This window comes from Triturus cristatus, chromosome 2_2 (genome assembly GCF_964204655.1).
Source record: "Triturus cristatus chromosome 2_2, aTriCri1.1, whole genome shotgun sequence".
NCBI lineage: Eukaryota > Metazoa > Chordata > Amphibia > Caudata > Salamandridae > Triturus > Triturus cristatus.
This window is the reverse complement of record NC_140582.1, coordinates 1,239,877,988-1,240,121,780: the sequence shown is the minus strand read 5'-3', so window position 1 is coordinate 1,240,121,780 and position 243,793 is coordinate 1,239,877,988. Positions and strand designations below refer to the sequence as shown.

Sequence of the window (243,793 nt, the reverse complement as noted above, 5' to 3'; positions counted from 1 at the left end):
TTAGTGGACCATGAGACAGGGGGTAACCATGCCAGTGCTGGTTCTTCCTTATATGGCCACTCAGGCAATAGAGGCTTACCTTGTCAAGGCCAGCCTTATCTCCTTTCGTTTGGGGGGGGGGGTTGTGTAGGAAGGTGGATATCTGACTATGGTTACCCCCAACTTTTTGCCTAGTGTCTAGCTGGTTTTTCGACTTAGTTGGCCTGAGATCCTGCCATTCAGGGTCTCAGGCTGTCTGCTCTCTCTGTAAAATGGACTCCATGTACCCTAGGTACATAACCAATTGGTAAGGATCACCTTATTGGACCCTGTACAGTGTACCCTAGGTACCCAGGGCATAGGTGTACCCTAGGCCTCCCAGGGGCTGCAGCATGTATTATGCCACCCCTGGTCTGGCCTTCCAATCAGACACAACTGGCTGATCACTCAGCTGGGGCAAGGTCGTGTAATCACCCCTTGCTTAGATATAGTATATCTATATCTACCTTATATATAGACATATGTGTACCTATCAGTCACTCCTATGGCAGGCCTTAACAATACTGGAGGCAGAGTGCTTGGTAACATGTGAGATGGTGCTCTAGCATGAGCTGGGCCTGTCTGCAGCTTTCGGAACCATGTCCTTATAGCTGTTCTATGATATAGCCTACCATATACTCTTAAAGTGCCTTATAATCTTAAACGGTTATGGTAACTATGGTTTGGCTTTATCAAAACATGTCGTGTAAGGTGTCTAACACTTTGGAATAATACCCCCATACCATTTCTGGTGATGAGGATATTATTCCTCCCTTCTAGAGGGAGAGACATGTTAAAATCCTACTTTGCTGTTTAACTCTAACCAAAGCCTCAGCATCACAAAATGGATGCTGCTGCCACAGACACAAGTCTGACCTCCTGCAGCTGGGAGTGATCCCAGCCAGGGAGGCCTGGACAATAGGTTTCCTGCTTGGGGAGGTGCTAGCACCTCCCCAGACAGCCTTTAGTGTATTGGGGCAGGGTGGGCTGAAAGGAATGAGACATGCCTGGGGCACACAAGGTGTTCCTTGCATAGTCCAGTTCAAACCGGCGCTGGGGCACTCCAGCCCCAGCTCTGGCGCGAAACTGGACAAAGGGAAGTGGGTGTAACCACCCCCTCCCAGGTCCCACCCATAAGGCGTGACCTAGCAGGTATCCCAGCCCCCCAGATTAGTGTAAGAGTGGGAGTTGGGCCTCAAGACTTTAGATTATCCTGAACCTGCAAACTTGAACAGAAACTCTGGACCTTCGACATTCGACGAAAGAAGAAGACTGAAGAATCTCCCTTGTAGCCAAGGAGTGGCTACCCTGTGCAAACAGGCACCATCAAGAGACTACCCTTTGCTTTGCGACCGTTCTACGAGGAACCGACTGCAGAGCCCGACCAGAGCCTTGATTTCCAGACTTCTCCGACCCTCATCCACATCTGCAGCAGAGCTGAGATCCGTGGAGGCGACGAGCGATGTGGGACCGGCTACCTGGGAAAAGTGGCTAGTAACTTACAGCGCAGCTTCTGAGGTACCCTCGAAGTTGTGCACCGGGGATTGAGAAGCCCCAACCCCAAGCACCATCTGCACCGAAGATCAGCCCCCCACACTCCACGAGTCCTGCGTGGGGCCCTTCAGCATTTTCCTGCTTGCCGCGTCTGTCCGGTTGCTTGCCCGCTGGCTAGTGGCCTTTGTGACGACGCTCCCTGAAATCTTCTGCGCTGGTTTGGCTCCTCCAGACTGGCTCCCGCTTCTCTGCAAAGAAGAAGCACCCCAGACCTTCCTGGTCTGCACCAGAAGCAAGTCCCTTGTTCTTCGTGGGTTCCGCTTGCCAAGGCTTGGTGAGTCCTAGTCCAACTTCGACACCGCCGACAGCAAGAGCCTTCGTGGGACAGCTCGCCTCCTGGTCCTGGTCGTCCTCGACGCTTCCTGGTCCTCCTGGCTGCAGCGACAAGCTTCACCTTCACCTGCAACTCTTCATGACATCGCCTGGTTCCTTCCTGGTTCCACGTGGTCACTGGCTAGTGACCTTGACTCTGTCCCTTCTGCTTGCAGGTTTCTTCTCTTCTTGATCCCAGGCTTGGGATCCACCGGACACTCTCCCCTGACTGCCTGTCAGCATCTTTCTTCAGGCATCCATAGGAGTCGATGACGAAAACGACGCATCTTCACCCCTATGCACCCGCAGCCTGTGGGCTAGGTAACTTGGGTACTCCGGTGCTCATCAGGATAGTGACTATCCTAGTGTCTAGTTTTCAAGTCTCAACTTCCTAGCTACTCCGGAAGTGTCCTAAATCTATCTATTTCTAAACTGTAACATTGCTATTGACTTTTACGCATTACGCGTGAGTGTTTCCACTCTGCACACGAATCCCGTGGGCCTCCCACTTCCTAACTAACGCTAGTGTAGTGTAGCCCCAGCGATTCCCTAGGCCTAGGCCTATTCTATTTCCGTGACAGTGGTTCTTATACCACTTACTTAGTATATGGTTTGCGTGGCCCCTAGGGCCTAACTGTATTACTTACCTGTGTGACTTACTGTATGCATTAATAAGACTGTGTTGTACTTACCTCTAAACTCATAAAGAGTGCTGAGGGTTTGCTTAGAATAAATACACTTTATTTTATATATATATCTGTTGTGGTGTCCTTTCATTTGGTATTCAAGGGATTATATATGGTATCACAGCTGGCTTCACATGCCATTCAGAGTTTAGCCTAAGACTGCTCTTGTCCATGCTACCACCAGGATAGCTGGTCTATAAGGTTGACTTTACAACCAATCACCATAAGGGTATTTGGACTGATATAAGGTGTACACTATAACTAGTGACATCATACATCAGGCCAACTTCTCACACGTCCAACTTGCCGGTGATGAGGGCCTGGGTGACTTCTCTGCGGGTGTTGAAGAGAATCCACTTGAAGATCTTTCTGAGCTTCTTGAGTGTGTGGAAGCAGGAGTGGGGACCGTGTTCCGTTCTCCTGTCAGTGACCTTGTGGTTGACTATTCTTCTGATGTTCTTCACATCCATGGTTGGGTCTGAGATTACAAGGCAGCCAGTTGAGTCCCATAGCAGGTGTCTTTACCTACATTGACAAAGTGTGTCTTGTCTCTGTTGAGCTTGGGGCAGTTGGTCTTCATTCATATGGAACTTGAGCAGAGCCCGTGATTGGCCAGTGCTTCAGGGTTCGCTGAAGGTTTCTTGATGTCATGCAGTGACAGCCACTTCCTTTCTTGCAGGACTGGTCCCCCGAGCCCACAGAGGTTCATGGACAGATCCAGGCTCTCTGGGTGATTCATTTCACCATAGCCCTGGGGCTGGCACCAAAGGTCACACATAAGGCGATGGCACTGCATCACATGGCAGTGGTGGTCACAACTTTGATTCACACTTGGGAATCTTGCACTGCTGCTGTCACGGCTTCCTGTTGTTTATCTGTTCTTTGGGTTAGGGAACTTTGCCCTTTTGTTGTTGAAGCTATACCTATGTTATATGCTGCTGAAGCCAAAGTGGTTGACTCTATGAGGGAGAGGGGTGCAGGGTACAAAGAGGTAGAGCATGTGTACAGAGAAGGGCAGGTTTCCCTCCCCACACAGCTGTGTGTACAGGTGGCTGTGCGTATTGTCTGTGCATGTTGCCTGTGTGTTGGTTTGTGACTGGCTCGGTTTCTTTGAAGCTGGGTTGGCAGAGGGCATAAGGTGGTAAAGCTAGTTAAGCCTGTATCTAATTCCCAGAAGCCCAGCGTTTCTGCAGCCTCAAATGTCCGTACAGCCCTCTTTTTACACTGTGGCATTTTAAATGTTCTGTATATGTGATGCGATGTTTTTCTTCCTGACCCATCTTGTACTTAATACAATACAATTCCACGTACTGGAATGCCGGGAGCTCCTTTTAGGACAATTGAATGCTGATGACCAGTAATGACTGGTATAGATCCACAACATTCCAATGTTTCCAGCATTTGGTGCTTGCCTATTGTTCCTCCTTGTTTATTTTAGAACATCATATTACCATGGGGTGGAATGCTCTAACAGCTTTATTAACCTTCTGTGTATGTCAATACCGCTTATTAAAGGGCCACCCTCTTCCTTATAGGCCTGTGAGTTGGGCCTTAAACTTGGGTAGGGGTCCTCTAACAGCAAGTATAGACATTGGCACAGTAATATAAAATCTCTGGTGCAGGAAGCAGCTTGGTTACCTCGCTGCAGTGGCTGGGGATGGGTAAATAGGTAACAGCCAGGCCTGGAAGGAAGCGCTCTTCCTTTGGCAGCAGGGCTCGCAGTGGAAAGTTTCATTTGCCAGGTAGTGAAGTCCTTCTGCTCTCTTTGCATTGCACCCTTCGCCCAGTACCACCCGCTGCATAGCTGCCACGGTTTCAGACTCCTATGATTGACATTTCAAAAACTATGAATAACAATTTCTGGTGAGCAACATCAAGCAAGGAAGACGAAAGAGACATAAAGATCAGACATTGCACCCATTTGTGCATTGAGATTATCTGAATCATGCGTTTTGAGCTGAATCATCACCCTTTATAAAAGCATCCGCTACATTATGGCCCCAAACAGGGCGTTACACGTCCGTGTTTGTTCAACACATTTGAGCGATGTTCATAATTTTTAGGACAACACTCTGAAAATTGTTCCAGCGCCACTGGCCTGGGTGCTTATGTCAGGTCGTCATCATTTACGATTTACTATGCTTTGAAAGTTAATGTAATGGAAAATGTGTTGTGCACCATTTTGGTCTTTCTTTTTACAAAATGTTCTTGAGGGGAGAATGCTCCCTCAAACATCTCTAGCAGTCATTGAGCTTTCTGCGCTCGCTTGCTACACACCGTATCGGGGCCAGTCTAACAAAACTTGACAGAGCTGCTTTGGGTTCCCAGTCTGGCCCTGAGTGTTGGTTAATTCATTTTTTTTGTGAATCAGTGTGTAACTAACTCTGCACACTGCCACCTCCCCTTGCTTTAGTAGTAATACCACAAGCCAAAACTTAAGTGAGGCAAATTTTAAAGACTTTGTATGTCTTTTGAGTGAGCGCTGCAGGGCAGGCAGGGGTATGAATTGGAAAAGGCCTGAATTTATCTCTAAAAGTAATCGCTTTAACGGAATACTAACTCTGCTATTTATTAATCCCAAACCCCTTCGGCCACTGGAAGTGACAGTGACTTATTCAAGTGATTTTATTCAGTTTATCTGTTTTGATTAGTGTTTTCACAACATTTTGGTTTATTTCGTCACATAAGCTTTGTAAAAGTTGTATCTTTGATCTCATAGACTCTATTAAAAAGGGCATGCCCTACCCCAGTATTGTCCTTTCCTCAAATCAGCACATAGAGCACTGGAATTGTCCCTTTTCAATACATTAGTGACTTTAGCTAATTTATTCCAAAATTGTGCTTTCAATGCCATTTTAATCTTTTTCAAAATGTTCACAGGGCAGGGGAACATCCTATCAAAACTTTACTATGAGGAAGGCTCCCTTGCTGAAATTCATCTGACTTCTCGCATTGCCAGTTGAGGCTATGGGTGGAGCTAATAGAGTAAGTGGGTGGAGCCAGTGGAAGAAGTGGGTGGAGCCAGAGAAAAGTAGGTGTGGCCTCCGACAAACATTTGAGCACCTGCACTTCATATTTTACAAATTAAGCACTGGTGTAGGCTAGTAATCACCATTTGCAGGTGCGCAGAAATGATGCTCAATAATTGATTGTCCAGTCTGTCCTTTGCTTTATAAAAGTAAGAGTACATTAAATGAATACACACACTACTCAATACTATGCACTAATTTACAAATATACAGAAGCTGTTGGAATTACTTTATGACACTGCATAACATCGTCACCCCTCCCGCAGGGGGGTGGGGTCTAGTATCACCACTCCCATGTCTGCACATCATTTTGCCCCCAATGCAGGTAGTAGAACATAACCTGGAGCTAGGGCCATGCGCACTGGTACCATACCAGTGGCGACCCACCCCATTATCTCAACAAGCATATGAAATAGGTAATCCTGCCTTGGTGACACTTAACCCTGACTGAGCATTTCCTACTGACCATGAAGTATACACCTCTACATCTTAAGGGCTAGCAGTCTGGGTTCTTCACCTAAGCGCAGCAGCAAGAATACATGTGTAAGCATCACTTTAGAATGACAGTACTCATCACATTTGTGGATCATTAAAATTTAGATTGACAGTACTCATCACATTTGTGGATCATTAGAATGCATTGCAATTACAGCCCCTAAAGGCATCACAGACGAATCACAGGATTACGCATATACAGCCAGACACCCTAGCAGGAATGTCTGGCAACATAACCCCACTTTGCTAATGACATCACCTTACACAGGTACTACACATTACACATGTGACCTTCAGTCCCTGTGAAAGAAATAACATTAGTAAATGCACTACAGGTACAGTTACACCTCTTGACCTCCAGGGGATGCCCTTCACCAGACATCCCCAACTCAGCCCTTCATCCCTTGGCGCACTTCTCAATCCTCCTCCAGCTGTAGAACACAAGTTCCAGCCCAAAAAGAGTTAACATGCTGGCTGAGTCCTCGAGGGGTTATTCTTTTCCCCAAGAGACTTAGGGAGGGACTTTTCTTCGTTGTGCTGGGGAAGACTGCGTTGCTCCTGCAGCTCCCACTGCACCCTGGCACACGTGTGGTGGCGACCCCGTTCTCCTGGGGCCACCACAAGCAGAGAAAAAGCTCATTTTTCCTTGCTGGCCGTTCCTGACCTGCAAGGCATTATGGGGCACGTCTCGTTGATTCTCTGCATATCATAGCAGCTGCTCTCCCGCTGCATTGGGGAGAGCCGCGAAGTGGGCCTCTGGCCGCTGTGGACTTTCGTGGGAGGGTCCAGTCCCACCCGGACCCCCAGGTAAGGCTTTGGCTCAGGGACCCCAACCCCGGCCGCTCCTTGGGCGTTTCGGGGGCCCGGTCCCACCTGGGCCCCTCGCACCTTCCTCCCTCATCAGGTTGGGGTCCCAGTCCCACCCGGGACCCCCGCATGCCGCCCTGTTGGAGGGCAGCCCTGGGGAGCCCACCTCCGGCTGCCCCCGTCGGCTCCCCACCCGGCCAGCACCCTTGAGTGCTGCTGCGGGAGCCGGCCAAGCTGTTCTGGTCTGACAGCTGTGGCGGCCAGACGCACAAGACTCCGCCGGCTTCTCCGGCCCTCGCCGGACCTCGGGGGAGTGCGACGGCACCCCCCCCCACACTGGCCATCACCTCGGGCCCGGAGATGGGGTCCCGGGCCCCCTCGCCATATTCACGGGGAGCGTGCCGGCACTTGACCCACCCCGGGGGCAGATCATGGACCGGCGGCGGAACCCCACGCGCTTCTTCGTCGGTCCTTCCAGAGGTCAAAGGTCGCCTACCTTCTGGGGGGCGTACCTTGGCCCCCAGGGGTCTGATTTTCGCAATCTTGGCCCCGTCTTGCAACTGGTGGCGCTTCTCAGCCACTGGGAGCACTCTCTCTCTCAGCAGGGAGCTGTCTTCACTGTCTCCCTGCGCCAGCCTTTCGCCTGGCTCTCCTCCTGGGTCTCTCTTCTTCCTGCGCAGAGGCCCCTGCTTCTGCACGCTGGTCCTGTTTTCTTCTATTGGTGCTGTTCGAGATTCTGGAGCAGTCAGGGGGTTCATCATTCCAACTGCCCATTGCGCCAGGCTCCAGCACCTTCTGCCTCAGCAGACCACACCCCAGAGAGAGCTCCTCTTCCTGTGCAAGTTCTTTTAAGAAGTTGGGGAGGGGGCTGGCAGGAAGTCTCTGTTAGCCCTATCCCACAGCGACACATCACTTCTCTGCCCAGTACTCTGGGTTGGTTCAAGATAGCATCGTCCAGGGTCTCCTGCCACATAGTCTCTGAAAGCCCCTTCCCCCCTCGCTGCCTTCCCTATCTGGTGCAGCCTGGTGCCTGGCACCCAGTGATAGCTGCTGATGGATGAGCCTGTAGCCCCACCCATCTTCTCTTTGTGGACAGGAGATCTTCACTCTGGGAAGAAAGGTCATCAATTCAGGCTACTGAGGTCAGCCTCCAGCCAGGGCCTGGTTATGGCTGACTCAGCGAAATATGACAGTTCTGGATGACCCAAAAGCAGTACAAATATGACTTTGGACTCTGCAGAATACTTCTTCTCACACCTGTTACAGTGGACTTTAGTGCGTGTCTGGAATCTGTAGGCCTTGAGGAAGTTAATCTAGCCCATGGCTCCACATCCCCATAAGGGAATAATAAAGTGAAAAACACAGTAAAACACACTGACTTTCCCTGGCATGTTTCTTCCCAGTGTATAAAGCCTATTCCAAGTCACCACCCCATTCTGCATAAGTACTGCCATACCAGCCTATCTGCACCTGCTCCTTGGCTGCGCACGCTTGGAATCTCCCCAGCGCAGCCCCTACCCGTGTGCACACGCATGTACACATGTGTCTGCATGTAACCAACCCGGTGTCCCTTACTGCAGCTGCTGCGCAGTGGGCTGGTTAAGCCAGGGGGAAACCAGTAAAATCCCCATGCAATCTCTTTCATTATGAGTTCACTGTGAGTGAGTCCCAACTCATGAGGCTCCTCCACAGTAAAAGCTCAACAATTAGGTGCTCACAAAGCGAACAATCCAAGCGGCCCATAGTGTCACAACCACCTTCTAACACATATGAAGCCAGAATTCTACTTAAATTGTCATGTATTACACACAAATCACTCCACTACAAAGAGCTGATCCATCTAGCTACAAAAAACTGAGATATCTGGGGGAGGGAGACCTTCTCAGAGCACGAGGGACCTAATACTGAAAAGAAGAAAACTTATGACAAAGCCTTCTCCGGAGCCGCCCCTGAGAATCTGGAACGCACTTCCTCCTAACATTAGAAGAATTCCAACCACATCTGTCTTCAAGAAGGAAGCAAAGATCTTTCTAATGAGCAAATTCCTACCATGACAATGGCCGAACAATTACCTTGATGTCTGTTAGTGAATGTGTCTTTTAGTCCATTTGGGTATGGAATCTGCTCTCTCCCTCAGCGCCCAAGTTCTAGCATTACAGAAGAGATCAAGATGGAGCATTACTGAACTCTCCAATTTATCATGGAGTACTCACGAAATGATCAGTCAGAAGTATATGCCCATTATGTCATTAATGTATATTATCATGTCTTTTCTAAGTACATTTGAGTGAACTTAGATATTATTACTGGCATTCAGTCTACATGTTATATGTGGGTGGTAGTGTTGTTACTTACACTACTCAAATTATTAGTTTTATCTATTTGTTGGATGCCTCTCTCGTTTATTGTCGTAACAGATGATATTATGTAATTGTGAGGCGCTCTGATACCCATTGGGTCATGTTCGCCCTATATAAAACGCAGAAGAAATAAAATATATGTTACAGGATTGTTGTATTGTACATGTTAACAGATCCAATTTAGGAGGGAGATTCCAGATTTTTAACACTAAAATTGTTCTTATTTTAAACTGTCTCTGTTAGTCACTAGGGATAATACATGACCCTGATTTTTTTTCTTCACTATCTCTCTTTCCTGTTTGGAAATGTTGGCATGTATATTGTCAATGTCAGTGGTGCCTGCACCATCAGGGCATCAAAGGGTTTTGCACATGTAGAAATAAAATGAACTACTCCAACTCGTCCTGAGAATCATTGGGATAAAAATAACTTTCCCCAGAATGTCCCAGGATGCTTGTTAGTTGTATTTTTAGAACAGTCCTGAAATATGTTTGGGAAAGTTGAAAATAATAATCTACATTTGTAATAATAATAATAATATTTCAAGGAAGGGTTGGGAATTAGTAATTTAGCCGTAGACTGCTGCTCAAAGCAAACACACGAAGGCCCCGCCGCCCCTCGGACGTGTCACCCCTGTAGAGGTTCAGGCAGCATCTCACATACATGGCCGCCCGGTTCACACACCCCTCTCAGACATGGCCGCCGCGTTTACACAGCACCTCTCAGACATGGCCACTGCGTTCACACGTCGTCTGCGAGGAGGCGCGGTCAGGCGATGGTTCCAGACTGCGGCTGCGCGGTCTGAGAGACGCACGAGAGCACCATCTTGAATGTGCCCCGGAAGTGGTGCGCAGGTTGCTGTGGTTCCGGCCGGAAGTGACGGTCCCAGGACTGTTCCTGCATTCCATGCCCAGCCGCTGGCCGGGATGTGCCGCAGGAGGGAGTGTTGACACCCGGGGCCATGGAGGGGGCAGGTGAGGGCCGGGCCGGGGGCTCTGGGTGAGGTGGAGCCAGGGCGGGGTTACAGAAAGGGTGCACCCTTGGGACAGGGAGGTGGGCTCCCCAGGAGTGTGCTGGGGCTTCTGCCCTGTGAAGTGGAGTCGGGTTAGGGTTACAGAGGGGAAGCACCTCGGCCGGGTTACAGAGGGGAAGCACCTCGGCCGGGGCGGTGGGATCCCCAGGAGTGTGCAGGGGGTGTGGGTCTTCTCTCATGTGTGGTGGAGTCAGGGTGGGGTTACAGCAGGGAGTGGGTGGAAGTGGAATGTGCACCTGGGCCATGGAGGTGGGCTTTTATTTACTTATTTATTTTATTTTGAAGGTTTTATATAGCGCTGGCTAGACCCAGAGGTATCCGAGCGCTTTACAAGATAAGGATAGTATGAGGCATATAGGGCATAAAAGCATATGAAAGGTAGTGCAACAAAAATTTACAAAGTACAGACAACATGAGCATTATACAAAACCAGATAAATAAACAGGGGCAGGAGCTATCCATTTAAGTAATTAGGTAAATGGTGAAACAGGATAACCGGGTATATAAATTACTGAACAAATATAGTGTGATAGATCAGAAGTCAGGAGTAGGACAGAGGTTAGGAACCCCAATAATAATTGAGGAGGTGGGTTTTATTTATTTTATTTATTTATTTGAGCGATTTATAGAGCGCGCAAATACCCGAGGGTGTCTCGGCGCTACGGACTGCAGACAGTAGAGGTTTAGTGTGGAGCTCATTGGTTAAAAAGCCAGGTTTTTATCAGTTTACTGAAGGCAGGTAGCGTTGGACAAGTTTTAATGCAAAGGGGAAGGGAATTCCATAGTTTGGAAGTGGCAATGGTGAATATTTTGTCACCCCAGGATGCCTTGTAGGTGTGGGGAACCCTCAGCATGTTGGCGGTGGGGGAGCGTAGGGTTCGATTAGGCACATGGGTACAGAAGGCCTTTTTTAGAAAGTCTGGTCCCGTGTTGTGGATTGCCTTAAAGGCAATGCAGAGGGCTTTAAACTTGATGCGGCTTGTTATTGGTAGCCAGTGCAGACTCCGGACCACTGGGGAAATTGAGTTGCGTTTGGGGGTGCCTGTTATTAATCTGGCAGCGGCGTTTTGCACCATCTGTAATTTGTTGGTAATCCTTTGTTGGGCATTGATGAGCAGCCCGTTACAGTAGTCAATTTTCGACATCACAAGCGTGCTGACCAGAGTTTTTCCTGCATTGGGGGGGAGGAACGGTAAAAGTTTTTTGATCATTTTGAGAGTGTAGAATGATGATGAGACAATGGCGTTTGTGTGGGCTGAGAAGGTTAGTTTGTCATCAAATATGACCCCCAGGTTTCTAGCTTTGGATACAGGGAGGGGTGGAGGTCCCAAGGTGGTCGGCCACCAAGTGGGGGACCAAGCTGGATGTAGGTTGCCGAAGATCATGACCTCTGTTTTGTCGGAGTTTAACTTTAAACAATTGTTAGCCATCCAGGAGCTGATGGCAAGCATGCCTGTCTGAAAGTTGGCTGCAATTGCTTCTCCATCGTTGTTAATTGTAAGTACGAGCTGTGTGTCGTCGGCGTAGGATGTCAACCTCATCCCGTGAGCTTTAATTACCTTGGCCAGGTCCGACACATAGATATTAAAAAGTGTCGGACTCAAGGATGACCCATGTGGCACTCCACAAGGGAGGGTAAATGGGGGAGAGTTGAATTCGCCGAGACTCACCAGCTGAGTACGGTTGGATAAAAAGGAGGCCAGTAGATCCTTTGCTTTAAATTTGACGCCTATGCTTGAGGCACGGTCGATCAGAGTGGTATGGTCGACCGTGTCAAAGGCAGCTGACAGATCTAGCAGTATCAAGACAGCTGATCCGCCTAGGTCTCGGGTAGCTCTAATTTCATCAGCGGCTTTGATGAGGGCGGTTTCTGTCCCATGGCCCTTTCTAAAGCCAAATTGTGTATCATCCAAAAGACTGTTTTCTTCAATGTAATTAGTAAGTTGTGTGTTCATAATTTTTTCAAAAATTTTTGCTGGGAAAGGAAGGTTAGTGATAGTTTTTGGTATCTAGCGGGTCCAGGTGCTGTTTCTTTAGCAGGGGTTTGATGGTTGCCCTTTTCCAGGCAGTGGGGTAGATGCCTGTGTCAAACATGGCGTTGCAGATGTCTGTAAGGTTAGGGGCTAGTAGGTCGGGAATGAGTTTTAGTACCGTGGGTGGACAGGGGTCAGTTGGAGAGCCTGATTTTATAGTTAAGATGTAGTCTTTTATTTGTTCGGGTGAGACTTGATGGAAATGCGATAATGATGGAGAGTTATCATTATTTTCGGGAGGGGTATAATGATCGGTTTTTGTTTGCGTGACTGTATCGAATGCTGCGGAGAGATCAAGAAATATTAGAAGGCAGGTCTCGCCATTGTCAAGTGATTGATGGATGTCATCTATGACATTGAGCATTGCCGTTTCGGTGCTGCAACCTTTTCTGAAGCCAGATTGAAAGGGGTCGAGAAGGTTGAAATTTTCTATGTGTTTGTCTAGTTGTAGTAGGACACATTTTTCAAGTACCTTTGAGAGAAGGGGGAGGTTAGTGATGGGGCGGAGATTATTTAGGTAATTGGGGTCAGCATTGGGGTTTTTGATTATGGGCGAGATTTGACCAAGCTGAAGGGAGGAGGGGACACAGTCCGTGGAGAGAGAGGTGTTGATGATTTTGGTCCAGAATGGGGTGATGATGTGCTTAAGGGCAGGGACAAGGTTGGAGGGTATTGGGTCTTTTGTGTGGGAGGACGGTTTTAGATTGCCAATTATATTGAGGACTTCAAGCTCAGTGACGGGGAGAAAGTTGAGCAAGGAGGCATTGTTCTTAAGTTGAGATTTAGGGGAGTTGGTTACTGGAGATGTGGAAGGTGAGAGGCCTGTGGAGTGGTGGGGGGGGTATGGAAATGGGCGGGTGAGGAGGCTCGCTGGGGAGCAGTAGGATAAAGGGCAGAGGAGAGAGTGTGTCGTCTGGAAGGGGGGATGTGGAGTAGGCATTAGAGGTGAGGATGGGATTGGGAGTTGGACGATAGTTGTGTGGGAAGGAAGGATTGGTCCATTTTTTCCGAGAAGAAGTGGGCAATTTCTTCACATCTGTCTGATGAGGCTGTCATATTTGGAGGTGCGGGGGAAGTTTGGTTTCGGATGATTTTGAAGAGTTCCCTGGGTATGTTTTTGGCACGGTCAAGTTGAGTGCGGAAGAAGGATGCCTTTTCCTTAAGGATGTGTTTTTTGTAAGTGGATCTGGCATGTCTGAGAAGTGCAAGATGGGAGGGTGAGGGATGGTGTCTCCAGGTTCTTTCCGACAGTCTGAGTGCCCGTCTCTCATTATTCATCTCTGTATTAAACCAAGAGTTTGAGGGGGTGTTTCTTTTGTTTTTGAGTTTAGGCGGGGCTAGTTGGTCAAGAATATCTGTAACAGTATTGTTAAATATTTCAGTGAGCTCATTCACATTTTGGGAAGGGGGAATGAGAAGAAGGTGGGCTTGGAGTTTCGATTTTAGAACTTCTGGGGGGATGCCTTTTAGGTTTCTGGTCAATTTCTTAGGTCTGGTAGTTTAAGGGCAGGGAGGTTTGCTGAGGTAGCAATGGTGATGAGTATAGGGTGATGGTCGGACCAGTCAGTGGGGATGATATTGGTAACGGAAGTCAGATCATCGTTGGACAGAATGACGTCAAGTATGGATCCTTTAGTGTGAGTTGGAGATTGGCAGAGTTGTTTGATTTCGTTGATTTCAAGAAGTGTAGTGAGGAGGGAGATGGTGGGGTCATTGGTATCATTCCAATGGAGGTTAAGATCCCCAAGAAAGAGATTTTTTGAGTTGGATAGTGCTGATTGCGCCAGTAGATCAGATAAGTCCTCAATGAAGGGCTGTGGTGGCCCCGGGGGGCGATAGATGTTGTTTAGACGAATTGGGCGGGAGTTTTGAGTTAACAGTTCTGCTTCCAGGTATTCGCATAAGGAGTAGCCTGGGTTAGTGATAAGGGAAATCTGAAGTTCCTTTTTTAAGATAATGGCTAGCCCTCCCCCAACTATGTTAGGTCTGTCTTTTCTAAGAATAGAGTATCACGGGGGGGAGAGAAGGTCAAGTATGCTCGTTGAGTGGTCATTTAGCCAGGTTTCAGTGAGGAATGCAATACCAATGGATTCACTCAGGATGGTTTCCGAGATTTCCGTGGCGTGTAGGACCACGGAGAGACAGTTAACTAGCATGCATTTCAGTGGTGTGGGGTTGGGTATGGAGGGTGGGCAAGAGTGGATCAGCAAAAGTTGAGGTGGTGGTCTGGGGGAGGAGGGGGTTCTATTTGTCCCTATGATAACAGGGATGGGGGCATAAGGGAGTGGAGGGTTGGTGGTTGGCAGATTAGTAAGGTAGGAGTTACATAGGCCGGCGAGGTCAGACGGGGAGAGATGTTTCGAGGTGCGTAGAGGTCTATGCTTACGGCATCGGAGAGGGAGTGATCTCCAAAGGTTGTGTTTGTTATTGGGGATGTTTGAGGGAGGGAGGATGGTGGTTTTATGGTGAGGGAGGGTTCTGGTGCTGTGGACATTAAGTCTTTTCTGAGTTGGGCAAATTCCGTAGTTAAATTAGATAGGTCACATTCAATGTTGTGTAGGATCTGGGCAATTGAGGAGAGGGGAGGTATCGGGAGTGCGTGGTCTGAGTTATTTGCAGAGGGTGGACTAATGTGAGAGGGGGAGATGTGGTAGATGGTGTGGGGTGAGCGGTGACGGGGCTGGGAGGAGTGAGGGGTTCGGAAGTTTAAAGTAGGTAGGATGAGTACAGTGTTGTGTAGGCTTGGGGTAGTCCGGGTACAGGGAAGTGATGAAGGGGTGTGGGAGGAGAATGGTCTGGGGATAGGGAGTGGTCATGATTAGTTGCGGATGGAGGCCTAATCTGTGTCGGGAGATAGGGTAGTAGGTATGGAGTGATGGCTGGCGGATCTGTTAAGTGAGAGTGGAGGGGTTAGGTTAAACAGGGGGCAGAAATCTGCAGGTGATGTGGTCAGAGAGGATAAAAGGGCATGAAGTGAGTGAGAAACAAATATATTGGTGTGATGGGGATGTGTGATTATTGAGGGTTGGGGTGAGGGTGTGTGAGGGAGATGGGTGTTTATTGGGGGTTGAGGTGCGGGGTTGGGTAGGTAGAGTCTGAGGGGGGCGGGTAGAGGGGAAGGGGAGGAGCAGAGAGTGTATGGATTGGTAGGGGTAGGAGGGTGAGGAGTTGTGATAGGTGATTGCGGGCAAAAGACGGTGGAGTAAGTGAGTGGTTGGGTCAGGGGGAGGGAGGTTTGGGGGACAGGGGGAGGGCGGGTCATGGGAAGGGAATGATAAGTAGGTGACAGGAGTTTGGGGGTACCGTTATTCAAGGAGGGGTCCGAGGAGTAAGGGTTAAGGGGGTTGGGGAGAGAGAGAGAGATAAGTGGGGGATGAGAAGTAGGTAATTGGGGATGGGGATAGTCGTTATCAATAGGGGGGTCAAGGGAGGGAGATGGTGAGGACAATTTTTGTAGGTTGAGAGTGGGGGAGGAGGGGGGAGACATAGTGCTAAAGTGGTGTTCAAAGATAGAGAGGTGGGAAGGCGAGGCTTGTATAAGCATATTACCTGTTTTGAAGATGGAGATATCAATATCACCCTGAAAGGCTGGGGAGGGAGCGGTGGATATTCTAAATCCATATGGGATATTGATTGATTTAGAGATAGGGAGGTGTTGGAGGAAGATGCTCTTCCATTTGGAAGGGCGCTTGGAGTAGAAGATGCAGTTGGTAATAATGGGGGAGGTGAGGCTGAGGTAGTTATCGACAATGAGTGTTTCAGGGTTGCGGATGAGGAGTTTATGTTTGAAATTTTTCCTTGCGTGTTTGGAGAGATTTGTGGGGTAGAGAATGGTCCAGGAGTTGGGGCCGTGTTTAGAGAGGGTATGGTCCTGAGGGTGATGGTCAGTGCTGTGAAGGGGCATTTTGGGTAGACGTGAGAGGGAGACAGAGAAAAGAGAAGGAAGTTGAAGGAGATGCGGGGAGGAGAGGAGAGGGGAGGCACTGGGAGAGTATGGGGTCGAACAATCGGGGGCAAGATAAGGAGGTAGTGTTAAGCAAGAGAGGAATCAATTCAGGGGCAGATTTGATAGCAAAACAGAATTACATCATTGATGTTCAGTAGGGTAGGAAAGGTAAAACAAGCACGGTAGATATGATGAATCAAGCAAGGGGGCAAATAGGCGAGGAAATACAGCCAGGCGCAGATAAGATAGTAAAGGCAGATTCCAGTGCAAATATGGATCACATTAAATAGTTAAATAGACACGATAAAATATGGGGTGTGCTGGGCAGTGGAGTCAGGTTAGGGTTACAGAAAGGGTGATCCCGAGCAAGGGAGGTGGGATCCCCAGGACTGTGCTGGGACTTCTATGTGTGGTGGAGTCAGGGAGGGGGTACAGAAAGGGTGTGAGTGGGATGTGCACCTGGGCCGTGGAGGTGGGCTCCCCAGGGGTGTGCTGGGGACTGGGGCTTCTACCCTGTGCAGTGGAGTCAGGTTAGGGTTACAGAAGGGGTGTTGCTGAGCAAGGGAGGTGGGATCCCCAGGACTGTGCTGTGACTTCTGTGTGTGTTGGAGGCAGGGAGGGGGTACAGAAGGCGTGTGAGTGGGATGTGCACCTGGCTGGGCCAGGGAGGTGGGCTCCCCAGGGGTGTGCTGGAGACTGGGGCTTCTACTCTGTGAAGTGGAGTCAGGTTAGGGTTACAGAAGGAGTGTTCCCGAGCAAGGAAGGTGGGATCCCCAGGACTGTGCTGGGACTTCTATGTGTGGTGGAGTCAGGAAGGGGGTGCAGAAGGGGTGTGAGTGGGATGTGCACTTGGGCCATGGAGTTGGGCTCCCCATGGGTGTGCTGGGGACTGGGGCTTCTACCCTGTGCTGTGGAGTCAGGTTAGGGTTACATAAGGGGTGTTCTCGAGCAAGGGAGGTGTGATCCCCAGGACTGTGCTGCGACTTCTGTGTGTGGTGGAGTCAGGGAGGCGGTACAGAAGAGGTGTGAGTGGGATGTGCACCTGGGCCATGGAGGTGGGCTCTCCAGGAGTGTTCTGGAGGTCTGTGACTTCTCCCGTCTGTGGTGGTCAGGGTGGGGTTGCAAAGGAGGGCACCGGGTTTGTGGGCTGGCCAGAAGTGTTCTGGGGATTCTGTCAAGTGTGGTGGAGTCAGGGTGGGGTTGCAGCAGTGGGGAGGGGGTGGGAGTGTGATGTGCACCTGGGCCAGGGAGTTGGGCTTCCCAGGAGTGTGCTGGGGTCTGGGGCTTCTTGCATGTCTGGTGGTCAGGGTAGGTTTACAGAGGGGGGCACCTGGGGTTGTGGGCTGCCCAGAAGTGTTCTGGGGGTTCTCCCAAGTGTGGTGGAGTCAGGGTGGGGTTACAGAAGGGAGACACCTGCACGGAGTGGGGGGCTCCCCGGAGTGTGCTGGGGCTTCACCCGTGTGTGGTGTACTAGTGCCTGGCAGATGAAGTCCTGTGGAGCTGGGAGGGGGCTTCATTCTGTTATGACCCTTCTTTCAATCGAAGTCCACTAATCGATTTTAATCACTCAATTTTCGTTCATTAAGACTGGGTAAACCCCTCTGACAGACCGTGACGGTTTCACAGTGATAATGCATCTTCAGCCCTGTTGGGAGGGGTTGTGTGTTTTGCAAGCTGTGTTTTTCCACATATTTATCATTTTATATGTATTCCAGGGCCACTGGAATTATGCGATTGTGCATCTGCTGGGATTTTCGCATAATTCACATTTGCCACTGTTTGCCACATAATCCATCATCTGCCAATTTTAACAAAAAAAGTTTTGCTTCTAGTCAAAGGGTTGAAAAGTTACTATCAATGCAGCAACACAGCGTAAGAGACATTTTTGAGGCTTTGTGTTTGTGTGTGCCACCAGGGATCTGCTAATATCTTTTTGCGACTTTGCGCATGTTTGGAGGTAATACTCTGAGCATTAGAATTGATTGATTTTAAAATAAAAGGGAATTTTTAAAACTTTGGAATCTTAAATAGAATTAAAATTGACTGTTGCTTGTGAGGTTTTAATGTGTCGCACCTACCTGCATGCGCGACCGCTAGACCCTGACCTCGCGGTGTCCGTCCGTTAGAGCGGACCCGCCATCTTTGGTGGTTAGCGGTACAGCTTTTCTGGGCACCATTTCTATAAAGGGACATGCTGGCGCCAACGCGTAGCAGGTGCGCCATAGGCAAGCCCGTCTGCGCAAAAGATGCGCACAGCGCCAGCCATGCTGCCCCTTCTTGGATGATGCTGGGAAACGACATAGCCTGCCGATCTCTAAGATACACTAGTGTGGAACTTTGTAACATTGGTGAGTCTGGAAAGGGTAGGGGAGAATTTATATTCGAGGAGACTGCGTTCCCTACATCAGCCGTTGTAAAAAAAAAAAAGGCCTCCATACTTGTGGACTGCTAAATGTAAGATCGCTCCCCAAACACAGCGTGGAAATTCAGCTGATGCTGGAACTCCATGAACTGGATGTGCTGTTTATGACAGAAACCTGAACCCACTTAGAGTGTGAGGTAGATCCAGGCTTGGTATGTCTACCTGGGTATAAAATCTGTCACAAACCAAGATTGAGTGGGAGGGGAGGTGGAGTTGGTGTGATTTTCAAATACTCATGGAATATTGTTGCAATAGTTATTGATGCAATTGAAGGATTTGAAATGCTAGGATTTGCTATTAAAGATGCTAATGGCCATATCTTGACAGGGAAAGTCTGTTACAGACCCCCAGGGGCTCTTAGTGTGCAGCAGTCTCTGATTGAGACTATTAGCAATATGGCTGCTACACACACCAGACTAGTGATCTTGGGGGATTTTAATCTTTGGCTTAATGGAACTCCTGATTCTGGCTACAACAATGTCCTCCAGTCATGCGAAGGCCTTGGCTTATACCAGCGGGTTGCTAAAGCCTCACACAAGGGAGGACATACACTTGACTTAATTTTTTCGGAGGACCATGTCCTTAACATTTTGGATATTTTGCCTATGGACCGGTCCGACCATTTTTGATTACATTTCAAGTGTATAATTCAACCTACAAAAATCAGGCAGCCAGTATCATGCGCAACTATGTTAGCAGGGACTGGAAGGCCCTTTTAAGAAAGAGAGGTTCAGCCCCTGTGTTTCATCTGGAGGACTGCTTGTCGCTAGATAAGCAGGTGGAGGAGAACTATGTAACCCTCTGCTTACAGATCACCTCTATACTGGATTCAATTGCCCCATTAAAAAATCATGAGAGGGGGGCAGACCATCGGCCCCTTGGTTTAATGACAAATAAAAAAAAATTGAAACTTGATTGTAAGCAGGCGGAGAGAAAGTGGAGGAGGGTGTATGATGATAAGGACAAACACATTTGGAAAACTGCGATTGTGGGCTACAAGAAAGAAAAAAATATTGCCAAATAGAATATTTTTCCAATATTATCCTAAATGCTCCTAATAAATCTAGAAGCATTTTTAATATACTGAATAATTTAATTAGTCCTGATTGTATGAAGAACCAGACGCCTCTCACACAAGACCTTTGTGATAGTCTGGCAACGTTCTTCAATGACAAAATTACAACCATCATTGATGACCTCGGTGGGGATCCTCGGCAAACAGTCAGAAGTCATAGAAGGCAACGGTCCTAGTGGCAGTGGTATGAGTGGCGCAGGTGTTACAGCCAGAGGGATAGAGATCCAGCCTATCGATCATCTAACTGAGTTTGAGACACTCTCAGCAGAGGATTTTGGTAAAGTGGCCTTGGGTATCTCTTCTGGATCACCTCTGGACCCTCTGCCACAGAAAATCTGGAAAGAGTTTGAAGCAGAGTTGTTTCCTATACTCCGGCTGATTTGCAATCAGTCTCTTCTAAGTGGAGTGGTCCCGACCTATTGGAAACAGGCATTGGTGACATCCCTCTTAAAGAAGTCCACGTTGGACCCAGCCTGCCTTATTAATTACAGGCCCATCTCCCTTTCCCTGCTAAAATTGTAGAAAGCGTGGTTAGAAGTTCTCTCTCGAAACATCTGGAAACGAATAAAATCTTAGAGGACGTACAATTTGGCTTTCAGCCTGCTCATGGCACTGAGACTGCTCTGGTGACCGTGATGGATGAGCTTCAGATGCAGACAGGTCAAGCAGCAGTTCTTATTCTGCTTGACCTGTCTGCCGCATTCGACACGGTCAACCATGCAATCCTGCTGAGGAGGCTTAGGGAGGTAGGGGTGACTGGCCTGGCTTTGAGTTGGTTTCAATCCTTCCTCTCACAGAGGAGACAAGCGGTGGCCCTCCCTACCAATCTGCCTTTACTAACATCACGCATGGCGTGCCGCAGGGCTCCACAATCAGCCCGATTTTATTTAATATCTACATGAAACTCCTGATTGCGGTCATAAGGGCACATAACATTAACATCGTAAATTATGCAGATGACGCAACTGATTCTCTCCTTAGAGGGAGAAAGGTCGACATCTCTGGAAGTGTTTCATGGCTGTCTGCGTGCTACAGCTCAGTGGCTGAGGGAGAACTCTTTGCAATTTAACGCCGGAAAAACCGAGGTCCTCTACTGCTCAGTGGGGAAGGTTCCTTCTGCGTTGCCTGGGAATTTTTGGCCCTTAGCCACATCTATTGTACTGAGGCCTGTTGAGAAGGTTCGGAACCTGGGCATTATGTTTAACAACAAACTAACGCTGGAGTCACAGGTTAACAAAACGGTGGGAAGCTGTTTCGCTATTATTAGAACTCTGCGGAAGATTTTCCCCTGTTGCCTACTCATGCACGAGCGCTAGTAGTATAAAGTACTATATTAAGCAGATTGGATTATTGTAATGCGCTGCTGTTAGAGTCCCCGAAATATGTTTTAGATAGACTCCAGGGGATTCAGTCAACAGCAGCCAAGTTAGCCTTGGGGTGGTCCAGAGGTTCCTCCTCCTCACTCTGGCGGAGCTGCACTGGCTCCCGATAAGACAAATAATTCAGTTTAAATCCCTCTGCTTAGTGTTCAAGGCCCTGCATAGGTTTGGACCTGTATCTATGCATAGGAAGTTTGTATGGTATGTACCTGCGGGACGCCTTCGCTCCTCCTCGGCCAGACTGGTGAAAATACCAAGATTTAATAAAACAAAATCAGGTGGTAGAGCCTTTGATGTATCGGCCGCCAGATTATGGAATCAACTCCCACTAGAACTGAGACAATTTAGGGACCTTCTCCCCTTCAGGAAGAGAATTAAAACTTGGCTTTTCCCTAAAGCCTAAATTTGTTATCAGGTCCTGTGTGTGCCTTACCCCAAATCGTGCACTCTCTAATGTCAGCGCCAGGATGCCTGTTAGGTGATAGAGCGCTTTATAAATGAGATAAATAAATAAACAGGTGTTGCTGTGCAGTGAAAGGCCCTTTGCACATTCTTGACTGGCCACCTTTCTGTTGCTAATTTGTATATTTGGGTGTTAAACTGGTATTAATAAGGTCCAACCAATGTCCAGACAGTATTACAAAGTTTAAAAATCACAAAGTAATTAATTATTACTGCTACAAAATATGCTACATTATGCCGTATAATCTGCCTTTTCTTGCTGCATAATTTACTCAACCCATGACGCATAATTTAGGCCTCTCCTGCCACATAATTCTAGTGCCCCTGGCATGTGTATAAGTTTGCCAGTTTACATGCACTTAAATAGGCCGGCATTGGGTAAGCTGAAAAGCCAGTGGGAAAGGTAATATGCCTTATTAGTTCATTGGAAGAAGTCATGACGCATTTTATAGGTTTGTTGTGTTTATTAAGAAATGTAATGTTTTTTTAATTTTATTATTAAAAAGCCAGTATGGCAGCCCTACTGAGAGTGGAAAGCATGTTTTAAAGATAATACGATTTTTAGGGTGGATTCGTAATACAGTGTATAGCTTGTAGGCAAGTATTGTATTACATGGAATTTTACTGTTAGTGTTAGTCAAGGTTGTTGGTGATCCACCTTAACCCCTTCGATGCGTGTGATGGAGCGGTTCCGTCATGCGCGTCGGTCGCGCTGTGCGCATGACGGAACCGCTCCGTCACAGCCCCGCCCGCGCAGCGAACCTTCAGCACGGTGCGGTAATCTGCGCCGCGCTGAAGGGGTTAACAAACCGTGGGGATAGAATATATTGCACTACAATAACCCTCGTTAGGCTTACTCGGGAGAGATTGTAATTTGCTTTTCCAACTATAATTTTGTATCCATTTGTACTTTTATGATTGTATGCCAAATGCTTGAGTCGGGTAGGGTAACAAGCCAATTATAAAGGCTTGCATATTTTCTCTATTATGAAAACTTATAATAAAGGCAGTAGGCCTGGCATATTGATTGTGAAAAGCGTTTTTTAATGCCAGTAATCATTTATGGGTGGATTTTAATTACTCTGAATCAAAGTCTAACTGATAGTTTTTTTTTTTGTCACGTGGGATCTCTAAGGTTACCGTAGTAGGCAATAGTTTTGGTGTTTGTTACCGCCATTGATTAAGTAGGAATGTAGAAGATTTCCACTGTGAGAATCCTTGCTAAACTCTTCGGAGAGATGGTATTTTGTCTTTTCAAGTTTAATTTTGTGTACGTTTTCAATTTTATGACCCCTATGCCTGACACCTTGTTAGAAAACAAACACATTCTTGATTCAGTAGGCCTATGGCGGTTATGGTGACAAGCCAATAGAAACAACTGTCAGCTTTATTCATATGCAGGGAAATGTTATGACGTATCCCATAGGTACGGCTGGTTAATATGACAAGTTATGACAAAGGCATTTGGCCTGATTCAGTAGACCTCGAACAGTGGATTCTTTTCATATCATCTTGCAGACTGTGCAAAGGCATTTGCATACATGTTAATGTCACATATTATTATAGTAGGCAAGGTCTTTGGTGATGGTCGCCCTGTCTGACAAGCGCTGGTAGTAGGGTTTCACTGTGATGATTCTGGTTCGGCCCTATCGAGAGCGGTTGTATATTGTTTGCCAACTGTAATTTTATAAATCTGTGCCCGATGGTTGCCAGCTTATGCGCACTTCGGTATGCATGTGTTGTATATAATGTCAAGCCATTATTAAAGGCTAGGGGCCTTGCCGGTTCACTGGGGAAATTATATCCGGTACCTTAGGTTGTCGTCTGTTTATAACTAAATGTTATGAGAAAGCAAGGGGTGCTTACTTGTGCAAAGCATGTGTTAAAGGCAAGTCTTTTAAGGTTGGATCGTTAAACCATGCTAAAAAGCCTGAAGGTAGGGTTGGTTGGTGTTGGTTACCCCTGCTGACAAACCATGGGTATAGAAGATTTGTACTGTGGGAACAATTGTTAAACCCCTCTAGGAGAAATAGTAGTTTGCTTCAACTGTAATTTTATATACATTCGCAATTTCATGCCTGATGGTTACCTTGTGGTTAAGTTTAGGCTCGGTACTGGTGACCTCAGTTGGTTATGGTATCAAACCAGTGATAACAGCTAGAGGCCCGATTGGTTCACTATCAAAAATATCTCCAGTGCTATTGATCTTGTGTGTTTATAATGAAAAGTTGTGGTGAACGCAATAGGGGTGAAATACTGATTGTCAACGGCACATGTTCAAGTCAATACACATGGTGAATTGTTATTTCTCTGGATTAAAGCCTAGGTATAGTTATTTTGTTACATGAAATGTCATATTACTTTTGTATTGAATGATTTTTGTGTTGGTTGCCACCTTTGATGCACCCTAGGTGGAGAAGAATTGCATTTAATAATTCTTGATACAGAACTGGTGGTGGATAATAGGAAAATGGCGCTCTAGGGTTTTATCACGTATAAACTGGGTTACAGTATGAAATCTGGTACGGTGCGATGAGGTAGGGAAAAACCACCAGATCCCCAAATTTGTGGTCGAAGGCCACTCAGCCATAAATACAAACCCTCTGCACGCTTTAGAAATTACATATAAAGGTTTATGAACACATCATAGTTTGTCTTTCTTGTGTATCTCAAGGTGATTTATTTGAGTCCTTCTGTGAGTGAAGTCCGTTCTGCACTTCACTTAGTTCTGTTTCTTAGCCAACACGTGTCTTGAGGTCTCTTGATTTCGGTGATATTTCCAATCCGAAAGGGTTTCTGTTAGTCTTTGTATATTAGAGTAATTTTTAGAGATGTCGTCACTTATTACGATAATTTGGGTGGGGTGGGAACATTCCCGGATTTTGAAGTTGTCGTAGATATCTAGGATCTTGCGGTGGAAAAAGGTGGCGAGGTTGTCGCAGAGACCTGGGAGGGGGGGGGGTCTGTGGTGTCTGTGCAGGGTTTGGATAATTCTTTGATAATGGTGGAGTTCTTTGCTGTTGTGTGCATTGGCGTTGATGCATTTGAGTATCGCAGTTTTCTTGGTGGTTCCAGTGAGGTGGTGGTGTGGTGCCGTGATGGTCGCTTTGAAGACTGCGTGGTGTGTAGAGGTCTTGCTGCTCCTCCATCTTCTTTCGAGTCGTCTGCAGGTGCTCCTGGACTCTTGGAGGGCGAGGTAGAACCAACTGGCTTTCCCGGAGAGCTGCTTGCCTGCGTGCTTACTAAGGAGGTCCATTGTATCTGCGCTGTCGGTGATCCATCTTTGGAAGTTGCATGGTGAGGCATTGTCATTCGTAGTGGTGGGGCTTTGCTGAGCGAGGTGGCAAGTTGGTCTTTGGAGACTTTGTTCCAGTTTCTGTGCAGGGCGCGGTGGTGTTTGGTGGGCTTGATGGAGACGTGTACACTGGTGGTCTGTCCAATGTAGTTCAGAGGTGCGACTAACAGAGATGCTGCCTGCGGAGAGGATGGGGTCGAGGGTGTGTCCTGCTGAGTGGGTTGGTGAGGAGACCAGTTGTTTCAGTCTGATGGTGGTGAAGCCTTGTAGTAGGGATGAGGTGTTGTGGTCGTCGAGGTTGTCCAGGTGGAAATTGAGGTCGCCAAGGAGGATGTATTTTGTTGAGGCAAGAGCGTGGTAAGCAATGAAGTCAGCTATGGATTTGCTGAAAGGGGGGCGGGGTCCTGGAGGTCTGTTGACGAGGGTGCTGCAGAGGGTGTCGCGAATAGAAAGAGACCTATGAATTCCTAGCTTAGCTTCCAGTGTGGCAGCAGAGAGTCCTGGGTCTGCCACACTGGGAGCGGAGCTAGGAATCTCTAGGTTTGTCTCCTATCACAATGGGAGCAGTGGAGAGACATTGAAAGGCATCACTCTGCTCCCAGTCGCACAGGGGAGGGTGCTGGGTCTGCCACACTGGGAGCAGAGCCAGGAATCTCTAGGTTTGTCTCCTATAACAATGGGAGCAGAGGAGAGACATTGAAAGGCATAGCTCTACTCCCAGTCGCACAGGGGAGAGTCCTGGGTCTGCCACACTGGGAGCAGAGCCAGGAATCTCTAGGTTTGTCTCCTATCCCAATGGGAGCAGAGGAGAGACATTGAAAGGCATCGCTCTGCTCCCAGTCGCACAGGGGAGGGTGCTGGGTCTGCCACACTGGGAGCAGAGCCAGGAATCTCTAGGTTTGTCTCCTATCCCAATGGGAGCAGAGGAGAGACATTGAAAGGCATCGCTCTGCTCCCAGTCGCACAGGGGAGGGTGCTGGGTCTGCCACACTGGGAGCAGAGCCAGGAATCTCTAGGCTTGTCTCCTATCACAATGGGAGCAGAGGAGAGACATTGAAAGGCATAGCTCTGCTCCCAGTCGCACAGGGGAGGGTGCTGGGTCTGCCACACTGGGAGCAGAGCCAGGAATCTCTAGGTTTGTCTCCTATAACAATGGGAGCAGAGGAGAGACATTGAAAGGCATAGCTCTGCTCCCAGTCGAACAGGGGAGAGTGCTGGGTCTGCCACACTGGGAGCAGAGCCAGGAATCTCTAGGTTTGTCTCCTATCACAATGGGAGCAGAGGAGAGACATTGAAAGGCATAGCTCTGCTCCCAGTCGCACAGGGGAGGGTGCTGGGTCTGCCACACTGGGAGCAGAGCCAGGAATCTCTAGGTTTGTCTCCTATCACAATGGGAGCAGAGGAGAGACATTGAAAGGCATAGCTCTGCTCCCAGTCGCACAGGGGAGGGTGCTGGGTCTGCCACACTGGGAGCAGAGCCAGGAATCTCTAGGCTTGTCTCCTATCACAATGGGAGCAGAGGAGAGACATTGAAAGGCATAGCTCTGCTCCCAGTCGCACAGGGGAGAGTGCTGGGTCTGCTACACTGGGAGCAGAGCCAGGAATCTCTAGGTTTGTCTCCTATCACAATGGGAGCGACATTGAAAGGCATCGCTCTACTCCCAGTCGCACAGGGGAGAGTCCTGGGTCTGCCACACTGGGAGCAGAGCCAGGAATCTCTAGGTTTGTCTCCTATCACAATGGGAGCAGAGGAGAGACATTGAAAGGCATCGCTCTACTCCCAGTCGAACAGGGGAGAGTCCTGGGTCTGTCACACTGGGAGCAGAGCCAGGAATCTCTAGGTTTGTCTCCTATCACAATGGGAGCCGAGGAGAGACATTGAAAGGCATAGCTCTACTCCCAGTCGCACAGGGGAGAGTCCTGGGTCTACTCCCGTTGTAATCGGAGAGAGACCTAGAGATTCCTGACTCTACTCCCAGTGTGTTGCCGGGGGGGGGGGGGCACTGTGAGCATTATGTTCACCCCAGGACGATGGAGACCCCTTTGTTGGGGCGGAGGTTTCTTTTGTAGATGGTGCATTGTTTGGAGGTGGGTTTGGGGTGTAAAGATAAGTGGGAAAGTATTCTTGTAACATTAATGAAACATTACCTCTGTCCAGATGTGGCCCTTTGGTCCTGGCTGTTTGGCCGGGAGGCTGCGGGTGGGGATAGTGAGAAGGTGCCCTTGTTGGAGGCTTCAGGGCTCTCAGGATGCATGGTACTGAATGGGCAAAACCCTCGAGACTGAGGGTACGGGGCTCTCCAGATGCCTGGTTCTGGGTGGTTTTGAAGGGGCAGGGCCCCTCGGATGGGAGAGTGCGGTGCTCTCAGTATGCATGGTCCTTGAGGGGCGAGGCCCCTGCGGTGGATGATGCGGGGCTCTCAGGATGCACGGTCCATGAGGGTGCGGGGATCTCTGGAAGGGGCTAGGACCCTTGAGTTGAGAGTACGGGGATCTCGGGATGCATGGTGCTGGAAGGGCAGGACCCCTGGGGTGGAAGGTGCTGGCCTCCCAGGATGTTTGGTCTGGCTAGTGCTGGCGAGGCTGGGGCTCTTGGGTAGATGGTGCAGGTCTTTCAGGGTGCATGGTCCTGGAGGAGGCAGGGTCCCTGGGGAGAAGGGTGCGTGATCTCCGGCTGCATGGTCCTCGATGGTGCTGAAGGGGAAGGGACCTTGGGGTGGAGGGTGCGTGGCACTTAGGATGCATGTGCTGGATGGGCAGGGCCCCTGGGGCGGAGGGTTATAGGCCCTCCGGGTGCATGGTCTTGGATGGTGCCAGAGGGGGAGGGCCCTGGAGGAAAGGTGCGGGGCTCTTAGGAAGCATGGTGCTGGCTAGGCAGGGCCCCTGGGGTGGATGGTTAGAGGCTTTCCGGATGCATGGTTCTTGAGTGTGCTAGAGGGGCTGGAGCCCTGGGGTGGAGGGTGCGGGGATCTCCGGGTGCATGGTCCTGGAGGGGGCAGGGCCCTTGGGGAGAAGGGAGAAGGGTGCAGGATCTCAGGCTGCATGGTGCTGAGGTAGCAGCGCCTCTGAGGACGAGGGTGCGAGGATCTCAGGATGCATGTGTTGGATGGGCAAAGCCCCTGGGGTGGAGGGTGTTGGGGTCTCAGGACGCATGGTGCTGGTGCCCTGGGGTAAAGGTGCGGGGCTCTTAGGGTGTAAGGTGGTGGATGGGCTTGGCCCCTGGGTTGCAGGGATACAGGCTCTCCGGATGCATGCTCTTGGCTGTGTCAGAGGGGCAGGGCCCTGGGGTGGAGGGTGTGGGGTTCTCAGGATGCATGGTCCTGGGGGAAGGGTGCAGGGCTCTTAGGATGCATGGTGGTGGATGGGCAGGGCCCCTGGGGTGGATGGGTTAAAGGCTTTCCGGATGCATTGTCCTGGAGTGTGCTAGAGGTGCTGGGGCCATGTGGGAAAGGATGCGGGGATCTCAGGGTGCATGGTCCATGAGGGTGCAGGGTTTTCAGAAAGCATGGTCCTGGAAGGGGCAGGCCCCCTGGGGAGAAGGGTGCGGGGATCTCAGGGTGCATGGTGCTGAGGGAGCAGGGCCTCTGGGGACGGGGCTTTTACGGATGCACGGTCCTGGAGGAGGCAGGGCTCCTGAGGAGAAGGGTGCGGGGATCTCAGGATGCACCGTCCTGGAGGGGGCAGGGCTCCTGGAGTGCATAATGCAGGGATCTCAGGATGCATGGTGCAGGGATCTCAGGATGCATGGTGCTGGTGCCCTGGGGGAAAGGTTCGGCGCTCTTAAGGTGCATTGTGTGGGGCTCTTAGGATGCATGGTGCTGAGGGGGCAGGGCTCCTGGAGTGAAGGGTGCGGGGATCTCAGGATGCATGGTGCTGAGGGGGCAGGGCTCCTGAGGAGAAGGGTGCGGGGATCTCAGGATGCACGGTCCTGGAGTTTGCTAGAAGGACTGGAGCCCTAGGGTGCGGGGTTTTCAGGATGCACGGTCCTGGAGGGGGCAGGGCTCCTGGAGTGCATGGTGCGGGGATCTCAGGATGCATGGTGTGGGGATCTCCGTATGCATGGTGCGGGGCTCTTAGGATGCATGGTGGTGGATGGGCAGGGCCCCTGGGTTTGGAGGGTTACAGGATTTCCGGATGCATGGTCCTGGAGTGTGCTAGAGGGGCTGGGGCCCTAGGGTGTGGGGTTTTCAGGATGCATGGTGCTGAGGGGGCAGGGCTCCTGGGGAGTAGGGTGCGGGGCTCTCAGGATGCATGGTCCTGGAGGGGGCAGGGCTCCTGGAGTGCATGGTGCGGGGCTCTTAGGATGCATGGTTATGGATGGGCAGGGCCCCAGTGGTGGAGGGTCAGAGGATTTCCATATGCATGGTCCTGGAGTGTGCTAGAGGGACTTGGGCCCTGGGGTGCGGGGTTTTCAGGATGCATGGTGCTGAGGGGGCAGGGCTCCTAGAGTGAAGAGTGTGGGGATCTCAGGATGCATGTGTTGGATGGGCCGGGCCCCTGGGGTGGAGTGTCAGGATGCATGGTGGTGGTGCCCTGGGGTAAAGGTGCGGGGCTCTCAGGATGCATGGTGGTGGTGCCCTTGGGGTGGAGGGTGCGGGGCTCTTAGGGTGCATGGTGGTGGATGGGCAGGGCCCCTGGGGTGGAGGGTTAGAGGATTTCCGGATGCATGGTCCTGGAGTGTGCTAGAGGGGCTGGGGCCCTAGGGTGCGGGGATCTCAGGATGCATGGTGCTGAGGGGGCAGGGCTCCTGGAGTGAAGGGTGCGGGGATCTCAGGATGCATGGTGCTGAGGGGGCAGGGCTCCTGGAGTGAAGGGTGCGGGGATCTCCGGATGCATGGTGCTGAGGGGGGCAGGGCTCCTGGAGTGAAGGGTGCGGGGATCTCCGGATGCATGGTGCTGAGGGGGCAGGGCTCCTGGAGTGAAGGGTGCGGGGATCTCCGGATGCATGGTGCTGAGGGGGCAGGGCTCCTGGAGTGAAGGGTGCGGGGATCTCAGGATGCATGGTGCTGAGGGGGCAGGGCTCCTGGAGTGAAGGGTGCGGGGATCTCAGGATGCATGGTGCTGAGGGGGGCAGGGCTCCTGGAGTGAAGGGTGCGGGGATCTCAGGATGCATGGTGCTGAGGGGGGCAGGGCTCCTGGAGTGAAGGGTGCGGGGATCTCAGGATGCATGGTGCTGAGGGGGCAGGGCTCCTGGAGTGAAGGGTGCGGGGATCTCAGGATGCATGGTGCTGAGGGGGCAGGGCTCCTGGAGTGAAGGGTGCGGGGATCTCAGGATGCATGGTGCTGAGGGGGCAGGGCTCCTGGAGTGAAGGGTGCGGGGATCTCATGGTGCTGAGGGGGCAGGGCTCCTGGAGTAAAGGGTGCGGGGATCTCAGGATGCATGGTGCTGAGGGGGCAGGGCTCCTGGAGTGAAGGGTGCGGGGATCTCAGGATGCATGGTGCTGAGGGGGCAGGGCTCCTGGAGTGAAGGGTGCGGGGATCTCAGGATGCATGGTGCTGAGGGGAGCTGGGCTCCTGGAGTGAAGGGTGCGGGGATCTCAGGATGCATGGTGCTGAGGGGGGCAGGGCTCCTGGAGTGACGGGTGCGGGGATCTCAGGATGCATGGTGCTGAGGGGGCAGGGCTCCTGGAGTGAAGGGTGCGGGGATCTCAGGATGCATGGTGCTGAGGGGGCAGGGCTCCTGGAGTGAAGGGTGCGGGGATCTCAGGATGCATGGTGCTGAGGGGGCACGGCTCCTGGAGTTGAAGGATGCGGGGATCTCAGGATGCATGGTGCTGAGGGGGCAGGGCTCCTGGAGTGAAGGGTGCGGGGATCTCAGGATGCATGGTGCTGAGGGGGGCAGGGCTCCTGGAGTGAAGGGTGTGGGGATCTCAGGATGCATGGTGCTGAGGGGGTAGGGCTCCTGGAGTGAAGGGTGCGGGGATCTCAGGATGCATGGTGCTGAGGGGGGCAGGGCTCCTGGAGTGAAGGGTGCGGGGATCTCAGGATGCATGGTGCTGAGGGGGCAGGGCTCCTGGAGTGAAGGGTGCGGGGATCTCAGGATGCATGGTGCTGAGGGGGCAGGGCTCCTGGAGTGAAGGGTGCGGGGATCTCAGGATGCATGGTGCTGAGGGGGCAGGGCTCCTGGAGTGAAGGGTGCGGGGATCTCAGGATGCATGGTGCTGAGGGGGCAGGGCTCCTGGAGTGAAGGATGCGGGGATCTCAGGATGCATGGTGCTGAGGGGGCAGGGCTCCTGGAGTGAAGGGTGCGGGGATCTCAGGATGCATGGTGCTGAGGGGGCAGGGCTCCTGGAGTGAAGGGTGCGGGGATCTCAGGATGCATGGTGCTGAGGGGGCAGGGCTCCTGGAGTGAAGGGTGCGGGGATCTCAGGATGCATGGTGCTGAGGTAGCAGCGCCTCTTGGAACGAGGGTGCGGGGATCTCAGGATACATGTGTTGGACGGGCAGGGCCCCTGGGGTGGAGGGTGTTGGGTCTCAGGACGCATGGTGGTGGTGCCCTGGGGTAAAGGTGCGGGGCTCTCAGGATGCATGGTGGTGGTGCCCTTGGGGTGGAGGGTGCGGGGCTCTTAGGGTGCATGGTGGTGGATGGGCAGGGCCCCTGGGGTGGAGGGTTAGAAGATTTCCGGATGCATGGTCCTGGAGTGTGCTAGAGGGGCTGAGGGCAGGACTCTCAGCTGCTGGGGGAGGGCAGGACTCCGAGCTGCTGGGGAGGGCAGGACGGGTGGGCAGGACTTAGCTGTTGGGGGAGTGTTCGCTTCCGCGGTGCAGGAGAGGGCGGGCCCCATCGCTTTCGTTTCCCCGCTCGCCTGTGCCCGGTCTAACACCCCTTGCCTCCTTCATCCGCAGGAGATGCCCGCTCGCCCTATGTGCCCCCAGGGCGGTTTGCAGTCTGGAGGCGAGAGGACCCGCCGGACCGCCCAGCCCCCCACGTGAGTCTCTTTCTTGCGGCGTGTGCTCTGCCTGCACTTGTGATCTGCGGCAGGCCGAGAGGGCATGTCTACAGAAGTATAGAGATGGCGGGTTCCGGGTATACTAGATGCAGGGTAATGATGCAGGAAGTGAGGGTGGCGAGGGAGGGCGGGATCCGAGTATACTAGAAGCAGGGCAATGATATGTCAGGAAGTGAGGGAGGGCTGGATCTGGGTATACTAGAAGCAGGGTAATGAGAAATGCCAGGAAGTGAGGGGGAGCAAGGGGATGGCAGGATGTGGGTATGTTAGAAGCAGGGTAATGAGCGATGCCAGGAAGTGACGGGAGGCCAGGATGTGGGTATGCTAGAAGCAGGGTAATGAGTGTTGCCAGGAAGTGAGGGTGGCGAGGGAGGGCTGGGTCCGGGTATTCTAGAAGCAGGCTAATGTATGCCAGGAAGTGAGGGGGAGCGAGGGGAGTGCTGGATGTAGGTATGCTAGAAGCAGGGTAATTCTAGAAAGTCTGGGTGGGGAGGAAGGGTTCGATGTGTGTACAGGGTAATGAGCGATGCGGGGAAGTGAGGGTGAACAAGTGGGTATGCTAGAAGCAAGGTAATGGTTGATACCAGTAAGTTTGGGTGGTGAGGGAGGGCTGGAGTTGGGTACTCTAAATGCAGGGTAATGTCCGATGCCAGGAGGTAAGGTTGAGGGGGATTGCAGGATCTGGGCATGCTAGAAGTTGGGTAATGAGGGATACCAGGATACACATGGGTGAAGGAAGGGCTGCATCTGGGCATGAAGAAGCGTGGTAATGATTGGTGCTAGTAAGTAAGGGTGGAAAGAGGAGAAATGAACCAGGTAAGCTAGAAGCGGGGGAATGAATGATTCTAGGAAGTGAGGGTTCCGAAGGGAGGGCGAGATCCAGGTATGGCTAGACCTAGGGTAATGAACGATGCCAGGAAGTAAGGATGGCGAGAGGAGGGTGGGATCTGGGTGTGCTAGAGTAGGTTAATGAAGGATGCTAGGAGGTGAGGATCGCGAAGGGAGGGCAGGATCCAGGTATGCTTGACCTAGGGTAATGAACGATCCCAGGAAGTAAGGGTGGCGAGAGGAGGGTGGGACCTGGGTGTTCTAGAGTAGGGTAATAATAAGCGGAGCAAGGAGGTAGAGGACGAGGGAAGGGCTGAACCTGGCTATGGTAGAAGCAGGGTAATGATGTCTAAAAAGTGAGGGGATGGTTGGATCTGGGTATGCTAGAAGAAAGGTCATTTGGGATGCCTTGAAGTAAGGTTGGCAAATAGGGTTTAAACCCCAGTAATGCTATAAGCAAGGTAACTAGCAATGCCAGGATGTAGCAATGGCACCGGACGGGCTGAATCACTCCTAGAACGAAGGTGAAGAGCAACGCCAGGAAGTATGGGTGGTCAGAGGAAGGCTGTACCTGGGTATCCTCCAAGTTTGGTAGTGAGTGATTTCAGAAACTAAGCAGGACGAGTTGAAGGCTAGATCTAAGTTTGGTAGAAGCATGGTAATGAACTATAACATGCGGTAAGGGAAGAGCTGAAGCTAGGAATGCTTAGAAGCAAGGTAATGAGTGCCAGGAAGTAAGGGTGGTGATGGGAGGGCTGGTGGAGAAGTGTGGCTCAATGATTAGAGCGGCAGACCCTGATGCAGAGGTCTAGCCCGGGACCAGGGTTCAATTCCCCGCCTCGGCGGGTCTTAGGCTCAAAAATTCCACGGACCTGATAATTCTTGCCTCGGTGCCATTCCAATCATGGAGTCCCACTCTGCAACTCTGGGCAATAGCTTGCTTAATCTCCACATCGGCCCCCACAACGCTAAGGATGCCTGGCCTCCACCTTGGGGGTGCCCAGGAGTGGACGCCTCACAGGGAAAGCCAGGATGGGTTCCACAGCGGTATTCGTAGAAGCGCCTTGAGACCCTTGCGGGTGAGTAGTGCGCTATACAAGTATCAATTTACATTTACATATTTGGGTATGCTAGATGCATGGTAATGAGCAGTGCTAGAAAGTGCGGATGGTGAGGGAAGAGCTGGCTCCTGACATCCTAGAAGTAAGGTAATAAGCGTTGCGTTAAATAGAGGTGGCAACAGAATGGTTTGATCCTGGGGTGCTAGAAGTAGGGTAAAGGACAATACCAGGAAGTAAGGTGACATGAAGGATATACCCGGTATGCAAGGAGTTGGGTAGTTAGTGAAGCCAGAGACTAAAGGTGACGAGATGAGGGTTAGATCTAAGTATGGTAGAAGCATACTAACGACTATGCCAGGAGCTAAGGGTGGCTAAGTGTGAGGCCAAGATGTAGGGTCAGAAAGTAATGGTGGCAAAGAGAGGACTGAACACGGGTGTGTATAAAGCAGGGTATTGATCGATGCCAGAATGACGGTGGGAAGGGGAGGCTCGATCTGGGTATGCTACAAGCAGGGTATTGATCAATGCCAGGATTTAAGAGAGGAGGGCCTGGCATGCTATGGTGTGAAGAAAAATGATCACCTCACCCTGATGAAACTCCATTCACTCCCCTTGCCCGTCTGCACCATCTTCAAAACCAGCGGCATTATTTACAAAGCTTTAACAAAGAGCAGGCTGGGCCTAGTAACAGTACTTTAGATGCAAAGAACCAAATGGCTAATACAATCTATGTGAAGGAGCTAATGAACAAAAATGTCAAGACTCACCGCGGCGCTGTGAATGTTGGTGCAAAATAAACTTACCTAGTGCTCTCTTTTAGAGGTGGTACACTCAAGTGATACATCATGGTCAACAAACACATAAACAGCATGGCACGTGCCAGCAAGTTCTCAGCTTTCATACAGGGTCCATGCTTTTAAAGTCAACGGCGTTCAGAGATCCCAGTAAAAAAGGGGAGATAATCCTCAGGACTCGGGAGGGGGGGGGGGTGTTCTACAACGAGCCATAGAGCGAGATGATGAAAAGTAATGCAGTCGCTAGAGGACGGGGTCCCTGGTGGCATGCTTCAGGAACAGGGTGGTTGTGGACGGCCTGAGTTGGAAATATGCTGGATACCCACAAGGGGCTCCAATCAACTCGCAGTGGAAAACATGTTTGTGATCAAGGTCTCCAGGTTGAGTGCCAGATTGCTTCACTGGGCTCGAATCAGCCTCAAAATGGACTAGCTAGACCCTTTGGGAGCTCCTTGTCTCGAAAGGAGTCCGTGCTGCCAGTCTGTGCTACCAGCACATCTCCATTTTTGTCCACCCCTGGACACTCCCTGATCAATGGAGTGAAAGTTCCAGGGGCAACCCTGCGCACATTGTCAGTCGTTACTGTCTGTCTTACTGCAAACAGGCTAAAATGCCATTTGCCTGTGCATTTTCAGAAGGGCAGAAATCATCGGCCACACTAAACTTGGGCTCAGAGGGCAGGGCCAAAGGGAAGTCATCAGTGTCCTCTCACATATAACACTAAAAATAACCCTACGCTGAGTTCTCGCAGTTGCGCTGCGCGGAACACCGCGAAGTGCAAAAAAAAAACTCAGCCAGCAGCAGAGTACGATAGAAAAATGCAGTTTGTGGTGATTGCACAGTGCCGGATGCTTGTCCGCACTGTGCAATAATTGCGAACGGCACCATGTACAGCGCAAGCTTTCCTTTTCTGCCGCTCGAGTAGAGTTTTACTCGAGCAGCAGCTTTCTCAACGCGAACAGGCAGTTTCTCAATGCGAGTGGTCGCGAGCATACACGACTTCTTGCAATGAGAAACCTGACCCCGCCTCCCCCAGCCCCCCCTGTTGAGAACTCTCGCCGGGAGGTTGATTTTCCACACTCGTGCTTGCGAACTTGTTGACAATCGCGAACGAGGAAAATTCTCCCCGGGAGGTTGATTTTCCTCACTCGCGCTTGCCAACTTGACTTTGACGAATGCAAGCGAGGAAAAAAACGCCACTCCGCGGGGTGGAGTTTTTCGGATCTCCGTGAGCTCCGCGTATCGCGGGTTTGGCAAACTCAGCGAGCAGAGTTCACCGTCCAGGGTTAACTAAAATCCAGTTCGAAGCTGACCCTGGACCCATGACAAACCAGAAGACAGAAGTCTATTGAAACAAAGCAGGGACCCTCAGTGCCCAGGCAGGAGATACACAGTAATTGCTCCTTTGTACTGTTTGATCCCTTTCAGAGGGTCAAAAAGATGCTCACATCTCCTACCCTGAATATTCTGCTGAGCTCAGAGGAGTCATCCCATCTCTCTCGGGTCCACCTGCCAATCAGTATGTCCTATTGCGTAGCTCTTGGGAGAATTTCAAGTCAAGTTGCTGAAAATGTAATTCAATATAGTCTCCATCAGCATCCGTCAGAGTAAAGGTAACTTACTTAAAGTTACTCTTTCCAAATATTTATTAAAAATATGATTTCACCATTTAGTTGGATTTTCAATAACTATTAAAAATAGATATATACATTTTTTTTCTAGCTACTCTCATTTCATAGATAGAGTATTGGTATTTTAATCTGCACTCTGATTTTCTACACAGGAAAGCTATGCCTGCCACAGTGAGAATAGCTTTTTGGCCATGTCACAGTAGAAACCGGATAATACAAATTTTCCACATGTCCCACTTTGAACTCCCGTACACCCTACATTGTGGGCTACAAGGCTTACATGGGAGTGATTTACTTTATTTAAAAGGGAGGTTTTTACCTGTTAAGGACGGTTATTTAACGGGTTACACTGCAGCACTCGGGCTGCACTGGATAGGCCTGAAGCCGTACTAGCACTGCCACTGTAGTAGATGGCTCAATAGGTGCTGCAACCCACAAGTGGCACTTTAACTTCCAGGTCGTGGGTGCACTTTCTACAGCATATACTTGAGGACTTATGGGCACGTTAAAAGTTCCAATTAGGATTAAGCCAACTTTACCCATGGTTAAGGGGAGAGCACAGGCACTTTACTACTGGTTAGGAGGTTAAACTGCATATAGATCTAAATCCAACAAAAGTATAGGTTCCAGCAAAAGACATAAAATCCAGGGAGGCCACTCAGAAAAGGTGGATTGCCTACATCTGGAAATAGTTCTTTTCAGGGCCATGAATCAGCCAAAGCATGCAAGCACCATAGCTTGCATCGCTCGAGGAACCGAGGTGGCCTCAGACTGAGGCATCCAGTCTCAGATCTGTATGCAGTGGCCAACACTGTCGTCGTTGCAGTCTAAAGGGTGGGCTGCTTCTCAGTGCCTCGCATTCTACCCCATACACTCTTGTACTGAAATCCTCTGTAAACCTCGAACTCACACGTGCTGTAAATAACGGTTAATCTGTTATGCCTTCAGTCAGTATGAGATGGGCTCCTGTGCCACACTGTGAAACCCTGCTAGCTGATGTTTGTGCTATATTAAACAAAACAAAAAACACTAACATCGAAATGGTATTTTGTCATTGGGAAGGTATCCATCAGTGTCCTTCTGCTGCAGATCGTGAAACGGCAGCCTGGCCCGTATTGATCCTCTGTGCCCTCCTACTCTGCAAGGGCCACTTCATTTCGCCTCTTGTGGGAGACCCCTGAATGCTGTTTGGCACTGGCCTCTCTTTCAGAGACCCTCTACAAAAGCTTTGTTGTAGAAGACCACAGCCGGTTGTGCGTGGGCGTGCTTGGCTGGCATAAGAGGTGCATCCCTGGCAGCGTGGTGAAACCATTATGCGTAGAGTGGCGAGGACTGCTACCCACAACCACCTCGACAGCAGGGAGCTTGATTGACCTACACTTTTATTGAGTAACAACTGTTGCGTTTCTGTGGCTCCTTCTCGCAGGCTAATAAAGATGATAATGGCCGTTTCTAGGTCTAGACTAAAGACCGCTCCTGCATGTCTGTTTATGAAAGTCCTCTAGCGGACCATATGAAGAACGTACGCCGGCTTACAGCCCGCCTGTTGCTCATCATTAGTTGGCTTTAGTGCCACTCTTATTTGCTTGCTTTCTTATTCAATGGCTTGCCTTCGGCTCGTTTGCCCCTCCCTTGGGGCATAGCTTCTTTATCGTCCTCTTGATTGGCTGACTTGTATTCTTCCACTGCTCACATTTAGGGAACTATTTCCTTTTTCATTTTGGAATCTGTGAGAGTGAATTTGTTTTCTTGCTCTCTCTCATGCTAATTACCCCCCTCAAATTCCCCTCCACCTGATGCTTCCTCTCACCCCACCCCTGCTCCTCACCCGTTCCTCTGTTGCCCTGCTAACCCCTGCAGTCCTGTAAATAAATTATACTTGTTTGCAAGGCCCCATAGTTGCTAATGCTGTTGGCTGCTGTTTGTTCCAAAAGGTGCTTTTTGCTCCCTTGCTGCTCTGCCCAGTCTCTGTTGTTTCCCTGCTCGCTATTGACCTGACCTTTTGGCATGGCTGCGGCAAGGTTTGGCGCCTCTCACTTGTTGCTCTGCTCTTCTTCCAGAATATGATGGACATCGTTAAACAGATGATCATGAACGACCCTGAGAGGTTACAACAGTTGTCTCAAGGAAATTCACTTGGATTAGCCGAGATAATGACAAAGCTGGGTAAGTTAAGTTTTCTGTGATTATAACCCCACAATGCTGACCCAGACCTTCTCTTCCTGAGCACAAATTGCCTCTACCAGAGAGGGTTTGTTAAGATTAATAAGCACCAGATGGCCTCAGAACACTTTATATAAAGAAAGTCTTAATCTCTTTACAAAAATGTCCATCTGAGCTTGACTGTTAAATTGGAAGAAGTGACCAGTTTCTGTGGGTGGAATGCAGTTGGGCTGAAGCCATGACTGAGAGAGAGAACTCTGCCACCTTGATGCAGACTGTGCTGCAGATCTATTTCTCTGCATTATTGTTGGCTTCTGCTGTGCTCCCAAAACATAATTAATATTTAGAACTCTTCAGTCTTAAACTCAGGTGCTCCATAATTCTCCTGGTGCTGCGTTTGTTGCCTTCAGTGGAGTTGTGACAACATCAGCTGAGCGAAGAGGAAAAAAGCATAGAATACCAGCAAATGATCCACCTTTTCTAGGGAGCAGTTCTTCCCCAGAGTCAGTGGCCATGTAAGGAGTGTGATACATGGCCCTAGAGATGCTGTCAGACACGCTCTTGATAAGACCCAAGAGATGCAGTTGTTCCAGCATGACTAGCCACATGGAGATCACAGAGCACCTCCTACCAGCAGAAAGTCAACACCCATTCCCAGAACACCAAATACACTTTTCGCTTCAGCAGCCACAGGGCTGCTTCGCTGGGAGGTCCCTTTTCTGAAAGCTCAGTACCAGTGTCAGGATTCTGTACTGTCTGAATTCAGTTGAGATCTCATTACCCTCCAGCTTTCCTTTAGTTCTGTCTTATTCACGCTTTCACTCCAACCAGAGTGAGGGTTTGGCTCACTGGTCAGGCCTTTATGAATGTGTACGTGCCATGATGGATAAGGAAAGGTCGCCATAATGGGTGCCCTCATTAAATCTGTTAACACTCTGCAGGCAGGTTGTATAAGTCCCCTCTCCCGATGCCCAGGACATACTGTTTATTTGTCCACAGGCCACACAGATGCAAACTCTTTAGCTGCCAGTGTAGAGTACCACAGTATGGCTCTATGAAAGACGACTAGTAAGCTCTTAAAATTTGTATTCACGGTTCATTAATGTAAAACCTTTACTGTTAACGTGAACACTCCTAGGGCATGAATGAGCTAATCTCACTCTTATAGTGGAACTAGTATAACAATATGTACAATGCTCTCGTAATGTGACCTTTTGAATTACTTGTAATGCAGAATGCTGCAGATCATACGTAGAAACCTGCAGAATCCTCAAAGCAGTATTGTTGATAGTTTGATTTTAAAATAAAGCAAACACAAGAAGATGATGGACGGAGTGCTGAAACTTTTCAGGCACTCACCCCCAGTCATAGATCTTGGTTGAATCCATCATGGCTCTTTAGATCACACCAGCATCCTGGTTCAGACCCATCCATAAGAAAAACGAGCATTGGCATAGCCAATAGGTCTCGCTTTTGGGACCTTATAAGTATTTCGTTTTGCAGCACAATATCCATGGTGCAACAACATCAGCCATTGCATGGCGAAACCTTGTAACTTATAAGTGCTTAGCCATGCAACAGTTGATGTTGTTGCACCAACGATATTGTGCTGAAGTTATCCAACACAATATCCTTGGTGCTGTAAATTGTGGGATACATTTATTCTATAAATGTGGACATTAGCATTTTTTGTATGAGCATTTTCATGCTTGGTGTGCGAACGCAGTGGAAGGAACAAGGAATGAAGAGTAAAGGTGAAGGAAGGAATGGGCGTGGCTACGAAGGATGTGCTGAGGTGGTAAAGGAGGAGACGAGGAATGAGGGAGGCGAAGTATCACGGTGAGGATGGGGCGGGTAGTAAAAGGAGGGCATGAATGCACGAGGGAAGGAGCGTATGAGGGGCGTGGAAGTGAGATGGGGACCCAATGAGGGCTGTAAAGGCAAGATAGGACTCAAAGAATGTTGGTGTCGGAGACAAATGAGCACGGGAGGGCAGTGAAAGGGGGTGTGGGAGGGAAGATATGGAAGAGGGTTAGAATACATTTTCAGGGTGAGGGATAAACGGGTAGTGCGAGTGGTTTCGGGGAAGTTAAGGGTTGTGAAGTGGGCGAGGAAAGAATCTATGGCTGTGGGGGTGAGAGAGACCTCAGGGGGTTGTAGGGAAGCCGAGATGGGTCAAGAGAGGAAGGGCCGAGGTAGGAATGAGGTAGGAATTTGTGGGCGGAAGTAAAGACTGAGTTAACATGAGTGGGCAGGAGGAGGGAGGACTGAGGGTGAGGGGAAGGCGTATGGGGGCATTAATTGAAGATGTAAAGGGAAATCAAACGGAGAAAAGAGGTGGAAGTGAGAGAATACGGATGTGGAACTGCTGGAGAAGGTTTGCGAGAAAGGAGGAGAGCGAATGCAGCCATAGGAGGGAGTGTGACAATAGGAAACCGGACAGGTGTAGGCTGTAAAAAAGGGGGAGCAGGATGGGGCGTAAAGGGTGTTGGTGTAAAGAGCAGGGCACACAGGCGGAGAAGGCTAGAGAGCGAGAAAGAAATAAAATGGGATAAACACAGAGGAGGTGGCAACAGAATGGGTGGTGAAGGGAGAGCCACAGAGAGCTAAAGAAGAGAGGGGGGTATAGAGGAGGGTACAGAGATATACAAAAGGGCTGAGAAGCTGACTGAGGAGGCAAAAGAGTGTGGGTGGGGGGGACTCTAAGATAGACGCAAATAAAGGCAAAGATTGAGGAGGGAATGGTACAAAATGTGGAGGAGTGAGAGGGGAAGGTACAACCGGAGATGAAGGAAGTGGGGACGGTAAGGGGTCGGGAGGAGTGAGTTAAGAGACATTATTGAAAGAGGGGAGGAATGGTAAAAATCGAGGAGAAGAAAAGTGAGTGGAGCAAAGAGACCGAGATAACAAAAGACAGGTGCATGTAAAGAAATCAGGAGGGATCTAAATTGGTTAAGGGGACAGATGGGAGGGAGAGAAAAGGGGAAGAATGAAAATAAAATGGGACAGAAAATATTCGGCGGAATCCACCCCTGAATGCGAGTGTCCAAAAGAGGAGGGGGCTGAAGAAATGAAGTGGAGGAGGGCACGACTTGTGTCAGAGGCTAGGGGTAAAGAGGGTCACAAGGGTGTGGTGGAGGAGACCAGGGGAGAGACTACTGGTAAAACGATGAAAATGAACACCTGGCAATAGGTCTCACATTTGCGAGAGTTTGAGTTATTGGCATTGTAAATGCTAATGCCTTTTTTGTATGTGTTTTGAAAGCCTGCAATGAGTGCATAAACACACACTTTGTAGTTATAGTAGTAGTTGGTTACGAGAAGCAAGGCTGTTAGTAACTGTCTCTTTTACTGGCAGCTGTGCATTTCGTAAGCAAGGACTATAAGTACAAAGTGCATATTTATATGTGCTTGCAGGCTTTTAAAGTGCATAAATAAAAGTCGTTGGCATTTACAATGCCTATATGTCAATCTCTCACAAATGCAAGACCTATTGCATTGAAAATGCTTTTTGTGTGTTGTGTGTTTGTAGGCATGAGGTATTTGGACATTAACATATGTTATCGCAAAGTGCTTAATGTGTGTGGGTTTAAAAAAGTATGTAGGGGAGATAATGTAGCAAACGCATTGTTTAATAGGTAGTAATTTATGAGCAGTTGGTAGCGTGTTACATTGTGGAGCAATGGGTTATTTTAAAATATTTGTAAGTACTGCAACTAGTGTAAACCGCTGTATTTTTAGCAATAGGACATGGGGTATAAATGTGAGCATTGTTGTAAGGACTTGAAATTGGTACAATGCATGTGTATAGTTAGAATCGCCAGTGACGTGATGGAGGAGGAAGGTGGAGATGGGGGGGAGGCGAGACGAGCGAGGAAGCAATGGTTGAACTGTATTTTGTGTAGTATGTGTTACAAATTATCCTGGGAATTGGTGGGAAAAGTGCTGCAAAACCTGTGTGTAGCTTGTGAAAAGTATGGAAGAAATAATTTGTATTTAAAGGCAAAATAAAAGGTGCATTAGCGTACTAGCATAAGGCTAGTGCTGCCCGTGCCGTGCAGGGTAATGTCCGGTGACAAGATTGTTATTGTAGCTTTGTTACTAGTTTAAGATGGCTGTTTGTACAGTAATAGAACGTGTCGTAAGATTATTTGTTTTAATGTTTTCGCATTGATCTGAAAGTATTACAAGATTTGCGGAAATGTAAAACAGGAAATGTAACGGGCATATGCACCAAAGGCGCCTTTCAGTCTGGCTGTTTGTAATTGTCAGGGAAGCTTTTACGGGGAGGGGTAAAGGCGCAGCTTGAGGTATACGAACGAGACAAGCTTGTTTTAGCGGCTAATTGAGAACACACAATAGATGGTGTGATAGATTAGAAAAAGGAATGTTTCTCGCAGACAGTAAACAGTGCTGCAAGGCACGTGTCTGCTATATGGAAGTTTGTAGTTAGCTAAAGATGTATTAGCTAGTGTATTAAAATTATAAAGTGCAGTGAAAGGGCGTAAAGATGTATGTAATAAAAGTAAGGTACTGCTTTTCGAATGTATCTTGTGAGATTTGCTGTTTTTTAGAAATATTTATACAACATTAAAAGTTACTCCCTGCCTGTGTTGTTTTTTTTTTGCGTGGGGCAGTTGGAAGCGTGTTAATATTTATAGGTTGTACCTTATGTAGTATATACAGCTTATTGTGTGCTAAGGAATGACGACATGGCGCGTGTAATAAATAACTAGCTGCACCAAGCGTCCGATGAAGTCACTTTGGGAGATGGCATGAAGCAGTCACCGGGAAGGAAATGCGCAACTTGGGACCATGTTGAAAATCTATTCAAATGCTGTGGACTGTTGGGCTACGGACTGGCCTTTTATGTGAAGACTTTGCATTGTGTAATCTCAAAAGCAACCAATTTACATTTTGCTGATAGATTACTGGTGAACACAAACCAGTCACGGATACTGGTAAGAGGGGTTAGGGTGCAGTGAGTTCTTGTGACACTATACACTGCTGCCATACTCTGGATTACCGATGTTATCGTAATCCAATGTTAAATCACTGCATATGATAGCCCGATTATCTGGTCAACCTAATTTTTGAGTTGATATCAATTCATTACGTTTTAACTACATTGGTATTTGTATATTTTCAGGTGACATGAACTCCCACCCTTGGGATTTCTATCATACTGTGTTAACGAAGTTGGCATTGCGAGGGAAGGCGGTACCCAATAAAGTTGTTGACGTGACAAGCTAGAATACAAACCAGTGAACAGTCGGCCGATGGTAGAGCGTTGCAATGCTAGCGCCAAACATGCCTCCAGTATAGGGATGTGCACATGTGCATAGGTGGAATGTGCACTCTATGGGCGTACCCAGAAAATTATGTTTTGAATGGGGGGGGGGGCGTTACATAGTATGTTAACTAGTGCAGTGAGGGGAGGCAGCCTTTCAGCTAACTGATGCAAGCCAACCGGCGCGTTCGTGTCTACCACCTTTGACACGCTCCGCTCGTGCAAAGATGCACTGCATGGAGTAGAAACCTAAGCCTCGTAATGAAAATATTCCACTGCACTGAGAAAATGGAACTGGAACATGGGATCCACAGAATGACGAGGGCATGCGTGTGCAGTACCGGCTCTGCAAGCCAGACTTGGACGTAACACAATGGGACAGAAGTATTCAGAAGAACACCATGAGCAGAGTTATTTCACCACGGTTAAACAAATCAGCAACTAAACACATTTGGTGTAGCAGTAGGTCTGTCAGCAGAAGTCTGCCAGAATATTAACCATTTGTAAACCGGGCACAGAGCAAGTCAGTGAAAACTATGAGAATACCAGAGCTATATTCGATTTCACACTACAGATGTTAAAAAGTCTCTACTTACCATAGTAAATGGTACTCCTAGTCCACAGGCTCCTATTAACAAATCCTAAGAAATGTTGCTATCTGGTGGCCAGGGCCAGAAACTGTAGAGCATCTTGAAACAAGCATTGGCACGGCCGCAAAAGTGATCGCGATGCACTTAATGACCCGTGACGGAGGAAAGACAGGTGGCGGCTGCGCGCATAACCGCAGGCTTGAGTCCAGAAAAAGCCTGTGGTAGCACTTTCAAAACCCACTAACTAAATGTCTCGCAGCACATGCGCTGGCTCAGGCGAGACCTAAAAATAATATATGCACAAAAAAAATTCCAATTTGGAAAAAGGTTTGCTTAACTTTTGATACGATATCTGAGGCATCTTTTAGTAAAACGTGTCTGATGGATGCCACTTGTTTAAAAAAAAAAAAAAAATGAAATAATAATGGCGAATCAGTGTCAAACCACATTGTCCAGCACAAAACCAAATTGAAGCCCAAATCCCAGCCGTGACCTGCAGAGGATGTCCGGGGGTTGGTACATTTGTGATCTTCAGGAATTCACATGAGTTTTACAAAAGGCCTGAATCTATCTTCCTGTCAAACTATTGTGCATTTCATTTGTCTTTATGCAAATATACTACGAATATATTTGCTCATGCCAAAATCTATTAAGCGACTACAAGTTCACTCTCCCTGCCATGGAAAACGTTGTACTCCTGCCCATGTCAGGCTTCTAAACCTCTCCAGTTTGGGAAGAAATTAGAGAGGGGTCGGTGAATATCTATAAACATGTTCGTTTATGGCTGAGGAGGATTTTCCAACCCTGTAACACCATTTCCCACTTCTGATGGGCACAGTTATCTGTAAAGAAAATATATAATCACAAATCTAGATTGCGAATATTCATAATCAAAGCTAGGACTGCATGTGTGTAACTTTCAGGTGAGTTACACATGCAAACAGCTCTTTACTTTTTTGTAACTCACCGCTGACCTCGTGCACCTCCTAGGCAGCCTCAACTCAGAAGCGTTGGAATATGAGTTGTTGCATTAACAGGCTGTATCCTTTCTTCTAGATCACGGCCAGCGATACCCTGATTATGAAGCGGATGATGATGATGATGACGAAGACGACGATGAATATTTAGATATCTCTGATGAATATGATGATGAGGATGAATCAAATTATGTCGGCACAAATACTTACTGCGGACTTCAGCGAGCATTCCTGTCCTCTCAGACTCCACCAAAACCATCCAGCAACCCCTTCATTAATTTTACGATGCCCCTGCCACATAAAGTTACACCCGAGGTGAGTGGTGTTGTCGACTGCTGGCAATCCTTGTTTTGTTTTCTTGAAACTGTTTCATCCTATGGGCAAAGCCTGCTAGATCATGATTTGTAAATTGTCTCTACAGGGTCGCTCAGTTAAACACTCCCCGCTGACACATTATGATTTAAGTCAGAAGTTTAAAACCCGGAAGGTCTCCTTGATTTTCCATCCTTTCTAGGTTGGTAAACTAGTACCAGTAAATTTATCAACACTAAAAAAATCAAGTTCTTCAAGTCTCTTGTGGTTGGACAAGTAGGTCGAACCCCATGCAGGTCACCGACCCTGCGGCCGAGTGAGGATTTTGTAATCCTCTTACGTGCCACAAGATCCATATGAACCACGCAGTCTTCAAGTCATCTTGTGGTCACTGTGAACTGTTGATAGAATCATGACCTGCATTAATTTTGATACCAAAATGAATGGGAAAAGCTACTTGTTGCAAACGGACAGTAATACAGCGTGCATTGATTTCAAGAATAGGCACCCAGCCCCCTAAACCATGTCACAGAAGAAGACGCAGGCCCTTCTGAGTACCCGAAGTACTCCACATGCTCTTGAACGCTTTTGTGAACTGTCACCAAACTTCCTAAACAGGAATATTAGAGGAATACTCGTATAGAGTTCTTGCAGATAGAAACGACTGTGCTAGCTTTGCAGTTTTAGTGATGGGGAGTTGAACATTTCGGGGCCAATTCACAAAGGCATTTAGAAGTACATCAGTTAGTACTTCTGGAGTACTACTTCATGTACTTCAAAATGCCTTGGTGCAGTGATCCTAAAACAGGTATACCTACACAAAGTTAATATGAGCTTTTACTGAGCTTTACTCTTGAAGCAATCGCAGCACCCACGCTTTAGCTTAAAATGTTTAATGCTAGAGCGTGGGTGCTGCCTTTGTAACAAAAGTAAATACAAAAATTGCTTTTCTATTTCTTTTCTTTTGCAGCTAAAGTGCGGGTGCCGACATTGTAAGCACAGGACATAAACAGGAAAAAAGCATGCAGGGCTCGGCGCCCCAAATAAAATAAAACTGCGGCCGCCAATATTGGCAAGCATTGCACGCTTGACAAAAATAAAAAAATATTTAAAAAAAGCTTTACAGCCTTGAGCACTATTTTCTTAAATGGTTTTCTCTTGCGTGCTGTTGCAGGCAGGAGAAAACCATTTAAGAAAATAGTGTTCGAGGCTGTAATTAACCTTCTGTTGCATGCAGGAGAAAACAGTTTAAGAAAATAGTGCTCGAGGCTGTAATTAAAACATCTAGAGTAACAACGTATGTAACAGTGGGTGTCCTCATGGGAGGTTACTAGAAAAGAAACAGCGGTACTAAGGAGGAACTACTAAGCCTATTGGCCAATGAAAAGCCACATTCACATAGGTCAGTGACAGGAACCAATTAAAAAGATGGGCGGAGGTGGGCAGAACATCATACTCCTATTCTGAATACAGCGTGTCTCAAAGAGACAGCACTAGCACCTCCTAGGCGAGACCTAAAAATGAGCCCCAGACGCATAGGATTGTTAAGCATATTTTACACAGCACATTGCATGCTCTTGACATTGCCTTTTGGTATCCCATTAAAGAGTGTTCTGTGCATTGTGTCCCCCTTATGCAGTTTTGGTCCCTTCTGTGACATCCTGTACTTGATTGGTGTTCATGTATGGGTGCATGGACTGTTCATTGAATCCTCGTTCTAGGGGTGGGGGGGCATCCATCAGTACCTCATTTGCTTCTGTGTACTTACTCGCCTGGACCGTAGTGGTGGAGCAACCATGTCTCAAGCTATGTTAAATAGCTGCTAAGGCACAGGCATTACCAGCGTCCTGCCTGCATCCTGACTATCCTGGCTGCAGCTTTAGGTTCTTGCCCTTCAGATGTACATGCAGTGGTGTTTTGCTTTTTAACATCGGTTGTAAAGAGTGGTTGCTGTCATGAGTAGAGTCGGCCTTCTGTATGAGCTGAAACTGTTCTTCGTTGTCACTTGACTCTTATTCTGATCTCTGGGAAGGCTTTATACTTCGTAGCGCCGTATCGCCTTGCTTTGTCCCTGTCATCCGTAAAACTGCTCTTAAAATCTCCTTTATAGGTTCCTCTTCTCACTTGCACTGTTGTAGTCTTTGCAGGCGCTAGAGAGTTCAATTGAATTTTACAGTTTTAAAAACCATTCTCCCATTGGTCAGGTTTTCTTGTAGACTGTTTGCAGGGATTGATGGACCGCATTAATCACAGCATAGGGGCATTGTTGATTGATAAACGTCTATGACATAAAAATATATTACAAGTAGTGAAAACGGCTGACCGGATACAGACATTTGTTTTATTTTCTGTAGGAGGCTCACGTTTGCAGAAGTTTAGCTTTGTTGTCTGAAAGAGGAGATCAGTGTTTGCAACATCATGAAATGTTCTTTTAATTTTCAGGAAGCAGAAAGGCTTGCACGTGAGCTGGTTGACGAAGAAGAAAGAATGAAAAATAAAGCTGAAAAGAAGAAACTTAAGAAGCAGGTAATTGGTTCCCTCTTTACAGCTCGTGTCCATAAGCCACTTCACATGGCTCTTCTTTCACCCTCCAGCATGAGCGTCCTATGCCACTGCACACAATGCTTCATTGCTTCTGCCTGTTTTGGCACCCTTACTTCTCCGACTGTCAGGGTTATGTGTACATATGCCATCTCGCCCACTGTTTCTTGCAGCATCCAGCATGAGCAGCCTATGCTACTGTTTACTGTGCTTCTCTGACCGTGTGTCATGAGAATCTGTATCCAGCCGCATATGAGGCTTCATTGCTAGTGTTCGTTTGCCACTGTACTTGGTACATTGTGGGCTGTCTGGCTCAAGTGTCCAGCACACCACTTCTTTCACTGTGCAGCATGTGCGCCCTTTGCCACTGCGTACAGTGCGTCTTGGACCATCTGGTATATACGTCGGTATCCCATCGCACATTGCCAGTGCTTGTTTGGCCCTGGGTATGGTATTTTTTGCGATGTCCGACTCAAGTGTTAATTTCCCGCAGCACACAGTGCTTCGGTTTTCTGTCCTGCAATGTCACTGTTCTTCACTTAGTTACTTACACTTAGTACTTGCAGCTGGCCACAGATCACCATTTTGAATTCGGTTTTATATTACAGAGGCAGAAGGACCGAAAACGTCAACAAAAATTAGAAGAAGAATTAAAGAATAAAAAAAAAGAAATAAAAGATGTAAAGGGAAACGAACCGGTGAGTGGCCTCTATTTTTCTGTTTTTTGTTTCGGGTTTACCCTGTTATGTCACGAAAGCCACGGTCTTTTTAGGTGAAGCCTACTAGAATGCACAAACAGTCTGGTTTTAAAACAATCTATTGTAAGTTTACTAAGAAGGGCTTGGAGCACACCCATTGCGTACCATTGGTTGGCTTTATTGCTACTCTTATTACTTTGCTTCTTGTTTAATTACGTTCTTGTCCATTTTGTGTTTGCCCCTTCCATTGGAGCATAGCCTCTTTACCATTCTCTTGACAAGCTAATTTGTCCTACCGCTGCTCACCTTTGTGGAACTGCTTTTTGGTTAACTACTCCATCAGTGTATGTGTTTTCAAGATCTCTCCCTATTTTACTCCCCCCCCACCCCCCCACCTCACACTTTCCTGAGTGCTTCTGTTTATATAGGAAATTTCTGCCAGCCCTCCCAAAAAATTCTTTAATATACTTAGTGTACTGTTTTTTAAGTTACCAATCTAAATGGCACACGTTTTATTTTGTTTGGATTTTTTTCCCCCATTGGATTTGGAACTGAGTTTGAGTGCTCAGTTTCAACTAGAGGACTGCCTACTGGCCTTTGACTCATTATTATAATTTTTTTTTTTTGGCAAGAGTTTTATATAGAGCGAACTTGACCCGAAACCAATCAGAGCGCTTTACATAGCATGAGTTACGTTACATGAGGACACACATTTATTCTTTGTTAGGCACGGGGAGATTAAGTGATTTGCCCAGAATCTCAGGATGTTCAGCGTCATTACCGAGACTCGAACCCAGTTCCCCAGGTCCGAGGTCGAGCGCCCTAGCCGTTAGGCCAACTCCTCTCCCCTCTCTCTTGAAACCTTCTCACGATGAGACCATTTTATAGTCTAGATATACGGCAAAAATATCTGCACATAGCTCCAGCATTGTTGCTTCTCCACTGCGAGACCGCACCAGACTGAAATATTTTCCCCTCCCCAGAAAGACACTTGCGGTAATCCCTCAAGTCACAGTCCACTTGAAAAGAGTCCACAAAAAAAAATACATTTTAAGGAAGCAATTTCTTTAGAACTATTCTGGTACAGAATACCAAAGAAACAAAATGTCACAACAGAGCCACCTACGCCACAGGGGACACAACTGTCCAGAATGGCGCAGAACATAACGAGCTCACCCCACACACGGAAGATGTGTAGGACAATTATATTTTGGACTCTTTCAGCCTTTGGAACAGTCCCCCATCAAGCCCTCCCTGCCTAATATACCACCCTGTTATGCAATTAGCGGCTGCTCAACTTGGCTGTACAGTCGAAAGTGTGAGTTTCTCACTGAAACCCTTTCTTGAGCAGAACAAACAGTGCATTGTCTTCTATGTTCAAGACGGTACTTAAAATATCTGCTGAAACCCCCGGGTGGACTGCACATATATATAGCGACCACTCAAGGCTCATTCTATATCTGGGGCATTTTCCACCAGACTGTATGGTTGTACTCGTAGCCCAGAAAAGATCATTTGTGCAGCAAAGAAAGCATTGCAGTGGGGTCAGCCACTAACTGGCCAACTCCCAGGCTCTGCTTCGCCGGTATCATCACTTACAGTGAGAGGAGACGGCAGAGCTTCAACATCTACTTTGGGGGATGATTTGGTACTCGCCGACGTACACCGAGAAAGTTTTACTGGTAAACCGATACCTGTGGTGGCTTCTCATGTAGTCCAGTTTGAATTCAAGGGCAGAGACTCTGTAGGGAAACTGTAGCAGAGAAGGGACCATCAGTATAGGGGTGGTTGGATCAGACAAATCGATGCATTCCACTTCATCCCAATAGACCTGAACAGGTTTTGCAGGTAGATGAAAAGGATTTTTTTTCACATTAAATGTGCAATTAGTTCCCTAAAGTGTTTTCTGGAAAGGTAGGAGAATAACTGGGGCATAAGATTGTGTTGAAAGTGAATCATACCCCTATTAACCACTAAGTAAGAACTATTCCTTTTTGTTTCAGGAATGAAGTTAAGGATGAATTAGAAAAAATTGGCTAGTGAAGTTATTATAGAGAAAAGTGAATGGTTAGCCCCTTTGGTGGTGGCTCAGGGTGCCAATGGCAAAGTCAAGCTTTGAATAGATTAATGTGACCTTCACCAAAGTATTTTATCAATACTTTTCTACTACCTAAATTCAGTGAGATATTGGCAGCAGGGTGTAAAGTGGTTTACATCTCTTGTTCTAACTTCAGTATTCCATCAAGTTGTCTTTCATTGCAAAAATAAGCCTTTGACCACCTTTATCACACCTTTCACATGTTTTCGGTAGAAGCACAGGTCTGTTTCAGCGCTGAATGTACTAACTAAACATCATGTGAGTGGTGTTTTCTTACAAAATGACATATATATATCGCTTACCACCCCTGTCGAGGTGTTGAAGCTCTTTACGGCGAGTAGTACGCTACTCCAGTATCCAGGGTTATTGGGTAATCCTGTGGTATTGTTGGTTACTAGGATTAGTCATGTGCTCACAAGGGGAAACACTCCATGCATGTACTTCAGTTTCTTTGTGGTAGATTACAAATATATTACCAGTTAGGTGTGATCATTAGTGGGGTTTGGTGGTTTCAGGCATCTGGTTGGTGAGATAACTAGGCTGGCAGTGGTTTGGTATTGTTGGGTTGTTGAGATAGGGTTTTAAAGAAGGGGAGATTGTGATCTATGAGATGAGGTGAGAACCGTTTGCAGAATAACTATAAGAGATTCATGCAGACAGGCATGAGCAGAAGTTGGTAGGTTAGGAAAGGGTCACTCCGAAGAAAGAATGGAGACATTCATTCCTAAGTGAGTCAAGGTCAATTTTGCATGAAGGGTTTAACGTGTATTGTGGGAAGGCTTTCTGACATAGCAAACAAACTAAGAATGTAAGCTGTAGAAAGAAATGTTCTATATGTCACTAAAGCGGCCATCTGATGGATGCTCGACTTTACACTGACTCATGGATTCAAGGACCTCTTCGTCAAGATGGACAGTATGTGAATCTGATTAAACTGTGAACCATTTTGAGAGCAACAGATCCAAGACCACAGCCAGACAGCTTTTGAGGATGGCATCTCCAAGACCCAGTGACCACCCATGTGAGGGTGATTCTGGATGGCGCAGCACTGCAGATGGGCTGCCACCACAGTAGGTATCGTGGTAAAGGCTTTGTGGCTTGAATACGCCTAGAAGATTGCGACTTGCACAAAAGGCAGCTACAGCACTCAATAAGTAGACATCCTGCTTCAGGGAGACTGGTATGGACCTGCGAGCACTATAGTGTTAGCCTCCCATGACCATGTCCCCATCACATCAGGTATTTGGAATTGGAAATCTTCGAACATAGAAGCTGGTGATTGATATATCTTTGAAAGACTATAACTCTTCCATTATCAGCGAGGAAACTAGGGCAGCGACGCGTAAGCTCAAATGAAACTTTTTGTTGAATCGTCTGTTGCAGATCCTTTGAAGTCACAACAGGAACAGAATGCAAACTCCAAAAGTGACAGACGGAATATTCAAGCAGCTGACCTCACCTGAGGTAGATGGTGTGGTTCGGATGTAGAGGCACAAATGTACCACAGACTTGGGTTTAGGTTCTGTCTTCTGCCTCATGGGCGCTTTTCAACAAGTGGTGCCTGTAGGAAGGTGGATATCTGACTATGGTTACCCCCAAATTTTTGCCTAGTGTCTAGCTGGTTTTTCGACTTAGTTGGCCTGAGATCCTGCCATTCAGGCTCTCAGGCTATCTGCTCTCTCTGTAAAATGGACTCCATGTACCCTAGGTACATACCCAATTGGTTGGATCACCCTGTCAGCCCCTGTACCAGTGTACACTAGGTACCCAGGGCATTGGTGTATCCAAGGCCTGCCAGGGGCTGAAGCATGTATTATGCCACCCCAGGCTTGGCCTAACAATCTGACACAACTGGCTGATCACTCAGCTGGGGTAAGTTGGTGTAATCACCCCTTACTTAGGTGTAGTATACCTATACCTAAACTTAAATGGGACACCTGGTAACCTATAAGTCACTCCTATGGCAGGCCTTAACAATCCTGAAGGCAGAGTGCTTGGTTCCATGTGAGATGGTGCTCTGGCATGAGCTGAGCCTGTCTGCAGTGGTCGGAACAACTTCCTTCTACTGTTTCCAGATATCGTCATACCATATACTCTTAAGTGCATTATGAACCTCGCGGTTAAATGCTATCTTTGGTTTGGCTTTATCAAAACATGTCGAGTAAGGTGTCATACGAATTGGAATACTAACCCCTCGCCAATTCTGGCGACGGGGTTAGCATTCCACCCTTCTAGAGGGACACGACATGTACAGTGCCTGAAACCCGGGTAAAATCAGACATAGCCTCAGCTCCACAAAATGGATGCTGCCACCACAGACACAAGTCTGCCCTCCTGCTGCTGGGAGTCCTTCCAGCTTGGGAGGTGTGGACAAAGGGTTTCCTGCCAGGGGAGGTGCATGCACCACCCCAGACAGGATTTTGTGTATTGGTCAGGTAGGGCTTGAAAGAAACCAGACATGCCTGTGGCTCACAAGGAGCCTCGGTGCATATGCCAGTTCAAACCGGTCCTGGGGCACACCAGTCCCGGGCCTGGGGCGAGCTGGACAAAGGATTGGGGGTGTAACCACCCCCCTTCCTGGTCCCACCCTTAGGGAGGGACCTAGCAGGTAGTCCGGCCCCTAGAATCCGCTTAAAGGTAGGAGCTGTGTCCTAAGACTTCAGACATCCTGGAATCAACTTGAAACTAAGAAGAAGACGGGAACTTCGACATTCTGCTGCACAGAAGACTGAAGAAAATCTCCCCTGTGGTCAGGGAGTGACCACCTTGCTAACGCAAGCACCATCCAGCGAATCACCGTCTGCTTTGCCGCCGCCTCCCGCCGGAGCCCGAGCCCAGAGACTGACAAGACCTGGACCTCCAGACCTCTCACCGCCCGATCCACAGTCCCTGAAAAGAGGAGACCCGTGGAGGCACCGAGACACGTGGAGCCAGCCATCTTGGAACGACTACGACAAGCTGACCAGTGCAACAACCGAGGCTCCCTCCAAGTTGTGCTTTGGGTCCTGAGAAGCCCAACCCTCGAGCAGCATCTGCACCAAAGGTGAGCCCTCCAGCATCTCCACGATCTGCGTGGGGCCCTTCTGCATTTTGCCACTCGACGCGCCTAACCGGTTGCTGGCCCGCTGGCTAGTGGCCATCTTGGCGACGAAATCTACGACAAACACCGCTGGTCTGGTTGCTCCAGACTGGCCCTTGCTCCCCTCCAAAGGAGCAGTTCCTCTGACCTTGCTGGCCAGAACCATCAGCTTAAACTCCTTGCCTACAACAATTGCTTTTGCCAAGGCTTGTTTGCTTCGATCAAGTCGCCGACACCGCCGACAGCGAGAGCCTGCGTGGGACAGCTCGTGACTCGACTCCTGGACGTCGTCGACCTTCAGGGACCACGTGGCTGCAGAGTCAAGCTACACCTTCCTTCCTGTTTGCACCCGACATTGCCTGGTACCCACCTGGTGCCACGCTGGTCACTGGCTAGTGACTGTGAACACTGTCCCCTCTGCTTACAGGTCTTCAACATCTCCGATCCACTCTTGGATCCACTGCATCTCTTCCCGACCGACCGCCTGCAGCACTTTTGTCTACAGGCCCCACGGAACAGATAGAAGAAACCCGACGCACTTCGAGGCCTATGCACCCGCTTCCTGTGGGTGAGGTAAAGCTGGCACTCCGGTGCCCAAGTGTAGTAATACATCTCTAGTGCCTGTGTTCCAAATCTTAAGTTCCTAGGTCATCCGGAAGATTCCTTTTGCAGTAACTTTGTACTTTTTACGCACCCATTGAAACCTATGGGAGCACGCGTGTGACTATTTGCTCTGCACACGCCACCCGTGGACCTCCTGGTCACTAACTGACGTTAGCTCCTTGTAGGCCCAGCGATTCTAGAGGCCTTAGGCCTTTTCCCTTTTCTGTTCGTGGTACTTATACCACTATTTTAGTATATGGTTCGAGTGGCCACCAGGGCCTATCCATATAAAGTGCAACTTCTGTGTATTCTGTGATAATCTTGTTTGACGATTTGTGCTCCTGTGCTCATAAAGAGACTAGGGGTTACTTTGAGAAATAAATACATATATATTTTGAATATATATCTGTGTGGTGTCCTTTCATTGGTATAAAAGGGGGTTGCATTTGGTAAAACAGCTTGCTTAACACGCTTCACGAGTTTAGCCTCAAGGACTGCTTAGCCTACGCTACCACTAGGGCAGCTAGTCCAAAAAGGTTGACTTACAACCACACCATAAGGGTTGCTTGGCATGGTACAAGGTGGTCACTAGAACTAGTGAACAGCATATACCAGGCCAACTTCTCACATTGGTGAGCAGCGGTTGGATTTGAGCTTGCTGTGTTTTACCATTGTAATCTCTTGGTTACCAATTGAAAGATCACATAGGTACCTGTAGGTACATATAAAACAAGATTAGATATACATAAGTTCTACTGAACTTAGTTGTTGTAGAGCAAAGGGAGTAGCACACCCTGACTACAACTACTAGATAGGTTTAGTAGGTAAACCCAAGTGTAGGTAGATTGCAACACATCCACCCACACTTAAGAGCAATGGCCGGGGCAGAGGGGTCCACTGTACCCATCTCTGTTGAGAGTGACCCCCAGAGGGCACCATCCAGCTTTGCTACCCTTAATCAGAATGAGCTCAGGCATTTGGCAACTCTTAGAGGCCTTAAACAGCCCAAGAACCCAAACTCTGCTGAGCTCAGAGAGCTCTTACAGAATGATGAGAATCAGAGAGCACTCAAGAAAGCTTCCCAGTTAGCCCCCTTAGGGACAGGAACAGGAGGCCCCCCTTCTAAAGATGCCACTGAAGTACCCCTTCCCAATAGTCACCCCTTAGATGGGATGCCTACCACAGAGGAAGAAAGTGATGGGGATACAGATGTGAGTGGGGATGAAGGGAGAACTAGCCCAGTGCCAAGTGTTATACTTGGCCCAGCTAAACTAAGGCTATTGGGGACTGACAGTGGGTTCACCCCATTGGATCTCCCCAGTGGACTTAACACAGGGCTTGGAAGGCAAAGGAATCGCTCAGGTGACTCCAATGCTTCCCATGGCTCTAGAGGCTCTCAAGGTCACTCCAGAAGGAGACTGACCACCCCTCAGAGGAGGGAACATGAGGCCAGGATGCAGGAAGCCCAGCTGAGGATCAGGAAGCAGGAGCTAGAAGTAGCCCTGATGGAAGAAAAACTGAGCAAGGCTAGGCAGCATAGAGAGAGTGGGTCTATACCCACTGGTGGCAGCAATGTCCCTAGGGACAAAGATAGGGTCTTTGACAATAGGAACCTGTCCAAGATTGTGCCCCCCTACAAAAGTGGGGATGACATCCACAAATGGATGACTGCTCTTGAGAGAGCCTGCAAAGTGCAGCAGGTTCCTGAAGACCAGTGGGCAGCAATCTTATGGCTCTCCTTTGAGGGGAGAGGCAGAGATAGACTCCTCACTGTTAGAGAAGAGGATGTCAGAAATTACAGAGTCCTGAAGAGTGTCCTAGTTGATGGGTTAGGCTTAACCACTGAACAGTACAGGTTAATGTTCAGAGACACCCAGAAGACACAGACTCAGGACTGGTCTGAATATGTGGAATGTGCCACTAAGGCTTTGGAGGGTTGGTTGCTGGGAAGTAAGGTGTCTGATTATACAGGATTGTACAATTTGATGATGAGAGAGCAGATTTTAAGTAATTGTCAAAACCAGCTTCTCCATCAACACCTGGTAGACTCAGATTTGACCTCTCCCCAAGAATTGGGAAAGAGGGCAGATAAATGGGTCAGGACCAGGATCAGGCCTAAAAACCAGGGTGGTGACCAAAAGAAAGATACCACCAAGCCTCAAGAGAAGGGTGGGGATAAAGAAAAAGAGAAACCTTCCTCAGGGCCCCAAAACTCCACACAGGGTGGTGGGTCCCAAGCTCCCTCCTCTACCACAGCTAAAAAGCCCTACTGCCATGAGTGTAAAACTCCTGGGCATTGGAAAACTGACAGCGGTTGCCCAAGGGCTAAAAACAAAACTGTTCCTCCAATTACTCCTGTCACACCACCTATTACTGTCAGCAGTAATCCCCCAGGTGGTGGGAGTGCCCCCAGAAATCTGGGTGGGTTTACTTGGGGAACACAGGGGGACCCTGGCTTAGCCAATTCCCCTACAGCAACCACTCTTGTCTGTGATGGTGGCATGGGGTTTGCCAACTTCACTGCCTGTCCCAACACTTTGGGTAGGTACAGACAGGAGCCCTACATCAATGGTACAAAAGCTGAGGCCTACAGAGACACTGGGGCTAGCATCACAATGGTGGCCCATTGGCTAGTTCCCTCTGAGCAGCTTTTGCCCGGTTTCTCCTACCAGGTGACTAACATTGATGGCAAACAGAACAGTCATCCCATGGCAGAGGTATGTCTCAGCTGGGGAGGGGTCACTGGCCCTAAAAGGGTAGCAGTGTCCCCAACCTTGCCTGTAGACTGCTTACTGGGGAATGACTTAGAACTCTCAGCTTGGGCTGGAGTTGAACAAGACACCCATTCTAAAATGGTAGGCCTTTCACAAAAGGGTAGGGGGGTTGTGCCATTCACAACCCCTGTCCAAATAGATTTCCTCCCTGAAAAGGTTGGAAGGGCAGTGGTAGCCACAGCCCAGGCACAGACAGACTTCCCTGTAGGGACTGGCAGAGCTGTGACAGTCACAGCTCAAACACAAACTGAGTGCCCCCCTGAAAAGGTTGGCAAGGCTGTAATGGTCTCAGCCTATACTCAGACTGACATAGGTGTAGTGAAGCCTGAAACAATGGATCACTCCACACAAACTGAGAGTAGTGGGGAGGAAGAAAAGTCTCCCTCTCCCCAGACATTAGGAAAAGGTCAGCCTCCTCAGGGATCTGACCTCACCCCTTGTGAAGGAACTGCCCCAGAGGTAGCCAGGCCTGGCCTGGCAGAGCCTCTGATGTCAGTGGCCCCTTCCAAGGTGGGATCCAGTCTGGTGCAGGTAGCCTGCCTCTCTCTACCCTGCCTCAGTCAGCCCAGGGCTGCAGAGGTCAGGGAGGCCAGTGGACCCCCAGAGGGCCCCTGTCCACAAGAACCCCCCCATCAAAAGAATGAGGATTGCCTGGCTAGTAGCCCTAGTCAGGTGATGGGTAAAAACATTCCTGAGGGATCTCCTTTACAGGTAGTTAGGGACCTCCCCCAGGGGGATTCTGTTGGGCACAGGCAAACATGGGACCTTAGGGCCCCAAACCTGACCTGTCCCTCCAGTAAGCCCACAAAAGGGACCCAGCCTCCAGCTTTAGGTAGCCAGAGGCTGACCCTGAGAGCACAGTGCAACTCAGTTAAAGAAAGAAAGGCATCCATGGTGGAGGATGATTGGAGGAAGCTGAGGCCTCACTTTGAGGACACTCACTTCAGTACTCCATCTCAACACCAGCCTTTTACTTTGCCAAGACACACCACAGGTAGAGATTCCCTATGGTGGAGACCCTCTGATACCCTTAGGGTGAGGGATTGCTTAGTGGACCATGAGACAGGGGGTAACCATGCCAGTGCTGGTTCCTCCTTATATGGCCACTTGGGCAATATAGGCTTACCTGGTCAAGGTCAGCCTTATCTCCCTTCGTTTGGGGGGGGGGTTGTGTAGGAAGGTGGATATCTGACTATGGTTACCCCCAAATTTTTGCCTAGTGTCTAGCTGGTTTTTCGACTTAGTTGGCCTGAGATCCTGCCATTCAGGCTCTCAGGCTATCTGCTCTCTCTGTAAAATGGACTCCATGTACCCTAGGTACATACCCAATTGGTTGGATCACCCTGTCAGCCCCTGTACCAGTGTACACTAGGTACCCAGGGCATTGGTGTATCCAAGGCCTGCCAGGGGCTGAAGCATGTATTATGCCACCCCAGGCTTGGCCTAACAATCTGACACAACTGGCTGATCACTCAGCTGGGGTAAGTTGGTGTAATCACCCCTTACTTAGGTGTAGTATACCTATACCTAAACTTAAATGGGACACCTGGTAACCTATAAGTCACTCCTATGGCAGGCCTTAACAATCCTGAAGGCAGAGTGCTTGGTTCCATGTGAGATGGTGCTCTGGCATGAGCTGAGCCTGTCTGCAGTGGTCGGAACAACTTCCTTCTACTGTTTCCAGATATCGTCATACCATATACTCTTAAGTGCATTATGAACCTCGCGGTTAAATGCTATCTTTGGTTTGGCTTTATCAAAACATGTCGAGTAAGGTGTCATACGAATTGGAATACTAACCCCTCGCCAATTCTGGCGACGGGGTTAGCATTCCACCCTTCTAGAGGGACACGACATGTACAGTGCCTGAAACCCGGGTAAAATCAGACATAGCCTCAGCTCCACAAAATGGATGCTGCCACCACAGACACAAGTCTGCCCTCCTGCTGCTGGGAGTCCTTCCAGCTTGGGAGGTGTGGACAAAGGGTTTCCTGCCAGGGGAGGTGCATGCACCACCCCAGACAGGATTTTGTGTATTGGTCAGGTAGGGCTTGAAAGAAACCAGACATGCCTGTGGCTCACAAGGAGCCTCGGTGCATATGCCAGTTCAAACCGGTCCTGGGGCACACCAGTCCCGGGCCTGGGGCGAGCTGGACAAAGGATTGGGGGTGTAACCACCCCCCTTCCTGGTCCCACCCTTAGGGAGGGACCTAGCAGGTAGTCCGGCCCCTAGAATCCGCTTAAAGGTAGGAGCTGTGTCCTAAGACTTCAGACATCCTGGAATCAACTTGAAACTAAGAAGAAGACGGGAACTTCGACATTCTGCTGCACAGAAGACTGAAGAAAATCTCCCCTGTGGTCAGGGAGTGACCACCTTGCTAACGCAAGCACCATCCAGCGAATCACCGTCTGCTTTGCCGCCGCCTCCCGCCGGAGCCCGAGCCCAGAGACTGACAAGACCTGGACCTCCAGACCTCTCACCGCCCGATCCACAGTCCCTGAAAAGAGGAGACCCGTGGAGGCACCGAGACACGTGGAGCCAGCCATCTTGGAACGACTACGACAAGCTGACCAGTGCAACAACCGAGGCTCCCTCCAAGTTGTGCTTTGGGTCCTGAGAAGCCCAACCCTCGAGCAGCATCTGCACCAAAGGTGAGCCCTCCAGCATCTCCACGATCTGCGTGGGGCCCTTCTGCATTTTGCCACTCGACGCGCCTAACCGGTTGCTGGCCCGCTGGCTAGTGGCCATCTTGGCGACGAAATCTACGACAAACACCGCTGGTCTGGTTGCTCCAGACTGGCCCTTGCTCCCCTCCAAAGGAGCAGTTCCTCTGACCTTGCTGGCCAGAACCATCAGCTTAAACTCCTTGCCTACAACAATTGCTTTTGCCAAGGCTTGTTTGCTTCGATCAAGTCGCCGACACCGCCGACAGCGAGAGCCTGCGTGGGACAGCTCGTGACTCGACTCCTGGACGTCGTCGACCTTCAGGGACCACGTGGCTGCAGAGTCAAGCTACACCTTCCTTCCTGTTTGCACCCGACATTGCCTGGTACCCACCTGGTGCCACGCTGGTCACTGGCTAGTGACTGTGAACACTGTCCCCTCTGCTTACAGGTCTTCAACATCTCCGATCCACTCTTGGATCCACTGCATCTCTTCCCGACCGACCGCCTGCAGCACTTTTGTCTACAGGCCCCACGGAACAGATAGAAGAAACCCGACGCACTTCGAGGCCTATGCACCCGCTTCCTGTGGGTGAGGTAAAGCTGGCACTCCGGTGCCCAAGTGTAGTAATACATCTCTAGTGCCTGTGTTCCAAATCTTAAGTTCCTAGGTCATCCGGAAGATTCCTTTTGCAGTAACTTTGTACTTTTTACGCACCCATTGAAACCTATGGGAGCACGCGTGTGACTATTTGCTCTGCACACGCCACCCGTGGACCTCCTGGTCACTAACTGACGTTAGCTCCTTGTAGGCCCAGCGATTCTAGAGGCCTTAGGCCTTTTCCCTTTTCTGTTCGTGGTACTTATACCACTATTTTAGTATATGGTTCGAGTGGCCACCAGGGCCTATCCATATAAAGTGCAACTTCTGTGTATTCTGTGATAATCTTGTTTGACGATTTGTGCTCCTGTGCTCATAAAGAGACTAGGGGTTACTTTGAGAAATAAATACATATATATTTTGAATATATATCTGTGTGGTGTCCTTTCATTGGTATAAAAGGGGGTTGCATTTGGTAAAACAGCTTGCTTAACACGCTTCACGAGTTTAGCCTCAAGGACTGCTTAGCCTACGCTACCACTAGGGCAGCTAGTCCAAAAAGGTTGACTTACAACCACACCATAAGGGTTGCTTGGCATGGTACAAGGTGGTCACTAGAACTAGTGAACAGCATATACCAGGCCAACTTCTCACAGTGCCCATTAGGGATAACTACACTTGTTAGACATTTGCCCACACTCCGTTCCGCCAGTATGCGGTATATAGATCCTGTCTGTCTTTTATTGCACTTAACCAGGTGTGTGCGGCCTCCGGTCTGCTTGAAGCGCAGGATTGATTTTATTTATTTGTTTATTGAGTTTTATTTAGCGCTGGCTAGACCCGGAGGTATTGGAGTGCTTTACATGAGGAAAAAGCATTGTTTCAGAACATGGTTACAAAGTTACATCAGTTACTGGAGCGCAGTTACAGGAATTGCAGGAGTTCAGAAGCGTAGCATAAACATGAGGGAAGAAAAAATAGGCGAGAGAAGACTAGGGGAGAGAGGGAAGGAATAGGGGAGGGAGGGGGAGGGTGTAGGAGGCACAACAAGGAGACGAGGAAAAACCGTGTCCGACGTTCGGCTGGGTAGGTGACGGCCGAGGGGTGAACCAAAGCCAAACTCCTCTACAGCTGCGTGGGACAGCTCCACCGGTCATTGGCCAAAGGTTGCTCGGGCACCGCAGTACATACAGAAAGGTTCTACATACAGTACATACAGAAATGATGCCCGATGGTTATAAACAGGCAGCAAAAATCCACCTGGATTTTACAGCGTACCAGCCAATGTGCCTTACCACAACGCAACAGCATGCCATGGAGACCAGCACATGCGTGGAATTCACAACGTGAAATATCATACAAAAGCATACTGTAAACCTGGCACCTATGAAACCGCAAAATTAGAAGAAACACAAGCTCCTAAATACAGACTCCTACGTGGCCCGATCCTAAGAGTTTGTACGTTATAAATATAATTTTTCTCACCCGTAGACTATTCCTAGCACTTGCAGTCAAAATTACAGAGAAGGGAACTTTACTAAAAAGAGTTGGTATATAATATAAATGAGGTCAGATCTTGCCTCGGGTTGGCAGAATTTTATGCAAAATCTGTTAGACTTTGCTATGAAAAAATGTCAGAACACTTTAGAATTCTAGTAAAATTGGAGTGGGGCAGTGCTCATCAATAGTGCATTGAATGTATAAAAAGTATTTGTTCTTCCAGTCCCTTACATGGGTTTGACCCTTGCGCAAAAACCATCCTAACCAGCGATGCCAGTGGATGAAGTGTACGAATGTTTTGTTCATAAATTGGTAAGAGTTTACAAAAATACACGTTCTTGTGCGCATCCTGTTCACTTTCTGCAGCTGAAGAGAAATTCCCTACTATAGAGAGATGTTGGCATGTGTGTGGGGAATTGACAAACTCCAACAATATGTTTGGGGATGAGAGTTTTTAATCTGTACCGATCACAAACCACCTTTCAAAATACTTACCACAGCCGGTATGGAGAAAGCGACGCCTCGCGTCACCAGGTTGTCCTTGAGGTTATTGGGCTTCAATGACTGGGCACAATCTCTGCCCGTCGGTGAGAGTAGAGTTGCTGATAGTCTATCAACTTTGCGTTATGATTGTTTGGAGTACGATCAATGGCGGGATATGTCAGATGTCATTTACAAAGAACAGTGGTTAGAAAGGTCTGAGATGGATACCATCCTGTGTGAACTCAAGTAGCACACGATGGAAGGATGTCCAATAAGGGAAATGAGCGTGAGGCTGTTAAAACTTTCTGGGAAATTAAAGATTGACTGTTGCGGCAAAATACTATTTTTCTTTTGAAAGGTATCAAAGTGATGCCACCAAGTTTTTAGAGGTAGATTCTGAAAATGAATCACGAGGGACATTTGGGCGTCAGATGCAATAGGAGGGCAAAGTGTCATTATTGGTGGCCTGGTATTGACATTGCTGTGGAAAAGTTTGTGCTGAAGTGAGATGAGTGTATTGATGTTGACAGAAGCCAGGTTCCTTTCAGCTGCCCTCTGTCCCCATTAAACTGCCTGAATTGGCCATGGAAAGTGTCGGCTGTTGACATTTTGGTGTATCAGCAGGCTAGTGCCCAGTTCGTCATTGTGTATATTGTTTGTTTGCTAAGTGGCCATAGGTGTGAATGCTGGAGAAGGCGGGTTAGAGTGCTGCAGTGAGACTCCTGGGTGGCATTCCAGCATGAAGGTATACCCAAACCTTTGCTGAGTGATAATGATCCACAATGTGTCTTTAAAGCATTGCAGAATTTCTTATCTAGAACCAATATCATATGGAGGGACACCTTGTTGTACCATCCTGCCAGTAATGGTGCTGTAGAACGCTTTAATGGAGTTTCTGATGGCCAGTAAGAAAATGCCCATTAAGGACTGTATGAGCCTAGTTTCCGCAGTGCCAAGTCAGTAGCAATAGCCGCAGGGCCACATCACCCCTGCTTAAAGCTGCTTGCACTTCATTGCACTTTCCATGACTTCAAACTTTCAAGTACCTTAATAGTTGCATATTATAGGCACACAAAAAGATAAGCCAGGATTCACGGTGACAGATAGCAGAAAGGCAACTTAAATGTTAGGTCCTTCTAACCTACACTTCTCTTCTCTCAATATCTGTACATGCAAACATGCCGGGCACAGTCATTATAGGTAGTAGATGTGCCAGAGGTGCGTTTACAGCTACCCCTGCATGCTTCATTGTTTACGAGACTGTTCTATGCAGTACCAGGATCTGTCTAACCTTTGAAAACACCAATACTACTGCAGTGAAACGGTTTCTTGCACCACATACGTTGTTATTCATAAGCATTTTACATCCTCAGTTGTTTAAACTGAAAAAAATCATTACAATCTACATGCGCCCACCCTCTTTAGTGTTGTTTAATAGCAGGTTGTATGTTCCTGATCTCGCAGCAATAGCAGCTCCATACAGACACTATTTAGAATGCGAAAGCTGGGAACATACTTGTGAGCAGCGTCGCAACCTTACGAGTGCTTTCTGTCTCATCCTCCTCTTCCTTCAGCTAAAAGGCAAAGCTTTAAACCAGGGAAGGGTGTAATGTACCAAGGGCCGGGCCAACTGGATGGATTAAATACTGCAGCTATTTTTTCCCCACATTTATGAATTTGCCACATTTGCCTCACAATCTATGATCTGCTGCAGAATCTGCAGAATTGCACTAAAAAAATTGTTTCTAGCACAAGCGTTACTAAAAGTATGTTGAAATGTGTTCACACGCAGAGGAAGGCCCTAAGCAAAGGTTAGCTGGCCATCTTTCAGTTGCCTGTTTCTGTATTTGGTTGTTAAACTGGTACTGATGAGGAGAAATCCTTGTCCAGATATTATTACCATGTGTAAAAATTACAAAATCGGTGGGGTGTGGCCAGCCAAGATGGCTGAGTGGATGTCATCTACAAGGGCTCCGGGCAACTAGATTAAAATATGGGAAAAAATGGATTACTAGCTTCCCCAGCGACATTGAAAGAACTCGGGAGGGCTTCATCAGAGCAGTAACCCCCAGTCAAAGCCTGATCCTCTCAACTACCTGACTGATGCTGCTGGATTTGGAATGACAGATGGACCCAGGGCCGTGGGTGCAGCAGGCCGTAAACACAGATGCACAGACATAATAACCAAAACAGGAATTATAGCCCCAGAGCCCTCACAACCCATGAACGGCAGACAGGTGGAGTGTCAAGCGGAGCGGGCGGCGACTCTGCCCCCCAGAGATTGTTAAAACGCGGGTCAGCAGAGACGCAGCTGCATCCACCCTCATTTAGCAGTAAGGAAAGGTGGTATACAGAAAATGATTGAGAATACCCAGGCGACATATACCTTTGATGGCGATCCCATGTGTTGAGGTGGGTGCAGGGGCGAGAAGAAAAGCGGATCGCTGGAGGCAGAGGTGGAGCCCGAGGGGAGGCCACGCCGACCACGACACTCTGGCAGGAAAGCGAGTTCCTGACCCTAAGATGGCAGCGAAGGTCCCATGATCCAATCTTGAGCAGACCTGCCTTGGCAAGAGAACAGGCGTCTTTCCTGCCTCCCTCAAGGGACTGAGCGAGGCTGACTCACCAGTCGCAAGGGATCGCTTGGAGACACAGCTGCAGCTGGTGCCTCCAGCGCTGCACCGCGCGGCCTGAGGAACGTCACGGAGGGACATCTGATCCATCCAAGCAGACGGACCTCAGGCTTCACACGGTGGGTAACCACCACTCTGCTTCCCCAAGGCGTAGAGCCCGATAAGGGAGTCCCCGGAGGCCTAGACCCCAAAGTAGGGGAGGGGGGACAAATACTCCTGACCAGCATGAACCAGCATGAAGAGTACCTGGGAACAGGCTGCTACGAGCAAGTTGGGAAGACCGAGGCGGCCGGCGGGGAGAATGAGCCAATGGATGATAGGAAAACGTGCCTGGTCGTGACCCATCAAAGGTAACTGAATCGATCTTTGGGGCTTCTTTACATTTGAAGAGTGTCCATCAAGCATTGGGGAGGCGCGTGCCTTCAGAGGTATGTGGAGTTACTTAGCGGATCGTGAAGAGCTGACAGACACTGATAGTTCTGAGAGTCGGAACAACATCGGACCTCTGGGTAATCACCCAGTGACTCAAAAGAAGGCTCAGCAAAGTAGAGTATCCAGTTATTTTGCACCGACGGAGGTGCGGCCCAGCCCTGGCACATAGGATACCACGGCCCTAACCAAGGAGGATCTTCTTGCTTCATTGCAGTTTTTCAAGCAGGAGCTTCAGGAGGAATTGAAAACAGACATGAACACCACTCTCGAAACCCTAAAAGCAGACCTCCAAAGTCGACTGGTGTCTATCCAAAGCAATGTTAGCTCGGTGGTCACGAGGACATTAGGCCTGGAAACCAAACTCCACGCGATGGAGCAGCAAACACACAGGATGGAAGAGACAACAAGATCCCTGCAAGTACATCTCCAGCCAACCATCCTAAAATGCGAAGATCTTGAAAATGGGTCCTGCAGAGACAACATACAAATACGTAACCTGTCTGAAACAGTTGCAGGTTCGAACCTAGTCATTCGTGGAGGGAATGTTTGCAGACCCACTCAATGACACAATGCTGAAAGTGAATATTGATCGCATTCACCGGGTGGGACCGCAGCAGGAAGGGTCCCAGAAACGCCCTAGGGATGTATTAGCCAAGCTCCACTCCTACAGGGTATAGGAGGCAATTCTTCAAGCAGCATGCAAGGTGGAGAAGGTCACTTTCCAGGGAACATCATGCACCCTCTTTCAGGATATTGCCCCGGCCACACTAGCCCGCTGCCTGCAATTGAGGCCAGTGACGGATAAGCTGCATCAAGAGCAGGTCAGATATCATTGGACCTTCCCATTCGGACTGGCATTTGAATTTCAAAACTGGGCGCATCATATCACTGAAGTCCAAGAAGCGTCAAGGTTCATCGGTATACCCTACGATGGGGAATACGCCAATAAGCATAACCCTGGGGAATCCGCCAGCTCTGCAAAGATGGCAAATGAGAAGCGGCAGTGGAAGACCCAACCACGTCCAAAATTGCAGAAGAAACAGGTGGACTAGAACCAGAGAGAGCCTGCCGTGGCTGGCTGGGTCAGCCCGCGACTCATCCAGAACTTTGCGTTGAAACTCTCAGCCGAGCATTGAAACAGATACGCAATGTTGGGGAAATTTGGGACTTTGTTGACAGGGGGGATTTGTTTGAGGGGCTCGAAGGGGGAAGCCAGGTGACGTGTTGGGCAGCACTGACCCCAATACATGCTATTTTATTCTTTACTCTCGTCATTAAAAGGTTCACATAGATTTTCCTTGAGAGGTTCAGACCACACACCCGAGCAGAATTAACCCATCCTTGGAATGGTAAGTAATCCTAGACAAATAACACTATGTAGTTGTTTAATTCATTTTTCTTAATTTTACATTGTTACATGGATCAACACTTCCGAGGGTCGCCCTAAAGGACGAGAGAGTGAGACAGATAATAGGTCCTTCCTGAGAGGGGTGGAGGCTGGGGAGAGCAGAAGTTGAAATTGGAATGAGGGTGGAATAGCACAGGAGGTATAACCCAGGGGTATGGTGATCACTACACATGGAACGTGAAGGGCCTAAATTCTTCTGCAAAGCGCCAAATAATTTGGAAGTACGTTACTGACAGGAGAAATGATGTAGTGGCACTACAGGAAACCCACCTGAAAAGATCAGAGGACCACAGAATGGAACATAGAGACTATTCACTGATGTATAAATCTTCCGTAGCCTCCAAGCGTAACGGGGTGGCGCTCTTCTTTCATAAATCTATGCAGTTCTCTCCCACAGGCCCTAAAATTGACAGAGGAGGTTGGATGGCTATGGTAAAGGGTCACTTGCGGGGACGTCTATGAACCATTGCCACACTCTACACTTCCAACACAAATCAAGCACACCTTATGGGGGCTTTTCTAGATATGTTGGGTCTTTGCGGAAGGAGAAATCACGATCCTAGGCGACCTTAATTTGACGTGGGACCCTAGGGTGGACAGCACACAGCCTACCTGACACACTATGGGAAGCTTTTCTAGCGCATTGAAAGGAATGTTTGAGGAATTGGGACTGGTGGATACATGGAAAGCACTACACCCGCAGGACCGAGATTACACCTTTTTCTTGCATTCACATAGGAGTAACTCCCGCATAGATTACATTTTTGTGACCAACGCATTGGTTCAAGCCCTATATGCAGCAACCATTCACCCCATAACTGTGCCGGACCATGCCCCATTAGTAGGAATGGTGGACTGGGAACCTTCGACGCCGAAATAGCGATGTTGATGAGTTTCGACTATCTATTAAGGAATACTTTCAAAATGAAAATACAGGGGAGAACTCTTCCCTAAATCACCTGGGATGCCTTCAAGGCGGTACTCAGAGGACAATGTATTGCCTTGAATTCCTCCCTCAATGAACAGGGAATCATAGAGAGGCAGACACTAGAATCTGAACTCACGGACGTAGAAAAATCCCATAAAGACAACCCAACACTGGCCCAACAACGTAAAGTGACTGCTCTGCGGGGGAAGCTTAATGCCATTTACACTAACTGAGTAGAAATAACTCTCCTGCGCCTTCAGTGGATAGGGTACGACCAGAGTAATTAAGTAGGTTGTCATTTAGCAAGACCATTGCGAATTAGGAGAGAAAGAGAATACATATGCGGGGCAGCACTGGCACCAAAGGAAGCGGAGCCAGAAGCAAGTAAACGCTCTGATGCCCTTCACCTGAGAGACATGTTGGGCTGCTGCAGTGCTGACCGCACTGTGCACAACGAGGGAACGGAGCTGAAAGGAAGCAGTCGCTCCGAAGTCTTCCACCAGAGAGGTGCGTGGGTGCCGGGCCGCTCTGGTGAGTAATTGTACTTGGCAAATGTCAGAAAGTTCATAAATGGAAGCCGTTAGAACCATTTATGCTTGAAACATGTTGAAGGAACTCAACTAGAGTTTGGATTATGTTATGCTATTGCTAGCTTGTTTGAGCTCATTAAATGGCCGCTTCTAGAATGTTGTCTTTCAAATAGAAAGGCTTGAAGGCTAGATCAGTTGCTAGGCAACTAACACGAATGACGGTAAAGTAAAGTTAAAATACGAAATAAAGAAAGTCTCTTCTTGCAATGGGTCCTCTGAATATCTTCCATGATGGGTAGAGAAAAGGAACATTTTCACCTTGTACATTCACTTGAGCGTGAGAGAGATCGTCAAACTACACTTGTGAAAACGATTAATTGCTCCCTGGCCCCTGATTTGAAAATGTTGTAGTCCGAAGGAGGGATGATGACATGAGCCCATACTTGCTGGCAGTTATGAAAGATGTTTAATCCGCAAAGGTACATCCTCCTACAAAGGGGCACTGGAGCAACTGACACATAGAATCACTGAAACCCAGTGGCCTCACAGCATTCCATGTTCAGCCTTCTACCATACACATTACCACAATAGGTGACATCAGGGATGACACAGGAAGAATTACGGGGTCCGATATAGATATGGCTCACATATTTGGACATTTTTATGAAAGACTGTACGCAGCCGAGGTCCCGGCCAACCACGTCCAATTGGGACTACGTAGTTGGGATCACCCTCCCTCAAGTGACGAGAGCACAAATTGACTGGTTGGAGGGCCCGATATTGGAGGAGGAAGTGCGGACAGCAGTGAGCTCCCTGAAACCTCACAATGCCCCTGGGACGGACGGGGCAGTTCTACAAAACATTCAGCTCTGAACTCATTCCTCAGTTAGTGGCCCTCTTTACCTATATGGCAAGCGCAGGCGCAGTAACACCCACAATGAGTGAGGCAATTATCTCGGTATTGTCAAAACAGGATAAGGACCCGAGACAGTGTGGAGCATATAGACCGATTGCTCTAGTAAATCTCGATGCTAAACTTTATTAACAATTTGTAGTCACAAGATTGGACTGCATTCTTTCCGATTTGATCCACCTGGACCAATCTGGATTTAATAAGGGTCACCAAACCCACGATAACATCCGCAGGGTCATCCACCCCGTGGAGAAAGCAATAAAAAAAAGGCAGTCCCAACAGTTCTAGTGGGACTTTATGCTGAAAAAGCTTTCGATCGGGTGGATTGGAAATTTCTGTTTTCTACTCAAGAAATTCGGATTTGGTGACCGATTCATTAACATGATTCGGGCTAATTATGCAACCCCCAAATCGAGAGTATTAGTTAACGGAGTGAGCTCGAGGAACCAGACGGCGGTGTCCGTTGTCACCCATGCTGTTTGCGCTGATCATTGAGTCCCTAGCGGCTAAAATCCGCTCCACAGAGCAGATATAGGGGGTGTTTTTTTGCTCGATGGAGCAAAAGATCTCCTTGTTTGTGGATGATATTTTGCGGTCTCTGGCCTCTCCCCACACTTTACTACCATCTCTCATAAGGTAGTTGGACAGGTTTGAGCAGGTGGCAGGCTTCTAAATCGATCTAACAAAATCATTTATACTAAACTTAACATAAGCACAGGCAGAGAGGGAAGTATTAAAGAAATCTATTCCTCTTCAATGGGCCGGGAAGGACCTAACTTATCTAGGCTTAAAAAATAGCTCCATGCCTGGAGGCCCTATACAAAGCCAATTACCCCCGCTGTTGCAGTAACTAAATGCAGATTTGAAAAGATGGGCGCCACTATACTTGTCCTGGATCAGACACATTCCGACAGTGGCGATGACGGTGCTGCCCAAGCTTCTCGATCTGTTGCAGGGTTCGCCTATTGAGCTAGATAGGGGGTTTTCTCTGAATTACGCTTGGCAAGGACAAAACGCTTGACTCTCGTACAAAGTGCGAGGCTGCCACTAGAGAATTAACTCCACTGGAACAATTTGCAAAAAGAGGATGTGGGACCAGGAGCTGCATCTTCTTTCTGTACACACATTTACTAGAAACTCGGGCACCGTTTAAACCACGTCATATGACCCATTGGGAGCAAATATTTCCCAGACTCTAGTTGGTTGCGGTTATGGCAGGACATTCCACAGTGCAACCACTCCATAGGACTGAAGGAAGCACATTACAAAATATTGTACGACTGGTACCTGTACCCCACAAAATTCAAGAAAATCTTTTCCCAGGCTTCAGATATGTGCTGGAGAGGTCGCGGAGTGCTGGGAGACTACAAACGCATATGGTTGGATTGCCCAGACATACGCCCCTTCTGGGCGAAGATACTTGCCCAAATGAAAGAAATATTTGGAAACCCCATACCAAATGACGTAAAACTAATACTACTGGGGCTGCGTAGCGACAATCTACGATACCAGACGAGGGGAGATAAAGCAGTGATGTGGCTATGAGTGGGAGCTGCAAAAATGGCGATGGCAGCGGCATGTAAGTGTGCCAATACGCCATCAATATCTCAATGGCATGCCAGGCAGTCACAATGGAACAAATGGCCGACATTGCCACAGATTCTTTACAAAAACTTTGAATACACTTGGGTTCACTAGTAAGCTTTGTCTCTACTGGTCTGCCTTTGTGTGCATGCCTCACCTGCACATGGGCTTTGCACTTATTCCAATTCTAAGTGACCTGAGTTTGGGGAGGAAGCAAGGGGGGTCGGCCCTTGCTGTCCCCAGATTCAAGCGAATAACGGGGTGACATACACTGTTATCACTCCAAAACACCAGTATGAGCACTTTCATGTACCACAGTTTTGTTTAAGGGGTTGGCGGAGGGAGGAGGGTTCCCATATGTTTGTGGGGTTGTGACGCAAGGACAACGCTGTACTAAGTGGCTCTTGTAATATGCAAGCTGTGTTTTTTTTTGTTGTGAAAAAGTTTTATTGATGAACAAAACAGATTTGCTGACATCAGTAACAATCTCACATTGTACAATTGACAAGGCAATATTACACTGAATGTTGAATGCAATGCGCACCCATCTTTGTGACCTCAAAGTAGCACATATCAAGCCCGTGCCTCCATGCGCAGCCATAGCATGTCGGAGAGGTTAGTCACTTAGGTCCGGGTCGGAGGCCTCCACTGGAGGGGAGCATATGTTGCCTCGGAATGTGTTCCATCTGCCCCATACACGTGTCCATTTACGGGGGCAACCCCTGCGGATAAATACAATTTTCTCCGCTACCATTGCCCTATCTAAGTCTCGACACCAATGATGGTGTAGAGGGGCAGTAGACGCCCCCCAGTGTTGTGCAATATTTCGTTTCGCCAGAGTAATCCCCAGGGTTGCCCATGTTCATGCTGTGTGGTTAAGATCAGTAGGTTTCCGTATATTGAGGAGACACCACAGGGGTTCTAGGAGAACTTCTACTCTGCCGACCTTGGCGATAGTAGCCATGACTTGTCCCCAGTATCTTGTAATGACGGGACAGTCCCATAGCGTATGAAAAAACATACCTAGTTGCCCACAACCCCTTAAGCATAAAGGTGTCTCGGCAAGCTGTGTTTATTAGCTATGTAATAACCAGAGAGACCATTAAGGTGCACTTGCAATGTTGGAATGCGGATTTGGAAACTAATAAAAACTGTTTGGAGGAAAAAAAAATGAGTAATACTATCAAATTTGTGAAAATATACTGCATATTTTGTATTTTCTTGCCGCACAATTTAGTCAACCATGCCGCATAATGTGGCACTCCCCTGACACATAATTCCAATGCCCCTGACAACACGGCCTCCAGCCCCGCCATCTGCTACACATGGCAGTTTGGGGAAATATGTCCTCGTGCAGTCTCGAGCTGGGGACAGACCTGTTCTGTGTGGGAGTTTCCGGCTCCTGAGTGGAATTGCCTCACTCGTTGTGGGTGTTACCGCGCATGCGCTTCCCTGAGTGAGCCGCAGTTCTGCCACAAATGCACCTTCTGATAGAATATTTGCCCCCAGCCTCCCCTGCCCAGGGTTGACCCCTGGCTGTTTTTCTGTCTGCACTGCCAGTGTTTTAATGTCCCAGCTGGTCTAAAAATAAGTAGAATGGCCTAAAGCCGGTATTTTTAGTCCTGATCTGTGCGTACCTCAAAGAGCATCGTTCAGCTTTTAAGACGAGTAATATTATTTTTAATGTTTACTTATTTTCTCTACCCATTACCAAGTGGTTTACTGTCGTTCGTTTACATTCGCACTGCGATCTAGTTCGGGGAGAGGGAAATGTTCTACTAACTTCATATTCTTTTCAACCACCTATTCTATCTTCGTCCTTGTCCAAGTCAGTAGAAACGAACAGGCAGTGATGTAAAAATAATGATCGTGCTTGGTTTACTCACATTTCCTATTTCTCCTACTTCAGCACAGAAACTGCGTCGAAGGGAGTGATCAGCAAAATGGTTCTCTTGGTCTTTATTTGCTGTGTACAGATTGTACAATTTACACAAGTTTAAGGTATTGGTATTGTAAATGACACTGCCTTCTATTTTTGTTTTCAAAACCAAAACATAAATAAAAAGCATTGTCATTTACAATACCAATAGCTCAAACTCGTGTAAATGCGAGACCTAGTGTATTGCAAATGCTTGTTCTCTCAGCGACCACCCTCGAAGCAACTACTGACCAACCAAAGTGGCGGGGCTGAAATGAACCAGCGGGTGTGGGGCTGAAATGAACCAGCGGGTGTGGGGCTGAAATGAACCAGCGGGTGTGGGGCTGAAATGAACCAGCGGGTGTGGGGCTGAAATGAACCAGCGGGTGTGGGGCCGAAACGAACCAGCGGCGGCGGGGCCAAAACGAACCAGCGGCGGCGGGGCCGAAACGAACCAGCGGCGGCGGGGCCGAAACGAACCAGCGGCGACGGGGCCTAAACGAACCAGCGGCGGCGGGGCCTAAACGAACCAGCGGCAACGGGGCCTAAACGAACCAGCGGCGGCGAGGCCGAAATGAACCAGCAGCGGAACCAGCGGCGGCGGAGCCGAAACGAACCAGCGGCGGCGAGGCCGAAATGAACCAGCGGCGGCGGGGCCGAAACGAACCAGCGGCAGGGCTGAAACGAACCAGCGGCGGAGCTGAAACGAACCAGCAGCCGGAATGAACCAGCGGCGGCTGGGCCGAAGTGATCCCGCACCGGTGGGGCCGAAGTGATCCCGCACCGGTGGGGCCGAAGTGATCCCGCACCGGTGGGGCCGAAGTGATCCCGCACCGGTGGGGCCGAAGTGATCCCGCACCGGTGGGGCCGAAGTGATCCCGCACCGGTGGGGCCGAAGTGATCCCGCACCGGTGGGGCCGAAGTGATCCAGCGGCGGCGGGGCTAAAACGAACCAGCGGCGGCGGGGCTGAAACGAACCAGCGGCGGAGCTGAAACGAACCAGCAGCCGGAATGAACCAGTGGCGGCTGGGCCGAAGTGATCCAGCGGCGGCGGGGCTGAAACGAACCAGCGGCGGCGGGGCTGAAACGAACCAGCGGCGGCGGGGCTGAAACGAACCAGCGGCGGCGGGGCTGAAACGAACCAGCGGCGGCGGGGCTGAAACGAACCAGCGGTAGAGCCGAAATGAACCCGCGGCGGCGGGGCTGAATGACCAGCGGCGGGCTGAAATGAACCAGCGGCGGCGGGGCCGGATGACCAGCGGCGGCGGGGCCGAAACGAACCAGCGGCGGCGGGGCCGAAACGAACCAGCGGCAGAGCCGAAATGAACCCGCGGCGGCGGGGCTGAATGACCAGCGGCGGGCTGAAATGAACCAGCGGCGGCGGGGCCGGATGACCAGCGGCGGCGGGGCCGAAACGAACCAGCGGCGGCGGGGCCGAAACGAACCAGCGGCGGCGGGGCCGAAACGAACCAGCGGCGGCGGGGCCGGAATGAACCAGCAGCGGAGCCGAAATGAACCAGCGGCAGCGGGGCTGAATGACCAGCGGCGGGCTGAAATGAACCAGCGGCGGCGGGGCCAAAACGAACCAGCAGCGGGGCTGAAATGAACCAACGGCAGCAGGGCCGAATGAACCAGCGGCGGCGGGGCTGAAATGAACCAGCGGCGGCGGGGCTGAATGACTAGCGGCGGGGCCGAATGACAGACAATGTGTCTCAGGTCACACGCTGGTAAACTCCTCTTGGGCATGTCTGCACACCTTGTGGCCTCAACGATCTGCTGTGCCCCATTAAACTGTTCTTGTGGCTGTACCGTAAGTACCTCCCTTTGTGTTTGGAGCCGTGCGCGCTCCTTGAGGTACGGGGCGGAGTGGAAGGTACTGTGTAGACGGACCGCGGCCTGAAGGGCACATAGGTTGCAGCCCCCGTAGCCTGCCCTTCCTCGGTGCCCTGCCCCTCCCTCGGTGCCCTGCCCTCCCCCGTGCCCAGCCCTGCCCGTCCCACCTGTGATGTGCTCCGTCTCACAGCTACAAGTAGACACAGGTGCTGCAGCCTTAACCCCTGCAGTGCCGTGCGCACATGCCAGTCACCAGCTGCCCACCCTTTTCCAACTCCTTCCAGAGAGGGGTGAAATCGAAACCTTGAATCCGTGACTGCGCAGGTGGCCGGTTTCACTTTCATAGCCCAGCGCTGGAAACGGAAAGAGGCAGCGCGGGTTTAAACGGGACACGTGCGGATAGCAAGATAAGTAAAAACAAGCATTGGCATAGCCAATAGGTCTCGCCTTTGGGACCTTATAAGTGTTTAGCCATGCAACACTTGATGTTGTTGCACCAAGGATATCATGCTGGATAACTAAACACTTATAAAGTCCCAAAGGCGAGACCTATTGGCTATGCCAGTGCTTGTTTTACAGGGTGTGTTCGTGTATTTCTGGCTTATTGGTGTTGTCTACAGATTCTACACTCAGTTAGACAGGGAACAGAGTGCAGTCCTGAATGACCGGACATACTGCCATGGAGAGAAGACACAAGGTCAACGTGTCTCTGGGTGAAGGGCGGCAGAATACGCGTTTAAAAACAAAAACTAAAAGAAACAGCAAAGCACACCACTAAATACAATAATAAGGAAAAGAAGAGAAAAATAAGCAAAGGGCACATTCAGATTTAAAAATCAACCTGCAGTGGTCTTTTTATATGCAAATCGAAGGTCGATTTGTCAGGGAAGATAAAAGTAGTTCCACTGTAAGCCAATGTCAGATATGACAACATTGGATCCTTTGCAGTGTGGGGTTTGACGTTTACCACTCTAAGTACGAGGCAACAATCCCGTCCATGTCGAGCTCTGTGTCTAACATGCCAGGTCTGGATGTAGCCACTGGACAGCTATTATAATGCCACTAGACTCTTTTTCCAATCAGTTCACTATGAATGCTGGGACATGTAGTTTAACTTGACCTATTATAGGCATCGGCTTTTTACAGGAAATATCTGGAGTGCTGAACATGACTCTAATAAATGAACTACCGCCTAACTGTGCAAGCAACATAAAATATAAACAGATAAAACAAAAATAAAATGATTTTGCGTAATAAAGGGCCCATCTCTTACTGAATTTACCTCTGTACTGCTTTAAAAAATACTTCATACTTATTATGGCTTAAATGATAATTCCCAACTAATGCTCATGTCTTTTGTAAAGTGCACTGATACCCCAACCAGCTTCCAAACGCTATCCTATCCTGAAAACCTGTACATAACCAACAGCAGATCCTTGTAATGCTAGGGGGTTCGTCGGATGTATGTGTTGTTATTGTCAGGGATCGGACACAACCTCTTTCTCAGAGCCCAGTCTTTCCCAAGAGGGGCGCGGCTCTGGTGTGATGTCAGCAGCCAGGTCGGGGTCTGATCACCGGGGTTTAGAGCTGCGCTTCGCCAGTGGAGGTTTCGTAATCTGCTTATTGAGACAGCGCTGTGTCCACACGCAAGTGCAGTCCTCCCCATGTACGTCCGTATCACTAAGGGAGTGGCGAGGGCTGGGAGAGGGACGGGCATTGAGTGAGGGAGAACTAGGAATGTGAGGAGGGGAGAGTTTAGGATGGACAAAAAGACGCTGTGTATGTAACTCATCTAACCAATGTTTTTGCTTTGCTTTCTGGGACATGTAGTTGTGTGTAGACTATTAGAATGTCAGAACCATAAGTACAAGCATTCAAAGCAAAAACAACTAATAGCTCGTTGGCCTTAAGGCACCTCTAAGCGGGCTGGAGCTTCAAAGTGAGCTGCACAAATGGTGTGAATTTTGTTTGTTTGTTCTCATGAGTAGTGACGAAAAGGGAGGAGGGAGATGCGAGCAGAGCATATGGTGTGCACTTTCACGGCCGCTTTGATGTTCTCAGTGGCCGCGCGGCTCACTGAGAACATCAAAGCGGCCGCAAAATGATCACGCAGGCTGCCAAATGGTGCGCGCGCCCGGCGCACATGCACTGTAGTTGGCGGCCTGAAAGCACTGGTTTGCACTTCCAAATCCCCCTTTTACAAAAGCTCTCGCGAGACCTAACAAACACTTTTAAATGCAATGTGTGTGCGCGCATGCTTGTGTGTGTCTGTGAAAGAGGGTGTGTGTGTATTGAGACGGAGTGAGTGTATTGGTGAACCAGTGAGTCAAAATGAGTAAAGTGAGTACACGTGAGAATGGAATGATAGTGATGGGCAATTAAAGTGAGGAACTGAATGGGACTGTGTGAAACTCATTAGTCACAGTCTGGGTTCGCGAATCTGACTGAGTGAGCCTAAGTGACTCGGAATGAGTGTGAGCGAGTGAGACGGAGTTAGTATGAGTGACTCCGTGTGCTATTGAGTGGGACTGATGAATCCGTCAGACGGCAGACTGAGCAACTGAGACAGACAGAATGAGTGAGACCAAGTCTGAGTGAGCCCGAGTGAGATTGAGCGAGTCGAACTGAGTGGGCCTGAGTGAGTTGGAGAGAACGAGTTAGTCCTAGGGAAGGCAATGGTAATCAGTGAGACTGAGGAGACATGGGTGAGTCACACTGAGTGAAATTGAGATTAAATGAGTGAGTCACGTTGACATTGAGTGAGCCAGAATAAATGGGACTGAGTGAAGCAGAGTGAGATAGTGGCACAAGATGATCGAGAATGAATACTTGAGAATATGTGAGTCAGAGTGTGAGTGCGCGAGTCATGAGACTGGGAATCCGAAAGTAAAAGTGACTGCAAATGCGAAGTAGAGTACTGCATGTGACTGCGAGAGAGCGCGAGTGAACCCCCAGAATCTGAGGAGTCTGGCCCCTTCACTGGGATTATTGCGCCCCATGCTTGTACAGCCCTCCAGCCGCCACTGAGCCATGCTCGTGCACACACAGCTTGACTGCCTTGCACTGCGCTCTAACTGGGGAGGCAGGGGGGACACACCACCTGCTTGTACCCCCGAATCTTCAGTGGATGTGGCAATCAGCTGTCGGAGACGGGCACCCCTGTTAGCAGAGCACATCCCGAGGCCCGACTGCGACGCTGCAGGTCCGCTCTGCAGGCATGAGGAGGAAGTCCAGTCCGAGACCCTCACCGAGCAGGCCTTGGCCGACTCCATTTATACACCCCCTCCGCTAGCCACACTCCCAGCTCCGGGGAAGGCTCAGCGGGTACATGGCTGGGGAGATTCCACCAGCAGTACAGACCGTGTGGTATTCCTGTGACGTTACTCCTTGTTGTCTCACGTGGGTGCACAGATATGGCGTTCTCGGCTATAAGGAATGTTAGATTCGCCGTACTGCAAACGGTGCCGATGGCGACTGCACTGAGGACGAATCTAGACCCCAATGCAGGGGCGCCTAATGTAGTCGCCTAGCTCCTGAGCCCCATGAGGATGACACTTCCATTTACCAAGAGACTCTTGAGGGTTTTTAAAACCGACATCAGCCAGTGAGCCTTGTGCTGGCTGCTGGGTGGAAGCCTTTCATTCATCGATGTTACCCGCCGCGCCATCAGACATTGTCATAAATGTGTTTGTCAGAGTGCAGGTTGAACACACAGCTCACCTGGTGTTCCTTTGTCTGCTGAGCCCTGTCCTCACAAAGCAAATGTTCATTCCGACTGTTCCTGTTATTAGAACCATAATCGATGCTCTCAGGCCCATCGCTCCTCCTACAGCTCTCCGCGTCCCCTCTTGAGCTCTCATCACTGTTCTGACCAGGCTTGTTTCTTCCTTTTGAATCATGACATTCATACGTGTAGGAAAGCGCCCCTTTTGTACATGAACCCCCCACGTTTTGCCTGGTGGCCCTTGTAATTTTGATAGAAGCGCACTGGGTTCCTGCTATCCAGGTCCCCCTGCCAGATCTTTCCCTAAAACTGTACAATATTTCCCTAAGTTGGCAAAACCTTTAGCAGCTTCTGTAAGTCCCTGGTAAAGGGCACCCCTGGTACCTTGGGCATGGACGCTAAAGAGGGTCTCTAAGGGCTACAGCATGTATTGTGCCTCCCTGAGAGACCCCTCCGCACTAACATGCCATCTGCGTGCCATGGTGCAGAGAAAATTGAAGACCCAACATGGCACAATTCCTGTGTGCCATGCCCACAGACACTGCATGCAGAATGGGCAAGTCACCCCTACAGCAGGCCTTACAACCCCAAGGCAGGGCGCTCTATATTACATGTGTGGACATATCTGCACGAGCAGACATGCCCATGTGATGCCTAAGTCGAGTCCTGGACATCGCAAGTAAATAGGGAAGCCATTTTCAGTGCAGTTCCTGAACACTGGTGTTTACAAGTTCCTCTGCTACATGATGGCTTCACTGAAACCAGAGATGTTTGGTACCAAACATTTCCTATTAATAAGCCCACCCTGATTCCAGTGACGGCTTTATTAATACATGCACCCAGAGGGTACCTTCGAGGTACCCATTGATAACCTACCACCTCCAGTGTGCTGGCTGACTGGTGTGGACCAGCCTGCCACCACAGACTGGTCTCTGACCCTCTTCAGGTGAGAGTCTGTGTTCTCAGAGGGCAGAAACGGGGCCTGCTCCAGCTGGCGGTGTTGTCACCTCCTCCAAGCAGGATGGCTGAGTGATCAGCATATCCATGCAGGCGGCTTCGAGGCCTCGGCCGCCTTTGATCTGTGACCTCTGCTTCCCCAGAGAGGGAAATGCCAACCCCCACCTTGGGAGCCATTTGGCACCAGGACAGGCAGGAAATTAGATATGCAGGAAGGCGCGGTGTGCTAACAGGCCAGTCACAGCCCTAAGGTGAACTGCCTGATGTTCCCCACTGTAGGAATATTCCGCCACCTTCATGATGGCAGAATTAGGAACTCTGGGACAAGGTTATGTTCATTTACCACGGATTGTGGTCATTTAGGGGGTGTGGTGACCCCAAGATTAAGTAGCCCATTGGCTACCACCCTTCACCCCCCTTAATGTCCCTAAGTCTAGTATTTAGGGGAGCCCCTTGCACCAGGAAAGGAGTTTCCATCGACCTGAGAAGGACATCGAAGAGCCGCAGTGAGGAAGAACTCAGGAGCAGAAACTGACTTGTCGCCAACCCTGCTCGCCTCCTTGCTGTCTCAGACAGTTGCACCAAAGATTACTCGTCCTGCCACTGCTCTGTCTCCAAAAGCTGGGAGGACTGCCAGCACTTCAGGGAGCCACCAGCATCTCCAGTGGAATAGCGTAGCTACTTTCCTACACCCTGCACCCAACAAGAGAAGAGCGTGCAGACTCTGGACTGTGAAAACTCCACCACAGAAAGCACCGCTGCACCCATGCCCGAAGAGTTGAAGTGGGCCAGCGGTACCATGAGACCCTCCAGAGTCAAACCCCACCTTGGGTTTGCACCGACTGGACTTCGTCGGTGCCTGCTGCCTCTTACTGCAAGTCCCCTCAACCGCAAGTGTCTCCTACAGCACAGACCCGACGCCTAAAGACAGCCCTGCACCTGAGCTCTACAGCCCGTGAAGAAGTGAACTGACGGTGTCTCTACGTGCCTGAGCATCTCGAGGACAGAGTCCCCCTGTGGGTTCAACTGGACTAGCCTGCAGCTTGCAGCCTCTTTTTGCCAGGACCGCTTCCCATTGAAACCAACAGGGCTCCTGACGCTGGAACGCACTGTTGCACCCGGCCACCCAATGCCGCCCAAGGTGACCTGTTGGTACGGTCTTGGACCGTGCCCCCTACTCACCTTAACTCCAGAAGATTGGTCATGTTAGTCGTTGCTAAGAACCCGTATGCAGTATGTTTTTTTTCTCTGTAGGATAACATTACCGCATTAGCGACCATACAAGTGTACCTACCTGTTTTCTTCAAAACTGCTATTTTAAAAAGTACTTGCCCAATAACGAAGTTCTTGGTGTTAAAAAATGAGTCAGATACGTGTTGTTTTCCAATATTGATGTTGATCTTCTTATTGAGTGTGTATGTGTATCATTTATTGACCGTGTGTCTACAACAAATGTCCAACACTTCTCCTCGATGAGGCTTCTCAGCCACAGTGCCACAAAAAGAGCACCTTGGGATCGTTAAAGCAAGCCCCTGCCCGCTCAAGGAATACCTGGACTCACTGCACAATCTACCCTGTTTTTGGTATATTATGTAAAGATGCAGCTTCCTACAACGCGCACTACAAGCATTATCATGGAGAATATTACTCCTGGCCGCAATCGGTCCCCTGCGCCTGGATTAGTGTACTCCAGGAGCTAGCAGTCGGAGGAACCCTTCATCCAGAATCACCCAAATATAGGCTTTTTTTCGCTCACTCCCACCTTTCCTTTTTAAGGTAGTCTCAACTTTTCATGTCTGTTACTTGGGTTTCCAACATTCTTCCCTAACCCCTTCTTGATTTAAAATGTGTACTCTATCTACAGACATAAATGAACTAAAAGCAACACCAAAGAGCTTCTTGTTTCCGTGGCACTCAAGCACTTACACTTCCCGTATGTAGACTGGAGATTACTAGATGTAATGCGCCTTCCATTCAAGTTTGTTAGACACGTCCAAATGGAGTGCTCACTGACATTCGGTAGGCTCATCCCACTTGAAGAAGGGCGATACCAGCTACTATGCCTTTCTTGGTAATGTTCCAGTAATCCATATTTGCAAGACAGCGATTTAGTCATCTGCTCACAAGTGTAAAAAATAAATTCTGTTGTGACATCCATAATTAAAGAAGCACAAGTGGATCAAACCGTATTGAAGACTCATCCCAACAGGTCGTCTGCTTGTGTAAGGGGCATCTCTTTGGGTTCAGCGTTTCTGCATATGACGTGGAGCTTTTGATGGGTTCTTGGGGGGAGGGGGGGTATTGGGGCCAGTTTGAGTGACCACAGGTGCACTGCTCGAGGAATCTATAAGGCAATGGCCACTGGCAATACTTCCGAGTAGGATGGGCCACAACTTGAAATTATGCATGCTCTCATCGGGGACTGTTGTGGTGAAAAGGCGCGTAGCAATCCACTGCGGAAGCCCCACTACCGAGGGCTGCCCGTTGGAAAAAAGGACTTGATGGAACGGGCAGTGCCGGAGGAACCGCATAGGAAGGACTTACTGAGAGATAAGAAAGAGACAGTAGGTCTTGCTGAGCGGGCAGAAATACTGACTGGATTGATGGACCTGCTGTGGAAGAGACCAGTTTAACTGTGGAAGGAGTGTGGATGGGCGAGGGGGGCGCTGCAATGGAACCATGTCCATGTATTATCGTGATGGGCTTGGCAGGAACTAAACTTTGTTGAAAATGTTGAGGCAAATGGGTTGGTGTGGCCGATATAAAGACTGTCACCGGGGTATAATTAATACTGCTGATGGAAATCAATACAAAGAATTCAGTGTATTCAAGAGTCATATGGGGAATGCGCTGCTGTTCAGTCTGAGCACAGCATGTCATTTACATCCCATTCTGCAAACCGAAAACATGAATTACCAGTAATAATCTGCTTGAAGTAGTGTATTCACATGACCCCCTCCCCCCTTTCCTGCTGTAAAGTAGTACAGTTGCTACTTAGCAATGTTGCAAAACTAGGCATTCACGCGTACGAGACTTTCTCGCAATAACATCATCTAAGCTTCACTTGGCTCGAGACTCCAATAAAACAACAAGATGGGAGTTTGTGGTCTCGCTAGCTGATCTGAGGCAATCCCAGTGGGTTTACTTCGGTGTCCCTTTGTGTCCCCGTCTCTTCCTTTCAGCCTCTGTCCGAGCTGTGCATCCTGAGGGTCTCTATTGTTGGGCAGCTTCTGGAGATGTGTGCATCGTCACCGTGACGTCCACTTCTAGCCTGCGTCGTGTGGTTCTAAAGCAGATCTAAGTGGGTTTATGGTTCCGTTTCCGCCAGAGCGCTGTGAGTTGATTGAATAGTGTGCTGCACTCCACAAGATCTCTAAATAAGAGGCAAGAGTATCTAAAAAAATAAGAGATAAATAACGTACTGTAATACTTGCTGCCAGTGGTCCTGGTAGTATCCATATGTGGGTAGGATCTGTTCAGTGTTTTCCACCAACATACCACAACCTTAAGCTCCTCGACGCTTTACAAGCTCCCTACCCAGGTCTGGCATGCCCAGCGTTGTGGCAAGTTTAGGACACACGCAACGGGCAGGACCACGCATGTGCTACGTGGTTGCGTGAATTAATGCTTTCGTCATTGTTTAGTTGGGTTAGCAGTATTTGTACAGTAAACCTTTAGTTTGTATCTCTTACTGGCGCCTTTATAATGCATCGTAAGCTACAGTAAAGTCCATGTTTACTAGTACTGATGTACGCTGCAAAACATCCATCTGCCTTCATTGTGTACATCAATCTTTCTTCACTTCGTTCTCCCCAAAATCTGTACAATTTGGCTTGACAAGTCTTCCATCTGCAGCCAGCACAGCTCTCTCCACCGAAGATGGTCTGTCAGATGTCAGCACCACCAAGCCCGCTCCTGTAGTCACGTGCACGACTCCCCTAGACTTCCTACTCCACCTGCGCCCCTCTTGCCTCCAATAGTGGGCCTGTAAACCTTTTGTTTTTATCTGCCAATCACGGACAGCAGGGTAGAACTGGGGTCAGGTGGGCGACTTTGAACCAAGAGACGTGTCATACTCGCCACTTGTGCACTTAAGTTGTCTGATGAGGTAAACTACTGTATCTCCTTCTACCAGCTTAAACAACTTCTGCTTCGTGGGCATCTTTTTCAAGTCATGCTCTTGGAATATTCCTGCCTGTAAACACTGAAGATTCATGGTAGAATGTGCAATTAAGAGGGGAGAACTGGTATTTTGGAATGCAGAAACAATCGCGATAGCCCATACAGGCTATCTTTTCTGAAATTCTAATTTTACACCTAAAACCGCTTTCTAACAACAACTCTTTTCACTTATGCACCAAGAATCTCTAAGGGGGTAGGGTAAAAAGGAATAGAAGGAAACAGTAGCATGAGGCATAATGCGGCGTCAGTGAAAGCATGGTTTGTTACTTTAACGAGCCACCAACTCCCATATCAAGCACTCCTCTGGAAGTTACGCCACAGCCTCGGGTCCATTTGAACAGCTTATGCCAATGTGACCTCATCTGAAGAACCCCTCCTGTTGAAAAATAGTGGTTGAGAGAGGGGGGGCGGGGAGGGGGGGGGGGGTTTGAAGAATCCTAGGATGCAGAACAAGGGTTAAAAGTTAGATTGTAAGATCTTCATTGAATGTCATTAATGTAGAATGGAATAGTATGCTTGGTTCAAAGCAAACTGGGGTCTCCAGGTTTATACACGGTGAAGGAGTTCCATTTCTCTAAATATTAGGCAAAGACGACGGAACCAAGAACTGATCTGGGGGCAGCTCGACCATTTAGTGTGCCCATTCTAGAATCTAAATACATAGAGTAATGTTTGGTGATCCTGTGTCTAGGGTCCCATGCAGCTTCTTTACAGCTGGTCTGACACCGGTACGTTTCTCCGCCAAGCAGCAGTTGCTCTGTTTTCACTTGCTGAGGGAGCTCTGGGTTTCTCAGGTACAGGTTTGTTGCCCAGTAGTAGCGGTCCATGAAAGATTCTATTCACCTGGAGATGGATTGCTTGAATGTGACTAGACCCGGACAAAGCGAGCCATAGTTGAAGAAAAAGTTGGTTAGATTACCTCAGATGTTTTGTATAGCCTAGTTAAAACTCGTACTCATTTGCATATTGCTGTTAAGGGTATACATAATCCAGAAAGAATGTTAACCAAGTTCAGAGGTAAACCAAAAAATCTGTCACTCTTGATTAACAGCAAATCTAGAACAAACCTACCCGAGGATAATCCTTGCGGGAAAAATGTCAACAGTTTTTCATGCCGTCTTAAAATAATGCATTTAAAGATTCCGTTTTCATAAATATTTAGAAACCATAAATAGCAAAAAAATAAGTTGGCCTTGGGATGGAAGATTGGTCAACGAATCTTTAAAATTAAGATATTTTCTGTGGAAACATTCACCACAGTAATAGGTTTTTCTATTTTGTCATAATTCCGTGCTTTTGACATTCCAGAGACTCCACAACAGATGCGTGAAAAGCTGTTACTGGTGCCAAAGAGCTGTGCGTGTAGACTTTCATGAGTTCTGACTTGGAATAGAACCAGGACATTGAATGCAAATTCCTTTTTTGCTGTGTTCTGCATTTTAATTGCTGTGCAACATTTTAATGTGTTACTGTACTTAAATTGTTTTGGAAATTATGATCCCTGTTCAACTTAACCGTTTTTCCCTTGAACCACTGGGTCTGCAGCTTTTGTGTGTGATCCCATATGAAGGGGTGTAGCTTAATTGATCCTATATTTTGTTTTTACCTATAGGAAAAAGGTTCTGGGGATGTTAGTTCTATAAAGGAGTTGGAGATAGAGAAAAAGAAGCAAGGTGTTAGTATATCGTCTGATAAATGGCCACCTCTGGATGCCCAGCACAAAAGTCCGTCCAAAAATAGCAGTACAGCGTCGGTGACCTCTCACCTTGAGTCAACTTGTAGCGAAGAGACGGAGGAGAGCGAGCAAGAAGAGGATCTTGATCAAGACGAATTGGAGGTAAATTTTTTGCGGAGGGTGCATGGCTAATTGAGATTCCGTTTATGGTATCTGACAGAAATAGGGTCCTTCCGCAAGAGTAATGTCTTATCCACACTATTGTGCATTGTTCAGTGGTGCCACCCAGGTGCATGCATTAGTTAACTTAAATGAAACAATGGAGGACTGTTTAGTGGCCCCACGCAGGCTACAGACCATTTTCATTTGCATCACAGAGGCTCATATACTATCATCAGTTGCACCTCACAGGCTCTCCTGCTTTCTCCAGTTGTACAACATGGGCTAGGGGTTTTCTTCATTGGCGCTCTGAGTTATTCGGAATTCTTCATCGACCACATCTACAGTGGCACCCTTCAGAGCATCAGACAATTTTCAGTGACATCACACAGGTTTTTATGCTATATTTGCGGGGACTCGATTTATGCATTGTCATATGTCCGTTCAAGCCTTATTTTGTGTACGAGAGGGCATTTTATGCTAGTCAGCACATTAATGTGCTCGTCGTGTGACTACTGTCTGCTGGTGGCATTCCATTCCATGCTTGTTTTGCTCCAACATGCACCTCCTGACCTGCCTACACTTCTGTCTGTCTCAAGCTGTTCATTTCCTCTACAGTTCATGTCCGAAGTAGAAAACTAACTTTTTTATTTCCATCTTAGGCAGAGTTGGATATGGACAGCACTTTTGTTAATCAAGTCTGGCGTAAGGTAGAAAGTAAGCCAAAATTAGAGAAAAGGGAAAAAAATAATAAAAAGGAAAGACCAATATCGGAGAAAAGCCCTGTCAAATTACCTGAGAAATCAAAGAAGAATGCGGCGCCTGTACGCGTAAGTTGTAATTCTCATTTCTCTACTGATTGTAAAAGGGGGGAGGGGGGTTACTGCACTTTAGTATGCCTAGAGAAGCTGCTTTTAGATGCTTTGACTCCATTGCTTATAGTCTCAAAGGTACAAGTTGTAGCAGGCTGGTGGGTTCTTTAAAAGTAGGTAGATGGTGCTTTGCAGAATTCCTTAGGACTGAGGTGTGGGCTTAAAATTGCCGTCTGAGGTGAACGCCAGCATCATCACTGAAGTCTTGCAATTAGGACAGACCTTATCTGAGTCCTTACTCTGTTCAACGAAGCCCTGATTGACACCTGCATGGGTTCTTGGGCTAAATCCTACCTACCCGAATCGGCATCCACCTCCCAAGAGCCTGATCATTATGGCATTTACGAGCAGGATTAATCACAATTCTTTCCTTCCCACCCCCCTAGACGGAGTCCTGAGGCACTTGGAAAGAGGATGTTCTTATTAGCTAGCTTTACCCTTCGGTTAGTCAATGCCAGCTTTTAGCAGAGTATGTACTCCAATACATTATGGGAGAAGGTCGCAGAAATCTTGCAAGGAGTCCCAGAGGAATACCGCGCCAACTTTGTATTCAGTATGTCTAGTACATGGCAAATCTGCAATGCTGTCCTGCCTGGACAGAACAGACTGTTTATGTAGAGTAGTTGGAGCCAGTGTGGTTCTTCGGTAGTACGTGTGGATAAGAATCACAGGCTTCTCCGGTAATGTCCAGTTTTCACTCATGGATGTGTCTTTTGACAGGTCTCGCCTGTTAGACAAGATGCCAACTCCGCCTTAAGGCCTTTAAAGAAATAGAGGGACAGCATGCCCCCTTGCTCTTTCCACAACCTCATGGCAGTGTCCCCAATAATTTTGCTCCTTTTGAGGCACTGCCAGGAGTTTTATTCATAGGTAGTGCCCTAAATACTACCCCAAATTCAGGCACCCACGTCATGTTGGAGAAGCGGATCTAGCAGCAGTATGCAGGTGCATGGAGACAGTGAACCTCCCTCACCTCTATAGCTCCTCCAAGCAGCTTTAGTTTTCCCATCGCTCAGGTTGTATTGTGGTATAAACTCAACAGTGGTTCAGGAACTAATTAAATAGAAGGATAACAGTTATAACTTATGATCGTCCATTCAAAGAACACATAAATGAATAATGAAGTACCCACAAACATATATAACTAAAAAAAAAAAAAAGGACAAACCTAGGTGTAAACAAAATCAAGTTTATCAAATGACAAAAACCGAACATAATAAATGCTTACTCTTGATTTTTTGCCAAGGAAGGCATCAATGGCGTTTCGACCTTGCTAATCTATCAGGTCATCATCAGGACATAATGTATAGAGCAACCATCAAATATTCATGCAATGCTGTTCCAGTCTCGAGCATGAAATCAATGAGTCCTGTCACCAACATCAATCCAAAATATAATTTACGCAAGACAATTGAGGTATGACGTGGCATAAAGTCTTTCAAAGGAATTGTCTCCGACACCTCCTGATTCCAAATCACGTGTTGGTTTTAATTACTTAAATCACTGTTCTTTGAATGAATCATCATAAGTTATACCTGTTATCTCTTTTTAATTCGTTCCTGACCACTGTTGCGTTTATATTGTTGAATAGCCCCAGGTTTGGGTTACAGGGCTGCTCCTGTTTGCTGCAATCTGGTTGTACTGTAGGCCAAGGAGTGAAACTGTTGTGTATTGTTTTGACTTCAGTCGTGTTGTGTCTTCTTTCTTTACATGTGTCTCTTGAAGCGACACTATGTCCGCACTTCGCTCTACTAGGAAGGCATGAATCTTTTTCCCTTTTAGAACGAAAGTTACGCCTCTTCACGTTAAGAGACAAGGGACGGACTGTCTGAAACTTAATTCCTCTGTATGTAGAATTGCTGTACCAGTCTGGTCTGTGTCTGATTGTAAGGTACTCACTTGTATAAGAAAACCTCCCCTAACACTGTGATAACCTCAACATGAAGAATTCCCCCACTTCCGCCTTTGTTTGCCCATCTTTGTTTCTGCCTCGAGTGCTACTGATCTTTTTGTGAATGTAAGTCTTTTCAGGAAAGATCTTGTTTTTTTAGGTCTTGCCTAGCGAAAGCAGCGCATGTGCTGCTCTTGCTATTGCGAGTACCTTTTCGAATCAATTCTGTCGTGCACGCGTCTGCATGGACAAACATGGATGCTCTTGCCATTTGTCCATAGCAGACAGCAAGCGCGTGTCCGTAGTCCGTAGGGACTGTGGACAGCCCGACACCATTTTGCATTTTGGTGTCCTAGCAACGGACCCTCCCCCTGACCCTCTGTCCCCCCTCTCCCAGATCCCTGCCTCTGACACTCTGTCACTGTCTCATCACTGCCGGGGTCACTCCCACCCTCCCACTCTTCACTCCGTGTGAAACCATTGTCCGCCCCTAGTGTGCCTCGTCACACAAAGCGCCTCATTAACATCACAAATGGGCCTTAAACGCACACAACACGCGCCGGCCTTTGTGCCTCGCCTTCCCTAATAAGTAGCAGCATACAAGCATACATCGTGCTATGTGGAAGCAGCCTGATAGAACTGCGGCAATATACATAGCATTGCAACCTCGTGCCCCATCCCTTCTCACCTTTCATTGGTCAATCCAAGAAGGGGCGCGTGCCCGTCTTCAACAACGGAGTCAATGGCAGACATGTTCTTAGCCCGCCCCTTTATCTTCTGTACGAACTTAGATCCTAGACCTCCTGCGTTGCGTCACGATCCATAGGGCACTCACGAGATTGGTATTATAAGCCACTATGTTGAAGATAAAACAAAGTGTAACACTTCAAGCTCGATCCTTTGGTGCACTACCGAGTAAGGGCTGAGTGCTAGCCAGAGCTGGTGGTTTGGCGGTGCAATGGAAAAAAAAGAGACACCACAGTGGTACTAAGAAAATAGGACTTCGAGCGGCCATATTGAAAGGGGACTTTTTACGTTAACAGTAATTCAATGTATGTTATTTTCAGGATGTGCAGCTTTTCAAAACCAAAATCTGCGACAGACATGGCAGTATACTTAAATGTTGAAATTGGCATGAGCAAATTACAATTACATGGACAGTATGTTCATTTGAGGAAGTTTTGACTAACCAATAGAAATGACAGAGAGCCACATATGAAAACAAGCATTGGCAATGTCCCCCCACCCCTTCACTGATGTACTGTGGAAACCCACGTCAGCCCTCTGGGTCCGAGAGTAAAGGGGTGTGACTTTTTAAGGCGCACACTACACCCTCCAAAAACTAAGTGTAAACCCTGGTTACGTGCCTTCTCCCCTCCCCCCCCCCCCAATCTTGGGCCAGTCCCAGCACAGGGGGAGACACCAGCTTCACTTTAGGAAGAAACCAGCTTTAATTAAGTTAAAACCATTTGCTTTGCTATACAATGCCATTAGCAAAGCAAATGGCTGTAACTTAATTAAAGGTGAAACCTATTGCATTTTCAGTGCTTGTTACTGTTAACTTGTCCGGTGTCCTACAGCCTCTTCCTATTATTGTCCATCTTCTAGGAGATTCTCATGTAAGCTCCTATTCAGAAGGGACCTTCCTCTTGTTCGATTTCTCTACCCCTTTCTACACTGCTTCCCAACAGCATTGGGGTTCTTGTCCTAACCGCTTGAACCATTTTTGTAGCAATGTTATGTGATGCATGGTGGTGCGCAACTGAAAGGCCATCCCATATAGGAAAGTCTATCCGAAGCATCTTTTCTTTTTGTTCAGGGCCTGTATCCTTCGTCTCGGTAATTTCTGTATTTCCCCTTGTGCTAGGTCACATAGCAGAATAATTGAGCTCTCTTTGTACACTGCTGCGGCTGGTTTCCTGGCCTCTCTGACTACTTGTTTCTTTTGTGAGAAGGGTTGACATTTTAACAAGTATGTCCATTGGTTTCCTGTTCCTGGGCGTTTCATCTCGGGGCCCATCGAATCCGCTCTTTCAAATGGTATCAACTCCCCCTCTTTGAGGCCTAATACATGACCAGAGATCGCGTGGACATATGAAGCTATATATGGCACGCCAGATTCTTCTCTGGTGTTCTAGCTCCGAATGTTCTCGTCTCTCCCTGTTCTCTTGTTCCTTGCAGTTCATTTGCAATAAGGTTACTTGGTATTCTGGATTTGTTACTTTTCAAGAAGACCTCTTTGTGCAGTGATACCTTTAAGTGTTGTTTCCACCTCCATTACTTTAGCGCCAGCATGCTCCGTTCTTGTCTCGAAGAGATTATTATTTTCTTGATTTTTTTGTTGTTGATTTTTTTTTGTTTTTGTCCGCCTGGAGTCCAGTTCCTGATAAAGGATTTTTCATGTCTTTCCTGCATACTCTCATGCAGGTTTTGCCATCTTCCCTATTCAGGCCTGGTTCTCTCATTTTGTTCACCTGCTTGTGTGAGTACCATAAGAATCCCTCTTTTTTTAGGCCTTTTCTTCGTTAGAATTTAGCTGCACTGATAGTTTCTTATTGCTGTGTGTAGCCTATAGTCTGTAGTATGTGCAAGACAGCACTCAAATATTTAACCAAAAAACTGCCTTTTGAGTTGCAGTCACATCATTATGTAGTTTGCGAACTGCAACTGCTAACAACACCACAGGAACTCTATTTATAATTCGACAAAGTGGTGTTGAGGACAGACCTAGATTCTACCCAAGGTGCTTAGAAACTTCCACAGTAACCAGACTGTACGGTTACAGCCTTATTCCAAGCAGAGAGAATCGCAGGCAGAAAGGTCCCTCCACACATTAGATGTCAAACGTGCAGTTGCATATTGCCTGCAGGAAACAAAACCAATCGGAAATGGGAGCCATATCTTCATCATCTTTGCACCTGAAACTAAGTACTCACCAGTTGCAAAAGAGACAATTGCAAGAATGCTAGTCGAGATAGTACCAGCATTTTGCAGGATAACAGGAGGAGCTCGGGGGGAAACTAAAGGCTCGTTCTACAAGGGAAAAGGGAGCAATGCTGGCTGTTCTTGCCAGTGTTTCTGTCTTTGACATCTGTGCAGCAGCCATGTGGTCCTCTGTACATTCCTTCATGAAGCAGTTGTGTGAAACAGGCTAGCAGAGAAGCACAGGCTGGACAGAAGGGTCTGAACTCCAGTTTGCGAATACACACTCCTCTGAACTCAACCTCCTAGCAAAGCGCAGAAAATGTCTCAAGGCAAAACTACTCTTAAAGGCAATTAACCATGTGTTGTGGGCTTTGTTAGCTGGTCAATGCTAGTTTGAGGCTCTCTTTGCTTGTGACCAATATCTCAGGAGTTCTGTTCTGTGATGAATGGTAGGTTGCAGGCTCCTTTGATTGGTGTGTGTTGGTTTGTGGTTCTTTTGCTGGTAATGATACTTTCCCTGAGATGGAGAATGTGGTTTGTGTGCCGCAGGGCTGTGGGCGAGAGCAATTTCTATCATTTACCACTTTTCCACCTCCTATGAGGACTATTCATTCTTAATTGTGTTGAGCAGTGAATATTTACATTGTTGCTCTTGTTTTTTAGACCGTCGAGGGAATTAACCCCTTGCAGCAGTGCATAGAATTTGCTGGTAAGTGTCATTGTTCTTTAACACTGTTTCATAGTGTCCCTAAAATGATAATTACTTATGGTGCCAATTTGGCAATGTGTTTTTTACTCTCTTTTCCTGAGATTTAATACATTTTTACTTCTGCTCACTTACTGCTTATATGACAACTTATCGGGGGCAATATCTTCTGGTCCTAAATTTTCCCCTAATGCCCGATTCACTTTCGTATTAAATATTTGCTTTAGCTCAAATAACCTCCATTTTCTTTCACCCCTAAGTGCCATGCAGTCCTGAGGCACAGGTCCCAAAGTAAAGCTGTTGCACAACATTCTCCCTCCACTCAGTTATAAAGTTATCCTGAAGGTCCCCTTTTAAACAACATAAACTGGAATTATGTTTTTGAGTCTGCCTTCTACATTTTCCAAACTCATAGGTATCTGGTTCCTTCTTGTCATGTGAATGCAGAGTCTGCCTTCTACATTTTCCAAACTCATAGGTATCTGGTTCCTTCTTGTCATGTGAATGCAGACTCTTTGTTTTGCAGTGCCTCAGCAGGTGTGTAGACTGTAGCTCCAGCCAGTGGGCAGGGATGAGAGGCCACACTCTGTAGTTATTGGGTCTTGGTAGTTATTTGTCTGAGTGGTGTGGCCAGTGATGGGGAAGGGGGATGTCAGTGAGGTAGTTCTTTAGCATTTAGCAGGTTGGTTTCTTAATAAGAATTGTCTTTCGCACATCCTTAAAGGTGGGATACTGTGATCCAGCTCTTGAGGTTTCAGATGGCTTTTTGTAAGTTGCTTGTGTGCCCGGACCGGTACACGTAGAGGGCAGAAGCCCAGTCTTTTTCCGCGATTCTTCTCCAGCTGTGGCAGGTGGGTCTGTTGGTTGTAGGTGTGTAGTGGTGCGGTATGTGTATGCTGAAACTGACATGGGCGTTGTCTGTCCAGTTCATAGTTGCTGGTTTGTTCACTGTGAGGTTGCTGATTGGGTCCAATAGGTTTCTGACAGTGTGGGAGGGTGTCTGTAACTTGATGGGTGAGGCCGAGGTGTTTTGGATGGGCTTGAGAGTTTGGGTCGGTGTGGTCCTCTAGTTGAAAGTTAAGTTCTCCGAGGAGGATGAAGTTGCTGGCATTGATGAGGGGTGCGATGAAGTCCGTGATGTCACTGGCGGAATTTCTGCGGGTCCTGGTGGTTTGTATATGATGGTTCTGTCCAGGGAGAAGTTGGCTGTGATGTGTATCTTAATCGCGAGCTGTTCGGTAGCTGGTGGGGGTGTCCGTGGTGCAGCTGATGATGTTTTTGAATATGATGGTGACCTCTGCTTCTGCACTTGTGTGGACTGTCTTGCCTGGTGATCTTGTAGCTGGCAATCAATCAATCGATCAGGGAATTGTAAGCGTGCTACTCACCAGTGAGGGTCTCAAGGTGCTGGTGGGTGAGGTGGGGTACGCAGCTCTGTTCAGCCGAATAGCCAGGTCTTGAGTCTTCCTGAAGGTGTTCAGGGAGGGGGCGCAACTGATGTCTGCGTTTAGCTCGTTCCAGGTCTTGGCTGGATGGCTGTAGCAATGTCTGATGTAGAGTTTGGGTTTAGTCATGCTTCTGTGAGGGAGATCAGGTCCGTAGCCTAGTTTTGCATTAGGTCCTATATCTATGTGGCATGTTTGGTGAGTGAAAATGCAAGTGTTGCATAGGTAGTGGTTGGTCCGTGTGAGTAGGTGTCTGATTTGTGTGAGTGAGTGGGGTGCTATATGAGGTTCGTGCAGGAATGGTGGTCATAGGGTGTGGGAAGAGTGCATGAAAACTTGTAAGTGAGCAGGTGAACGCTCACTCCGTGTTGTGGTGTGGCATAAATGTGGCATAAATGTGGCAAGCAACGGCTACTGTTGAGAGCTCTGAAGAGCACGGCAGAGTATTGATGGGTAAAGGAAGGGCCAGGGTCGTCCCTATCTCTGGGCGCAGTCCAGGCATGGACTGGCTCAAACACGCGTGCTTGCCTTTGGCCTGCAAGCGGCGCATCTGTGCTGCGGCCACCATTTAGTAGGTCATGGGAATGGGGCAGGAGTGCAGTGGGTTGTGTGCAGATGTATGGTAGAAAATGAAGTCCTTTTGCTTGGCTTCTTCTTTTGAAGGCTGTTTTGGCAGGATAACAGTGATGGCACTTCCTGTGCAGATGGATGATGGGAAATCCAGTGGTGTCACTTCTGTGCAGATGGATGATGGGAAACCCAGTGGTGTCACTGCCTGTGCAGATGGATGGTGGATCTCTTTAAAACATTTTCTTCCTGTGGAAGATCTATGCAGATGAGCCACACTTTCCATGTATTTATTTACTATATCCATCTTCTGAATCTTCAAAGCTGCTGTGCTCGTAAGATGTTCCCTTCTAAGGGTCTAATAGACATGGAAATGTACCCAATTCCTCTGGTTTGGTCTGCTAGCCCCCCCCGCGGTGCACCTGGTTGGGTGTGCTAGCCCTCTGAGGCCTCTGGTTGGGTCTGCTAGGCCCGCCGGCACCTCTGGTTGGGTTGGCTAGCCTCTTGTTCAGTCTGCTTCACCCCCCCCACACCTCTTTCTGGGTCTGATTGGCAAAAGTTGTGATGGCAATGCTTGTAGTACTACATTTTGTCTTGCCTTCACTTTACAGTTTTGAGAGTCTTTCATCGCTCTTTGCACTCCAAAAAGCTTTTAATAAAAAGTTGCACATGTTTACATCACAGCTTCTTTTTACCCTGCAATGCATATAGACCGCACCAATGTGGCGCGCCCCCTGTAAGCCTCGCTGATCATCTTGATTTACTCCTGAAATTCTCCTACAATTTTGCTTTGTTTCATTTTAAGTTCCTTGCTGCCTAAATACTGGTTCAGTCTTCCTTCCCAGTCTGGCTCTTGGTGGTGTCCCCAGATTTCCTTCTCAGTCTGGCTCTTGGTGCTGTCCCCAGGTTTCCTTCTCAGTCTGTCTCTCGGTGCTGTCCCCAGGTTTCCTTCTCAGACTGGCTCTCGGGCTGTCCCCAGATTTCCTTCTCAGTCTTTTTTTTGGTGGTGTCCCCAGGTTTCCTTCTCAGTCTGGATCTTGGTGTTGTCCCCAGGTTTCCTTCTCAGTCTGGCTCTTGGTGCTGTTGCCAGGTTTCCTTCTCAGTCTGGCTCTCGGTGCTGTCCCCAGGTTTCCTTCTCAGTCTGGCTCTCGGGCTGTCCCCAGATTTCCTTCTCAGTCTGGCTCTCGGGCTGTCCCCAGGTTTCCTTCTCAGTCTGGCTCTCGTGCTGTCCCCAGGTTTCCCTCTCAGGAGAAGGCTTTAGGTGCTGTCCCCAGGTTTCCTTCTCAGTCCTTATCTTGGTGCTGTCCCCAGGTTTCCTTCTCAGTCTGGCTCTCGGTGCTGTCCCCAGGTTTCCTTCTCAGTCCTTCTCTTAGTGCTATCCCCAGGTTTCCTTCTTAGTCTGGCTCTAGGTGATGTTCCCAGGTTTCCTTCTCAGTCCGGCTCTTGGTGCTGTCCCCAGGTTTCCTTCTCAGTCCTTCTGTTGGTGCTGTTCCCAGGTTTCCCTCTCAGTCTGGCTCTTGGTGCTGTCCCCAGGTTTCCTTCTCAGTCTGGCTCTTGGTGCTGTCCCCAGGTTTCCTTCTCAGTCTGGCTCTTGGTGCTGTCCCCAGGTTTCCATCTCAATCTTTCTCTTGGTGGTGTCCCCAGGTTTCCTTCTCAGTCTGGCTCTTGGTGCTGTCCCCAGGTTTCCTTCTCAGTCTGGCTCTTGGTGCTCTCCTCAGACTTCCTGACTGTCATCTCTTGCACCTTCCTGCTGTCCCATCACTGACCGGTTCTGTTTCATTTCTTCTCTCAGCTTTAGGTAATAAGATGGCGAGTGGAGGTCACTTTGCAGCAGCTGTTGTTTATTTTACTGAAGCTATAAAATTAAACCCTCGGGACTACAGGTGAGCTCTCTTGTTGCCATTAATGGCATTTCATTGATAAGCGTTATGCTTTTGGCTTCCCCTGGCTCTTGCCACCTAAGTCCTGTTGGAGCCATGTGTTTTTAGAGCTTACTTCATTGAACCAGATGGCAGATGACACCCTTTTTCTGCTCCTTTTCTGACCTTTATTCTGCTTTTTCTGTTAGTTTTTGGACCTATATTTTCCTCTCTGCTCGTCTCTGACCTTTATTTGCCTCTTTCTGCTAGTTTTTCACCATTATTTTGCCTCTTCCTGCTCTTTTTTTCCCCCTCCTACCCAGCACGCCGCCCTCCCCCCAGGACACCGAAAACTCAAGACCTGGCTCTTCTTTAGAGACGTCGTGCCCAGATATCCCTAGGGGTGACAGTGCTGCGCTATACCAATGCTGATGAATGATAAAAGCAAAGAGCACAGTTTTCAGTGGCCTGTGGTGTGGGTCAGGCCAAAGAGTTTATGGTGGTGGGGAGGGGAGGGGCCGTGCCTTTCTTTTTAGAGGGGCTAGGCCTTTTTTTAAATGAGACACCAATTTTCTGACACTTTTTTAAAGCTTAGTTTCAGGAAGACTAGTGAATTTATTTATTTCAATAGTTGCCTTGATAAATGTTTCTTAATAAATATATTTTTGTATTTGTAAAACTGCCATGTGACCAGGGGATGGTGCAGAGCAAGAATGAGAGGGATGGGTCGTGGGAGTATCGGATTAGATACACGTATATAGGGGGTATCACATTTGACGCGCTGCATGCTTCTGCTGATCGTTGAATGGTACTCTTGAGAGAAGAAGTGGCAATATCGGGTGGAAGAAAGCAAGATGAAACTGGGGAATTGGGGCAGAGCTAGAAGTTAATGGAAATTAGATATGAAAACAGTAGTGCCACATTTTCCATCACTGGGAGGATGTGACATCACAGTTTTAGGTTAGGATTACACCGGGTAGCCGTCTACCACAGTTTGTACCCTTTCGATGGCAGCCTCGAGGTGGATGAAGTGTTGCCATAGTGCCGACTGTTTTTTGTGTGGATAAAGCGACGCTGTTGTTGGGGAGGAAGAAATTAAATGTGGGCAGTTGATGAATGGATTCCTGTAGTGCATACACATGTATGGGCCTTTAATGGCGTACACCAGAACGTCGGATGCTTTGAGGCAGGAATCTGAGATTTTCCCGTAGCCAGGCCAAGACAGACGATGTTGCCCAAGTATCAGGATTACAACCTCATTGCTGTTTAAAGCTCAGTCTGCGGTTTATCCAGGCTTGGTTGTCAGGTGGGTCTATGGCATGGAATGTGTCCCCCTACAGTTTCATGGCAAGTTGGTTTCTGCACTTTTGAGACAAGAGAATGGTTTTGATGCGCAGCCGGAACTGCCTGTAGTGTCTTGAGTCTTGGATGGTGTTTCTTCACATCATTTGTAACCTGCAGAGGTGCTGATTGCTGTTGAGGAAGTGGTCCGGATACGAGAAAGGTTCTTGATTTTCAAGTTGCGTTGTTTTCTATGGTAAGACTTTTATAGTCGAAGGGTTGCATCCGGTTGTTTTATTTGTTTAAGGAGGTTTTGTTTTATTAAGAATAAAGATAATCCTTTGAGAAGCCTAAAGAAAACCGTAGCTAATCATTGTTTTCCTGGGATGTACCGTCTTGAATGAACTGGCATAGCTGTCCTTCCGCTAAAATAATCGACGTCCTATTTTCTTTTTTTCCACAGGCTGTTTGGGAACAGGTCGTACTGCTGGGAACGCATGGATCATTTTAAGGAAGCACTGGGCGATGCAGAGGTGTCCATAGGGCTTTACCCCCAGTTTCTAAAGGGCTATTTCCGCAAAGGAAAGTCACTAATGGGAATGAAGGTAATGGGAGAGTGTGTGTGTATGTGCGCGCGTGCGTGTGCATGTGTGTATTGTGTGCGCATGTGTCGTGTGTGTTGTGTGCACATGCATGTGTTGTGCACGTGTGTGTTTGTGCATGTGTTGTGTGTGCGTGTGAGTACAGTAGGAATTGATTGCTTGCATGTGCATTGTAGATTTAGTGAGAACTCCTGCCTTTGTCTATGAAGTCCCAGGAACGTGAAGCCAGTCAGGCCTGTGGCAGGCGAAGCATCTCATCGATTCATAAGAGCTCCAAGCTCTGACTGCAGAGACCAGACAAAAGACCCTAATCCCCAAAAGCTTCCGAGTGAATAGGAAGGAAAGGTCACTCACCTGCAGCTCTGATCTGATTCTCATGCAGGGCACTCTTCGTTCTAGTCCTAAGCTCTCAGTTGTCCCACCCATTCCCGGAATCTCACTCCACCTAAATATAAAAAACACACTGACAAAAGCACAGTTAAAAGCGGAGGTATGGTTCTGCCGTTGGCCAACACTTCTGGGCAGGCATTCGGCCAATGACATTATTGGCATGCTCCGAAGGTGTTTGCGATGAGTCTCCATTGAGATTGAGCAGGCGCTGATCTGTATCACCGGAGGAACTTTACAAGTGTCTCCCATGGAAGTATCCAGGGAGGCACCAGAAATGGGTGCTAGTTCCTTTTGTGCCCTCACAGCAATAATCTATTCCAGCCCCTGAAAGGCATTAGTGGGGAGCGAAGAATCCTGCTTATGCCGGCATAGGTGAATGGCAGATTGCCTAGGTCTAAATGGTTTTAAGAGGAAGGTCCTACTCCTGAGTGTGGTGAAGCCACACTTCTTGACTCGACAAGGCCGATCACCATTGTCCTAGCTCAGCCTCAGCATCCAGTCTTTAAATCTTGGAGTGATCGCAGGCACTGACTGCGCTCTGGCATGCAGATCGCCTCTTCACACTTGGCGGCCAAGAGCTCGGTACCAGCATTCATCATGTCCAGACATGACCACTGCAGTGATTCTATGCCGAGCTCCTGCCTAGTCATTGACCCTTTCCAGTGTTCCCAAAGCGAGACTGGTCGTCTAAGCTACCACCTTACAAGGTCCTACTGCGTCCCCAGTCCATGAATACTGTGTACTGGCTGCCGAGCAAAGAATGAGCTGTTCTGAAGATGCTGTGGCCCGAAGCAAGAATAATAGCGAACCCTTACGTAAAATGTGCTTAGAAAGCAGCGGAGACGGCCAGCAGACAGATGGTAAACGGTACAACCATGAGGAGGCAAGCGTGGCTGCGGGTGTCCGGATTTCTGCATGAGGTTCAAGAGATCATAAATACTCCCTTCACAGGAGAGAACCTGTTTGGAACGGCTGATGAAGACACTTTGCAACAGATAAAGGAGGACACTGACACAGCAAAGGCCATGGGGATGCCACTGTTCAGGGGCAACCCAGAAGAAGAGCGAACCCAATAAGAAGCCCACGAGCCGACTAGGCTGCCAAAGCACAAAAACGCAGCCATCTTGCCAGCAGACCGCTCCACAACACAGGTCACAGCAACTGAGGCAATTCCAACGAATGTAAGGTCAGCCCTTTCTGGGCACAGCAGAGGAACTGGGCAACCTTCCAGAGGAGCAAGCTCCTCCAGCAAGTCACTCCACCTACCACCACATACCACTGGGGTGCAGAATACAAGCCTTCCTGCATGAATGGCGGACGGTCACCTCGGACAAATGGATGCTCTGCATCATCCAACGCTGTTACTGCATAGAACTCCTATAGAGACTACCGGAGACCAGACGATAAACCAGATCACAGCGTGGAAGAGAGACGCAGCCTGCAGCAAAAAGTGCTAGAAAAGAATGCGATTGAGCGAGTGCCCATAGCAGAAATCAGTCAAGGAGACTACTTCACAAGTCCAATCAGCCAAGGAGACTACTCCACATTCTTTCTCGTCCTAAAACGGGACAAGTCCCCAAGACCAATCCTGGACCCCCTCTTTTTTTAACAAGTTTGAGAAAAGGGCTACACGATAACCATAGACGCCTACCTACACATTCCTGTGAATCGCAAAACACAAACACAAGAAATGTCTGCAGTTCGTAGTCAACAGTGACCTCTACCAATTCAGGGTGCTATCCTTCGGTCTCAAGTCAGTACCCAGAGTGTTCACAAAGAGCCTATCGACAGTGGCGGCCCACCTGAGGAGAAAGGGAATACACATGTACCCGTACCGAGATGACTGGCTGATAGAAGCAAGCTCTTACTCACAATACGAAAAGAACTCCAGAATCATGGGTTTCACAATAAACCTGAAAAGACTTCAACGAAACCGGAAAGAGAAAAGATTTTCCTAGGAGCAAGAATCCCCACGGTGAAGCTGAGAGCCTTCCTCGTCCTCTAGAGGATTCAGGCAATGACGGAGCGTGCTCGCTTCTACCGCAGGGGTCGGTCTCTGACAGTGAGAGCTGTGGCGAAGGTGATGGGCATGATGGCCTCATGCATCTCACTCATCCTCCATGCAAGAGTATACATGAGACCCCTACAAGAATGGATCCAGAACCAGTGGTCATAGGCAACGGGAGTTGGGAAGATCTAGTGATTGTACCGCAGAGTGCAGGAGGCAATGACGATGTGGAACGTGGACAACATAATGGAGGGCAGACCGTGACCATCACTGCGGATGCATTCCACACGGGATGGGTCGCGCACATGCGGAACTGAAAATCTGAGAACTATGGAAGGTGGAGGAAGCCATTCAGCACATAAATGTCCTGGAGCTAAAGATGGTCTTCCTAGCCCTAAAGGCTTAACAGGTGCAGGTAAAGAGAAGGACAGTGCTAATCCAGACAGACAACACAACCACAATGTTTTGCCATATGCAAGCGCAGATGAACACGGTCACACGTGCTGTTCAAACTAGCCCAAGAGATCAGGCGATGGGCCATCCATAAAGAATAACAGTATAACCGTCCAGCGTAGAAAACTAAGACACGCATCCAACTCACACATGGGTACTGTTAGAAGGCGACCTCAGAGGAGCCCGGAGGGGGCCCTGACTATCCTGAGACCAACCCGCGAGGTATCGTAGCCGGGCACTGGCGGGAGACTCCTCAGGGGAGGAATCTCGTATCTAGGATCGTACACTCGGCAACACACCACAAAGAGACACCACACCGGGAGTTCTTAAGACTAAATCTTTATCAGATCGGAGTGGTAGGAACTTTATGATCAGCACAGCAAATATATACAAGTGGAGCGCGGGCTCAGAGTCTTTGAGGGGGGTAAGAGGTAGCGGGACAGTTTTTGGGGGATATGGATCAAATGCAGGAGCGTACCCGGCGCACAGCTCACAATCCTCGAGCTGGGGGATACGCTTGTCGTCGTGGGGTCCGGCGGGACCAAGGGAGTCTGTGGGAGCCGCGAGTCACTCAGCAGGGCTCAGGTACAAGTTCGGAGCTCTTACGATCTTCAGGGAGCCGCGAGTCACTCAGCAGGGCTCAAGCACGAGTTCGGAGGTCTTACGATCTTCAGGGAGCCGCGAGTCACTCAGCAGGGCTCAAGCACAAGTTCGGAGGTCTTACGATCTTCAGGGAGCCGCGAGTCACTCAGCAGGGCTCAGGTGTTTCCAAAGGCGAATCTGCCGGATAGTCCCAGAGCACCCCTTGTTATAGGTCGACTCCTCTTTGATGTCCGGAGTCTGTGCAGGCAGGGGTCTTGTCACCTGGGGGTCGCTTGTCGGGGTTTCCTGCCATTGTCTTTTGATCCTTTCAGGGCCGGGTTGGGAGGAGTCCCAGACACCAAGCAGGCGTGGAGCCAGCCCTCGGGGAGGCCGGCGGGCCGATCGAAACCCACCTTCCCAGGGAAGCGCAGAGGTGTGATAGAAACTGCTCCTCCCTCTCTCATCCCAAGGGGAGCGCGATGTCCTCCAGCCGGAGTGGCGCCTCTAGGCCAGGGTCGCGCTGGGGCCGGGCGGCCATCTTGGTGCATGAAGTGGGCACGCGGACCCGGGGTGGCCGAAAGGAGGAAGGCCACGGACGGGAAAGTCTGGGTCGGGTGTGTGTGTTCTGGTGGGAAGGATCGGCTAGGTCGTGGGTTCGGGGGCTGTGTGAGGTGCAGGGGTCAGGTATGGCTATGTCACGAGGGCCGGGTCTAACAGGTACTTTACGACCTAGTGCTCGAAGATGTCTTCCACAGGTGGGGGACACCAGATATTGACTTGTTTGCTACCCCAGATAATGCAAAATGCGAAGAATTGTCATCCAAGCACCCACACCACTGATCCCAGGAGAATGCCCTGTCGGTAGACTGGTCAAGAAAATTTACATTGTCTTTTCACCAATCCCCTCATACCTCTAGTGATAAACAAGTGCAAGCTGTCACAAATGTCATTGATCCTAAACGCCCCACAGTGGGCAAGACAAGCTAGTTTCTCGGACCTCGTGAAAGTGGCGCAGGGATATGTAAAGAAGTTCCCAGAAACTTATGACCCATGCAGGGAGGGAAGATCCAAGAAGCGAGCAGCCTGAGCCTAGCAGGCTGGATCCTGAAGACATATAGTATGGACACATAGTTTGGACACTTAAACCTACCTAAATGATCCACAGATATCCTCATAGAGGCTAGAAGGACAAGCACAGGGAGGTGCAGCACTGCAAACTGGCAGAGGCATGTCCTGTGGTTCAGAAACAAAAGAATGATTCATGTCAGAATGGAGAACACCACAGTGATCAGATACAGCACGTAAGCGTCGGCTTCACTGTAGGTGCACTTTGTGCCAATAGTAGCTTATACAGGGGGCCACATAGGGAGAACTCTCTATACAGCAACACATATTAAAAGGATCCTAGAAGAAGCACAGAGAATAGCTCCCCCAGGTCAACACCGATGCCAACTTGGAACCTCAACCTGGTGTTGACTCAACTTACGAAGGCGCCCATTGAATCACTACAGAAAGCAGAGCTACGGTGTCTAACCTCGAAGACTGCCTTCCTAATTGCAGTCATGTCACTGCCAGTGTGAGCGTGCTGCAGGCGCTGACCACCCAAGAACTCTATTTGCAAATACACAAGCACAGGGTAGTCATGCGGACTAACTCATGTTTCCTCCCCAAAGTCATATCCCAAGTCCACATAAATCAAACAATTCAACTTCCTGCCTTGTTCCAGCAACCAAAGACTCAAGCGAAAAGGGCACTGATATACGCAGTCTTGATGTATTGGAAAGGACTAGGGATATCAGAAAGAGAAACCAGTTCTTCATATCCTTTGTGGACTCAAAGAAGGTCTGCCGGTGACCAAGCACCATTGTTAGGTGGATAGTGCAAACTATCTAGCTGTGCTACAAAACAGCTTATTGTGCCCAGAGCACACTCCACAAGGAAGAAAGGAGGGACCCTGGCCTTCATATCAATCGTCCCTGTTAACAAAATAGGTATGGCTGCCACATGGTCATCAGTCCACACCTTCAGCAAACACTATTGCGTCAACATACAAGTGATCCAGGAGTCAGAAGTGGGCTTCACAGTTGTGCAACATCTACCAGCAGGAGTTACCAGGGATACTGCTACAAAATCAGTGCACAGCATGTGAATCCAGAAAAGGATTCATCCTGCAAAACGAAATGGTTACTTACCAGTAGGAGTCGTTTTGCAGCTTGTAGAGTTCTCTGGAGTCGCATGCGACCGTCCACCTCCCCAATACAACATGAGGTGAGACAAAGAGGGGAAAGATTATGTAACACTAAAGACACTGGGGAAGCTAACTAACACAAGAAATCAAATAAGAATCTGAAGATGGTACCACACTCCGAGGCGTCCGGTGCGCACGTCTGATGTCATTGGAGGATGGACATAGCAACAAATGGCTACAGACTACACCCAGCAACAAAAAAAGGGAAAAATAGGACTAACAAGAAGATTCTAACCAACCACTAGATGGCGGAATAATGCACAGCACGTGAAGCCAGAAAACTCATTGAGCTGCAAAACTACTCCTGGTGCTAAGTAAACATTTTGTTTGTCCTAGGGTTGGTGTAGTTCTCGTATTGCTTCTGAGACAGACTGATAATAGTTGTGTTGCTGTGAATTGCGATCCAATCTGTAATACTAATAACCAATTACTAAAAATTATACTAACATGATTGTGCTACAGAGCAGCAGTATTGCATTAGACATCCAGGTGAAAAGATGAAATTGAACAGGGTCAGGTGCTGTGAATGCAAAATATATTCCCTTCCCAGTTATTGAATAATCTGATTTGTGTTTTTTTCCCAAGGTTTTGTCTCTTTCTCACCTGAGTGAGTTGAATGTGTGCAAATGCGGGGAGCAGTAGCATATATGTTTGAAATTTAAATACAGATCACCCACATACTGCCCTTAAATTGTGGATAAGCCATTCCAAAAGGCAGTGTCTAAGTGAAAGCTCCTGCTTACTTACTTGAGTAAATGTTAATTTTTACTCAAGAGTTTCTAGATTTCCAGTGTCGTTGGAATCTACACACGCGAGTGCCTGAAGGTTGGTTTCACTGGGTCAGCTGCATTCTCAGGAGTCGTCAAGGAATGTGCAAGATGACGTCACAAGCTTTTCCTTTCTTAAAGAATATTGTGTCATCTGAACTTACGAGAATCTGTAGTGTGTGCTGAATGTGAAGGTGTATGTGAAGGTGTATGTAAGACTAAAATAGGAAGTCAATGTTGTAAATTGTAAATGCTATGGGCTGTGGTGGGGACAGTAGAGGTGCTTGCACATTGCTCTTTGGTGTTATTATGAGTATGAAAGATTCTTTGATCAGCTTCTTGCGTGTTGTCAGACACAGGCACCCACATTTCCTCCTTTGTTGTACTTTTGAGGCTGTGTAGTACAGAACACAGTGTGAAAGAGAGTCCCAATTTCTTGAGCGTGGTTTGGAGATTAGACTCTGTGTGAGGTGATGGCTACTCTGGTCGCAAACAGTAAAAATTGACAATTTTAATATTGTATAAAAGGGGGACCGTATCTAAGAGGGCTGTTTGGTGAATGAGTAAAATCATGGTACCGTCGTAGCGGCTCTGATTAATCAGATCATTCCTTCCTACAGAATTATACAAACGCCATTCTTGCTTTTAAACACATCCTTCAGGAGGATAGCACTCACACGGACGCTGCTGTAGAGCTGAAGAATTGTGAACGCCTAATACAACTGGTAAGTTTGGAGCGGCCATGCAATGCATGGGAGCAACTAAGACCATGCATCCTTTAGGTTGTTATGTTTGGTGGCGGCCATCCGTAACATGGGACCGAACAAGCCCATGCTGCCTTTGGGTTCCTTTGTTTGGAGGGGGGGTACCAGAAGATGGAGAAGTGGCCGGATGGAAGCAGGTCCAGGATTATGGATGCTGGAGCTCCTCCCCTGTCTGAAAACTAATCTGATGAGTTAATCTGCATTTGTGGACAGTTTTTTTCATTTTGTTTTTTACTTTGATATTTTTTGTGCCAACCAGACCAAAGTGTGTCGGAAGCACTGAAAAAACTTGCCACAGTGATTAACATGATTAGTTATGGGTCTTCCTTCTTGTACGGAAAAGTAAAATGATTAAGCAGTGTCATCAACACAATCTCTGTTGTACCCTGCAGCAAGAATAGGTGCAGCCAAACAAAGTCCAGATAGGGAAATGCCGGTGCCAGGCACAGGCCAGGCCGGATTAGCAGAGGTATTGCCCGAACAAGTCTAGCCTTGCTGCTTGGGATAGACCTCAAAGATTCTATGCAACTAGAGGAGGTTTTTGACATGTGAAAGGCTATATACAGAAGATATGATGGAGCATACAGCAGAGTTCGAAGCATGTGTGGCTCTAGATACAAATGCTTAGCACGCACCTGCAGTCTAGTGTTGGGCTCAGAGGTTTGCAAGTTGTTTTTGTTTGAAGAAGTCTCAAGTCCCAAGATGTGGTATGACTTCTCCTCTTGGTGTACATTGCGTATGAGCACTGACTCCATGTTAGATTGTATTTTGCCTTTCCATCCCTCCAACTCTGAATCGTTAGATCTCTGGTGTTTTTTTCTACTCAATGCGGCATTACCTTTAGCAGCACTGAAGACTGGCGCTACACCTCATGGCTTTGACTGCCTCTCGGTGCCAGGAAGTATCCTTCCTTACGAAGAGAATACTTGGTTGCTGATAGAACTGACTTTCAGAAGTGACCTTGCTGCCACTAGAAATGTCCCCGGGAAGACCAAGAGGTAGGCAATCTGTGCATGTTCGCCAACCACGGTAATGCCATCTCTCCATTGTGCCTCGCCTTCTGATCCAAGAAGACGCATTGGTACGGAAGCACAAGCCACTGGGTGCACAGGATGATGCATCAGCGGGACACCTCAGAGACCTAAGGCATTTTCAGCAAAGATCCCCCTCAGCTCCAAAGAATTGGAAGAGGCTGGCCAGTTTGGCTTCCGGTCAAATAACCGGCACCCAGTCTGGAGACTTCGTCGCCGAGGGACAACTAGGAGGTGGAGGATGTCGAACTGGTGCAGAAGACTTCACCCAGCGCCATGAGAATATCTCTGCCCCCTGAGCCTCACATTAACAAAGTGGGGCCTCCAACAAAAGGTCCCTTTCCAAGGTAGAGTACCACTTCTGAGAGTCTGGCATTAGGCATGGATGCTTAGAAAAGGCAAGTCATGAGCCTCAGCTACCTTCAGGCTTTAGTCAGCCCTGGCAAAAGGCATAGGAGTCTGCTGAGGTACAGCTTTATTCCAGTGGCATGGTGAGCACAGTACCCACCAGAAAGCCGGGAGGGTGGTACAATAGAGTTCCCTGGGTGCAAAAAAGTTGTGGTGTTGGGGGGGCAAAGATGGCCCCAGCATGTGAGCTGCTACCTCAAAACAGTAATTTGCTCTCCACGACCATCACTCTTCAGCTGTCGTGAGAAGGATACACAACTTCCCCTCTCTTTGCTCTGGGAAGAAATCACACCAGATAGTTGGGTTCTAGACATAGTGCAACACAGCTGCTGCCTCAAACTACACACTGCCTCTTTCGACATCCCACCCCTCATGTACACACTCTGCAACAAGGACCTCTTCCTCCTCCAGGAAGAAGTGCATGCCCTCCTACAAAAGGGCGCTAAAGAGAGGGTAAACTCTACCAAGTACCACCTGCAGCTTCTTTAAAACTCACGACTCAAATGACTTCTGCGAACAAAAACAATGTGCAAACATCTGAGCCCAATTCTAGATGGCAGGAGTATGCTAAGCATGTGAATCTACAGCAGTACACGCTACGAACAGAAGCTTACAGAGTAGGAGCTTTGTCCTTATCCAATACATGATAGAGTGGTGGAGATGAATGGTTTCTTCCACAAAATTAGCTTGATATTCAGCATCGTGCGTATAGCACTTATAAAAAGAAGTCAATTGGCGACTTTTGGGAGTGAGCCTGGCTCGCCTCTGAGGCCAGTCAATGGTCTGGCTTACAAGCAGTTATCAAGTGAATATGGCAGCACCTTTGGGGAGTAGACACATGGTAAGTTCCGGAATCTAGGATGTGTACAGCAGTACTATGTGGGTGGGGCACCACCACCTAGGCAACACATTCAGATATTAAGCTGAAAGTATTAGGTTTGCCGTAGCCCAGTCATGATATATGTCGATTTGTGGACAGTTCAGCAAAGTGCGTTCAACATTTCTACTTACAGCGTATAATATGTCTTCATGCATGGGGTATATCAGGCTCTTGGGAGCATCAAGAGATGTTAGAAGGAATACATTTAATTCACACTGTACTATTGTATCTCAAATGTATGACAAGGAGGAACCATATTTCACATTAATTGAGTGATTGCATTTTTCCAGATATTGTAAAGTTTTATTACAAACTAGACGAATCCGTTAACAGTATTTTTGACAATTTGTTGGCATCTCTCTAGTTCTCTCCAACAAGTGACTAGGTCAAGATTTGAAGTGGTAGGATGAAGAAAAGACTGAATTTGTGAGGTCAAATGGAAGCCCCTTGGTGTTGCCAGATAAACATGGCTACTGCAAAGACATTAGTACAAAGAGATTAATAACTGTGATGACGGACAAGCAGAAGGGTGGGGTGCAGGCCTTTTGGGAGCTGTGGACCACAGGGTATCCGCATTTATTTATTTTCTATCAGACTACAAAACTTGCCATCTTGCACCAACCATTTCATCCTTCAGGGACCTGAAAACCCATTTTGTACACCATATTTAAAATTAATGTAAGCCTGATGAAAAGCAGTAAGCCTTGGGTGATTCTCTGCTGAGATCCCTTCCTCTCTGCGATTGTAAACATTGACATGACTTCAGTTCTTAAGGAAACTCCGGTTATGTTGGATGCCTCTTGTAAGCACTGTACACTGTTCACCTTCAGTCATTTGAAGAACTAAAGCTTACGGTTTCATAAATTCTACACCGTTCACGCCCTTTCGAGGAATGCACAAAGTGCACCAAGTACCTACTTCCTTCTTGTTCCTATTCATAAATGGGATTAGTAATTTCTCTATTTGGAAAAAGTAAAAGCGGAAATCAATGAGAAACTGTTTGTGTTGAATTCTAAAACTTCATACTATGCTCTCTAACGTCTTTTCCCTCTCCATTTTGCAGGCCAGGGTGAATAGTGGAAACAAAATTAAAATGCCGGATTTAGTGCCTCAAGATTTTCGTCTGCCTTCATCTGGTATGGGAGAATTATGTGGGTGATCAATTAAAAATTGGTTTGGATTTTGTAATTGTAAAAAACAACCTAAATCACAAGTCCTTGCTTGCTATAAGCGATGACGCAATGTGTGACCTTAGCAAAAGTGCTGTTTGCCTGTTTCTCCAAGATTTGTAGAACAAAGACATTCTTCTCCGGAGAAGGCAGATTTTGAAACATGTGTCTCTGCTAATTTGCGAGGGTGGGACCGCTGCTTACATATTTGTAGTTTATTTTCCTTTTTTGTGTTCTGCAGTGGAACAAAAAGAATACGCAAAGATGGAGACGGCTCTAGGTGGTCTTAGTCTAAATGGTTCTCGTTCAAGCTCTCTAGGACGAGATGGGGCTGTGTTTATAACTACCTCTAGCCAGAAGCCAATGGGTCCGGCTGCGTTACAGAATCTACTGAAGAACACCAAGGTGCCAGCACGCGCTGCCCCACTGTCAAAACCTGCATTTGCACCCAGGTGAGGAAAGTGCGTCCGCCACGAGGGCTGAGATGCTGAGTGAAGAGGGATGGAGGGCTTTACAAATCTCAAGGGTTGTAAAAAGAAGCTTCTGCAGATGTATGGCACCAAGTGCTTACATAATCCAGCGATGTGGACCAGGTTGCCAGAGTGTCTATTTTAATTTTGCAGCGTGAATCCTTTTCTGGATTCACATGCTGTGCATCATTCCGCCATCTAGTGGTTGGGTCCGGAATTGTCTTATTATTTTTTTCGGTCGCTGTTGACCACCATTTGGTGTCTGGTATGTCCCCTGTATGCCGTCAGACGGCAACCTGGAGGTCGGCGCGCGTTGTGGCCATCTTCAGATTCTTTTTTCCGCCATCGGGTCTGGAAGCAAGACGGGAAGCACCGAAGAAAAGTTTGTTTTTCCCGAAAAAACTTCAAGAAAAGAAGATAGTCATCAATAGGATCAGCGAGAAGAGATCGATCATCAACGCAGAGTCGTAGACAGAAACAGAGCAGCCCGTTTGTTTCAACACCAGAGGACCACCCCGGGCCATAAATGGCGAGGTAGGGGCCACGGAGAAGACCCCTTTTAAATTCTGTCCTAAGTGGCATCACAAATACGCACACCGTGATCCATACATCATGTGCAACCTCTGCCTACCCAAGGATCACCAGGACAAAGACTGTGAGGCCTGTGCAGCTTCCTGCCGAAGTCTCTCAGGACATGCCGAAATCAGAGACAGGCCCACTACACCACGATGTCGATGCCATCGAAGAAACCTTCCATGAGGGAGATTGGTTTCTCGTGTGACGAAGAGGAACATGCAGCTCCTGCGGATTCCACACATGAAGGATCAGACGTCGAAGTTATAGAAAAAGACGCCGAAAAAAGCCTAGCCGAGAAGAAGGGGAAGGAGTCGAAGAAAAAGATGGACAAGGTAAGAACCAAAGATCCATCGGAACCGAAGGGCCACGAGCCAAGAACAACCAAGGCAGCCCAGCGCCGAACAAAAAGGCGATCAAAGGTCAGCCACGAACAAAAGAAACCCACGGCACCCACCCATGGGTTGCCGAAGAGGGGAAGTCGCACAAGGCTCTAGAGCCAAAGGTCGACGACAGCGAACCCGTAAAAAAGGCTTCGACACCGAAAACTAACGTCAACGCCGAAAAGAAAGATCCCAGCATCAGACGCCGTAAGTGCCCTCGAAGTCGAAAAGAAGAAAAGATTTGAGGAAGAAATGGCTGCGCTATTGCAAAGGAAAAAGTAGTTTGACAAGTCATTAAAGGAGTATCGAATCCCTAAGGCTCCGGAAGTCAAACCGGAAACAGTCGACGCCGAGGAGGCTGAAGACGCCGAAGAAGAGGCAGATGCTATCCTCCAATCCCCACCAACACTGGAACCTCGAGACGAAGATCCCAAGGAATACGATAACATACCGGAGGAATAGGAAAACGAAGAAAACTTCGAGGACGAATTGAACGATCTAGACACCGAGAGTCCGGAGGAGGAGATCTGCAACTATCCCTCGAAGGCATCTCCCCCAGATGACATTGCCTCCTACAATGAAATCATTAAAAGGCTGCAAACCAGTTTGGGGTGCCCCTGGAGGAAGAAAAGGGGGATACATGTTTCCTTCTGGAATCCCTAGCACCTGCAACAAAGGGAACACAATATCTACCCATGTTGCCAAGTATTCTGGACCAAGGCAAGGAAGCCTTCAACGAGCCAGCATCAAACAGAGGGGTAACACCTAGAGTGGAGAAAAAATATAAATCCTCTTCAAATGACCCAAAATATATACAGGGAAATGTTACGTTGATTCGATCATCGTAACAACAGCCAGAAGGTAAGCTAACGCAGTCTCCAACACAGGACCTCCACCAGAGAAAGAGAGCAAAAGGATGGACTTGGTGGGCAGAAGAATGGGGGGAAAAAGCAGCAACGCAGTGGCGTATTCCCAACTCAAATGCCCTACTGAACAGATACGGCCACCAACAATGTGATGAAATGGAGGAGTTTATGAACAAACTCCCAGAGGAGGACAAGAAAAGAGCAAGAGCGGTGGTCCAGGAGGGAAACAATATAGCTAATACCTTCCTAAAATCTGCACTAGATGCCGCAGATACCGCAAGTAGGCAAATGTGCACGGGAACTACTCTCCGAAGACATGCCAGGCTCAGGATCTCTGGATTCAAGCAAGTTCAGACATCCATTATCAACAGGCCTCTTAACGGACAAGAGTTATTTGGCAAGGAAGTGGATGAATCCCTTCAACAGACCAAGAAGGATAATGAAACAGCTAGGGCAATGGGGGCCCTACAACAAAGAGGATCTTTCAAAAGAGGAGGTTTCTCTAACAAAGACTACAGGAAGAGGCAGCTTCGGCCAGACAAAATCTGCAGATACCGCAACAGTCTCAGGGGCAAAACACAAGCCAACAAATGGGTCAACAATCGGGTTACCAGGGCTGGCAACAACAGAAGTAGCCCTTTCGAGGGTGAGGAAATGGCAGAGGAAGAGGCCAAACCTCAAGAGGAAGAGGTAATACCTCTGACTGACTTCCATACAAAAAAGGACCCACACAAAACACCAGTGGGGGGAAGAATATCCTTTTTCCACAATCAGTGGGAAAGGATCACAACGGACAAATGGATTTTAAATTTGGTACAACACGGATATTGCATAGAGCTAACAAAGACACCACCTGCAAATCCACCAAGTAAAATAAAATTATCCAAATCAGAACAAACGCTGCTAAACGCACTGTGTCTAAAACAGGCATTAGAAACAGTACCAAAACTGGAACAGCACAAAGGAAACTACTCATTTGTACCAAAACAAGACCTAACACTAAGGCCAAATTTAGACTTAAGATTCATAAACAAGTTCATACGGACAAAACACTTCAAAATGTGTACCTGTCAGCGAGTCCCAGAAACAGAGGCGCCTTATGACAAATCCCTCGCTGACGGACCCTTTACACCTTCTATGCAGGGTGCTGGCGGTCCCTTTAACGTGGACTGGCTTGCCGCAACTACGGAAACGCCTCCAACGACGTCACAGACATTGGGCCAATCAGAGACCAACGAACACCCTAAGGCGGAAGTCGGGACAGACGGCGACGCGCAAGCCCGAGGAGGAGAGTTCGGAGAAGGAGAGAGCGGAGCGAAGAAGACGGAGAGCGAGGAGAAGAGAGGAGAACGAGATTCGGAGGTCGAACGGAGAGGAGTGGAGAGAGCTGCAGAGCCAGGAGGCCAACTTCACCACGTCTCGACCCGCCACGCGCCTGGAGGAGCGTGGCTGGGAAAGGTACGGGCCGGGTCCTGGGCTTCTTAACCACATGGGGTTCTGGACACACTCATGGACCTTTCTCCTGCTACTCCTGCAAATTCAGCGGCACCGACAACATCTCCGCTACGACCACACCACAGATTCCCGACCCCAACCACCTACAATGCATCCTTCTCAACACCCGCTCGGTCCACAGGCACACCATTGACCTATGGAACCTACTAGACACCATCTCTCCAGACGTCGCCTTCCTAACAGAAACATGGATGAACGCTTCCTCCGCCCCAGACATCACCATTGCCATCCCTGAAGAATATAAGATCACACGCAAGGACCGTACCAGCCACACAGGAGGAGGCATCGCCATCGTCCATAAGAAATCTATCCGCATCTCAACCAGCTCTGACGCCAACCTCGCCAACTCCGAACACCTTCACTTCCAGATCCACATCGACCCCAAGACCACACTCAGAGGCACCCTCCTCTACAGACCACCAGGACCCCGCGCAAAATTCAGTGAAGACATCACGGACTTCATCACTCCACACGCGCTCCCCTCCAAAGACTACATCCTTCTGGGAGACCTCAACTTTCACCTTGAAAAGACCAACGACCGCAACTCCACCACCCTGCTGGACAACCTCGCCAACCTCGGACTTAAACAACTAGTCACTTCCCCCACCCACATCGCAGGGCACACACTCGACCCCATCTTCACCTCCAGCAACCATGTCTCCTTCAGCCACACTACGGATTTCCTCTGGACTGACCACAGCTGCGTTCACTTCACCTACAACAAGCCAAAACCCACCAACCACCTCCAACCAACTCTGCAAAGAAACTGGAACAAAATCACCACCGACCAGATCTCCGCATCGCTCCTTCTAAACACCCCAGCCCACTCTTCTAACCCAAACCAAGCCGCCGCCAACTTCACCCTATGGCTATCCAACACCGCCGACACCCTAGCACCACTGAAAAAACGTCAAAGCAAACCTGGCAGCAAGAAGGCCTCATGGTTCAACGATGATCTTAAGAAGTCCAAGAAACTCTGCCGCTCCCTTGAAAAGGCCTGGAAAAAAGACCCATCCACTAGCACCAAGGACGCCTTCAAAAACGCCACCCGCACACACCACCAACTAATCCGAAAGGCCAAGAAAACAGCATTCAAGGATCGACTTGACAACAACGCCCACAACAGCAAGGAACTTTTCAACATCGTCAAAGAATTCTCCAACCCCTCAGCCAACTCCAACGACATCACCCCCTCTCAAGCCCTCTGCGACTCCCTAGCCTCATTCTTCCACAACAAGATTGCAGACATTCACAACAGCTTCGACAACCAACCCGGAGACCAACCCACCCAACCATTTGCTGAACATTATCCCCCCGTAAACACCCTCAACGACTGGAACCCAATCTCCACTGAGGACACAATCCGCCTGATGAATTCCATCCACTCAGGATCCCCCACAGACCCATGTCCTCACCACATCTTCAACAAAGCAGACTCCGTCATAGCACCGCACCTCCGAGACGTCATCAACTGCTCCTTCAACTCCGCCACCTTCCCGGAAAACTGGAAACACGCTGAACTCACCGCCCTTCTGAAAAAACCCACAGCGGACCCCACCGAACTCAAAAACTACCGCCCCATTTCGCTCCTTCCATTCCCGGCCAAAGTCATCGAGAAAGCCGTCAACAACCAGCTCGCCGCCTTCCTCGAAGCCAACAAATCCCTCGACTCCTCACAATCTGGCTTCCGAGCAAAACACAGCACTGAGACCGCCCTAATCGCAGCAACAGACGACATTCGAACTCTATTGGACAATGGAGACACAGTCGCCCTCATCCTCCTCGACCTCTCTGCAGCATTCGACACAGTCTGCCACAGCACCCTGTTACAACGCCTCAATAACATCGGAATACAAGGAAAAGCACTTGAATGGATCACCTCTTTCCTCTCTGGAAGAACCCAGAGAGTCCGCCTCCCACCATTCAAGTCCGAGGCCACTGAAGTCATCTGTGGCGTACCACAAGGATCATCACTCAGCCCCACCCTCTTCAACGTCTACATGAGCCCCCTCGCGGCCATCGCCCGCCAACACAACCTCAACATCATCTCTTACGCGGATGACACTCAACTAATCCTTTCTCTCACCAATGACCCCAGCACCGCCAAAACTAACCTACACGAAGGAATGAAAGAAGTTGCCGAATGGATGAAACAAAGCCGTCTGAAACTGAACTCAGACAAAACAGAAGTCCTCATCTTAGGTACATCCCCCTCTGCATGGGACGACTCCTGGTGGCCGGAAGCCCTTGGAAAAGCACCCATCCCGACAGACCACGCACGGAACCTAGGCGTCATCCTGGATTCTTCACTCTCAATGAACAGACAAGTCAGCGCCGTATCCACATCCTGTTTCAACATTCTTCGCATGCTCAGAAAAACATTTCGCTGGATCCCCACCGAAACAAGGAAAACAGCCACCCATGCTCTAGTCACGAGCCGACTGGACTATGGAAACACCCTCTACGCAGGTACTACCGCTAAACTCCAGAAGAAACTCCAACGAATCCAAAACGCCTCAGCCAGGATCATATTAGACATCCCGCTCAACGAACACATCTCCAGTCACCTGAAAGACCTCCACTGGCTACCCGTCAATAAGAGAATCACTTTCCGACTGCTAACTCACGCACACAAATCACTCTACGACATCGGACCAGAATGCCTCAACTCACGACTGTCCTTCTACACCCCCTCCCGCCAACTACGTTCTTCCAACCAAGCCCTCGCCACTGTACCTCGCATCAACAGGACCACCATGGGAGGCAGATCCTTCTCATACCTGGCTGCTAAAACATGGAACTCACTCCCCGCTTACCTTCGCCTCACCCAGAACCACCTGGCATTCAGAAAACAACTTAAAACGTGGATATTTGACAAGTAATCCTCCTCCCCTTTCTAAGCGCCTTGAGACCCTCTGGGTATGTAGTGCGCTATATAAATTCTCTGACTTGACTTGACTTAATAAGGGGGGGTATTCTTTGTGGGGAGGTCACACGGATTGTGGAGGTTTGCTTTGGATTTCTCTGTGTCAGGAGAGCCCTCACTCACCTAATTGTTCTGGTCCCACCTGTGCTGTTTGGTGAAGGAACCCCGGTGACTCCTCACTCCCCTTTCCCCCTCAACTCGTAGTAGGAGAGAAGGATCCCCTAAAATATTGGTGTTTTCCCTTCCTTACATATCCTACGGAGGCTTCTCGCAGACACCGACTTCCGAAGAGGAGAAGAGGGCGACCAGACAACCCCAAGAGACGAAGAGGAGAAGAACCGCAAAAGACACTGTCCCAGCCTATTTGAAATAAACCCTTAGTACAGTTACGTCGTCTCGTGGTATCCTTGCTATACTAAGGCGGAGTACAGCGCCTAGGCGACAGTACCCTTCGAGAAATAATCCCACAAATCCCAAAAGGAGATTTCCTAGCAACAATAGACCTCAAGGACGCCTATTTACATATTCAAATGAACAAAAAACACAGACAGTACCTAAGATTCCTACAGAACACACTACCACTTAAAGTGAGGAAAACAAAACAGTTGTTTGTTGCTTATTCACATACCAACACAGGATCAGTTGTCACTAAGGCAACCATTGCAAGATGGATAGTACAAGCTATACAACAAGTTATACCAATGCCAAAAAAGAACTAACAATACAACCAACAGCTCACTCCACTAGGAGGAAAGGAGCAACGCTAGCCATCATGGCAAATGTTTCCATCGATGCCATCTGTGCAGCAGCAACATGGGCATCACCACAAAGCATCATTGGTGTGGATATACAAATGAATAAGGAAGCTCAAATTGGACAAAAGGTGCTTCAACACCTGTTTGCTAAGTCTTCCTCTCACCACTGCCTCCCAAACACGGGAGAAACCGCTACATAAGCTGATGCACAGCATGTGAGTCCAGAAAAGGATTCACGCTGCAAAACGAAATGGTTACTTACCAGTAAGAGTAGTTTTGCAGCTTGAAGAGTTTTCTGGATTCACATGCGACCCACCCAGTCTTCCCCTTGAAGGAACACAAACAGGTGGGGAAGCAAAGCACAACGTAAAAAACTTTAAATAAGGATCATCACGAGGATTAAACAGCATAAAAACAGAAAAAAGAATTCGAAGATGGCCACCATGCACGTCAACCTCCAGGATGCCGTCTGACGTCATACAGGGGATGTACCTGACACCAAATGGTGGTCGACAGCGACCAAAACAAGAAAAAGAAAAAAACAGGCTATTCCGGACCCAATCACTAGATGGCGGAATGATGCACAGCATTGAATCCAGAAAACTCTTCAAGCTGCAAAACTACGCCTACTGGTAAGAGGCTATTTCGTTTTTTGTATTTGTACATTTATTTACAATTTATAAAACCATATTGTGAAATGTACATAAAGCAGTGTTCATATTTTGATAATAGCCACATCACAATATTTAAAAGTAAAAAATGAATAAGAAAACCCTCTCAATAATATAAGATCCCATCCTATATCTCCGTTTTGACAAACATAAAGTAATACCATTGGACTAGTGACAGCCACCAGGTGAAGTCTTTCATAGACAAGAAAGGCGGACATCGGAATAACTGTTCGCAGGTTTCCATCCCCTCCTTCAGCAGTCAACTCCTTCTAATACAGAATGCAACATTATACGAAGAGCCTTCAGTCTCTCACAGGGGAACAGTCCCAAATGGGATCGTCCTACTTTCTCTCTCCGTGGGAATAGCGTACCGTATCTTGTGAGAAATGGATATGTTTCTTGTACTTAAGTGAGGCTAACTTGGCTAATTATTGTGTACTTTTCATACCTCAATGTTCAATCACTCTCATTCCTAAGGTCTGCTCCATAGTTGGTACCTCTATCTCTCACCGTCTGGGATTGTATCATGGACTTGAGTGCTTCTTGTTCTGCAGCACCATTTGATAACACGTGCTCCCAGTGTGCGCTACTTTCTTATTGCATTAGTCTTGTTTGAACTCAAGTTGGAAAAAAGTAATTTGAATGTCCTGTTTTTGGTCTCAGTTGTCTTTTTAAATCTTTGCAGGCAGCTGTACCCCATCTGGGTGGGTAATGTCACCCCCAGGATTACAGGGGAAATCATCCTGTCTCATTTCCAGCGGTAAGGCCTTCGATACCAGTTAAATGCTCTTGCTGTTTTGGTTTGTAAGTGAATGTTGCATCTCGATTGTATGTCTTTTGTGCATTGGTTGTTGCTTGGCTGTTGGCTGCCTCCTCCTTTCTAGCTACAACTGTGGCTTGCTAGTTTGAGGAGGCCGTCTCCTCATGGCTAACCCTCAAAGCACAGTATGTTCTCCACTACAAGGGGGCCTCCTCCTCACCTTCTGGCCTTCCCAATAAGCGAAGAGTAATTCATCTTAAACTCTCATTGATTTGATCAGTTACTTTTCAACAGGTTGGGTGAGTGTTTTTTTTATCCAGTACTGTATTTGTACTGTTCACAGATAACACAGTAACCTACTCGGGGTGAAGAGATTCATTGTTCACGAGTTTGTTGTTCTATGTAGCATAGAGTGAACTCCACTCTGCAGAGTTTGAGAGCGCAGTGCATAAGTGAGCGCAAACTCCACCCTGCGGAGTGAGCGCAGTGCATAAGTGAGCGCTGTGAGAAGTTGGCCTGGCATATGCTGGTCACTAGTTATAGTGGCCACCTTGCACCAGTCCAATTCGACTCTTATGGTAGATAGGTTTAAGACAACCTTTTAAAGAAAGCTATCCTAGTGGTAGCTGCGGAGAGCAGCCTTCAGGCTAAGTCTCAGAGGAATGTAAAGCAGCTTGTTTTACCTTATAATCTCTTGAATTACCAAATGAAAGGACACCACACAGGTATATATATCAAATATATATGTATTTATTTCTAGACACACTCTACTAATCTCTTTATGAGATTAGAAGTCAGGAACATATGCAAATATCAACGTTTCACAATAAGTTAAGCACAAATATGGCTGGAGCCCTAGGGGCGTTCCAGACCATATACTAAAAAAGAGGTTTAGGAAAGTCGACTTGCAAGGGGACAAGGCCTAGGGCCTGTAGAATCGCTAGGGCTTCACTAATCCACCCAAGGAAGGTAAGTAAAAGACCCACGGGAGACGGGTGCAGTGTGAGAACACAGCCGCGGGTTCCCTATTGATGTCAATAGAGCAAGTCACGGTTGGCTTTTAGAGTTTAAGGGTACTTCTAGAGAGTCTACAAGCAAGCCACTTACAAGGCAAGTAGTTGGAGGGCCAACACCCACAGGAGCACCGGAGTGCACGAGTTACGTCACCCAGAGAAGCCGGTTGCATAGGTGTCTTTTGGTGTCTGGTCGCGTTGTCATTTTCTATGGAAGCCGAAGACGTTTTGCTGCTTGCGAAGACTGGAGAAGTGTCCGGTGGAATCCAAGGCTGGATTCAAGATGAAGAAGACCTGAAAGCAGAAGGGACAGTGTTCACAGTCACTTGCCGGTGACCCGGGGCCAGGAAGATGGATGCCCACGGAAGTCGGTTAATTTCAGGTGATCAAGGGTATTTTGACTCTTCAGCCATGAGGTCCAGGAGGCGTCGACGACGGCCAGGAGCTGGATTCGGAGTGTCCCACGAAGTCTGCAGCTTACTGAGGTGTCGGCAACCGGATTGGAGTCAACAAGCCTTGGCAACAGCAAGTCTTGTGGAAATCGAAGAAAGTCAGTGGTGCAGTGGTGAGGAACTCACCCTGCGAGGGTAAGTCAGGGCGGTCCTGGAGCAACCAGGGCAGCCCTTTGGTTCGATGAGAAAGTCTTCAGGGGACCCACAAGCCAACCGGCAAGGGATCGCGAAGACGCCTCGTGAGGATTCGCTTCACAGGAGCCCACGGTAACTCGGGACGAGGTAGACCTCTGATTTTTGACGGAAATCCTGCTGGAGGCTTGGACCACACGTGGTCTAATGCAAAAGTTCTTAGAACGTCGTGAAGGGGTTGCACTCGACAATAGTGCACGGTACCCGGGTATTGCTGTTCCTCGTCACTCGTGGGGTCCACTCGCCACAGCTCTGCTGGGGACTCACAATGGCCGTCAAAGTCAGGAAATCTGCTTCCGGGGCTGCAGGGACTGTGGACTCCGGCGGGAGTGGGAAAGTTTGTGACCGTTGATGCAAGTTTTTGGTGCCTGCCAAGCAGGGGAGGCCCTCCTTGACTCCCAGGGAGATTATTCCGTCTTCCAAAGGTAGTGGAGCGTCAAAGGTCCAGGATTCTTCTTGTAGAGCGTCGTCCAGGGATATCTGATTTGCAATGGCAAGGTTTCCCTATCTTATACTAAAGGAAAGGGAGGGACTAGCTCTATGACCACTCCCCTGGGAGGGTCAGGGGAGTGGGTGGTTACACCCACTTCCCTTTGTCCAGTTTCGCGCTAGAGCAGGGGCAGGTAGCCCCTGAACCGGTTTGAGCTGGCATATGCACAGAGGAGCCTACTGCTCCCCAGTGCAGGACTTCAAAGCACTCTAGAAGTGCACCCACCCAGCCCCAATACACTAAATCCTGTCTGGAAGGTGGTGATACCTCCCTGTGACAGTATTCCTATTGTTGGGCCTCCTCCACTGCGAGTTTGTCAGCAGCAGGAGGGCAGCCCAGTGTCTGTGCTGGTGGCATCCATTTTGTGATGCCAGGGCTCTTTCAGATTTCTACAGTGTTTCCATAGTGGGTAAATGTCGTCCCCTCTAGAAGGGTGGGCTCATACTCCCACACCAGTTACTGGTGTGGGGGTATGATTCCAAGTTGTTTGACACCAAACACGACATGTTTCGATGCAGTCATTCCAAAGTTAGCATTTACCGCTAGGTTATAATGCACTTAAGAGTATATGGTTTAACCGCATCCACAAACAGCCACAGATAATAGACTCTGCCAGCTGCAGAGGGGCCCTGCTCAGGCAGAGGCACCCCCTCACATTGTAAACCAAGCACCCTGCCCTCAGGATTGATAGGGCCTGCTTTAGGGGTGACTGATAGGTTTATGTGTGTGTGTATGGTGAGATATAGGAACCTATACCTCAGTGAGGAGTGCTAACAATACCTCACCCAGGCTGCAGTAGCAGGCCTGTGGTGTCAGATTTAGTCTGCTTCCCAGGGGTGGCATAATGCATGCTTCAGCCCCTGGTAGGCCTGTAAAGTACCTATGCCCTTGGTACCTATGGTATCATATACTAGGGGCTCATAAGGTACCACAGTATCCAATCACTAGTGCATCTAATATGCACTCCAAGTTGTTTAGAGAGAACCGAGAGACTGGGGCCCTGATTAGCAGGGACCCAGCCAGACTATAGCCAGAAACCGGAGTTAACATCAGAAAAAAAGTGGGGGCAACAAAAGTGCAGATCCTACTCTCCTACAAGCGCAAACTCCACCCTGCAGAGTTCGAGAGCGCGGTGCGTAAGTGAGCGCAAACTCCGCCCTGCAGAGTTTGAGAGTGCTGTGCATAAGTGAGTTGTGAGAAAGACCATCTATAAATCAACTTAGTGTTCTTTGGAAACCTAACAAAGCAAATAGTATCAGCAGTACAGTGTTTCAGTGATTTCCAGATGTTTTCTGGTGTATGATGGTGTTTATTCATGCACTAAAGTTGTTACAGTGCAGTGTTTGAGAATTTCAAAGCATTTCTGTTCAAAAGCACATAAAATACTGGTAGGTGTAACTAAGTAAAGAATATTTAGTCATATGAGATGTCAAACGTTCGTGTGCAGTGACAATCAAAGGCATCAACATAAGGGGCACAGACCTGGAAGGATGCAGGATGCATAAGTGAGGAGGGAGATGTAATATGTCCTGTCGGTACTCTTAGCATCTAAAACGTATCACAGCCATAAATATGTACAAAGAAGTTCGAGGCATGTGGGCTGCTGAATTCATATCTGTGCATAGATCGCCGCCTAGTGTTGGGTCCGGATGTTTGCACGTTGTTGTCCTGGAAGAGTCTTCGAGGTATCCTGGGATAGGTGACTCCTCCCCTGGACTACAGTGCGCATGGGCATCCTCTCCATCCTCAGATTGTTTTTTTCCGCCATTGGGTTCGGATGTGCTATCTTAGCTCAAGTTAGGAAAAACTTTATCGAGGCCAAAAGGCCTTTAGTTCGCGTCGGTACTGTTTTCTCGATCGGTTTCGATACTCCTTTGTTAGTTTAACAACTTTCAGCACCGACTTTTCGCTTCTTACCTGCCCATCGACGACATCGGCGATGGAATCGAGGACACCGTTCAAAAGATGTCCGGTATGCAATGCGAAATATCCCCACATCGACGTCCATCCGGTGTGCAACAAATGCCTTTCGCCGGATCACGACGAATCGACATGCATGGCCTGTGCCCGGTTCCGTTCCAAGAAGACTCTACGGACTCGACGAGCGGCAAGACTCGAAGCGCAGCACGCGGCACCGGCCCCGGCAGACATCTTCAACGCCGAGACCGAAGATGTCGAAGAATTGGAGATCCTACCCTCCAGTCCCGTTTCCGAACATGACTCCGGATCGAACGACGTCGACGAATCACTCTTTCGCAGAGATGAAGACGACACCGAGGTAGGAGACTACGATGAGGCCTTAGGGGCCGAAGAGAGTAGCTCCAATGACGAGCAAGGCCTACCCGTTCAGACTGACGAGAGCCCAGTGCCACAGTCTATGGCTCCGGTCGAGGGATCGCCTTCGGGCCTTACCCGAGACCTATCCCGCAGTTCTTCGGCCCCACCCTCGGGCCCGGCCTCGGACGTTCAGCGGCAGCCATTATTACCTAAACCGGCTGGTTTCCCTTCTTCCAAACCGAAACCTGCACTGGTTCAATCGAAACCAAAAGTGGCGCTGGTCGGATCGAGGCCTTCCACACCTTCAACGCCAGCGAAGCGCGTCGGCACCGAGCGCACCAAGCCAGACTTCGGTGCCGAACTTGAAGCGGCCGACGTCGGAGTCGGCATGCGGAAAAAGGCCTTCGGTGCCAACAAACCTGATCGGTTCCCGGCGTCGACGCCATCGACTCCGACACCAAAGGTCACACTGCCGGCTGCGTCTCACATCGCTTCCACGGCACCACCGAAGCCTCATGCATCGAAGACGTCGACGGCCATTCCCGCCCCTCGACTCGATGACCCGCCGGTGCCGAAAAAGTCGACGACCGCCTCGACAGACCTGGTCGGCGCGAAAGCCTCAAAGACGCTCCAAGTGCGACCTGGTGCAGCACAAAGCAGCAAAACCAAAATGGTCCTCCAGGACACGTCGGGCTCCGGCCCAATAAAAGCTCCAGCAGCCTCTTCGGCGCCAGCCAACATTACTTTTGGCCTGCCTCCGTCCACGATCCCAAAAATATTCCAACTCAGGACGCGGGTCGCCCACACCACAACTACACCTGCTGAGGCGTCTCCGTCACATGTCATCGACGCCATCACCGGCAGGATGGTTATCCACGAACGGAGGATAACTTCGGAGCCACCTTTGGACCCTTTCCGGATCCCGCTAAAAAGGAAGCTGCCTGTGGACTCAGAACCTCTCCTAAGCGAATCTTACCACTCGCCCTACCAAGATCCACAATCATACTCTCCCACACACTCCGACACGGATGTGTTGGGGGATTACATGGATGACCAAGTCCCCTACCACGGAGACATAGACCCTGATTACCAACAGGACCCTGATCAAACTTGGGGCGACCCTGTAGATCCAGGTGCACCTCTAGATGCACAGGACCCACAACTCTATGGGGCGAAAACATCTCCCACAGAGGACACTGCAGCGTTCAACGCTCTTATCGAACGTGCCGTAAATAATCATGGAGTGCAGCTTCACTCTGACACCATCGAGGACGACTTTCTTATGGACACCTTCGCATCCTCAGAAAGACATGTAAAAACTCTGCCCATGTTGAAAGGGGTCCTCAAACCAGCCAAGGACATCTTCAAAGAACCCACCAGGGCACGAGTGATAAACCCCAGGATCGATAAGAAATACAGATCGGCGCCTGGGGACCCTACTTACATCAGAGGCCAATTACCACTAGACTCCATTGTCGTAGCGAATGCTCGTAAGAGGGCACACTCGCAGACGACCGGTGACGCTCCTCCCCCGGACAAAGAGTCCAAGGTGCTAGAGACCTCCGGCAAGCGAGTTGCCGCACAGGCTGCCAACATATGACGCATAGCCAACACTCAAGCGCTCCTCGCTCGCTACGATAGAGCGCACTATGACACATTGGAGCAACTACTCCAACATCTCCCTGACCAGTACAAAGAAGGTGCAGAAATTCTCATCAGAGAGGGACAGTTACTCACAAATGCTTCCATCAAGTGTGCACTAGATGTCGCAGACACGGCTGCCAGGGCCATTAACACAAGCGTCATGCTGCGACGACATGCCTGGTTGCGAATCTCCGGATTCAAACCTGAGGTGCAAAATAATATACTCAACCAGCCTGTCAACCCCGACTATTTATTCGGACCGGAGGTTGACACCACCCTTGAGAAAATAAAAAAGGACACGGACACCGCAAAGTCCATGGGGGCTCTCCAGACTCAGTCCTTTCGGAGCAGCTCCTTTCGTCGCCCCGGGAATAGAGGAGCAGGTAGAGGACAGGGGTCACAGCAGACATACAACAAGGGCAATACACAAACCACCTACGATAAAAACACCCGGGGTGGATATCGTGGCTCCAGTACAAAGGGAAGAGGACGCGGCTACGGCAACACCAGGTCCTCCCCCAAGAAAAAGCAGTGATGCCCTCTCCCTTCCTCCCGACCACATAACACCTGTCGGGGGAAGGCTACAAAGGTTCCTGTCCACGTGGAACTCCATCACCACGGACAGGTGGGTCAAAGATATTGTCAAATACGGTTACTGTCTAGAGCTAACCTCCACTCCACCCACAATTCCTCCAAGAAACCGTCCTATGTCCTCAGAGCACTTAACGCTCTTACAGCAGGAGGTGCAAAGCATGCTTCTAAAAGGCGCAATAGAGGTCGTACCCGTCCACGGGCAAGGTACGGGGGTGTACTCCCTGTACTTTTTAATACCGAAGAAGGACGGGTCACTCAGACCTATATTGGACCTGAGACCCCTAAACAGATACATTCTTTCCGAGCATTTTCACATGCTCACTCTCCAGCAAGTCCTCCCGCTGCTCAAGCAGGGAGACTTTCTAGCCACACTGGACCTCAAGGATGCGTATTTCCACATACCCATTCACCCATCACACAAAAAATACCTCAGGTTCACTGTTCAAGGACAGCACTACCAATTCAGAGTCCTTCCCTTCGGCGTGACAACGGCACCAAGGGTGTTTACAAAGTGCCTAGCTACTGTGGCGGCACATCTACGGAGGCAGCACATACACGTCTACCCTTACCTGGACGACTGGCTCGTTCAAGCGAAGTCAGCCCAGCAATGTGCCAGCCACATGTCCCGCACCATTCACCTCCTTCACAGTCTGGGGTTCTCACTAAATTACCCAAAATCCCATCTACGGCCCGCACACGTACAACAGTACCTAGGTGCGACTATAGACACTCTGGCGGCCACAGCTCAGCCAAATTTAGTGAGGATCAACAGCATGCAAAGGCTGATCTCCAGGTTCAAACCCCAACACTCACTTCCAGCACGAGTGTTCATGCAGTTGATAGGCATGATGGCCTCCTGCATTTTCATAGTCCCACACGCGAGATTACATATGCGCCCGCTTCAGGAGTGCTTAGCACGTCAGTGGAATCAGGCTCAAGGACAGTTGAAAGACCTAGTGTTGGTGAGCGGTCGGGCATACAACTCTCTGCATTGGTGGAATCCTCAAAACCTTTGCAAGGGCCGACCGTTCCAAGAGCCTGTTCCACAAATAGTACTGACAGCGGACGCGTCTCTCCAGGGATGGGGAGCTCATGTACTCCACTACACAGTGCAGGGACTATTGACGACACAACAGAAGAAAATGCACATCAACCTTCTGGAACTGATGGCAATCTTCCTGGCCATGAAGGCATTCAAAGTACATCTGTGCAACAAAGTCGTGTTGATCCGGACAGACAACATGACTGCCATGTACTACATACAGAAGCAGGGAGGAACACACTCTCCACAGTTGTCTCATCTGGCTCAGAGCATGTGGAAGTGGGCCATTCAGAGGAACATGTTCCTCATGGCAGAGCACCTCCCGGGCAAGGACAACCAGATGGCGGATCTGCTCAGCAGACACAGCCACCAGATGCACGAGTGGGAGTTACACCCATCAGTACTCCAACCGTACTTCCAGCAGTGGGGTCATCCAGAGATAGACCTCTTCGCCACAAGCGAAAACGCAAAATGCCAAAGCTTTGCCGCCAGGTTCCCACATCCGCAGTCGCAGGGCAATGCGATATGGATGAACTGGTCCGGCAGATTTGCGTACGCTTTTCCCCCAGCGCCGTTGATACCGCTGGTGGCTCGCAAACTCAGACAACACTCCCTGACACTCGTCCTAGTTGCTCCTACGTGGGCACGCCAGCCATGGTACACCACCTTCCTCGAACTTTCCGTGGTGCCGCATCAAAGGCTGCGCATCAAACCCGCGCATTTGACGCAGAACCATGGAGAGATTCAGCACCCAGATCCGCAACAGCTGAACCTGGCAATCTGGCTCCTGAAGTCCTAGAGTTTGGCTACCTCAACCTGCCACCCGACTGTATGGACATCATCAAGGAGGCCAGGAGACCCACTACAAGAGCTTGCTATGCAGCCAAATGGAAAAGGTTCGTCATTTATTGCAGTAATAATGACATTAACCCGCTGGACGCATCCATCCAAAACATCATTTGTTACCTCTTACACCTATACCGATGCAATCTGGCGTACACCTCTATACGTGTCCATTTGACAGCAATATCAGCCTATCTGCAAACCAGGCAGCACCTCTCACTATTCAGAGTGCCTGCCATCAAAGCATTCTTGGAAGGACTCAAACGAGTCATTCCACCAAGCCACCCACCGGCTCCAATGTGGAACCTCAACCTGGTCCTCACACGCCTAGTGGGTCCACCCTTTGAACCTCTCCACTCATGCGAGATTCAATTCCTCACCTGGAAAGTAGCTTTCCTAGTAGCAATCACTTCTTTAAGAAGGGTTAGTGAACTCCAGGCACTAACAGTTCAAGAGCCATTTATACAGGTTCACGCCAACAGGGTCGTACTACGTACCAACCCCAAACTCATGCCCAAGGTAATCTCGCAGTTCCACCTGAATCAAACTATTGAACTGCCCGTTTTCTTCCAAAACCCACAAACTGTCGCGGAACGAGCACTCCATACACTAGACGTAAGGAGGGCCCTCATGTACTACATCGACAGGACTAAACCCTTTAGGAAGACAAAACAACTGTTCGTTGCCTTTGCCCCACACCACAAGGGTAACGCCATCTCCAAAGCAGGGATAGCCAGATGGATAGTTAAGTGTATTCAAATTTGTTATCAAAAGGCAAAACGCACATTAACTATTCCCCCACGAGCCCACTCAACACGTAAGTTAGGGGCCTCCATGGCTTTTCTAGAAAATATTCCCCTGCATGATATATGTAGAGCAGCCACCTGGTCCACCACGCACACATTTACCTAACACTATTGTGTAGATGTGCAATCAAAACAGCAGGCAGCTGTAGGACAGGCTGTTCTCAAAACCCTTTTTCAGACCGCTGCAGCTGGCACTGGTAGCCGCCGCTAATAGAGGGCACTGCTATACATTCTATGCACAGATATGAATTCAGCAGCCCACATGCCTCGAACTGAATATGCTACTTACCAGTATGCATCTGTTCTTGGCATGTAGGGCTGCTGACATTCATATCGCCCTCCCTCCTCTCCGGCGCCTGTAACAGCTGCAGCTCTCAGAATTACTGTAAGCATGGTCATCACTTTTCTGTATCTACTCCATCACTGCCACAATGGCGAAAAACAATCTGAGGATGGAGAGGATGCCCATGCGCACTGTAGTCCAGGGGAGGAGTCACCTATCCCAGGATACCTCGAAGACTCTTCCAGGACAACAACGTGCAAACATCCGGACCCAACACTAGGCGGCGATCTATGCACAGATATGAATGTCAGCAGCCCTACATGCCAAGAACAGATGCATACTGGTAAGTAGCATATTCATAACATTGCAATTTGCAAGAGACACCATTGGTCACAATTAAGTGTTTATGAGCAACAGAGGTCTGAATTGCATGTTAATAAAGTAGAAGTACAGAAAAATGCAGGAATAGATGTTTTTGGCAGGCTGGTATGACGGAAGGAACCATAATCCAGACAAGAGATTACCAGAGCGCAAAATACTGACTTCAGATCCTGGAAGGAGAGAGTGTATTTCAGTCGCTTAAGTTCATGAAGGTGAAATGTGGCATATTTTGCCTTGATCGGGTGTGGATTTAAAGATTGAAATTAAAGTCGAGAAAGAATCCCATAGATTTAGCAAAGTAGCCAGCTGTGGAGTGATTTCCTCCCATTTTAGGGATTATAGCTAGAGTTCTGTGGTAAACCTTTGGTTTAGGGTATGAGTAGTAGAAATTCAGTATTCATCACATTACATTTGACAAATTCAGAGTAATCTAGTTTGAAGTACTCCTGAGTGTTGTCTGCATACTGGTGGAACGGAACAATAAAATCTCGGAGTTCTCCCCAGGGCTATACATAAAAATTTGAATTTGCCTTGGGTTGGAGCCCTCTGGCATCGCAAGAGATCGGGTTGGGAACAGAATGGACATTGCCAATTCTGACTCTTTGTTCGTGTTCTGCAAGATAGGAGTTAGTACCACTGTAACTGTAAGACAGCATTGGAAATAAATGTTGGTGAATGGAATTCGACGACCACACAACCACAACACCAGGTTGCTGAAAGAACAGCATTGAAGACCTAAGGGAGGAAACTTCTTTTGTAACTTGGCTTCGACCACAAGGGATTGAAGAATGCTTAGACAGCGGTCAGCTGTATTCCCAGGTTTTCTTCATTAACCTTAATCTAAATTCTGTGCTTTTCATTCCTCTCGGTAAAGTGTGAGCACCAACTAGCACAAAAGGATACCCGTACAGTCTGTATTCGAGACTTGCAGAAACACCTTGGGTGTGAAGGTTGCAAGACTTGCAAATCTTTCGTATCCAGAACTGTGGAAGTGCAGGAAAAACATTGCTGGGCACACTACGCCATGGCTTAGGCCAGGAGTTCCCAACCTTTTCTATGCCCTGTGCCCCTAGGAAATGTTTGATTCATGTTCATACCCCCTACAAGAGTCTATTCAGATTCTTATTATTAATACAGTGCATACCTTCTCTCTTTGTCGCACCCCCTGAAAGCCAGTCTTGTACACCTTGGGGATGCGGGCACCCCAGGTTGGGAACTCCCGGCTTAGGCAAAGAAGTTCTCATTAAGACCTTGGACTTTCCGATGAAGAGTAGGGACAGGAGAAGACACACCTAGCTTAGAATCTCTAGATTCAAATTCAAAGTACAGGCTATGGTTCAAAACACCATACTGCTTATTCTGGGGCTATTGCAGATGAATCGCTACAAATAAAAATGGACGATGAGATGGCAAGAGCCATGGGGCTCTACAAGCCAGAGGATCATTTTGAAAAACAACATCACATAACAGACGACAGACCGAACATTTAGCTTTTCAATCGCGGTAACCATCAGGCTCTTCCATGCAGACAGGTAAGATATTCCTTCGAGCCAGGGCTAAAGAAAGACCCAGTGGAGAAGAGGCTTAAGCCAAATAACTAATGGATTGTATGTTATGTTATGTATATTTGTATAGCACGCTAATCACCGAGATGGTATCAGACACTACTATGTACACCACCCTCTGTATCCGACAGCAGCCGAGGTCAAACTGAGGAGGTTCTTAAAGGAATGGAATAAGATAATCTCCGAGAAAAAGATACTAAACTGGGTGCATATAACTCTTAAGAACACCTGCTAAAGTCCCACAAATGGGACAAACAAGAGCACCTCCGACTTTTGCAAGAATTTGTTGAGGATCTCTCAAATAAGGGAGCAGTAAAAGTAGGTTCGAGGCATATGAGCTGCAGATTACACACTTTTGCATAGATCGCCATCTGGTGTTGGGCCCGGATGTTGGTAGTTTGTTTTTCCTCTTGGAAAGTCTATGGAAGTCACAAGGTTGGTGACTCCTCCTTTGGATCGTATTGCGCATCGGCTTCGGCTCCATCCTCAGATTGGTTTTTTCCGCCATCGGGCTCGGATGTAATCTTCGCGCTCCGGTTCTGAACATTTCCAGTTCGACGATCGAAGCGAAGTCCTCACCTCACATCGCGGTATTGTTTCGATCGCGATCTCCTTAAATCAACGCACCTTCTCATCGACAAATCTTCGGTTCCAGTCGTCGACGGCGGCCTTCGGGCCTACCCAAGCTCCGGTCCCAGCTGATGGAAAGAACTCCATTCAAGAAGTGCCCTCGATGTGGGTCCAAATTCCCCCACACCGATCTTCATGAGGTATGAAACATCTGCCTCTCCCCTGAACACGAGGCTCGAGACTGTCCGGCCTGTAAGTCTTTCCGATCGAAAAAGACTATTCGGGACCGGAGAGCCAGAAGAAACATGGCAAACTCCTCGACCTCCGTTCCAGTCGATATCTTCGGAGACGACTTCGAAGATCCGGGACAGCAGCGCACCGAAGAGGACCTCGTCAGTGCTTCCGAGGCCGACGACTCGGATGTGGAAGACATCACTCTGGCACAGAGGGTCGTGAGTACTATTACCCCCCCACCCCCTCACCCGCGCCAAGACCCAAAAAGGCTTCGGTCACACCTTCGCCTCCGGGCCTAAGCAAGACCTGAGACACTGCTTCACACACCCCACCTTCGGGCCCGGTGAAGAAGCCAACTAAGCCTTCCGGCGGCTCGGGCTCGAGCCAGCCTGCCAGCGGTGCCGAGAAACACACTTCGACACCGAAAAAGAAACCAGCCTCTACATCGACACCGAGCTCCGCACCGAAGCCCTCGGGGTCGAAACCCAGCGCTTCCGTACCGACGCCATCTTCGGTACCGACCAAACCCCATAAGGCCCTCGGCACCGACACTTCCAAGCCGAAGCCCGTCTCGGCGCCGATCAAGAAATCGGAGGTTCCCAAGCCCAGTGCTAAGCAAACTGGCACGCACAAGCCTAAAAAGTCATCGGCCCCGAAAACTTCGGCGCCGACGGACCAACCATTGTCACAGGAACTATTTACACCGGATCCCTTACAAAAAACTCTCACCAGGGATCCAAAAACTGGACATCTGGCACTCTCTTCCAAAAAGAGACATTTGGACAAACCAGCGCCGCCTCCACCTCCGAAGAGGAAGGACTCTGCTACCTCTCCTTTCAGAATACCTTCCCCACCTCCTCCACCTCCACCCCCCTACCCTCTCCACCTCCACCTTCTCCACCCGCACCTCATCGCTCTCCCACCCTGTCTCCAGACGATGATTATCAGGGGGACCCATATCACGATATAGGGGATGTGCCCCAAGACCCCACCCCTACAGGATCCCCAGACCCATGGGACGACTACAATAACCCAGATATTCCCGACGTCCCACAAGATGACCTTTAACCTTCCAGGCCATCTCCACCGGAAGACTCAGGGTTCCACCATCTACTTCAAAGGGCGGCACACTATCACGGGGTAGAGTTGCACACTGACCCAGTGGAGGAGGATTTCCTCCTCGACACATTTGATACCACACATAGGTCTACATCCAAACTACCTATGCTTAAGGGTGTGGTAAAGCACGCGCCAGAGGTTTTTCAGGACCCAGTCAGGGTCATTAACCCACGCATAGAAAAAAAATACAAAGCTGCCCCCACAGATCCCGCCTACATCAAAGGGCCAGCGCCACTAGATTCCCTAGTGGTTTCCACTGCACAAAAAAGATAAAATTCCCAGGCGTCAGGCGAAGCACCACCACCTGACAAAGATTCAAAGCTACTGGACACATCAGGAAAGCGCACTGCGTCACAGGCAGCCAATATATGGCGTATCGCCAACACCCAAGCGCTATTGGCCAGATACGATATGGCACATTATGATGAATTGGAAAACATAATGCACCACCTCCCTGAAGGATATAAAACTAGGGCCAATGAATTATTTTCAAGAGGGTAAGACAATCACTTAACACCTCTATACGCTGTTCCTTAGATGCAGTAGACACAGCCTCCAGGGCCATTAATACTAGCGTCCTCCTCCATCGCCATGCTTGGCTAAGAATATCAGGATTTAAACCAGAAGTACAAGCCTCCATCCTGAATCATCCCTTTGACCAGGAACACCTATTCGGCCCAAAGGTAGATGAGGCCCTCGAAAAAATGAAGAAGGACACCGATACGGCGAAGTCCATGGGAGCCCTACAGTCACACCCTCCTAGGCGCTCTTTTCGCCGCTCTTCCTTTCGGAGTACATCTAGAGGCTACTCCTCAGATAACACGTCCACTTCCTACAAATCCCCCACTCAGTCCACTTTCACAAGGGGTTATCAAAGAGGCGGCTATAGGGGCAACAATAATAAAGGCAGAGGCAAAACAAATACCGCCCGCTCTGCCGCACCGCCTACCCGATGCCCCCCCCCCCCCCCCGCTCCCTCCAGACCATCCCACTCCGGTCGGGGGCAGGCTACAAAATTTCCTTCAGGTCTGGGAGACCATCACCTCAGACAAATGGGTGACCCAAATAATTCGGTCAGGGTACTGCCTAGAATTAACATCTACCCCCCAAACATTCCACCCAGGCAACGCCTAATGTCACAAGAATATTCCACATTACTAAAACAGGAGGTAATCTCCCTCCTACAAAAACAGGTGATAGAACACGTTCCCGTCAATCAGCAAAATTTAGGGGTCTACTCCCTATATTTTCTAATACCAAAAAGGGACGAGACTCTACGACCTATTCTATATCTCCGGCCCCTAAACACATACATACACTCAGACCATTTTCACATGGTAACGCTTCAGCAGGTGCTTCGCTCCTCTCCCAGAACGACTTTCTCACCACACTGGACTTGAAAGACGCATACTTTCACATTCCAGTACACCATGCTCACAGAAAGTACCTCAGATTTCTAGTGGACGGACAACACTACCAGTTCAAGGTGCTCCCATTCGGAGTCACAACAGCACCACGGGTATTCACCAAGTGCCTAGCGGTAGTGGCGGCACACCTCAGAAGACAGCACATTCACGTCTTCCCATACTTGGACGACTGGCTGATAAAAGCCACGTCCTACAACCAATGTGTACACCACACCGCCACTACAATCCAACTACTTCACCAACTAGGCTTCACGGTGAACCACCAAAAGTCCCAGCTAACACCATCCCACATAAAACAATACCTCGGTGCCACCATAGACACCTCAAAAGCAATAGCCTACCCCAATCCGGCCAGGATTGCAAGCATTCAGGCTTTATGACAAAAATTCGTACTTCAACACTCCCTTCCAGCAAGAGTGTTTATGCAACTGATAGGGATGATGGCCTCTTGCATTTTCATAGTGCCTCACGCAAGACTCCAGATGCGTCCACTCCAAGAGTGCTTAGCGTGCCAATGGAACCAGGCCCAGGGGCAACTGACAGATCTGGTGTTGGTAGACGGTCGCACCCATCGCTCTCTGCAGTGGTGGAACACCACAAACCTTTCCAAAGCTTGACCGTTCCTGGACCCGGTTCCTTAAATAAGACTAACAACAGACGCATTGCTCTCCGGCTTGGGAGCTCACCTATTACATCTCACAGTGCAGGGCACATGGACAACTCAGCAAAAGTTACTCCATATCAACCATCTGGAGTTACTAGCAATCTTTCTAGCCCTAAAGTCCTTTCAACCACGGATTTCAGGCAAGGCAGTCCTCATTCGCTCAGTCAACATGATTGCCATGTATTATATTCAAAAACAAGGCGGCACACACTCTCCACAGCGCTCTCAATTAGCACAGACCATATGGAGATGGGCAATTCCACACAAAATCTTTCTCCTAGCCCAATATGTCCCAGGAGTCCAAAACACCGTGGCAGATCTGCTCAGCAGACAGACACAACAGATCCATGAGTGGGAACTTCACCCACAGGTTCTTCATCCGTTATTTCAAATGTGGGGGCATCCACAGATAGACCTCTTTGCCACCCACGAAAACAAAAAATGCGCAAGCTTCGCCGCCAGATACCCACACTCATTGTCCAAAGGAAATGCGATATGGATGAACTGGTCAGGCAAATTTGCGTACGCTTTTCCACCTCTCCCACTAATTCCATTAGTGGTGCGAAAGCTACAACAGCATTCCCTCACACTGATCCTAGTAGCTCCAACATGGGCCAGACAACCGTGGTACACCACGCTGCTGGAACTCTCGGTAGTACCACACCAAAAGCTACACCTCTCACAATGCCTCCTAACCCAGAACCATGGAGAGATCAGACACCCGGACCCAGCTCAGCTCAACCTTGCGATTTGGCTCCTGAAAGCCTAGAATTTGGATACCTAAACCTTCCCCCTGACTGTATGAACGTCATCAGAGAAGCTAGACGCCCTACCACTAGAGCCTGCTACGCAGCCAAGTGGAATAGATTTGTGGTTTATTGCCATAACAACACAATCAATCCTCTAGACGTGTCTATACTACACATCATATGCTACTTACTCCACCTACAAAGGTGTAATCTAGCCTATACCTCCATTCGGCTACACCTCGCAGCAATTGCAGCTTACCTACAGAACAGGCAGCTCCTATCACTTTTCAGAGTACCTGTCATTAAAGCCTTCATGGAAGGCCTAAAAAGAATAATTCCCCCCAGAGTACCACCCTCACCTGTGTGGAACTTAAATATCGTTCTCACAAGGCTGATGGGGCCTCCTTTCGAACCTTTGCATAAATGCGAATTGCAATTTCTCACATGGAAAACCGCTTTCCTTGTAGCCATCACTTCCCTTAGAAGGGTCAGTGAGATACAAGCACTTACAATACAAGAACTTTTTCTTCAAATGCACCAGAACAAGGTTGTTCTCCGTACCAACCCAAAATTCCTACCTTAAGTCATTTCCCCTTTTCACCTAAACCAATCTGCAGAATTACCAGTATTTTTCTCGCAACCTCAGACCGTTGCAGAAAGAGCTCTACACACGCTAGATGTCAAACGAGCCTTACTTTACTATATACAAAGAACACAACCTTTCAGAAAGACCAAACAACTGTTTGTCTCTTTCTCTCCACCACACAAGGGCAACCCCATCTCAAAATCAGGGATAGCTATGTGGATTGTAAAATGCATCCAGATTTGCTACCACAAAGCAAAACGAACGCTATCTGTTCCCCCTAAAGCCCATTGTACATGGAAGATAGGGGCTTCTATGGCTTTCTTAGGGAACATCCCATTAGATGATATCTGCAAAGCAGCTACATGGTCAACACCGTACACTTTCACTAAACACTATTGTGTAGATGTGCAAACCAAGCAGCAAGCTAGTGTGGGCCAGGCTGTACTAAAAACATTATTTCAAACCACTGCAACAGATACCGGTGGTCGCCGCTAGGGTTGGGAACTGCTATATAGTCTATGCAAAAGTGTGTAATCTGCAGCTCATATGCCTCGAACGGAATATGCTACTTGCCAGTATGCATCTGTTCTTGGCATGTAGAGCTGCAGATCTACACACGCCCACCCGCCTCCCCGGCTACCTGTATCTGTTCCAGTCTATCTTATTTAGATACAACACACATGGGTTTCTTCACTGTTACTACTAGGCTCCATCTTTCCCTGCTGGCGAAAAACAATCTGAGGATGGAGCGAAGCCCATGCGCAATACGATCCAAAGGAGGAGTCACCGACCTCGTGACTTCCAAAGACTTTCCAAGAGGAAAAACAAACTGCAAACATCCGGGCCCAACACCAGATGGCGATCTATGCAAAAGTGTGTAGATCTGCAGCTCTACATGCCAAGAACAGATGCATACTGGTAAGTAGCATATTCCTTTTGCAGCGTGAATCTGTCTGGATTCACTATGCTGTGCATTATTCCGCCATCTAGTGGTTGGGTCCACAATTGTAGTCTTTTTTTCTTCTTTTTTTTCGATGCACAGGTGGGCGTCAACATACCACTATTTGGTGTCCTTTGTGACGTCGACGTGCTTCTTCCGGAAGCTCCCACCTTTGGTCGCCATCTTCAGATTCTTTTTTCCGCCATTCTGGTCGTTGCCAAAGAGTTCCAGAGTTTTGGAAGAGGAATCAAGGAAAATCGGCGAAAATCAACTTTTCATCTACACCGGACTACAGGTCAGGTAACCAGAGCGACGAGGAAGAAGGCTTACGACCAAACCTTGACATTCGACTGAGAATGCGCTCGCAGGGGGCTCCCTGAGCGCGGGGATGGACAAGACACAGTTCAAATTTTGCACGAATTGCCACCACAAGTACGTCCAGGAGGATCAACATCCAGTCTGCAACCTCTGCCTGCCGCTCGACCACAACAGCGAAATCTGCAACGCGTGCCCGGCGTTTACACCCAAGACCCTCCGAGTAAGGGAGAGGCAGAGAAGGGCAAACCACAGCAGGGGCCACCTCCATCGCTCCGAGACTTGGGCCTCTCCAGTGGAGAGGAGGACAACATCACCGAAGGACTGGATGACTGCACGGTCGTCGAGTTCCATAAGAAGAAGTCGAAGGAGGTGAGGGAGTCGTCGACCCCTAAACACTCGCAACACTCGAAAGGGTGAAGCTGAAGCCCCGAGCGACACTCGTAGAAGTGAAGCTAAGTCCTCGAAGGGACCTCTGCCCCCGAAACACTCGACGAAAGCAACAGCTACCAGGGACAGTCAGCTGAGCGGGTCCTTAGAAAAGGACTCCTAATCGGAGATAATCGTCGAAAAACAAAGATTGTCGAAGGATGCCCTCAAAAATGACACCTCGGCGCAGAGGAAAGAGAAGCTGGCATCGTCGTCGACGGCCCCGGAGAGAAGAGCTCCAACCCTCGACGCCGAACATGCCGCCAAGATGGAGAGGAAGAAGAGGAGGCTCGAGGCCGAAATGGCGAGCATCCTGCAGCGGAAAGAGGACTTCGACGAGAAGATGAGCCAATACACCATCCCGCCGAAACCTGTGCTCTAAGACGAAAGGGACGATGAGGACGCGGAAAATGCCCGAACAATTCGAGGAACCGGGAGACGATGACTACTTCTTCGACGGAGAAGGTGACGAAGATCTGCAATCCATCCGGGACTCTACGTCCTCGGAGGCACAAGACATGACATGGAATGGCAAGATCTTGACGACAAATCGCCGGAAGAAGGGGTAGACACTTACCCTTCGAGGCCCTCGCCGCCAGACGACATAGGGGTATACAACATGATCGTACAGAAGGCTGCACAGACCTATGGAATAAAAATGGAGGAGGAGAAGCCCAAGGCAGGTTTCCTCCTGGAGACTCTACTGCCTCAACAAACTAGGAGCCATTTCCTGTCCATGCTCCCTAGTGTGCTGGATCAAGGAAGAGAGGCCTTTAAGGAGCCAGCAGTAATGAAAGCTGTGACTCCCTAGAACTGAGAAGTAGTACAAACATTCTTCAAAGGACCCTGCATACATCCAAGGGTCAGTGCCAGCCGACTCCATAATCGCAGCTACGGCTAGGAAGAGGGCCAATGTACCCACTAATGCCGGACCACCTCCAAACAAGGAAAGTAGGGGATGGTTCTCACAGGGAGAAAGGTTGAGAGAAATGCGGCTATACATTGGCGCATCACAAACTCAAACGCCCTGATCAACAGGCACGCATACCAGCACTGGGATGAAGTGGGGCACCTGCTAAAGCATCTACCAGACCAGTACCAACAAAGAGCAGCTCACCTGGTAGAAGAAGGGATGAGCATGGCGAACACATGCCTAAAATCGGCATTGGATGCTGCAGAAACATCGAGCAGGCTAATGATGATAGGAGTGACCGAAAGAAGACACGCATGACTCGAGCCAGAGGTGCAAAGCAACATCTTAAATACACCTTTTAATGGAGAGCAACTGTTCGGCACGCCAGTTGGCAACAAGTTAACGCAACTCAAAAAGGACAATGAAACAGCAAGGTCCATGGGAGTGTCGCAGTTCAGAGGAATGTCAAGAGGCACATCCACGAGAAGGCCGGGTGGTAGAGGAGGCAACGTGCCTACCACATCACACCAGACGTCCCAGCAAGGCTACCAAAGTAACAACCAAGGCCAGCAGCAGCAGGGTCAACAGCAGCAGAACTGGCAGTACCAGCCCCAGGGACAGTCCTTTCGAGGTCGCGGAAACGGAAGACGACAAACACGAAGAGGAGGCCAACAGCCCTCAACCAAGTGACTCCACCATGAAACAGGTCCCACCCTAGCAACACCTCTGGGTGGGTGGAAAGACATAAAGAACTGCAGCCGAACGTTCAACGACAAGCAGTACCTCGAACACTCAACACCGGTAGGGGGAAGAATAAGAGACTTCATCCAGGAATGGGAGGAAGGTCACATCGGACAAATGGATACTAAATCTCATACAATACGGATACTGTATAGAGTTAGAAAAACAGCCTCCGAACAGAACACCAAGAAGCAAGGCACACTCAGCAAAGGAGCTCTCGCAGCTAGAAGCATAAGAACTGCTCAGCAAGGAGGCAATAGAGGTAGTACCGCAAAACCAAAGGAACAAAGGGGTTTACTAAACTTACTTCCTGGTGCCAAAGGTGGACGAAACACTAAGACCAATCCTAGATCTAAGGTTCCTGAACAAATTCATAAGAACTCAAAGGTTCAAGATGACTTCCCTACAAGAGGTAATACCACAAATACAAGGGCATTCATGGCTACTATTTTAAAGGACATACTTACACATCCCCATCAACCACAAACACAAGTGCCTGCTAAGGTTTGTGATCAACCAAAGCCACTACCAGTTCACAGTACTGGCATTCGGCCTGAAATCCGCATCAAGAGTGTTTACAAATTGCCTAGCAGCTGTCACAGCACAACTGCGAAGGCAAGGAATACACGTATACCCCTATCTCAAAGACTGGCTCGTAAAGGCAAGTTCGTACAGCCAATGCAGACTACACATCCAGCAGGTCATACCAACACTGACAAGACTGGGTTTCTCGATCCATTGGGATAAATCGTCAACAGAACTAGAACAAATCAAGATATTCTCAGAGACAGAGATCGACATCATACTGGCCAAGGTGTTCCCCAGCAGGAAGAGAACATTGGCGATACTGAAGGAAACATGTCATTACCGCAAGGGGAAAGTCCTGACAGTGAGGACGGTGAGCAAGCTGATGGGAATGATGGCGTCATGCATTCACCTAGTCCAAAACATTCGACTACACATGATGCCATTCCAGGAATGGATACAGCAGCAATGGTCACAGGCAACTGGGAACTGGGAAGATCTAGTGGTTGTCACACACGCAGTGCATCAGGAAATAGCGTGGTGGAACAAATAAAACCTATCACAGGGGAAACAATTCACACAACCAGCTCCAACTGTAACCATCACGACAGACGCCTCCCAGCTGGGGTGGGGCACACACATGAACAAGCTCAAGGTGAGGGGGCTATGGTCGCAACAGGATGCGGTCAAGCACATCCATTACCTGGAACTAAAAACCGTGTTCCCAGCCTTGAAAGCATTTCAGAAGGAGCTGTACGGAAACAGGGTGTGGATACAAACAGACAACACCACGACCATGTTCTACATCAACAAACAAGGAGGAACACAGTCAGTAGCGCTATCGAGGCTAGCACAGGAGATATGGACATGGGCCATGCCACTGAGGTTAGACCTACTAGCGATACATCTCCCAGGGAAGGACAACGTGGAAGCAGACAGACTTAGCAGGCAGACGTCAGCATCCTACGAATGGGAGATCAACCAACAGGAATTACAGAAAGTATTCCGGAAGTGGGGTACACCGCAAATAGTCCTATTTGCAACACACCAAAATGCAGAATGCCAACACTTCGCATCCAGACAACCAGACCATCGGTCACAAGGGAATGCGCAATGGATAAGTTGGTCAAAGACATTTGCATACGCCTTACCCCCGATACCACTGATACACTGGGTACTCGGCAAATGCAGGATCAGCAACATGTCGCTAATACTAATAGCACCTCAGTGGGCCAGACAGTCCTGGTTCTCACAGATAGTGGAGATGGCGCAGGCACCAGCACACAGATTCCCCAGAAGGGACCTGCTAACAATGCAGAACGGAAGGGTACTACACCCAGAGCCAGAGAGCCTCAGGCTGGCAGCATGGCTCCTGAGGACCTAGAGTTTGCACACCTCAAACTACCGGCGAGCACAATGGCAGTGCTCAGGGAGGCAAGAAGGCCTACCACAAGGAAATGCTACGTAGCAAAGTGGGAAAATATTCTCAGAATGGTACATTAGAGAGAAACTGCAAAGAAAGATCAGAAGGAGTCAACAGTACTAAAATACTTAACACATCTACTGCAAAGTGATCTCAGCTACACATCCCTAAGGGTACACTTAGCAGCGATTGTGGCTTACACAAGAGGAGAAACGGGGAAAAGTTTCTTCACCTCGCAAGTAGTAAAAAGATTTCTAGAAGAAGCAAAGAGGATTGCACCTCCAAACAGAATGCCAGCACCAGCATGGAACCTCAATGTAGTGCTGACCCAATTGATGAAAGCACCATATGAGCCGATCCACAAGGCTACACTGCACATGCTCACGCTAAAGACAGCCTTCTTAGTAGCTATCACATCACTACGAAGAGTAAGTGAGTTGCAGGCGCTAACACTTAAAGAGCCCTACCTGCAGATTCACAGTGACAGGATTGTGATGAGAAGAGACCCACACTTCATGCCAAAGGTGGTGTCTCGGATCCACATCAACCAAACCATCCAAATACCTAGTTTTTTCCAAAAACCAACCACCAGCACAGAGAGGGCACTGCACACAATGGACGCCAGGAGGGGGGAGATGCACTATATAGAGAGGACAAAGGAGTGCAAAAAGACAAAACAACTTTGTTTCCTTCGCGAGCAGTTTTTTGGGACGACCAGTTACCAAAAATACCATTGCATGATGGATTGCACAAACCATACAACTCTGCCACAAACAAGCAGGGCAACTGTTACAAGGAGCAGTTCATGCTCACTCGGCGAGGAAGAAAGGAGCAACAATTGCGTTTCTGGCCAACACTCCAATCCAAGACATTTGCCAAGCTCCAACATGGTCTTCAGTGCACACGTTCACTAAGCAATACTGTGTGGATATCCAAATGAACAAAGAAGCGCAAGTGGGGCAGAAGGTCTTACAACACATATTCAGTAACAAATGCTCATCTTCCACCCAGCCTCCACAATAAGGAGAAACCGCTACAAAGTCTATGCACAGCATAGTGAATCCAGAAAGATTCACGCTGCAAAATGTATAGTTTCTTACCTGTCAGTGTAGTTTTGCAGCTTGAAAACTTTCTGGATTCACTAGCGAACCCACCCTCCTCCGCCAGAAAGATGAGACAGGAGGAAGGGGATTAAAAATGAACAAGACATAAGAAAATAAGTGGAAAAACAAGAATAACACAAGACAAAAAATAAAAAATAATCGGAAGATGGCGACCAAAGGTGGGAGCTTCCGGAGGAAGCGCGTCGAGGTCACGAAGAACACCAAATGGTGTTATGTCGACGCCCACCTGGGCCTCAAAAAAAGACTACAATTCTGGACCCAACCACTAGATGGCGGAATAATGCACAGCATAGTGAATCCAGAAAGTCTTCAAGCTGCAAAACTACACCGACAGGTAAACTATACGTTACAAGAAAGGGATTACTCAGTTTACTTCCTAATACAAAACAAAAGATCAAATCTTAAGACCGATCATGGATCTGAGATTTCTAAATTTGTAAAAATCCAGAAATTCAAAATAATAGCACTTGAAAAAATAGTTCAAATGGTTTTAAAGAGAGACTGCATTGTGAGCATTCATTGAAATGACGTCTGCTTACATATCGCCATCGAGTCACAGAAACCACCTCAGGTGTGTAAGGGGGCAAGGTCACTACTGGTGCAAAGAGTTACAGTTTGGAACAAAGTGATTGCGGAGTGTTGACAGCATGTGTTGCAGTCGTTACAGTGCACTGAAGGTGCCAGAGCATGCACATCTCTCCCTTCCTAGACGACTCCTTGGTGAATGCAAATGTGTTCTTATGGTGCCAGAAAAGCATAAATCAAGTGATAAAACACTGTTCATCCAGGGATTATCCATCAGCTGGGAGCAAACACCAATCAGCCTGGCCCAATAGAAAAGCTTCATGGGAGTGAGCTGGATTTGGGAATGGCCAAGGAGAGGTTATATGCACTGAAGGAGCAAGGTCTCCTTTGCCAGGTATCACAATTTCTGACGGAGAGGGCAGTGAGGAACGAGTTAGGAATGGTGGCGTCTTTTGTTCCATTCACCCTCTTGGCCAGGTTACCTACGAGACTGATATATCAGTGGCTCTTCAAATTATTGTTGGTGGATTGCGATGATCTAGTGGTTGTTACATGCAAATTGAGGAAAGAATTAAAATGGCGAATGATACTAAACTTTAATAAAGATGTGGACTTCAACCCCAACCATTAAAAGAATGTAGAACACTCGGTGGTGTGCTCCTCGGTGACTCTAAAAATTAGAGGACAGTGGGTGTAGGAGGAGGCAGTCTAACTCACAAATGTGTTGGAACTGTGCCTTTCACGCACAAATAGAGGGAAAGGTTGTGCAAATACAAACAGAATAACAGGACTATGTTCAAACCCCAAACGTGGCCCAGAGTCGTATGTACCATCACAGTTAGCACAAGGCATCAGCATGTTTTCAACACCAAGAAACATCCTGGTAGTGGAAATATATTTACCAGGAGAACAAAATATGCAAGCAGGTGAGCAGGAATATTACAGCAGTGGGAACTGGATTAAAAGTTTGTTAAATCAGGCCCCATACCTGCGAAACACCAGACCTAGACCTCTTAGGATCACATGCAAACACAACATTCCAAAATGCTGGATCCAGATTTCCACAGCACTAGTCGCAGGGAAAAGGATTGCCAATGAATTGGTCAAGGAACCTTGCATAGGCATTTCCACCGTTTTCCCTAATTCCCCCGGTAATCAACAACTACAGATATGCAAACATGACACTGCTATTAATAGTTCCTCTGTGGGTCCGAAATACAAGGTACTTGCAACTAACGGTGATTGCATCAAAACCAATTAATAAAAAATATTCCTACTCCCGAATATGTTTACATTACAGCAGTCAAAGTATGCCAGCCTGAAGCGATCGGCCTGGTTCTGAGGACTAAATATTCGGTCACTTCAGAAACCCACAAAGATCCCTGACCATGATCATCCTCCACTGTGGCTACAGCGGATGTGCGGTGTCGTCTGTGCAAAGCACTTCGGTCTTGTCTGTGTTGAGCTTCAGACAGTCGTCCTTCATCCAGGCTGCGACGTTCTTCGTGTAGTTGTGGAAGTTAGTCTTGGTGGTGGAAGGGTCTGCTGACAGCGAGAGGATGTGCTGGGTGTTGTTTGCATAGGATATGATGTTGATATCATGCGGTCTGATTGTCTTCTAGGGGCGTCATGTAGGTGTTGAAGAGGGTAGGACTGAGGGATGAGCCGGGGGGGGGGGGGGGGGGGAGGAGGACACCGCAGATGGTGATCGTGGGTTCCGAAGTAAAGGGGGTGGGCTGATTCTCTGCATGTGTCCTGTGAGGAAAGATGCAATCCATCTGAGTGCGTGTCCCTTGATCCTGATCTGGTGCAGTTTCTTGATGAGTGTGTGGTGGGATACGGTGTCGAAGGCTGTGGAAAGGTCGCGGAGGATTAGGGCCTCTGATTTTTCTCTGTCAAGTAGGGTGCAAATGTTGTCCATGGCGGTGATCAGGGCGATCTCTGTGCTGTGGTTTGCCCGGAAACCTGATTGGCAGGTATCTAGTAGGTTGTTTCTCTCCAGGTGTTTGGTGAGCTGTTGGTTGATGGCCTTCTCGAGGACTTTGGCGGGGAATGGGAGCAGTGAGATGATGCAGTAGTTCTGGAGATCGCTGGGGTCTGTAGAGGGTTTCTTTGAGAGGTCTGACCTCTGCATGTTTCCATGCGTCATGAAAGGTGGCTGTGGAGATGGATGTGTTAAGGACAGTTGTGAATTGGTGGGTAATCTCGTTGCTTCCTAGGTTGAAGAGGCAGTGTGTGCAGGGGTCGGTGGGTGCTCCTGAGTAAATGGAGTTCATGATGTCTGTGGTGAGCTGTTCCTATGCAGTGAGATGTTGGTCGGTGGGGGCTTCAGTTGGAGTAAGGAGGCTGAGGAGGTTGGTGGTTTGGGGCTCAAAGTTCCTGTAGATGGTCGATATCTTGTTGTGGAAGTGATTTGCTAGATTGTCGCAGAGTTACTGTGAGCGTGGGATCGTGTTCTTGGTGGCTGTTAAGCAGGAGAACTCCCCGACAATGGTGAAGAGTTCTTTGGTGTGGTTGGCGCTGGCCTGTGTGTGGTTTGCAAGGGCATCTTTTTTCGCGTCTGAGTTATTGGTGGTATTCGTTGAGGGCTGAGTTGAACGTGGATCAGTCCGTATCGTCTCTGCTGGCGCACCATCTTCTCCCTTGTTGTTTGCAGCTGCATTTCATTGTGCTGAGTTTCGGTGCGTATCAGCTGACTTGTTTGGAGGATCTGCGGGTTTTAGTTGGTTTGATGGGGATGACTCGGATGGCGGCGTTTGTGATCCAGGTTTTGAAGTTCTCGACTACCTGTTCGAAGTTGGTTGTGGCACCTTGCTTGGCGGTGTTGAGGGTGTCCATTCATTGGGTCTGTCACTTTGCTCCAGCTGTGAAAGAAGGCGCTGGAAGGGTTGGAGGAGGTGCATGGTGATCCAGTGATGGTGATTCAGTGATGGTGAAGTGGTTGGTCCAGGTGAGTTCCATGGTGTGGCTGTATTTGACTATGTTGTTTTACATGAAGATGGGGTCCAGTGTGTGTGTCCTGCTCTGAGTAAGGTCTGCACCCAATTGGGGGCAATGTTGTTGGTTCGTTCCAGGAGGTTGACAGAGTACGCGTCTGTGGGGTTGTCCAGAGGTCTCAGAGGAAGATGTACTGCTTGGATTCGATGGCAAGTGGGGCATTGAAGTTTGTGATGGCTTCGCAAAGGCCAGTGCGAGGTCCTGGGTGTCTGTAGGTGAGGGTGCCTTTGATTGTTGTTTTGTCTGTCGGTGTGGAGTTGGAAATTAAGATGTTCCATGATCAGTGTGGTGTCGTCTTCGGTGGTGGTGCAGAAGATTGATTCTTTGTGGATGATGGCGATGTGTTTGTCGGTGTGGTCCAGGTGTGTCATCTTGTAACAGTTGGGCATCGCGGTGGCGATGTAGAGGGCTGAGGAGGGGTTGAGCCAGGTCTCTGTGATGAATGTTACATAGTTTGTGAGGGTTGAGATGGTGTCCTAGACTTCAGTGGTGTGTTGGCAGTGGGACCGGACGTTGATCAGGAGGCATTGGAGTGTTTCCGGTGTGGTGTCGGTTGGTCGGTGGGGAAGGGCATGGTGCTGTGGCCTCCATTAATTAGGTCCTGGGAGGGATGCTAGGGAGGCGGGAAGCGGGCGGCAGGAAGTAGGTGACGGGAAAACAGGAATGGCACAGCGGGTGAAATGGCGGGAGCGGCCCTATCGGCAGTTTAGAGTATGGAGCCCCACGGAGGAAGGAAGTAGGCACTACCGTTGGTAAGGGGGTGGTGGTGAGGACCTGTCCTCCATTAAGTAGGTCCTGGGAGGGGTAAGGATGCTGAGGAGGCTGGCGACGGAAGTGGGTGGCAGGAAAACGGGCACTGCAGGTGAAATGGTAGTAAACCACTGAAGAACCTGAAGCTATATTGGCAAGCTGGCTGCTGAGGACTGATCAGCCCAGGGCAGGAGCAGCCCCATCAGCAGTCCAGAGTATGGAGGCCCGAGGAGGAATGAAGGAGGCACTAGTGTCTGATATCTTTTGTACGAATGCACAGAGCAAACTGTAGCACCTTACGCTGAAGATGGCCTCTCTTATTTCAATCCCCCCCTTAAGGAGAGTTAGCAGCAACAAGCTTTAGCAATTTGGGACACTTACCTACAAATGCAGCAGGATACATAGTTATTAGGCCTAACCCTCAATTCATTCAAAAAGTAGTGTTCGAGGCATATGAGCTGTAGATCACACACTTAGGATAGTAGATCGCCATCTGGTGTTGGGCTCGGATGCTTGCAGGTTGTTGTTGTCTTCGGAAGAAGTCTTTGGTCACGAGATAGGTGACTCCTCCCTTGGACGACAGTGCGCATGGGCATCGACTCCATCCTCAGATAGTTTTTTTCCGCCATTGGGTTCGGATGCAACTCTTCCGCTCCGGTTGGAAATATCAATTCCAAGCTTGTCAAAGCAAAAAACTTCACAACAAAACATCGAAACACCTTCATCCTCGACATCGATTACATCGGCTTGATTCCGGACGTCGACGCGGCCCGCTGGGCCTATCCACGCCGTGAGGCCTACGGCTCATGGAAAGGACTCCGTTCAAAAAATGCCCCCAGTGTGGAGCAAAATTTCCGCACAGTGACCACCACAAAGTCTGCAACCTGTGCCTATCACCGGAACACGAAGAGTCCAGCTGTCCAGCCTGCGCAGCATTTCGATCCAAAAAGACCATTCGGGATCGAAGGGCTCGACACCACATCACTCCTGGGCAACGTGTGAGTACCATTGCCCCTGCCCCTACCCCACCAAAACCAAAGGCATTGGTCAAGAATTCGCCTGCTGGCCCCAGTCGAGACCGAAAACATCCTTCAGAAGCCCCGCCTCCGGGCTCGGCTCCGAAGAAACATAAGCCTTCCGGTAGCTCGGACCGAGCAAACCGCATGTAATTGTCCAGCCGGCACCATCTGCACCGAAGACAAAAGACTACTCTGCACCGAAATCGGCTCCGAAGCCCTCGGCACCGAAACCACCAAGGCCAATAGAGACACCGGCACCGAAGGTTCCCAAGCCCACACATACACCTTCGGCTCCGAAAACCACATCGGCACCGAAACCATCGTCTGTACCGAAACCACCGGCTAAGGACTCTCATACGCCTCCTAAAGCCAAACACGCTACCGATCAACCAAAACCTAGATCGGAACCGAAAAAATCGGTACCAAAGACTGTTCCTGAAGAGCAAGAACTTTTTCCTCCAAACCCAAGGCAGAAAAAGATCTATATCAACCCCAAGACTGGACATGTCACCGCGGTGCCATGCAAAAAACGGAAGCTGGACACACCACCTGCCTCAGTTCCTGTAAATAGGAAGGACTCTTCTACTTCCCCTATCCCTCCTTCCTCTCCCATACTGCCTCCTATCCCACCCCCTCTGCCTACACCACCATTACATATGCCCTCTCCATCTCATACACCACCACCACAGGATGATTATTATGACCGAGGGGGTGGGGGTGATACTAATGATCCGTTTACGGATCCAGACACCACACCGTTGGATGATTGGGCATTCCCCTTACCGGATATGCCTGACCCTCAGCCTTGTCCCTCAAAACCATCGCCTCCTGACGATCACCTGGGGTTTGGACAATTATTAAATAGAGCAGCAATATACCACGGCGTCACAATGCACTCAGACGCACCAGAGGAAGACTTCTTATTAGACACTTTCGAACAGTCTCAAAAGTCTGTACAAATCCTGCCAATGATTAAAGGTGTCATAAAACACGCCTCCGAAGTCTTTAAAGACCCCGTTCGTGCCAGGGTTCTCAACCCACGAATTGAAAAGAAATATAGGCCTGCTCCTGAAGACCCTAACTACATTAAGGGCCAACTCCCTTTGGAATCTTTGGTCGTTTCCAATGCGCGGAAACGCGCCGACTCCTAAACCACAGGAGACACACCACCCCCAGACAAAGAATCCAAACTATTAGAAGCCTCTGGCAAAAGAGTAGCAGCACAAGCCGCTAATCACTGGCGAATTGCCAACACTCAAGCCCTACTAGCACGCTATGATAGGGCCCACTACGATCAATTAGAGACTCTCTTACAACATCTGCCAGACCAATACAAAACCCAGGCAAATTACCTAATTCAGGAGGGAAAGCTCATTTCAAATGCAGCAATTAAATGTGCACTTGACGCCGCAGACACAGCCTCTAGAGCAATTAACACAAGTGTGCTCCTTCGACATGCATGGCTACGCATCTCAGGCTTTAAGCCAGAGGTACAAACTATCATACTTAGTCAACCATTCAATCAGGAGCAGATCTTTGGGCCAGCAGTAGACGCTGCTCTGGAAAAAATGAAAAAAGACACAGAGACGGCTAAGTCCATGGGAGCATTCCAATCTCCCCAACCACGTGGGTCCTTTTGGCGCTCCTTTTATAGAGGAGCCTCCAAAAATATTGGAACGGACACCTCCTCTACATTTAAAACCGCCACACACACATCCCCCAGTAGAGGATATTTTAGAGACGGATACAGAGGAAACAACAACAAAGGTCGAGGTAATAATAACACTCGCACCTCCCCTGCCACAAAACAGTGACTTTCCTCCACTCCCCCAGACCATTCCACTCCGGTCGGGGGAAGACTAACACAGTTCCTTCCTGTCTGAAACTCCATCGCATCAGACAGGTGGGTAAGACAAATTATCCAGTATGGTTACTGCCTGGAACTCACAATAACCCCCCCCCCCCCCCGCATATACCACCCAAACAGCGTCCCATGTCACAAGATAGTCTTACACTCCTCAAACAGGAGGTTCTCTCATTGCTTCAAAAGCACGCAATAGAACCAGTTCCCTTACAACATCAATGTACAGGGGTATATTCACTCTACTTCCTAATCCCCAAAAAGGACGGGACTCTAAGACCAATACTCGACCTCAGACCCCTAAATCTGTATATCAATTCAAATCATTTCCATATGATCACTCTTCAACAAGTGCTCCCACTACTGCAACAAGGCGATTTCCTTACCACACTAGATCTCAAGGACGCCTACTTCCACATTCCCATACATCCTGCCCACAGGAAGTATTTAAGGTTTGTGGTGGACGGACAACACTACCAGTTTGCAGTCCTCCCATTCGGGGTAACAACCGCACCCAGAGTATTCACAAAATGCCTAGCAGTAGTAGCAGCACATCCGACGACAACAAATCCATGTCTTCCCGTATCTAGACGACTGGCTAATAAAAGCCAAGTCATTCAACAAGTGTGTCCTACACACTCACAAAACTATCCAAACTTTACACAACTTGGGATTCACAATAAACTATCCCAAATCTCACCTCCAACCTGCTCACATACATCAGTATCTGGGAGCCACAATAAACACCTCCACAGCCCTAGCATATCCCAGCCCAGCCAGGATAGCCAATATGCAAGCTCTTATCGCAAAATTCCAAATCCAACACTCTCTTCCAGCAAGAGTGTTCATGCAACTCATAGGCATGATGGCGTCATGCATCTTCATTGTGCCTTATGCAAGACTTCAAATGCTTCCCTTGCAAGAATGTCTAGCACGTCAGTGGAACCAGGCCAACTTACGGATCTGGTGTTGGTGGACACATCGCTCTCTCAAATGGTGGAACATAACAAACCTCTCCAAAGTGCGGCCGTTCTTAGAGCCTCTTCCACAGATAGTGCTGACAACGGACGCATCGCTCACGGGATGGGGAGCCCACCTCCTCGGCCACCACTCGGCCACACCACTCAGGGCAAATGGACCACTCAACAAAAAATGCTCCATATCAATTACCTGGAGCTGCTAGCAGTGTTCCTAGCACTAAAATCATTCCAAATACATCTCCAAAACAAAACTGTCCTCATTCGGACAGACCACATGACAGCCATGTATTACATACAGAAACAAGGAGGCACACATTCTCTCCAGCTGTGCCCGCTCGCACAGAACATTTGGAGATGGGCCATTCCCCAGAAAATATACCTACTTGCAGAACACCTTCCAGGGGTTCACAATCAGATTGCCGATCTGTTAAGTCGACAGACTCAACAAATCCACGAATGGGAACTACATCCCCAAGTTCTAATACCCTTTTTCCAACAATGGGGCCAACCAGACAGATCTGTTCGCCACACACGAAAACGCAAAATGCCCAACCTTCGCCGCCAGGTTTCCCTACCCGGAGTCAAAGGGCAATGCAATATGGATGAACTGGTCAGGCAGATTTGCGTACGCTTTTCCGCCTCTCCCACTCATTCCATTAGTGGTACGCAAGCTCAGGCAACAGTCTCTCAAACTGATCTTAGTAGCTCCCTCATGGGCACGCCAACCTTGGTTCCCAACACTACTGGAACTCTCGCTAGTGCCCCACCAAAAACTGCATCTCTCCCCGTCCTTATTAACCCAGAACCGTGGAGAAATCAGACACCCAGATCCAGGTCAACTGAACCTGGCAATCTGGCTCCTGAAGTCCTAGAGTTTGGTTATCTCAACCTACCACCAGACTGCATGAATATTATAAGGGAGGCCAGACGACCTACCACTAGAGCCTGCTACGCTGCAAAATGGAAAAGATTTGCCATTTACTGCACTAACAATCATAACCCACTGGATGCATCCATCCAGGACATCATTTGCTACTTACTGCACTTGCAAAGATGTAATTTGGCATACTCCTCCATACGTCTCCACCTAGCAGCGTTAGCAGCCTACTTACAAAATAGACAACACTTGTCACTCTTTACGAGTGCCTGCGATCAAAGCCTTCATGGAAGGACTAAAAAGAATTATTCCTCCCAGATTACCACCCTCTCCAGTGTGGAATCTAAACATTGTTCTTACAAGGCTCATGGGACCCCCATTTGAACCTCTGTATAAATGCGAATTACAGTTCATCACATGGAAAGTAGCTTTCCTTATTGCTATCACATCCCTCAGGAGGGTGAGTGAAATACAGGCTTTAACCATACAAGAACCATTCTTACAATTACACCGTAACAACGTGGTTCTTAGAACAAACCCGAAATTCCTTCCAAAAGTCATATCTCCGTTCCATCTTAACCAATCAGTAGAGCTACCAGTGTTCTTCCCAAATCCCGACTCGGTAGCTGAAAGAGCTCTTCATACCTTAGACGTCAAAAGAACCCTTCTTTACTACATTGACAGAACCAAATCATTCCGCAAAACAAAACAATTGTTCGTTGCTTTCTCACCACCACATAAAGGCAACCCCATTTCCAAATCTGGGATAGCTAGGTGGATAGTTAATTGTATCCAAATATGGTACCACAAGGCTAAACGCACACTAACGGTTCCCCCTAGAGCGCATTCCACACGAAAAATAGGGGCTTCCATGGCATTCTTAGGAAACATTCCCTTAGAAGAAATTTGTAAGGCAGCCACGTGGTCTACAACACACACCTTCACTAAACACTATTGTGTTGACGTGCAAGCAAAGCAACAAGCTTCTGTGGGTCAGGTGTCCTTATAACTCTATTTCAAACTGCTGCAACCGATACAGGTGACCACCGCTAGGGGAGATACTTCTATATAGTCTATCCTAAGTGTGTGATCTGCAGCTCATATGCCTCGAACGGAATATGCTACTTACCAGTATGCATCTGTTCTTGGCATGTAGAGCTGCAGAGCCACACATGCCCACCCACCTCCCCGGGACCTGTATCTGTTCCAGCATCGTCTTACTTAGACATCACACATGGACAGCTCTCTCTTTTCTACAAACTCCATCATTTCCCATCATGGCGAAAAACAATCTGAGGATTGAGTCGATGCCCATGCGCACTGTCGTCCAAGGGAGGAGTCGCCTCTCTCGTGACCAATGACTTCTTCCGAAGACAACAACAACCTGCAAGCATCCGAGCCCAACACCAGATGGCGATCTACTATCCTAAGTGTGTGGCTCTGCAGCTCTACATGCCAAGAACAGATGCATACTGGTAAGTAGCATATTCCTGCTCACCTTCTTGTCAGTCGGTGTATACCAACTCCTGCTTTCTTCCAAATTCCATCAACACAAGCCAAAAACCTTTACATATATTACATGTAAGTTCTAGTATGTAGTACATTCGAGAATCTAAACTGAAAGGCTGAACACTTTTTAAGGAAAACAAGGGCTCACCAGTAGCAAATGGGACTGTACCCAGATGATTAGTGCAAGCTATCCAAAGTGCTTCAGTATGGCAGTGAAGGGCTTAACGCCAATGTCGAGGGCACATTCTGCCAGAGAGTTAGGGGCCACCTCAGCTTTCCTGTCAAATCTCTATTAATTATGTTTAGGACAGCCACTTGGCCATCAGTGCACACATTTAGCAAGCATTATTGTGTGCATGTCCAACCGAGAAGGCGGCAGAGGTGCCCAAACTCCGTAACTCAGAGAAACCTATACATATTGGTGCACATCATGAACCTAGACGAGATCTAGCCTGAAAAAGAAACTAGTAATTGAATTTTTTTTGCAGCTTGGCATGGTTTCAGAATCCCATGCAGACCACCTCCCCCCGGTGAAGGGAGGCTGGTTTCATTGGAGTGAGGTTTCGATGGGAATATGCAAATAGTTAAATAAAAACATTGAAAACGGCAGCCACATACTGGGGCATTGTGGGCTTGTGCTTGATGTCATTTTCGGGTCACATGACTCGAGGAAAAAACAGGAACATGGCTTTTTCTGAACCCAATCACTGGAGGGCAGAATAATGTACAGCACATTAATCTAGAAGAGCGCCAGGCTGCAAGACTATTGTGTAAGACAGCGGCAACTAAATGTTTTTCTCTAAAATGAAGAAGAGAGAGTTCTAACGAGAGGTGGAGAATTCGGATGCAAAGTAATTTTTTTCTTCTGCTGCTTGTCTGTGTAGGTTTGGCGCGATTCACTCTGTTCGGATTCTCTACGACAGAACTTGTGCCTTTGTAAACTTCTCAAGCAAAGAGGCAGCAGAAGCGGCCTTTTCAGCCCTGCAGGTGAGAGGTGGTTTTTGGACGGCTTCGTGGTATCGGTGCAGTGTTTGTACTTTTATGTTGATTTTCCCTGCATTGGTTTTCTTTTGCTGATTTGTAAGTTTTTAAAATTTTTATTTTACACAGTTTTATGCCACTTTTATATTCAAGTTTCTTATTTTCTTTATCTTGATGTTTTTCTCTGCTTCTCATTTCTGTTACTTTGACAGCATCTCTCTTTCTGACCTTATGGGTTTTCGCTTTCATTCTTACGGTTTCCCTCCCTGTTACTCCCTGGACTAGGGCTTCCTCTGCTGTAGTTTCATTACTGTTGAGAATCCAATGCATCGTCCCTCCACCCTGCCCCCCCCCACCTCCTCCCGCTCTCTTGATCGTATCCTAAGTTATTACATTCCAAGAGAAAACTGCATGCATCAGCTCCAAAATCTGCACGTCCCTGTATTTTCTGGACGTTTTCCATTTTAGTATTTTGTCTCGACTCAGCTGCTCAAACGCGCCTGGGGTAAATTGTGGGAGTGGGAGGTTTATCACACCTGTTAGTACCGTAACTTATAAGTGCGAACCCTAAACAAACAGTTTTGGTCCAGGATCCCAAACAACCGCAGCACTTGTAATGTTCTGCATAGTGTGAACTGGCCCCACTATCTTGCTATGGACTAGATCAAAAGAATTGTTGAGCTCTTAACTGAAGAGGACGGTCGTTCACTAACACCTGTCTGCTGACAAGGGTCATGCCCAAGAGTGAACTGTGGACACTAGTGGATAGGACTGTCTCTCACTGACACCTGTCTGCTGACACAGGTCACGCCCAGGAGTGAACTGTGAACACTAGTGGATAGGACTCTCTCTCACTGACACCTGTCTGCTGACACAGGTCACGCCCAAGAGTGAACTGTGGACACTAGTGGATAGGACGGTCTCTCACTGACACCTGTCTGCTGACACAGGTCACGCCCAAGAGTGAACTGTGGACACTAGTGGATAGGACTCTCTCTCACTGACACCTGTCTGCTGACACAGGTCACGCCCAGGAGTGAACTGTAGACACTAATGGATAGGACGGTCTCTCACTGACACCTGTCTACTGACACAGGTCACGCCCAAGAGTGAACTGTGGACACTAGTGGATAGGACGGTCTCTCACTGACACCTGTCTGCTGACACAGGTCACGCCCAGGAGTGAACTATGGACACTAATGGATAGGACTGTCTCTCACTGTCACCTTTCTGCTGACACAGGTCACGCTCAAGAGTGAACTGTGGACACTAGTGGATAGGACTCTCTCTCACTGACACCTGTCTGCTGACACAGGTCACGCCCAGGAGTGAACTGTAGACACTAATGGATAGGACGGTCTCTCACTGACACCTGTCTGCTGACACAGGTCACGCCCAAGAGTCAACTGTGGACACTAGTGGATAGGACGGTCTCTCACTGACACCTGTCTGCTGACACAGGTCACGCCCAGGAGTGAACTATGGACACTAATGGATAGGACGGTCTCTCACTGACACCTGTCTGCTGACACAGGTCACGCTCAAGAGTGAACTGTGAACACTAGTGGATAGGACTGTCTCTCACTGACACCTGTCTGCTGACACAGGTCACGCCAAAGAGTGAACTGTGGACACTAGTGGATAGGACTGTCTCTCACTGACACCTGTCTGCTTTCACAGGTCACGCCCAAGAGTGAACTGTGGACACTAATGGATAGGACGGTCTCTCACTGACACCTGTCTGCTGACACAGGTCACGCCCAGGAGTGAACTGTGGACACTAATGGATAGGACGGTCTCTCACTGACACCTGTCTGCTGACACAGGTCACGCCCAAGAGTGAACTGTGAACACTAGTGGATAGGACTGTCTCTCACTGACACCTGTCTGCTGACACAGGTCACGCCAAAGAGTGAACTGTGGACACTAGTGGATAGGACTGTCTCTCACTGACACCTGTCTGCTTTCACAGGTCACGCCCAAGAGTGAACTGTGGACACTAATGGATAGGACGGTCTCTCACTGACACCTGTCTGCTGACACAGGTCACGCCCAAGAGTGAACTGTGGACACTAGTGGATAGGACTGTCTCTCACTGTCACCTGTCTGCTGACACAGGTCACGCCCTGGAGTGAACTGTGGACACTAATGGATAGGACGGTCTCTCACTGACACCTGTCTGCTGACACAGGTCACGCCCAAGAGTGAACTGTGGACACTAGTGGATAGGACTGTCTCTCACTGACACCTGTCTGCTTTCACAGGTCACGCCCAGGAGTGAACTGTGGACACTAGTGGATAGGACGGTCTCTCACTGACACCTGTCTGCTGACACAGGTCACGCCCAAGAGTGAACTGTGGACACTAATGGATAGGACGGTCTCTCACTGACACCTGTCTGCTGACACAGGTCACGCCCAAGAGTGAACTATGGACACTAGTGGATAGGACGGTCTCTCACTGACACCTCTCTGCTGACACAGGTCACGCCCAGGAGTGAACTGTGGACACTAATGGATAGGACGGTCTCTCACTGACACAGGTCACGCCCAGGAGTGAACTGTGGACACTAATGGATAGGACGGTCTCTCACTGACACCTGTCTGCTGACACAGGTCACGCCCAAGAGTGAACTGTGAACACTAGTGGATAGGACTGTCTCTCACTGACACCTGTCTGCTGACACAGGTCACGCCCAGGAGTGAACTGTGGACACTAGTGGATAGGACTGTCTCTCACTGACACCTGTCTGCTGACACAGGTCACGCCCAGGAGTGAACTGTGAACACTAGTGGATAGGACGGTCTCTCACTGACACCTGTCTGCTGACACAGGTCACGCCCAAGAGTGAACTGTGGACACTAGTGGATAGGACTGTCTCTCACTGACACCTGTCTGCTGACACAGGTCACGCCCAGGAGTGAACTGTGAACACTAGTGGATAGGACTGTCTCTCACTGACACCTGTCTGCTGACACAGGTCTCGCCCAGGAGTGAATTGTGGACACTAGTGGATAGGACTCTCTCTCACTGACACCTGTCTGCTGACACAGGTCATGCCAAAGAGTGAACTGTGGACACTAGTGGATTGGACTGTCTCTCACTGACCCCTTTCTGCTGACACAGGTCACGCCCAGGAGTGAACTGTGGACACTAGTGGATAGAACTGTCTCTCACTGACATCTGTCTGCTGACACAGGTCACGCCCAGGAGTGAACTGTGGACACTAGTGGATAGGACTGTCTCTCACTGACACCTGTCTGCTGACACAGGTCACGCCCAGGAGTGAACTGTGGACACTAATGGATAGGACTGTCTCTCACTCACACCTGTCTCGCCCAGGAGTGAACTGTGGACACTAGTGGATAGGACTGTCTCTCACTGACACCTGTCTGCTGACAGGTCACGTGCAAGAGTAAACTGTGGGCACTAGTGGATAGGACTCTCGCTCACTGACACCTATCTGCTGACACAGGTCACGCCCAAGAGTGAACTGTGGACACTGGTGGATAGAACTGCCCCTCACTAACACCTGTCTGCTGACCGGTCACGTGCAAGAGTACACTGTGGGCACTAGTGGATAGGACTCTCGCTCACTGACACCTATCTGCTGACACAGGTCACGCCCAAGAGTGAACTGTGGACACTGGTGGATAGGACTCTCGCTCACTGACACCTATTTGCTGACACAGGTCACGCCCAAGAGTGAACTGTGGACACTGGTGGATAGAACTGCCCCTCACTAACACCTGTCTGCTGACAGGTCACGTGCAAGAGTACACTGTGGGTACTAGTGGATAGGACTCTCGCTCACTGACACCTATCTGCTGACACAGGTCACGCCCAAGAGTGAACTGTGGACACTGGTGGATAGGACTCTCGCTCACTGACACCTATCTGCTGACACAGGTCATGCCCAAGAGTGAACTGTGGACACTAGAAGATAGGACTGGCCCTCACTAACACCCGTCTGCTGACACAGGTCACACCTGTAGGAGAGTAGGGTCTGCTTTCTATGTTCACCCCCACTTTTTGCTTTTGCTTTACTGGTTTTCGACTTAGATGTGGCTGTGGGCCTGCTAATCAGACCCACAGCCCTGCTGTTCTCTCTCTAAATTAATACTATGTACTTTAGGTGCATAACCCATTTGAATATGATCACCTTATTGGCCCCTGTACAGTGTACCCTAGGTACCCAGGGCATAGGTGTACCCTAGGCCTACCAGGGGCTGCAGCATGTATTATGCCACCCCTGGCCTGGCCTTCCATTCTGACACAACTGGCTGATCACTCAGCTGGGGCAAGGTCGTGTAATCACCCCTTGCTTAGGTGTAGTATTCCTATACCTAACTTACCTATAGACACATGTGCACCTATCAGTCACTCCTATGGCAGGCCTTAACAATCCTGGAGGCAGAGTGCTTGGTAACATGTGAGATGGTGCTCTAGCATGAGCTGAGCCTGTCTGCAGCTTTCGGAACCAAGTCCTTATAGCTGTTCTATGATATAGCCTACCATATACTCTTAAAGTGCCTTATAGTCTTAGACGGTTATGGTAACTATGGTTTGGCTTTATCGAAACATGTCGTGTAAGGTGTCTAACACTGTGGAATAATACCCCCATGCCATTTCTGGACATGAGGATATTATTCCCCCCTTCTAGAGGGAAAGACATGTTAAAATCATACTTCACTGTTAGCCTCTGACCAAAGCCTCAGCATCACAAAATGGATGCTGCTGCCACGACACAAGTCTGACCTCCTGCAGCTGGGAGTGATCCCAGCCAGGGAGGCCTGGACAATAGGTTTCCTGCTTGGGGAGGTGCTAGCACCTCCCCAGACAGCCTTTAGTGTATTGGGGCAGGGTGGGCTGAAAGGAATGAGACATGCCTGGGGCACACAAGGTGTTCCTTGCATAGTCCAGTTCAAACCGGCGCTGGGGCACTCCAGCCCCAGCTCTGGCGCGAAACTGGACAAAGGGAAGTGGGTGTAACCACCCCCTCCCAGGTCCCACCCATAAGGCGTGACCTAGCAGGTATCCCAGCCCCCCAGATTAGTATAAGAGTGGGAGTTGGGCCTCAAGACTTTAGATTATCCTGAACCTGCAACTTGAACAGAAACTCTGGACCTTCGACATTCGACGAAAGAAGAAGACTGAAGAATCTCCCTTGTGGCCAAGGAGTGGCTACCCTGTGCAAACAGGCACCATCAAGAGACTACCCCTTTGCTTTGCCCACGTTCTACGAGGAACCGACTGCAGAGCCCGACCAGAGCCTTGACTTCCAGACTTCTCCGACCCTGATCCACATCCACAGCAAAGCTGAGATCCGTGGAGGCGACGAGCGACGTGGGACCGGCTACCTGGGAAAAGTGGCTAGTAACTTCAAGCGCAGCTTCTGAGGCACCCTCGAAGTTGTGCACCGGGGATTGAGAAGCCCCAACCCCAAGCACCATCTGCACCGAAGATCAGCCCCCCACACTCCACAAGTCCTGCGTGGGGCCCTTCTGCATTTTCCTGCTTGCCGCGTCTGTCCGGTTGCTTGCCCGCTGGCTAGTGGCCTTTGTGACGACGCACCCTGAAATCTACTGCGCTGGATTGGCTCCTCCAGACTGGCTCCCGCTTCTCTGCAAAGAAGAAGCACCCCAGACCTTCCTGGTCTGCACCAGAAGCAAGTCCTCCGTTCTTCGTGGGTTCCGCTTGCCAAGGCTTGGTGAGTCCTAGTCCAACTTCGACGCCGCCGACAGCAAGAGCCTTCGTGGGACAGCTCGCCTCCTGGTCGTCCTCGACGCTTCCTGGTCCTCCTGGCTGCAGCGACAAGCTTCACCTTCACCTGCAATCTTCACGACATCGCCTGGTTCCTTCCTGGTTCCACGTGGTCACTGGCTAGTGACCTTGACTCTGTCCCTTCTGCTTGCAGGTCTCCTCTTCTTGATCCCAGCCTTGGGATCCACCGGACACTCTTCACTGACTGCCTGTCAGCATCTTTCTTCAGGCATCCCTAGGAGTCGACGACGAAAACCGACGCATCTTCACCCCTATGCACCCGCAGCCTGTGGGCTAGGTAACTTGGGTACTCCGGTGCTCATCAGGATAGTGACTATCCTAGTGTCCAGTTTTTCAGTCTCGACTTCCTAGCTACTCCGGAAGTGTCCTAAATCTATCGTTTTCTAAACTGTACTATTGCTAGTGACTTTTACGCATTACGCGTGAGTGTTTCCACTCTGCACACGAATCCCGTGGGCCTCCCACTTCCTAACTAACGCTAGTGTAGTGTAGCCCCAGCGATTCCCTAGGCCTATTCTATTTCCGTGACAGTGGTCCTTATACCACTTACTTAGTATATGGTTTGCGTGGCCCCTAGGGCCTAACTGTATTACTTACCTGTGTGACTTAATGTATGCTTAAATAAGACTGTGTTGTACTTACCTCTAATCTCATAAAGAGTGCTGAGGGTTTGACTAGAATAAATACACTTTATTTTATATATATATCTGTTGTGGTGTCCTTTCATTTGGTATTCAAGGGATTATATATGGTATCACAGCTGGCTTCACATGCCATTCAGAGTTTAGCCTAAGACTGCTCTTATCCATGCTACCACTAGGATAGCTGGTCTATAAGGTTGACTTTACAACCAATCACCATAAGGGTATTTGGACTGATATAAGGTGTGCACTAGAACTAGTGACATCATACATCAGGCCAACTTCTCACATTGGTGAGCAGCGGTTGGGATCTGAGCTTGCTGTTGTAATACCATTGTAATCTTGAGATACTAAATTGAAAGATCACACAGATACTGTCTAGGTACATATAACATAGATTATAATACTTAAGTCCTACTGGACTTAGTAGTTGTAGGTTGAAGGGAGTAACACACCCTGACTAAAACTACTAGAGAGGTTTAGTAGAAACAACTAGTGTAGGTAGGTGCACACACCACACCCTCACTAGATCATGTCTCTGAGAGGAGATCAAGTAGATGCTCTCTCAGGAGGATCAGGTCTGCAGAAGACCCCCTCTAGATATGATACCTTAACATTCCAGGAGATGAGACAATTGTGTACCTCCAGAGGAATAAAACAGGGTGCAAACCCTACCCTCCTTCAGTTAAGACAACTCCTAGAGGAGTATGATACTCTTAGGGCCTCTCAGGCAGGTACCCTAGGTACAGAGGAGGGTCTACCCACCACAGAGGAGTCAGATGGGGCTTCAGATGGAGAGGCAGACAGCCAGGGCCAAGTAGGAAGACTTAGCCAGGCTAACCTAAGTTTACATGGGAGTTTGCATGGGGTCCCCCCATACAGACCCCCAAGTGGGCTTAACCAGAGAAACAGGAGGGACAGATCCCCTTCAAGGGAATCCATCCACTCCCATGTCTCTAGCATCTCTAGTGTTTCCTCTCACAGGGGAATGACTTCCCCTGAGAGAAAGGAACATGAAGCCAGAATGAGGGAAGCTAATCTGAGGATTCAGAGGGAAGAACTTGCCCTTGCCAAGGAGAAGCTTGCTCTGGCTAGAGAGCAAAAGTTAAGTGGGTCAGAACCCACTGGTGGCAGCAATATCCCTAAGGATAGAGACAGGCACTATGATAATAGAAACCTGAGCAAGATTGTCCCTCCCTACAAGTGTGGGGATGACATCCACAAATGGATAACTGCTTTGGAGAGAGCTTGCAAAGTACAGCAGGTACCCCAAAGTCAGTGGGCAGCTATCTTGTGGCTCTCCTTCTCTGAGAAAGGTAGAGACAAGCTGCTCACAGTTAGTGATGAGGATGCAGATAATTACACTGTCCTGAAGAGTGCTCTGATTGATGGGTTTGGCCTAACCACTGAACAATACAGGTTGTTGTTCAGGGATACCCAGAAGAGACAGACTCAGGACTGGACTGACTTTGTAGATTGTGCCACTAAGGCTCTGGAAGGCTGGCTAATGGGAAGTAAAGTTAAGGACTATACAGGATTGTATAATTTGATCATGAGAGAACAAATACTTAACAACTGTCAAAACCAGCTATTGCATCAACACCTGATTGATTCTGATCTGACTTCTCCCCAAGAATTGGGAAAGAAGGCAGATAGATGGGTCAGGACTAGAGTTAAGCAGAAAAACCAGAACCAGGGCGGTGATCAGAAAAAGGCAGACCAGAAGGGTAATGATCAGAAACAAAAAGACCAGAAGTCTTCACCAGGCCCCCAAAAGGCTCAGGGGGAGGGTGGTCCCAAAAAGGATAAAAAGAAAGATGGCCAAAAGAAACCATGGTGCAACTATTGTAAGTCCAACTCACATTGGTTTAGTGAGTGCACCAAAAAGGATAAGCCCCCAGCCACCATTGCCCCTAAGGCAACTGTACCCCCTAGTTCAGCTGTAAGTGGTGGTTCCCAGCAAAAGGGTGTAGTAGGGTTAACCCTGGGAACTGAGGAGGATTCTGGCCTAGTCAGAGTACCTACTCAGGCTGTTCTGATCTGTGATGGGGACTTAGCTTTGTCCTCTACTGTAGGCCCCAGTAACCTGGGCAAGTACAGACAGACTCCTTTTATCAACCAAAGAATGGCTCAGGCCTACAGGGACACTGGGGCTAGTGTCACAATGGTGACACCTGCTTTTGTGGACCCTGGACAGATCATACTAGGTGAGAATTACCTAGTGACCAACGCTAGCAATGCCACTACCTCCCATAGTGTGGCTATTGTTAACTTCTCCTGGGGAGGGGTAACTGGCCTCAAGAAAGTTGTTGTTAGTTCAGACCTTCCTGTAGAGTGTTGACTGGGCAATGATCTTGAAACTTCAGTTTGGTCTGAAGTGGAGTATAGGACCCATGCAGAAATGCTGGGGATAGATGCACATGTCCTTGCTGTGACCAGGTCACAGGCCAAAAAGTGCACCACTGAACAAGTGCTGGATCCTGAAACTATGGACCAGACACAACCCAAGAGAAAGAGCAGTAGGGTTAAGGCTGTGCCTTCCCCCCTGCCTCAGGTGGTGGATCAGCCCTCCCAGGAGGATGATTCTGAGAGCCCTGAAGGAACTGTCCTAGAAGAACTTGAACCTGATCAGGTTGAGTTTCTTGGGACAGGGGGACCTTCAAGGGCAGATCTGAGGCAGGCTCAATTAGACTGCCCCTCTCTTGAACCCCTCAGACAGCTGGCTGCTGCTGAGGCTGCAGGGAATGCTCAAGGTACCCATAGAGTGTATTGGGATGAAGGGCTACTGTATTCAGAGGCTAGAGACCCCAAGCCTGGTGCATCCAGGAGGTTGGTCATACCACTGAAGTTCAGAGGCTTCCTTCTTACCTTGGCCCATGATATTCCCCTTGCAGGACATCTAGGCCAGAACAAGACTTGGGACAGGCTTGTCCCTCACTTTCACTGGCCCCATATGTCAGAAGATACTAAGGAGTTTTGTCGCTCCTGTGTCACCTGCCAAGCCAGTGGCAAATCAGGTGGCACCACAAAGGCCCCCCTCATACCACTACCTGTGGTGGGGGTCCCCTTTGAAAGAGTGGGCATAGATATTGTAGGACCAATGGACCCACAAACAGCATCTGGGCACAGATTCATACTGGTGATAGTGGACCATGCCACCAGGTACCCAGAAGCAATTCCCCTGAGGACCACAACAGCTCCTGTTGTGGCAAGGGCCCTGCTTGGAGTATTCTCCAGAGTGGGCTTTCCAAAGGAGGTCATTTCTGACAGAGGTGCCAACTTCATGTCAGGATACTTGACTGCAATGTGGAAGGAGTGTGGTGTTAACTACAAGTTCACCACACCCTATCACCCACAGTGCAATGGGCTTGTTGAGAGATTCAACAAGACCCTAAAGGGAATGATAAAAGGATTACCAGACAAGCTTAGGCGAAGATGGGACATCCTTTTACCCTGCCTTCTGTTTGCTTACAGAGAGGTCCCACAAAAGGGGGTTGGCTACAGCCCTTTTGAGCTTTTGTTTGGGCATCCTGTAAGAGGACCCCTGTGTTTGGTGAAGGAAGGATGGGAGAGACCTCTCAGACTACCCAAACTAGACATAGTGGATTATGTACTTGGTCTCCGCTCCAGGATGGCAGAGTATATGAAGAAGGCTTCTAAAAACCTTGAGGCAAGCCAAGAACTCCAAAAAGTTTGGCATGACCAAAAGGCTGTACTGACTGTTTACCAGCCAGGACAGAAAGTGTGGGTGTTGGAGCCAGTGGCCCCAGCAGCACTCCAAGACAAATGGTCTGGACCCCACACTATTGTTGAGAAAAAGGGAGAAGTCACCTACTTGGTGGACCTTGGGACTCCCAGAAGCCCCCACAGGGTGCTTCATGTCAACAGATTGAAGGCATATGTTGACAGGGCAGACATGGGGCTACTCATGGCTACAGATGAGGGGCAGGAGGAAGAGAGTGACCCTCTCCCAGACCTGTTGACTCAGAACCCTGATGATGGCTCAGTTGATGGTGTGGTCTTGTCTGACAGCCTCACTGTCCATCAGCAACAGGACTGCAGACAAGTTCTGCAATCCTACAGACATATGTTCTCTCTGACCCCAAGTCAGACAAACTGGTGCACCCATGAGGTGGACACTGGTGACAGTCTGCCTGTGAAGAGTAAAATCTACAGGCAACCTGACCGTGTCAGGGACTGCATAAAAGTTGAGGTACAAAAGATGTTGGAGCTGGGAGTCATTGAACCTTCAGAGAGCCCTTGGGCTAGTCCTGTAGTTCTTGTGCCAAAACCTCACACCCAAGATGGTAAGAGAGAGATGAGGTTTTGCGTGGATTACAGAGGTCTCAATGCTGTCACTAGGACAGATGCCCACCCAATACCTAGGGCAGATGAGCTCATTGACAGACTGGCAGCTGCTAAGTTTTTGAGCACATTTGACCTGACAGCAGGCTACTGGCAAATCAGACTAGCTGATAGTGCAAAGGCCAAAACTGCTTTCTCGACCCCAGGAGGACATTATCAATTTGTGGTAATGCCCTTTGGTTTGAAGAATGCACCTGCCACTTTCCAAAGGTTGGTGAATCAAGTCCTTACTGGGTTGGATGATTATTGTGCAGCTTATCTTGATGATATTGCTGTCTTTAGCTCCACCTGGGAGGATCACCTGGTCCACCTGAGGAATGTTTTAGAGGCCCTGCAAAAGGCAGGCCTCACTATCAAGGCCACTAAGTGCCAGATAGGGCAGAGCAAGGTTGTATACCTGGGCCACCTAGTTGGTGGGGGTCAGGTTCAACCACTGGAGAGCAAGATCCAGACCATAAAGGACTGGGCTCCTCCAACTACCCAGACTCAGGTCAGAGCTTTCTTGGGCCTGACTGGGTACTACAGAAAGTTTGTTAAGAACTATGGGTCCATAGTGACACCACTTAATGACTTGACCTCCAAGAAGATGCCAAAGAAAGTTCAGTGGACAGTAAGCTGTCAAAAAGCATTTGATGACCTGAAGCAGGCCATGTGCAGTGCACCTATTCTGAAAAGTCCAGACTACTCCAAAGAGTTCATTGTCCAGACAGATGCTTCTGAGTTAGGTGTGGGAGCTGTTCTTTCACAACTGAATGTAGATGGTCAAGACCAGCCCATTGCTTTTATATGTAGAAGGCTGACCCCTAGAGAGAAACGTTGGTCAGCTATTGAGAGGGAGGCCTTTGCTGTGGTTTGGGCCCTGAAGAAGCTGAGGCCATACTTGTTTGGCACTCACTTCAAGATTCAGACAGACCATAAGCCCCTCTTGTGGCTAAATCAGATAAAGGGTGAAAATCCCAAACTTCTTAGGTGGTCCATTTCCCTACAGGGGATGGACTTCACAGTGGAACATAGACCTGGGACTGACCATGCCAATGCAGATGGACTCTCCAGATATTTCCACTTAGAACATGAAGACTCAACTGGTCAAGGTTAGTTTAATGTCCCTAAGTTTGGGGGGGGGGGGGTTGTGTAGGAGAGTAGGGTCTGCTTTCTATGTTCACCCCCACTTTTTGCTTTTGCTTTACTGGTTTTCGACTTAGATGTGGCTGTGGGCCTGCTAATCAGACCCACAGCCCTTCTGTTCTCTCTCTAAATTAATACTATGTACTTTAGGTGCATAACCCATTTGGATAGGATCACCTTATTGGCCCCTGTACAGTGTACCCTAGGTACCCAGGGCATAGGTGTACCCTAGGCCTACCAGGGGCTGCAGCATGTATTATGCCACCCCTGGCCTGGCCTTCCATTCTGACACAACTGGCTGATCACTCAGCTGGGGCAAGGTCGTGTAATCACCCCTTGCTTAGGTGTAGTATTCCTATACCTAACTTACCTATAGACACATGTGCACCTATCAGTCACTCCTATGGCAGGCCTTAACAATCCTGGAGGCAGAGTGCTTGGTAACATGTGAGATGGTGCTCTAGCATGAGCTGAGCCTGTCTGCAGCTTTCGGAACCAAGTCCTTATAGCTGTTCTATGATATAGCCTACCATATACTCTTAAAGTGCCTTATAGTCTTAGACGGTTATGGTAACTATGGTTTGGCTTTATCGAAACATGTCGTGTAAGGTGTCTAACACTGTGGAATAATACCCCCATGCCATTTCTGGACATGAGGATATTATTCCCCCCTTCTAGAGGGAAAGACATGTTAAAATCATACTTCACTGTTAGCCTCTGACCAAAGCCTCAGCATCACAAAATGGATGCTGCTGCCACGACACAAGTCTGACCTCCTGCAGCTGGGAGTGATCCCAGCCAGGGAGGCCTGGACAATAGGTTTCCTGCTTGGGGAGGTGCTAGCACCTCCCCAGACAGCCTTTAGTGTATTGGGGCAGGGTGGGCTGAAAGGAATGAGACATGTCTGGGGCACACAAGGTGTTCCTTGCATAGTCCAGTTCAAACCGGCGCTGGGGCACTCCAGCCCTAGCTCTGGCGTGTGAGAAGTTGGCCTGATGTATGATGTCACTAGTTATAGTGTACACCTTATATCAGTCCAAATACCCTTATGGTGATTGGTTGTAAAGTCAACCTTATAGACCAGCTATCCTAGTGGTAGCATGGACAAGAGCAGTCTTAGGCTAAACTCTGAATGGCATGTGAAGCCAGCTGTGATACCATATATAATCCCTTGAATACCAAATGAAAGGACACCACAACAGATATATATATAAAATAAAGTGTATTTATTCTAAGCAAACCCTCAGCACTCTTTATGAGTTTAGAGGTAAGTACAACACAGTCTTATTAATGCATACAGTAAGTCACACAGGTAAGTAATACAGTTAGGCCCTAGGGGCCACGCAAACCATATACTAAGTAAGTGGTATAAGAACCACTGTCACGGAAATAGAATAGGCCTAGGGAATCGCTGGGGCTACACTACACTAGCGTTAGTTAGGAAGTGGGAGGCCCACGGGATTCGTGTGCAGAGTGGAAACACTCACGCGTAATGCGTAAAAGTCAATAGCAATGTTACAGTTTAGAAATAGATAGATTTAGGACACTTCCGGAGTAGCTAGGAAGTTGAGACTTGAAAACTAGACACTAGGATAGTCACTATCCTGATGAGCACCGGAGTACCCAAGTTACCTAGCCCACAGGCTGCGGGTGCATAGGGGTGAAGATGCGTCGTTTTCGTCGTCGACTCCTATGGATGCCTGAAGAAAGATGCTGACAGGCAGTCAGGGGAGAGTGTCCGGTGGATCCCAAGGCTAACAGTTGAAGTATGATTTTAACATGTCTTTCCCTCTAGAAGGGGGGAATAATATTCTCATGTCCAGAAATGGCATGGGGGTATTATTCCCGAGTGTTAGACACCTTACACGACATGTTTTGATAAAGCCAAACCATAGTTACCATAACCGTCTAAGATTATAAGGCACTTTAAGAGTATATGGTAGGCTATATCATAGAACAGCTATAAGGACATGGTTCCGAAAGCTGCAGACAGGCTCAGCTCATGCTAGAGCACCATCTCACATGTTACCAAGCACTCTGCCTCCAGGATTGTCAAGGCCTGCCATAGGAGTGACTGATAGGTACACATGTGTCTATATGTAAGTCAGGTATAGGAATACTACACCTAAGCAAGGGGTGATTACACGACCTTGCCCCAGCTGAGTGATCAGCCAGTTGTGTCAAAATGGAAGGCCAGGCCAGGGGTGGCACAATACATGCTGCAGCCCCTGGTAGGCCTAGGGTACACCTATTCCCTGGGTACCTAGGGTACACTGTACAGGGGCCAATAAGGTGATCCTATCCAAATGGGTTATGCACCTAAAGTACATAGTATTAATTTAGAGAGAGAACAGCAGGGCTGTGGGTCTGATTAGCAGGCCCACAGCCACATCTAAGTCGAAAACCAGTAAAGCAAAAGCAAAAAGTGGGGGTGAACATAGAAAGCAGACCCTACTCTCCTACACAACCCCCCCCCCAAACTTAGGGACATTAAACTAACCTTGACCAGTTGAGTCTTCATGTTCTAAGTGGAAATATCTGGAGAGTCCATCTGCATTGGCATGGTCAGTCCCAGGTCTATGTTCCACTGTGAAGTCCATCCCCTGTAGGGAAATGGACCACCTAAGAAGTTTGGGATTTTCACCCTTCATCTGATTTAGCCACAAGAGGGGCTTATGGTCTGTCTGAATCTTGAAGTGAGTGCCAAACAAGTATGGCCTCAGCTTCTTCAGGGCCCAAACCACAGCAAAGGCCTCCCTCTCAATAGCTGACCAACGTTTCTCTCTAGGGGTCAGCCTTCTACTTATAAAAGCAATGGGCTGGTCTTGACCATCTACATTCAGTTGTGAAAGAACAGCTCCCACACCTAACTCAGAAGCATCTGTCTGGACAATGAACTCTTTGGAGTAGTCTGGACTTTTCAGAATAGGTGCACTGCACATGGCCTGCTTCAGGTCATCAAATGCTTTTTGACAGCTTACTGTCCACTGAACTTTCTTTGGCATCTTCTTGGAGGTCAAGTCATTAAGTGGTGTCACTATGGACCCATAGTTCTTAACAAACTTTCTGTAGTACCCAGACAGGCCCAAGAAAGCTCTGACCTGAGTCTGGGTAGTTGGAGGAGCCCAGTCCTTTATGGTCTGGATCTTGCTCTCCAGTGGTTGAACCTGACCCCCACCAACCAGGTGGCCCAGGTATACAACCTTGCTCTGCCCTATCTGGCACTTAGTGGCCTTGATAGTGAGGCCTGCCTTTTGCAGGGCCTCTAAAACATTCCTCAGGTGGACCAGGTGATCCTCCCAGGTGGAGCTAAAGACAGCAATATCATCAAGATAAGCTGCACAGTAATCATCCAACCCAGTAAGGACTTGATTCACCAGCCTTTGGAAAGTGGCAGGTGCATTCTTCAGACCAAAGGGCATTACCACAAATTGATAATGTCCTCCTGGGGTCGAGAAAGCAGTTTTGGCCTTTGCACTCTCAGCTAGTCTGATTTGCCAGTAGCCTGCTGTTAGGTCAAATGTGCTCAAAAACTTAGCAGCTGCCAGTCTGTCAATGAGCTCATCTGCCCTAGGTATTGGGTGGGCATCTGTCCTAGTGACAGCATTGAGACCTCTGTAATCCACGCAAAACCTCATCTCTCTCTTACCATCTTGGGTGTGAGGTTTTGGCACAAGGACTACAGGACTAGCCCAAGGGCTCTCTGAAGGTTCAATGACTCCCAGCTCCAACATCTTTTGTACCTCAACTTTTATGCAGTCCCTGACATGGTCAGGTTGCCTGTAGATTTTACTCTTCACAGGCAGACTGTCACCAGTGTCCACCTCATGGGTGCACCAGTTTGTCTGACTTGGGGTCAGAGAGAACATATGTCTGTAGGCCTGCAGAACTTGTCTGCAGTCCTGTTGCTGATGGGCAGTGAGGCTGTCAGAAAAGACCACACCATCAACTGAGCCATCGTCAGGGTTCTGAGTCAACAGGTCTGGGAGAGGGTCACTCTCTTCCTCCTGCCCCTCATCTGTAGCCATGAGTAGCCCCATGTCTGCCCTGTCAACATATGCCTTCAATCTGTTGACATGAAGCACCCTGTGGGGGCTTCTGGGAGTCCCAAGGTCCACCAAGTAGGTGACTTCTCCCTTTTTCTCAACAATAGTGTGGGGTCCAGACCATTTGTCTTGGAGTGCTGCTGGGGCCACTGGCTCCAACACCCACACTTTCTGTCCTGGCTGGTAAACAGTCAGTACAGCCTTTTGGTCATGCCAAGCTTTTTGGAGTTCTTGGCTTGCCTCAAGGTTTTTAGAAGCCTTCTTCATATACTCTGCCATCCTGGAGCGGAGACCAAGTACATAATCCACTATGTCTAGTTTGGGTTGTCTGAGAGGTCTCTCCCATCCTTCCTTCACCAAACACAGGGGTCCTCTTACAGGATGCCCAAACAAAAGCTCAAAAGGGCTGTAGCCAACCCCCTTTTGTGGGACCTCTCTGTAAGCAAACAGAAGGCAGGGTAAAAGGATGTCCCATCTTCGCCTAAGCTTGTCTGGTAATCCTTTTATCATTCCCTTTAGGGTCTTGTTGAATCTCTCAACAAGCCCATTGCACTGTGGGTGATAGGGTGTGGTGAACTTATAGTTAACACCACACTCCTTCCACATTGCAGTCAAGTATCCTGACATAAAGTTGGCACCTCTGTCAGAAATGACCTCCTTTGGAAAGCCCACTCTGGAGAATACTCCAAGCAGGGCCCTTGCCACAACAGGAGCTGTTGTGGTCCTCAGGGGAATTGCTTCTGGGTACCTGGTGGCATGGTCCACTATCACCAGTATGAATCTGTGCCCAGATGCTGTTTGTGGGTCCATTGGTCCTACAATATCTATGCCCACTCTTTCAAAGGGGACCCCCACCATAGGTAGTGGTATGAGGGGGGCCTTTGTGGTGCCACCTGATTTGCCACTGGCTTGGCAGGTGACACAGGAGCGACAAAACTCCTTAGTATCTTCTGACATATGGGGCCAGTGAAAGTGAGGGACAAGCCTGTCCCAAGTCTTGTTCTGGCCTAAATGTCCTGCAAGGGGAATTTCATGGGCCAAGGTTAGAAGGAAGCCTCTGAACTTCAGTGGTATGACCAACCTCCTGGATGCACCAGGCTTGGGGTCTCTAGCCTCTGAGTACAGTAGCCCTTCATCCCAATACACTCTATGGGTACCTTGAGCATTCCCTGCAGCCTCAGCAGCAGCCAGCTGTCTGAGGGGTTCAAGAGAGGGGCAGTCTAATTGAGCCTGCCTCAGATCTGCCCTGGAAGGTCCCCCTGTCCCAAGAAACTCAACCTGATCAGGTTCAAGTTCTTCTAGGACAGTTCCTTCAGGGCTCTCAGAATCATCCTCCTGGGAGGGCTGATCCACCACCTGAGGCAGGGGGGAAGGCACAGCCTTAACCCTACTGCTCTTTCTCTTGGATTGTGACTGGTCCATAGTTTCAGGATCCAGCACTTGTTCAGTGTTGCACTTTTTGGCCTGTGACCTGGTCACAGCAAGGACATGTGCATCTATCCCCAGCATTTCTGCATGGGTCCTATACTCCACTTCAGACCAAACTGAAGTTTCAAGATCATTGCCCAGTAAACACTCTACAGGAAGGTCTGAACTAACAACAACTTTCTTGAGGCCAGTTACCCCTCCCCAGGAGAAGTTAACAATAGCCACACTATGGGAGGTAGTGGCATTGCTAGCGTTGGTCACTAGGTAGTTCTCACCTAGTATGATCTGTCCAGGGTCCACAAAAGCAGGTGTCACCATTGTGACACTAGCCCCAGTGTCCCTGTAGGCCTGAGCCATTCTTTGGTTGATAAAAGGTGTCTGTCTGTACTTGCCCAGGTTACTGGGGCCTACAGTAGAGGACAAAGCTAAGTCCCCATCACAGATCAGGACAGCCTGAGTAGGTACTCTGACTAGGCCAGAATCCTCCTCAGTTCCCAGGGTTAACCCTACTACACCCTTTTGCTGGGAACCACCACTTACAGCTGAACTAGGGGGTACAGTTGCCTTAGGGGCAATGGTGGCTGGGGGCTTATCCTTTTTGGTGCACTCACTAAACCAATGTGAGGTAGACTTACAATAGTTGCACCATGGTTTCTTTTGACCTTCTTTCTTCTTATCCTTTTTGGAACCACCCTCCCCCTGAGCCTTTTGGGGGCCTGGTGAAGACTTCTGGTCTTTTTGTTTCTGCTCATTACCCTTCTGGTCTGCCTTTTTCTGATCACCGCCCTGGTTCTGGTTTTTCTGCTTAACTCTAGTCCTGACCCATCTATCTGCCTTCTTTCCCAATTCTTGGGGAGAAGTCAGATCAGAATCAATCAGGTGTTGATGCAATAGCTGGTTTTGACAGTTGTTAAGTATTTGTTCTCTCATGATCAAATTATACAATCCTGTATAGTCCTTAACCTTACTTCCCATTAGCCAGCCTTCCAGAGCCTTAGTGGCACAATCTATAAAGTCAGTCCAGTCCTGAGTCTGTGTCTTCTCGGTATCCCTGAACAACAACCTGTATTGTTCAGTGGTTAGGCCAAACCCATCAATCAGAGCACTCTTCAGGACAGTGTAATTATCTGCATCCTCATCACTAACTGTGAGGAGCTTGTCTCTTCCTTTCTCAGAGAAGGAGAGCCACAAGATAGCTGCCCACTGACTTTGGGGTACCTGCTGTACTTTGCAAGCTCTCTCCAAAGCAGTTATCCATTTGTGGATGTCATCCCCACACTTGTAGGGAGGGACAATCTTGCTCAGGTTTCTATTATCATAGTGCCTGTCTCTATCTCTAGGAATGTTGCTGCCACCAGTGGGTTCTAACCCACTTAACTTTTGTTCTCTAGCCAGAGCAAGCTTCTCTTTGGCAAGGGCAAGTTCTTCCCTCTGAATCCTCAGATTAGCCTCCCTCATTCTGGCTGCATGCTCCTTTCTCTCAGGTGAAGTCATTCCCCTGTGAGAGGAAGCATTAGAGATGTTAGAGACATGGGAGTGGATGGATTCCCTTGAAGGGGATCTGTCCCTCCTGCTTCTCTGTGAATGTCTACTTGTGGGTCTGTATGGGGGGATCCCATGCAAACTCCCATGTAAACTTAAGTTAGCCTGGCTAAGTCTCCTTACTTGGCTCTGGCTGTCTACCTCCCCATCTGAAGCCCCATCTGACTCCTCTGTGGTGGGTAGACCCTCCTCTGTGCCTAGGGCACCTTCCTGAGATGCCCTCTGAGCATCATACTCCTCTAGGAGTTGTCTTAACTGAAGGAGGGTAGGGTTTGCACCCTGTTTTATTCCTCTGGAGGTACACAATTGTCTCATCTCCTGGAATGTTAAGGTATCATACCTAGAGGGGGTCTTCTGCAGACCTGCCCCTCCTGAGAGAGCATCTACTTGATCTCCTCCCAGAGGCATGATCTAGTGAGGGTGTGGTGTGTGCACCTACCTACACTAGTTGTTTCTACTAAACCTCTCTAGTAGTTGTAGTCAGGGTGTGTTACTCCCTTCAACCTACAACCACTAAGTCCAGTAGGACTTAAGTATTATAAACTATGTTATATGTACCTAGACAATATATGTGTGATCTTTCAATTTAGTATCTCAAGATTACAATGGTATTACAACAGCAAGCTCAGATCCCAACCGCTGCTCACCAATGTGAGAAGTTGGCCTGATGTATGATGTCATTAGTTATAGTGTACACCTTATATCAGTCCAAATACCCTTATGGTGATTGGTTGTAAAGTCAACCTTATAGACCAGCTATCCTAGTGGTAGCATGGACAAGAGCAGTCTTAGGCTAAACTCTGAATGGCATGTGAAGCCAGCTGTGATACCATATATAATCCCTTGAATACCAAATGAAAGGACACCACAACAGATATATATATAAAATAAAGTGTATTTATTCTAAGCAAACCCTCAGCACTCTTTATGAGATTAGAGGTAAGTACAACACAGTCTTATTTAAGCATACATTAAGTCACACAGGTAAGTAATACAGTTAGGCCCTAGGGGCCACGCAAACCATATACTAAGTAAGTGGTATAAGAACCACTGTCACGGAAATAGAATAGGCCTAGGCCTAGGGAATCGCTGGGGCTACACTACACTAGCGTTAGTTAGGAAGTGGGAGGCCCACGGGATTCGTGTGCAGAGTGGAAACACTCACGCGTAATGCGTAAAAGTCAATAGCAATGTTACAGTTTAGAAATAGATAGATTTAGGACACTTCCGGAGTAGCTAGGAAGTTGAGACTTGAAAACTAGACACTAGGATAGTCACTATCCTGATGAGCACCGGAGTACCCAAGTTACCTAGCCCACAGGCTGCGGGTGCATAGGGGTGAAGATGCGTCGTTTTCGTCGTCGACTCCTATGGATGCCTGAAGAAAGATGCTGACAGGCAGTCAGGGGAGAGTGTCCGGTGGATCCCAAGGCTAACAGTTGAAGTATGATTTTAACATGTCTTTCCCTCTAGAAGGGGGGAATAATATTCTCATGTCCAGAAATGGCATGGGGGTATTATTCCCGAGTGTTAGACACCTTACACGACATGTTTTGATAAAGCCAAACCATAGTTACCATAACAGTCTAAGATTATAAGGCACTTTAAGAGTATATGGTAGGCTATATCATAGAACAGCTATAAGGACATGGTTCCGAAAGCTGCAGACAGGCTCAGCTCATGCTAGAGCACCATCTCACATGTTACCAAGCACTCTGCCTCCAGGATTGTCAAGGCCTGCCATAGGAGTGACTGATAGGTACACATGTGTCTATATGTAAGTCAGGTATAGGAATACTACACCTAAGCAAGGGGTGATTACACGACCTTGCCCCAGCTGAGTGATCAGCCAGTTGTGTCAAAATGGAAGGCCAGGCCAGGGGTGGCACAATACATGCTGCAGCCCCTGGTAGGCCTAGGGTACACCTATGCCCTGGGTACCTAGGGTACACTGTACAGGGGCCAATAAGGTGATCCTATCCAAATGGGTTATGCACCTAAAGTACATAGTATTAATTTAGAGAGAGAACAGCAGGGCTGTGGGTCTGATTAGCAGGCCCACAGCCACATCTAAGTCGAAAACCAGTAAAGCAAAAGCAAAAAGTGGGGGTGAACATAGAAAGCAGACCCTACTCTCCTACATGGCGCGAAACTGGACAAAGGGAAGTGGGTGTAACCACCCCCTCCCAGGTCCCACCCATAAGGCGTGACCTAGCAGGTATCCCAGCCCCCCAGATTAGTATAAGAGTGGGAGTTGGGCCTCAAGACTTTAGATTATCCTGAACCTGCAACTTGAACAGAAACTCTGGACCTTCGACATTCGACGAAAGAAGAAGACTGAAGAATCTCCCTTGTGGCCAAGGAGTGGCTACCCTGTGCAAACAGGCACCATCAAGAGACTACCCCTTTGCTTTGCCCACGTTCTACGAGGAACCGACTGCAGAGCCCGACCAGAGCCTTGACTTCTCCGACCCTGATCCACATCCAGAAAAGTGGCTAGTAACTTCAAGCGCAGCTTCTGAGGCACCCTCGAAGTTGTGCACCGGGGATTGAGAAGCCCCAACCACCATCTGCACCGAAGATCATCCCCCCACAATCCACGAGTCCTGCGTGGGGCCCTTCTGCATTTTCCTGCTTGCCGCGTCTGTCCGGTTGCTTGCCCGCTGGCTAGTGGCCTTTGAGACGACGCACCCTGAAATCTTCTACGCTGGTTTGGCTCCTCCAGACTGGCTCCCGCTTCTCTGCAAAGAAGAAGCACCCCAGACCTTCCTGGTCTGCACCAGAAGCAAGTCCTCCGTTCTTCGTGGGTTCCGCTTGCCAAGGCTTGGTGAGTCCTAGTCCAACTTCGACGCCGCCGACAGCAAGAGCCTTCGTGGGACAGCTCGCCTCCTGGTCGTCCTCGACGCTTCCTGGTCCTCCTGGCTGCAGCGACAAGCTTCACCTTCACCTGCAATCTTCACAACATCGCCTGGTTCCTTCCTGGCTCCACGTGGTCACTGGCTAGTGACCTTGACTCTGTCCCTTCTGCTTGCAGGTCTCCTCTCTTCTTGATCCCAGCCTTGGGATCCACCGGACACTCTTCACTGACTGCCTGTCAGCATCTTTCTTCAGGCATCCCTAGGAGTCGACGACGAAAACCGACGCATCTTCACCCCTATGCACCCGCAGCCTGTGGGCTAGGTAACTTGGGTACTCCGGTGCTCATCAGGATAGTGACTATCCTAGTGTCTAGTTTTTCAGTCTCGACTTCCTAGCTACTCCGGAAGTGTCCTAAATCTATCGTTTTCTAAACTGTACTATTGCTAGTGACTTTTACGCATTACGCGTGAGTGTTTCCACTCTGCACACAAATCCCGTGGGCCTCCCACTTCCTAACTAACGCTAGTGTAGTGTAGCCCCAGCGATTCCCTAGGCCTAGGCCTATTCTATTTCCGTGACAGTGGTCCTTATACCACTTACTTAGTATATGGTTTGCGTGGCCCCTAGGGCCTAACTGTATTACTTACCTGTGTGACTTAATGTATGCTTAAATAAGACTGTGTTGTACTTACCTCTAATCTCATAAAGAGTGCTGAGGGTTTGACTAGAATAAATACACTTTATTTTATATATATATCTGTTGTGGTGTCCTTTCATTTGGTATTCAAGGGATTATATATGGTATCACAGCTGGCTTCACATGCCATTCAGAGTTTAGCCTAAGACTGCTCTTGTCCATGCTACCACTTGCATAGCTGGTCTATAAGGTTGACTTTACAACCAATCACCATAAGGGTATTTGGACTGATATAAGGTGTGCACTAGAACTAGTGACATCATACATCAGGCCAACTTCTCACAACACCCAAGAGTTTCGTACAGGTGGAGTGAGCTTGTTCTGTAGTAGGGGATCTCTGTGTATAGTCATAATCTATGAATAGTCCCGCCCATGTGCGGGGACCCCGGAGCAATCAAAATATCTCTTAAGCTGTCCTGCATTTGCAAACCTGCAAAGACACTTAAGAGACAGACAAAAATAATACAGCCTAATAACAACACGGCTGCACTGGCCAGCACTTCCTCTGAAGTGAACACAAAAGCCAAAATAAAGTTTAAATGTCATTTTTATTCACATCTGACATGTTCCTTTATTGTATCACACTCCCTTCACCAAAATCCCTTTAAGCAATAGAGAGGAAGGGGTGGACAGACAAGCCCTATAGGCTGTCATTATGTGTCTGCTAAAGGGATACCGTGCCTTTAAGAAACTCTCCAGAGACCCCCGGTATCCCAGGATGCACAGCCCAAGCAAGTTACTTTCAGTTCTTTTTTCCGGCTCCTGCTAGCAGGACCCTGGAGCTTGAGCTCTCCCCTTTTGGGTGGTTTATTTGATAAAAGTTAGATTTTTTGGATAAATAGTGTTTTCATTCGACGTCTAGAGCCTTTGTCTACTACTGACTGCAACCTGGAGCAGTTTTGGCCCACTCTTAGCATGGCTTTGTTCGATAAATGCCCTGAGTGTGGGAGGAAAAAGGCCAAGACGGACCCACATGATGTTTGTATCCCAGCTACATGTGTCATCTGTAAAAACTTTTCCAAAAGGACCCTGAGGGACAGGGAGAAGATTTGTCTTCAGGGTCAGGAGCAGCAGAGGACCGGTGGGACTTCGGGGCATGGAGGGTCTCATTCCCCCTCCTCCGCCCATGCTTCAGCCCCTGGAGGGACCTCCGGGCAGAGCAGGGAGCAGAAACGGCACCTACCGGCTGGTAGGTCGCGTTCGGCGTCGAAGGCGACGACGTAGACGGCGAGGGAGAAGGCATCGGTATGTTCGCCGTCGATCCAGGGCTCTGGGTCGCGGCAGCCTCGGCATCGGTATGTTCGCCGTCGAGAGAGGGGCCGGTGAGACCCGGGACCGGGTCGCCGTCGCTGACGTCGACACCCCATCGACGTCGTAGTGAGCCCCGTGGCGGTCTGCACTCACCGCCTTCGCCGTCGACCCATGGCTCGACGCTGACGGAGTCGACGCCGAGATCCCGGCGCCGGAGAAGATCGCCGTCGAGGCACAGGTCGCCGTCGAGGCACAGGTCGCCGTCGAGGCACAGGTCGCCGTCGAGGCACAGGTCGCCGTCGAGGCACAGGTCGCCGTCGAGGCACAGGTCGCCGTCGAGGCACAGGTCGCCGTCGAGGCACAGGTCGCCGTCGAGGCACAGGTCGCCGTCGAGGCACAGGTCGCCGTCGAGGCTCAGGTCGCCGTCGAGGCACAGGTCGCCGTCGAGGCACCGGAAGTCGATGTCGAGGCGCCACGGGTCGCCGTCGAGGCACCAGAGGTCGCCGTCGAGGCACCAGAGGTCGCCGTCGAGGCACCAGAGGTCGCCGTCGAGGCACCGGAGGTCGACGTCGAGGCACCGGAGGTCGACGTCGAGGCAACGGAGGTCGACGTCGAGGCACCGGAGGTCGACGTCGAGGCACCGGAGGTCGACGTCGAGGCACCGGAGGTCGACGTCGAGGCACCGGAGGTCGACGTCGAGGCACCGGAGGTCGACGTCGAGGCACCGGAGGTCGACGTCGAGGCACCGGAGGTCGACGTCGAGGCACCGGAGGTCGACGTCGAGGCACCGGAGGTCGACGTCGAGGCACCGGAGGTCGACGTCGAGGCACCGGAGGTCGACGTCTAGGCACCGGAGGTCGACGTCTAGGCACCGGAGGTCGACGTCTAGGCACCGGAGGTCGACGTCTAGGCACCGGAGGTCGACGTCTAGGCACCGGAGGTCGACGTCTAGGCACCGGAGGTCGACGTCTAGGCACCGGAGGTCGACGTCTAGGCACCGGAGGTCGACGTCGAGGCACCGGAGGTCGAGGAAGCATGGTTCGGCGTCGAGAGGGCGCTCGACTTCGAGACGGCGTTCGACGTCGAGGGGGCGACGACCGGCCAAGAGACGCCGGACGAGGTCGACGTACAGTTCGACGTCGAGGACATCGGGGAACACGTCCTCAGTGATTACGATCTCCAGTCGGGGATCGGGGAGACGAGGGTGTTCCCCGTCGGTGACTTCAACACGGGACAGGCCCTCCAAGAAGAGAAGGGTGGCCGAGAGCCCGGACAGTGATGGTGCGGGCTCTCCTGCAAGGAGTGATGGGGCTTCGGAACATCTGTCCCCGCTGCGGCCTCAGCGGCCTCCGCTGCCTCCTGCGCCTGCTCTTCCGTCGGATCCTCTACCGGCGCCTGCTCTTCCTCCTCCTCCTCCTCCCCCCCTCCTCCGCTGCCTCTGCCCGCGCCTCCGCGGTCTGCATCTCCACCGCAGCCACGGACTCTGCCCCCGAAGGATCCCCACAGACAGAGATCTCGCTCTCGTCCTCGCAGGCGGTCACGGAGTAGGCGCAGATCTTCCACTCGGTCTGGGCGTGGACGACGGAGATACCGGTCTCTTTCCAGAGGCTCGAGGGGCAAGGACTCTTCTGAGGCTGGCAGGTTCTCTCCCTCGCTGTCGGAGACGCCTCCTACCCGCGTCTCGCCAGTGGATGACATTGCCACTTTCCAGGAGGTGCTGATGAGGGGGGCGGCGAAGTTGGGAATATCAGTAACAACCCCTATTCCCACCACCTCTGTGATCTTTGAGACTTTGCATAAGGCTCATCTGTCGCGCCCCCTCCTCCCGTTGGTTCCGGGGTTGGAGGAGCCTGCTATGGAGGTGTTCTTGACGCCGGCCGTGGTGAAACCGGCGTCCTCGAGACTGCTGAAAAAGTACAGGGCCCCGGACTCGGACCCGGCGTTCCTCAGGGTGGATCCTCCCCTGGACTCTGTCATTGTGTCGGCGGCTCGTAAGCAACACTCTACGACGCCTTCGTCCACGGCCCCTCCGGATAAGGAGAGTCGTAAGATGGACTCCTTGGGGAGGAGGATGTGCTCCACGTCGGCCACTACGATGAAGGCCGCTAGCGCCTCCGCTCTGTTGGGTCGCTATGACAGGTCTCTTTGGGACTCCCTGCAACAGTTCGCTGCCTCCCTGCCTAGAGAGAAGAGGGAGGACTTTCAGGAGGTGCTGAACGAGGGCATGATGGTCTCTAACCAGATCATCAGTGCGGCGGGGGATATATCGTTGCTGGCGGCCCATGGGTACTGCCACGGCATACACATGAGGAGGCATTCCTGGCTACGGCTGACACCGCTCAAGCCTGAGGCGCAACAGAAGATTGCCAATTTGCCGTTCTCCGGCACGACGCTGTTCGGGTCTCATGCGGATGACGAGATGGCCCGCATGAAGGCAGTGGGGCTGGAGAGGCCCAGGGAGCAGAGGAGGGCCTTCCGCTCCTCGGGCAGGCGCTATTCCAAGCAAAGGGGTCAAGGGCGTCAGTCGGGTCACCAGCTACAGCCCCAGCAACAGCAGTAACAGTTCCCGAGGCAGTCCTTTCAGAAGCGCCAGAGGGGCAGAGGACAACATCAATCCTCGTAGGGGAACAAAGGCCCGGCCGGGTCGAAGCCCTGAAGGGTCACTTCCCCCTCATCCGTTACCCGCTCCGGTGGGGGGGAAGTATTCAACACTACCTGGCAGAGTGGAGGACAATAACTCAGGACAAGTGGGTGCTGAATATTGTTTGCAATGGATACAGTCTTCGTTTCACCAGCCCGCCTCCACAGATTCCACCTGTGCGCTCTCCCTCAATGGTGCGGGAGCTCCAGCGGGAGGCGGACGTTCTGTTGGCAAAGAAGGCCATAGAAGCTGTTCCTTTGAGGCAAAAAGGAAAAGGTCTTTACTCCAGGTTCTTTCTCGTCAGAAAAAAGGACAAGAACGAGTTCAGGCCTATTCTGGATCTGCGTCAAGCAAACAAGTGGATCCGCAGAGAAAAGTTCCGTATGTTGTCCCTGCATCAGATTTTCCCTCAGTTGCATCGAGGAGACTGGCTGTGCGCCATAGATCTGCAGGACGCTTACTTCCATGTGCCGATCGCACTAAAGCATCGCAAGTTCCTGAGGTTTCTGGTAGGCATCAACCATTACCAGTATACAGTACTCCCGTTTGGTCTGAAGTCTGCCCCACGGACGTTCTCCAAGTGCATGGCAGTGGTGGCGGCACACTTGCGGAAGAGCAAGGTGTTTGTGTATCCATACCTGGACGACTGGCTGATCAAAGCCTCCACGTACCGGGAAGCCCAGTGTCACTTCAACAGGACAGCTGCCTTGCTGCATCGCCTGGGACTGCACATCAATATGTCGAAGTCAGTGCCGATCCCTGTGCAGTGTCTCCAGTACTTGGGGGCCTCAGTCAATACCTTGAACGCAAGCGTGTGTTCTTCGGAGGAGAGACGCTTATCGATCCGTGGGAAGGCCCTGCACCTCCTCTCAGCCCGCTCTCCTACAGTGAGGACAGTGTCTTCCTTGCTGGGGTCGATGGCTTCATGCATCTTTCTCACCCCCAATGCACGTCTGCATATGAGGCCTCTGCAGGAATGTCTGGAGGATCAATGGGACCAGAGGCGGGGGCGTTGGGAGGACAAGATTGGTCCTCCCACTTGTGGGACACCCCCGCGCCGCACGGCCACCAGCTGCTGCGTGTGCCCCTTTGCCTTGCCTAACTGCCTCGCCGCCGGCCTCGCTGCCGTCTTGGTTTCTCCCCATTTGTTTTCGCCATTTGTTTTGCCCCCCATTTGTGCTTGTTTTTCTGTAATTATTGTGCCGTGGTAACAGTTTCCTTCCTGTTTGCCCGCCTACCTCGCCGCCCTCCGCTCTCCCTCCCCGCTTCCCGCCACCGCCATTTACCCCGCCCCTTTCTCTTCTGTACCCTCCCCGCTCCCGCCTCCCAGCTGCTCCGCCCACCCGCGCACTTCGCCTTATATGGCGACCGTGCGAACGCGCAGCGGCCACGCGCAGCGGGTGCGCCGATTGTGCGCCGAAGGCGCGCCAAAGGTAAGCCCGTCTGCGCCCGTCCGCGACCGGATCGCGACCAGCGCCAGGACCCCTGGCCCACGAAGACCCCGACCAACCCGCCTGACGTACTCCGCCGCCACCCTCATCGCACTCAACACCGGCCGAGTTCCCAGGATGCCACCAAGCCACACCACGACGCACCCACGGACCCTTCAGCTGCCACGCCTGCAAATTCTCCTGCATCCGGACCTGCCTCGCACCAGCACCCGCCAAGTCGAACACCAGCAGCACCCACCTCAAGTGCATCCTGCTCAACACCCGCTCCGTCCACAGACACGCCATCGAACTCTGGAACCTCCTAGACGCCACAGCCCCTGACGTTGCCTTCCTCACAGAGACCTGGATGAACGCCTCTTCAGCTCCCGACATCGCCATCGCTATCCCAGAGGGCTACAAGATCGTCCGGAGGGACCGCACCGCCAACCAGATGGGAGGAGGCATCGCCATCATCCACAGGAACACCATCTGTCTCACGACCAGCACCGACAACACCCTGACCACCGCCGAACACCTGCATTTCCAGATCCACACCGACCCGAACACCACCCTCAGAGGCACCCTGATCTACCGACCTCCGGGACCACGCACCCAATTCAGCGAGGACATCACCGACTTCGTCAGCCCGCATGCCCTCCCCTCCGCTGACTACATCCTCCTGGGGGACCTCAACTTCCACCTGGAGAACAACAACGACCGCAACACCAGCACCCTGCTCGACAACCTCGCCAATCTTGGACTCAAGCAGCTGGTGTCCACCCCCACCCACCTCGCCGGACACACACTCGACGCAGTCTTCTCTTCCTGCACAGACATCGACTTCAGCCACGCCACAGAGCTTCAATGGACGGACCACAGCTGCGTCCACTTCACCTTCAAGAGAACGACGACCCCCACCACCAGCAACAGGCCGCCCGCAGAAGCTGGAACAAGATCACAGCAGACCAGCTCGCCACCTCCCTGAGCCAGCACCCTCCTGCCAGCTCAGCAAACCCCAGCCGGGCCGCCGACAACCTCACGAAGTGGATCAGCATCTGCGCGGACGAACTCGCCCCGCTGAGGACCCCGCCCAGCAGACCCGGCAGCAAGAAAGCCCCGTGGTTCACCGACGAACTCAAGAGCTCCAAGAAGAACTGCCGAGCCCTCGAGAAAGTCTGGAGAAGGGAACCTACACCGGACAACAGGACCACCCTCAAGCTGGCCACCCGGAAGCACCACCAGCTGATCCGCGCCGCCAAGAAAACTGCATTCAAGGACCGGCTGGACAACAACGCACACAACTGCAAGGAACTCTTCAACATCGTGAAAGAGCTATCCAACCCCAGCGCAGGAAACGACATCACCCCATCGCAAGACCTCTGCAACTCCCTCGCTTCATACTTCCACAACAAGATCGCGGACATACACAACAGCTTCAACAACCAACCAACGCACACCAAGACCGAACAACCACCCCCCACCACCACCCTCCACGCCTGGACCCCGATCAGCACCGAAGACACCATCCGCACGATGAACTCCATCCACTCCGGATCACCGACCGACCCCTGCCCTCACCACGTCTTCAACAAGGCCGACGCTGTCATCGCACCCCACCTGCGAGACACCATCAACACATCCTTCGACACCGCCACCTTCCCTGAGAGCTGGAAGCACGCCGAACTCAGCGCTCTACTCAAGAAACCCACTGCGGACCCTACCGAACTCAAGAATTACCGCCCCATCTCGCTCCTCCCATTTCCTGCCAAAGTCATCGAGAAGACCGTCAACAAGCAGATGGCCACCTTCCTCGAGACGAATGGATCCCTCGACCCCTCACAGTCCGGCTTCCGAGCCAATCACAGCACCGAGACCGCCCTCATCGCCGCCACCGATGACATCCGAGCCCTGATGGACAACGGAGAAACAGCGGCCCTCATCCTCCTAGACCTCTCCGCGGCATTCGACACTGTCTGCCACCGCACCCTAGTACAGCGCCTCAGCAACGTCGGAATCCTGGACAAGGCGCTGGAATGGATCATCTCCTTCCTCGACGGAAGAACACAGAGAGTCCGCCTACCACCGTACAAGTCAGAGGCCACCAAAGTCATCTGCGGCGTCCCTCAAGGATCCTCACTGAGCCCCACCCTCTTCAACGTCTACATGAGCCCCCTCGCGGCCATCGCACGCCAACACAACCTCAACATAATCTCCTACGCCGACGACACCCAGCTGATCATCTCCCTGACCAACGACCCCGCCGCCGCCAGAGCTAACCTGCACGAAGGGATGAAAGAGGTAGCCGAGTGGATGACGACCAGCCGCCTGAAACTGAACTCGGACAAGACGGAGGTCCTCATCCTGGGCTCTTCACCCTCCGCCTGGGACGACTCCTGGTGGCCTCCCGCCCTGGGCACCGCACCCAAACCGACAGACCATGCACGCAACCTGGGCTTCATCTTGGACTCCTCCCTCTCCATGACCAGGCAAGTCAACAACGTCTCCTCGGCGTGCTTCAACATCCTACGCATGCTACGGAAGATCTTCTGGTGGATCCCCACCGAGACCAGGAAGACCGTCACCCAGGCCCTCATCACTAGCCGACTGGACTACGGCAACGCCCTCTACGCCGGTACCACCGCCAAGCTCCAGAAGAGACTCCAGCGGATCCAGAACGCCTCAGCCAGACTCATCCTCGACATCCCACGAACCAGCCACATCTCCGGACATCTGAGAGACCTTCACTGGCTCCCCGTCAACAAAAGAATCACCTTCCGCCTCCTCACCCACGCACACAAAGCCCTACACGACCAAGGCCCGAGCTACCTCAACAGCCGAATCAACTTCTACGCTCCCAAATGCCACCTCCGATCAGCCAACCACGCCCTCGCCGCCGTCCCCCGCATCCGAAGAGCGACTACAGGAGGAAGATCCTTCTCCTACCTGGCCGCCAAGACCTGGAACTCCCTCCCGACCGACCTGCGCCTGACCCAAGACCACCTCTCCTTCAGGAAGAAGCTGAAGACCTGGCTGTTCGAGCAGTAGCGGCACAGCCCCCCCCCCCCCCCCCCCAGCGCCTTGAGACCCTACGGGTATGTAGTGCGCTCTATAAATGTCATTGATTGATTGATTGATTCATCTGTCCCGACACGCTCTCCAATCTCTGAAATGGTGGTGCTCCTCAGAGAATGTTTGCAAGGGGACTCCTTTCCACAAGGATATTCCGGTCCAGACCATAGTGACCGATGCGTCTCTCCAGGGCTGGGGAGCGCATTCGGGCCCTCTTCAGATTCAGGGGATCTGGTCGCAGACGGAGATGACTTACCACATCAACTTTTTGGAACTCAGAGCAGTACACTTGGCCCTGAAGGCATTCCATCCCTCCTTCACGACGAACTCCCTGCTTGTTCAGACGGACAATACTACTACCATGTACTACCTCAACAAGCAGGGGGGCTCCCGGTCACGCACGCTGTCTCGGGAGGCACAGACTATCTGGAATTGGCTGGTGGCCAGGAACCTGACGATCACGGCAACCCATCTGCCGGGAGTGCAGAATGCCCAAGCCGATGCACTCAGCAGGCTCGTTCAAGAAAATCACGAGTGGGTGCTAAACGACGACGTGCTAAGAGACGTCTTCGCGGAGTGGGGCACTCCGGATATCGATCTGTTCGCTACGGCAGAAAACAGCAAATGCCGCGACTTCGCGTCCAGGTACTACCAACCAGGGACACTGGGGAATGCCCTATGGATCAGCTGGTCCAACAGCTTTCTCTACGCCTTTCCACCCATTCCCCTGATTCCGGCGGTGCTGATCAAGCTGTCGCAATCCAGAGCCAGGATGATCATGATTGCTCCGGAGTGGCCGAGGCAATGGTGGTTCACCGACCTTCTTCACCGGTCTGTCTTGCCACACCGGCGCCTGCCGTGTCGGCCGGACCTTCTCACGAAGTTCGGAGGACAGATGGTCCACCCCAATCTCTCATCCTTGAGTTTGGCAGCATGGCTCCTGAGCTAGTACAGTATGGACACTTGAACCTACCTCAGGACTGTATGGAGATCTTGAAAGAGGCGAAGAGGCCGTCTACGAGGACTTCTTACGCCTATAAGTGGAAGAGATTCTGCTTGTGGTGCAAGGCAAAGGACATTGACCCTACATCCTGTAAAGAAGATGTTATTTTGCCTTATCTACTGCAGTTAGCTCAATCAGGGCTTAATTTTCAGTCTATTAAAGTTCATCTCGCAGCTTTGACTGCGTACAGAAAGGGCCCTTCCCAAACCTCATTTTTTCAAATCCCTGTGATTAAAGATTTTTTGGAGGGTTTGCGTAAGGTGTTTCCCCCCTGTTAGACGACCTTCTCCACCATGGGAATTGAACGTGGTGTTGTCCAGATTGATGAGGGAACCTTTTGAGCCTATTCATAAGGCTTCTTTGCAGCATTTGTCCTGGAAGGCTGCCTTCCTTGTGGCCATTACATCGGCCAGGAGGGTAAGTGAGATTCAGGCTCTGTGTTGTCAAGAGCCGTATACTGTATTCCATGAGTCTAAAGTAGTGATGCGTACTCATCCTAAATTTTTGCCTAAGGTGATATCTGATTTCCATGTAAATCAAATGATAACTTTGCCTACATTTTTTCAGCATCCCTCCTCTCCGGCGGAGAGGTCTCTGCATTCACTAGATGTGCGTAGGGTGTTGAAATTCTATCTAGATAAGACAAAAGACATCCGCAGGTCGGATCAACTGCTTGTAAATTATGGTTCAGTAAGAACTGGTCTAGCTACCTCAAAACAGTCAATCTCTAGATGGATTGTGTCCTGTATTCAGCTTTATCAGAAAGCTAATAAGACGTTAGGGGGTAAGCCTAGAGCGCATTCGACTAGGGGCAAAGCAGCTACTACAGCTTTGCTTAGGAATGTTCCAATTGCTGACATTTGTAAGGCTGCCACCTGGAAGTCGGTCCATACGTTTACAAAGCATTACTGCCTGGACTCTGATGCTAGGGCAGATGCGCAGGTTGGACAGGCTTCGCTGAGGAATTTGTTTGCAAAGTGATTTGTTGGTGTTTGGTTCTTACTCCACCGCTGCTTGTTGGTTGGGATGGGCTTGCCATTCTATTCATAGATTATGACTATACACAGAGATCCCCTACTACAGAAGGAGTAGTTTCTTACCTGTAACTCCAGTTCTGTAGTAGGGGTATCTCTGTTATAGTCATAAGCGACCCTCCCTCCTCCCCGGTGGAGTAATTCTGACAGTGTCAGGCTTGTTGTTATACACCTTCAAAAAGAACTGAAAGTAACTTGCTTGGGCTGTGCATCCTGGGATACCGGGGGTCTCTGGAGAGTTTCTTAAAGGCACGGTATCCCTTTAGCAGACACATAATGACAGCCTATAGGGCTTGTCTGTCCACCCCTTCCTCTCTATTGCTTAAAGGGATTTTGGTGAAGGGAGTGTGATACAATAAAGGAACATGTCAGATGTTAATAAAAATGACATTTAAACTTTATTTTGGCTTTTGTGTTCACTTCAGAGGAAGTGCTGGCCAGTGCAGCCGTGTTGTTATTAGGCTGTATTATTTTTGTCTGTCTCTTAAGTGTCTTTGCAGGTTTGCAAATGCAGGACAGCTTAAGAGATATTTTGATTGCTCCGGGGTCCCCGCACATGGGCGGGACTATTCATAGATTATGACTATAACAGAGATACCCCTACTACAGAACTGGAGTTACAGGTAAGAAACTACTCCTTGCTTGGGATGATTTTTTTGGTTTATAGGATTCTTAGATGTTGCTTTTTTATTTCATGGTATTTTTAGGCAGTATTATTGGTTAGATTGCAAAAAAGGATAGTTGAGAGGAAATAAAGAAAGCAGCAAATACAGACTTCTGGGACTGAGACACATAAGTGACCAGGTACGATACTTTTCATTTTGGGGATTTTGCAAGCGATTAGCACGGACAGCCTGCAGGTTTTTTTTGTGTGTGTTTTTTTTACTTGAATACTCAATGTTTGATATTGTATCTAGTCTACAACCTTCAGCCAGGTAATACGCTGGTGAGGCTCTGAAATTTGTTCCTGTCTTGATGTGGTGATGGTTACAAGTACTCCGGCATTTTGACCCTCATGTTACTAAAGGCTGTTAAGGAACCCTGTAAGAAAACTATTTGTAGAGTCAAAGCATAAGTTAACTAGTGTTCCCAGCACAGTGTGCCACTGGTGACTTGGTATTAAACAATTCACCTTCTTTTGTAGGGTTTAATGAATTAGTCCTTTTGTAATCTAGCATATCCCCCAGCTCTTTCCCCTTCACTTTTGGCACAAGGATTTGCCCAAAGAGCATTTAGGCCTTTCCACCACAGTTAATATCTCAGACAGTTGTGGTGGTGTTGGTGAGAGGCTTATGAGTGTTTTAAACGAGTCTCAAGCCAACATATCAGCATGCTGACGAGGGCACTGAAAGATAGCCTCATGGACTATCATGGATAGATCCACAAGTCGTAGAACATCTGCTGGTGACTGATTTCAGTTTCAGGTGTCCTATTGAGTCAGTGATTGAATAAGTTATGTGGACATACATTGCCTTTCACTCATAATCTCTCGCCTGCGATTACTTTGAAATTTTCTCTGCACTTCTGTCACTTAGTCATTTACAGTTTTTTCAAATAAACACTTGTTTATATGCATTTTGTAAACCTTCCATAATATATTTTATACTTCTTGTTGTAACTTACATACCTATTGATAAGTCTTTTAAATGTTAAATAAACTCTTGCTTGCTTCTCACTTCATTTTATGTTTTTGTTTTCCTGCAGGGGGCTGAGGTAGAGGGAACCAAGTTTGTATTGCAGCTGCGCCATCCGGATCATGCCACCCCTAAATTGGCCGCGACCAGCGGAAAACCAACGGCAAAGTAGGTATGCACACATAGTTTGTAAGGACCCCGTCCTCTCCAGTGCTCCCCAGATAGTGATACTGGAAACTGGTATAGTGAAGAATTGAGAGAAGGGTGGATACTCATGCTCTTACGGCACAGTGACACCCTGCTTGCTACCTCTAGGGTGGCGGCAGCCATGGAAGACAAATGCCAAAGTAAGTGAGCATGCATGCATAGTTGGGAAGGACTCCGCCCTCTCTAGTCCTTCCCAACTAGGTATACTGGAAGTTGGGTTAGTAAAGAATTGAGAGAGGGGTACTTCTAGGCGTGCTCTTATGGCACTTTGTCGCCTCCTGCAGTAAATGAAGCATTCGATGGTCTTGTTCATGGGTAACTCTCTAGACCCAAAACCCTTAGCACACAACATAAATAACATCACAGTGTTCTTGGTGTAAGAATTCAATAAACAATCAATTCAGAAAGAATTTTCTGATGCGAGACTTGTTCTTTTTGTTTTTCTTCTAGGTCTTTCTTTAATAGCAAGAGCTGTGATTCAGTGGAAAAGCCAATGCCAAATGCCAACACGTGTTTCGTCGCCTTCCCAACTTACATGCGACTTTTTCAAGGCTGTATCGGCTTCAATCAGTGTAAATTATCGTGTGGTGTTAATTCCGACCCACACGGTCCTCCGGCGTGAGTAATATTTCTCTATAGGAGTATGTTACAATCGTAAGTAATATCGTGCGTGGCTAGCACATCCACGTCTGGAAATGCAAAATCAGCCTCACGCCGGTAGCCTCGAGTACGAGGCCGACTCTTCCGTATCCGTGTATTTTTCAACAAGTGTCATAATTTACACTGATTGAAGCCGATACAGCCTTGAAAAAGTCACATGTAAATTGGGAAGGCAACGAAACACGTGTTGGCATTTGGCATTGGCTTTTCCACTGAATCACAGCTCTTGCTATTAAAGAAAGACCTAGAAGAAACCCAAAAAGAACAAGTCTCGCATCAGAAAATACTTTCTGAATTGATTGTTTATTGAATTCTTACACTAAGAACACTGTGATGTTATTTATGTTGTGTGCTAAGGGTTTTGTATCTATTCGTGTACTGTAGCTTCGCCACAGTCTGGTTGGAAGAGTTTGGTGGTTCTCCTCTCCCCTTTTAGCACCAAACCAAGCACTTATACCAGGAGCGCCGTCCCTATTGAAAAATACCACTACCTTTGCAATGAACTCTCTAGACCATCCAGCATTCTTCTTCTCTCGTTAGAAAAGAGCTACACATTTGACCCCTCTGTGGTGATGTTGCTGCAGACTCATCTGCTGGGGTAAGTCCTCGGAGGCGCCCTTCTGAAGATTGATCCTCATTGAGGATGAGAATGAAGGAATGGAACGGACGCCTTTCAGAAGATGTCCTCAGTATCATTCCAAATATCCCTTTTAGAACCTCCTTTTATAGCCTTGGAATAGGGGTCTCTACTTTGTTTGATTCCAAAGAAATGTAAGCTCGGGTCTACTTTGCTCTGCCTCAGTAAGGCGAGTAAAGCCCTTGCTTTTTGCTTTCACAGTTTAACTTCTCAGTGCCTTGTAAAGGAAGCAGTGGAGTCTTACCAGTGTAGTAGACGGTGACTGTCGGGCCTTGCACTCATTTTTCTCTGGAGTGATATAAGACACTTTTGAGTTCCAGCTAACCCTCAGCCCTACAAACTGCATCTAACACCCATCGCAATCCTGAATCCTAAAACACCAGGTACCCTATTCTGCCCAACCCTCAATCACACCAACCATACCTGCTCCACTCCTATCCATACCTTCCCTAGCCCTAACACCCACCTCCACCACAAGCACCCAGAGCTCTAAAACTTCCCCTTCCCCAACCTGAGCCCTAAAAACCCATTCCGGCCTCAACACCCCTCAGCCCACAAAAACCCCGCTCCCAGACCCTACTTCCAGACACACTTCGCTTCATCCAACCCTCCCCTAGCCCTGAACCCCAAAACCGCTCCCTGCCCAGTTCTGAACCCTAAAACTGCACCTTTTTCCAGCCCTGAGACCTAAAACCGGCCTCTGCAACAGCCCCTTCCCAGCCTCCAATTCCACACACACTACCCTACCCCTAAGCCATATACACTACTCCTTCCTTGTCCCCAGCCATAGAAAAAACCTCCATCACCCCCAGTCCAACTAATTAAACACTTGTCAAATGCCATGCATGTCCGGTTAGACTAATGCAGTTTGTTAGTCTTTACTGCATCCCCACAACGTCATATGATTCTCACACAATCAACTCATTAAAGCAGGTTCCTGGCAGTCTCTGAGGGCCTGTATTGCTTGGCAGCTCCATACAGTGACAAAGGATGCTCCGTGCGAGACGGAAACCATTGCTTGGAGGTGGTAACGCTTCTCTCCCTATCTGCTGGGGAAGACTGACCTTGCCCTCATACACCACTAGCAGCCCCTTAGTAGTCCCACTCACAGCAATAACACCACCCCTTCAGTTCCATAGCTGACATTGGGACTCTGTGCTGAGACGTTCAGGTGGCCCTAGTGTCCTTCGGAGCTAGAGAGAATGGATTGCCGCGGTGCCGAACTCCCAACCGCAGCCCCATTTGTAGAGACCAGACTGGAACAAAGCTGTGCCCTGCCACTGCACCAAATTGTGAAAAATTAAGATCATCTCCTGAATATACTTGAGCCCTCTTCCAGTGCTGTGCGACAGGCCTAGCACCTGTGATTGTATCACTGTGCTCCACTGCACCTCTTTGTGCTGACTGAGTGACAGAGCAGCTAACAGTGAGCACCAGGTTAGGAACAACCAGGGCACACAAGCATGCACAGTCAAGCTGTGTCTCCGTGATCCTGTCTTGACTGGCGCCTGAGAAGAGCCTTGCCGCAGCACCTTTAGACACTCCTGTGTTTTCCGGTGGCCCGCTCCTGTGTTTTTCCGGTGACCCGCTCCTGTGTCTTTCCGGTGACCCGCTCCTGTGTCTTTCCGGTGACCCGCTCCTGTGTCTTTCCGGTGACCCGCTCCTGTGTCTTTCCGGTGACCCGCTCCTGTGTCTTTCCGGTGACCCGCTCCTGTGTCTTTCCGGTGACCCGCTCCTGTGTCTTTCCGGTGACCCGCTCCTGTGTCTTTCCGGTGACCCGCTCCTGTGTCTTTCCGGTGACCCGCTCCTGTGTCTTTCCGGTGACCCGCTCCTGTGTCTTTCCGGTGACCCGCTCCTGTGTCTTTCCGGTGACCCGCTCCTGTGTCTTTCCGGTGACCCGCTCCTGTGTCTTTCCGGTGACCCGCTCCTGTGTCTTTCCGGTGACCCGCTCCTGTGTCTTTCCGGTGACCCGCTCCTGTGTCTTTCCGGTGACCCGCTCCTGTGTCTTTCCGGTGACCCGCTCCTGTGTCTTTCCGGTGACCCGCTCCTGTGTCTTTCCGCCGACCCGCTCCTGTCTTTCCGCCGACCCGCTCCTGTCTTTCCGCCGACCCGCTCCTGTCTTTCCGCCGACCCGCTCCTGTCTTTCCGCCGACCCGCTCCTGTCTTTCCGCCGACCCGCTCCTGTCTTTCCGCCGACCCGCTCCTGTCTTTCCGCCGACCCGCTCCTGTCTTTCCGCCGACCCGCTCCTGTCTTTCCGCCGACCCGCTCCTGTCTTTCCGCCGACCCGCTCCTGTCTTTCCGCCGACCCGCTCCTGTCTTTCCGCCGACCCGCTCCTGTCTTTCCGCCGACCCGCTCCTGTCTTTCCGCCGACCCGCTCCTGTCTTTCCGCCGACCCGCTCCTGTCTTTCCGCCGACCCGCTCCTGTCTTTCCGCCGACCCGCTCCTGTCCATCCGGCGACCCGCTCCTGTCTCTTTCCTGCAAACTGCTCCTCTCTCTTTCCTGCAAACTGCTCCTCTCTTTTTCCGGTGACCCCGCTCCTCTCTCTTTCCAGTGACCCCGCTCCTGTCTCTTTCCAGTGACCCCGCTCCTGTCTCTCTCTTCTGACCTTGCTCCAGTCTCTCTCTCTTCTGACCTTGCTCCTGTCTCTCTCTGGTGACCTTGCTCCTGTGTCTCTCCGGTGACCTTGCTCCTGTGTCTCTCTCCGGTGACCTTGCTCCTGTCTCTCTCTCCGGTGACCTTGCTCCTGTCTCTCTCTCCGGTGACCTTGCTCCTGTCTCTCTCTCCGGTGACCTTGCTCCTGTCTCTCTCTCTGGTGACCTTGCTCCTGTCTCTCTCTCTGGTGACCTTGCTCCTGTCTCTCTCTCTGGTGACCTTGCTCCTGTCTCTCTCTCTGGTGACCTTGCTCCTGTCTCTCTCTCTGGTGACCTTGCTCCAGTCTCTCTCTCTGGTGACCTTGCTCCAGTCTCTCTCTCTGGTGACCTTGCTCCAGTCTCTCTCTCTGGTGACCTTGCTCCAGTCTCTCTCTCTGGTGACCTTGCTCCAGTCTCTCTCTCCGGTGACCCTGCTCCTGTCTCTCTCTCCGGTGACCCTGCTCCTGTCTCTCTCTCCGGTGACCTTGCTCCTGTCTCTCTCCGGTGACCTTGCTCCTGTGCCAACCTCTGATCCTCTCCTGTGTCTCTCCGGTGACCCACTCTTCTGTGTGTGCTGAGTGCCTAAGGGAGCTTAAGCGGCACATCCGGAAAGTCCTAGCCAGGCCTCCTGCTAGCTTAGGTGGTGATGCTGGTCACTGCTTCTTCAGGCACTGCTCTGCTCGCACTTCTGGTGTATGGACAGAAGCGTTGAAATGTAGGGACAGGGTGGCGATAGAGCAGTGAGAGGCCAGAAGTACTTTGACAGAGTAGCAGCAGAGTATTGGGAGTTTCACGTTCAGGGGATGCAGCAAAGTGAGGGGTGAAGAGAGATGGGCCCGGTGAGACGCAAGAAGTGAAGTGAGAGGCTTGGGCTACAGTGATGAACTGGGGCACAGCGAGGGGAGAGGAAGTCTGTTGAGGTATAAGTACAGGGAGAGGGCAGTGGAGAATAGAAGTGAAGGGGTAGTGAGAAAATGTGGGAGTAAAGAGAGGGGAGGCTAGGAGCAGTGTGAGATGTTAAAACACCGGACGTACACAGAGAGCGAAGGCAGTGTAAGAATTTAGGGGAAGAGTACGTTCAAATCAAGAAGGTAGCTCCATAGTGAGCTGACAGTGTCATAAACTGAGTTCATAGAGTGAGGAGATGGGGCCGCATGAGACTGGAACAGCAGGATGCTGGGTAGTGGCAGAGGTAGAAAGTGTAGATTAGAAGGTAGGGAAAATGGTGGGGAAGAGTGAGAGAAATGTAAGGGAATAAAAATCCAAGATTAGGGGCAGTATAAGGTACAGGTAGGAAAGAGGGTAACCCTTCAAGAAAACAGTGTAGGAGGAGCAGAGCAAAGGGTACTGTTTGAGAGAGGGTAAGAACACATTATTAGAACACGGTAGAAGGAGCAGAGTGAGGGGTACATGTGAGAGGGTAAGAACACATTGAGAGGGCAGCATCGGAGTAGCAGAGTTTGGAGTACAGGTATGAGAGTGTGAGAAGTTGGCCTGATGTATGATGTCACTAGTTCTAGTGTACACCTTATATCAGTCCAAATACCCTTATGGTGATTGGTTGTAAAGTCAACCTTATAGACCAGCTATCCTAGTGGTAGCATGGACAAGAGCAGTCTTAGGCTAAACTCTGAATGGCATGTGAAGCCAGCTGTGATACCATATATAATCCCTTGAATACCAAATGAAAGGACACCACAACAGATATATATATAAAATAAAGTGTATTTATTCTAGTCAAACCCTCAGCACTCTTTATGAGATTAGAGGTAAGTACAACACAGTCTTATTAATGCATACAGTAAGTCACACAGGTAAGTAATACAGTTAGGCCCTAGGGGCCACGCAAACCATATACTAAGTAAGTGGTATAAGGACCACTGTCACGGAAATAGAATAGGCCTAGGCCTAGGGAATCGCTGGGGCTACACTACACTAGCGTTAGTTAGGAAGTGGGAGGCCCACGGGATTCGTGTGCAGAGTGGAAACACTCACGCGTAATGCGTAAAAGTCAATAGCAATAGTACAGTTTAGAGAACGGTAGATTTAGGACACTTCCGGAGTAGCTAGGAAGTTGAGACTTGAAAACTAGACACTAGGATAGTCACTATCCTGATGAGCACCGGAGTACCCAAGTTACCTAGCCCACAGGCTGCGGGTGCATAGGGGTGAAGATGCGTCGTTTTCGTCGTCGACTCCTATGGATGCCTGAAGAAAGATGCTGACAGGCAGTCAGTGAAGAGTGTCCGGTGGATCCCAAGGCTGGGATCAAGAAGAGAGGAAACCTGCAAGCAGAAGGGACAGAGTCAAGGTCACTAGCCAGTGACCACGTGGAACCAGGAAGGAACCAGGAGATGTCGTGAAGATTGCAGGTGAAGGTGAAGCTTGTCGCTGCAGCCAGGATGACCAGGAAGCGTCGAGGACGACCAGGACCAGGAGGCGAGCTGTCCCACGAAGGCTCTTGCTGTCGGCGGCGTCGAAGTTGGACTAGGACTCACCAAGCCTTGGCAAGCGGAACCCACGAAGAACGAAGGACTTTCTTCTGGTGCAGACCAGGAAGGTCTGGGGTGCTTCTTCTTTGCAGAGAAGCGGGAGCCAGTCTGGAGGAGCCAAACCAGCGCAGAAGATTTCAGGGTGCGTCGTCACAAAGGCCACTAGCCAGCGGGCAAGCAACCGGACAGACGCGGCAAGCAGGAAAATGCTGAAGGGCCCCACGCAGGACTCGTGGAGTGTGGGGGGCTGATCTTCGGTGCAGATGGTGCTTGGGGTTGGGGCTTCTCAATCCCCGGTGCACAACTTCGAGGGTACCTCAGAAGCTGCGCTGTAAGTTACTAGCCACTTTTTCCAGGTAGCCGGTCCCACGTCGCTCGTCGCCTCCACGGATCTCAGCTCTGCTGTAGATGTGGATCAGGGTCGGAGAAGTCTGGAAGTCAAGGCTCTGGTCGGGCTCTGCAGTCGGTTCCTCGTAGAACGTGGGCAAAGCAAAGGGTAGTCTCTTGATGGTGCCTGTTTGCACAGGGTAGCCACTCCTTGGCTACAAGGGAGATTCTTCAGTCTTCTTCTTTCGTCGAATGTCGAAGGTCCAGAGTTTCTGTTCAGTTTTTGCAGGTTCAGGATAATCTAAAGTCTTGAGGCCCAACTCCCACTCTTATACTAATCTGGGGGGCTGGGATACCTGCTAGGTCACGCCTTATGGGTGGGACCTGGGAGGGGGTGGTTACACCCACTTCCCTTTGTCCAGTTTCGCGCCAGAGCTGGGGCTGGAGTGCCCCAGCGCCGGTTTGAACTGGACTATGCAAGGAACACCTTGTGTGCCCCAGGCATGTCTCATTCCTTTCAGCCCACCCTGCCCCAATACACTAAAGGCTGTCTGGGGAGGTGCTAGCACCTCCCCAAGCAGGAAACCTATTGTCCAGGCCTCCCTGGCTGGGATCACTCCCAGCTGCAGGAGGTCAGACTTGTGTCTGTGGCAGCAGCATCCATTTTGTGATGCTGAGGCTTTGGTTAGAGTTAAACAGCAAAGTAGGATTTTAACATGTCTCTCCCTCTAGAAGGGAGGAATAATATCCTCATCACCAGAAATGGTATGGGGGTATTATTCCAAAGTGTTAAGACACCTTACACGACATGTTTTGATAAAGCCAAACCATAGTTACCATAACCGTTTAAGATTATAAGGCACTTTAAGAGTATATGGTAGGCTATATCATAGAACAGCTATAAGGACTTGGTTCCGAAAGCTGCAGACAGGCTCAGCTCATGCTAGAGCACCATCTCACATGTTACCAAGCACTCTGCCTCCAGGATTGTTAAGGCCTGCCATAGGAGTGACTGATAGGTACACATGTGTCTATATATAAGGGTAGATATAGGCATACTATATCTAAGCAAGGGGTGATTACACGACCTTGCCCCAGCTGAGTGATCAGCCAGTTGTGTCTGATTGGAAGGCCAGACCAGGGGTGGCATAATACATGCTGCAGCCCCTGGGAGGCCTAGGGTACACCTATGCCCTGGGTACCTAGGGTACACTTTACAGGGTCCAATAAGGTGATCCTTACCAATTGGGAATGTACCTAGGGTACATGGAGTCCATTTTAAAGAGAGAGCAGACAGCCTGAGACCCTGAATGGCAGGATTTCAGGCCAACTAAGTCGAAAAACCAGCTAGACACTAGGCAAAAAGTTGGGGGTAACCATAGTCAGATATCCACCTTCCTACACAACCCCCCCCCCAAACGAAAGGAGATAAGGCTGGCCTTGACAAGGTAAGCCTCTATTGCCTAAGTGGCCATATAAGGAAGAACCAGCACTGGCATGGTTACCCCCTGTCTCATGGTCCACTAAGCAATCCCTCATCCTAAAGGTATCATAGGGTCTCCACCATAGGGAATCTCTACCTTGGGTGTGTCTTTGCAAAGTAAAAGGCTGGTGTTGAGATGGAGTACTGAAGTGAGTGTCCTCAAAGTGAGGCCTCAGCTTCCTCCAATCATCCTCCACCATGGATGCCTTTCTTTCTTTCACTGAGTTGCACTGTGCTCTCAGGGTCAGCCTCTGGCTACCTAAAGCTGGAGGCTGGGTCCCTTCTGTGGGCTTACTGGAGGGACAGGTCAGGTTTGGGGCCCTAATGTCCCAGGTTTGTCTGTGCCCAACAGAATCCCTCTGGGGGAGGTCCCTAACTACCTGTAAAGGGGATCCCTCTGGAATGTTTTTACCCATCACCTGGCTAGGGCTACTAGCCAGGCAATCCTCATTCTTTTGATTGGGGGGTTCTTGTGGACAGGGGCCCTCTTGGGGTCCACTGGCCTCCCTGACCTCTGCAGCCCTGGGCTGACTGAGGCAGGGTAGAGAGAGGCAGGCTACCTGCACCAGACTGGGTCCCACCTTGGAAGGGGCCACTGACATCAGAGGCTCTGCCAGGCCAGGCCTGGCTACCTCTGGGGCAGTTCCTTCACAAGGGGTGAGGTCAGATCCCTGAGGAGGCTGACCTTTTCCTAATGTCTGGGGAGAGGGAGACTTTTCTTCCTCCCCACTACTCTCTGTTTGTGTGGAGTGATCCATAGTTTCAGGCTTCACTACACCTAAGTCAGTCTGAGTATGGGCTGAGACCATTACAGCCTTGCCAACCTTTTCAGGAAGGCACTCAGTTTGTGTTTGAGCTGTGACTGTCACAGCTCTGCCAATCTCTACAGGGAAGTCTGTCTTTGCCTGGGCTGTGGCTACCACTGCCCTTCCAACCTTTTCAGGGAGGAAATCTACTTGGACAGGGGTTGTGGCTGGCACAACCCCACTACCCTTTTGTGAAAGGCCTACCATTTTAGAATAGAGTGGTGCACAAGAGTCTTCACAACCTCGGTCCACATTACCTGGCCGAGAAATTTGTATACCACCGCCCCTCCCGCATTCTTAGGTCTAGCAATCAGCTATTACTTCAGGTTCCTAGACATAACAAGACCAGACAAGGAGGTCGCTCCCTCTCCATCATGGGCCCACGTCTGTGGAACAGTCTTCCTCTTTCCCTCAGAGATTGCCCTAGCCATCTAGCCTTCAGGAAACACCTTAAGACTACCCTGTTCTAGTTGGAGCGCTGCTCTACCTGTTCCTTCACAGCACCGCGCGGAGATACACCTTCGGGTGTGATGCCGGCGCGTTACAAGCCCATAAATAAATAAATAATAAATAATGGGTGTATTGTTCAACTTCAGCCCAAGCTGAGAGTTCTAAGTCATTCCCCAGTAAGCAGTCCACAGGCAAGGTTGGAGACACTGCCACCCTTTTAGGGCCAGTGACACCTCCCCAGCTGAGACATACCTCTGCCATGGGATGACTGTTCTGTTTGCCATCAATGTTAGTTACCTGGTATGAGAAACCAGGCAAAAGCTGCTCAGAGGGAACTAGCCTATGGGCCACCATAGTGATGCTAGCTCCAGTGTCTCTGTAGGCCTCAGCTTTTCTACCATTGATGTAGGGTTCCTGTCTGTACCTACCCAAGGTGTTGGGACAGGCGGTGAAGTTGGCAAACCCCATGCCACCATCACAGACAAGAGTAGCTGCTGTAGGGGAATTGGCTAAGCCAGAGTCCCCCTGTGTTCCCCAAGAAAACCCAACCAAATTTTTGGGGGCACTCCCACCACCTGGGGGATTACTGCTGACAGTAATAGGTGGTGTGACAGGAGTAGTTGGAGGAACAGTTTTGTTTTTAGCCTGTGGGCAACTGCTGTCAGTTTTCCAATGCCCAGGTGTTTTACACACATGGCAGTAAGGCTTTTTAACTGTGGTAGAGGAGGGAGCTTGGGACCCACCACCCTGTGTGGAGTTTTGGGGCCCTGAGGAAGATTTCTCTTTTGTTTTATCCCCACCCTTCTCTTGAGGCTTGGTGGTATCTTTCTTTTGGTCACCACCCTGATTTTTAGGCCTAATCCTGGTCCTGACCCATTTATCTGCCCTCTTTCCCAATTCTTGGGGAGAGGTCAAATCTGAGTCTACCAGGTGTTGATGGAGAAGCTGGTTCTGACAATTACTAAGGATCTGCTCCCTCATAATCAAGTTGTACAATCCTGTATAGTCCTGCACCTTGCTGCCATTTAACCAACCTTCCAAAGCCTTAGTGGCACAATCCACAAAATCAGACCAGTCCTGTGTCTGTGTCTTCTGGGTGTCTCTGAACAACAACCTATATTGCTCAGTGGTTAAGCCAAACCCATCTATCAGAGCACTCTTCAGGACTTTGTAATTGTTTGCATCCTCATCACTGACTGTGAGGAGCTTGTCTCTACCTTTGTCAGAAAAGGAGAGCCACAAGATAGCTGCCCACTGACTCTGGGGAACCTGCTGTACTTTGCAGGCCCTCTCCAAAGCAGTCATCCACTTGTGGATGTCATCCCCATTCTGATATGGGGGGACTATCTTGCTTAGGTTTCTATGGTCATAAGACCTATCCCTATCTCTAGGAATGTTGCTGCCACCAGTGGGTTCTAACCCACTTAACTTTTGTTCTCTAGCCAGAGCAAGCTTCTCCTTAGCAAGGGCAAGTTCTTCCCTCTGAATCCTCAGATTAGCTTCCCTCATTCTGGCTTCATGCTCCTTTCTCTCAGGGGAAGTCATTCCCCTGTGAGAGGAAGCATTAGAGATGTTAGAGACATGGGAGTGGATGGATTCCCTTGAAGGGGATCTGTCCCTCCTGCTTCTCTGTGTAAGCCTACTTGGGGGTCTGTATGGGGGGACCCCATGCAAACTCCCATGTAAGCTTAGGTTAGCCTGGCTAAGTCTTCCTACTTGGCCCTGGCTGTCTACCTCTTCATCTGAAGTCTCCTCTGACTCCTCTGTGGTGGGTAGACCCTCCTCTGTACCTAGGGTACCTGCCTGAGATGCCCTAAGAGTATCGTACTCCTCTAGGAGTTGTCTTAACTGAAGGAGGGTAGGGTTTGCACCCTGTTTTATTCCTCTGGAGGTACACAAGTGTCTCATCTCCTGGAATGTTAAGGTATCATATCTAGAGGGGGTCTTTTGCAGACCTGATCCTCCTGAGAGAGCATCTACTTGATCTCAAATCAGAGACATGATCTAGTGAGGGTGTGGTGTGTGCACCTACCTACACTAGTTGTTTCTACTAAACCTCTCTAGTAGTTGTAGTCAGGGTGTGTTACTCCCTTCAACCTACAACTACTAAGTCCAGTAGGACTTAAGTATTATAATCTATGTTATATGTACCTAGACAATATCTGTGTGATCTTTCAATTTAGTATCTCAAGATTACAATGGTATTACAACAGCAAGCTCAGATCCCAACCGCTGCTCACCAATGTGAGAAGTTGGCCTGATGTATGATGTCACTAGTTCTAGTGTACACCTTATATCAGTCCAAATACCCTTATGGTGATTGGTTGTAAAGACAACCTTATAGACCAGCTATCCTAGTGGTAGCATGGACAAGAGCAGTCTTAGGCTAAACTCTGAATGGCATGTGAAGCCAGCTGTGATACCATATATAATCCCTTGAATACCAAATGAAAGGACACCACAACAGATATATATATAAAATAAAGTGTATTTATTCTAGTCAAACCCTCAGCACTCTTTATGAGATTAGAGGTAAGTACAACACAGTCTTATTTAAGCATACATTAAGTCACACAGGTAAGTAATACAGTTAGGCCCTAGGGGCTACGCAAACCATATACTAAGTAAGTGGTATAAGAACCACTGTCACGGAAATAGAATAGGCCTAGGCCTAGGGAATCGCTGGGGCTACACTACACTAGCGTTAGTTAGGAAGTGGGAGGCCCACGGGATTCGTGTGCAGAGTGGAAACACTCACGCGTAATGCGTAAAAGTCAATAGCAATAGTACAGTTTAGAGAACGGTAGATTTAGGACACTTCCGGAGTAGCTAGGAAGTTGAGACTTGAAAACTAGACACTAGGATAGTCACTATCCTGATGAGCACCGGAGTACCCAAGTTACCTAGCCCACAGGCTGCGGGTGCATAGGGGTGAAGATGCGTCGTTTTCGTCGTCGACTCCTATGGATGCCTGAAGAAAGATGCTGACAGGCAGTCAGTGAAGAGTGTCCGGTGGATCCCAAGGCTGGGATCAAGAAGAGAGGAAACCTGCAAGCAGAAGGGACAGAGTCAAGGTCACTAGCCAGTGACCACGTGGAACCAGGAAGGAACCAGGAGATGTCGTGAAGATTGCAGGTGAAGGTGAAGCTTGTCGCTGCAGCCAGGAGGACCAGGAAGCGTCGAGGACGACCAGGACCAGGAGGCGAGCTGTCCCACGAAGGCTCTTGCTGTCGGCGGCGTCGAAGTTGGACTAGGACTCACCAAGCCTTGGCAAGCGGAACCCACGAAGAACGAAGGACTTTCTTATGGTGCAGACCAGGAAAGTCTGGGGTGCTTCTTCTTTGCAGAGAAGCGGGAGCCAGTCTGGAGGAGCCAAACCAGCGCAGAAGATTTCAGGGTGCGTCGTCACAAAGGCCACTAGCCAGCGGGCAAGCAACCGGACAGACGCGGCAAGCAGGAAAATGCAGAAGGGCCCCACGCAGGACTCGTGGAGTGTGGGGGGCTGATCTTCGGTGCAGATGGTGCTTGGGGTTGGGGCTTCTCAATCCCCGGTGCACAACTTCGAGGGTACCTCAGAAGCTGCGCTGTAAGTTACTAGCCACTTTTTCCAGGTAGCCGGTCCCACGTCGCTCGTCGCCTCCACGGATCTCAGCTCTGCTGTAGATGTGGATCAGGGTCGGAGAAGTCTGGAAGTCAAGGCTCTGGTCGGGCTCTGCAGTTGGTTCCTCGTAGAACGTGGGCAAAGCAAAGGGTAGTCTCTTGATGGTGCCTGTTTGCACAGGGTAGCCACTCCTTGGCTACAAGGGAGATTCTTCAGTCTTCTTCTTTCGTCGAATGTCGAAGGTCCAGAGTTTCTGTTCAGTTTTTGCAGGTTCAGGATAATCTAAAGTCTTGAGGCCCAACTCCCACTCTTATACTAATCTGGGGGGCTGGGATACCTGGTAGGTCACGCCTTATGGGTGGGACCTGGGAGGGGGTGGTTACACCCACTTCCCTTTGTCCAGTTTCGCGCCAGAGCTGGGGCTGGAGTGCCCCAGCGCCGGTTTGAACTGGACTATGCAAGGAACACCTTGTGTGCCCCAGGCATGTCTCATTCCTTTCAGCCCACCCTGCCCCAATACACTAAAGGCTGTCTGGGGAGGTGCTAGCACCTCCCCAAGCAGGAAACCTATTGTCCAGGCCTCCCTGGCTGGGATCACTCCCAGCTGCAGGAGGTCAGACTTGTGTCTGTGGCAGCAGCATCCATTTTGTGATGCTGAGGCTTTGGTTAGAGTTAAACAGCAAAGTAGGATTTTAACATGTCTCTCCCTCTAGAAGGGAGGAATAATATCCTCATCACCAGAAATGGTATGGGGGTATTATTCCAAAGTGTTAAGACACCTTACACGACATGTTTTGATAAAGCCAAACCATAGTTACCATAACCGTTTAAGATTATAAGGCACTTTAAGAGTATATGGTAGGCTATATCATAGAACAGCTATAAGGACTTGGTTCCGAAAGCTGCAGACAGGCTCAGCTCATGCTAGAGCACCATCTCACATGTTACCAAGCACTCTGCCTCCAGGATTGTTAAGGCCTGCCATAGGAGTGACTGATAGGTACACATGTGTCTATATATAAGGGTAGATATAGGCATACTATATCTAAGCAAGGGGTGATTACACGACCTTGCCCCAGCTGAGTGATCAGCCAGTTGTGTCTGATTGGAAGGCCAGACCAGGGGTGGCATAATACATGCTGCAGCCCCTGGGAGGCCTAGGGTACACCTATGCCCTGGGTACCTAGGGTACACTGTACAGGGTCCAATAAGGTGATCCTTACCAATTGGGAATGTACCTAGGGTACATGGAGTCCATTTTAAAGAGAGAGCAGACAGCCTGAGACCCTGAATGGCAGGATCTCAGGCCAACTAAGTCGAAAAACCAGCTAGACACTAGGCAAAAAGTTGGGGGTAACCATAGTCAGATATCCACCTTCCTACAGAGAGGGTAAGAACACATCGAGAGCAGGGTAGGAGCAGAGCGAGGGGTACAAGTATGAGAGGTTAAGTACACATAGAGAGAACAGAGGCTAGGAGGAGCAGAGCGAGGGGTACAGGTATGAGAGAGTGTAAGAACACATCAAGAGAACAGAGGCTAGGCGGAGCAGAGCGAGGGGTACAGGTATGAGAGAGTGTAAGAACACATCAAGAGAACAGAGGCTAGGCGGAGCAGAGCGAGGGGTACAGGTATGAGAGAGTGTAAGAACGCATCAAGAGAACAGAGGCTAGGAGGAGCAGAGCAAGGGGTACAGGTATGAGAGAGGGTAAGAACACATTGAGGGGACAGCATTGGAGAAGCAGAGTTTGGGGCACAGGTAGGAGAGAGGGTAAAAACACATCGAGAGAACAGTGTAGAAGGAGTAGAGTGAGGAGTACAGGTAGGAGAGAAGGTAACAAATCGAGAGAACAGATGGCAAGAGAAGCAGAGCGTGGTGTACAGGTACAAGAGGGTCAAAAAAACACATCAAGGAAACATGGTAGATGGAGAGAGTGAGGGATACAGGTATGAGAGAGGGCAAGAACATATCGGGAGAACAGGATAGGAGGAACAGATCGTGGGGCACAGGTATGAGAGAGGGTAAGAGCACATTTAGAGAACACAGTAGGAGGAGCAGGGCACAGGGTAGAGGTTTGAGAGAACAGCGTAGGAAGAGTGCAGCATGGGGTACAGGTATGAGAGGTTAAGATCACATTGAGGTACAAGAGAGGGTAAAGACACATCAAGGAAACATGGTAGAAGGAGCAGAGCGAGGGGTACAGGTAGAGAGGGTAAGAACACATTGAGAGAACAGGGTAGGAGGAGCAGAGCGAGGGGTACAGCTAGAGAGGGTAAGAATACATCGAGAGAACAGGGTAGGAGGAGCAGAGCGAGGGCACAGGTAGGAGAGAGGGTAAGAACACAGTGAGAGCAGCATAAGAGGAGTAGAGTGAGTGGCACAGATATAGAGGGTAACACATCGAGAAAACAGCATAGGGGGAGTAGAGTATGGGGTACAGGTAGGAGAGAGGGTAACAAATTGAGAGACCAGGGGGTAAGAGGAGCAGAGCATGGGGTACAGGTATGAGAAGGTAAGAACACATTTAAAAAAACAGGGTAGGAAGAACAGAGAGGGGTACATGTATGAGTGAGGGTAAGAACTCATTGAGAGAACATGGCTGAGGGAATAGAGCGAGGGGAACAGGTATAAGAGGGTAAGAACAATTCGAGAGAACAGAGGGTAAGAGAAGCAGGTTCTAAAAGCATATTACAATTTGCGCAATAATCAGCGTTTTTTTTTGGGGCTGCCTGGAGGGTGTGAGGGCTCTTTCAGGGACAAATTCTTGACGCAATGGCTCGGATCAGTGGTTTTGCAGCGTGAATCTTTCTGGATTCACTCTGCTGTGCATTATTCCGCGATCTTGTGGTTGGGTCCGGATTCGTAGTCTTTTCTTTGTTTTTTTTTTTTTGTTTTTTTGTAGCCCAGGTGGGCGGCGACGACCACCATTTGGTGCACCTTCCGTGACGTCGTCGTGCTTCCTGCGGAAGTCCCACCTTTGGGGCGCCATCTTCAGATTCTTTTTTCCGCCGTTGGGTCTGGATCGTCATCGAGAAGCTCCAGAGTTACAAACCGAAGAAAGAAGAAAGAAAAGCGAGTTTCGTCCACGAATACATCGGAGTTTTCACAGGAAAGGAGGTTATTTCATCAGGAGCGCGAAGAAAGGAGGTTCAGCGCCCTTTTTTCTTCGACGACCTTGGAGAATGCGCTCTCAGAGGCCCTGAGCGCAATGGACAAGACGCCATTCAAGTTCTGCCCAAACTGCCACCACAAGTTCGCGCAGAAGGACCAGCATCCGGTCTGCAACCTCTGCCTACCGGTCGAACACCAGAGTAAGGACTGCAACGCCTGCTCAGCCTTCGCGCCGAAGACGCTCAGGGTGAGAGATCGGCAGAGAAGAGCCAACGCCAGCATGGATGGCAAGGGTAAGGCCCCGTCGCTCTACGATCTGGGCCTCTCCTCGGACGACGAGGACAACGTCGCCGGGACAGCCGAAAACTTCACGGTCGTAGAGACCGACAAGAAAAAAGAAGACTAGGTAAGAGAATCGTCGAGCGAAAAACAGAAAGTACCTCGAAAACACGAGGGTGACTCGAGAAAATCAGAGTCTAAGTCCACGAAGGGAGCCCCGGCGCCAAAAATTTCGACGACCAAAGGGGGAACCATGGACAAGAGGCCGAGCGGATCCTTAGAGAAGGACTCCCTGGTGCCGAAAGACGCCGAAAGGCAAGGGTCGTCGAAGACAACCCAGGGAACGGCCCGATCGACACTGAAAGAACGGTCGACGTCGATGCAAGTTTCGACGAAAAGATCCGCTGTCGACGCCGAAAGCATCTCCGAGATGGAGAAAAAGAAGAGGCGGCTCGAGGCCGAGATGGAGAACATCCTTCAAAGGAAGAAGGAGTTCGACGCCAAGATGAAGGAATTCAAGATTCCAACGGTTTCATCGGCGGACGTCGTCGAGGTCGAGGATGAATTCGACACCGAGGGACTGATGAGGGATCTCGAAGAGGAAGACGAGACCTATTATGAAGAGGAAGCCGAGGAAGAAGACCAACAGTCGGTCTACGGCTCGGCACCATCGACCAGCCACGAGATCGAATGGCAGGATCTCGACACCGAGAACCCGGAGGAGTCCGTGGACACGTACCCTTCGAGGTCTTCGCCACCCGACGACATCGGGGTGTACAATATGGTGGTCAGGAGCGCAGCAACAGCCTTCGGCGTCAAACTCGACGAAGAGAAGCCGAAAGCCGATTTTCTCGTCGAGACCCTGCTCCCCATCCAGACGAGGAGCCAGTTCCTCCCCATGCTTCAAAGCGTGATGAATCAGGGGAGAGAAGCCTTCAAGGAACCAGCGACCTGCCGGTCGATCACACCCAGGACTGAGAAGAAGTATAAGCACTCTTCCCTGGACCCCCCTTACATCAAAGGTAGCGTGACCGCAGACTCCATCATAGCTTCCACGGCCAGGAGAAGGGCCAACGTACCAGCAACCTCGGGCCCACCACCTGATAAAGAGAGCAGGAGGATAGACCTCACAGGAAGAAAGGTCGAGAGGAACGCCGCTATGCACTGGCGCATGGCGAATTCCAATGCTCTCCTCAATAGACACCAGTACCAGCACTGGGACGAGATGGGAGAGCTAGTGAAGCATCTCCCCGAAGAATACCGCCAGAGAGCCTCACACCTAGTAGATGAAGGCAAAAACATCGCCAACTCCTGCATAAAGACGGCGTTGGACGGGGCAGAGACTTCAGCAAGACTCATGGCCATAGGGGTCACCGAGAGAAGGCATGCATGGTTAAGAATCTCGGGATTCAAACCGGAGGTGCAGAACAACATCCTTAGCACCCCCTTCAACGGAGAGACACTGTTCGGAGCAACAGTTGACGAGAAGCTCACCCAGCTAAAAAGAGATAACGAAACGGCGAGGTCCATGGGGGCCCTACAGCAGAGGGGAATGAGGCGAGGCAACCCCTCAAGGAGACCCTACGGTAGGGGAGGAAACCAGCAGGGCCCGTCGCACCAGACGTTCCAGCAGGGTCAGCAGGGTGAAGGTCACGGACAGGGTCAACAGAAGCAAAACTGGCAGTACCAGCCCCGGGGCCAGTCCTTTCGCGGGAGAGGGAACGGACGTGGCCAGAGAAGGAGAGGGGGGGAGCAGCCCTCATCAAAGTGACTCTGCACGCAGGAGGACGCCTACCCTCGACATGCCCCCAGGGGTGAGGCGCGAAACAGTAACATCGAGGGGGAGAGAAGGATCAGAAGCCTACGAGCATACAACACCAGTAGGCGGAAGGCTGAGGCTCTACCTTCACGAGTGGCAGCGTATAACCACAGACAAGTGGATACTGAACATCATGCAGTACGGGTACTGCGTAGATTTGGAAAGGAAACCGCCAAACAGGAAGCCAAGGGGAAGGCAAAGATCGGGTCAAGAACTGACCCTACTCAGAGAAGAAACACGGAAGCTTCTAGAAAAGAGAGCCATAGAGCCAGTGCCGTTCAGAGAACGCAACAAGGGGGTCTACTCAAACTACTTCGTGGTCCCGAAGGTAGACGGGAGCCTCAGACCCATCCTAGACCTGCGATACCTAAACAAGTTCGTCAGAACGCAAAGGTTCAAGATGACTTCGCTGCAGGAGGTGCTGCCCCAAATAAGACACGGAGACTTCATGGTCACCGTGGACCTCAAGGATGCCTACCTGCACATCCCAGTAAACAGAAGACACAAGGGACTTCTAAGGTTCAACATCGACCAGGAACACTACCAGTTCACAACCCTGGCATTCAGATTAAAATCAGCGCCAAGGGTTTTTACAAAATGCCTGTCGGCGGTCGCGGCCCACCTACGAAAGCAGGGGATACACGTCTACCCCTACTTAGACGACTGGCTGGTCAAGGCAAACTCGCGCGAAAAGTGCGAGAGGCACGCAAAACGCGTAACAGACACTCTCACGAACCTGGGGTTCTCGATTCACTGGGGGAAGTCGTCGATGGAACCGGAGCAGGTGAAGATTTTCCTGGGGGCAAAAATCAACTCCCTGAGCAGTACAGTGGTGCCCAGCGACAGGAGGACAGATGCCCTACTGAAGGAGACGCGGCTCTACCAGAAGGGGCGAGCTCTGACAGTGAGGTCGGTGAGCAAATTGATGGGGATGATGGCGTCGTGTATCCAGCTAATGCCGAATGTACGCTTGCACATGAGACCATTCCAGGAATGGCTACAACAGCAATGGTCACAAGCAAACGGAAGTTGGGAGGATCTAGTGGTTGTTACGCACGCAGTGCAGGAGGAGATAACTTGGTGGAACAGAGACAACATGACAGCAGGGAGAAGCCTGACACCACCAAACTCAACAATGACCATTACCACGGACGCATCGCAAAAGGGATGGGGAGCACACATGGAAAACCTCAGAGTGAGGGGTCTGTGGGCTCCAGCAGATGCGGTTCGCCATATCAATTACCTCGAGTTGAAGACAATCCTACTAGCCCTGAAGGCATTCCAGAGGCACCTGTACAACCAGAGGGTGTTGGTTCAAACAGACAACACCACGGCAATGTTCTACATCAACAAATAGGGGGGGGACACAGTCGTTCCCTCTCTCCTCTCTGGCTCAGGAGATTTGGAGATGGGCCATACCTCTCAGGATAGATCTACTGGCAATTCACCTACCGGGGAAGGACAATGTGGAGGCAGACTGGCTAAGCAGGCAGACCTCGGCATCTCACGAGTGGGAGCTCAATGGCCAGGAAACGGAGAAGCTTTTCCGGAGATGGGGAACTCCCACAATAGACCTATTTGCAACACGCCAAAATGCAAAATGCCAAAGCTTCGCGTCCAGGGAACCAGATCAGCAATCCCAGGGAAATGCCCTATGGATAAGCTGGTCGAGGACATTTGCCTACGCCTTTCCACCGATACCCCTGTTGCACAGAGTGCTCAACAAGTGCAGAACCAGCAACATGACTCTAATCCTAGTGGCCCCGCAGTGGGCGAGGCAGACATGGTTCTCACAAATTCAAGAAATGGCGCAAGGCAATCCGTACAGGTTCGAGAGGAGAAAAGACCTGCTCTCAATGCAAAACGGGGAGGTCCTGCACCCAGAGCCAGAGACCCTCAACCTGGCAGCATGGCTCCTGAAGACCTAGAGTTCGCACACCTAAGGTTGTCTCAGAGCACTATGCGAGTGCTACGGGAGGCAAGGAAACCAACTACAAGAAAATGCTACAGCGCAAAATGGAAGAGATTCACGGTGTGGTGCAGGAAAAAAGGCCTGCAAAACAGAATGACAAGAGACTCAACTGTGCTGAGGTACCTCACACACCTTCTAAAAAGTAACCTCTGCTCGAGCTCCCTAAGGGTACACCTAGCAGCGATCGTTGCCTACACCAGAGGTGAGAAGGGTGGAAGTTTCTTCACCTCGCAGGTGGTGAAGAGATTCATGGAGGGAGCCAAAAGAATGGCCCCCCCGAAAAGGTTGCCGCCGCCGGCATGGAATTTAAACGTGGTTCTGACGGAGCTCATGAAGGCGCCGTTTGAACCCATTCACAAAGCCACTCTGCAAATGTTGACGATGAAAACTGCCTTTCTAGTGGCCATAACCTCACTACGCAGGGTGAGCGAGCTTCAAGCACTTACGCTACAGGAACCCTACATTCAAATTCACAAAGACAGGGTAGTCCTGAGGACGGACCCACACTTCATGCCCAAGGTGGTGTCGGCGTTCCACATGAATCAGAGTATCCAGATACCAAGTTTCTTCCAAAACCCGACTACAAACGCAGAAAAGGCCCTGCACACCCTCGATGCCAGAAGAGCGGTGATGCACTACATTGAGAGAACCAAGGAACTCAGGAAGTCGAAGCAGCTGTTTGTGTCCTTTGCTATTAGCTTCATGGGTAGGCCAGTGACTAAGGGCACCATCGCTAGGTGGATTGCCCTCACTATTCAATTCTGTCACAAACAGACTGGACAGGAGCTAGCGGAGGGGCCCCAGGCTCACTCCACAAGGAAGAAGGGGGCCACCGTTGCCTTCCTGGCAAACACGCCCATCCAAGACATTTGTCTCGCTGCAACTTGGGCATCTGTGCACACGTTCACAAAACACTACTGCGTGGACATTCAGATGAATAAGGAGGCACAGGTCGGACAGAAGGTGCTACAACACATTTTCAACGACCAACGCTCATCTTCCACCCAGCCACCACAAAATTAGGAAAACCGCTACAAAGTCTATGCACAGCATAGTGAATCCAGAAAGATTCACGCTGCAAAACGAAAAGTTTCTTACCTGTCGGTGTAGTTTTGCAGCTTGAAGATCTTTCTGGATTCACTAGCGAACCCACCCACCTCCGCCAGGAAGATGAGGCTGGAGGAAGAGGGGGTGAAATGGAAAAGATCAAAGAAATGGAAACGTACAGAAAAATGGACAAAAAGGATTAAGCAATCGCCTAGGGTAAAAAAAAAAAAAGGGGAAAAAAGAACCCGAAGATGGCGCCCCAAAGGTGGGACTTCCGCAGGAAGCACGACGACGTCACGGAAGGTGCACCAAATGGTGGTCGTCGCCGCCCACCTGGGCTACAAAAAAAACAAAAAACAAAGAAAAGACTACGAATCCGGACCCAACCACAAGATCGCGGAATAATGCACAGCATAGTGAATCCAGAAAGATCTTCAAGCTGCAAAACTACACCGACAGGTAAGAAACTTTTCGTTCCTGCAGAATCCCTCTCGACGTGCTTTGTAGCGGAGAGAGCCCATGGAGCACTGGAGCTCCTGGGGCAAGACAGCGACCGGTGATGGCCAGGATTCTTAACTACATGGACGCGATTGGTAAATTTGGCAGGATTCTCTACCAATCACAAATATATTATACGATAGTGTCAGTCCTTCACTGGAGCAAAACAACACCTGCGGGACTTTAAAATCCAATAAAGGCTGCTGTACCTTGCACGCTTGAGTCGTCTTCAGCACACAGACTGTTCTTTGACTCCCCAGAGGAAGTTGCGCCTGGGCAGATGAATCGGTGCCACTGAAGCCACACACACACCGCCCCACGTGGACCTCCGATTCATCTTAAGGTGATAGACGGACCCATCCATCCTAGTCCAGCATGAAGCACCGCAATCTATCCCGCTCCTCCTGGTGGAGCACGTCGAGATGATGCACCTTAAGTTGCCACATGGGGGAATCTGCGTGACTTATGTGTTTTCAGAAAATGATAGACTGTTCTAGTTCCATGGGAGCCACTTGAGTGGTAGACATTTTCTCTGCATTAGTAGTGTGTGACCTGCATGCTCAACTGCACCCCTAGAGATAGAGGTTTAACTTTCCCTAGCGCAGTTCTTAGTTGGGAAAGGTTATGGGGATCCATTGGCGATGCCCCCTTGCCGGCCCACCTTTGTTGTCCTGGGGGGGAGGGGGGGGGGTGCCTCTTCCGTCACAGATACTTCTCACTGAAGTATGAGGGAGGGGAGAGGGTAAAGGGGGTTAGTTTAACTGTTTTTAGTTGCAGTGTACAGACCAAGTGTGCACACTTTCCTAGGTCCATATACAGAAGCTCACACCCCTTTACTCTAGATGCTGATGTATGACATTGGCTCTACAGGTCCCTTGGGAGAAATCCTAGTCATGGTGTGGAAAGTGCGAGGGGTCCTTGACCAGATAAAACGAGGCGTGGTTCTGAAAGAAGCTAAGCGAATGAAGGCTGACATACTCCTCCTGAAGGAGATTCATCTTCTGGGTTCCAAGGTCCCTTGCCTAGCCAGGTATGGCTATACACATGTATACCAATCTGGTTTTGTGAGGGTATCACGGGGTACAGGCGTCCTGCTACATCGTAGGATCCCCTTCGAGCCCACCTAAACCTGGATAGACAATTGGTTATCCCTTGGAGACCGGCACACTATATGGGGAGCCTCTCACACTGTGCAGTACGTATGCCTCCCCCACCACTGGGACAGCTTTTCGTTGATCAGGTGATAGGTCTGTGGGGGGGGAAGGACCTGGCGGTCTTTCAGTAATAGGAAAGGACTGGAACGATGTGACGCATCCAGAGGTGGACAGGTGGCGCCCCCGGGAAAGCGATGAGGGGGTCCAAGAGGGGATCCCTGGTATCTGCGTTTGGTGCCGCGGATGCCTGGAGGGCATATCATTAAGGAGATATGGGCTATATGTATTATTCAGCTGTTCATGGCTCCTTCTCAAAACTGGCCTACCTGTTGGTCCCCAGCTGCATCCTCTATAGGGTGTCAGATGTAGACCTATTGCTCAGAGGGTTTTCTGATAACTCTCTTGTGACCCGAGGCTTCATGTAGGACTGGGATGTCCTGCCTTTTGCTGGTGCATGTCGCCATGGCATTTGCAGACCACTTCCTACAAACCCATTGAGGAATATTTTACCCTCAATGCCGTTACAGCAGCCTCTGCAACGATATTGTGGGAGGCATTCAAGCCGACGCTCTGAGGGGTAGATATTAGCCTTTGCGCTGGACAGCATAGGCGTAGAGCCAGCACTCTAGTAGACCTTGAGATACAGATGCTGATGCTGGATGAGCGCGTCCACTGGGAAGACTGTGGCGGGGTGTGGCAGGCTGCACTACTACTAGACGACTCCACACCGGAGTGGCAGGCTGCACAAAGCTGCATTTATCAATGGGGCGACAAATCTAGTACGTTGTTACCTAGGTTATGTCAAGCCGCTTGTGATGTCTCTCCAGTGCCGGTGATCCATGATGCTCAGGTTGGGTTGCTGTCTGGGAGGTGGCCTAGAGCTTGCTGCTTATTTTGGGGCTGTGTATGCTTGAAGGGAGGAGGTGAATGTGATCAATTCATAGAATTTATCAAGGCCCTGCCTCAGCAGTCCCTGACAAACCCAGCCCAAGCCCAGCTGGAGGAAGCATTTACAGAAGAGAGCCCTCTTCGGCTCTGGCAGAGCTGCGGGTGGGAAAGGCCCCGGGACCTTACGGTTTCCCTAGCAAATTTATTTTAGACGTTTATGCCCCAATTAGGGAAACATCGCTTGGGGGTGATCCACTCTGCACTGGAGGAGTTGCTGCTCCCACCAGCCTGGAGACATGCTGTGTGAAGACTTCCTTCAGCTGAGCCACCCACCTGAGGAACACTCCTCGTACCACCCGATCTCTCTTCTAAGCTTGAAGGTAATGCTGCTGGCTAAGACCTTGGCCCCCAGACTAATGAAACACTTGCCAGATGTAGTTCATCTGAACTAAGCGGACAGAATGCCTCAGCGAGCAACAGGCAATTCAGACTGGACTGTTCCCATTGGGGGCATGGTCAAGACTGATTTGCATATGGCTTGGTTCAAACTGGAATGGCACGGTGAGCAAAAAAACAATGGATTTAGGCCCAGATCTCTGTACTGGGGTGAATGTATGACATTGTTCTGCATTCTGTCCATCAATTGTTCTTTTTGCATTTGTCACCCCGAGTGGGACGGGTATGCTCAGACGTGAGTCCAGTGCTCTCCATGCCAGTGGAATCAAGCTATCCTGGCTGAAGAGGGGTGAAACCCCGAAACTGGTCCTAGGATGCTTGTTTCCAGTCCAGGGAGGACCTGACCTGGCAGTTTGGGCTGGACTGTTTCCATTGGGCACAGGGTCAAGACTGATTTGCATCTGCCTGGGTTCAAACTGGAATGGCATGTGGAGCAAAAAAACGATGGATTTAGGCCAAGATCTCTGTACTGGGGTGAATGTATGACATTGTTCTGAATTCTGTCTATCAATTGTTCTTTTTCTATTCAGCGAGCCACACGTCAGAATATTAGGTGCGTGTATAATGCCTTGGCTCTGCCAGGCTGATTGGGGAGCCCAGCGACGGTACTACTAGTGGATATAGTTAAAGCTTTCGATTCAGCCAGCTGGGAGTACCTATTTGTCCTTCTTAAGCATGTGAATCTGGGCTCCAGATTCCATTTGTATAAAAGCTTGACTTATACCGATCTGTCTGCCACAAATAGCCCTCTATACGGACGATGTCCTATTCTTCCTCAGACCTGGTGGCCTCAGGACCTCGCATTTTGCAGATCATGCAGATCTTTGTCAAGACCTACATGAACGCTGCAAAGTCTGTGAAGTTTCCTGTTGGAGCTGGAGCTGGCGATTTGGAGTGGGTGTCTGTGTTGATGCTGGCCACCAGGAAAGGTGGGTTGGGGTGGGGGGGAAGGGAAGGGGGAGGGGAGGGTTCGGCTATTGAGAGTAGGTCTCTCCAGACCTGGTCTTGTCATGGACCCATAATTTAGCCTCAGTGCTGTCACGCATCAAACACGAGGAAAAGGCCTGGTGCTTGTTGCTGATCTTCTAAGGTAGGTCAGCGATTTTTAAAATAGTCTATTTACCCCGCTTTACTATACCAATTTCAGAACTACCCATATGCTATTCCCACGTCATGGTTTAGACAAGTCATACAGTCCTGAGCGGGTCCTTGTGTGGGTGAGGGGCAGCACGTATTGCAGATGTATGTTTGTATTATGCTGGCCCCCGTCTACTGATTATCAACGACTGGTGGTATGGCCCCCAGGAGGACCCAGCGTATGAGTCAGGGAGATGGGTGATACCTCCTTGCTTGACTACCTCTATAGTGGGAGGAGGGTGGGTCTTATTCCTTTGGTATCTCAAGCGGTCATAGATACCTGAAGACGCTCCCTTCGGCGAATGGGGTGGTGGGGGGAAACTGACACCGTGGACTCTTTTGTCGCCGAGCACTATCCTTCATCAAGTGGCCCTTTTGGGTGGCTTCTAGAAATGGGATACCATAGGAATATCCACTCTAGGAGATGATACGTGAGGTATGGTGTTAAAATCATTTCAAGAGATGCAAAGTGACTATCGGATGCACCGTAGCCAATTCTATCAATACTTGGAGTTTTGGCACGCCATGTCCCCTTATCTCAAGGACCTCCGAGGAGCTGCCAGAGTTTAGCCCATTGAGGGCAAACTCGTGATGGGAGACTTGGGTACCCAAAAGATCACGAATATATATCAGTCCCTGAACACAAACCGTTCCACCACACTGCCAGCATTAAGGGCGGCGTGGAAGGTCAACCTTGACAACCTAGATGATGATGACAGGATGGAGGCTCTGGAAGCTCCCCGTGAGGCAGCGATACCAGCCCGTCTCTGCTTGATGCAACTAAAATACGTACACAGAGCCTAATTTACACAGCGCCACCTCTGGCGCAAGGGTTTGGTTGATTCCCTTGTGTGCCTCCGCTGTGGGCGGGTGAGGTACATTTGTCCATACAGTGTGGAACTGTGTAGTATCAATTTAGTTTTGGAGGGGGTGAGATCCTGCCTCGGGAAGGTCCTCTCCTGGAAAGTTTTATTTTTGTCCCCAAGTTAATTCTTCTCCATAGCACAGAGGGCAGAGGAGGGCATTGGTATAAAAGGCAGTTGCTATTTCTAGGGCTTACGTTGGCGAAAAGAGATGTAGCTAAAATGTGGAAAGTAGACACTCCTCCATCAATTGGAAGAGGGGGATGGACCATTGTATGGGCCTTGAAGTAGTGGGTGTTTCAGGTCAGGGGCAACCCCCAAAAACTGCCAAAAATGTGGCAGAGATGGGACGGTTATAGGGGTATAGTCCTAGCTCCTGTTCGCTCTCTCGATTCCCGAAATACGCAACTATGGCACCACAACCTGAGACTGAGATGTGTGTCTAATGCTTAATTTGATTGTGGGATCTACTGCGGGTGTGCAGGAGGGATGTATGGGACTGACTGCAAGTTGCGGTGTTGCAGTTGTTTATATTTTTTCTTTTATTACAATCTCCTCTGTACGTTTGTAAGCCGGTTTGGCCATGATTTATAAAAAAAAAATCCAATAAAATTTGTCATGTAGTATTTAGGTCTCGGCTAGCGAAGGCTACGCTTGCGCAGTCTCGCTCGTGAGATTTAACGTTTTAGAAGTGGGGCTTTAACCCGCCCCTCTTCTTCCCTCTAATCCATTGGCTGGCCTCTTAAATGCTGGTTAGCCATTGGAGAAGAGCTTTGTCTCTCCAAAGAAGCCCCGTCTTTTTCGGATTCGGGGGCGTGTTTTTTTACTTTCTTTCTCTCTGGAATGTAAACATTCCAGCCAATGGCAAGAGGAGAGAAAGAAAAACACGCCCCCGAATCCGAAAACGCCGCTGCGTTTCTCCGAGGCATTTCTGCTTGACCTCGGAGAAAGACGGCGGATTTAGACACAGTCCTGCAGGTCAGCCGATTCCAACGCCAGGGAAGCAGGGGGACAATCCACAGCTGCCAACTATAGTAGGTGTGTGTTTGGAAGAGATACTAGGGCCCTGTCAGTCTACACCTAGGGGTGGACTATTGGACCAGCTAGCGGTAAGGGAGGGCTTCATCCGATGGGGGCGGATAATCTGTTATGCCGTAGTCTCTGGGGCAATCGACTTGGCGTTCACCCTGTTGGTGCACTGGGACCCGGAGGCAGCCTTCGACGTGACTGGTTCAGCGCTCGGATAGCGCGCAGCACAGAGGGCCCAGAACAGTCAGCCCGCTGGCTGCAGGCACGGGTAGTGCAAGCTCAGGGTCAAGGGAAGCTCGAATATCAAAACTCCACGCCGCTCTGCAGCGGCAGTCAACTCACCACCTAGGTGAAGGGTACACCGTGGTCCGTCTCTTGGGCCAGCGTCTCTCGGCAACTCGAACAGTGGGCAAATTTTGACTTCCTCGAGGTCCCATGTCCGTGACTGCCTCAGGCAAGGGCCGCCATCGCCCCCACACATCTCAGGCCCCGGATATACTGGAAGGCCTTTCACGATGCATCTGCTCAGGATCGCGGCCTCCCACGTGTGGTGCCAGGCCACCACCAGCGAGGCCTCCACAGTGCAGCCGCGCTGAGAGGGAAGGCCGGAGGGCTGCCCCAGGCCAGATGACATCTCCTCTACCGGACCAGGTCCTGCTCTGTCTACTGCAGGTAGTGCCACCGCCGGGCACCCTAGGCCGCTGGCACCACCCCAGTCCATCAGTGCAGGAGCCCTCAGCCCATCAGAGACAGCGCAGGCCGCTCATTCAGTGTGTCGGGCCTGGGGCGTACGCAGCTTGCCACCACACCTTTCCGCAGATCTCGTGACTCTGATGAAGTCTATCGGAGTTGTGCCGCTCCAGCCAAGGCACTTCGATCTGTATGCTCGGTGGGGAGAGAAATTAGTGTTGATTTGCCCCCCAGCTTCACAGGTATTTGCAGGATTATCGGGTTCTGACGCGGAGCTCCGCTAAATTGTGGCCGCCATGTTCGGCAGTTAGCCACGCCCCCCTTGGTGGTCATGCACCATATTAGGAGACTTTTGGAAAGAGGAGCTGAGTAAATTCCAACAAATAGTAGGCCTCCTCAAATAGGATACACCAGATGTAGTCTTACTTGGTCTGCTAGACAAGAAGGTGACACATATGACTAGAGAGCAGAGGATACTTATGGTCACCTATGCACAACAGCAAAACAATTGCTAGCCTCTGTTTAGAAACAAGACAAAACACTCCACAGTGCTGAGATGGTACACTAATCTCTGTATGTTGACAAGTTTGGAAAGTATAATGTATGACTAATCTCAACATAAAATGTTTTAAACAATTTAGCATCCTCTAATTGGAAATCTCACATGTATTGAATATATTACAATTAGACACAGCAACTGTTGGCTTTGGATCGCAATTAACCAGCATTATGTAATCAGAAAATGTGAAGATGGGGGGGGGGAGGGTTCCACTTGCATTCAATTGTTGGACTAGCCAGAAAAACGGGCAGATGGGACGGTGCGGGTGAGGGAGGGGCGAGCAAATAATAAATGAGTTCAGATACAACATGAGCATATGATGAGCCGTGCATGCACTGTGTTTGCAATACTTTGATATTGCCTCATCTCAATAAAAATAGTTTTGCAGCGTGAATCTTTCTGGATTCACTATGCTGTGCATTATTCCGCGATCTTGTGGTTGGGTCCGGATTCGTAGTCTTTTCTTTGTTTTTTTTTTTTTTTTTTGTAGCCCAGGTGGGCGTCGACGTACACCATTTGGTGCACCTCCCGTGACGTCGTCGTGCTTCCTGCGGAAGTCCCACCTTTGGGGCGCCATCTTCAGATTCTTTTTTCCGCCGTTGGGTCTGGATCGTCATCGGGAAGCTCCAGAATTACACTCGAAGGAAGAAGGAAGAAAAGCGAGTTTCGTCGATAGAAACACTAGAAGATATCAGGAAAGGAAAAGATTTCATCAGGAGCGCGAAGAAAGGAGGACCAGCGCCCTTTTTCTTCGACGGCCTTGGAGAATGCACGCTCAGAGACCCTGAGCGCAATGGACAAGACGCCATTCAAGTTCTGCCCAAACTGCCACCACAAGTTCGCGCAGAAAGACCAGCATCCGGTCTGCAACCTCTGCCTACCGGTCGATCACCAGAGTATCGACTGCAACGCCTGCTCAGCCTTCGCGCCGAAGACACTCAGGGTGAGAGAGCGGCAGAGAAGGGCCAACGCCAGCATGGATGGCAAGGGGAAGCCCCCGACGCTCTACGCTCTGGGCCTCTCCTCGGACGACGAGGACAACGACGCCGAGACAGCCGAAAACTTCACGGTCGTAGAGACCGACAAGAAAAAAGAAGACGAGGTAAGAGAATCGTCGAGCGCAAAACAGAAAGTACCTCGACAACACGAGGGTGACTCGAGAAAATCTGAGTCAAAGTCCACGAAGGGAGCCCCGACGCCGAAAACTTCGACGTCCATAGGGGGAACCACGGACAAGAGGCCGAGCGGATCCTTAGAGAAGGACTCCCTGGTGCCGAAAGACGCCGAAAGGCAAGGGTCGTCGAAAGCATCCCATGAAACGGGCCGATCGACGCAGAAAGAACGTTCGACGTCGACGCAAGTTTCATCGAAAAGACCCGCGGTCGACGCCGAAAGCATCTCCGAGATGGAGAAAAAGAAGAGGCGGCTCGAGGCCGAAATGGAGAACATCCTTCAAAGAAAAAAGGAGTTCGACGCAAGAATGAAGGAATTCAAGATTCCAACGGTTTCATCAGCGGACGTCGGTGAGGTCGAAGACGAGTTCGACGCCGAAGGGCTGACAAGAGAACACGAAGAGGAAGAAGAGCCCTATTATGAGGGAGAAGCCGAGGAAGAAGACCAACGGTCGTTCTACGAATCGGCGGCATCTACCAGCAACGACGTCGAATGGCACGATCTCGACACCGAAAACCCGGAGGAGCCCGTGGACACGTACCCTTCGAGGCCTTCGCCACCCGACGACATCGGGGTCTACAATATGGTGGTCAGGAGCGCAGCAATGGCCTTCGGCGTCAAACTCGACGAGGAGAAACCGAAAGCCGATTTTCTCGTCGAGACACTGCTCCCCATCCAGACAAGGAGCCAGTTCCTCCCCATGCTACAAAGCGTGATGAATCAGGGGAGAGAAGCCTTCAAGGAACCTGCGACCTGCCGGTCGATCACGCCCAGGACAGAGAAGAAATATAAGCACTCCTCCCTGGACCCCCCTTACATCAAGGGTAGCGTGACCGCGGACTCCATCATAGCCTCCACGGCCAGGAGAAGGGCCAACGTACCAGCAACTTCGGGCCCACCCCCGGATAAGGAGAGCAGGAGGATTGACCTCACAGGAAGAAAGGTCGAGAGGAACGCCGCAATGCACTGGCGCATGGCGAATTCAAATGCACTCCTCAATAGACACCAATACCAGCACTGGGATGAGATGGGGGAGTTAGTAAAGCACCTCCCCGAAGAATACCGGCAGAGAGCCTCTCACCTGATAGATGAAGGCAAAAACATCGCCAACTCCTGTATAAAGACGGCGTTGGATGGGGCAGAGACTTCAGCAAGACTCATGGCCATAGGGGTCACAGAGAGGAGGCATGCATGGCTAAGAATCTCGGGATTCAAACCGGAAGTGCAGAACAACATCCTTGGCACCCCCTTCAATGGAGAGACACTGTTCGGAGCAACAGTGGACGACAAGCTCACCCAGCTGAAAAAAGAAAACGAGACGGCGAGGTCCATGGGGGCCCTACAGCTGAGGGGAATGAGGCGAGGAAATCCCTCGAGAAGACCCTACGGTAGGGGAGGAAGCCAGCAGGGGACGTCGCACCAGGCGTTCCAACAAAGTCAGCAGGGTGAAGGTCACGGACAAGGTCAGCAGAAGCAAAACTGGCAATATCAACCTCGGGGCCAGTCCTTTCGCGGGAGAGGGAACGGACGTGGCCAAAGGAGGAGAGGGGGCGAACAGCCCTCGACGAAGTGACTCAGCTCGCAAGAGGACGCCTACCCTCGTCAGGACCCCAAGGGTGAGGCGCAGAAAAGTGTCATCGGGGGGAAGAGAAAATTCAAGAGCCTACGAGCATACGACACCAGTAGGCGGAAGACTGAGGTTCTACCTTCAGGAGTGGCGGCGTATAACCACAGACAAGTGGATACGGAACGTGGTGCAGTACGGGTACTGCGTAGATTTGGAGAAAAGACCTCCAAACAGGAAACCAAGGGGAAGACTGAGATCGGCCCAAGAACTGGCAATACTCAGAGAAGAAACGCGGAAACTCCTGCAAAAGGGAGCCATAGAGACAGTGCCGTTCAGAGAACGCAACAAAGGGGTCTACTCAAACTACTTCGTGGTTCCGAAGGTAGACGGAGACCTCAGACCCATACTAGACCTCCGTTACCTAAACAAGTTCATCAGAACGCAAAGGTTCAAAATGACTTCACTGCAGGAGGTTCTGCCACAGATAAGAGAAGGGGACTTCATGGTCACCGTGGACCTCAAGGATGCCTATCTTCACATCCCAATAAACAGAAGGCACAAGGGCCTTCTAAGATTCAACATCGAAAAAGAACACTACCAGTTCACGACCCTGGCCTTCGGATTAAAATCAGCACCAAGGGTCTTTACAAAATGCCTGTCGGCGGTAGCGGCGCACCTACGAAGGCAGGGAATACATGTCTACCCCTACTTGGACGACTGGCTGGTCAAGGCAAACTCACGCGGAAAGTGCGAGAGGCACGCAAAACGCGTAACAGACACCCTCACAAATCTGGGATTCTCGATCCACTGGGGAAAATCATCGATGGAACCGGAGCAGGTGAAGATTTTCCTGGGGGCAAAGATCAACTCCCGCAACAGTACAGTAGTGCCCAGCGAGAGGAGGACAGAGGCTCTACTGAAGGAGGCGAAGCTCTACCAGAAGGGGCGAGCTCTGACAGTGAGGGCTGTGAGCAAGATGATGGGGATGATGGCGTCCTGTATCCAGCTGGTGCCGAATGTACGCCTGCACATGAGACCATTCCAGGAATGGCTACAACAACAATGGTCACAAGCAAACGGAAGTTGGGAGGATCTAGTGGTTGTTACGCACGCAGTGCAGGAGGAGATAACTTGGTGGAACAGAGACAACATAACAGCAGGGAGAAGCCTGACACCACCAATCCCAACAGTGACCATTACCACGGACGCATCGCAGAAGGGATGGGGAGCGCACATGGACAACCTCAGAGTGAGGGGTCTATGGGCCCCAGCAGATGCGGTCCGCCATATCAACTACCTCGAGTTGAAAACAATCCTGCTAGCCCTGAAGGCATTCCAGAGGCACCTGTTCAACAAGAGGGTGTTGGTCCAAACAGACAACACCACGGCGATGTTCTACATCAACAAACAAGGGGGGACACAGTCGTTCCCGCTCTCATCCCTAGCTCAGGAAATTTGGAGATGGGCCATACCTCTCAGGATAGATCTACTGGCAATTCACCTACCGGGGAAGGACAATGTGGAGGCAGACTGGCTAAGCAGGCAGACCTCAGCATCACACGAGTGGGAGCTCAATGGCCAGGAAACGGAGAAACTCTTCCGGAGATGGGGGACTCCCACAATAGACCTTTTTGCAACACGCCACAATGCAAAATGCCAAAGCTTCGCGTCCAGGCAACCAGATCAGCAATCCAAGGGAAATGCCCTATGGATAAGCTGGTCGAGGACATTTGCCTACGCCTTTCCACCGATACCCCTGTTGCACAGAGTGCTCGACAAGTGCAGAACCAGCAACATGACCCTGATCCTGGTGGCTCCGCAGTGGGCGAGGCAGACATGGTTCTCACAAATTCAGGAAATGGCACAAGGCGACCCATACAGGTTCGAGAGGAGGAAGGACCTGCTCTCAATGCAAAACGGAGAGGTCCTGCACCCAGAGCCAGAGACCCTCAACCTGGCGGCATGGCTCCTGAAGACCTAGAGTTCGCACACTTAAGATTGCCGCCGAGCACGATGCGAGTGCTACGGGAGGCGAGGAAACCAACTACACGAAAATGCTACAGCGCAAAATGGAAGAGGTTCACTGTGTGGTGCCGGAAAAAGGGCCTGCAAAACAGAATGACAAGAGACTCAACAGTACTGAGGTACCTCACACACCTTCTAAACAGTAACCTCTGCTCGAGCTCACTAAGGGTACACCTAGCGGCCATCGTGGCCTACACCAGAGGTGAAAAAGGTGGAAGTTTCTTCAGCTCGCAGGTGGTGAGGAGATTCATGGAAGGAGCCAAAAGGATGGCCCCCCCGAAAAGGTTGCCGCCGCCGGCATGGAATCTGAATGTGGTCCTGACGGAGCTCATGAAGGCACCGTTTGAACCCATTCACAAGGCCACACTGCAGATGTTGACTATGAAAACAGCCTTTCTGGTGGCCATAACCTCACTACGCAGGGTGAGCGAGCTTCAAGCACTAACGCTGCAGGAACCCTACATTCAGATCCACAAAGATAGAATAGTCCTGAGAACGGACCCACACTTCATGCCCAAGGTAGTGTCGGCGTTCCACATAAATCAGACTATCCAGATACCAAGTTTCTTCCAAAACCCGACTACAAACGCAGAAAAGGCACTGCACACCCTCGATGCCAGAAGAGCGGTGATGCACTACATTGAGAGAACCAAAGAACTCAGGAAGTCGAAACAGCTGTTTGTGTCCTTTGCTACTAGCTTCATGGGTAGACCAGTGACTAAGGGCACCATCGCAAGGTGGATTGCCCTCACTATTCAATTCTGCCACAAACAGGCTGGACAGGAGCTAGCGGAGGGGCCGCAGGCTCACTCCACAAGGAAGAAAGGGGCCACCGTGGCCTTCCTGGCGAACACGCCCATCCAGGACATATGCCTCGCGGCAACCTGGGCATCTGTGCACACGTTCACGAAACACTACTGCGTGGACATTCAGATGAACAAGGAAGCACAGGTTGGACAGAAGGTGCTTCAGCACATTTTCAACGACCAACGCTCATCTACCACCCAGCCGCCACAGAACTAGGAAAACCGCTACAAAATCGATGCACAGCATAGTGAATCCAGAAAGATTCACGCTGCAAAACGAATAGTTTCTTACCTGTCGGTGTAGTTTTGCAGCTTGAAGATCTTTCTGGATTCACTAGCGAACCCACCCACCTCCGCCAGGAAGATGAGGCTGGAGGAAGAGGGGGTAAAATGGAAAATATCAAAAGAAATACAAACATACAGATAAAGGGACAAGAAAGATTAATCAATCGCCTAGGGTTAAAAAAAAACAAAAACAAAAACAAAAAAAAAAAAAAAAAAAGAAAGAGGAAAGGAAAAAAGAACCCGAAGATGGCGCCCCAAAGGTGGGACTTCCGCAGGAAGCACGACGACGTCACGGGAGGTGCACCAAATGGTGTACGTCGACGCCCACCTGGGCTACAAAAAAAAAAAAAAAAAAAAAAGAAAAGACTACGAATCCGGACCCAACCACAAGATCGCGGAATAATGCACAGCATAGTGAATCCAGAAAGATCTTCAAGCTGCAAAACTACACCGACAGGTAAGAAACTATTCGCTTTCAAACAACAAAATAACATAAACCAGAGCCAGCGCGTACTTTGTAAAAGAATGAGTACCGCAGCCGACACTCTGCTCAGAAGCCCAAAGTTGGTGCAATTAAACAACGTTACACCAAATAACAAGTCTGGTAGTCTTAAATGCACCTCTTGCCTCTTTAATTCACTACCATACACTCACTGTCCCACTAATCTTTCTTGCAGGTCCCTGCATTCTATCTTTATAGCGGTATTTCCATCTTTCTCTTCTTTCGTCTTTACAATTTTTGTGATTTTCCCTCTCTTGCTCCCGGGAAACGTCTGATGTGGAAAAATAAGTGTCAGTCCCCAAAAATAAGTGCTGAGGCCCCCACCAGCAAACACCGGCTCAAATTAAGCACTGCCCTGAGATGTACAATGTAGAAGTGTGTGAAGTATGTTGTTGTGCCATCGGTACCGATGCCAGTAGTCAAGCGGAATATTGCAGACACATATAGTGTAAGATGTTCTACTCCACAGTCTCCGTTTACTCAAGAAATATCATGTTAAAACCTAGATTTACTGTTAGACGTCATAACGCCTAAGCGTCAACAGAAGAGGTCAAAGGGACCGAAAATAAATGTGGCAATATATAAGCAACTAGTATCTTCAATCTTTACTGTCAATAAAAAAGGCACAAGGAATTGTTTGGCATACAATTTATAATAGCTGCAGAAACAGACAAGAAATTGTTTGGTATACAACTTATATTAGCCACAGAAACGCACAAGAAATTGTTTGGTATACAATTTATTTTAGCTGCAGAAAAAACAGAAAGTGCAACATAATTTGTTTAAACAGATTACATGGGCATATTATCAAGCTTGTGCTGGTATCCAAGCCAGGAGCATAGGAAATATTTCATTGTACCAGCCCTAAACAGTAGAAATCGTTCCCAGCTCCTACTTGTGTTCCACAAATAATTTGTGGGGGCCTCCCCTGGGTTAAGGTACAAATACATGATAACACTTTGTTTCCCAAGGAGCTGCCTGTCACTCATACATAGAGACAGTGAGTTGAACAGCTGACGCCATCAGAACTGGCAGTGTCTCTCACAACAGACTTGTGCACAATGTTTCAGTTGTTTTCGCGTGGCCTTTATTACCTAGGAGGATCACTAAGTGTATTTTTCTACAACTGTATATTTATGATTGATGTTTAATGTTCTTGCTAGAGAGAGATCAGAATTTTGTATAGTGGAAGTTTTGACTCCTGGAAAGGTAGCACATAGGGTTAATGTGCCTGCAGCAAAGAACATGTACCATGCAGATCACAATGTGCACATAATGTAAATAGGTCAGTGGGCTACTGCGTGTGTGTGTGTGGGTAGGTGGCTCTATTTGTGTGTGGGTTGCTCTATGTGAGTGGCTCTGTGGGTGGCTCTGTGTGTGTGGGTGGCTTTGTGTGTGTGGGTGCAAATGCAATAGGTCTCGCATTTGAGAGTGATTAAGCTATTGACATTGTAAATAACAATGCCGTTTCTTTAAGTGTTTTAAAAACAAAAACATAAACAAAAATGTCATGAGCAATGCCAACAGCTCTAACTTTAACAATGCCGAGACCGTTGCATTGTAAATGCTTGTTTTTGTTGCAAAAGATGTGTTTATATCACAAGTAAGCACAGTTACAATATGGCAATGTCGGACATAAGCCAGTTAAAACTTGGCGGCCCTGATCAAAACAGGTAGGCTTGTTGCAATAATTGCAGCTATATTAATAAATTAAAGCGGATTACTTTTAGGGCACTGGTGGAGCAGCGAGAGTCACAATCTAAGGCCTGTGTTCTGGCATCTTTACATTTAGGAAAAGGTATCCTCAAAGAGAAACCATTTGTATAAAGCATGTGAATCTACAGCACTAGAGCCTGCAAATCAATTGTAACAGGTAAGTAGCCTTTTCATTGCAGTCCAAAGTTTTCTGTATGAAGCTCATTCCTATTTTAACAAATGTAAATGGGATCTGATATTGAGTCACCATTGTTAGTAGATACATGCCTTCTTGGTAGGAGCCTTGTGGGTTTCTGTTACCTCTGCTCAATACCATGTGCTCAGCTTATCAAAATGTGACCTACCTTATCTAAATGTGACCTACCTTATCTAAATGTGACCTACCTTATCTAAATGTGACCTACCTTATCTAAATGTGACCTACCTTATCTAAATGTGACCTACCTTATCTAAATGTGACCTACCTTTTCTAAATGTGACCTACCTTTTCTAAATGTGACCTACCTTTTCTAAATGTGCCTGTTTTTTCTCTTTAGAGAGAGTGTGAAACTCCCCCCAGAGATGGAGTGTCACTTTTGGCGCAACGCTGGCTGCACCAGTGGAGAGAATTGTCGCTTCCGCCACGTGCCCCAGAGCAGAGGTGTTGATGCCAAGTAGCCCCCTGTACTACTCAGTTCTCACTACAGTAGAGAGCAGGAAAAGCTGCTTGGAGGTTGCACGTGGGCGTCGCGAGATCTGGGCGCTCTCAGGCACAGTTTGTTCATTGGCCAATCAAAAGGAGGTTTCGACTGAGTGTTTTCAGCTGAATGGTTTCTGTTTTGTTTAGGTTGACATATAGCATAAAAATCCCACGTTCATTTTTTTTTATAAACTTTAATTATTGCAGTTCAGATATATTTGATTCATGGAGGCCAAACCGCTTTTATTCTGGAATAAAAGAAAGCTGGTTGTTTCCTACAGCACTCTAATCTGTCAAATGATTTCTGTGCTTTCCTGTCTGAGGCTATTAGGAAGATAAGGGGGAGAAATGCATGGGAGGGCGTTACTTCTGGAAAAGCACTTTGGAGTAATCGGATAGAGTGACAAATTGCATGTATATTAAGTAAGACATGCATACTCGCTTTTCAAGACTGTAGTGTCCGTTGAGAGGGGGTTCGTCTCACCAGGGCCTCCTCTGGTATTTGCAATGACCTACACTGTTGCTCTGATCATTTGAAGGAGCCTCAACAGAACCTACATATATTTTGAAGTCTCCACCATGCAGTTGTCTCCCATTCTGGCCCCTCCCACTACTTTTCTATTTGTGCAGCGTGCCAGGAGTTGTGTGTGTGAACTCTTATCATTTGAAAATAATTTTGTTCCTCCCAGTGTAAAATGCCTTGTTATCTATGACCGAAGCAAACAATTTTCAATAAATATGTCGATTTATATTACAGAAATTTCGATAATAAACTGTTCTTAATTGACACCATTTCTATGTGAGCGTTTTTACCTTTGAGTTTGTGTCCATTAAAAGGCTTTGGGCAGATCCGTGACCTTTACATCTGTGATGCAGAAGAATCGTCATCTAGCACCAAAAAGTGGACTGCATTGAGCAGTGTTTACATGGTCTCTACCAGCAGTGAACTGCCTGTATGAGGAGGTGAACAAAGTTGAAAGACAGACGTTTAATCCTAGAAAGATGTCAGTGGTCTAGAGGCTTCGACTCCAGCCCCAGCGGACTCCCAGTATAGATCTGAATCCTGTGATGTCATAGCATGCATGGGTAGTCCCCAGACCATGCATTCCAATACCTCTCCCTACATACAGCGCATCACGTCTCAATATACAGCACACCGTAATACAGCCGAAGACTGCATAAGAGATGAGTCCATTAAAAAATGAATGTTAAAGCAGCTACGATGTAATTAGTGTTTGTTTATGCAGCTCATTTTCTGCACCATTCTTTAGCTTAAGGTTTGCAAACCCTGTAGATAAGCTAGGTACTGAGGGTTGGTGTACTTTTTAGGAATTAGACTTGAATAATTTGGCTAAAAAACATATAAATGTCCCATGCTTGGTTGCGTAATTAAAAGCATCCATTGACGTATGTCACTCGTAAAGTAACTCTTGATTGGACTGACCATAGTTCTGTTTCATTTAGGATGAACTCGCTGAATAAGAACTCTGATCGTAGCAACAAACTGGCTGAAATGCGCAATTTCAAAAATCTTAATGCAGCTAGTTTGAGGTATTGGGTTTAATCCGATGCACGCTACGGGTGAGCTGCATGCAAATATCACACAATGTAAGAAGGCTCTTAGAAGCTGTATTGACTAAGTAGCTCCCAGATAAAAGATAAATAAAATCAATGGTCAAGCTTAATAGCCATTTCACGTCCGACTTGCAGCAATGAGAGAAATGAGAAGGTTTCAGTAGAAGTGGCACAAGTAGAAGTCCAAAGACAACCACTGAGCCGCAAAAAGCTTGTGGAGTCGATATAAGATGGATCCCAAGAAAAAAAAATCTACTTTAAGCCAGACTCTGACACATATCGGCTAAACATGTTACTCCTTCTAAATGGAACATTCCTTCCAAGGATTTAAGTTACAAAATCCCTCTGAAAAAGGAGGAGGACATGGCTTCAAACCCTATCCAGATCCCTCCACCCTCTTCACCACCACCAGGCTCACACCCTTTAGATATTACACCCGAGGGTTCAACGCACACACAGCCAGATATTGATTACACACGTGATTATAGTCCACCACCTACAGATGCTGGCAACGATTAGAACATCGATCCTCCAATGGCTAATGCTCCTGACCTATACCCTACAAAGCCATCACTTCATAATGACAACACAGCGTACCAAGAGTTAATTTCCAGAGCAGCATCATACCATGGGGTGTCGCACTTCATAAGGAATCAGTAGCGAAGGATTTTCTATTTGAGACCTTAGGAACATCCCATAGAACAGCAAATCATTGCCTATGTTAAAGGGCATGATGCTCCATTCAGATAATATTTTTAACGACCCTGTACGGGCTTATATTTTAACACCTAGGGATGACAAAAAATACAATCCTCCCCCAGCTGATCGGATTTTTATTAGAAGACCGTTAACTTTTTATTCCCTAGTTGTGTCAAATGCTCAGAAAATGGCTAATACCCAAACTACAGCAGATGCACCACGCCCAGACAAGGAGTCTAAGATGATGGATGCATCAGGGAAATGGGTAGCAGCACAATCCGCCAACCACTGGCACATAGCCAACACAGAAGGCCTATTAGCAAGATAGGACCGGGCCCACTGGGGTGATATGGAGCAGTTACTCCAATATCTCCCAGAAGAACACAGGAAAGAAAAGCAAGAATTAGTGCAGGAGGGAAATCTCATAGCTAATTCATCTATTAGATGTGCACTAGATGCTGCCGATACAGCAGCAAGAGGTTTTACCAATAGCATTCTTTTTAGAAGGCATGCATGGTTGAGAGTCTCTGGGTTTAAACCGGAGGTTCAACAAACTATTCTTAATGCTCCCTTTGATAACCAAAATGTTTTTCGACCAAGTAGATGAGTCACTTGAGAAAATGAAAAAGGACACAGAAGTAGCTAAATCAATGTGAGCCCTCCAGTCACCATCCAATATAGGCTCTTTTCGCCACTCATTCTATAGAGGAGGATCCACAGGTAATACCTCAGATCCACATGTGTCCTCATACAGGTCAAACACACAACCATCGCCATCAAGAGGATTTTATAAAGATGGTTACAGAGGAAACAATTTCAAGGACAGAGGTAAAGGTACACCAACGCGTACCTCTCCATCTCCCAACAAAGTCACTTGCTCACTATTCCGCCGAACATCTTACACCTGTTGAGGAAAGATTACAACAATTCTTTCCCATTTGGCAATCAGTAACATCAGACAAATGGGTATTCGACATTATCCAGCATGGTTACTACCTGAAACTTACCAGCAACCCTCCCAATATTCCACCTCGTACTCACAGAATCTCGCTATAACACCAACAGCTCCTCAAACGAAGTACAAGCTTTTCTAACAAAAGGAGCTATAGAACCAGATCTTTTAGAACACCAAGGATCAGGAGTTTACTCCCTTTACTTCCTAATTCCTATAAAGGACGGGTCGCTAAGACCACTTTTAGATCTCAAACTGTTAAACCTATATGTTCGAGGCATGTGAGCTGTAGATCACATGCTTTGCATACTCCTGCCATCTAGTGTTGGGTCTGGATGTTTCAAAGTTGTTTTTCTTTGAAGAAGTCTTTCCAGTCACTCCTTTCGGTGATAGTGCGCATGGGCATCGACTCCATTGTTAGATAGTTTTTTTTCCAACATCGTTTTCGGATGTGTATTCCTGTGCTCCGGTTTGAAACCATTCTTGGGGTTTCCCTTGGTGCGCAGTCCACTTCACCCACGTCGGTATTGTTTCGAACGCGTATCCCACTTCTCCGCATATCGTATCCATCGAGGAAAACCTCTATTACAATCGTAAAACTTTTGGAAGGCCATCAGGCCTAACCGCGTCGGTCCACCTCGCAGTCGATGGAATGGACTCAATTCAAATTCTGTCCTCGGTGCGCGTGAAGTATCCACGCACCGACTCACATGAAGTGTGCAACTTTTGCTTGTCTCTGGAGCACAACGAACAGGACTGCGACGCTTGCCGATCGTTTTGATCGAAGTCGAGTCAAACGTGAAATACACGCCAAACATCTTCTGTGAAGGATCCGAGCACGAGTTCGACGCACAAGGGGCTGAGAAAGAACAAGAAGAACTTGCATCTATTCCGGAATTGGACTCCCAAGATGGAAGAAGACTTACCACAAGGTCAACGTCCTGTGAGTACCGAACACCCCTTGCCCCACAATCCAAATCCGCCTAAACAAAAGGCTTTGGTTTGACCCCCACCTTCGGGCCACGATCGGCACGAGAAGATGTTTCTGACGCCCCGTCCTCCGGCTCTGGACCGAAACACGTTGCTAAGCCTTCCGGCTCAGGATCGAGTCGACCTAAGTGAGGTACTGAGCAGAAACCTTCAGACTTGAAGCCGAAATCCGCTTCGGAGCCGAAACCCATGACACAGAAATCAAATACTGCTTCGGAACCGAAAATTTCTGTGCTGAAAAGTCATTCGAACCCGGCACCGAAATCCATGGTGCAGAAACCGAAAAATATTCTTCCAAAGCAACAGGATCCAATTTTTGACGTCCCAACAATCAAATCGAACCCAAAACAAAAGGAACTTTATATAAATCCAGATACAGGACTTGTCCTTACTAAACCACCTCAATAGCGCAAACCTGAGTCAGAGGACACACTTTATCATATTCCTTTGAAGAGTAAGAATGTAGGTACTAACCCCTCTCCTTCACCACGTTCCCCTGCACCACCTTCCCCACCATTAGAGCATTTACTCATTACACCAACTAACTCTCCACCACCTGATGATGATGATGGAGATGGGGATACCAATAGATCCCCGGAAGGATTACAGCACTGACTCACTTACAGATAACAACCAGGATCTTTACCCTGCAAAGCCCCCCCCCCCCCGACAATAATGTGGGGTATTTAGAATTACTTGATAGAGCTGCAGAATATCATGTAGTACAGTTACACAAGGAATCTCTAGAGGAAGATTTCTTATTTGAAACGCTCCGTACAACACAAAGGGCTAGCCAGACTCTACCTATTATCAAAGGTATGATGAGACATGCCGATAGTGTTTTTTTAAAGACCCTGTGCGGGCTCGCATCTTCACTCCCAGAATAGACAAAAATATAAGCCAGCTCCCTCTGATACAGCTTTTATTAAAGGGCAGTTACCACTGGACTATTTGGTTGTCTCTAATGACCGTAAACGGGCCAATTCACAAATTACAGTGGATGCTCCCCCTCTAGACTAAGAGCCAAAACTGATAGATGCCTCTGGTAACAGAGAAGCCGCCCAAGCAGCAAATCGCTGGCGCATTGCCAACACCCAGGCCCTATTAGCCAGGTATGATGGAGAGCACTGGGAAGAAATGGAGCAACTGCTCCAATATCTCCCAGATGAGCACAAAGCAAAAGCACAAGATTTAGTACAAAAAGGGAAGCTCATCTCCAATTGCTCCATTAGATGTGCTTTAGGTGCTGCTGACACCTCCGCTAGAGAGATCAACACGAGTGTGTCGTTAAGGAGGCACGCATGGTTGAGGATTTCTGGTTTTAAACCTGAAGTCCAGCAGTCTATTTTAAATACCCCATTTGACGAGGAGCATCTCTTCGTGGATAAGTCATTGTAAAAAATGAAAAAAGATGCCCAAGTGGCCAAGTCTATGGGAGCTCTGCAGTCCCCTTCAAATTGAGGCTCCTTCTATTGTGGAGGGTCAAAAACCATATCCTCAGATAATACTGCCGACACGTACCAAGGCAACAATCAAACTTCCTCTTCAAGAGGCTTCTTTAGAGGAGGATACAGAGGTAACAACGGCAAAGGTAGGGGTAAAGGTTCCACACCACGTAATTCCCCCTCTAACAAGCCGTGACTTGCCTAGACTTCACCCTGATCATTTAACACCTGTCAGGGGACGTCTTCTACAATTCCTCCTCATTTGGCAATCGATCACCACAGACTAATGGGTGTTAGGAATTATCCAACATGGTTATTGCCTGGAGCTTATCAACAATCCTCCAAACATTCCACCACGCTCTCTCAAAATGTCACCAGAACATTTACACCTGCTCAAACAGGAAGTCCAGTCCCTTTTGCTAAAAGGAACCATAGATCCTGTATCGTTACAATATCCAGGGTCAGGCGTATACTCCCTGTATTTTCTCATTCTCAAAAAGGACGGCTCCTTGAGACCTATTCTAGACCTCGGAGAACTAAATCACAACATACTGTCCGAGCATTTCCACATGGTGACACTTCAACAAGTGCTCCCACTTCTACAGCATGGCGACTTTGTCTACTCTAGACTTAAAGGATACATATTTCCACTTTCCAATTCATCCCGCTCATCGCAAATACCTCAGATTCATGATAGCGGGTCATCATTACCAATTCAAATACTAAAGTTTGGAGTTGCCACTGCTCCCAGGGTATTTACCAAATGCCAGGCAGTAGTCGCAGCCCATCTGAGAAGACGGCACATCCACGTCTTCCCATACCTGGACGACTGGCTCATCAAAGCCAGCACTTACCAAATGTGTCTCCAACACACTTAAGCCATTGTTCACTTGCTACACGAACTAGGGTTTACAGCGAACGACTAGAAGTCTCATCTACAGCCTTCCAACACACAAACCTATCTGGGAGCCACGATAGACGCTCAAAAAGCTCTAGCCTCTCCCAATACAGCCAGAATTCTCAGTACTCAGTCCCGTCTCACTCAGTTTGAGTCCAACCAATCTTTACCAGCAAGAGTATTCATGCAACTGCTAGGGATGATGGCGTCTTGCACCTTAATTGTTCCCCACACAAGAATTCACATGTGTCCCCTTCAAGAATGCTTAGCAAGTCAGTGGAACCAGTCGCAGGGTCGGTAGACCGATCTAGTGTTGGTAGATTGCCGCACACATCACACTCTGCAGTGGTGGAACCCACAAAATGTATACAAAGGGCGACCCTTTCTCGACTCTGTTCCACAGGCGGTGCTTACAGCAGATGCACCGCTCACTGGTTGGAGTGCTCACCTACAGACTCACACAATCCAAGGATTGTAGAGTCTAAAGTACAAGAGTCTCCATATAAATCACCTAGAGCTACGAGCAGTGTTTCTAGTGCTCAGAGCTTTTCAATATCACCTCATGGGCAAAGCTGTCCACACAAACAACATGACAGCTATGTACTATATACAGAAACAGGGCGGGACACACTCTCTCCCACTGTCATGCCAAGCAGCAGTCATTTGGAAATGGACTATACAGAACAATAGTTATCTCCTGGCAGAACATCCTCCAGGAGTAAACAATCAGATTGCAGACCTTCTCAGGCAGACAGACAGCAAATCCATGAGTTGGAACTTCATCCCCAGATTCTCCTCCCTACTTTCAGGAATGGGGATTGAATCACATAGACCTGTTTGCCAAAGTGCAGAAGCTTTGCCTCCAGGTTCCCACACCCACTCTCCAAAGGCAATGCCCTATGGATGAACTGGTCAGGGATATTTGCGTACGCTTTTCCACCTCTCCCACTCATTCCGTTGGTAGTTTGGAAGCTCAGTTTGGCTCCGTTCTCCTGAGGCGAAAAGCCGGGAGGTGACATTGCTATTGTAATCTACTGTGTTTTTTAACTGGTGTGTTATTTTTAAGATTGCAACCTTGCACTCAGGCACTTCAGGGCGACGTGCAGCGGACCCAGCGCTGTCACGGGAACACCCTCCACCTGCCTTCATCGCCGCTGGCCACGCCCACTCTGAGGCCACGCCCCCTCTCCGCCCTACTTAAGGGCTGATACCACGATCGTTCGCTTGGCTCCGTTCTCCTGAGGCGAAAAGCCGGGAGGTGACATTGCTATTGTAATCTACTGTGTTTTTTAACTGGTGTGTTATTTTTAAGATTGCAACCTTGCACTCAGGCACTTCAGGGCGACGTGCAGCGGACCCAGCGCTGTCACGGGAACACCCTCCACCTGCCTTCATCGCCGCTGGCCACGCCCACTCTGAGGCCACGCCCCCTCCCCGCCCTACTTAAGGGCTGATACCACGATCGTTCGCTTGGCTCCGTTCTCCTGAGGCGAAAAGCCGGGAGGTGACATTGCTATTGTAATTTACTGTGTTTTTTAACTGGTGTGTTATTTTTAAGATTGCAACCTTGCACTCAGGCACTTCAGGGCGACGTGCAGCGGACCCAGCGCTGTCACGGGAACACCCTCCACCTGCCTTCATCGCTGCTGGCCACGCCCACTCTGAGGCCACGCCCCCTCCCCGCCCTACTTAAGGGCTGATACCATGATCGCTCGCTTGGCTCCGTTCTCCTGAGGCGAAAAGCCGGGAGGTGACATTGCTATTGTAATTTACTGTGTTTTTTAACTGGTGTGTTATTTTTAAGATTGCAACCTTGCACTCAGGCACTTCAGGGCGACGTGCAGCGGACCCAGCGCTGTCACGGGAACACCCTCCACCTGCCTTCATCGCCGCTGGCCACGCCCACTCTGAGGCCACGCCCCCTCCCCGCCCTACTTAAGGGCTGATACCACGATCGTTCGCTTGGCTCCGTTCTCCTGAGGCGAAAAGCCGGGAGGTGACATTGCTATTGTAATCTACTGTGTTTTTTAACTGGTGTGTTATTTTTAAGATTGCAACCTTGCACTCAGGCACTTCAGGGCGACGTGCAGCGGACCCAGCGCTGTCACGGGAACACCCTCCACCTGCCTTCATCGCCGCTGGCCACGCCCACTCTGAGGCCACGCCCCCTCCCCGCCCTACTTAAGGGCTGATACCACGATCGTTCGCTTGGCTCCGTTCTCCTGAGGCGAAAAGCCGGGAGGTGACATTGCTATTGTAATTTACTGTGTTTTTTAACTGGTGTGTTATTTTTAAGATTGCAACCTTGCACTCAGGCACTTCAGGGCGACGTGCAGCGGACCCAGCGCTGTCACGGGAACACCCTCCACCTGCCTTCATCGCCGCTGGCCACGCCCACTCTGAGGCCACGCCCCCTCCCCGCCCTACTTAAGGGCTGATACCACGATCGTTCGCTTGGCTCCGTTCTCCTGAGGCGAAAAGCCGGGAGGTGACATTGCTATTGTAATTTACTGTGTTTTTTAACTGGTGTGTTATTTTTAAGATTGCAACCTTGCACTCAGGCACTTCAGGGCGACGTGCAGCGGACCCAGCGCTGTCACGGGAACACCCTCCACCTGCCTTCATCGCCGCTGGCCACGCCCACTCTGAGGCCACGCCCCCTCCCCGCCCTAACGGCCCACTACTTAAATGTGCATTCCCAGAACGCGCAGCGGGCGCGATGAATGCGCGCCGAAGTTGCGCCTAAGTTAAGCCCGTCTGCGCCCGTCCGCAACTGGCCGGGACTAGGGGCACCCCACTCTGCCCCACGTACCACCTATTCCCCGGACCTACTTCGTAGCTACCGGGGCCAATGGCCCATCTCGCCCACAACAATTTCCCGGATATCTGCTCTGGGCATAACTCCCCCCACCCCCCTGTCTTGCCCTGGGCCCACTGGCGATACCTCTCCTACGAGTTATGAGTTAGTCCCTTTGCCTTTGCCCAAAAACCTCACTGCTTTCTATCTTAATACTCTGTCTGCTGTTGCTCATGCGCACGAACTCTCGGTCCTGTTGGACCTTCATGCTCCCGATCTTCTCTTTTTGACCGAGACCTGGTTCGGCGATGACTCCCTCCCTGCCCTCCTTTCCACCTTACCGGCTTCCTACTACGCCCTTAGGGCGGATCGTCCTTCAGGCAGAGCCGGGGGCGGCGTGGCGGTCATCGCACGTACAGATCTCCCTTTCCAAGTTCTATCCTTACCTACCATTGCCACCACTGAATTTCTGGTGATTCGCACAGTTTCTACCTCTCCCCCTCTAACCTGCTTCCTCACCTACCGTCCTCCTCAGTCCCCCCTGCAGTTTCTCCCTGACTTTTTGGAGATCCTGGCTACCATTACAGTCAATAATTCCTCCATCTTGCTCCTTGGCGATTTTAATTTCTGGCCCTCTGATCCCGCCGAATGTCCCTCATCAAAGGAATTCTCCGAAACCCTTCACTCTCTAAACTTTATTTCTCACGTTCACTCCCCTACCCACATTAAAGGTCATCGGCTTGACCAGATCTGGTCCCTGAATTGCCCTGTGGAATCACTTGCTATTTCCCCTTGTTCTTGGTCTGATCACCACCTGATCTCCTTTCTCCTTCCTATTCTCCCTCCAGCTAAGCCCCCCCGGCCCAAAAACACCTGGGTCCGTTCATGGGGCAGGGTCAATCTCGAGAATCTCTCCTCTCTTCTTACCCGCTCTCTCCCCTCTCTTCAGGGCCTTACCACCGCCTCCCAGGTTGATACTATAGATCAGTGGCTCTCTCATAGCCGCGACTCCGTTGCCCCGCTCAAGCGCATTTCCTCTAAACGCGACAAAGACGCTAATCGGTGGTTTAATAAAGAGCTCAAAACCACCAAATTAACAGCCCGTCGCGCGGAGCGGGCCTGGAGGAGAAACTATTGCCCCACCTTGAAGCTGGAATACTCTAACATTCTGAGCCAGTACAAGAAAGCCATCGTGGTGGCTAAAACATCTTATTTCTCCTCCAAGATTTTAGCAGCAGAGAATCAGTCTAAGGAAATTTTTACCATCGTTCACAGCCTGGCGTTCTCTGACCGAACTACTCTTAGACCAGTCCCGTCTGAAGACCTTTGTTTCTCTCTCAATGATTATTTCATCCAAAAAATTTTAACCATTAAGGCCAACATTCCTCCCCCTTCCCCCTCTTTTGATGTTCCTCGATGTCCTCCCCCCAAGGGCGCACTGACCACCTTTCCTCCCATCACTAAGGAAAACTTTACCTCTTTGATCCCCTTGATCAAATCTGGCTCCCCGCACGATCCCTGTCCTGCCCATATTCTCCGCCACATCTTTGCCTCTTGCCCAGACCCTCCCCTTCATCTCCTAAATAGCTCCCTCTCTCAAGGCATAGTTCCCAGCTCCCTGAAATCTGCGGTTATTGTGCCCATTTTGAAAAAACCAGGGGCAGACCCCTCTGACCCGGCCAACTTCCGCCCCATCTCCCTTTTGCCATTTTTGGCTAAAGTGCTCGAGCGCCATGTCACTCGCGCTCTGAGTTCCTTTGTGGAGAAGCACGGAGCCCTTGCCTCTCGCCAAGCTGGCTTCCGCCCCGCACACTCAACGGAGTCCGTTGTTATGTCGGTTCTAGACACCCTCAGGGAGGGCATGGACACTAATCAGTACCAGGCCCTCGTGCTCCTCGATCTCTCAGCCGCCTTTGATACAGTGGACCATAACATTCTACTTTCCCGTATCGGGGCGGCGGGGATCGGGGGGACTGCCCTGGTCTGGTTATCCTCCTTCCTGAGTAACCGCACCCAGGCTGTCCGCCTGGGTGAATTCACAGCGGACGTCCGGAAAGTTCAGTGCGGGGTCCCCCAAGGTTCCTCTCTCTCTCCCCTGCTGTTTAATTTGTATATTGCCCCTTTAATTTTTTCTCTTCAACAGATGGAGGTCACCGTTTTCAATTATGCGGATGACCTCCAGCTGGTCTTTAATCTTTCTTCTCCTTCTGCTGTTCTTAACTTCCAAACTGTCATGCTTCATATCAGGGACTGGATGAACCACAACCACCTGAAACTCAACCCTGATAAAACCGAGTTGGTGCTGACGGGCGGTTCATCCAGTCCCTGGTCCCCTCTCTTTTGGCCCGCCTCCCTCGGTCCCTCTCCTGCTCCCTCTTCCTCAGTCAAAACTTTAGGCATAAAACTTAATTCTCAACTCACCCTTCACTCCCAGGTCAGCTCTGTGGTTTTCTCTACTTTCCACTCACTGCGCACTATACGCAGGGTGTCCCGTTTCTTCACTTTTTCCGCCCTCAAACTCATTATCCTGGCCATGGTGATGTCCCGCCTGGACTATGGGAACGCACTGTATGCCGGTATCCCCGCATACAGCCTGCGCCGCCTACAACAAATACAAAACCAGGCGGCTCGCCTGGTCTTCAATCTCCCTAAATTTCACCACTCCACCCCACTTTTGTATTCACTACATTGGCTCCCTGTGCGAGCTAGAATTCAATTCAAGCTCGCATCCATTACCTTTTTGGCCCGATCGGGCTTGGCACCTGCTTTCATTTCTTCTGAAATTGCCTCATATATCCCCACCAGGTCTTTGCGTTCCTCCTCCCAGTTCCTCCTCACCATCCCACGCTTTCGGAGAAAGAAGTGGGGAGGATCTAAATTTGCTATCCTTGCCCCTACCCTCTGGAATTCCCTCCCCCTCGAACTTCGTTCCATCACCCTCTATTCACAGTTCCGCAAATCCCTTAAAACTCACTTATTCACAAAATCCCTTGTATAAACGCTTCCCCTTCCCTCCCTGTTTCTAACCTCAGTTTCCGTCAGCCACAGCGCCAAGAAACCGCTGGTATACGTGCGCTCTATAAATACTTTCAAATTCAAATTCAGACGAACATCCCGCAAACTGATTCTCATAGCTCTCACATGGGCACGTCAACCTTGGTTCACCACCCTGCTGGAATTCTCAGTAGTTCCACACCAAAAGCTGCATCTCCACTCCAGTTGCCTCACTCAGAGCCATGGAGAAATTAAACATCTGTATCCCAAAGAACTCAACCTAGTGATTTGGCTCCTGAAGTCATAGTTTGGTTATTTACAATTTCCACCAGACTGTATGAATATCCTAAAAGAGGATAGAAGGCTTACTACGAGGGCATTTTATGTAGCAATATTGAAACGGTTTTTATCTATTGTAACAATATGAATCCCTTTGATGCGTCGGTGCGAAACATCATCTGTTATCTTACACTTACAGCAATCTGGCCTAGCCTACACATCCATTCGTTTGCATCCAGCAGCAGCTGCATACTTACAAAACAGACAACACTTCTCTCTATTCAGAGTACCAGTGATTAAGGCCTTTATGGAAGGATTAAAGCGAGTGATTCCACAAAGAGTCCCACTTGCACCAGCGTGGGACTTAAACCTAGTCCTTACAAGGTTGATGGGTCCACCATTTGAACCAATGCCCAGGTGTCAATTACAGTTCCTCTCATGGAAGGTTGCTTTTCTCATTGCAATCACTTCCCTAAGGAGAGTTTGTGAACTTCAGGCACTAACTATACAAGTTCCTTTCTTTCAGCTTCACAAAGACAAAGTGGTTCTTCGAACCAATCCCAAATTTCTTCCTAAAGTAGTTTCTGCTTTTCATATAAAAAAATCAGTTGAGTTACCTGTGTTCTTTCCTCAACCTGATTCTATAGCATTACGAGCTGTACACACACTAGATGTTAGAAGAGCTCTACTATATTATTTGGAAAGAACAAAAGAATTTCGCAAGACAAAACAGCTTTTCTTACTTTTTCACCAACACACTAAGGCAATCCAATATCATGGCACTGTCACCGAAAGGAAGAGTCCCCTACCTCGTGACTGGAAAGACTTCTTCGAATAAAAACAACTTGCAAACATCCGTACCCAACACTAAATGGCAGGAGTATGCAAAGCATGTGAATCTACAGCTCTACATGCCAAGAACAGACGCTGAGTGGGTAAGTAACATTATCCATACTGTTGGAACACTTGCTTATGGTTACCCTTCAACAAGCGCTTCCACTTTTACAAGTCCACTCTAGACTTAAAGGACGCATACTTCCACATTCCTGTTCACCCAGCACATCGCAAATATCTCAGATTTGTGATAGCAGGAAATCACTGCCAATTCAAAGTACTCCCATTCGGAGTCACTACTGCACCCAGAGTATTCACAAAATGTCTAGCAGTAGTTGCAGCTCATCTCAGAAGACAACAAATTCATGTCTTCCCATATCTTGACGATTGGCTCATCAAAGCCAACACACAGCAAAAGTGCTTACAGCACACTCGAGACATAAACCTCACCCATCAATTGGGATTTATAGTCAATGCACAAAAGTCCAATCTTCAACCCTCACAACTGCAAACCTATTTAGGGGCAACGCTAAATATTCCTACATCTCTAGCTCTCCCAATACTGTCAGAATTCAACATTTTCAAAACTTACTACTACAGTTTCAAAACAACCAATATTTAACAGTCAAAACTTTCAACTATTGGGAAGGATGGCGTCATGCATCGCAATAGTGCCTCATGCAAGACTACACATGCGTCCTCTACAATAATGCTTAGCACGCCAGTGGAATTAATGACCGGGTCAATTAACAGATCTACTGTTGTTAGACAGCCGCACTTCTCGTTCTCTGCAGTGGTGCAAAACCTATCTTAAGGGTGGCCCTTCATCGACCCTATTCCACAAGTCATGCTAACAGCAGATGCATCTCCCAGGTTGGGGTGCCCATCTCCACCACCTAATAATTCAAGGTTTATGGGATACCAAGCAAAAGAGTCTACACATGAATTACTTGGAGCGGCTAGCTGTTTATCTGGCACTAAAAGCCTCACCTCAGAGGTAAAGTGGTCCTAGTCTGAACGGATGATATGACAGCCATGTACTGTGTACAAAAACAGGGGGGGGGGCACTCTCTACAGCTGTCACTTCTCTCTCAGACCATTTAGTGTTGGGCAATATATCACAAAATTCATCTCCTGGCAGAACACCTTCCAGGTATGCACAACCAGTTTGTCGACCTTCTCAGTAGGATGCGGCAACAAGTCCACAAATAGGAACTTCATCCCCGGTTCTTCTTCATTAATTCCAACAATGGGGATTTCCGCACATAGACCTCTTTGCCACGGCAGTGAACTCATAATGTCTAAACTTCGCATCCAGATTCCCACACCATCTATCCAAAGGCAATGAATGCCCTATGGATAAACTGGTCAGGAATATTTGCTTACACTTTTCTGCCTCTCCCTCTACTTCAATTTCTGGTTCGGAAACTTAGGCAGACATCACTCACACTGATTCTAGTGGCTCCCACATGGGATTGACAACCGTAGTTCACCACACTACTAGAACTGTCAGTGGTTCCAACCTAAAAGCTGCACCTTAAAAAGAAAAAGGTGCGACGGCTAGAAAATTTGGCGCACTCTACCATGTAAGTCTAGGAAAATTCAAAGTCTTGTTCATTCAGTGTCCAAATATTTTCTGCTGCTCTGAAGAGGGAAGAGCCATCCAACCTTCCTTGACTGGAGAAGTCCAGGAGTCCGTAAACAAGATTCTCCAGGCACACAGAGATAGAATTGAGGTTGTGGTTTCAGTTGTTTTTTTATTTCCTTTTAGAGTTATGCACTCTTTGCCAACCAGTGTTTTGTCTCCGTCTGTTCCTGTTACAGCAGACTTCATCAGGGCTTAACATCTACTACAAAGTCATAGTCTAATTTAGGAGGAGTTATTGAAATTAATAAGTAACCCAAAACCTGGGTCATGTGACCCCAGACATGCCCTGTGCTTTTGGGGAGTATATGGCGTGATTTCACCGGTTAGTGCATGGAGGAATGTGTAGATGGGATCACCACGTGTCATATCGGTGAATTATAAAAATCATGTGTGTGATATCGTGGTAAGTCTGTTAGTGTCCCAGTTGTTGTGGTGATGTTACATATCTAAATATAGAAGCATTACTCACTCAGTATCCTAAGTTTCTTCCTGGGTAGTATAGGGAAGGAAATTGAAGATCGCTCCAATAATATACTCTGGAAGGCCCACAAGCTTCAGTACCTACCTGTTATATATTGCTTGCATTTGGCCAGTAGGTCAAACATAGGAACAGGTAATCTCTTACCTTGTGTCGTTCCATATATGGGGCTCTATTTTGACACTATGGGTGGTGTATCTGTAAGTGATAATTACATACAAACTGTTATCCTCGTGTCTCTGCATTAGAGTGAAACATGCTAGATATAAGATCTGTTGATAACCAGAAGTATGATTAGTATATCAACCTCTTATAAATTGATCATGGTCTTAGGCAGGCAGAAGTGGCATAAGCCCCAGTTGGGTATCGCTACATCTTGAAGTGTATGGGTTATAGGGTATATACTGGATGTTATTAAAACGGTTGTATCGCATGGCTGCTATAGTTAAAGTTACTCTAATCATCGTCTAGGGGTCTCCAACCTTTTCTGTTTTGAGAGCTACTTCTGCTCAGTTAAAGTCCTGCTGAGCTACTAGCAAATGTAATCACTTTAAAATAGAGACAACATAAGTTAACATTACAGTATGCCCACCCTAAGCAGAATTATTAGTTGTGACAACCCAAGCATTCTAGACAAGGTTAACAAAAGAAATGAGAGGAAAACGTTTCTCAGTATTAAATGCTTCTACCTGACTAATGAAGTAACATTCAAAATGTTACATGCTCTGCAGCACAAAAGACATAACCACTGCAGTTTTCCCTCTAACTCAGCTTGAATTATCATGAGTGTGTTTTAGAACTGCAATATTTTGTCTTTGTCAGCATATTAGTTTTTGAAAATACACATTTCTCTATCAAAAACCACTTTCCATTTTGGGAAAAACTAAATTTTCCAGACGTAAAATCTGTTATGAAAAAACAATGTTTACCATTAAAATATCAGTTTTCATCTTTCTAAAAAAAAGTCATCCAATATCAGCTTGCAATTTTCATCAAATATTACCATGTAAAAATACCTCACATGAACAGTTTCTGCTGTGAATAAGAGGTATTACAAACCTAGGTCATGGATGCTCACCATAACACCGAGGATGCCCATGTTATGCTAATAATGTCGCCCATTATACCAGGGCCACCATTGTGCCAAGGCTGAATGCCTTAACATCCTGGAATGGGGTGGTAATACTTTTTTTAAACGTACCTGTCTGCGGGTCCAACGCTTTCCTGCTTCCGGCAGGAACAGGAAGCAGGCAGCCTTCCTCCCCTAAGCCAATCACAATGCTGCAATGGCAGTGTTGTGATTAGTCGGGACACCGACCAGCCAGGCACCTATGGGGAGGCCATTTTCTCCATGCAGCCTACATGGAGAAAAGACAGAGTAAGCATGACTGGTAGGGCTGACCAAACAGCCCGCGCCCTCAGCAGTGGGCAGACCCGCCCACCTGCCTGCCCCCAACCAAACCCTTCTGCTTTCTCGCAGTTCAAGAAGCAGAAACATAAAATTGTAGTTTTACCATTTTATGTTTCTGCTTCTCGCACTGCAAGAAAGCAATTGGGCGACGCCCCCACGCCCAAATGGAGGAGCCGCCCCTGCATTATAGTCCAGGATAACCATTATTATGCCACTGGTAGTATTATTCCATGAACAGACACTATTGCACCAGAGATAAAGCCCATATGATGGGGGCCAGCATACAAAATTGCCTGTCTTTGACACCTTGCTTCCAGGTAACACCACCAGGGAGGGACACTATGTCAGACAGACACACACACATAACTAAATGCTGATGAGGCTCTTCATTTTTCTTTCCTCTGGATTCCTACCCTGCTAGCCCCAGCTCTTGGGCTGATCATGCTCCCAGCTAGCACTTTTTCACTCTGGCTCCTGCAGTCCCACGTTTTGGTGAATCCGCACTGATTACTGTTAACATTTTTCTTTGATAGTGCATTGTTCACTAGTGGTGCGACTGATAGAGTAGGGCGTATAAGATAAACAATTTCCTTGTGACTTAGATTTAGAGTGGATACAGATGGTCATGGATCAGTCCCTATAAGCCAACACAGTTTGTCTGAGTGTAATTATAAGGTGCTACCATTGGTTAGGTTAGCTTTCACTCTGAGGGTTTTGAGATGAGCAGTGCTGCCTTCTTTAATATGCATAGACTCTATAAGATTGGCTCGGCTTGTCTTCACCTCTCAGAGCTACTTTGAGAGTCCTGGCGAGCTACCAGTAGCTCCCGAGCTACTCGTTGGAGACCCCTTGTCTAAACACTACCAATGGGGGAAAGGCTAGAGAGGTCAGAAATCCTTATGGGCCGGCAAGCGGCATTATCCACATAGCCCGGAGAGGAAGATTGAGCCCAAACAAGGCAACAGCTATGTTGCAGAGTACCCTCGCCTAGTTGATAAAATCTCGTGACCGTTCACAGCAAATAGAGTCCAAGAATAGCTAAACGAGTATTATGGGAGTGGCCGAACAATCAGAAATAAGTATATGAATATATGAATGGCTGTTATGTTCTGCAGGACTTCTTGGTTTGAAGCTTCTCTGAAATCCCTCCGGGGATGGCATTGCTTGGGTATCTGTTCACAGGTAAGGAATTTGCGGATAAATGTCTCTATCAGGTGGACAAGTTGCTTACCTTCGGTAATGCCTTATCCGGTAGAGACATGATCTAGCCGCAGATTCCTTACCGACTCACCCATCCACCCCGGACTGCAGATTAGTTTTAGTGACAGGGCTGTTTCCCTTTAGTGCCCTAGTTGTTTTTAATACACCATGGTGAGTCACTTTGTGGCTCCGCGCTTCTAGCATGGAATGTCGTGAAAAGTACTGATGTCAGCACGGCGTCACGCCGAGATGGCGCCTATATAGACAATGTGGATGTCATGACGACGACAAACATGATGCCTACGATGTCACACAAAGTCGACCGACTCCACCTATTGGTGCGCAGGGGTACAGCTATCAAAAATCTTCCAGATCCACCCAGTCGTCTGGAAGTTCAAAGGTGGGAAATATGTGGCTAGATCATGCCTCTACCTGATAAGGTGTTACCGAAGGTAAGTAACTTGTCCATCAGTGCCGGCCACTCTCTGGTGTGTGTGGTTAAATTAGTGTTGCCCAGTGTCTGGGTTGGATTTGGTGAGTGTGTGGTTTAATCCGTGTACGCCAGTCTCTGGTTTGTATTTGGGGAGTGTTTGGTTTAATCAATGTCCAGCAGACTCTGGTATGTACTTGGTCAGTGTGTGATTGAATCAGTATCTGTCAGTCTCTGGTCTGTATTTGGTGAATGTGTGGTTTAACCGGTGCCCGCCAGTCATTGGTCAGTATTTAGGTAATGTGTGTGGTTTAGTGTGAGTTGGACGGCTTTTGGTCTGTATTTAGTAGTGTATGATTTAATTAGTGTTGGCCGATGTCTGGTCTGTATTTGGGGAGTGTGGGGTTTAACCTGTGCCCGCCAGTCATTGGTCTGTATTTTTGGGAGTGTGTGTGGTTTAGTGCGAGTTGGCCAGCCTCTGATCTGTATTTAATGAGTGTATGAGTTCATTGGTGTTGGCCAGTGTCTGGTATGTATTTGGGGAGTGTGTGGTTGTAGGAAGGTGGGTTTCTGTTGCAGTGACCCCCCCCCCCCTTTTTGCTTGGCTACTGATGCACCTTTTGTTGGTGTGCCCTGGGTCCCTGCTATTCAGGTACCCAGGGCCTGTGTTTTTTCCCCAAAATAAACCCAAGTGGCATCTCTGGCCACATGTCAGCCCCTGGTAAATGGTACCACAGGTACCCAGGGCACCGTGACCAGAGAAGGCCTCTAAGGGCTGCAGCACTTGTTGTGCCACCCTTAGAGGTCCTGTACCCTGACACTCACACCCTGCCTTTGCAGGCTGCATGTCTTGGTGCAGAACAAAGTGAAGAGTCAACATGACACACATCCCTGTGTGCCATGCCCACAAACCACTGCCCTGGCATACATCAGTCACCCCTCTAGCTGGATGCCCCATGCCAGTGGCGAAGGTACAGGTGCATGAGCCCTGTACCCCTACAGTGCCCAAGTCCATTCCTGGGCACTGTAAGTGCAGTG

The 243,793-nt window shown here is 49.2% G+C and overlaps 1 protein-coding gene across 2 annotated transcripts; it reads left to right on the top strand.

Annotated features, from left to right (window-relative positions):
- The first annotated feature begins 10,092 nt into the window (after nucleotides 1-10,092).
- On the top strand, nucleotides 10,093-224,912 carry TTC31 (tetratricopeptide repeat domain 31). 2 transcript variants are annotated; one of them, XM_085642905.1, is made up of 18 exons: nucleotides 10,093-10,235; nucleotides 31,753-31,835; nucleotides 38,231-38,336; nucleotides 45,270-45,505; nucleotides 47,945-48,028; nucleotides 48,652-48,741; nucleotides 85,198-85,422; nucleotides 86,082-86,249; nucleotides 91,771-91,816; nucleotides 95,618-95,708; nucleotides 97,429-97,570; nucleotides 104,636-104,740; nucleotides 108,162-108,234; nucleotides 108,509-108,719; nucleotides 117,112-117,186; nucleotides 151,930-152,032; nucleotides 186,646-186,743; nucleotides 223,983-224,912. In XM_085642905.1, exons 1-18 carry the CDS (start codon nucleotides 10,223-10,225, stop codon nucleotides 224,101-224,103), a joined length of 2,070 nt encoding a protein of 689 aa, XP_085499031.1. In that variant the 5' UTR covers nucleotides 10,093-10,222; the 3' UTR covers nucleotides 224,104-224,912. The 2 variants fall into 2 exon arrangements, with proteins under 2 accessions (XP_085499031.1, XP_085499032.1); XM_085642906.1 differs by having other exon boundaries at nucleotides 186,646-186,747.
- Nucleotides 224,913-243,793: the final 18,881 nt, after the last annotated feature.

Coding starts and splice junctions, on each gene's coding strand:
- TTC31 (XM_085642905.1), top strand. Junction 91,817..95,617: donor GCAGTGCATAGAATTTGCTG/GTAAGTGTCATT, acceptor TTCTTCTCTCAG/CTTTAGGTAATAAGATGGCG. Junction 108,235..108,508: donor TTTTCGTCTGCCTTCATCTG/GTATGGGAGAAT, acceptor TGTGTTCTGCAG/TGGAACAAAAAGAATACGCA.